Raw genomic sequence first — 288,358 nt, 5'->3', positions numbered from 1 at the left:
GCAGAGGCTTTAAAGACAGCTCAGAGAGTTCATTATGCAAATAGAATTGGCTGGATCTGCTGACGGTAACTGAACTGAACAGACGCTCTGCATAGATATCCTCCTGACATACTCTTCCATGTGCAAGGAGACACCAGGACAGACTTTCTCTCATCTGCGTGTATTTATACTCGATTAATGAAGGGCAAGAAAGTTCATCTTGAAGATGAGCCACAGATAACTTTAAAACTGAACAGATTCAAAAAGCAGGGAATCTTCTTTATCCTAGCTAGTCATTAGTGAATGCAGGAACATTTCTGAGGCTCTGAATATACATTTGTATATATATATTATATTATATATATATTATAATTATATATATATTATAATTATATATTATAAAATATATACAAACATAAACACACAACACTAACACACACGTACACATTGGCACTCATTAAACACTTAATTCATATATATACATATATTTGTACACATATATATGTGTATGTATATGTATTGTGTATATGTGTGATGTGTATGTGCATATACGTATATATGAATATGTATGTATGAGTATATACACATATATATATGCATATTTATGAGAGAGAGAACACATTAGCCAGTACCCAGTAGCTGTGTGCTATGGGCAAGTTACTTATAGATGATGTTTCCTTATCATCTTTCCATTCCTTATCATAAGCTTCAGTTTCCTCATTCTACAATTAACTAAGAAAAATGCCATCCTCAAAGGGTTGGTCCTAACGTTTTAGTAAGGCTCACACTAGATGATTTGTGCATAACATTAAGCTTATGTGTTGGATTTACCTGAAATACTTTTAAACGATTCATTTCTAAGTTCATTTACTTTGGGCACTACTTTGAGATACTTGATATGTGACTTGATTAAGAAACATACGATCACTTTACAAGTTTTCAGAATAGAATTCTTGTGTGAACGGAAGCACGTTCAGTTGAGCTCGGTCACCTTCAAAGTCAGGCAGCGTCACCACTGTATGTCAAGTCCATCGCTGGTCCAGCAGCCTTATGTCATAGTCAATAGTGGTTACTGAACTTCGTCCACGTACCAAGATAGACTCCATGGGACCCTCTGCAAGTCTGTCTGTGATTGTTCCATTCTTCAAGTTACGTAAATCCAAGAGATAAAGATAAGGATATAAAGCAAATGCCAATTAAAATAGGAGAATATTGGGGTTTTGTTTGTTGAAATTGGCAAATATGTATTTATCATAAATATGAATACATATATATTTAATAATAATATTTGATTGACATGGTGAATGAAACTTGTGGCATACATTGTTGCTGTTAATATAAACTGATCAACCTATCTGGAAAGTGGTATCAAGTTATTGAGAGACATAAATCTTCATTCACTTTGCTAGTGCATTGACTCTTCTGGGAATTTATCTTAGAGAAATAACTTATGTACAAGATATTTGTGCATCAATATTCATCATAATTCTTTAAAAAATTTTCAATGTAAATGTCCGTAATTGTAAAGAGTTTAAATAAATCAATCATGGTGTCCACACATATATTAATATATATAACATATATGCGTATGATGTGGGGAAGTTATATGGTATAGTTTAAGTAAGATGAAAGGGTATAGAAATATTAACTCTCATATCCCCCAACACACACACACACACACACACACACACACACACACACAGGAAAAAGAATCTGCTTAAAATATTAGCAGTAAAAAAAAAAAAATAGGAGACGACTTAAAGATGGCGGAAGACTAAGACGCGTAGATCTCCTTCCTCCTCACAGAGACATCAGAAATACATCTACATGTGGAACTTCTTCTATAGAACACCCACTGAACGCTGGCAGAAGACCTCAGACCTCCCAAAAGGCAAGAAACTCCCCACGTACCTGGGTAGGGCAAAAGAAAAAGAATAAACAGAGACAAAGAATAGGGACTGGACCTGCACCAGTGGGAGGGAGCCGTGAAGGAGGAAAGATTCCCACACACTAGAAGCCCCTTCGCGGGCGGAGACTGTCGGGGGCAGCGGAAGGGGAAGCTCCGGAGCCGTGAAGGAGAGCGCAGTGACAGGGTGCGGAGGGCAAAGCGGAGAGATTCCCTCACAGAGGATCGGTGCCGATCGGCACTCACCAGCCGGAGAGGCTTGTCTGCTCGCCCGCCGGGGCGGGCAGGGGCCGGGAGCTGAGGCTCGGGCTTCAGTCGGATCCCAGGGAAAGGTCTGGAGTTGGCAGAGTGACAACAGCCTGAAGGGATTAGTACACCACGGCTGGCCGGGAGGGAGTCCGGGAGAAGTCTGGAGCTGCCGAAGAGGCAAGAGACCTTTTCTTCCCTCTTTGCTTCCTGGGGCGCGAGGAGAGGGGATTAAGCGCGCCGCTTAAAAGAGCCCCAGAAACGGGCGCGGAGCTACCGAAGAGACAAGAGACTTTTTCTCCCCTCTTTGCTTCCTTGGGCGCGAGGAGAGGGGATTAAGAGCACCGGGTAAAGGAGCTCCAGAAACGGGCGCGAGCCGCGGCTGTTGGCACGGACAGTAGAGACGGGCGTGGGACGCTAGGGTTGCTGCTGCCGCCACCAGGCGGCACCTGTGTGCTGCTCGCACACAGGCCACTCTCCACACCGCCCCTTCCGGGAGAACGCGCAGTGTGCCTCGGGCCGGTGCAGCGTCACGCCGGCCTCTGCCGCCGCGGGCTCGCGCCGCATCCGTGCCCCTCCCTCCCCCCGGCCTGTGCCAGAGCCCCCAAATCAGCTGCTCCTTTACCCCGTCCTGTCTGAGTGAAGGGCAGATGCCCTCGGACGACCTACACGCAGAGGCGGGGCCAAGTCCAAAGCTGAACCCTGGGAGCTGTGCGAACAAAAAGGAGAGGGGGAGGTCTCTCCCAGCAGCCTCAGAAGCGGCGGATTAAAGCTCCACAGTCAACTTGAAGTGCCCTGCATCTGTGGAAAACCTGAATAGACAGCGAAATATCCCAAGGTGAGGAGATGGACTTTGGGAGCAAGATATACTATTATTTTCCCCTTTTCTTCTTTTTGTGAGTGTGTATGTGTGTGCTGCTGTGTGAGATTTTGTCTGTATAGCTTTGCTTTCACCATTTGTCCTAGGATTCTGACCGAACCGTTTTTCTGTTTTTTTCTAATAGAAATTTTTCTTCTTAATAATTATTTTTTATTTTAATAACTATACTTTATCCTACTTTATTTTGTCTTCTCCCTTTCTTTCTTCCTTTCTTCCTTCCTTCCCTCCTTCCCTCCTTTTTTCCTTCCTTCCTCCTTTCTTTCCTCCCTTCCTTCCTCCCTTCCTCTCTTCCTTCCTCCCTTTCTTCCTCTCCACCTTCCTTCCTCCTTTCTTGCTTTCTTCCTTCCTTCCTTTCTTCCTTCCTTCCTTTTCTTTCCTTTCTATTTTTTCTCCCTTTTATTTTGAGCCGTGTGGATTAAAGGCTCTTGGTGCCCCAGTCAGGCACCAGGGCTGTGTCTCTGAGGTGGGAGAACCAACCTCAAGACACTAGTCCACAAGAGATCTCCCAGCTCCACGCAATATCAAACGGCGAAAATCTCCCAGAGATCTCCATCTCAACACCAAGACCCAGCTTCACTCAAGGACCAGCAACGAACAGTGCTGGACACACTATACCCAACAAAGAGCAAGACAGGTCTACAGACCCATCCGTTAGCAGAGAGGCTGCCTAAAATCATAATAAGGCTACCAACATCCCCAAACACACCACCAGACGTGGACCTGCCCACCAGAAAGACAAGATCTAGCCTCATCCACCAGAACAGAGGCACTAGTCCTCCCAACCAGGGAACCTACTCAACCCACTGAACCAACCTTAGCCACTAGGGACAGCCACCCAAAACAACGGGAACTACGAACCTGCAGCGTGCAAAAAGGAGACCCCAAACACAGTAAGATAAGCGAAATGAGAAGACAGAAAAACACACAGCAGATGAAGGAGCAAGATAAAAACACACCAGACCTAACAAATGAAGAGGAAATAGGCAGTCTACCTGAAAAAGGATTCAGAATAATGATAGTAAAGATGATTCAAAATCTTGGAAATAGACAAATTGCAAGAAACAGTTAACAAGGACCTAGAAGAAATAAAGAGGAAGCAAGCAACGATGAGCAACACAATAAATGAAATGAAAAATACTCTAGATGGGATCAATAGCAGAATAACTGAGGCAGAAGGACGGATAAGTGACCTGGAAGATAAAATAGTGGAAATAACTACTGCAGAGCAGAAGAAAGATAAAAGAATGAAAAGAACTGAGGACAGTCTCAGAGACCTCTGGGACAACATTAAACGCACCAACATATGAATTATAGGGGTCCCAGAAGAAGAGGAGAAAAACAAAGGGACTGAGAAAATATTTGAAGAGATTATAGTTGAAAACTTCCCTAATATAGGAAAGGAAATAGTCAATCAAGTCCAGGAAGCACAGAGAGTTCCATACAGGATAAACCCAAAGAGAAGGCCATGTATGACAAACCTACAGTTAGCATCATTCTCAATGGTGAAAAACTGAAACCATTTCCACTAAGATCAGGAACAAGACAAGGTTGCCCACTCTCACCACTCTTATTCAACATAGTTTTGGAAGTTCTAGCCACAGCAATCAGAGAAGAAAAAGAAATAAAAGGAATCCAAATAGGAAAAGAAGAAGTAAAGCTGTCACTGTTTGCAGATGACATGATACTATACATAGAGAATCCTAAGGATGCTACCAGAAAACTACTAGAGCTAATCAATGAATCTGGTTAAGTAGCAGGATACAAAATTAATGCACAGAAATCTCTGGCATTCTTATACACTAATGATGAAAAATCTGAGAGTGAAATTAAGAAAACACTCCCATTTACCACTGCAACAAAAAGAATAAAATATCTAGGAATAAACCTACCTAAGGAGACAAACGACGTGTATGCAGAAAACTATAAGACACTGATGAAAGAAATTAAAGATGATACAAATAGGTGGAGAAATATACCATGTTCTTGGATTGGAAGAATCAACATTGTGAAAATGACTCTATTACCCAAAGCAATCTACAGATTCAATGCTATCCCTATCAAATTACCACTGGCAGTTTTTACAGAACTAGAACAAAAAATTTCACAATTTGTATGGAAACACGAAAGACCCCGAATAGCCAAAGCAATCTTGAGAACGAAAAATGGAGCTGGAGGAATCAGGCTCCCTGACTTCAGACTATACTACAAGGCCACAGTAATCAAGACAGTATGGTACTGGCACAAAAACAGAAATATAGATCAATGGAACAGGATAGAAAGCCAAGAGATAAACCCACACACATATGGTTACCTTATCTTTGATAAAGGAGGGAATGATATACCGTGGAGAAAAGACAGCCTCTTCAATAAGTGGTGCTGGGAAAACTGGACAGCTACATATAAAAGTATGAAATTCGAACACTCCCTAACACCACACACAAAAATAAACTCAAAAATGGGTTAAAGACCTAAATGTAAGGCCAGACACTATCAAACTCTTAGAGGAAAACATAGGCAGAACACTCTATGACATAAATCACAGCAAGATCCTTTTTGACCCATCTCCTAGAGAAATGGAAATAAAAACAAAAATAAACAAATGGGACCTAATGAAACTTAAAAGCTTTTGCACAGCAAAGGATACCATAAACAAGACCAAAAGACAACCCTCAGAATGGGAGAAAATATTTGCAAATGAAGCAACTGACAAAGGATTAATTTCCAAAATTTATAAGCAACTCATGCAGCTCAATAACAAAAAAAACAAACAACCCAATCAAAAAATGGGCAGAAGAACTAAGTAGACATTTCTCCAAAGAAGATATACAGATTGCCAACAAACACATGAAAGAATGCTCAACATCATTAATCAATAGAGGAATGCAAATCAAAACTACAATGAGATATCATCTCACACCGGTAGGAATGGCCATCATCAAAAAATCAGGAAACAATAAATGCTGAAGAGGGTGTGGAGAAAAGGGAACCCTCTTGCACTGCTGGTGAGAATGTAAATTGATACAGCCACTATGGAGAACAGTATGGAGGTTCCTTAAAAAACTACAAATAGAACTACCATACGACCCAGCAATCCCACTACTGGGCATATACCCTGAGAAAATCATAATTCAAAAAGAGTCATGTACCAAAATGTTCATTGCAGCTCTGTTTACAATAGATGGAAGCAACCTAAGTGTCCATCAACAGATGAATGGATAAAGAAGATGTGGCACATATATACAATGGAATATTACTCAGCCATAAAAAGAAATGAAACTGAGTTATTTATAATGAGGTGGATGGACCTGGAGCCTGTCATACAGAGTGAAGTAAGTCAGAAGGAGAAAAACAAATACCATATGCTAACACATATATATGGACTCTAAGGAAAAAAAAAATGTCATGAAGAGATTAGTGGTAGGACGGGAATAAAACACAGACTTACTAGAGCATGGACCTGAGGATATGGGGAGGGGGAAGGGTAAGCTGTGATGAAGTGAGAGAGTGGCAGGGACATATATACACTATCGAATGTAAATTAGATAGCTAGTGGGAAGCTGCCGCATAGCACAGGGAGATCACCTCTGTGCTTTGTGACCACCTAGGGGGGTGGGATAGGGAGGGTGGGAGAGAGGGTGATGCAAGAGGGAAGAGATATGGGAACATATGTATATGTATAACTGATTCACTTTGTTGTAAAGGAAAAACTAACACACTATTGTAAAACAGTTATACTCCAATAAAGATGTTTAAAAAATAAATAAATAAATGAACCCCAAAAAATATTAGTAGTAGATTAATGGTTATTTTTATTTCTTTATAATCTCTTTCCTTTTTTCCATGTATTACACAATGAACAGATATCATTTTTGTAATCAGAAAAATAACCATTATCTCATAAATAAGAATTTAAAAACTAGTTTCTCATTGTAGTATTTTGTTTGTTTTCCTGTTTGCACATTTCCAACATGCAAAATGCAGAAGAAAGGGAAATGTTTGCTTTGAGCCAAAAATCTAATATGAAAGTAACTGAAAGCATGTAGTTTTGAATAGCTATTGGCATTATTTTAGCCATTTATTCATCTTATTCTTTTTGCCAGTTTTTTCTTTTTCTTGAGAAGACTCAGAAATTAAAAGACCTTTTCTAATTCACATGCAGATGTAGTCACAGGTAATGATGGTATTATGCAAGTCCAGTGTCTGCTGTAAAACTTCAAACATGCATTCTACCGACTAGCAGTTTTCCCAACCAGCTTTTTATTTTACTGTGCCACCATCCTTTAGAGCCCTAATCATGGAGGTGGCTCTGGAGAAAGAGCTGTGTTCCGTTTGAACCCAGTGGGTAATGAATGTACAGGGACAGAATGTGCTTTTTGCTCTCTGTAGCACAGTGTGCTTTCCCTCGTTTGCTGTCATTTTCTTCAATTCAATGCAAATTCTTGTAATTTCCCCCAGAAATAACTGCTATTAAATGCCCTATTTCTCTCTCCTATGTCAGAAGCTTTACGCTCTACTATCAGCTGTATATTTGTCAAAATTAAAAATCTACATTGCAAGCCAGAGAATGACAGACCCTAAATAGCGAAAGTTGTCAGCTAGGAATAAGAGCAATGTGCAACATGCAACAGACAATTAGTTGCACAAGCAGACATTTCTGTGTGATGGGCATTGTCATCCTTCATCTCTCCTGTCATACCTGACTGTTTAATATTAGGTCTAAATAAATGGCTTGTAAGTCATCACAAAAACAAAATAAAACACAAAAAAAATCTAATGAAAACTAGTACTATGATTACTTCCTAAATTTTAATCCTGGCTGATTTTTGGTGGCTTCATTCAAACTCCAGATATACAAGTAGAAAACACAGCTTGGTTGGTAAAGGACTGTTGGTTGGCTGACCTCTGCTTCAGACTGAGTGAAAATTGCACAATGATTGCTGGAGGCCATTGAAAATGCCTTGGCATATTTTTGAGAGATATTATTAACACTATATTAGTCTATGTGTTAATTATGTTAATATGTAGAGAAAGCCAGAGAAGAGCAGATTGAGAAAATGATTCTAAATTAGAAATAATTATTTTTATAGTTTTTTTTCAAAATTCTCATTAATCTTCAAAAATGAATGTATTGTAGAATGGCATAGCCCACCTGGGATTATCCAAGAATACATATAAAACATACAGGTTCAGGTCTGGAGTCACCGTGGTGGTTGATTTCTCTAGGATAAGAGCAGCCAATGGATAGTAGATTTCAGAGGAATAATCTGGTTAGGAAGTATAATATCCTGGACAATAAAACCTTGTTCTATAATAGTACATTTTCTTACTCTTCATTTCAAAGAACATTAAAATGATTAAATTAAGGAAGACTTTTTTTTTTAGACAAACACTGTTATATGACTACAGTAAGTCCCCCTACATACGAACAAGTTCCGTTCTGAGAGCACATTTGTTAAGTCCAATTTGTTCATTAAGTCCAACAAATTGAGCCTAGGTACCCAACCAACACAATCGGCTCTATAGTACTGTACTGGAATAGGTTTATAATACTTTTCACACAAATAATACATAAAAAACAAACACAAAAATACAGAAAACATTTTTAATCTTACAGTACAGTACCTTGAAAAGTACAGTAGTACAGTACAACAGCTGGCACACAGGGGCTGGCATCGAGTGAACGGGCAAGAAGAGTTACTGACTGGAGGAGGGGGAGGAGGTGGGAGATGGTAGAGCTGAGGGCTCGTCAGCAACAGGAGACGGAGGGCAAGCTGCGATGCCACTCACTCCTGACGTTGATGGAACGCATCTTTGAAAGTTTGCAACTCGAAGGTTCGTATGTAGGGGACTTGCTGTACTCTAAATACTTTACAAATGTTAACTCTCTTAATTCTCATAACTCTAAATTACAGATGAGGAAACCAAGACATAAAGAAGTTAAGTAGCCTAAGTGGCCTCACACAGTTAGAAAATAGCAGGGCTCAGATTCCAAACCAGACAATCTAACTCCTTAGTCTGTCCTCCTAATTGCTACATCACATGCCCTCCATTGTACTCCTGCAGGTTTTTACATAGTTTAGGGAACCCAGCAGTTCCTCTAAGGCTGACACCTGGGATTCTACCATGGAATATCTGCTTTTTTTTTCTCTCTTATATAATGGGGTTCTGTATGAAACTGTATTTTAAAAGGGAGCTGCATACAATGTGTTTTACAAAAGTGACTACCTTTGGAAAGATCTAAAACCTCTTCAGGATCTTGCAGTATCTTGGAATCAACATGGCAAGTGTTCATTTGCCCCACAGATAGCTGTTTAGACATAGGATTAAATAAAGACTTTGATGCTAGGAGGGCAGTGGGGATGGAGAGTAGTGAAGGGATTCAAGATGCCTTTGTATGATGTGTTCTTTGTCCTTACAATTGTTTTTGTGACTTTTTATAGTGGGATGGCTGAGATATTTAAAGTCAGGCGAACTGAGGGAAGTTGGAAGACAGTTTTATTTACTGACTCTGAAGGTAAGTGTCAAGCACAAGGCCTTGGGCCTGGGCTATGTCTCCCACATGAAGCTGACACGAGTTTCTATGAAGATAAAACAAGGCAAGACACTGTGCACCACCTCCTTTTGGGTCTGCTCTTTGATTTACATTTTTACCCCTTGATTTCTTCTAGGTTTTTGGCATACTTCCCAGGATTTACTTTCTGGCTGTATATAGCGCTTTCTTACTCCATAGCTTATGTGAATTTGAAGAAAATGTATTTAATATTTGTGATGTATATTGAAATACTTAGATAAAATCTAGCGCCAGGCAATAGTCAGCCTTCCCAGTTAGATTTTACCTTAATATATGACATTTATTTTTTAATCTAACCACCAGGCCTGAAGGCGGATCATTTACTTTGTAATCGTAAATGCTGAGCTGGGCATACTACAGCTTTGTCCAATTGATTCTACAGAGAATGACTGTTAATTTTGCTCAGAAAAAATAAAAGCTGACTTCAAAGTAGCCCATTTTGTAATTGCATATAAACAGGACTGTAGACTCATATTTTCACAGATGTAATATATTTTCCTGTCATCAGAGTTTCTTAAGTAGATCACTGCTTTAATATACAGTATAAAACCAAATTATTTCTTTCATTCGTTAATGTTTCTCTTGAAGTGCCTAATTTACTATTGGATTGCAAGTTAATTTCTAATCCGATAAAGTTTACAACGCACAAGGATGTTTAGCATTTTGAATCGGTGCCATTTTGTCCAAGTTTGTACTTCTGAAGGGATATTAGTAAAGAGGATCAGGCCAATTCTTGGAAATATTCCACCATGTCAGATGATAAAAATATATTGTCTTATAATTACAGGTAATGACTGCTTGATAAATTAGAAACATGTGAAGAATCAAAGCAATACACAATTAAAATCTCCATTATAGACAAGAATAAAAGGTTACCACAGAAAAGTATGAGTTCAATACCGTGTTTGCAAAATTCGTATTAATAACAAGTTAGGAAATAACACGAGCAAAGATAGTACAGGCAACTGCTCTAAGGGCATGCTTATGAAATGTTGAAAAGGAAAGTAGGTCATCTTCTTTAACTCAAAATATCAATATTTCCTTTCAGGTACGGAGGGAAAGGATACCATGAAGCACCTGCATAAATCTATAAGCTTTAAACAAAGCACAGCTGTAGCAAAAGTTAAAGCACAAAGATGTGTAGTTTCTCCTTTCGTGTTTACTGTCCTTCAGTGAATACAACTTGCCACTGGCAGAGAAAGCTCATGCCAGACACATGCTTGTTAAGCTGCAGAACAGCTTTAAAAAATCTCAAATACAGTGGCTACGATAATCATCTGATTAACACTTTTGTTGACAGTATTCTTAGCCTACATAACTTATTATGGCAAATGCTACAGTTAAAATTGCATCAAAATGAAAGCTAACTATTTGTAGAAACTGTGTAATGATGTTCTAACTACTGGAAGATGATAACAGCCCTACTGGCTCTTGTCCAAGATAGATCACAGTACATGCTGATAACCCAGTACAACATTCTTGGTTTTTTCTGCATTATGCATTCAAATGCTCAGATAGAGCAAGCAGTCAGCTCTCTGGCACCATGGGCAGATGAAGTCTTAATCCCACGAAAATTCTCTAGGTAATAAATGCATAATTATTTAAGCCCTGATATTGTATGTTGTAAAATTATATTCATGTTTATTAAAATCTTTCTACAATTCATTCCATATTTCCAGGACTTTTGTTTGTTATTATACTGTCTCACAATACAGTGAGACCTTTGAAAAGTACTTATTTGGGATAAGATAAACAATTTTAGCCAGATTCTGAGGGCTTCGGTGCATTATAATATAACAATTAAAATAGTTGATAATAATGATAACTGAATCATCAAAAAACATTAAGTTACATGAAACATGGTCTTATCAGGAGTCATAAGATATGTAATGCATATTGGAAAAGCAAATGTGTTTTATTAGTCTTTCAGATTTTTTTTTCTTTCTTCTGTCTTTGTCTACTGGTAGATATTCAGTGATACCTACTCACTGCTAACTGAGTACCAGTACATAATAGGACTGCCCATTATTTCTAATCTTTAGCTTCTACACTTCTATGGAATAGAGAATAAGATAATTGAAGTGATAGAATCATCCCTTGGTCTAAGTCTTTCCTATGGGGTAAATTATACAAACCATAGAACATTGTTTGCTTCCACTCTCGGTGGCTTTTTTGTTACTTTTGGGATTTTAGGGATGTTCCAGGAGGCTGATTTTAGGGATGTTCCAGGAGAGAAAGCCTGTAACCGTTAGAGCCACGATCATTAATTCAGGCCATGGCAATGCTTCCACTTCAGATGGGAGGCTATTTATATCATTGAAGAGACACTGTACAAGGAAATAAAGACATATGCTGGAAAATCCATCTAAAAATATTGATTCTTAGAAGCGTAAATATATAGATAGGCATGCTTATAAGTGAGCTTACGGGTCAGAATGAGAATCAAAACATTCTTAAAATGCTGTCTAAGTAATTGAGTAGCCAGACCAAATATTCCAGGTCCCTTAGATATGAAAGGGCTAAGAATCCTTTTGAGATGGAATAAAAGTCCCTTCTTACAAAACAAACTATATTATGATTCGCAACATGGATAACCTTTACCAAAGTATTGATATAGCACGCAACAAAACTGTCTAAGCTCAGAAATTTGAAGAGCAGCTCTTTGAGATTCATGTTTTCCAAGACAAGACCAGAGATAAATTCTGAATGGCTCCTATATTCCAAAGATAAGACCACTTTCTTTTCCCACCCTCCTGCCCCCATCAAAACTCAGTTTACAAATTCTGATCTTCGGGCTTCCCTGGTGTCGCAGTGGTTGAGAATCCGCCTGCCGATGCAGGGGTCACGGGTTCGTGCCCCGGTCCGGGAAGATCCCACATGCCGCGGAGCGGCTGGGCCCGTGAGCCATGGCCGCTGAGCCTGTGCTCCGCAAAGGGAGAGGCCACGACAGTGAGAGGCCCGCGTACCACAAAAAAAAAAAAAAAAAAAAAAAAAAAAAAAAAATTCTGATCTTCCATACCTACGCCACACTTAACCAATTTCCACTCTACAAAGACCCTATGACTAAACCTCAGTCTCAAATCTTAGGAGCACCCTTTTCTAAATTCTCCTTTTGAGATGCAGTAAGACTTCATCAAGTGGGTGTTCTTCTTGGTCATAAAGTTTCATAAACTCAGGCTTCTATGATCAACAGATTTCTCTGGGAGCCTCTAGGGCTTTCAATTCTTCATTTATTAATATTTATCCATTTCTCCAACTGTGTTGCATGAGATAAAAACTGGGAAATAACTCTTGGATTTGGGCATCTAGAGCTCATAAATGACCTTAACAAGCAGTTTCATTGAAGTGGTGGGAAGGTGGTCTAATTGTAATGGGCTCAAGAGAGAAGAGGAGGTGATGAAGTGGGGCAGTGACTATAAATTACTCCCAGAAATTTGGCTATAAAATGAGGCAGAAAAATAGGGCAGAAGCTGGAGGGGATGGGATTCACCTCATGTTAGTATGACAGCAGAAACAATTTAAAAATGAGAAAACAATAGTGCAAGGGAGAAAGGGAAGAATTTCAGGAGTGAAATACTTGAGTAGTTGAGAGAAAAGGGGGTCAACTCTCCAAATTGAGGCACTGACCTTACACAGGAGTGTGAATTGTGACTGCAACGTATGGCTGCAAATATAAATAGGTTGGTTCCTTTGGTGGAAAGATAAGAAGATTCTCTTCCATTTTTTTTTTTCCCCTGGCTTGTCAGGTAGAAAAATGTGTGAGTGAGAAAAGGAATAATGTAGGGAAAATAGAAACAGAATGATGTAGTGGAAACCTTGGGGTCCAAAGTTAGAAGTTTAGGTTCGTGTTTCTGCTAACATTCAGTAGCTGCATGACCAGTTCATCTTTCTTTTTTATTTCTCTCCCATAAAATGGAAATAATATTCATCTCTACCCTAACTGCTCTGTCACTGAAGTACACTAGACTCTCTGCTTGCACTATTTTGTACATCTTCTATTTTACTTACCACCTGGTTTTCTAGTTGTGTTTGCATCCGTAACTCCCTAAAGGCTCTAAAATTCTTTGAGAGAAGATGTTATATATGGATCACATTTTTTCTCTGAATCCTGAGCTGTAGCTAACAAGCTCATTGTTGATATCTAATAGCTTTGATTAACTCATATTAGCAAAACTTGTTATACAACTGAAACTAATATAATTTTGTAAATTAACTATACTTCAATTAAAACAAACTTATATAATGCTTACTGTATGTCAGGCACTGTTCAAAACACTTTCCATATATTAATGCATTCAAGCCTCAAAACAAATGTATTAAGGAGAAATTATGAGCATTACTTTAGAAATGAGAAAACTAAGATACAGAGTGGCAGAGGTGGAGTTAGAACTGGGGAATCTGGCTCCAAAACCTGAGCTCTTAACATCTATCCCATACTGACTTCTCATAAACTCAATGAATATCTGTGTTATGAATGAAGAAATCCATGCTGTATGACTTTGCACTTTTGTGGCAGACTCCGAGTGGGTCTAGCACAGGCTTCAGGATAAATAACATTTGAAATACTGCTCTGGCAAGTAGCTTAAAGAGTACACAGAAGATGAACTCAAAGTACACTGTAATTACATAGCAGTCATTTCTAATGGGTCAATTGGCAGAGATTTTCCATAGCCTTAATATTTTTAGTGGCTGAGAAGCAAGAATTTATAATAGTTGATACAATTTATTGAGAATATGCTATGTGACAGGCACTAAGCTAAGTGGCTAACATATATTATCTCATTCAATTCTCATAAAGACCCTACTGTATTGATTTTTCCCCATTTTAGAATAAGGATAGCTGGTACCTGTAGAGCATGTATTACAACCTAGGTGTCTTGGCCCAAATTGTAGGTCCTGCATTTCTCTGTTCTAGTGTGTGGTGGCAGGTCATCTGGAGCTGGCGTAGCGGGTGTAGGAAAGTCAAAAAGACAGAGCAAATGTATGGCACTCCAAGGGCATCACACAGGACACTCTTTTTCACCCAGTTTCTTATCATTAAAAATAAAAATAATAGTAGCTCCTACCTCATCAGGTTGTCGTGGGACATAAATGAGTTGAACTGTAGTCATATGAAGTTCAAAATAAAAATGAATTTTACTGTTGTTGACATTGTATGTTAGAAGGTGTACATGTGTTGTTGTTACTGTGATTTTTGTTACTAAAAATATTAGTATTAGAATTCCCAGGAATTGCATTTAGGAAAAAGAGAAAAAGTAGAAAGGAGGTATCTGGATGCATTTCTTCCAAATCAGCAGCACATGAAGTCAAAATCCTAAACCTCATCACTTTCCCAAGGCTATCTGAAACACACAATTATATCAATGATTTAGAAGTGGATTATTCATGTAGAAGACCAAGTCCTTAAATTATTGTTTTATTGCTATAGATATTTTAAATCGATGTTTTAATTTGTAATTATATTTATACTCCTTTATGCCTCTCTGTTTTGCAGAATATGCTAAGGATAAAGAATAAGAAAATTATTAAATCCTATAGTTTGTCTCATGTTACAAGAATATCTGATGTTGGTATATTACAAGCATTTTTATTCTCATAATGTTTTATATGTAAAATATTTTTATATTTATTAGCTATAGAATATTCCCTAGGAACTTCGCCAATACACTGTGGTTTAAGGTTTGTGACAGTGATTATAAGAAAATGTAAGACAAGTTGTGAAACTGGACATAAAATGGATCTAAGTACAGAAAGTCAGAGTTCCTTTCGGCAGTCCAACCAACCATCCAAACTGCTAAATAAGCACTCTAGCTGTTATCCAGAGAGATTGTGGAGTTGAACCTAGTCTTATACGATTAGCATGCCATTTGTTGGCTTTTCTATACTGTTTTAACTGATTTCCCATTCATTTTTAATCATTTTTAATTTTGGAAAAAGTAAGTAGAACTGAAAGCAGGCAATAACTTTGGAAAGTATTTGTTTACAGGGGTTGGAAGGCTCTCATCTCCCTGGTCACTCACAGACAAGAGACCTTGGCTGATGGAGGTTCCAACTTGATCCATACTTCCAAAATGACCATGGCAGGAAACGTGAACAATTGTGCACAGGCCCTCAGAAACGTAGCATGGCATTTCTGTTCACATTTCATTGGTGAAAACAATCATACCTTAAAAGGAAGTGAGAAAGTGCAAGTCTGTCATACTCCTGGCTGGAGAAGAAGCAGAATATTTGTGTCACTCTAATGACTATAATGCCAGGTTTCTAACCCTGGCCCCCAAGCTAAGAAGCTGGCGCTCTGCCCCATTTGGACTCAGGCATGTCTTTCCCTGATGCAGACATGTCTTTTCCTGATAATGCTGCCTCTAGAAAACCAAGGAAAGGTGACAACGTGTAGCTTTACCCCCCAAACATTATTTTCTTCACTGGAAATATCTTCGGATATTATTCATTTATTTATTACAGCTAATATGTTTTAGGCAGTGTTTTTTAAAATGTGGACTCAGCACTGAATAGGAGTGAATCTCTAACAGCAACAACAAAAAAGAGTGAATCTCTGCCTTGCATGCTTGGAACCTGGTAGGGAGAACACAGATTTAACCGAATTTGAAGTCAAATATTACAGGAGATTAGAGCCTTGCCTGTTGGCTATCAGTCTCAGTATCTCTCCCCAAGAGCTCTCCAGTTTCCCTCTTCTAATATCTAATTATTCCTAAGCAGCTGTAAGAGGGAAAACACTGTTCTGAATTTTTTGTATTAAATCTACAGTTCAGTAGACTGAGAATGTAAACCTGAGGGCTTCTCCACGCATAAATTAAAATATTCCTTTTTTTCTTACTTTCCACTCCGTGGCCAATTTTATAATGGGCAGTGTTTTTAATAAAACCCTTCTAGATAAAAGTGTTACTGTTCTAGTTGAAACTATTTCTATTCATTTATGCTTTGTCTATGGAGAACAAAATTCGATGTGAGGCTTATCTAGTTTGTTTGATGTGAATATCCAGTGGAACTCATTTGAGTCCTAGGACAAAAACATGTCTTTTACCTGCATTTTCCAACTTGATTTTCTGCACCAAACAAATAGGATAAACCAGGAAATCTCTTTGGCTTGTGTTAGATGTCTGTGCAGTCAGAACTTCATTTAATTCACCAGCTACTGCAGTCAAAGAATCTATTTCCCAAAAAGAAACAAAGCAAGCACTCTGAAGACATCATTCAGTCACTGCCTGGCTGATTTGCCTTCTCAGTGAATGTGCTATTTATAGTGAGATGAAATTATTCAGTGTTGGTGGTCTGCATTCTTTCTTTTCTGAGTTAGAAATGATTTAGTCTTTTTTGGATTCTGTTTGTTTTCTCCCCATACCATCCACATGTGCTGTGTGCTGTAATGTTCTGAGCCTGCTAATGTGTTGTTTCAAAAGGCAAATTAGGCTTGGCCCAAAAGATAAAAAAGCAAAAGGACCAGAGGCATGGCAGAGGCTTTGGCATTCTGATTAGGCAACAGTTAGCAAGTCCCAGACTTTCCTATGTTTATGATCTCTAGGCTGCCCCTCTTTGCTCCACTGGCTTGTCAGGCTGCACTCAGTGTCTGATCTGCTTCTTCGCAATTTTCTTCACCTTTTTGGACCCTAATCTCTCTCACCAGAGGACAGAAAAATTAAAAAGCCATGAAATAAGTTTCTCTGAAAAACAGATTGTCATGGGCACACAGAGGCATTGGATGAAAATCGACACAATAGCACTCCTACCATTCTCATTTCATAGGGTAAGTTCATCAAACGGACCATGACCACTTTTCAAGCAGTGTCCCTATTAAATGTCTCTGAGTGACCTTGGCCCAATGCCCTGCTCAGGACATTCTAAATGAGTTGTAAATGTTGAATGGAGGTGTTGAATGGAGGTAGGGAATTAGGAAGAGTAGGATGTGGTAGTGAAGAGAGCCCAAGAATGCAACACCCTCGATATTGACCTGCCTGAGCCTAATCCTTGAGTCAGATGTTCAATAATTCAGTTATGCAATTGACGGCAATACTAAGTGCTGGGTGTTCAGTATATATACCTTCATCTTCTCCTTTAGCCTGTCATCAACAAACTTCATCATGCTAACTCTCTTCACACCACCAGGAGTATACTGCTGTTGGCAGTATACTCGCAGATTGCAGGAGTGGAAAGAGAACTTTCTCTGCTAAGATTCCAGAAGAAGAAAATTCACTTACTGGTCTACTTAAAGCTTTCTTAGAAACAGAGACATGGACTGAATAATTATCCTGTATGAATACTTGTGCTGTTATTCGATGATGTTTTTTTAAAAATAAACTATGTGGATTCACATACAGTTGGAAAAGAATAATGCATTGATGATGGATTGACAGCAAGGCGGAGGGTGATGAAAGTGTGAGGAACTCCATTGACTTGTTCCCTGGAAAAGCTGATAAAGGTCATCTTTAAAACAATATTTAAAGGCTCTGGAAATTGTCCTAAGGACAAACAGGAGATGAAGAAACGTCTATTCAAGGCATCCTGTGAAGAGTTGTGTAAGAAAGGCAAGTCTGTGGTATTTGAACCAAGACCCTCCCTCCCCCCTCCCAGCTCAGCAAGAGGGACAGTCCACTGGAAATTGCTGTCCCCAAGAACACAACCATTGCCCCAGCTTGTGTGGTTCTACACCGGAAGAGGCAACCCAGAGAATACCATATGCTTCTCTTGAGCTTTATGATTGAGAATTTTCATGTTTGTTTTCATTCTTGTTGAGTAATATTATTGAGAGCCTAGCCATTATATTTGACAATACCAAGTTTTTAAAGCTGTATTTTAAAAATGAGGTTAAGCCCATATATATAACATTTTCCTCTTTTTCTATGTCTAACAACAATATGTCACAGTCACTCCACTTGGCTATCATAAACCTGAAAAAAAAATTCTCGGTCTTTATTTCTCCTCACTTGTGTGGGAAAAAGTATCATTAAGGCGAGTTCACAATTCATCACATCTCTCCTTTCAGTGGAGTGGAGTGATCTTTCCAACTGATGTCCAAATTTTTGAAAGACCCAAAGAAGGCTGATATGCTTGTTCTCTGAGTCAATTATAGTCTGAACCAGGATGCTTCATTCAAAGTTTCCATTTGGTCAAGAGTCCAGAGCACACTTGCATCACGATATTGCTCCCAAATCCCTTTGCCAATGAGTCCTTCCTCTTTCAGTTCTTCTAGATGTTGGAATTCTGACATGGAATCCGAGATTCCATGAATACGTATTTTTTCCTTAAACACAGGATTTTTGGAAGCTCGGCGCCTCTCTAGACCTCCCATCTGCTTATCATCCATTATCTTGTTGCATTGCTCTCCCAAGCTGTTGAGAACTTTTCTTATTCCCCAAATCTGAAGTCTTAACTGATTCTAGATACATTCAGATTGTAACCATTCCTTGCCTCAGCCCTGCTACTGCCAGAACCAGGTTTCCAATGATCGTAAAATATGAGAGTTAATAGGAATCAGGAATCACATCATGCAACTGCAGTAGCCCATGGGAATTATATCCAATGTTTAGAAGGAAACATTCCCGTTATACAAAATCTTAGTAAACTCTTTGCTAAAGCACAAAATCTTATGCGTCCATAATCAGAGAAATTTCCCTGCTTCTTGGTCCAAAGAGATATTGTAAACATGCCTCAGAAAAAGATGAAGAAGCGTGGATGATCCCACAAAAACCGTCCTCGCTTGTGCGTCCTCACACCTTGCTTCTGACACCTGCTTTATGATGCCAACCACACTGCAGAAGGCAGCTGTCAACTCCAGAAATTTCCTGTAATATGAGGTCCAGCCAAGAGCTGACCTAGCCATCTCCCTCTTTTTTAAGTAGCATGGAATAAACTATTATTGCACAATTTTAAACGGAACTGTAAGTCATAACAGATGCCTAGCCTGAGGGGGACTGCTCCCTGACCTGTCTTTGACTTCGATGTCTCTTACTTCTCTTTTCCACATGCATTGTACTTGAGATGCCCTGCTTTCCTTTCTTTCCCTCAAATGTTCCAATATTTTTCCTGGCTCACAGCATTTATTCTCATTCTTCCTCTTCCTGGAGTGCAATGCCTATTCCCTACTCATTATACAGGCTCAAATTCACTGCCTCGAAGAGGTCTTTTCAGACCACCATCCAAAGTCGTTTTCTACCCACCTCACTAACCCCCAGTTTCACTTCCTATTGTGATTTTCTCCATAGCACTCATAATTTCAAAAATAATTTAAAGCCTATGTTTATCTTCATATTTCTGTCCATCCCAATAAGAAAGTAAGTTCAATGAAGGCAAGGATCTTACCTGACGTGTTCAACATGCGATGCTGGTGCTAGAATAGTGTCTGATATGAAGTTAAATACTCAATAAGGGCTTCCCAGGTGGCACAGTGGTTAAGAGTCCGCCTGCCAATGCAGGAGACACGGGTTAGAGCCCTGGTCCGGGAAGATCCCACATGCTGCAGAGCAAATAAGCCTGTGTGCCACAACTACTGAAGCCTGTGCTCTAGAGCCCGTGAGCCACAACTGCTGAGCCCACGTGCCACATCTACTGAAGCCCGTGCACCTAGAGCCCGTGCTCCACCGCAAGAGAAGCTACTGCAGTGAGAAGCCTGCGCACCGCAACGAAGAGTAGCCCCCCCTCGCCGCTACTAGAGAAAGCCCGCGCGCAGCAACGAATATCCAACGCTGCCAAAAATCAGTGAATCAGTCAATCAATCTATTTAAAAAATACTTAATAAAAATTCGTAGAAGGAATTAATAGCCACCTGCACACACAGGACCGTGAATAGGTATGAGGTCTTCCATATAACTTTTCAGAATGCTATTAATTTTCTTTCTTGTTGAAGTATAAATCAAGCAAATGTTCTTTATAATTTCTTTTATGAAAAAGTACAGATTTCTGTGTGTATTGCCTGTGTATCTTTTTCATTTGGTTAACTTTTCATCACTGTTTCTTCCCAGAAATGAGCAAATTTCTTTTGATGATGCTGTCCATGCTTAATCTGTGATATTTCAAGGGCTCACTGTTTAATTTAGGGTTTTTTCCCCCCTAAAACAATAGACTATTTGTTTGATCCAATATCAACAATGTCAGCTACGACTTCCTTTTTGTTTGAGCTCCTGGATGGACACCAGATGTACGGCAGTAAATTAAATGTTACAGCTAGAGCTGAAAATGTTGATTTAATTGAATTTCGGGGCTATGTGCTGAGAGGCTATGCCTGCGGATGTAATTGTTAGTGTCTCCTGAACTAAGAGGTGGGATTCTAAGGTCCTGTGAACTAGATGTCCTGCAATGAATTGCTAATTGATGATTTGGTCTCAGCTACATTATTAACCTGTTCTTCTGGAGTCTTGGAAAGATCAGAATACAGACACATGAAGATTTCCTAGGCTCAGCAACAAAGACCAGAACTGGTGGCTTGGAATAGACAGGGGATGGGCAAAATGGGTTAAGGGGGCCAAAAGGTACAAATTTCCAGTTATATAATAAATAAGTCATGGTGATGTAATGTACAGCACGGTGACTATAGCTAATAATACTGTATTGAATATTTATAAGTTGATAAGATAGTAGATCTTAAATATTTGCATCACAAGAAAAAAAATTTGTAACCATGTGTGGTGATGGATGTTAACTGGACTTATTGTGGTGATCATTTAATAACACATACAAATATCAAATCATTATGTTGTACCCCTGGAACTAATATAATGTTCTATGCCAATTATATCTAAATTTGTGTGTGTGTGTGTGTGTGTGTGTGTGTGTGTGTGTGTGTGTGTGTGGTACGCAGGCCTCTCACTGTTGCGGCCTCTCCCGTTGCGGAGCACAGGCTCCGGACGTGCAGGCTCAGTGGCCATGGCTCATGGGCCCAGCCGCTCCACGGCACGTGGGATTCTCCTGGACCGGGGCACGAACCCGTGTCCCCTGCATCGGCAGGCGAACTCTCAACCACTGCGCCACCAGGGAAGCCCCTAAATTTTTATAAAGGTATATATTTGGAATTAGGCATCCTTTTCTCCCAGAACTTCTTTGATATTAATTTCTACTCAGATGCCCCAATATTATCCCAATACCCTGTTTTTTCCTACACCAAAGCTTGCTTACAGGATGCTTCCATAGCATGTTTATATAGTACAGGTGATAATCAAGAAGGTAAAGTAGGACCCTAATATTAATGATGATAGTGAATTATTATGTTACCATTTACATAAAAATTTACATTTTGGCAAGGATATTTAATGTCTTGATCCAAAACATTGATTACTGTGGCCATATAAGGCTGGTCATGAGGATGCTTTGGAGAAGAATGACAGTCGTTTCCTACCCTTCACATTACACAATGGTGAGACTACCAGCATCTTACTAAGTTCCTCAGAGAGAACAACTATCATTACTTAATTTAAAATCTTCCAATGCCGACATTGGGTCTAGCACACAATCTCTCTAGTCTTATCTCCCACTATACACGTTATAAGTTGCAGTTTGTAATATGAAAAATATATTTACACCACATTGTTTCAGGGCTTTATGTCTTTGTTCAATGCTTCTTATTTTGCCAGTAAATCCCTCTTACACCCCCTTCCTGAGGCCCTTTCTTTTGGGTGCGCTCATACTCAGAGAATCAGCTTAAAAGTCCTCTCATCCAAGTTTCCTCCTGGTGTCCCATGGCAAACTGCACAGACATTCACCATAACAATGATCAGATTGATTAAAGTGATATGTTTACATTTCTATACACTTAAGAAGACTGGACACTATCACTGTAGACTGGACACTATCACTGGACACTATCACTGTAGTAAGGACACTGTAGTGTCCTTACTTTATCCATCTTCATAGCCTTTATACCGTAAGGAGGATTTGGCATGTACACTTCATAGATATTAATGGAATTACTTTGGGTTTATTCTGTTTGGGATTTGCTCAACTTCTTGAATTTTTAGTTTATTTCTTTGGCCAAATTTGGGAAATTTTTAGCTGTTATATTTTCAAGTGAACTCAAAAGCCTACCCTCTTCCTTTTCTCCTTCTGGGACTCAGACAACACAAATGTTAGATCTTTATGAATCTCACAGTTCCCTGACACTGTTCATTTTTGCTGTATATTTTCTCTGCTGTTCAGATGGGGTAATTTCTATTTTTCTACTGAGAGCAAGTTTACCACTTCTTTCCACTGGCCCTTACGTTCTGCTGGTGAAGTCAACCTTTTAAGTTGCAGCTACTGCATTTTTCAGTTCTAAAATTTCCATTTGTCCCTATTTTATATCTTCTTTTTCTTTGACGAGTCTTTCTATTTTCTCATGCAGGGTGTCAGCATCCGGAGTACTTTTCTGGTCCCACATAAGCAGATGCAAAGTGAGAACTGCCTGTGTGTATTGCTTAGACATAATTTGCCTGAAATCAATCAATCAAATTATTTGCATCCATGTTGGCTTCTTACACGCTTTTCATTTGCACAGTAATAAAAATTTTTAAATACTTTTGGAGAAAATTATCCATCCTTGAGCTAAGCAATGCAAAAGTCAAATTATTTGATTCTGGTATGATTTTTTAAATAATCCCATATACTATTGAAATCTTATTTCTCAAATTTCCTACGTTTTCTCTCAAAGAATCTTGCAAGCAATCTTTTACTCAGAAACAATTATTTAGATGACAAAAACCTGTGATTGTTGGATAGCAATCAATTTACACGCCTTACATTTCATAAGACGCTTTAGACAGAGTAGAAATGCTAAATATGAATTGCTGGAGCTATTCTTTAAGATGACAGTTTCTGATTAAGACATTTTATCAACACGTAATGAAACTAAAATAGTGATGGAAACCATTTGGGGCCAAAATTTAAACTTTAGCATGCATCAGGATCACATAGAAGGCTTGTTAAACTAGAATGCTTAGCTTTCAGAATTTCTGCTCTAGTAGGTCTGGGATGGGCTCCAGAATCTTCATTTCTAGCAAGTTACCAGGTGATGCTACTGCTGTTAATCCTGGGACAACCTTTAGTCCCACTGGCCTAGAATTTCAGAGTAAAGAAATGGCAGAACTGCTCTAGAAATCAAACGTGCTGGCTGTTCAGTGCATTCTAGTTTTAGTAGATTGCGTTATTCTTTTATGTCTGTTATTTCTAAACTTCCTAAACTTTCACACCAGTCTATAAAATCTTCTTCAGGCCTGACATCCTTTTACATCCACTATATTCAAGATATATATTAAATATTACTGAAACTTTATTATCTTATTCAATAGAATTCCTATTCTAATGGCTTCTTCCGTATCTCAGTGGTTCAACTTGCACACCTCTCTGCCACTTACACCACAGTTTGGAACAGAGTTTTATGTTATAATCATAACCTTTTTATTTCATTCACCTTGATCACTACTAAATGGTAATCTACATTGATTTTTGGTTTTATTTTTTTTTTTTTTTAATTTTTGTGGTATGCGGGCCTCTCACTGTTGTGGCCTCTCCCGTTGCGGAGCACAGGCTCCGGACACGCAGGCTCAGCGGCCATGGCTCACGGGCTTAGTTGCTCCGCGGCATGTGGGATCTTCCCGGACCAGGGCACGAACCCGTGTCTCCTGCATCGGCAGGCGGATTCTCAACCACTGCGCCACCAGGGAAGCCCTACATTGATTTTTAAGGCAGAAAAAATGACTAACTGAAGGATCAATTGTATCAGTATAAGAGATGGACTATAATAAGTATTATTAATATTTATTTAAGCTATTCTATGTACCAGAGATGATTACAAGCACTCGTTCATTTATCAATACATTAAATTCTCTCAAGAACGCAATGAGGTAGCTACTGCAGATGCATTTTGCAAATGAATTGCAAACGAGGAAACCTAGTCACACCAAGATTAAGTAAATTGCTAAAACGCACTTATCTGGCAAGCAGAGCAACTCGGATTCAAACACAAGCACATCTCAATGACAGGCCTGTGCTTGACTGCCTCTCGAATTTTCTATGTTAAATTACATCTCTCTAATGTCTTCTCTGTTATTATGTCTCAAATTTGCCAGGTAACCATATGAGCACTTGAGACAAAAATTATTTCTTAATCAGAAAAAGACTCATTGAATACTCACAGCAACCCTATGAGAAAGACCCAGTTATAATCCCCATTTTGCAGATGAGGAAGGATAGGCACAGAGAGGTTCAACAGCTGAGGAGGTAACAGAGCAGGCATCTAAACCCAGGCTATCTAACCCCAGGGTTCATGCTCCCAACTCTTACATTAACCTTATGTGTCACCAAAGTATGTGTTGTTCTTCAGCTGATTAGATGTTATAACAATTTTCTAACAAATAAATATAAGGAATCATTTGAACATGGTAATCTCAAAATAGTTCAACATTCTGACTTTTTGAAATTCCATGATTTATAGCTCTTAGAATTTAATATATTCCTCCACATGTCATAGATTTTGTTTCAATTTTGTACAAAATTGATGAAGGCCTTCAGTTAATTGGAGAAAAATTATGTAACAATTCCATTGCTGTCTTAATTTTATCCAAAATGTTTTTTCTTACATTCAATGCTAATTTCATCTAGAAGGTGAATTTTTAAAGGAATAAATGTATTTTCTAGACCTAATAAAGAGTAACCTCATTGTGTGAAAGTCACCTAATTAGATGGAAAACTCATTCACGTGGCAACACCATGGTCCTCCTCCTTAAAATGGGTGGAGGAGAGATGGCTCTCTCTCCAGGATGCTACCACCTGCCCTGCTCCTCTTTAAGAAGAGCGTGACCAGATTGTAACTCTCACTAAGTGCCCTGAAGATCCCCAAACACCCACTTCCTCCCTGGGTACCAGGGGATTTGCATCGTGAGCCTTATCCCCCTGGGTTGTTTCCTGGTGGGAGTTATTTCATCATTTCTGTGCAAACTCTAGTCAAAAACATGCTCAGCAGTTAGTACATTTCTCTGATTCTGAGCTTGAAATGGCCACTCCTAAAGAGGTTAGTATACTCAATATTGCCCAGTTGATGTCAGGAAAGGTATAGAGACATATTTACAGATTCCTGCTGAAATCCTCTGAAAGGCTTTAAAAAAATAATTTTTCTAAAGCAAGACCCTAAAATTGATCATCAGATAATTTCACTGTTTTTTGACATTCTTCATTTTGCTTCATCTCATGATAAGAAGTGAATTTGCACTAGATTCACTGCACTGAGAATTATTTGCAAGTCCACATTCGTACAAAATTTAGTGAGTGATCTCTCTGTTGTCTACTCATTATAGAAAATTATTACCATCTCCTAAAATATTCATTATAGTATATGCATGTAAAAAAGTACAAGATTGATTGGCAGTGAATTCGGGGCACTTGTTAGCTGCTATGTATATTGAGAATTTTGTTCTATTAAGATAAAACAGATGCTCATGATTTGGTTAAACTTATTTCTTAGGTTGAGAATGGGTGATCCACTCGTAGATTCAAAGACCAAAAAGTATATAAAGAGAAATAAACTCGTCTCTTTCTCCCATCTTTGACCCCATGGTTCAAGTTCCCACATTGCTCACAACTCATATACATATAAAAACTGCTCTTGGCTCTTATGTGTTCTCAGAGAGTTTATCATACAGTCTTTCAGCATTTCTTTATGCATATTTCAAAAAGTACTTATGTAGCTTCTCATTTTTTCCCTCTTTAATATCATTGTTTTCTTCTGAAAGGTTTTGCTGATTCATTTTTAATTTTATCCCTAGATATTTCATCCTTGTTGTTAGTATTCCAAATGGGGTCTTATCTTTCACTGTATGTTCTACACTGATGTTATTTCATATATGAAAGCTATTAATTACTGCATATCAATTGTGTACCTTACTGATTCACTGAATTCTCTCTTTTTAAAAGTTATTTTGTTATCTTCTGGTTGCCCCTTGTACAACATTCATATCCTATTCAAGCTAAAACGTGTTCCCTTCTCATTTTTACTTTTTATACCTTTAATTTTTTCTCACATATAATAATACCTATTATAGAATGGAATAAATTTACATACATATTCTCAACTGGCATATAGGCACTATATGAGACTGCTGTTATTTTTTCCATGTCACTTCTATGTTATCAGCTAGTCATCTTCTGTATCATCCATACCAAGTGTTGCCCTTTTTTTAAATCAGGACTTTATTTGTAGAAAATTCTCAGTATCTCCTTAGAATTATTTATTTAGTCCCTAGTATGTACTAGTTACTATGATAAATTCTTGGGATATATGTGGCGGTGAACAAGAATGGCCTGAATGAAGTGTGCTCTCTGTCAAAGGTTGCAGAGAGGTATGCAGAGAGGTATTAACATCTTCATCAACTATGTATATAGCTTTGGCTATCCATGTTCTTAATTGAATACCGGACAAATCAAAGTATTTCTGGAAATCTAGGGATTTCTGTCTCTTTTAAGTACAAATTTCTTGCTGCCATGGTTTACTACCCAGGTGTATACCCCCCTTATTTCTGTGCAGTGGAAGCGAAGTTACATAAACAGCCCTTTGTTCTGGAGAAGCGTAACTTCCAAGTTATGTTATATATGAAAGTCTTTCTGCCTCTGCAGAAATGGTTACTTTGCTTGCTACCCCTTGAGGTGTAGCAGAATGGTGTTTTATTATTTAACTATATAATGTTCATGAGGTGTCACACGTTATTAGCACATGGAGTATTCAGTGGTACAACTTGGATTTTTGTCTTAATGGACTCCTTTATGTGACTTGATAATGGCACACTAGGATCTCTTAAAAAACTTAAGATTGAATAATCTTATAAAACTCTCTCTCTCTCTGCCCACAGTGGGTGGTTGCATTATTCTGCTTTCCACTTTATTTTTTAACTCCAGTAGGACATGGCTAGATTTCTTTCTTTTCATTAAATTACTCAAAAGAATAAAATAAAAACTGGTTTAAAATAGCATTTAGATCAGTTGGAATATGGTAGCCCTGATTTCTTAAGGGAAAATACATCTGACAGCTTTTTTTTTTTTTTTTTTTTTTCCCAGTACGCGGGCCTCTCACTGTTGTGGCCTCTCCTGTTGCAGAGCACAGGCTCTGGATGCGCAGGCTCAGCGGCCATGGCTCAGGGGCCCAGCCGATCCGCGGCACGTGGGATCCTCCCGGACCGGGGCACGAACCCACGTCCCCTGAATCGGCAGGTGGACTCTCAACCACTGTGCCACCAGGGAAACCCTGACAGCTTTTCACATACCATATAGAAGTAGGGCAAAGAAAGTAGGTTGATCCTCATTTCCGCAGTCCAACTGCAAGTTTCTAAACCTAAACAATGTCTTACTTCTCTTTCAGTGATTCATAGGAAATTAAATTTTGGAATTGAGGCAGAGAAAAGCATGTCCTTGCTGCTGTTGTTAAGGAGATAGCAATTTTTCCAGCAGAGAAACAGAACAGGACAACTACAGTGGAGACATAATTACCATAATCAGTGAAGTCAAGGGTGCCATCACAGGGAATTAACTATAATGACCCCACCCTTGCCCATGCATGCTCTAGGAGCATGTTTCTAGGATGTATCTGTAGGGAAGAAAACATGGCCCAGGGGCGGGGGTGGGGGGCTAAGAAAATGAGGCTGTGAGGTTAAGAAGTCCATGCAAAATAGTGAGGATGAATAGTGAGGATTCTACAAAAGGAAATTGAGCATCGTATAAACTACTGGACAAGAGCATCAAAGACTGTGTTTATCTCTAACTTTTATGATGGATTCATTTGTAGGTTCATTGTTTGATATTAGCAAGGGAAATTTCAGTGAGAGTTTCACTTGGGAATATGAAATTATAGATCAAAGGAGGGACAGTGGCGAGGAAGAGGTGTTGAAGCACAGATTTGGGAAACATCTGTTTGGTGGAGATAAATGAAGCATATTATTCTCCCAAGAGTAAGAGAGCACTAACCATTCAGAAACTGCAGGGACCGTTGAGAAGGCAAAGTAAAGACAAAAGCAGAAATCAGTGAAGGACCAGAACTATACGTGTTTAGATTATTTCTTAGTTTCTACTCTAAACATAGAATGTGCATGGATAGATAGAGTTATGTTTTCAATCAAGAATTAATCAACTTTTATGACTGGAAAGAGATTTGAGTTAAATGTATTTTTCAGAGCTTTTTATAGAGCTATATACTCTGGAAGGCCTCTATGATCTATTATTCTCTGTAGCGTACAGGGAAAGTTCATTGGCTCCTATGTTAATTTAGCAGTATAAATTATAAGCTGGAAGATTAAAAAAGGCTCAAATGAGTGACTACCCCAGGGCTTCTTTTAAGTGTGCATTAGTGCACAATAAATCCTTGCTATTTAAAGCTTCTAATGTTTTTACTCAAAATAAATAGTTTGCTATATATTTCCAGTTACAAAGCTTACTTATGGTGATACAGATAATCTCAAGACAAGCGTATTGGTGACATTACTGCAGTGCATGTTCCTTTTGAATTGCTATTTAGAGACATGGAGATCAGATATGGCCCGCTGCTTTGGATAACAAGGATTAGTTCATTATCCATCAAAAATATGTCACCTTATTTCCTATGGACTTTGCCTAGGATTGTTATTTACACAAAACCATCCCTATATTTTTTTTAGTGTAAGTGTAATTATTTTGCTATATAAAATACACGAAGTATCTTTATGTCCATTTAATTCAGCTAAAAACCCAGATCTATAAAGTAGATGGGAAGATAATTCTGAAAATTCTCAGAATAAATGACATAGTCTACTAAATAGAGTAGTTAAGTAGGGCATTTAGATAGCACCTGTCTAGAAAGCTTTTTCACAATGGAAATATTATTTAAGCTCTTGGTTTTGGAAAATAATGACTATTTTTTCCTCCACCTCATAGAATGTTACCAATTATTTTAAGTGAGAAAATGAGTGATATTCTCTTAAATAGAGAGGCAAAAATGACTTGAACGTATTTGTCTTTCAAATACTATGGGTATCCTCTGTGCGACATGCCATAATAGGCAGAGTTAAATAAAGCAATCCTTGCCATTGGATTGCAATGCCCTGGGTCTCGGTTTGGGTCAGAGAGAAAGTGATATACTGATCCATTAGCCCAGGACAGACCTGGTTTATTTTTGTTGTCCCTGCTTTTTATTAATAGCCTTCTCATTGCACTCTCTAATGTGCCCTGATTTGCATGATAAATCATAGGCCACCCTAAGAACTCTATGGCAATGAGAAATTGCTCTTATGGCTCTTTCCCCTTCATTAACAAATGCTTCTCCTGTTTATCTTCTAGAACAAAGGTTCACACACCTGGGTGCACACTAGCTTCGCCTGTTGAGGTTTTGTGCCCAGGCTTCACCAACAGAGATTCCAATTTAATCAGTTGTAGGTGGGGTCTTCTCAGGAGTCCTTTTTTTTTTAACGCACCTCATGTGATTCTAAGATGTGGGCAGAATTGAGATTCACTCTTCTCTATGGAAGCAGCTCAGAGGAACGGAGCTTTGGGATCAGAAAATCTGCAGTAGGCACTGAGTGGTTCCACTGGGCTGCTCTGTGACCCCAAACTGTCCCCTAGGTTCTCTGAGCCTCTGTTGTCCTGTCTGCAAAGTGGGAATGGAAATATTAATCCTGCAGGGCTAGTCTTAGTTTAAAATATTGGTAGATAATATGTATACAATATGTGCAAAATAGTAAACATTGATAAATCCCATGAGCCTTCTGGATAAGAGCAGGGCCTTATACTGGGAAGGGCTGAAGCTGCTGAGTTGAGAAAGCTTTCCCAGAAGTGTAACTCACATGTTGCTAATCTGAAATAAATATCATTTTTATAAAAATGACTTTTCTTAATATTCTAGAACTGGAATGTGTTTGCATAAATCCGACTACCTAGATTATTCAGCAAGTCACAGGAGAGGGAGGTATTTCTTTCCTCCAGCTATAAAAAGACCATGGAAATTAGCATTGTTTATCAAAAATTTTCAATTATAAGCACATGATTAGATATTAAGAGCCCATATTTTATTACAAACAAGTTATGTGATTTTGAGACACTTAACTCTTCTCTATGTTTGAGTTTCCTCATCAAAATTATTCATATTTTTTTGTTCTCCTTGAGCTCTATTTAAGTTTTTCTATGTATTCAGTGCTTGATACTAAGGGAGAAAAATAGGAAATAATACTCTCTAAGACGAGAAACTTAAAACTAAGAAAATTTAACTAGTTATACTATTAGGTAAATAATCATCATCATCACTGAAATATACTATAGAAGAATTAGCAACATAAAGATTGTATTTAAAGCATATGGAAAACAAATCCATACTCACTTGCTATAGATTTCCAGTTTTAGCTATTGAATATAAGCTACAAACACACATTTCAACATTTTATTGTGACTTTGGGGGCACATTTTTTTGCCTATAGAAATCTTTCCTCAGCCGGTATTTTATTCAACAAGTAACTCACTTTGAAGTATAGAAAATTCATTTGCTATCACCCAAATGCAGACATTCTCTGATACACCAAAATTCTGCCTTTCTAGCTTTTAGAGGTTTCTTGCTTTCCTGTTTAAGTTCTCCTTCTGTAAGGGCTTCACAAACAAGGAGCAGTTGAGAAAGTGATGCGATGTGAAATAATCCCATCAAGAACTCATCTAGAATGTTTCATTTCAGAAATGCAATCTGAGGATCATATTACATGCCTCCTTATTAATCACTTTTTGTTTTACCTTGTACCTACTGATATTGTACCTCAGGACTTACAGAGGGTGCTAAAAAGGAAATGCTGACAAGAGGAAAAACAATGAAATCTGATGGAGGTATAGCCATTAGCAACCTCGTTCCACCCCGCCTTCTTCTATTCCTCTTGCTGTTCCCACACAATCGGACCAAAAAAGCAAAGCCGTCACCTCTTCTCCAAAGTGTTAGCGTAGATGAACAGGAAGGATAGCCAAGCTGCGGCACAGGCAACTCGGAGGAAACAGTGTGGTCACCCAGACTTCCGCTTTATTGCCGTCATTAAACCATTAACGATGAAATAATATGACAGGTGAAATGCCATTCGTATGTGGCACTGGCATCACTTTCTCTAGGTTCATAAAATAGAGTAATATTTGGTTTATTGTTTATATCCAGAAACACATGGCAAACATCCACCCACCTCATTTACTTTGGGTATTGAGCCTCCTAGAAACATTAGTAATAACAGTAACCAAATAAAAGCCCTTTCTAAATAAAATAGAAGAAATTTTTTATATTCTACGTTCAATGTCACCAAGTGGTATGGATCAAAATACAAAGCAAAATGAAAGGAAAAGTCACCCTTTCTTAAGAGCCTTAAAATGGATTTCAAGTGCTCATTTTCTTAAAGGACATAAAGAGCCACAAAGCCTGCAAAAAAGTAATAAAGTTATTGAAAAGAGGACGCCCCTATTTTGTTGATTTAAAAGGCTGGAAAGGATTAAGGGGAAAATAGAAGAGTATAGGATAATTCGAGAGGAAACAGGCTCCATTTCTGTAGGAAACTTGCAGAAATAGTTACTCTGGGCAAGAGGGCTTCCTATTACAAAGCGTATCCATTCCCCAAAGTGCTAGTGACACCATGCCATGAAGCATCTTCATTGAGGTAGCCAGCAGCACCTCACAATCGATCCACTCTTTCTTTGCTCTCTACTGCACCTTCTTTTCCAGCTCCATTTTCTGACTTAAGGATCTGGGTAGACTTTTCAGTTCAGTTTAGAATGATTAGATAGTCCCTTCTTCTTTCAAATCACTTTTGATTTTCCCAGAAAGTCTATGAGACAAAGTTTAGTATCTCCATTTTACTAATAAATGGATGACATTAAGAGAGATAGATTTTCCCACATATCACAGTGAAAAAGTGGTGGAACTGATATTCTAGTGGGTTTTCAAGTCCTTACACTCTTTCTATTGCTACACCTTTGTCCTTTGGTTAATCAGGACTTTATTTTTTAAGTGACAGGACCCCAACTCAAACTGGTTTAACAGAAAACAAAACTCAGATAAATCAATCCATAAAAGGAAAATGCACTGAATCACCTAAAAAGGATGGGGACATATAGAGCTCCTCTCAGGCTAAACTGGATCCAGAAACTCAATCGCTGCCTCTAGATCTCTTTTTCTCTGTATTCATCTTTCTCTCTGTCGTTATACATCTTCCTCTTTCTCTATCTCTTCTTTGTAATGCTGTCCTCACTCTCTTCTACTTAGATTATGGAGACCAGACTGAAGAGTCATTGTTTTCTCCACAAAGCGAGAGGTATGGCCCTCAGCGCCTCTAAACTTAAATGATCTTATCCCGGAAGCTTCAGAAGACAGGAAGGGTTTCACTTTTCATTACATGTAAATTCCAGGAAATAATTTGCCCATCCTGGGTCAAGAGCCCATCCTTTTGTTCAACCATTAAGGCCAGGGGATACATGCATGCCCCTCTCTGTGTCGATAGTGGTGGGTTTCACGTGAGTTTATAAAGCTTGGGAGAGGGAAGAGTATCTTGCACTGTAAAAAGAGATAACAAGTTTGGAAAGCAGAAACGGACAGCTGACTTTAGCCCTTAATTTTAATTCAATCACCAGAGCTGAAGACAGAATTTCTGTTCTTTAAAAATGATTATTAGTTATGGCTTCCTTAAGCCCAACAAACACTCTTCTTGTTTTTCACTGAACCAAATGTATAACAATTATCTAGAAAATACAGTAGAAGAAATGTATTGAATGGTATCCTCCTCTACGAAAAAAACTATTTTGCTGAAACTAAATGAGAAAATCTTTTCAGCACTGGGTCTAGCTTTTCCTTTACATTCTAAAACCTGTGTCCAGAATGTAAAAGTTATTTGCCACAGGTAGAAATTCCACCTTTAAAAAGAGAGCATTTGGTTAATTGCAGTATGTGCAAGAGTAGGAGTGGGTGAATGGGAAAAACCTATGCCTTTCCACTTAAAAGGTTTTCATAATGATTGTACTAGCCATTTCTCTTCGCCATTTATGTCGCCAGTCCCGTTGTACCCTCTGTCCTTTTTCCTCTCTCTGGATACATTGCTTTCTGCTTGCCAAGTGTCAATCTACCCTTTTCTTCCTACTGTGATATCTGAAGTCCTTTAAGATCTCATGGTTTATTCTGGCTAAGAAATAATTAACACATAGTCTGTGCCATTATGGATGATATGACCGACATTTCTCAAAAGGCAAATGCAGGTTCCAAGAGGAATCTTTATAATTATCTGACTTCTTAGAGGGAACAAACCTTTATGTTAAAGAAGCTAGAAAGCACACTGTTTTGCTATGTTTTATCATTTGATACCTTTCATGCTAAAAAGGGCTCATTTAAAAGAAGGAAAAAAACATGGAACAAAGTGTTTTTGGAAAACAATAAAAGTGTACAGATTGTATAAGGAAAGCAAGGCTACTATTTTCTTAAAGTGAATAGAACAGCAGTTCCTGCTTTAGGATAAGCTCATACACTTACTATGAATCACCAGGCTGATACGAAAGTCAGACAGATCATATTTAGCATACATGGGAATCAGCAAATTAATCAGAGAAAATGTAATTTTGCAAATAAGCAAATTCATATCATTGAATTGTTTGCTGCTGGCATGCATTACTCTATAAAGTCAGTATGTCTCTGTTAAAACATTTGTAACAGTGATTTGATGGTGGTGGGAGAAGCAGGGGTGAAAGGGGCAGCTTGCAATTGTCCCAGTAAGCATACTAGACTCCTTTCCGTTTTATTGTTCTTAGTTAAAATAAATTTTGTTGATATGATCAGGGGAATATGACCTGGGCTGTGGAATGGTTCTTTGCATCTCAGCAATATCCACATTTCTCTTTTATTAATTCTATTTTGTGATCTAGTATTTTACACCATAACTAACCAACTGACCCTGTTTTCTGCTACTTTGCTCACATAGGCCTTTCCACTCATAATGTGCCAGCTGCTTTTTTCTCTGTTTTAGAGCATTGGCATCTGGGCTAACTAGTTTTATTATATGATCCTGGGGGACTTATTTCTTCTCATTTCTTCCCCTGTAAAACCTAGAAATGGAGTTAAATATCCTAGGGCTTTTTCTAGTTGATCACTTTAAAAGTCGATAATTTGCATCACATTTTTGGGGTCCATATGGAAAAGTGGTGTCTGGACATAGAGGTGTGAAACATACATTTCCTCCACAGCACCATCTATAGGCATATTGAATCAATTCTCATGTCATTCATCCACTGCTCACTTTCAGTGTTAATTATAAGAAACGTTTTTTGTTTGCCACTAACATTTTTTCATATTCAACTTTGAAAATTAATGATTAATTGATCTCATTAATAATGACCTGAACTGAACTTTTCAAATTATAAAGCTGAGCCCTATTACTCAAGAACTGTCTTGCAAGGGAGCCAGCCAGTACACACAAAATGTGTGTACTCCAAATAGTGTCCCTTTATAAAGCATGTCCAAGAATTTTAAAATAAAATTATGTATTGCTGGAATCAAAATGACTTTAATTCTTAAAACTGAATTCACTTTCTCTTGAAAAGGTTTTTGCCTTTTGGAGTATAACTTGTGCTAAATGATTAAACAGTTCTCTCTCTTTTCCTGGTATTACTTTCAATTTATAAGGCTGTTCTTTACCAGTTTCTACTTGCAAGAACATTTTAACATTTAGTGTGAAAATAAAAAGATTCTTATGTCTGTACTCCACAGTGAACTTAGTAACTTTCCATTAGAAATTATTTTGCTTGACTGATATCATACATATACATATATTTCCAAAGAATTCCTTAAAACTTGCAATTCCAGTGGGAGAAAAGACAATTGAAAGCATTATGTATGACATCTTAACAACTTCTAAATATCAAATGCATTTTGATAGTATTTATTTCTTTATTTTAATTTTATTTGCAAAAAGGCAGCTCAGAGTTGAGAAAAGAAGACGTTTTAGATCACACTGGGAAGAGGCACTGAAAGTCATCAAAACAGAAGAAAGGAATTCTGGAATTTGGTTCAGAGTATGAGTTACATGCCCCATGCACAGTCATTAATAACCCAGAGATCACACAGCACAGCTGGTATGCTTGACCCTAATGTCACATTTACATATGGTTGTGCTAGCTGGAGCTGCTCAGGTAGGTGTGCTGCTTTTAGTCTTCCAGACCACCAATTTAGCCTCATCTTTTCTTACTGCAATCTGTGGCCCAAGGAAGCACATATGATTTCTATGAGAAACAGGAAGTCTCCAGGTAATAGGTGCTTATTATCTTCTCTTTATTTAACAGCTCTGTTGCATTGAGCTCTACATAAACTATTATTATTTTAATCATCCACTCCCTTCCATCACAGAATTCATTAAATTGTTCTTTCTAAATCCTTATAGATAGATCCTTGAATACAAATCATCTGCTTCCTCTTTCTTTCATGAATAAGATTTAAGTAGTAACACTGTAAAAGTAAAAGTTACTCCATCTAAAAAACAATCTTTTTCCTATACATAGAATTTTATTATAAAAGCCTCTGAAACTAGTTCTACTACGCATGGTTAATAATCTTGAAATAACATTTGGAACAGTAAATTTAAAAATTCATGTGCCTAAATAAGTTGTAAAATTATTTCAGTGTAGGGTAGATGGATAATTATGATATCGTTCTACATATTTTGTAAGAATGTTTCACTTACATAATCAAAATTTGGTGAGATTATCATGCAAGATACTATTACTTCCAAGTTGCAGTTGAGAAATCTGAGGTTTGTGAAATTTAGCAAACACGGCCAAGACCACACAGGCTTACCATATGTGGCATAAACCAAACTTTGTCCATGTCAATTGACTTTATAGAAATAAGGTCATATTATCTTTACCAATATATTTTTGTAGTTCTCTAATACGTACTGATATTGTTTAGAAAATCAACAATTTTCCTGAAATTTAAAACATTTCAACAATAAAAATAATCATAACATGCTGACGCACAACTAGTGGAGAGGATTAAGTCCATCTTGAGACAGACCCAGCCTCTCCTTTTAAAGAACAACTCTTTTAGCTATTTAAACACACTCCACCCCCTCCACACACTCCACCCCCTTCCAAACAGAACCAGCAAAACTCTCATAAATGGAAAAGATACTCCAAAAGAAACAAGCAATAAAACATCAACATAACATTTCTTTTTCTAGAGAAGCTGAGGTGCTTTGTTATATTCCACTATATCAAACACTTATATCACGACCACAAGCACTTCGCTGCTGGCTTCAGGCTGTGACATGAGACATGGCAGAGGCCATGCTTACAGCAGCGAATTTGAATTTAACTCAAAGGACGTCTGGCAGAAAAATGACACCACTGATCTGAAACCATCATTGCGTGGGCATAGAATAATAAAATGCATCCATTCCGTGAAAATGGGAGTATATATATTTTTTATTTATTACGTTCTTAAAGAACATCAGAGAGCTTGACACACTAGGGATAAGTGATCTATTTCTAGGATATCTAAAGACCAGGTCTTTTCCTCCCCCTCACTCTCCCTCCCCGCCACCCCTTTGTCTTCTCTCCCTCTCTCCATCTTTATGTATTTTGTCCTTAGCAGCAACTAATAACTACTTTATCTTCTCCCAAATGAAATATAAAGGTGGGTGAAATAAGAATAACCAAGACTACCACCAGAAAACAGCTACCTTAGCATTTAACACAGCTGTCAGCACAACTACGTGTATCATGTAGTCCAATTGAGTCCTTATTTTATTTCCGTTTGTACGCTTCGATTAATAACCCAGAAAAGGGGGCTTCCCTGGTGGCGCAGTGGTTGAGAGTCCGCCTGCCGATGCAGGGGACGTGTGTTCGTGCCCCGGTCCAGGAAGATCCCACATGCCGTGGAGTGGCTGGGCCCCTGAGCCATGGCCGCTGAGCCTGCACGTCCAGAGTCTGTGCTCAGCAACGAGAGAGGCCACAGCAGTGAGAGGCCCGCGTACCGCAAAACAAACAAACAAACAAACAAAAACCCAGAAAAGGAACAATAACCTTCTCAGAGTCCTTAAGTAGCTTTTCACGTTATGCAGTGGTGGGATTGGGAGTCATAATTTCATTCTGATGAATGAAATAAAAAGTAATGTCTAGGAGATGCAAACTAACCTTAAAGAACCTCAGTCAATGCCAGTCATGGATGCTTAGAGCTCACTCGTGAAAGAGTCATCGTCAAAAAAATACAATACACATGTGGTAATTATTTCTAGGACTATGTGCTCATAATTTGTGTTCAATAGTATTGTAAATTAGCCTTATGTTATTAAAAGCATTACATGTTTTTATTTGTCTGTTTTGTGGAGATCAGCAGTATACAAAAAACCTGTATGCAGAAAATTATAAGACACTGATGAAAGAACTTAAAGATGATACAAACAGATGGAGAGATATACTATGTTCTTGGATTGGAAGTATCAACATTGTGAAAATGACTATACTACCCAAAGCAATCTACAGATTCAATGCAATCCCTATCAAACTACCACTGGCATTTTTCACAGAACTAGAACAAAAAATTTCACAATTTGTATGGAAACACAAAAGACCCCAAATAGCCAAAGCAATCTTGAGAAAGAAAAATGGAGCTGGAGGAATCAGCCTCCCAGACTTCAAACTATAATACAAACCTGCAGTAATCAAGACACTATGGTACTGGCACAAAAACAGAAATATAGACCAATGGAACAGGAAAGCCCAGAGATAAACCCACATACATGTGGTCACCTTATCTTTGATAAAGGAGGCAAGAATATACAGTGGAGAAAAGACAACCTCTTCAATAAGTGGTGCTGGGAAAACTGGACAGATACATGTAAAAGAATGAAATTAGAACACTCCCTAACATCATACACAAAAATAAACTCAAAATGGATTAAAGACCTAAATGTAAGGCCAGACACTATCAAACTCTTAGGGGAAAACATAGGCAGAGCACTCCATGACATAAATCACAGCAAGATCCTTTTTGACCCACCTCCTAGAGAAATGGAAATAAAAACAAGAATAAACAAATGGGAACTAATGAAACTTAAAAGCTTTTGCACAGCAAAGGAAACCATAAGCGAGATGAAAAGACAACCCTCAAAATGGGAGAAAATATTTGCAAATGAAACAACTGACAAAGGATTAATCTACAAAATTTATAAGCAGCTCATGCAGCTCAATATCAAAAAAACAAACAACCCAATCCAAAATTGAGGAGAAGACCTAAATAGACATTTCTCCAAAGAAGATATACAGATTGCCAACAAACACATGAAAGGATGTTCAACATCACTAATCATGTAAATCAAAACTACAATGAGGTATCACCTCACACCAGTCAGAATGGCCATCATCAAAATACTACAAACAACAAATGCTGGAGAGCGTGTGGAGAAAAGGGAACCCTCTTGCAATGTTGGTGGGAATGTAAATTGATACAGCCACTATGGAGAACAGTAAGGTGGTTCCTTAAAAAGCTAAAAATAGAACTACCATATGTCCCAGCAATCCCACTACTGGGCATATACCCTGAGAAAACCATAATTCAAAAAGAGTCATGTACCACAATGTTCACTGCAGCTCTATTTACAATAGCCAGGACATGGAAGCAACCTAAGTTTCCGTAGACAGATGAATGGATAAGGAAAATGTGGCATATATATACAATGGTATATTACTCAGCCATAAAAATGAACAAAATTGAATTATTTGTAGTGAGGAGGATAGACCTAGAGTCTGTCACGCAGAGTGAAGTCAGAAGGAGAAAAACAAATACCGTATGCTAACATATATATGCAATCTAAAAAAAAAAAAAATGGTTTTGAAGAACCCAGGGACAGGACAGCAATAAAGACTCAGATGCAGAGATTGGACTAGAGGACATCGGGAGGGGAAAGGGTAAGCTGGGATGAAGTGAGAGAGTGACATGGACATATATACACCTCCAAATGTAAAATAAATAGCTAGTGGGAAGCATAGCACAGGGAGATCAGCTCGGTGCTTTTGTGACCACTTGGAGGGGTGGGATAGGGAGGGTAGGAGGGAGACGCAAGAAGGAGGAGATATGGGGATATATGTATATGTATAGCTGATTCACTTTGTTATAAAGCAGAAACTAAACTAACACCCCACTGTGAAGCAATTATACTCCAATAAAGATGTTAAAAAGTAAAAATAAAATAAAAGACCAGGTAAAATGTTCAGGCTTGAAATAGCATCTGCTAGCAGCTCTTTTACAACTTCTGTTAACTTTCCCAAAATTCATGTCTCAGAAGAGATTTCATAACAATGTTGATCTTATGTAGGACTAACTGTTGCTCTGTCACCAGAGTGTGGAAGGATTTCCACTAAATTAAAAAATCATGGAATAGAACATGAATTGTACAACAAAATTGATGTTGCACCAGTGCTTTGCTTTAGGAATTGTGCAAAGCTATCCTGCTGAAATCAGGAGGAAGGTCCTTTAGCCAGGTCTCATTATCTCCTTCCTTTTTGAAAATTAGTATGCATTATGTGTCTTGGTGTACTTTAGTAACCATTAGGAAAGTGGGATTGTGCAAGTTTACTCCTTCTGTTTCTTGAGGCAGCCAAAATATCTCTCTCAGGTTCCCCAATGGTACATACTTCTGTTCTAGATCTAGGAAAAGACTGCAACCTCCAGAACATAACTAAGCAAGAATTTGTAGAAGAGAGTGTTACCGAGTCCAAGCACTTACTGCTCAAAGCTCAACAGGTCAATAAATCAAGAGATGAGGTGTTGGGGCAAGGAATAACTAGTGACTTTATTCAAAAAGTCAGCAGACTGAGAAGATGGTGCATTGCTGTCCCAAAGAACCATCTTACTCAAGTTAGAATTCAAGCTTCTTTTATACTAAAAGGGAGGGAATGTGGCTGGCTGCTGCAAACTTCCTGGTGCTGGAACCCTTTGCTCCTGCAGCTGTCACAATGTCCCTGTAAACCTCTAACAAGACACAGATTGTTTTCTGTTATGTAATTTTCATCTCTATATGAATGGGAAGGTGTTATAACTTTAAAGATCAAGGGTGGGAGGCAGAGCCTTGAGAATGGGCTATCATGTATATTTCAGGCTATGGGCAACATTCTTTCACAAAGGTGCAGAGCCAGCATGAGTGAGATAGGCAACAGAGCACAAGGGTTAGAGCTAAAGGAATAGATCCAATATGGAGTCAGGTTTGTTCTTCTCTGTTACAAGAGTAGTTAATGAAGGTGAACTGTATGCTGTGAAAATGTTTCCAGGTTAGGGTGGAGAACACAGAAGTTCTGGGATAAGTAGTGCACTTGGGATGGGAGTCTGCTATGTACAATATGTGATGGAGTGCTAGGCTGAGGGTAGGAGGGTGAACAATTATTCCATCTTAGGGGCAGCAGAGCCTCATTCATTGATGGGTACTGATAATTCTCACATCAGTTAACAATTATTGAGCCTGTATATGTGCTCATCTCTGTTACTATCATTTTACAGGTATTAGTTCATGTCATCCAGACAATTATGGCTTTCACTGGCCATACCCATCTAGACATAGGGGACTGACGGAGGAGCTAACCAACACCATCTTTCCAGCTGTGGCATTTAGTAACTGACCAACTCCAAAAAGGATAGGGAATGAGAAAAAAGGAAATTTGGGGCTAATTTATAAAAATGGAGGTGTCAGTAGAAGAGTAGATAGCTCAGAAAGAAGCATGGGCAAACGAATCTGGTTTATAATAAAGGTGACATTATCAATCAGGGTGGAAAGAAAGAAGTCGTTCATGAATTGCCAGTTATAGTAAATGGTTCTGGTTCCCTATTTTGTCAGAGAGAAACATTAGATCTTCACTAAATAATGCATGCTAAAAATAATTCCCATATATGTTAGAATTCAATGTAATGAAATGAATAGACAAAATCTACGTATTGTATACACTGTGTTGATAATTGCCATAAGTGCTTTACATATAAAAATGCTTTGGTCCTCATAACAAGTTCCTATGAGGTAGGAACAATGATTTCACTCTTTCACAGGTAAGGAAACCAGTGTGGAGAGAGGTTAAATAACACTGTCCAAGGTCACACAGCTTATCTGTTCCAATAGCCAACTCAGACTTAACATGTCCACAAGCAAATTCCTAATCTTCTGTCTAAAAAAGTAACATATACCATCCTCTATCATCTCCATCTCAGAACATTATTTACTTAGAGTCATCTAGTTACTCAAGTCAAAAATCTCATAGCCATCCTTAACTCTTCTTACATCCCGCACACAAGCATTTTGGAAAATGCGAGTGGACCTAAGTTGGTCCACACCCTATTTCCTAGTTTATTTCGTCGCCTAAGTGGTCTCCCTGCTCCCACCCTTGTTTTTCTACAGTCTATTCTCACTGAAGCAGCCAGAATAATCCCTTACAACGTAAATCAGATCAGGTTACTTCTCTACTGCTCCCCAGTGAATCCCCATAGCCGGCTATCCAACCTTCAAGTCTTTGCTCAAATGTCTCCATAATAATGAAGGCTATCCTGACAATGTGTCTAAAATTGTGACCCACCATCACCATCTTCCCCCACCAGCACTTCTAATCCCCATATTTCACTCTTTTAATCCCTCTCTAATGTCACATATAATTTATTTAATATACTTACTATTTTTTGTTTGTCTTCCCTAAAGTATAAGTTCTGCATCGGCATGATCTTATCTGTTTCATTCACAGATGTATGCTAAGCACCTAGCACAGTGCTTCACCCTTAATACAGACTTCATAAATATTTGTTGAATGAATGTTGGAGCTAGGATTTCAAACGTAGGCAGCATGAGTCTAGAGTCCATAAAATCAATGACTAAGCAGCTCCATAAAAAATAAAATTATTATTATTTATTTATTTATTTATTTTGTGGTACGCGGGTCTCTCACTGTTGTGGCCTCTCCCGCTGCGGAGCACAGGCTCCGGACGCGCAGGCTCAGCGGCCACGGCTCACGGGCCCGGCCGCTCCGCGGCACGTGGGATCTTCCCAGACCGGGGCACGAACCCGTATCCCCTGCATCGGCAGGCGGACTCTCAACCACTGCGCCACCAGGGAAGCCCAAAAATAAAATTATTTTTAAAAATGTTCAAAAAATCGGTGAACATGGGAAGGGAAAAGGCTTTAGGACGGACTCTCAACCACTGTGCCACCAGGGAAGCCCCAAAATAAAATTATTTTTAAAAATGTTCAAAAAATCGGTGAACATGAGAAGGGAAAAGGCTTTAGGAATATTAAAGTACTAAAAGAAATTATTCAGGAAAAAAATGTGACAGTTAAAAGTATAGGGCTTCCCTGGTGGCGCAGTGGTTGAGAATCCGCCTGCCGATGCAGGGGTCACGGGTTCGTGCCCTGGTCCGGGAAGATCCCACATGCCGCGGAGCAACTAAGCCCGTGAGCCATGGCCGCTGGGCCTGCGCGTCCGGAGCCTGTGCTCCGCAACGGGAGAGGCCACAGCAGTGAGAGGCCCGCATACCACAAAAAAAAAAAAAAAAAAAAAAAAAAAAAAAAAAAAAAAAAAAGTATATAAGAACTAAACCTTTTTAAAAATATAACGTTATCCAAGATGTTAGCAATAAGTAAAAACGAGAAATATCTACTATACATGTGGTAACCTATTACAAATCAAATGGGGAAAAGACCTTAAAACCCCTATAAGTATTAAAAAGATATATAAACTCACAAGAAAAGAAACAAATAGAAAAGCATAATATATAGAAATTCACACTGTCTAATAATACAACTCATTACATTGAGGTGTCATTTTTAAAAAATAGGAAGTCAGCAAAAATACAGAAAGAAAAGAGGAAAAAAAAAAAAGACTACATATACCCCGTGTTGATAAGGGCTCAATAAATCATATATAACATCTATCATGAGCTTTAAGATATTCCTGCATTTTGATACAGTGGCTCTATTTCTAAAAATCTACTCTGAGGACGTAATCAGATGTGTAGAGAAAAGTATGGGTACAAAGGCTTTCATCAAAGTCTCAGAATAAGGAATAATACTATAAAAACAAACCATACTTTACAGACTTGAGAAATACTTAAGTATTTCATGCAAATGTATAGTAATCCATTAAAATGAATGTTTTTGAAGAAAACTTGGAAACATAGAAAATAACTTTTTTTTTAAAGGCTGGTAAACAGTTATGATGATAGCATGGTCTGTGCTGGTTGGAGCAAAGCCTAGTTACAACTGGAGGATGCAAAAACCCGGAGCCGGGGTTACAGTCTACTAGGCAAACTGACCAGAGCCTTCAGTGAAGGGCCTTGGGTGAGCCTAGTGCCAAATCATGGAGACTCCTGGTCACATAGTCAGAAAGGTCACTTGGGCTTCAAAGGCAATGCTAACATTTCCCAGATTTGCCTAAGGTAAGTAAGCAAAGGCGATTATCATGTAATGTTGATGATGATGGCATCATTATATAGAGAGTATTATATGTGTATATATATATATATATATATATATATATATAATCACATATATATGTATATCACATAAAATCCTGATAGTGACACATGTAAAAATATAAATTTTCCAAATACCTTTTCCAATAACTTCTCTTTGTGAGTTCCTTTAAGTCTGAGATACAGCAGCTTTGGAAGAAAGTTCTCCACATGTTACTAATCAACTCCGAAGTGGAAGAATAATTTTTAGAAAGAAGTTGAAAGTTCCTGAAACAATTATAATTCCAGTTCCACGATACATTTTAGCTATGAATAAATAGGCATTGTAGAGAATAGTTTCACTGCTATCATTTCTGGGGTCACTCATTTATCTCTTGCTAACTTCAAAATGAGCACTTTCTTGTTTTTCTGAGTAAGGTTTCTGTGAGTTCAGTGAATTGCATTTTAAGTGGAATGCCAGTTTGTGGAATGATGTCACGTTTGTATTTTAAAATTTAAACATAAGCGATTTGTCCTTCTATTGCTAATGACTGTAGTATATGCAGCTCAGTGTTGTTTAAATAGATTTCAAATAATTTTCTTGTAATTGTGAATCATTTTAGCAGGTGGCATGAGGTCAGCCATCAATAAGCACGTGCAAGTGTGGCAAATGAGGCTCAGGGATCAATAGGACATTCCTCTTCCCATGGAAACACAGCCTACTCAGATGGTTGTCGTCCCTGTTCCTTTCTGTTTTGTATTTATGGTAGATTCACAGTCACATTTTTAATGTAAAAACTGCCAAATTAGGGAAGTTGACAAAATGCGTCTCACCAACATCATGACAGAGATGGCATTTGTTATTAAGAACATATCCTGAGAGAGGCAGGAGCAGGCATATAATTTGGTACAGAGGCTAAGGTTGCAAAGTAAAGTTCTCCGACTTTAATGGGTATGTACCATCACTGGTCCACTTCCTTTTGCATGTATTTTTAAATGTATTACAAAGGCATACACTCATCTTAGTATGTGGAATTCTGTTACGGGTTTATTTTAAAAGACACACACTTAAATATGTAGGCTTTTGTTTATGAGGCTGAGACAAAATATTACCTTAATAAACGTCACCTTCACTTTTATTTCTTAGGCATTAAAACATTTTAATTACTGATAATTAATGGGAATATAAGTTGTTTCATGAAAAAATACAAAAATATTTACTGCTCCATTGCATAAAATAGATTTTCCTATATACTGTCCTCCCCCTCCCTTGTTAGGCAGAAAGTAGATTTGTATTTATTATAAAGTTCATTACCGTGTCTACAGATACATGTGTTCCTGCATATTTCATAAATGTCATTGTTCGACATAAAACATTTTACAAACTGTTTAAAAATGTTAAAGTACTTTTGTGGTAAAGAAGTAAAAAGAGAGATTCGAGGAAAGAAAGGAACCCCTTTGTTGTTTGTGCCTTTAATTATTTTCTGGAGAGATATTACAGGAACCATGTTTGCTTCTGTGTACCTCAGTATTTGTAGGAGATGAAAAATTTCTAGGTGATGAAATTCTAGGGAAATTTACAACAGGGGTCAAGCCTGGGCTTGAGGTAAACCCGTGAGAAGAGCCTTAAACTAGAGAGAAAGAAAAGTTTAGAAATAAGAAAAGTGATTTTTTTTTAAAAAGCAGCATGCACATCACCCCAGGGGGTGATCTCTAGCAATATCCTCTTTACTCATGTAAATACTCAAAAAGAAAAAGAAAACAAACAAGCAAAAACACCCTCAACTCTTGTGAACTTAGGAGGAAAATATAAAAGACAGCCAAGAAGGAAATTCTCTAATGTTGTGCTTTGGAGTCTGCGTAGGGGTCCCGCTGGCCGCCTCTTCTTGACTCCCCGGGGGGAATATTTCTTGGGAAGAAACTAGTCCTCCCAGCAGTCGCCAGAGCAGATTGCCAGGTGTAACTACGCGTGTGGCTGGGACAGGGAGAAAGGGTTGCCACTCATCTGTTGCACAAGCGCGAAGCTGGAGCAGGCATCGGCTGGGACTCAACGGGCGACCAGCAGCTCACCCCAGGGCTTTTGGAAGATAAAAGGAATCAAGTAGAACCCGAGGGTGTCAAGTCGGGTAATCGCTAATCGCTAGCTAAGATTCCGCGTGGACGCCACTCTCTATTTTACAAATGGACTCTCCAGTCCCTGGGTCGTGACCAACCAAGCCTCCGTGAGTGACAAGCTGGGAATCACCGCGTCTCAGAGGCAAGCAAGTAAGTTGTTGCCAACTTTGCCGATATATATGGATATATATGTTTTTCCTCTAAACACTTTGATCTTATTCTCAGGTGTGACCATTAAAGTGACTGCCAAAACATAACTTTTATCCTGAAATCTCAGTACGCTGATGGGAGCATCTCTCTCTCTCTCTCTCTCTCCGGTGCGCGTTTGGGGTTTTAGTTAATATTTGGAAACTTACTGATTTCCTATGCCAGTTGCAAAGACAGAGCTGGATGAGGGTGGGTGAAACGCTGCCTCGTCATTTATTCATTGCGACTGTCTCCATTGTTGACACTAGTAGCAAGCCGCAGACGCCTGCTCTTGCAGGGGAAGTCTGACACCTTGAGGACGGGAGAGCGGGTGCCGGGACCCCGGAAGAGCCTGAGGGGGAGAAGCTTTGAGAGTTAGGGGGTGAGGGTGGCGGTTACTTTTTCAGGTCAGGCGACCTGCCGCCCGGGTGCTTGTTTACTAGGGTGGGAGCAGCGTGCTCAGAAGCCTGGTCCTGACGCGAACTGGAGTCGGGCAGCCTGCAGAGCTCGCCCGGAGCCTGGAGGTGTGTCTGGCTCGCTGACAGGGCTGGATGACCGCAGGTTTGTGGTGAGCTCGCCTCCCCCAAACACTTGGTTCACCCCAAACATTTGGCCCCGGGAGGCGGAGGGTATTCCTGGGCAGCCGAGCCGTGGTCCTGCCCTCGCTCGGGTCCCATCCACTGCCAGCCAGAGCGGTGCGTGGGACGCTTATCTTCACGAGTGGTCCCCTCCGAGCCCGGTCTGTGCGGACCCCGAGTCAGGCAGCCGCCGGAGATGGAGGGAGGGGTGCCTTCCTCTGGGTTCATGGGCCGACAGCCGTGGGAAAGCTAACTTTATCCGGAGGGGTCCGTAAGGGCGGGGGTGGGCGAGGTTCTCCTCCCCCGGAGCTCAGCTCCCCCTCCAGAGCCTCCCCTCCCCCGCCTCCCATGGCATCACTCTCAGAGCATCCTCCCTCCGCCCAGTTCGGTGCCAGCTGCGTGGGCTCCAGCTTCGTGCGTTTTCCTTGGAATGCTCCAAAACTCGGCGGAGACTAAGGAAATCCCGTTGGAATTTGCCGGGCGTTCTCTCACCCGGCAAAGCACCCGCGCCGCCGACCTTGACTCGATCCCTCTTCAGCCAGAAGATTGCAACTTTGCAGGTAAAGAGGGTGTCGCCTCAGAGCTCCATTTGACCCGAGGTGTATCTCGCCTGCTTTCTGGGATCTCGGTTAAGTTTCTCAAGCTGCCTGGGAAGCCGGCTCTCTCTTGGGAGGCGGACATCCCTGAGGGGTTACGAGTTCAAGAGGCTCCGGCTGCACGGTTTCTCTTTAAGGCTTGGGACTGGGTCCGTGAAGCTTCCTGTGGTGGACCCGGGCTGAGCTGGAGTTCTCAGCCTTTCACCGCAGCCGGCTTTAAAGCAGGGGAGAGGGCAAAGAGTGAACCCCTAGTGTGACTTAAATGGTACTCAAAGCAGCAGCAGCCACGACATGGAGCTGGAAGAGAAGGCTGTTTTTAGCCTTTTATGCATTTAGGGAAAATGGAGATCTTGGTGGCCCCTGGGCGTATATAAGTGAGCCCTTAGATTCTGGTACCTAAACTGGGGTAATGAAGAAAGGATAGTGATCAATATCCTGTCGATCAATTATACTCTGCGTCATTTTCATTCTCTATCAAAAAACAGAAACACTTATCCGTGTCGCTGGACCCAGGCTAGGGATTCCTAGTTTGCTTGGCAACTGAAATTCCAACTAAGCCAATGACCCTGTTTGCTACTTGGCTGAATCACTGAGATTTGCTGCACAACTTGTTGTTCTAGCTGAGAACTCAGCTGCCTTTTGTGATGAGGTAGCTAGAGAATACTGGAAGGGGATGGACGGTTAGGAGAGATTGAGACAAGGGAGCTCCGTGTCTTGTCTGTATTCACCATGCTGTATCCACTATGGTGTAATCCTGTTCACATGGTTTCTTAGGGTGGCCCTTCGTGGTTAATATCTACAGGGGACAAAAGCAGCAGGTCGCTGACTCTGAGTAAGCACCAAGCCAAAGGAGCAGGATGAGACAGAAGCAAGGTTTACTTGTTTTATTAAAAGGAAATTTAAAACTGACTTGTACCACTGAAAAAAAAATTATGTTCTCATATACTTTCTGGATTTCCTATTACGGTAATTGCTGCACAAAACATATTACAAATTCTTTAAGAGAAAAGGTTAGCTAGAGTTTGTTGTGTTTTTTTTTTTTTTTTAATTCTGAATTTGGGAGAGTAAGAGTGGGTGGATATGTTAAAACATTGAAATCATCATCACTGTGTTATGGTTGGCTATTTAAACTTAGATTTGTAATACCTACTTCTGTTCACCCGGACAGTCGACCAAGAAACACCTCTCTTTTAAGTATGGGAGGCAAAGAATCAATAAGATAAAGGGATAACTAGCAGTTCGAATATTAGAATCAAAATTTAGTAAGATATTGCTAAAGAAGCACTTTAAAAACTATATTTATAAATTAATGCAGTTAACGCAAATCAGTATGTCAGTAGAAGTTAAATTGGCTTTATCAAAGTATTTTATGCAAATGTCTTGAATTAATGGACGGTTAGTACAGGTAGAAAGAAAGCAAGCACTTTCATTGTTCATGAATGAGACCACAGAGCTGGAGACCCTTTCCGTAGAGCTGATCAGAGCTCAGCTACCCTGCTAAGCTTGCCGTTGTGGAGTGAAGAGCCAAGAGAGTCACACACAAAGAGAAGTACTTACAGGTTAATGAAATTGATACATAAGATGTACTTAATATTCATTGAGTGAATGAATATATAGTTAGGTAGGCAGACAGTTTAAGGCATAGCAAGAAGATCTGTAATTGCAAATTTAGAAAAGTTCTTCCACTTAGTTAAGAGCTTAAAGGAACATGGCCCCTCATCAAAGCATCATCTATCTCAGCTCAACAGGTAAAAGAAACATGTCTCTTTAGTAAATCCTGTCAAATATTAACTCTGAAAATCTTGGTATTTGAAAAGTAAGTTTCCATTTACTTGCTTAATGGTCATTCTCACAGAAATAAGAGGTGGAATAAATTTTCCATTACTTATAAGCTTTAACATTTTGTAATTTTTACATTATTTATTTTTCTGTGGCAGTTATTCCTGTAAAGTCAAGTGCAAAATGCAGAGAAAACCTTGAGAAAATTAAAGTTCTATATGAATTTTATGGCCACTTTGATTATTAAAATGGTAAGAGATCAAATAACTTTCCACATAAGATAAAATTTATTAAAGCATACTTTATATAAGTAGGAAACACCAGACATTGCTTTTATTCTTTCTGATTAGGGGAATTTGAATATCGTGTTCAGTACATATATTTTAAACTTTTAAACTTAAACCCTATTATAAATGTGATAAATTTCTATTGAAGTATAATAATAACCTCTAGGGGTGCACTGATTAACCCCACTGAATTGAAAGTACTTTCACAAATATATTGTAGAAAATATTGTCATAGTTTTATGCCTGTGTGTTTAATTGCCAGGATAATTTATGGCAATTCAGATTATCAACATTATATTTAGCAACTGAAAACTGACAATCTGCCTTTTCTAATTAATTCATATATTGAAACAAAAATAAAGACGTGCACACTTTTGTTCAGTAGTTAATATTGTGAATATCAGTGCTCCAAGAGATAAAGGATTTTGTAAATAAGGATATAGAAGAAATGCTAAACACTAGCCAGGAAAGTAAAACTGTGGACTGAATATTTTCTTATGAAAATGTGCTTGGTTTATTTTTAAAAACAAGCTAGATGAAGGGAAATATAATAAACTATTAACTTTTCTTTTTTTCAAAATCATAATTGCTGAACATTTTATGAGATCAGATTCTAATGTGCATCTTTTCCTCCCACGATGCATTGTCTGGGCCAAACTGAAACTAGTGTTACTCACCTCTTTAATGTCTATGGAAAACCCACCATAAGCATTTTGGTTCTTATTAAAAATGATGAAGAGACAGTTCAAAACAAAAACCTTGTCTTTTCGCCTAATTTATGCTTCATCACGCCGCACAACACATAGTCATACCAAATAAACATTAAAACTTGTTAATTCAACCCAACTTAAATTGGACATTTGCTTCTATCTGTTGTGATGAAAAATGCTTTAGAACTATCTTTCCTCTCCTTACGTTTTCTAGTTCTAATCCTCCAAGATGCATTGAGACCTTAATATTTTAAGAGATTTGAGAATATTTTGATCAGGGATGTAATATCATAGCTGTATCTTTTTAATCAGTACAAATATAGACCTGATATCTGAAAACATTAGTACTACCAAAATATGCTACGATGAAAAAATACATTTAGGAGAAGAAGCTCTTCATTTGTGAAAATGAAAATTAAAGACACATGCATTGAAAATGTATCAATTTAAAACTACATTGTTCCATGAACTATTCAGTAAATGTACTGATATACTTAAATTTTGAAAAAATCTCAGTGATCCCTCTGAAAGTTCAGTTTCACTTAAACAGGTTATAAAAGAGAGACAATAGTTTCAGTACTTGATCTTTTCTTTTAACTGATATCCCATTAATATTAGTGTACGTTTTGTCAATCCTTATAAAAATGTTTCCTTTGAAACACAGCAGTGTCACTGAGTAAGGGCTTCTTGAGAAGCAACAGATGACACATGGGCACAGTTTTATTCATAAAATTAGAAATGTTAAGTAAAACGTTAATTTAAAAACATGCCTTGATGGCTTTATCTAAAACACTGCATTCTTTTTGAGAAATGGCAAGTGAAATGTAATGAATCAGATATGCATTCATTACACTCTCCCTGTAGTTTGCTATGTTTTTGAAATATGTTGAAAAAGTTACCATAAGTCATTCCTTGAACAAAGATTATCAAGAGTAAATTTTACTTAAGACAGGAAAACAGGAGCCATTATGAAAAAAGGAAAGGAAGAAAAATAGAGGGGCCCATTATTTATGGGTACTTAAGGTATGCCAGGAGCTATGCTAGAAACTTAGAAAACAAATTTTTTTCTCACATTTATCTTCACATCTACCCTAACACTAAGGTATTATTACTACCTTTTAAAGAATCTGAAAAGACTAAATTACTAAAAAAAAAAAAAAATAATAACAAAGCTGCTTTACGGTAGAGTCAGGATTTGAACCCATGTCTACTTGATTCTAAAGCCAATACTCTTTTTACTTGATTCTTATGGTCTCCAAAATAAAATTAGTAATCTTTTAACAAGATCCATAAATTCATTGGATTCTTGCAGCCATTTATTGCTTTAATTTTTCAAATGTTATAACACTGGGACATTATGAGGCTAGATGCCATTATGAGGCTAGAATTTGAAACAATACTCTTAACTAAAGCTCCATGGGTTTTGAAGCAGAGCAGGAGATGAGCTACTCATCTCAAGCTAGTTTCTTAAAATTATTTCCTTTCTTACTCTCGAATCTAAATGTAACATATGTGGAAAGAAAAAAAGGCTTATTTTCATGGATAGCATTCAAGATAATACATTTTAAAATAGTCATGAGATTATAATTTCTAAATAAAAAATTGTCATTCCAAACTTTAGAACATCTGCAGGCTGTTGATAAAATGTCTTTGTACAAAACACAGTCATGTTAAGACAGGTTTATATTGCATCTTATTAGTGTTATATGAAATTTCTAGACAAGGGTTTGTTTTGTCTTCATTTTAATTTCCTAATTATTTTGCATGTCCCTTGGTATTTAATGAGGGGAGCGCTCTTTCATGCATCCCAGAAGATATCTGTCAGCTGGTGGCACATTTTAACAAACTTGCCCTGGGTTTTTTTTTAAAACCTACACCTGAATTTAAAACCGATGTGCTTAAATCCAAAAACCTATTGATGTCGAAATTGAGGAAATAACTTTTTTGAATATATGTCATACCATTACAAAAATTAGCACTGAAGTGATAATATCCATTCAGTACATATTGTTTGAATATTAGTAACTGAATAATTGAATAAATAGATGAGTGACACACAAATTAGATCTTCATCTTTGCATTCGCTGGCAAAGCTCCCTCTGTACAGAATAACTTTTCCCTTATTGCTTCCTGTCAAAATGTTCTCCAGGCACCAAAACCTAGCTCAATATCACTGTCTCCTTGAAAGTTTCCTTTATGTCTCCAGGTGTCGCACATATAAACACAAGCAAAACCCTTGTTTTATTCTGCCTTGCAGATGGGTAGAGGTATATCTCCTGAACTAGACAGTAAACTCCTTTAAGAAAGCCAGAGAATGCTCAAAAAATGTATGAGTTTTTAAGTGACTTAGACTGTCAAAAATATTATGCTTTTGCAATTAAGCATACTTAATTTATTTCAGTTTTATAATTCCATTGTGAGCATATAATTGTGAGCATATTTATTTAACTAGTGAAGCCATTATAATGATAATTTTGCACTTATGTGATATAGTGAGTACCATATTACTTCCTATGTTATAAACGTAACCCGCCATTATTCAATGGACATAACTTTCAGTCAACTTTTATGTCCATTATTCAATAGACATAACTTTCAGTCATAACTTTCAGTCAACTATAATGCTCATTTTCACAGGATTTATATAACCAATTATATTATTAATGTGCTTTAGTTTAAGTGGTGCTGTGCTGAAATTCTTAGGGGGGAGTTTTAGTTCTATTATGCCATGAGAAGTGTGATTCGAGTTGAAAGAGGACAAAACAAGTATTTCTCAGGAATACCTACTGAACTAAAGAAAGTCAGAGACTTCTTTGGTGTGATTAGATTTGGTAAATTAAGCTAAAACTTCATGTCAAAACCTTGACAGTATATGATGTCCACCTGTGGGTGGCATGAGCTTTTATTTTTTGGAGGGTGGTTGGTGTATTTTTAGTCTTTTTATTCTACTTCATTAAGAGTAAAATTCTTACAAATGAAAGTTTATGAACAGTGTTCAGGTACTCTGCTACACTTTTAATATATTTCACCTCTAAATGATAGTGGAGAAACGACCCAATTGTGTAAGCTAGTACCCTGTGCGTACCAGTATCATATTTCATAGCTCATTGGATCGTAATTTTCATTTCCACCGAATTAGGATAATTAGTGTTCAACATATGCTTTTCGAATGGGTGGATGGAATGAATGAATGCATGGGTGATTGTTGTCAGCTGCTATGCTCAACCTCTGTATTTGAATATGCTGTTCTTTCAAGGAACTGCTCACACACCAATATGAATCCCCCCAAATATGATGGAAGGATGAAAGGACAAGTGTGATGCATAGTGTACACTGAGTGAAGGACGGAGAATCCATCATGCTTCATACATAATCATCCTTACTGTTTGTGAAGCATGGGTATCATTTTACATAAAGATCTCTTTACATAAAATCTTTAGGCTGTATACCCTGAAGATCACATTGAAGGCTACACTTTAAACGAATTCTCTTCTGTGATAGTTGTAGTTTGACAAGCAATGTGGGGGTTCGTTTAACTGTGTGGAAATATATATATATATATATATATATATTTGCATTTAAACATATACCAGCCCTTAAAACCTGCATTTAAGTTCATTAATTAAGCATAAATTATATATATATCTCCATCTGTATGTACTGTATATGTATATATATGTAAACCTGTACATATAGCTATATATCATGCTATATAAGTAGTACAGAATGATAAAGAGTGGGAGATTGCTCCTGGGGAATGAGTTCTTAAGATGATGCTTACAGAGTAATTATCAGAGACAGGGAGATAAAACTTGTTAGCAAAGAGGGTAAAGTAGCCTATAAAAGACTACAGAAGTTTTTTGCCAATGTATTAGTGTCCCTGTAGAAAGGTTAGATATGTAATCAATGACTTGGAGGTTCATCTAATTCAAAAGTCTTTTTTAAAGCAAATGCTCAAATCTTACCAAACAATTTTTTAAAATACTAAATACTTATATGATACATATACACACATATAGAATGCTTCATGAAGGACTTATTTAATGCATGGTAATCATTCTGCTAGATGCTGAGCGTACAGAAGCACATATTACCTTTTTGTTTAAGATTTCCAAAAAGGATTCTTATAAGCCTCTTAACATGTTCTAGTGTCCCCTGTTATCTTGTAGATGTTTTGCTGTTTTATTGTCACCTGATCTCTTCTCATGGAAATAGAAAACTTATTAAGAAAATAACAAGTCATGCTAAAATAAACATAGTCTATATTTGGAATTAAAAAAAATAGCATCAGGTCATGTTGGAAGAAATCCAAATGCATCTTCCTTGCCTCCGATTATTGTTTTCTATAAGTGTAGGGCTTAGAGTTTCCAACCAGAAATTTATGTTAAATTTAAATAGTATTATTGACACCATTAAAGATGGTGCTTTCCTTTTATATACAGATATTACTGAATTACCTTTCAAAGGTGATGTATTTTAGGACATATATTGTTTTCCGAAGTCTTGATGGATTTATGGTGATACAGCCACATGTTGCCCAATGGCCCTTGGAACCAATGAAGGAAACCTAAGAGAAGAAGCCAATTTTAGAGCTAGGGATATCTTGACTTGGATCCTCACCCCCCTATCCCTTTGTCTTGGTACATAAAAAACTTTGGCTCAAGATATTCTTAGATGGATGAACCCATCCTAGAATCATCTAAGAGTTCTCAGTATCCACCGTTAGTGTTTCTAGGAAGTTCTTCTGTCTATAGCTGAGCATGTATTGAAGGCCTCGAAATAGGCCAGCTACCTTATGGTCTTAAATATTGGGAACAAAAAGGGGACTATACCGTGCTATATTCATGTTTTTAGAATCGTGTTTGGGGGAGTACATCCCTAGGACTATCCAGTCTACCAGAAGTTTTACTGTCCGAGAGTTATCATGTGAAATAATCAGTGCCTGTCTCTAAGCCTCTAATAGCCTCTACAGTTAAAGAGAAAAAAATATTTTTAAAGAACTCTCAGATATTCGGGTTATTATTGCTCTGTAGGATATTAAATAGCTTTGTATCTAAAAAAAAAGAGATATGTCTCTCTGTATGTGCTGTATAAAAAGAAAATGTTGGCAGAAGGAAAAGACTTATTTGCTTATCTGGTTCATTTTAACCTCACAGCTTAACATTCTGATTTGTAACGTGCAAACTACTTAGAGAACTGAACCGTATATTTTCATTTAGCACTCCAGCACATTCGTAGAACATAGTGAACCAACAAGTGATTTTGCCCTTTCATGAATAAAAGAAGCCTTAATGAAAAAACATTTAATTATAATAGTGCTTATGATAAAGAATTTTTCCCAACATATAAAATATAAAAAAATCTAACCTGAAGAACAAAAACTGCTTTGGTCAGTTGTACTTAACAGTGAATCACTAAAACCAGAACTTAAAACCTAACTTTCTAATCTTCTTAAATATTTTCTTACTGGTTATTACATTGATATAATTGAAATATTGGGAACAATTAAATATTAAAATTACCACTTTTTTTTCAACAAATTAAGTATTTGAAATGATCCACTGTTGAATAACTTAGGTATATTTGAACCATATAAACTTGATTCATTTCAGTTTATTTAAAGAGAGTTATTTGAAAACTGAACTACTATCTTATGAGTCAAGATCTTCTCATCTATAAAAATACATAAGGATTATGTGTCAATTATTTAATGTGATTAAAGATAACCTCTGCTCATAGAATGCATAGGTATTCAATAGATTTTAGGAGTGTTTCAGAGTCTGCCAGAATTTATTTTGATTTGAATCATAAGGAAATGGATATACAGGTATAACAAAGACAGTGACTGCTCAAAGGGTTTCATATACCCTTCGGTTCATTTCCAGTGCAGCGTTCAATAATATCTACTGCTTGCACTCTGTCCTCATATCTACAGATGAGCATCTTCAATTGTCTAATTGGTCCTGTGTTTAAGGCTGCTCCCTCACAGACTGGAGGCTGATGACAGAGAAATGGCTGTATAGGAATCAACATTCCCTGCTGCCTCTACCAGATCAGGGTACTTCCATATGTAGATGGCAAGTCTGATGAACATTTATTTCTCTGAACATTTTTAAATTGTGGTAACGTTCTGTGTTCATGGTGAAATTTAATTGCAACCTCTAATGAATCACTTCTGATAAAATACTCTTGTTAGTTTCTTTTCTTTAGGTTAGAGATAAAAGTTTCTTTCTAATATATTTAAGAAAATTTCATATCAAGAAGGGCTTAAGCAAAGGATTTTAAGAAAGGAAATTTCACATTGTTACATTCTTTCTTGGTATACAAAGGGCATGATTAAACTATTGTGTTTAAGAAAAATGGTCAGTTGTATGCTCTGCTCCATTATCAGGGGAAAGTCATTACATAATGGTTCTGGGATTTCTGGCCATTTTTGTGTTTTACACTAAAATAAATGCTGACCATAATCATAAGGATAAATATATGAATTCACTATAAAGATCTATATGAATATTTTAAATGTCTTGCCTGAAATAACAAAATACTTAAGATATACTACTGATTTATTAATCATAACTACTTGTTCATTTTTAAAAGAGTTTAACCCTTTAATTTTAATTCATGCAGCAAATACTTTCAGTTTATTTTCTTAAAATTCACAGCAGTACTTTGAAAGTGTTTGCCAATTATTTGACATATATGTGTAAGACCAACCAATGCAAAACATTTACCTGACTATTGATGAGCTATAGTCGTCTTTCTTTCTTATCACAGAAGAAAGTGGAAATGAACTTGAGGGATGGTATATTGATCTTTTAAAAAATAAAATTTTATACACGCTGATATACATGCATTTGGTGGAGGCATGTGCTGAGCTCGATAGATTTAATTTTTTAATTTTTTTCAAGAACAATTATAAATCTGTTTTATTTTTAAATTTTGGTTTTCTTTTTTACTTTTATAATTGAAGATGCTACACCTGCTGTCTTTAGATGCCCTTTGTTCCTTGTAGCACCGCTGTGCCTCTGTGGGCAACCAAGAGTTCTCTTCAGCACGTTTAGTGTCAGTATGTTGGCAAAAATTTTTCTCAGTTTCTGTTTGATTGAAGATGTTTTTATTTGATTTCAGTTTTAAAGCTATTTCCATTGGTTATAGTATTCTAGAGTAAAAATTATTTTCTTCCAGTACCTTATGCCACTCAGTTGACTTTTGACTTCTATCATTTCTGCTGAAACGTCAGCCATCAGTTTGATTATGGCTCCTTTGAGGGCAATGTGTTCTTTGGTTTTGGTTGCTTTTATGTTTTCTTTTAGTCTTTTGTTTTCAGTAGTTTTACAATCATGTAACGAAGTGATCTCTTTGGATTTCTGCTGCTTGATGTTTGGAACATTTCTTAAATATGGCTTGATATCAGTTTTGGAAAATTCTTGGTCATTATCTCTTCAGAGGTAGTTTTGCACCTATCTTTTTCCCCCTTAACACCTCCAGTTACACATTTTTTTTCCTTTTTAGTCTGTGCCATATTTCTAGTATTCTTTTAATTCTTCTTTTAAGAATTAATGTATTTAATGTATTTCCATACATTTTTGCTCTCTGTGCTGTAATCTGGATATTTTTAATAGCTTTATCTATCCTCTGGAAGGCAGATATAATGAGAGTAAACATCTTAATCCAACCAGAACCTAAGCTAATGAGAGGCTAATTTCAGACTTTACAAGTCCATAAACCCCTGGTTGACCCCCTTGATATGTTAAGACCCCAGGGTCTGAGAACCGTGGCTATTTAATAGATCACTTCTCCTTGAAGGTTCCTGAATATGAATTTTTCCTCTGCATTTTTGCGAGATTGATGAATACTCTAAATTTCAGCAGCTTTCTGATAAGTGTCTTACTTATTTTCCTGCAAAGCTTAAGATTTTAACAAATGCTTTGAGAAAATTGCTGCTGAGTGTGAGACTCACTTCCATCTGTCTCCCTTCTTACCAGGACATGAGAAACTTGTATTTGCCTTGGCAGGTGCATTGAGGGGAAATGTGGTTTGTAGAAGGTCAGGTCCTCTCTCTGTGGTTTCTCCTTAACTGAGATATTGGCTCCTCAAGTCCTAGTCAGCTCTGCATCTCTTGTTTTTTTTAAGTTGATTTTTTAAAAAAATGTATTTTATATTGGAGAGTACAGTTGATTTACAATGCTGTGTTAGTTTCAGGTAAACAGCAAAGTGATTCAGTTATACATATACATATATCCATTCTTTTTTAGATTCTTTTCCAATATAGGTTATTACAGAGTACTGAGTAGAGTTCCTTGTGCTATACAGTAGTTCCTTATTGGTTATCTGTCTTATATGTAGCAGTGTGTATATGTTAATCCCAACCTCCTAATTTGCCCCTCCCTGCCCAACTTTCGCCTTTGGTAACCATAAGTTTGTTTTCTAATTCTGTGAGTCTGTTTCTGTTCTGTAAATAAGTTCATTTGTATCATTTTTTTAGAGTCCACATATAAGTGATGTCATATGATACTTATCTTTCTCTGACTTGCTTTACTTAGTATGATAATTGGAACTCTTCTTTAGACAGAGATTTGTTTATTTGCTTGTTTGTTTATATTTACCCAGCTTTTCTAAACGTTATCAGAAGGAATGTTAGTCCACTACATGCCATTCTATCATAGTCAGAAACACAAGTACTTCTTTTATATTTTGAATTTAATGCCAAAAAAATGAGTCAAAATGTTTAAAAGAAAGAAATTATACTTATAAGCTATAGTATAGATACATAATTATACCCACAGAGAGATGAATATAGCAACTGCAAAGGAGTTTTGGAATGTTTAACCTGCTTTTTTTTATTAGCTCAGAAGTAATATTATTCTTGCAAAATGACCAAGTCTGTGACATTAGAACAACCATTTTAAACAATCACTTTAAAGCTATTTTGTATAAAATAATAAATTCTAAATAAAACCGTATTAATGTGGCTCAAATCAGTTGTAATTAAGTTCCAACTAATAGCTCTTTCTTATTGAATAACAAAGACACTATTAACTGAACAAAAAGTAGAGGCAATATAATACAGTAGCAATTTGACCTCTTTGTCACTGAGGTGAGACTTTTTTTTTTTTCAGGCCTGTGGTTTTCTGAGTAATCTTCATTTTTCCATTCGAAATCCATTATACAAGGATGGGAAAGTGTCATCGCTCACTGCTGCTTGTGTTAGTTCTAACTGTTATTGCTAAAATTGCCCAAGGCCAGAAATATTTCCTTAATGGTGATCTGCAGATGTACCCAACACTATAGTAACCAGTTCATATAACTTAAGACGTCACCCGAACCTACCTATGAGATATTATCTCTGAATTTTTCATCAGTATCATTCAGCATTTGATTAATATATCTGCTAGTTGTGTCCATATGATCCAAATCGGACCTTGTTTACCCTGAGATGTGCACTATTGTCTTTTTTGAAAAAATATACATTGTAGTTTTATTCTGTGCAAAAGGGATTCAGAAGTGGATGAGGAAGATGCCATCTTCCCAATATAGACTGTACAGATCCATCATTAAGTCCAAACACAGCGTGGTCTCAGCTCCAGACTGACAAGTGAGTGTTAGGTTGTCAGTATGAACCTTCCAGAAATGGAGAACCTTAAGTTCTCTTCACAGCTCCTTCCAGGTTAATAAATGGCTTTAAGTATGTTGAGGCCTTAGAGGAGGGTCTGTCTAAAGGACCATTATGTTTGCTCAGAAGAGAGTGAGGAGTTAGATTAAATTCTATTTAACCTGGTTGCTCCTGTCCCGGAAGTGAGATGCATATTTGTTTTTTGATCTGACATTCCTAACCTGAACCTCAACCCACAGTCTGATGCCATGGTTGTGACCATGGTCCTGAACCCACATCTACCACCATGGAAAGGAGTTCATCTCATGGTCAACAACAAGTACACCATCTCTGAGCTTCAGGAGAGCCCACCCTAAAGCTGGACTTTCCTTCCAGTGAAACCTCTTGGCCACCAACCCTAGATTCATCCAAGTATTTGTGTTTATCAATAGCTTGTTCCTTTTCGTTCCTTAGTAGTATTTCATGGTATGGACGAAACGCAGTTTTCATATTGGCTGGGACAACAAATGGACAAGTTGGAGGACTGCTGAGCTCACTTGCCCGCTGGGCTACCTTCCTATCCAGGACCTGAGCCTCCGTGGCCGCACACCCAGTCCTCTGCCCAGGAAGCCCATAGATTTCATCTGAATGTGGGAATCCGGGCCCATGCAGTGGGCTGTGATGGGACTTCAGTCAATCTCTTGATATATCTGGAGGGGGGGAAATCAGCCTTCCCCAAAAGTTGTGGGGTGTCCTCTGGAGAACTTTGGGGTTATAACGTTTATCTAAGACAGTCCTTGAGGAAAGAGCAGATGTTTGAGATCTCTCAAACCCAACCCAGAGGACCACTTCATTTCTACTCCACAGACCTGTAAAAAAGCAGATACTTTCGACCTTAATTCTTCGTGACCTGAGTACTCTCTACATACCATGTAGATTTGCCAGAAAGCCATCATGCCACTTTTCTCTTATTAGTACTAATGACCAAGAGCACCTGCTCACAGACCTGAAGGCTTTCTTGAATAAGGACTTCAAGATCAGTTGTCTACTAACTGGATCTGCATTTACATAGATTTTGGAATGGGAGGTGGGGTGTAAAATTGGCGGGGTCTGCCGTGCTCTACTTCAGGTCTTCTTGGTGAAGACCTCAAGGTCCATCCACCTCTGTATGTTTTGACATGCCCTGTAGTAAGACCAAGTACTCTTACAAACAAGAATGGTGTGGACAAAGACAGAATTCAGGAACCTGAATACCTCTCCCTTTCATATATTCCTATCTCCCCCAGCCTCCTTTTCTGCTATCTCTGTCTGCCATTATGCTCCATGGATGCTGCCATGATTGCAGTTTGTCTATTAAGGAGTTTTCTATTGAAGTTTTTTGACGGCCAAAAAAATTTATACTGTAAATATATATATTTTTTATAAATATCAATTTTGAGACACAATTCTGTAACTGCATAATTACAAACCCTCAGGACTGAAATCCTCTTTGAGCCATGAAGTCGCTCAGACTTTAACCATACGGGTTTAATTTTCTTAAGTGTTTTGTGAAGAGCGACATGCCTAATACAATTTTTCTTGAAATCTTCTAGTCTCTTGCTGTGTGGTATCACATTGGAGCTTAAAGTCACACTGCAGTTCCCCAAATACACAATTATCATGCTAAATAACTAGATGGCTTTTAATGATTCTGGGACCAGCTAAGAGTACGGGAAGTTTAAGGTGCTCTGATAGTGGCTAGAATGAAATTTTCTAACTTTTTTTCTGAAAATAGTAGCAAAGTAACATGAGTTCACATTTAGTGAGTGATTAGGCTATGGCAGGCCCTAGGCTGATTGGTTTGCCTGCCTTATATTATTAGCCTCAGGACAACTATCATTATCCCCATTTTACAGATGAGGAAAATAAAGGCTTAGGTTGATTAAACAGCTTTCCCAGGTCACACAATTGTTATGTAGTATGGCCCTGAATTAAACCCAAACCTGACAAATTCCACAACATAGTTTCTTAGCAATTATGCTATAATATAATGCAAGTTTGAAATCTGAAGCATTTTCTCAGTGTACCCACATGAATTACCGAACAGTCTCTAGTTTTCTGTTTATCAGTCTTGGCATGTATGACATCATGTTTCCAAGCCTTTTCAGGTTTTATAACACTTGCTAAAGTATTAACTTTTCAGGGACTGGATTTAAATCCAGTTGTAAAATGACTGGGAAAACAGGGTCCTTGTTCCTTCCTTTTCAGTTCTAATCCATATTTATCAATCTCAGTTTTAGGAAGACTCACCAAATCTTTATCTTTTTTTCCTTTTCAAGACTATTTTAAACAGGACTGTTCCAGGGTCTGCCTCTTGATTTATATTTTAACTTGTGTGTGTCTGTGGTTTTTTGAGAGGCACCATCTCTGACCACTAGAAACCATTCATTTGTTTTGCATCACTGTATTTTTGTCATTTTGAGAATGTAAGATAACTGAAATCATACAGTGTTTGACCTTTGGAGATTGGCTTCTTTCACTCAGTATTAATGCTCTTGAGATGCATTGTATTGTGTGTATCAATAGTTTTTTCCTTTTTATTGATGAGTAGTAGCCCATAGTGTGGATAAACCACACTCTACTTAACATCTGGATTATTTTCAGATTGTTACCATAACCAACAACACCGCTATAAACATTTGTGTACAGTTTTTTGTGTGAACATAAGTCTTTATTTATCTGGGATACATGCCCAGAGTGTAATTGTTGAGTCATATCCTATTTGAATGTTTATTTTTTTAAGAAACTGCTAAACTATCTTTCTGAGTGACTGTACCGTTCTGCACACTTAGCAGCAATGTATGAATGATCCAGTTTCTCCACATACTTAACCGCAAAAGGATGTGGGAACGTAGGATAAGGTGACATCTGTACTTCAGTGCCCTTACTATTTTTTTATCCTAAAATTCAGCCATTCTTCTAATAGTGATATCTCACTGTGGCATTAATTTGCATTTCTCCAATGGCTAGTATCAGACATAATTATATGTGCTTATTTGCATCTGTATATAATCTTCCATGGAATGTCTCTTCATGTCTTTTGTGCATTATCTAATGTGTTTTTGTTCTTGTTTTGTTTTTCAAGGTTGAGATTTGAGAGTACTTTAAATATCTATGTACTAGTCATTTATCTGATGTGGTTTGCAAGTATTTTCTTCACGTCTGTGGCTTGTCATTTCATCTCTTAAACAAATCATTTGCAGAGTGAAAGTTTTAAGTTTGATGAAATCCAGTATATAATTGTTTTTCTTTTATAGCACTTTTCTTTTTAAAAAGGAAAAAAATAAAGCATAGAGAAAACAAGTGATTTACTCAAATCCCCACAGGAAACAAAACCAGCTTATTGCCTTCTTTTCTTGCTTCTAGTTATAGTGTCGTGTAAATGGGTATCTCAGTCATACTGTCCCCTTCTGTCTGCTCACTCCTAGGCCGTTCTTATTTCTGTTGACATACAGGTATAGCATAATATAAAATTTTTCTTGTATATTTTTGATTAAATGAACATGTGCTTATTACGATCATCTGTAAATCACCTGTCCTTACATACAATTAAGCTCAATTTGAACTATTTTTCATTTTATTTTTCATCATTCCAAAAGTATTTACAATGCATTATCTCGAGCCACTGATATAAAATTTTTGCTTTTATGGTGACGAGTATTAGATGAGTCTGTCTTGAATTCCAGATTCAAGATGAATTAATTACTTGAGTAGCAAAAAACAAACAAACAAAATAGATTCCCAGGCCAATACTCAACTCTGTAATGAATGATATTCATATAGTTATTATAATGCAAATGAATCTTTATGGTTTTCAACCATAGAATCAAACTTTGACAAAAGATGGAGGGCCAACTTTGGTGACAGTACCTACTGGAAATATTACAAAGTTGAAAATGTATAATTAAATTTATAGATCACTGAAGTCAGGAGGTGAAAGTTAAAATGAAAACAGAACATTAAATATAAATTTATACTGTTATTTATGAACAGTATTTAAATTTATGAATATTATTTATAAATATAGATTTATAAATATTATTTCTAAAATATAAAATAGTTTGAACCATATGAAACTGCCTATATGTGATTTTTTTTAAACAAAATGACTACTTCATATGATTCAACCTAATACTAAAATAATTATCAACATTGGGGGAAGATACGGAAGGACAGGAAGGGATGGTATATGTGAAGGAGGTCCTTATCATCCTTAGCAGGACACCAATAGAAAAGTGTCTAAAGAATCACATTAAAATATTTTTCTTATGAAGTTAATCCTTGCAATTATTAACTTTCAGATACCAATCAAATTCATACTTGCAACTGTCTAAATATTTTTTCAGCTTTGTTGAGGTATAACTGACAAATAAAACTGTAAGGGGCTTCCCTGGTGGCGCAGTGGTTGAGAATCTGCCTGCTAATGCAGGGGACACGGGTTCGAGCCCTGGTCTGGGAGGATCCCACATGCCGCGGAGCAACTAGGCCCGTGAGCCACAACTACTGAGCCTGCGCGTCTGGAGCCTGTGCTCTGCAACAAGAGAGGCCGCGATAGTGAGAGGCCCGCGCACCGCGATGAAGAGTGGCCCCCACTTGCCACAACTAGAGAAAGCCCTCGCACAGAAACGAAGACCCAACACAGCCAAAAATAAATAAATTAATTAATAAACTCCTATCCCCAACATCTTCTTAAAAACAAAACAGAACAAAACAAACTGTAAGATATTTAAAATGTACGTTGTTGTGATTTGATACATGTACACGTTGTGGAAGGATCCCCGCATCTAGTTAACAATCCAACACCTCACATATTTTTCTTCTTTTTTTTCTTATTAGTGAGAACATTTAAGTTCTACTCTCTTAGCAAATTTCATCTATACAATATAGCTTTATCAACTTTCGCCACCATGTTATACATTAGATCTTCAGATCTTACTCATCTCATAGCTGAAAGTTTGTACCCTTTAAGCAACTTCTCACTATTTACCCTACCCACACATCCCAGCCCTTATCAACCACTTTTCTTCTTTCTATTTCTATGACTTTGACTTTTTTTAAGATTCCACATATAAGTGAGACCATACAGTATTTGTCTTTCTCTGTCTGGCTAATTTCACTTAGCCTAATCCCCTCAAGGCACATCCATGTTGTCAAAAATGGCAGGATTTCCTTCTTTCTCATGGCTGAATAGTATTCGTGTGTGTGTGTGTGTGTGTGTGTGTGTGTGTGTGTGTGTGTGTGTGTGTGTATCTTCTTTATCCATTCATGCATTGATGGATACTTGGGTTGTTTCCATATCTTTGCTATTGTGAATAATGCTGCAACAAACATGGACATGTGGACATCTCTCTGATATCCTCTTTTCATTTCCTTGGAATATATACCCACAAGTGGGAATGCTGGATCATATGGTAGTTTCACTTTTTTGAGGAAATACAAATATTTTAAAATAAACATTTGTCTTCTTTGAATAATGTTTGCATTAGAGATTTCTCACGTTTAATAATCCTCTTCGTTTGCAACATTGCCTCTTTCTAAGGCCCATTGCCTGAAATGGCTGGAAATATTTTTTCCTGTAGTGCCAGATACCTGACAACAGTAACAATGAAAAGGCAGAATTAAATAATTGATGTGGCTCCTTCTGGAATCAACCTGTCTTTGATTTGATTTGATTTGATTTATCTTCCCGGTACTTTCACTGACATAACCAGTCAACAAAGGTGTAGAGTAAAACAAAAACATCAAAACACAGGAAATGCATATTACTTTCTGTTTGCAAAACTTCTGCTTTAGGTAAAATTTGTGTCTGAAAATTGATTGTTGATGAGCTGACTAACAAAAAGATCCTATTTCAAGCTCAAATCTGATTGTTTTTACAGTAAATTACCCAAGGCAGATGGAATCTTCTAGCTGATGGGACGTTATGGTTAAAAGCATTTGAGAAAAATATTAGAATGATGACACGCTTTCACAGTGTGTGCCATTTGAATTTTGCTAAACCACCCCAGTTGCTTGGGAGGAAGTGATCAAAAGCCTCAGATTTGATGTTATACAGACCCCAGTTTAAGTCCTGACCCTCACATTCACTAGCTGGATAACCTTGTAGCAATTACTTAATATTTTTAATGCTCAGGCTTCTCATCTACAAACTGAGGCTAAAAATACCTAGCTAACAGTGCAGTTGGTAAGATATATAAAATAAATATATCACAGTGCCAGGAGCATAATAATCTTTCACTAAGTGGCAGGATCACAGCTAGTAATTTATTACTGAAAGTTAATTATGAAAATTGCATTGAAGCTCACAGGTTGCTTCTAAGTCGAGTGATAGTAACTTTTTCATTGACATTGTGCTCTCTCTAATAGTTAGAGATGCCCTGGATATGCCTGCATTATAAAACAAATAATGCCATTGACCCTAATGATATTATTTAAGTTTAAAAGAGAGAGATAGAGAGAGAGATGTGATTATAGTTTTAGAGGCCAGGAAATAATGGTTTCTGCTATATTCCTTTCCATCGTTTTGTAGTGGGGCAAGGACTTCTCTGATGGGGAAAGCAGAGGAAAAGAAAGTATGTAATAGCTCCAGGAGGGGGTATGCAGAGCTATAGTGTATCAAGGCAACCAGTTAGTGGAAATCCTTGGGACTTCTTCATGTGGGTCTAGGAGTAATAACAATGATACTAATACTACTAGTGGTTAAAGATATCAAAATCTTTCTGCATATTTCCTTATTTAATTTATGAGATAAGTTCTATTAGGGTCATAACAGACAGTGGCTGCGAGCATGGTATCGCACTTACCAGGTTTCCATTTCAGCTCTGTCACTATCTGTGTCACTTTGGTTATGTTATTTATTGAACTTAAGCCTCTGTTTCTTCTTCTGTAGAGAGTGTTTTTATAATTATAATCATGGATGAGGGCATTCAGACTTTAAGTCTCAGGGCCTTGTAGCAAGTATGTGCAAGTCTAGAATATGAATATTGGTGTGTATATTGTTAACTTCCCCTCAGTGCTTCTGTCTCCATAAGAATAAAGATATACTTAAAATGTCTACACATAGAAAAGTGTATATTGTCTATTGTCTATAAACTGATTTGTGTTGGGGCAAAGAAAATGTCAATTGAATACAACTGAATGTTTGCTACTTTCTCTTTTCAAGTAGATGAAAATTCAAAAATGTTAGTTACAAGAAAAAAAGAAGTAATGAATCATCTGAGTTACGTCATTCAACTGACATATATTTGATTAATGACTGTATGCAAGGCAGTATTTATCTAGACCGTGCCACCCAAGATCACTTAGTTTGGAAAAAGGTATTCTAGGCCCAACTTGAACCCTGCCACCGTGACTTTGCAATTCAGTGTTTTCTTTAAAAATATTGTTCTAGCATCTAGATCAGTGATTGTCAAACTTTAGAGTACAGCACATTGCTGCCTTATGTTCCGGACTTTCTGGTTCAGTGTGTTTAGGGTACAGCATGAAATTTGCATCTCTAACAAGTTCCCAGGTGACATCTATGCTGCTGATCACACACTGAGAACCACTGGTGTGGATCAATGGTTCTCATTCCTATGTGACCAATACCAAGTTTGGTGCAAATAATTCATTATTAAGTATAAAGTAACAGTGTTTGAGAAAGATATGATTAAACATTGGAGGATATTTATATTTACCCTAATAATATCACTCCTGTATACAAATTAATGTCCTGGGAATTACGCATAGGAATACGCTGCACATCTGAATGCCAGCTGTCTCGTGTGTTGATTCGAAAAACAAGTTTGTGAGTAGGCTACAAACATTTAAGTTATCTTCCACTAGTTTTTGGCTTCCTTGTCACTGTCATGTCAAACTGTCCAGTGAATTCTGCTGCAGTCACTGGCTGCATACCATCATCCTTGCTATGTAACCCCTGCCAGTATCTTGGGTGTTATCAATATCTAGTAAGAAGTAGAGGAAAGAGGAGGAACAGAGTTTGCAAGAATGAGAAACCCATCACGTTTGCACACCATCACCAAGACGCAGGGGTAAACACTGTAACAAAATTTTGGACAAGAACATAGGTGAACTATTTTGCATTTAACAGAGAGGAACATCCCAAGTCTCTAATACTAGGGAGAGGGATGGCTATGGATGGAGGACATGGGGCAGTCACAGACCATATTTTACAGTGAAATAGAAGGCACAGCTGCTTCTTGAGAAGGAAAAAGCAATCATTTATAGGAGGCATGAGGGAAAATTGAAAGCTTCCAAGAGTCACCAAAGAGAGTAGAAGTCAGCCTACTGAAAGTGTTAACTAACAACTTTGAGATGGTAATGGTCATTAGAAAATGGATTTTATGGTGGCTGACATTCCCATGTATTTTGGTTTTGCTTTGTTTTTATTCCAGCAGCAATAAATAGATAGGACATATAAGAAAAAACATCAGAGAGTAGGATTTATCCAGGATTCATCCAGATGTGGTAGAGAAGTAAATGTGTATCCCCAGTCACTATGTACTCATCTAAAGATGCTATGATAGGAACTATGTCAAAGAGAGAGCTCAGAGGCAAAAACCTTAAAACAAGAAATATGATGAGAGCACATTCTTAACCATCCTAGAATTTAATTAGGAACTGATGAGAAAAATAATCTATTTCAGTGTGACAGTGTTTAGGGTTACGGTTTATAGGAAAGGATTTCCTTAAAATGGCTTGATAACTTTTGACCCACTATCAGTAACATACTTCATCTTCACAGGCAAACTCAATGGGCAAAGTTTTGATTTTTTTTAAGTAGCAGCTTTCCTTACATAAAAACATATAAAATAGTCAAAACCAATTAAGAGCAAATCTGACTTAAAGTATTCAAAACAACAGATAATTTAGCTTTAAAAACTAAAAAAAACCCCACAGAAACAAAACCAAGGAACCCTCTAGAAGACATTATCTTTTTGAGAGTCTTATTGCTATGAAGTGTGAACCCCACAGCCTGGATGGCTGTGGCAGGCTGAGTTCTCTGTTACATATACTCTGAAATGGAACTTAGGGTCTACTAGATATTTATTACAGAGTGGAAGAGAAGGAAAGGGAGCAGGACTGGGAAAAGCATCAAGTTGAGTTGTAGTGCAAACTCAAGGGTAACCTCGGCTGATCCCATAGGGTGCTCAGAGGCTAACCTGACTCCAGATTTACCCGACCCAGACACAGTGACTAGACTTTCTACTTCTGCATCCATTAATCATTTGCTCTGATGCCACCCCAGCAGGTGTGACCTTGGGTGAGGTGAAGGGGCTGGCAGCTGAAAGCTGTCTCCTGTACACTTTGGCAACAGTTGATTCAATGAAGCCTTAACTGAAGAGAGATCTGGGTGGTACATCAAAGTGCCACCGTAATGTTTTCCCCAAACTCTTAGTTACAGTTATAATGAGTTCTCTCGAGTTATGTAACTGTTAATGTGGGACAACCCTCTTTTTTTAATGTTAGCCATTATACTAGGTACCATCTCCCCCCCAGCCCCAACGACTCAAAAAAGTAATTTTCTGAGACAGGCCTGCCAACATTTTCATTTCCATTCTAGTTTCATTGAAGACATTTTTTTTTTTTTTTTTTTTTTTTTTTTGGTGGTATGTGGGCCTCTTAATGTTGTGGCCCCTCCCGCTGTGGAGCACAGGCTCCGGACCCGCAGGCTCAGCGACCATGGCTCACGGGCCCAGCCGCTCCGTGGCATGTGGGATCTTCCCGGACCGGGGCACGAACCCGTGTCCCCTGCATCGGCAGGCGGACTCTCAACCACTGCGCCGCCAGGGAAGCCCTAGAAATCATTTTTTCTATAAACTGATTTAAGCAGTTTCTTTCATGGACATTACTATGGTTGGAGTTTTGATTAGACAGTTCTTTGGGAATAGAGACTTCCAATTCCAATACTCTTGAAGAATAAGAATAGTGCGTTGGCAAGTCTTAGTGCTCCAGAGTCAGGAGAGGCTCCCAGGGTGCAACGCGAGGGTCCGCGGACCACGGGGCCAGAGACTGCTGGTGTGAAAGGAAGACACAAGGATTTGTGCTTAGATGCAATACTGGTAAGAGGACATATTCTTTCCTCCCCATCTCCCTTGTTAATCAGGTACAACTGGGAAGAGCAAGGTTATAATCATTCTGCTGACCTCTCACTTTGGTTCTAAAGACCACACAGGAGAAGTTTTCATAGGTCACGTGCATTGTCTTGAGAAGTTAATAGAAACAGAGAGAAGAATTGTTCAGCTACACAGATGTCATTGCAGCTGTCCAAGGAATTATTCGTTATTTGTATCCTAAATGCCCAGTATATATGGTTGCAGCTGTGTATCTGAGCTTCTCTGGTATCCACAAAGGTTTGATGAGATACCAGTAGATGCCTGGGGAATAATAACAGTAACAAACCCCCCAGACTTAACTTGTTTTTTCTTTTGTCTTTAATTAAACTCAATAATCACCTTGTTCTGTACAGTAATATCAAGAGGGCATCTTTTGATTTGTATTAAAATTGAAGTTAGCATATGGGGATCACACTGCCCATATTCCTACTGACAACAATGCAATGTATCAAAGGTGAAAGTGGAGGGAAAGGACACTTGACACCTATGAGTTGCAATATTCTTAATTGTTTGACATTCTTATATACTAGCAACATTGTATGGTGGACTTCTCTGGTACCTACTCCAGAATCTTTCCATATTTTCCTATTTAGAAAGTCTTTTGTCCAGATAAATGTCCTCTAGGCTTATAACTGAACTTGTCAAACTCAATCAAGGCCTCATTCTTTCTATCAAACTTCACTTCCATTTTCCCCATGTTATGCTATGAATTTACTCTTTCTCTTGTTTATCATCTTCTTATTCTACCCTTGTTTCTGTGACACTTCTGATTCTTTTCAATTTTACGTAAGGATGCATTTACCTTGATCTCAAGAAAAAATGTTTTTATTTCTCAAAGAGACAGTGTTTAGAGAATGGAATTTCTCTCCATGAAGGACATCAAGAAGAACTCTACTCACAGGGACTTACTGAAAGATTTCATTCTTAGAGCATTTTGGTTGACATGGGGTTGGCTCTTCTGACTTATCACAATGTTTGTTGTAAAACATAAAATGCAAGTCTCATGACAGCAAATTTTAAGTCATAGGTTTCAGAATTTGGGATGTATTTGGTAATACCCAGACTACTTTACTATTATCCAGAATCCCAGCTTTAAAAAAAAGGCATAGGGGCTTCCCTGGTGGCGCAGTGGTTGAGAGTCCGCCTGCCGATGCAGGGGACATGGGTTCGTGCCCCGGTCCGGGAAGATCCCACGTGCCGCAGAGCGGCTGGGCCCGTGAGCCATGGCCCCTGAGCCTGCGCGTCCGGAGCCTGTGCTCTGCAACGGGAGAGGCCACAACAGTGAGAGGCCCGCGTACCAAAAAAAAAAAAAAAAAGGCATAATCTTCCAAAATGGTGCAAAACATACCTTACAAAAGAACAAAACCTAAGGGTCACATACTATTGAGAGAAGAATCTCTCTCCAGCCAGGCCCTAGAACCTTGTGTCTGTTGGAGGCATTCTACATGTAGGCGTCCTTACAGCAGATGGAAATGAACATCATGGATTTATGTTTGAGGGAAGAGAAGTTACTAACTCAAGAATCCTCCAGTGAAGGCTTTACTTCTCAGTAAAGAAAAAGTGTATATACAAAAAGTGTATATACAACATGGTAGCAGCAGTAAAGATATGTTTACTTTATTGTATGAGTGGACATGTAATTTGCCATAGATGGAAATGGGTTGCCTATAGCAATATTTGCATTTCAAGAATTCATAATAATAAGTTATACACAACTGAGAGACAGTGCTTCCTGCTTATAGAACAAGAAGTACTCATCAGTAGTATTCATTACCTCATATAATAAAAACAGTATGAACCATTTTCAGTAGGAACTATAGTAAGAATATGAATTCTTTTACAGACAGAATAATCTAAGGGAGTTGGAGAAGATCAATGTGTTACCTTGCAGATTTGAAATTCTGTGATCTTTTTATGATATATTTATAGTAACCTATGCCATGTAAAAGTAAAATACCAACAGTTTGAGACTGTCAAAACATTTTTCGAAAGAATCATATATCTATAATTTCTCATCTATAGTTTATTAATACAGTTCTTAGTTGTTAAGACATGTCCTTGTGGAAATACTTTCATTATCTTTTATGTGTCTTTTTGTGTGAAATCACTTGGACACATTACTCCCACGCCTGTTTCCTCACCTCTAAAATTCACTTCCTCCTGGGATTGTTAGGAAGATTCATATAGGTGACAACATTTTGAAAGAGTAAAGCATTATGTCTTATACTAGAATTTTATCTGCAATTGTTATTTACTTTGCCTATTATAGTTCTTTTCAAATTATCAAGTGTCATCTTGATAATGTTTTATTTACTTTTTAAAATACACAAATATTTTATTGTTACTATAGATTTGCAAAGTGAAATTTGAAGAGATGTAAAAATCTTTCAACCTATAAAATACAATATAAATCTTTTTAGTTAAAATGATTTCTCAATAAAAGTAATGACCCTTTATAAATCAGTTATAACTTCTTTTTTCTTTTAATAAGAACTGATACCCACTCTTTATAGTTCTTTTCCATTTGTACTGAAATGCCAAGACAGTGCAGGAATAAAGAGTGTGTGATCTGGAGCCAGACTGCTTGGGTTTATACCTCAATTCTGCCACTTACTAGTTGTATGATCATGATGCTGAACGCTCAGCTTCTCTGTACACTGGTGCCAAATTGAATCTCAGAGACAGAGTTTTGAGTGAAGTAGAACAGGATAGCTGTATTACTTTGCCAGGCAAAGGGTGCCACAGTGGGCTCCTGCCTCGAAAACCTTTGTTTCCCAACTTGGAGGGGCTAGTGAGAAGTTTTAGAGGAATCGTTCAAAGAGTGCTTGATCAGCACATTCTTCTGAAGGGTTGCTGGCCAGGTAAGCTGGCCAGGTAAGCAGGAGTCAGCATCATCAGCCTTCGGGTTTCAACTGGTCTGGGGTCTGCATGCTTGTGGGCAGCGTACCATCATTAATCGTTCACTTCCCCACCTGGAGGGGGTTTCAGTATCTGCAAAACAGCTCCAAGATGTTGTGTGCATCGGTTGCTGGGGAAGCAGGACCTTGCCGCAGGGCTGCATTATTGTTTCTCTTGACTGTTTTTTTCCTCCCTGATCTGGCATTCCCTCTGTTCCCTAATTAACAACTGCTTGAATCTGTCCTTTGGAACTCAGGGAAGGTCATGGAGGCTGAATGAAAGCTATTTCCTGTGATCAAAGAAATGGGGGACACAGAAAGGCTTTGTGCCCAGGAGCCCCACAGGGCCCTGCTCAGTAGCGATCATAGGGAAATATCTTAATCTCTCAGAGTTTCAGTTTTATCATGTATAAAGTACATATAATAAAATTACTTCCTCTTGGAGTTGTAAGAATTAAATGGGATAGTGTATATAAAGCACGGGGCAGAGTACCTAGAACATACTAAGCACCCAGTGAGTGTTACCTTTCTTTACTGTGGTCTTTCTCTGGAAGTTTCTAATCCGTTCCCTCATCCACTATAATTCCTACTTCCTAATACAAAAAGGGTTTCTTAAACATCTGGACAATCAAGAATCTTACTATCTAGATTTCACCTTCCAGACAGTTCTGCATTTGCACATGATTTTGTGACCTTTAGATTGTAGTCCTCAGGAGCCATAGTTAATTAGCTAGGAGATCTTAAAGTCCAGTATTACTAAGAGGTATATCTTGATGGCCTTTGTAATGACCTCTGCATTCATTTCACTTCTTTCTCCCAGTGCTCCAGAGTGAACAACCAACTTTCTTCTAGCCTTATAGCCTTGGCCCCCTCTTCCTTCTTCTGCTGATGTTGTCATTTTCTTTAATCTTCCCAAGCTCACTCCTTTTGTCATTCAGATTCCAACAAACTTCCCCTAATGCAGTAATGGAACTAAAGTAGCCACATGGGTCCTAGGAATCACATCACCAATTTTATTTGTCTGCACTTCCTGATGATCTTCATGATAATTTGTTACATTTGTTTCTATCTCCCCGTCATGAAATACAAGTTCCATGAAAACTGTGGCCATATCTGACTTATTCACTTACTGCAGTTTTCTCAGCATATTACACGTGTCACCTACTACCTATACGATACATATTTATTGAGCGCATAAATGCAAGAGAATCATTTACCTCAAATAAAATGGCAGAGCAATTTTCATATATCTAGAGTATCTTTCCCACATTTCTTATTCGTCAAAATGGCACTCATTCCTATTCTATGAAGTTCTTTAAGCTTCACACAGGAAAAAATTAGTCTCTCTCCTATGTGCTCCTATAATATGCAGTTTCCTTAGATGCAAAGGCCTTTGTTAGATATGATTTTGTAAGAGAAACTACTTGCGCATTTGGTCCATACTGGGCTGCAACAATTTTCTAACAGGGCTCACCCTATATAGCTTGAAGGAGATTCCTTTGCTTTTTTAAAAGATTTTTTTAAGGTGAGTTGAGAGTCATTAAGTTCATAACATGGAAAAGAAATGCATGGGTTTATTATATAGCTAACAAGCATATTTCGTACACAAAAACTTATAAAAACGTAGAGTTTGTCCTGGTTTTTAACATTCAGTTAACCTTAACTAAAAACTCCGGGGAAGCCTTTGATAAATGTGACAAAATGTAATGTTTCTGGTAAAGTGTAGATTCTGCTTTTGACAACCTGTTTATCATCATTTGTTTATCCACTTTAGTGTTCCACGCAGTTCTGACTTGGAACAGTCTCTTCTTTGTCTAGAGGTTGCTAACAAAAGTTCTAAGCGTACTTAATCTCCGTCTGCTCTTGTAAATAGCTCAAGCGCACAATCTTAATTCATTCACTTATTTGACAAAACAAACTGATCATATAGGGTAAGTAGTGGCAATACAGGGAGCAGCGAAACAGCCTTTGCTGTTAAGGAGGGACTATAATATTAAGTCCCTTAATGTATATGAGGAACTAGGGTGGGAGAGAAAAATAGAAAACCAGTGAATACAATGGAGATTTTAAATGCTCAGAGAATCTAATTTGCTTAAAGTTTGAGACTCTAGCTGTAGGGAATGGAAATAAAAAACCTACCTGAACCTGCCATTGCTGTCAGGGAGGAGGGTCAGGAAATTCTTTCAAGAGTAGGTGATGCTTGAGTTGAGTCCTGAAATTCAGGTGGAGATAACCAAGTTGAGAGATTGTGTTCTTATAGCCCTGGCTGTAGAACAAAAGAGTACTATGCTGGAGCTGCCCATACATTTTCTACAAGATACTGACTTTCTCTTTTCTCAGATCCTCTTTCTCTTTATGTTATGTGCAAACATTGTGAGCACTCTCTTCCTTTGAGCTTTGTTACAATGTTGAGAATATTTTAATGTTTCTTATCTTTGGCAGGAAGACAACAATTTCCAAATATTTTAATAGAATCCACCCTGAAAACAGAACTCCATTACATGAAAGCAGTTGACACTTGAAAGTCTCAAACACTTAAAAGTCTCTCTAGGCTGTAAGAGTTTACAAATGTATAGATTAATTACCCTGAGACTACTGGATGAGAACTCACAGCCACTTCCTTTTGTGCTTATCCCTAGAACAACACTGACTCACATATATTTCTTTTGAGGAAGGACCATGCCTTACCCACCTGAAACTTTACTAGCCCATTGTCAAATACATATAAAATCTCAGCAATATTCTTTGAGTGAACAAATATTTTATTAATTTACCAAATGCCAATTTCATGATATTTTATGCTAAATATTAATTGGTTTTCATGTACCAGGATACTCATTAATATTTACATGTTATGATTTGGGTTAGGGGGTGTTTTGTCATCATTATTAACACAAGCAAGAGCTCTTCACTTCACTTTAGGGGATCTAGCAAAAGCTTTACATCATTTGTTCCACACAGTAATTTGTTAATGATCAATCTCCCTTGGACTGTAAATATTAAAAAACAGTGGAATGGTGGGGAGGAGAGGAGATGATCTAAATAACATTGGAAATTAACAATTGGTCTAGATATTACAAGGCTCAGACACAAAGAACTGTACATAGACACTGTGCTCTAGTTGGTAAATCTATTTATTTCTCACTGGGATGTGGTCAAGTAATTCGGAAACTATATTATGTGTATACTAAGGTTCAAGAAATAGGTTTATCGAGTGAAAAAAATGTACAACCTAAAAGCTGAGAATTACATTTTATTTGGCGGACAAAATGAGGACTTAAGCCTGGAACATAGCCTCTCAGTTAGCTCTGAGAGATGGCTCCAAAGAGGTCAGGGAGGAGCCAGGATATTATAGGAGTTGTTGCAACAAAGACCAAGTAGTCGGAACTTCAGAAGATTACTGTTAATTAATGAAAATGAGATATCTCAAGTTAATGAATTTAGTGCTTTTCTGTGTATGGGAAGATGGGCTCACTGAAATCATTCCTTTGACATGCATCTCAGCTCTCTGGGGCCAGGATCCTGTGTTTTCCCAACCTGAGTCTCCTCGGGGTGCACCGTTGGGGTTGGCTGTAGTGGCTGGTGGCTTGATGGTGGGCATCCTGTTTCTATCCTGAGTTCCCTCAGGGGCAGCTGTAATGTGAAGGCTTGATGGCTGCAACATCCTATGTTTACTGATATGGCAGGCAACATTTTGTCACTCACAGGTTAATATGTTGTAAATATATGAGAGCCAGCCTTCTTATTGTCAGAATAAAAGTTACAAGTAAACAAAGGAAAGTACTAGAATGAACATCAGTGACACCCCGCTAGCAGTAAGCACAGCTAGCACCTAGATATTAATTTCTAAATAACATGCTCCAAGAAAAGGAACTGGGCTCTTTTGAAAAACTTTTACTTCTAAAGTGGGGCAAGGGAAATATAAAATGAGCTTAGAGCATCTTGTATTGCCAAAAAGTAACAAAGTGTTCAATAAATAAATAAAAAGTATAAGAGAATCACAAAAGAATACCTGTGCCAACCTGAAAGACCTCGCAATGTGCAAAGCTGAAACAATTTGAACAAAAGAAATAATACTATTTTGTAATAACTCAAAAATAAAATAAGTATCTACAAATCCATAATGATATAAATAAATAATTGGATAGATAAATAAATAGGAGTTGAAAGGACATATTTTCCTTAAAGTAGAATTTCAAGTAATAAGTGTAGGAATGGGAGAAATAGAAAAATCACCATTAGAGCACAGTGGTAATAATTGCTTCAGGGAAGATCCTCAAATGGATGCTGAAATAAATCAGTGGGCAGACTTCAAGAAGAGAAAGAATATTTACATTACCTCAAAGTATCTCCCCAAGATATTTGTATATTTTTCTTTAAACATCTTTATTGGAGTATAATTGCTTTACAATGGTGTGTTAGTTTCTGCTTTATAACAAAGTGAATCAGTTATGCATATACATATGTCCCCATATCTCTTCCCTCTTGTGTCTCCCTCCCTCCCACCCTCCCTATCCCACCCCTCCAGGTGGTCACAAAGCACCGAGCTGATCTCCCTGTGCTATGCGGCTGCTTCCCACTAGCTACCTATTTTACGTTTGGTAGTGTATATATGTCCATGCCACTCTCTCACTTTATCCCAGCTTACCCTTCCCCCTCCGCATATCCTCAAGTCCATACTCTAGTAGGTCTGTGTATTTATTCCTGTCTTGCCCCTAGGTTCTTCATGACCTTTTTTTTTTTTTTTTTTAGATTCCATATATATGTGTTAACATACGGTATTTGTTTTTCTCTTTCTAACTTACTTCACTCTGTATGACAGACTGTAGGTCCACCCACCTCACTACAAATGACTCAATTTCATTTCTTTTCATGGCTGAGTAATATTCCATTGTATGTATGTGCCACATCTTCTTTATCCATTCATCTGTTGGTGGACACTTAGGTTGCTTCCATATCCTAGCTATGGTAAATAGACCTGCAATGAATATTTTGGTACATGACTCTTTTTGAATTATGGTTTTCTCAGGGTATATGCCCAGTAGTGGGATTACTGGGTCATATAGTAGTTCTATTTTTAGTTTTTTAAGGAACCTCCATACTGTTCTCCATAGTGGCTGTATCAATTTTCATTCCCACCAACCTTGCAAGAGGGTTCCCTTTTCTCCACACCCTCTCCAGCATTTATTGTTTGTAGATTTTTTTGATGATGACCATTCAGGCCGGTGTGAAATGATATCTCATTGTAGTTTTGATTTGCATTTCTCTAATGATTAATGATGTTGAGCATTCTTTCATGTGTTTGTTGGCAAACTGTATATCTTCTTTGGAGAAATGTCTGTTTAGGTCTTCTGCCCATTTTTGGATTGGGTTGTTTCTTTTTTTGATATTGAGCTGCATGAGCTGCTTGTAAATGTTGGAGGTTAATCCTTTGTCAGTTGCTTTATTTGCAAATATTTTCTCCCATTCTGAGGGTTGTCTTTTTGTCTTGTTTATGGTTGCCTTTGCTGTGCAAAAGCTTTTAAGTTTCATTAGGTCCCATTTGTTTATTTTTATTTGTATTTCCATTTCTCTAGGAGGTGGGTCAAAAAGGATCTTGCTGTGATTCATGTCATAGAGGGTTCTACCTATGTTTTCCTCTAAGAGTTTTATAGAATCTGGCCTTGCAAATAGGTCTTTAATCCATTTTGAGTTTATTTTTGTGTATGGTGTTAGGGAGTGTTCTAATTTCATTCCTTTACATGTACTTGTCCAGTTTTCCCAGCACTACTTATTGAAAAGGGTGTCTTTTCTCCACTGTATATCCTTGCCTCCTTTATCAAAGATAAGGTGACCACATGTGTGTGGGTTTATCTCTGGGCTTTCTATCCTGTTCCATTGATCTATATTTCTGTTTTTGTTTCAGTCCCATACTGTTTTGATTACTGTAGCTTTGTAGTGTATAGACTGAGGTCATGGAGCCTGATTCCTCCAGCTCCGTTTTTCTTTCTCAGGATTGCTTTGGCTATTTGGGGTCTTTTGTGTTTCCATACAAATTGTGAAATTTTTTGTTCTCGTTCTGTGAAAAATGCCAGTGGTAGTTTCATAGGGATTGCATTGAATCTGTCGATTGAATTGGGTAGTAGAGTCATTTTCACAATGTTTTTTCTTCCAATCCAAGAACATGGTATTTCTCTCCATCAGTTTGTATCATTTTTAATATCTTTCATCATTGTCTTATACTTTTCTGCATACAAATCTTTTGTCTCCTTAGGTACGTTTATTCCTAGATATTTTATTCTTTTTGTTGCAATGGTAAACGGGAGTGTTTTCTTAATTTCACTTTCCGATATTTCATCGTTAGTGTATAAGAATGCCAGAGATTTCTGTGCATTAATTTTGTATCCTGCTACTTAACCAGATTCATTGATTAGCTCTAGTAGTTTTCTGGTAGCATCTTTAGGATTCTCTGTGTATAGAATCATGTCATCTGCAAATAGTGACAGCTTTACTTCTTCTTTTCAGATTTCGATTCCTTTTATTTCTTTTTCTTCTCTGATTGCTGGGGCTAAGACTTCCAAAACTATGTTGAATAAGAGTGGTGAGAGTGGGCAACCATGTCTTTTTCCTGATCTTAGAGGAAATGGCTTCAGTTTTTCACCATTGAGGGCAATGTTGGCTATGGGTTTGTCATATATGGCCTTTATTATGTTGAGGAAAGTTCCCTCTATACCTACTTTCTGGAGAGTTTGTGACCCAAGATATGATCTATCCTGGAGAATGTTCCATGAGCACTTGAGAAGAATGTGTATTCTGTTGTTTTTAGATGGAATGTGTAAATATCAATTAAGTCCATCTTGTTTTATGTATCATTTAAACCTTGTGTTTCCTTATTTATCTTCATTTTGTATGATCTGTCCATTGGTGAAAGTGGGGTGTTAAAGTCCCCTACTATGATTGTGTTACTGTTGATTTCCCCTTTTATGGCTGTTAGTATTTTCCTTATATATTGAGGTGCTCCTATATAGGTTGAGTGCATGAATATTTACAATTGCTATATCTTCTTCTTGGATTGATCCCTTGATCATTATGTAGTGTCCTTCTTTGTCTCTTGTAACAATCTCTTTAAAATTTTAAAGTCTATTTTGATAGACTATATGAGAGTTGCTACTCCAGCTTCCTTTTGATTTCCATTTGTTTGGAATATCTTTTCCAATCCCTTCACTTTCAGTCTGTATGTGTCCCTAGGTCTGAGGTGGGTCTCTTGTAGACAGCATATATGGGTCTTGTTTTTGTATCCATTCAGCCAGTCTATGTCTTTTAGTTGGAGCATTTAATCCATTTACATTTAAGGTAAATATCAATATGTATGTTCCTATTACCATTTTCTTAATTGTTTTGGGTGTGTTATTGTAGGCCTTTTCCTTCTCTTGTGTTTCCTGCCTAGAGAAGTTCCTTTAGCATTTGTTGTAAAGCTTGTTTGGTGGTGCTGAATTCTCTTAGCTTTTGCTTGTCTGTAAAGGTTTTAATTTCTCCATCAAATGTGAATGAGATCCTGGCTGGGTAGAGTAATCTTGGTTGTAGGTTTTTCTCCTTCATCACTTTAAATATGTCCTGCCACTCCCTTCTGGCTTGCAGAGTTTTTGCTGAAAAATCAGCTGTTAACCTTATGGGGATTCCCTTGTGTGTTATTTGTTGTCTTTCCCTTGCTGCTTTTAATATTTTTCCTTTTTATTTAATTTTTGATAGTTTGATTAATATGTGTCTTGGTATGTTTCTCCTTGGATTTATCCTGTATGAGACTCTCTGTGCTTCCTGGACTTGATTAACTATTTCCTTTCCCATACTAGGGAAGTTTTCAACTATAATCTCTTCAAATATTTTCTCAGTCCCTTTCTTTCTCTCTTCTTCTCTGGGACCCCTATAATTCGAATGTTGGTGCGTTTGATGTTGTCCCAGAGGTCTCTGAGACTGTCCTCAATTCTTTTCATTCTTTTTTCTTTATTCTACTCTGTAGTCATTTTTTCCACTATTTTAACTTCCAGGTCACTTATCCGTTCTTCTGCCTCAGTTATTCTGCTATTGATCCCTTCTAGAGAATTTTTAATTTCATTTATTGTGTTGTTCATCAGTGTTTGTTTGCTCTTTGGTTCTTCTAGATCCTTGTTAAACGTGTCTTGTATTTTCTCCATTCTATTTCCAAGGTTTTGGATCATCTTTACTATCATTATTCTGAATTCCTTTTCAGGTAGACTGCCTATTTGTTCTTCATTTGTTTGGTCTGGTGGGTTTTTGCCTTGCTCCTTCATCTGCTGTGTGTTTCTCTTTATTCTCATTTTGGTTAGCTTACTTTGGGGTCTCCTTTCGCAGGCTGCAGGTTCGTAGTTCCCATTGTTTTTGGTGTCTGTCCCCAGTGCCTGAGGTTGGTTTGGTGAGTTGTGTAGGCTTCCTGGTGGAGGGGATTAGTGCCTGTGTTCTGGTGGATGAGTTTGGATCTTATCTTTGTGGTGGGCAGGTCCACGTCTGGTGGTGTGTTTTGGGGTATCTGTGGCCTTATTATGATTTTAGGCAGCCTCTCTACTAGTGGATGGGGTTGTGTTCCTGTCTTGCTAGTTGTTTGGTATAGGGTTTCCAGGACTGTAGCTTGCTGGTCCTTGAGTGGAGCCGGGTCTTGGCATTGAGATGGAGATCTCTGGGAGATTTCGCCATTTGATATTATGTGGAGCTGGGAGGTCTTTTGTGGACCAGTGTCCTGAAGTTGCCTCTCCAACCTCAGTGGCACAGTCCCGACACCTGGCTGGAGCACCAGGAGCCTGTGCTCCACACGGCTCAGAATAAAACGGAGAAAAAGAAGGAAGATAAAATAAAGTAAAAAAGTGATTAAAATAAAAAGTAAAAAATAATTATTAACAAATAATTTTAAAGAATTAAAAAAGAAAAAAAGAAGAGAGCAACCAAACCAAAAAAAAAAAAAAAAAAATCCACCAATGATAACAAGTGCTAAAAACTTTACTAAAAAAAAAAAAAAAAACCAAAGAACGGACAGACAGCACCCTAGAACAAATGGTAAAAGCAAAGCTATACAGACAAAATCACACACAGAAGCATACACATACACACTCACAAAAAGAGAAAAAGGGAAAAATATATATATATCATTGCTCCCAAAGTCCACCTCCTCAATTTGGGATGATTCGTTGTCTATTCAGGTATTCCACAGATGCAGGGTACATCAAGGTGACTGTGGAGATGTAAGCCGCTGCTCCTGAGGCTGCTGGGAGAGATTTCCCTTTCTCTTTGTAAGCACAGCTCTCAGGGTTCAGTTTTGGATTTGGACTCGCCTCTGTGTGTAGGTCGCCTGAGGGCGTCTGTTCTTGGTTCAGACAGGACGGAGTTAAAGGAGCAGCTGATTCGGTGGCTCTGGCTCACTCAGGCCAGCGGGGGAGGGAGAGGTACGGATGCGGGGCGAGCCTGCGGTGGCAGAGGCCGGCATGACTTTGCAAGAGCCTGAGGCATGCCGTGCATTCTCCCAGGGAAGTTGTCCCTGGATCACGGGACCCTGGCAGTGGCCGGCCGCACAGGCTCCCGGGAGGTGAGGTGTGGATAGTGACCTGTGTTTGCACACAGGCTTCTTGGTGGCTGCAGCAGCAGCCTTAGCATATCATGCCCATCTCTGGGGTCCGCGCTGATAGCCACGGCTTGTGCCTGTCTCTGGAGCTCCTTTAAGTGGTGCTCTGAATCCCCTCTCCTTGCACACCAGGAAACAAAGAGGCAAGAAAAAGTCTCTTGCCTCTTCGGCAGCTCCAGACTTTTTCCCAGACTCCCTCCCGGCTAGCTGTGGCACACTAACCCATTCAGGCTGTGTTCACGCCACCAACCCCAGTCCTCTCCCTACGATCGGACCAAAGCTCCCAGGCCCCGCCCGCCTGCCCCGGCGGGTCAACAGACAAGCCTCTCGGGCTGGTGAGTGCACGTCAGCACCGATCCTCTGTGCGGTCTCTCCGCTTTGCCCTCCACACCCCTGTTTATGCGCTCTCCTCCGTGGCTCCGAAGCTTCCTCCCTCCCCCATCTCCACCAGTGAAGGGTCCTCCTAGTGTGTGGAAACCTTTCCTCCTTCACAGCTCCCTTCCAAAAGTGCAGGTCCCATCTCTATTCTTTTGTCTCTCTCTTTTTTTTTTCCTTTTGCCCTACCCAGGTACGTGGGGAGTTTCTTGCCTTTGGGAGGTCTGAGGTCTTCTGCCAGTGTTCAATAGGTGTTGTGTAGGAGTTGTTCCACATGTAGATGTATTTCTGATGTATTTGTGGGGAGGAAGGTGATCTCCACCTCTTACTCTTCCACCATTTTGAAGCTCCCCCTGTAGATATTTATTAATTATTGTGGTGGTTTTCACTTATGTCCAAAAACTCTTTAATAATCCTCCCTGCAGGTGAAGCTTAATTCTCCTCACCTTGAACATGATTTGAACATGTTGATTTGTTTCTACCAAATAGAAGAGTGGAGAAGGCTGGCAGGACGACCTCATGGAGTGATCAAAGACATCACCATCAGTAATAAGCCATGTTGATATTGTGAGATGATACAATGAGATGGCCACTGTGGCATTCTTTCCCCAAAGCCATAATTTCAGTCTAATCATATGGAAAAGCAGGCAAGCCTAAATCGAAGAATATTCTACAGAATACCTGCCCAGTGTCCCTCAGAAGTCAAGGTCATGAAAGAAAAGGAAAAATTGAGAAATTGTCACAAATTGGGTTAAGGAGACATGATGACTAAGTGCAACGTGGTTTTTCTGGGATGGATCCTGGAAGAGAATAATAATAAGAATATCTCAAGTAAAAAAAGATGGCGGGGCTTCCCTGGTGGTGCAGTGGTTGAGAATCTGCCTGCCAATGCAGGGGACACAGGTTCGAGGCCTGGTCTGAGAAGACCCCACATGCTGCGGAGCAACTAGGCCCGTGTGCCACAGCTACTGAGCCTGCGTGTCTGGAGCTTGTGCTCCGCAACAAGAGAGGCTGCGACAGTGAGAGGCCCACGACGCACTGCAATGAAGAGTGGCCCCCACTCACCGCAACTAGAGAAAGCCCATGCACAGAAACAAAGAGCCAACACAGCCAAAAATAAATAAATAAAAAAAACAAAAAACTGAAACTCACTGCTTTTAAAAAAAAAAGATGGTGAAATTCTAATCAAGTCTGTAGTTCAGGTAATATTATTTTACCAATTTTAATTTCCTGTTTTTGACAAAAATCACACTTACGTAAGATATTAACATTAAGAGAAGTTAAGGGAATTCTCTGTACTGTCTTTGCAACTCTTCTGTAAATCTAAAATTATTTCAAAATAAAAAGTTAAAGAAAACCGTGGAAGCATTTAAAATCTATTTTCTAGCATAGATTAAGCATTTGACAAAGTTTTAAAATGAATTAATTAATGTATTTTAAAGTAAAAAATGAATATAACTATAGAATTATCTTCTTTGATTTATATATGATTCCAGAAGTTCTATTTAGCCAGATCATTTCCTGTTAATATATGTGATATATCTTAATATAAATGATTCCATCCATTTGCCGTTTCCATCTTCCAAAAATGACTTGTATTTTCCCTATCTGATACATCTTTCATTCTTCAAAATTCAGTTCAAATATTACCATTCTGTGAAGTTTTCCAAGTATCTATAAATCTTTCTAAATATATTTTTGCACTCATGAGATCATACCTGATACATTAGGTAGTTTTCTCACGACCTAAAAATACAGGTTTTCTAAAAAGAAGAGCCATATTGTTTTATCTTCAAATTCTCAATTTAACACCCAAAGACACTAAAGGTTTGATAAAGTTTCCATGGACGAATAAATGAGAGAATAAATGACTGATTGTTCTAAGTATTTGGCTTTATTATATTCAATTATGGGATATTGGAGTAAAATATTCATGTTTATCCTTTCTTTATTTTTTAAAATTTTGTTGTTTTCTTAACTCACCAAAACCCATAACTAAGTTTCACTTTATATGTGTAAGCGATTGCCTTACAAACCTAATTTAAACAGGTCATTTACCACCACACAATTATTATGGTTTCCAGTTGTCTTTCAGTAGAGTGGAGTGAAGGATGATGTAATAGAACATCTACTGTGATCTTTTCATTCATTCTGGCTATTTGGGGAGGAATTTTTATTCTATCTTTCAGGGTAGCTTACATAGATCCTTTGCTAAAGGAGCGAGATGCCCATTTTTAAAATATTTACCATTATGGAACTGTCATCCCTATTCTGGAAAAACAATTTTAGAAACATTTTTATTTTACTGTCCACAGTAATAATAAAAAAACATGTTGCCACACTTAGGGCATCATACCTTATTTATGCCACATATGAGATATGAGATCCATTCTTATACAAATGTTCTTCCAATTATTTCCTGTCAAAAGAGAGGTGATAAAATGCTTGATTAGTTAAAGTATGGTGGAATCACTTATTACTGTATATATGATTTTTTAGTATTTATTACTCTATTCATAAATATAAAATATTGAAAATTTTTATTTCTTTTAAAAATTTGATTAGTTTTTAGCTTAGAAAAATCAAGCCATTAAATGGAAAGGAAGTACTCTTCTTGTGGGATTCTGTACTTAAAATATAGACTTATGAAATTCATATGAATTTACACCACAAAGTCCAAACTATCAATGTTGTATCATAATTTTATGTTGCAGCATCATTTTATGATTTACATTGGTACATATTATAGTGATTGTTCTTATTTAGTGTCCTGCTCATTCTGTTTTATTCATATATGAAATGATTAGTAAAAATGTATTTCTTTACAAATACATGTATTTTATCTCGATAGCTCTTAAACCTATCTGTCTACCCACCTGTGTATGTTGCATCTTGAAGAATACTTCTAATATATTAAGCTATTCATTCATATTTCCATTAATTTTATGAGACACAGTTATACTTCCCAAGTCTTATAAAACTGAAGCTGACAGATAAATATTAAATGTATTGGATGGCAGTAGATTATTGAAAACTGGTCCTCTCATAAACTTGAACTTAGTTTATTGACTAATTATTGACTATAATCAATATCTCTTATACTCTAGAAATTAATTTTATAAAATTAATTTAAATATTTCTTGCATTAAAAAACAAAACTATATAGTGGTTATTACTTATATTTATCATGAAATATGTGTGCTAATTTACATGTGTCTTAAATTTAAAGAAACTTAAGCTCAATTTTACAAATATTGACAAATTATTTTCATGAGTTTACATGTAAATTTCACCAGTTAGACATTCAGTGAATCTAAAGATGATCACCCTCAAATGAATACCTATGTATCAGCCACTTTTGTATATTGAATCACATTTGCATAGCAACAACACTGCATGGGCATCATTATCTACCAGACAACCTGAGTTCTGGAGGACAGGAAATAACTACCCTGAGGCTAAGTGGCAGGAGACTGCAAAAACACAAATGTTTAGGCTCCCAAACTAACACACCTTCTATTGTCAGCCTAGAAGCAGGAGAACCAAAGCTCTAGTGTTCTATCCTTATGAGAAATGTAAAATCACCTGAGGTCCCTCAGACCAAAACTTCTTGGGTTGTGAAATTTAGTTACTGTATTACAATGTGTTTGCAGTAAATTTAGGGTTAATTCAAGTCCTGAACTTCCAAAATTACAGGAAAAAAAGGGTCAAGGCTGAGACTGAATAAGCATTTAATAGGCTTTTAATGCGTTTCTATGCCTATTTGAATTCTGTTTCTCAGAATTCAAGCACCATTCAAGCTTAATATATATTTATCTTGACCCTTTAACAGAGGATTCTGAGAGAGTCAGTATTATCTTGATTTTACACATGAGAAAACATAACTCTGAGTTAAGTAATTATGTGTAGACCACACTGGTTGAAGGCATCTGCACTGGTGTACAAACTAGCTCTTGCTGAGTGCAAATCTTATGTTCTTTAAAAATGCAAAATGTAGACACTCAAGAGGAGTTCTAAAATTTGACAAAAGAAGAGGCAGCAGAAGGTGCAATGTATTAGGGTTCCCCAGAGAAACAGAACCAATAGGAGATATAGAGATGGATGGATGGATAGATAGATAGGTAGATACATAGATAGACAGATAGATAGATAGATAAGATAGATACATAGATAGATGATAGATAGGTAGGTAGATACATAGATACATAGACAGATAGATAAATGATAGATAAGATAGATACATAGATAGATGATAGATTGATCAATCAATTGATAGATGATAAATGATAGATAGATAAGATAGATACATAGATAGATGATAGATCGATCGATAGATAGATAAATGATAGATCAATCAATTGATAGAAGATAGATGCTAGATAGATGGATAGTAGATACAAATGATATTTATCATAAGGAATTGGCTCACACAATTATGGAGGCTGAGAAGTACCACTATCTGTCATCTGTAAGCTCAAGACCCAAGGGATCTGGTGGCATAAATTCCAGTCTGAGTCCGAGGTCTAAGAATCAGGAACACAGTCCCAGTCCAAGATCAGGAGAAGACCCATGTCTCAGTGCTCAACAGTCAGGCAGAGAGCGAATTCAGTCTTCCTCTGCCTGTTTGTTCTATTCAGGCTCTCAGCAGACTGAGTACTGCCCACCCACATTAGGGAGGGCAATCTGCTTCACTCAGTCCATCAATACAAATGCTAATCTCTTCTGAAAACATCCTCATAGAAATACCCAGAAATGTTTAACCAGATATTTGGGCATCCCAGCCAAGTTGACACATAAAATTAACTGATGTATACAGAAAATATAAAAAAATATATCAACTAGAGAAGTCAGATTATTTTTGCAGAAATTTAGCAAAGGGCAAGTTAAGCTTTACACCCTTGCTAAATCCCCAAAATACAGCGTTGGTTAGGTATTGATGCTAAAGTTTACCTCCATTTAAGATGGTCTTTCACTATGTTCATTCATTATATAACATTTAAAGAGGCGATCTAAAATAATTATTGACTAAAATACATTTCTAGTATATCTTCAGTAAAATGTATATAGAAAATGTCATAGAATTTGCATAATAATGATTATTTTACTTCCAAACACTAACAATGTTGGTTTCAGTAGCAGAAGGCTATAATTACAATGTGTCAAACATCTGGTTTAAGAAAAATAAATATTTATACATATTCTAATTTCTGATACTCTATAGACAAAATATTTGATTAATGGATTTTTACTTAGCTTTTCATCTAGATGTTCCATCAGTGCATACAGAGCGCCTGTGAGGTTTTTAATATCATGGCATTTTGGGATTGTTATTTTGAATGGTAAACTGACAATTAACTCCCGGCTTCAATTTCATGGTAATTTTAATAAATCAGCAATGTTTACAAAACTAACAAACTGTTTTACCTGAGGTGGTGTGGAATCATATCTTTAGAATTAAAGTAGATCTTGGTAGTTTAATTCCTCAATTTCCTTAAGGCAACTGGGTCCTCAGGAAACAGAGAAAATTAGCAGAGATCTAAGAGCTGTTTTAATGGAGCCAGAGTCAGAATGGAGAATTCTATGAAATAAACCATAGCTCTTTCTCATTTCTGAAATCAATGCTTTAAATTAGTTTAGGCCAACTCTTAGAATAACAGGAGAACATTGACTTTAAGAAAATTAGCTTCATTTAGTTAAAGTTTAAATGAAGACTTGATGGAAAATAAACTATACCACTTATATAAGTAATCCTACCATATCTGTTAAATTTCCAAAGACATAGAGCTAATTGAATTTGGAAGAAAATGCTAACATGCCTGCTGATAAAAGCTGTTTGAAGCGTGGTCGTAAATCTTTCAATGCCAGTATACTAAGAAAATAAACTTCTAGGATGAGTACTTAAACATCATAGTATAGATTTATATCGTTAAATAATGATCACAATGTCATAAGGCAAATGACAGTACAGAATAACAAAATTCTCTGGAAGGCAAATTTATCATAAATTTGGACAATAACCAAATAACCTGTAAAAAAACCTGCTTTGCCAAATAAATGTAATCTTTTAAGTTGCTATGGTAATTACTATACTTGTTGGAGGTATTTAAGAAATGCTGAATGTCTTGTGCATACTGAACTTTTATGAAGAATATTCTAAGCAGTCGAGTTTAAAAAAACTAATTTGTTTTTGATTTGCATAATTGATGTTTGAGTTCAGCATAGAAATAAACTCAGTTGGTAAATTGAAAGGACATGAAAAGATTGAGTGAAAGATTTAAAAGTTCAAGACAAAAGGAAGAGATTGCCTTTTATGATATTTATGCCTACTACTTCTCTGTTAATTGTATAGTGCTTTTAGGTTGTTATTCAGTCTGAATTACTATCCAGAAACAGCAAAGAAAGTGAGAGTCGCCTTGCAGCACAGTTCTACTGAGCTTTAACATTCTGGGTTTCATTTAATATTGGGAGTGAAACCCACACTTAATTATTTACTAATTACTACATCTCACATGAGCAAAGGACTAAATTATGTTCTCTTTTTCTAGCTGCATTCATAGTGAATTGAACCAGATTATTTGAGATGCTATGACTAGAGAATGGGAAGGGGGAGATGAGGTGACTATGACTTGCCAGGGGTCTTTTTAGCAGGCATCTATGAGCCTGGAAATATTCTCCAAACAGGAGAAGAGCCAACCGGGGAGTGACAAATGGGCCTCCGTTATCTTGAGTATAGGTTAATATGGCTGCCAAGACTCAGTCTGCAGAGAAGCCTAAGATCTGAGGGACCGATGTTTAGGGGAGGTCCAGCGGTGCTGGTAAGGACTCAGAAGGAGTTTCTGAGAGCCAGTGATGAGGAATCTGAGGTTCAGAATTAGGAGACGAACTACATAGGTAAGGCATCACTGGAAAATTAGGGAACATGATAAAAACCTAGTCACTGGGAAACTGAATGGCCATTTCATTAACAGAGACAAAAGCAAAATGTGTAATATGGGATGAAGAAAATTGGACATAGAGTAGGGATCACATTTCTCAAGCCCTTGTGACCTTGTCAAGTTAGGTATCTCACTATCCATCCCAAGGGTCACTGATCAATTGTGCTTAATCCAGGCAGGTTTCCTGAGGATTGAGTTCATACATGTAAAATTTAGGACAGTGCCTGGCATGGATTAACTGTTCTATAAGTGTTGTTGTTTTGGTTGTAACAGTGTTTTTGTTGTTACAAGGGGCTGTGTTTTAAAGTAGACTCAGTCTTTGGAGATCTAAGCAGTAAGGCAAGAACAAAATTCCTAGGGATATGGCGGGACCAGCCTCATTAAGGAACAGCCCTAACCTAATAGAACTCTCACTCCCACCTGCCTAGACCAAAAATTGGTTGGGAATGTGGAATAAAATTTATCCTTAAGGTGTTTACCATGTCTGACTCCGACTACTTACTGAAACCATCAGCATTTTGCTTGCTCGCCATTTTGCAGCACCTTCTGGCTGCATCACTAAGTGGCTGCATGTCCTTGCAGAAGTTTAAATTTTTTTCTGAGCCACAGAAATGTATCTTTTCCTGTGACTTTGTATAGTTCTTTCAAATTCCCAAACTTATACAATCACTAAAAAGTTCAGTATTTGGTAGGGAATAATAAAGGTCACTAAGTAATTTAGAACAAAATTGGGGTAACCAAAATTCTAAAAGGCATAATAGGAGAGTCATTGTGTAAAAGTCTGGATATTTATGAACAATAACAGTTATTCTAGGAAGAGAAACTAACATAGAATGGGGGAGCTCTTTCTCATCCCTATGCCTTTAAAAAACTGCTTCCTCCTCCTGGAATTCCTTGCTTCCAATAGCCACTGGGGAGACACCTACTCATAGTTAAATACTTACTTACATAGAGCTCCATTAACAAGCATTTCTTTCCCCACAGGTACAACTAACTGCTTTCTCTTTGGAATCCCCAAGAAACAGTTTATAAATCTGTACTGGAGAACTTGCCACGTGGTGTTTATTATTGATTATCAACAAAATTCCTCTACTAGATAGTGTCTTCCCCGAGGTCAGGGATTTCTTGCTGTTGTTTTAACATCTATATTGAGATATAATTATGTGCCATAAAATTCACCCAATGGGATTGTGTTTCATTTGACTTTTTATCTTTAGCCCTCAAAATAGTCCTGGTATGATACAGAATTAGCCTCAATAAATCTTTTTTTGAATAATGGAACCCACATATGAAGGAGTAAGGATTTCCAGTGGACACCAAGCAGATGTGAAACTGATGTACCCCAGTTAACTAGTCTGTCTTCAGGATCAAGTTGGTAGATCAGGTCACCCTCTGCCACCCGCACTCACTCCGTATACTTTCCTTTAAAGGTTGTGCCTTCAGGGACTTCCCTGGTGGTCCAGTGGTTAAGACTTTGCCTTCCAGTGTAGGGGGCGGGGTGTGTGTGTGGGGGGGTTCGATCCCTCATTGGGAGCTAAGATCCCACATGCCTCGTGGCCAAAAAACCAAAACATAAAACAGAAGCAATATTGTAACAAATTCAATAAAGACTTTAAAAATGGTCAACATAAAAAAAAAAAAAACTTAAAAAAAAATGCGCCTTCAGATAGAGGAGGGGACATTGCTTCACCAAAAGTGACCCCTTGCCTGAAATTGCAGTGGACTTATAAATAAATCAGCTTCAGGATTTACAGCTTGGGACCTTAATAATAGGCTCACCACACTATCTTCAGTAACTGAAAATGCGGAAACAAAACAAAACAACCTATCTTTTCCTTTTTGTATCAGGACAGGTTTTTTTAGGAATACAGAGAACAATGGATTGGGACACATTAAACATTGGATTAAACTTCTAAGCATAAAAAAATTTTAGGAACTATATATCAGTGGTTGCAGGGGAGTCTAGTTTTGTCCCCCCAAATGCTAAGAACTCTCTTGGTAATGCTAAATAAAGCAAATTATACAATCAATAAGTACAGGAAACACTGTTTTCTACTTTTATATTTCCTCCAAATGCCTCAGATAAAGACTATATGAGAAATGAATGTCATATAATAACTACCATTTAGAAGAAAAAAACTAATGTAGGCTGTTGTATTTACAGGTATAACAAATAAAGATACATGTGTGAATTTTAAAAATTATACCCCTGATAAAAACATTCTGTCTAACCCCAGCATGATGGTAAACCTGTATATCTTCACTATCCAAACATAAAATATATTTTAGTTTTAATAATAAAATAGTACTTTTTATATATAAAGATAACCAAATTAACTTCATAATAAATATTTAGAATGAAGACTACGATGGAAAATTCTAAAAACTGTGTTATCTTCAAAAAGCTAATTTCTCTTTGTAGTTATAAAATAAGTCGATTTGAAATGACTACTTCATACAGTTGTGTTTATCTAAACAACTAATAAGTTTGAAACAGTTTCCTTAGAAAACTCATTTGTATATAATGAGGAGATACCCAGTCTATAACCAAGAGCAAAAACTCATGTATCAAAGCAGAATACAAATAACCTTGTATTTATATTATAAAAATTAAGTCAAAAATTATAGAGCTTTATGAAAACATGAAGATGATTCATTATAAGTTTAATAGAGGAGGAGGAAGAATGACAGTAATGTGTCTAAAGTCACATGGCTTATTGGCAGAGACAATGACAAAAGCAGAGACTCATAGGATCAGAGTCTAATCACTACAGTCATTAAAGGTTATCCACTTTAAGTCATCTGTCTAGTTCTTGAATTCTCTCTCCAGTATATTTCTGCTTTTGAGTTGCCTCTCGCATGCTTGAATACTGTCAGCAACAGGGAGTTTGCTGACCTCTGAGAAACACATTGAATATTTGACCACAAACATTACCACTAATAGATCACTCTTTAGTTGAGAAGAAAGCTTTTTCATTATAATCTCTACCTATTAGTCTTTGTTCTAGCATTTGCAGCCATGAAAAACAAGTCAAATACCTTTTAAACATGAGAGTTCTGCTAATTATCAAGGACAGCTGATTGTTTCTTTTATAAAGTAAACTTTTACTTTGTGATTAAGAGGTTTTTTTGTTTTGTTTTGTTTTTGTTTTTAGTAACATATACTGTGTTCTCCTTTCAAAACTTAAAAAATTTAGGCAAGAACAGAAATCACCAATTACCCATAGGTAACCTTTCTTAAAGTGTAGTTACCTCCTTCTTACAGGTTTTATCATTGTTGTAGACAGTAATTTTACTGTGTTCAAAATTTTATCCATGATTAGCACGTATCATAATATGATTATTCTGCATAATATTAACTTTTAATAGATATTATTTTAATAGTGGCACACTTTTTAATTAAATAGATATTTAGCTCTTAATTGACTAGCTTACAATTATTGGTTTTTAAGTCTCTCCAGTTTTTTCCGACAATATGTTAAGAGTTATTTTTCCCATGTAAGAGTTATTTTTCCTTTTGTGTATATATCATTGCCTGCTTTATGAAATACAGCTCCAGGGTTGATTCCTGGGAGAGATATTTGTGGGGTAAAGGGCTTGAACCTTTCAAAAGGGTGATACACATATTTCTAATTCCTTTTCACTTTAAACTATCACCAACAATTAACAACAGAAGTAGTTTCACTGCATCTTTTCTGGTACCAGGTATTCTTTTGTATGTAATGTGATCACATTTGACATGCAATGTCTTTTATCATACTGGTAGACTTCGCAGTTTTAGAGGTCAGTAAAGTAGAATGCATTTTCAAGTGATATTTTCCAGTTATATTTCCTTTTCTCCCAGGAGGCTGTTCTTTTTATTCTTTGAATCTTAGTGATTTTTCTTTTCTATTTAATAACCTCTTCTCAGTCATATTTATTTTGAATAATTTTCCTAGTTGTTTTGCCTCTTAATTGTGTACATTGTTTTCATACTAAGATTTTTTGCATTCTGTGTATACATAGCATGATTCTTCCTCATGGCCATCTCTCCATTGTGTTTTGTTTGGAAAACTCTTCCCCATCGAAAGGACTGATTAATATTTACTGACATTTTCCTGTCACTTTGCTTCAGTATTTAACTTTTAAATATACTTTGAATCACTCTTATGGTGTTACTAAATAATTATTTCCAAAACTTCTAACCAACTGTCTCAACATTGTTTATTGTTATTCCATTTCCTGCTCTGATTTTTCATGCTTCTTGGTTGATATGCTACGATGAAATATGTGTTCTGTTACTTCTCCCTCTCTCCCTCTCTCTCTCTCTCTCTCTCACACACACACACACACACACACACACACACACACACACCACCACCACCACCACCACCACCACCACCACCACCACCACCATGACCCAAAGAAATAACATCTAACATGGTATCCTTACCTCTGCAATAATCTAATTGGTTTTTCTGGGGGGGGGGTGTCATATATTTATCAAAAATTCTATACGTGCATACAAATTTAAGCATTTTTATATTACTTTTGCTATCACTACAAGATTTATTCCTTTTTATTTTGCTCAAAAGACTCACCATTACCATAGTTACCATTCATACATACACACACGTGCCCACACACAATGTCAGAAACTAAAGGTCAGCTATGCACTGCAGGATCTGGTTGTTCTGGGTGACTTTTGAATACATTTTGCTGTTGAATATTTCATTTTTGAAACTAGGTTGTTTTGTCTTTCTTTTGTCTAATATTGTAAACTGCTTATTTGCAACATGTGTTGCTTTTCCCTCACATTTCTTCTTAATATTGCTTCCTTTATGACAAGTTATGCTTTCACTGTCTACAAGTAGTGACATCTTTGACACAATGAAAGAAGTAAAAGTGTTTCTGATGTAGTAATAGCAATATGTGTACACACATTCTTGTTATAAAATGATATATGTATTCCTTAAAATCTTCACATTCTATGAAGGTATGAAAAAATAGGGATACGGGAAAGGATTAGAATGAGAGTACTAGAAATATATTCAATCAGAGCACTAATAAAATATTAATAAACTCAATAAAATATGAGAAAACATTTAAATCTCCACAAACATACCACCATCAGAGTCTGGGTTTTGCATTCTTAATCCTAAGGTTTAATGTTTCCTCCTTCATGATATAAACTCTCGATGTCGTTCACTTGGTTTATTGGCAGATGGTCTTAGTTTTCACTCTTATGCATTTCCAAATCAATCAGCAGCCTAAGTGACCATTAAAAACAGAAATTGGAGGGACTTTCCTGGTGGTCCAGTGGTTAAGACTGCACACTTTCACTGCAGGGGGCCTGTGTTCCATCCCTGGTCGGGGAACTAAGATCCCACATGCCATGCAGTGCGACCAAAAAAAACCCCCAAACAAAAAACAAACAAAGAAAAACGGAAATTGGATTATGTACATCCCCAGCTCAAAGCCCTTCAAGAATTTTTTATTATGTTTTGAATCCATTCCCAGATCCTCGCACTGCATTTCCTGGCTACAGAACCCATTTCTTCCACTCTCTTGCTCACAATACTCCAGACATGCTGTCCCTGTTTTACATCCTAGAATGCATCCTGCTCCTCCTGCCTCACTGGTTTCTCACTTTCAGATCATTTTAACATAATGGTCTTCTCTGCACTTTTTAATAGCACTTAGCTGGCTTTTTGTCATCTTTCATGTCATAGAAAGGTAACCCCTGAACCCCCTACCTAAGGTAGATCTCCATCTCCTCCCCCTCCTGCCATCTTTCTCCACCCCCCTCATCATTTGTTTCCATTGTAGCCCTTAAAAACGGTAATTTTGCTGTCGGTTCCTTTGCTTTTTAAAAGTTTTTGTGGGTCCCGTCCAATGGATCATAAGCTCCGTGAGAGCAAGGATCCTGGCTTCAGGGTATTGCCATTGTTTAATATACACATTTGACATACAGATGTTCAGTAGATACTTTATTCATTCAGTAAATATTTATTGTGTACTTTTTACATACTAGACCCTTTTCTAAGCCTCGGACATAGATCAGTGAGCAAAACATACAAAAACTCAACTATTTAAACCATAGAAATCTTTCCCTTTATATCTATACTTTCTATATATTGTAGTATCATCCTGTGATCAAATATGGTCTTCATGTGAGCAATCTTCTGAGGCTGTATGCATGAGACTAATTTTATTCCTCCCTGTATTTAAATAATTTTAATAAATATGAAATTCTAGCTTCAAAATTCTGTTTGGGGGGGTTTTATCCTTTTCTACTTTTCAGTCAAAACCTCCAAATTTGCTGTTGAGGTCTGATGTTAATCTGATTCTTTATACTTTTTATGTATCAGACTCCCAAAATATCATCATACAGTTTTCCAGTAAAGCAAGGATAATTTCTTTATAACTCCCAGCAGTAGGGAGAACATCACATTGATATAGCTGTGTAGTGCCACCAAAGCGTCCAATTGGGGAGAATATTTGTAGGGTTTTCTGCCCTGGGTACTGGAGTTTAAGGTGGATATTTCAAGGTAGGAGAATGACTGAGATTGGGCAATATTTGTGACATACTAATTTAGGATTGGTTGATTTGGCCAAGTGAGGGTTCTGGAGAGAGTCTTGATAAGTAAAGTGTTTGATAAGGAAGTTGTTTGCCCAGGTGAGCAGGATGTTATCTCAGATAAACTTACATGCCAGAATTTCTTGATGGGAATAGTGAAATCCTGAGTTATTCATTGGTTTACAGTCTTATCTTCCCTGGGCAAAGTTTTTCTAGAACAAAAACTAATGTTGTCACAGCTATTCCTTATGATGTATGTGGTAGGGGATATTCTCATGGGGATATTTTTTTCTCCTCCTTTATAATTTTTTAAATCTAATGTATTAATCTTTTAATCTATTTATGTGGTACTATGGATTCTTTCCATGGGAGGTCTTATATCTTTTATAATTATGAAAATTCTTGGTCATTAATACTAAAAATATGTCCTGCACTCCATTATTTTATTTTCTCTTCATTCAATTGCTATTTTATAGATTTTGGCTCTTATACATCCATTCTCTTTTTTTCTTCACTTTTACTTTTTCCTAACTGGGAGAATTTCACGGTCTGAACTTTCAGTTTACTGATTCATTCCAGGTCATTCTTCCAGTATCTCCAATTACTTATTCTTGATGATCTCTTATTCCTCAGATTTTCTCATATTCTCTTTATAATTTTGTAGATATTTATACACGTATTTTAGTCTCGTGTTAACAGGTATATTAACTCTGTTTCTCCCATTATAAGATATTCAATTTGCTAGCCTTGGCTGTCTTGTACTTTTTTCCTCTGTGCTCACATTTCCCTGGAAGTATCAGCCAAATGACCAAAATCTTATGCCTTTCTGATGATTTAGGCAGTAGTGATAGGAAGTGTATTCCAGAGCTGAGAGCTCTAGATGTGTTGATTTACACATTACGGTTATAAGGTTATAATTCTTTGTATGGGTGAAAATAGCTTGGGGGTAAGATAGTTAGAGAAGAAAAATAGGTAAAAAATGAAAGCATTTTCCCCCAGGGTATTCAGTAGCTTCGTGACTGTTGACTGGATGTCCGGTTATGCACTGTTGCCTTCAACGGGCCTACAAATGCTAAACCATTTTTTGGCACATGATTGAAGCAATTTTACCCTATTAATTTTATTCCTTTACCCAAAATGACAGAGGAATAACCCTGAAAGTATAGTCATTAATTCATTGACTCATCAACAAATTTGGGGCACTAACTACCTGCTTAGCATTTGGGATGCAATACTGTATGTCCCAGTCTTTTATACAGGAAAAAAAAAAAATGTTCTAAAGCTAAGAGGCCCACAGGGTTTATGAAGGTGCATAAAAAAGGCCATTAACTCTGCCTTAAGAGGAAGAGAAGAAAAATCCTCTGAGGCTACGATACTTCACAGAAGGTTTTAAAACTTGACAAGAGTTGCCGGAGACTCAGGGGAGGAACAGTTTTCCTCTTGTAAAGAACAGTGTGAGAAAATGCTTAAAACTGTAGTGGCCACGTGGTTTGGGATTCTTGTCAGTGTAAAATAAGGTTTTGCAGGGACTGTCTTGGTAGATATGTCAAAGAAGGCATTTAGAAGCCAGGTCATGGAACTCCCGTATTCCATAATAGGTTACTGTTTTTCCTGTGAATGGTTATCAGTCATTTAAGGATTAAAAGTGAGAGAGTGATTGAATCAGCTTTATATTTTAGAAATATTAGGCACGTGGCATTGTGGAGACTAAACAGGGAGGATGCAAGGATAACGTCGGTGAGATTATTAGAAGGATACTGGTGTAGCCACACGAAAGATGATGAGGAAAAAGGCCTGGAGTTAGGAATGATAGCAAAAATGAGAGCATTATGCTTTTATGTGGAGTATGCATTGTATCAAACATTATTGAGATAATATACTATACCAATTTCAAGAAAAAAATCCGAATTGGATTGAGTGTGAATAAGTTATCTGGGAAATTGTTATTTTATATCAGATTTCAGGAAAAAAAATACAAATACAACTTAGATATGTGCCATAGTATCCTAACAAAAAATGAGAGTCTTTCTCACTGTGTCATAAGGTCACACGTGTATGAAATGTATCTTTTGGCAGTTAGGGAATAAAAAGAAAAAACAGCTTTGTTTGGGGAAATTTTATTTTACTTTTAATAATGTATACTCAAGAGTGGAGATTTGTCTATTTTCTTTCCTCTGTGTTCTTCGGAATTCAAGTTCACTGTTCTTTGCACCACACAGCTAAATTTATCCTTTAGGGAATATGCCTTCAGACCCTATAAACATCTGGAACTTTTGTTTTCCTGCATATCTTCATGTTGTTTAGATGATTGTGGTTTTCATATCTAGGGACAATTTTTTTTTAAATTTATCTTGGGATTGATGTCAAGGTGAAGCTCTCCCACAGTTTTGTTTCTTAAGTCCCAAACATATTTAGGGAAAATAAATGTTGGGTTAATTAAGAATTCACATCGCGGGATTTGAGTTTTTCTTCATCACATCCCATAGCTCTTCCAAGTCTTCGAAACATAACTTGATGAAGCAGCCATTTTACTTCTGGCTTATGTGTCATAAAGGGGGCATTGAAATCAAAGGATCTGTTCAACTCTGTAATTTATGGGGGAAAAAATATCTTTTTCCTCCAGAAAGTTTATTCTGAAAGTGCAGGATCAGAAACAGGCTTTTATTTCCACATTTGAGATCAAGATATTTGCTTCAGTGAGACCCCTGGTTGTTTTACAGACTTTCCATCCAGTAGCAATTCCGTTGTTGCTGATAAGAGTGTCAGCTCAGGAGCCGTCAGCCTTATCAGCAGCTTCTCCTTGCAATTACATTCGTATATCACAGTTTTCAATTGTTAAACTTGATTTTTGTCCTTCTGTTAGTATCACTGCATCAAGTAATCCAGAAGGACAAGTGGATGTACTGAAAAATTATATGCTCTTCTTGACTTTCTTAAGTTTTTAGCCATCAGAGTTGGTCCACCTTCTTTCTTTCTCTTCCCCTCTCTTTCTTTCTCTGTTTTACTATTCCACTGTAAATATTTAAAATTTTATTTACTTTATGTATTTACATTTTAAGTATATTTCAAATCCACGTAGCCATCCAAACATGAATTCTTGTGGTTTTTTTTTTAATCAAGTTCAAGATGTTAAAAGAGGACAGCAGATAAAAGGTCTTTCTTGGCACTAACTCTGATTCTCCTCACCCATTCCTTCATCGTTGTTGTTTCTCCTCACTTTACAGATGGAGAGACAGGTTATCTAATGGAAAATCTCATGCCCGATTCACATCTTAAACACAACGTTGAGTAGAATATATCTTTCTCTCAATGTCAAATTACTCTTTTTTTGAAACTTACCTAGTTTACATTTATGGTAGTTATCTGCATTAAATGAAATCGATTTTAGTAAGTCTAACTTCTCATTATCTGTCCCCTCCTCTCGCACAAATTCTCCAGTATCTGCTATGTTGTCATCCAATCCCTTCATTGTCACCAACATCTTGTATTCTGAAAATGAGAAGTCAAGTGCTGTTTACTGTCTAATATTTTATATGATACCATTATTAATAAAACAAAGTAAATGAAATAAAATGAAATACAGTTTTTCCATCCTCTAAGCTGATTCCTAATCCTGACTGAGCCATAATTCACATGAATTTCTGATACTGTGTATGTGTATGTATGTTCATACTTTCATTTTAACCTGTATTTTGGGTAAGCTACAATGAAACAGTAGTCTTAAGCAAAAATATTGTTGGTGGGAAAACTTGGATTCAACTCTAGAAAGTGAAAATTAATGTATTTTTCCAAGAACCATGGGTAAGGACAAAGTGAGGTAATAGAGAAAGTATACGCTGAAATAGAATATAAATGGTGGTTATTATCATTATGAAGATTTACACTATAGTCTGGATAAAATTGCCATGTGAAAACCACAACTTTGATCCCACACACTTTCATGGATGCTGACATGGATAGAAAAGTTGTGCTGGGGAAGTGGGTGACAGTTGCCTTCCTAAGGCAAATATTTGAATGTTACCACTGATGCATATATGGGGCATTTGGGGTCAGAAAATTAAAAAGAGATATGTAACATAATAACAATGTTGATTTTTGAAGTTTTGGTTATACTGGAGGACTATTAAATTGTCTTTGTTGTCTGATAATATAATTTTCTTCCCGTTATTCTAGTCAGTTAATGTATTGTCTAAATACTGAAATTATAATTAAGCTTCAAGTAAGCAATTTGCATGTCTAAAATTAATATATTTGAACACCAGTATTAATTTTTATGTTCCTCTATAAAGGTAATATTGCTATTTAAAGAACTCACAACAACACTTTGTCTGCAATTATAAAAGTAAATTTCTATCATGCTGTATAGTTGGTCATTATATGTTTAAAACACCAAGACTAACAAAATGTGAAATATTTGAGAAAAATATTCTGGATTATAGGATTACCGCTTTTTGCTTAGTCTATGAAGAGGCCTTAATAAAGTGTTGAATCAAATATGCCTAGAAAGGAAGAAATTATGTAATTGCAGTTTTGTGTATTAGATCCTGAACCTAGATATTTGAGAAATCATGATGCATAATCTGGACATTAAAAAACAAAACAACTATTTGATAACTGAAGTTACTGTTAAATTGAGGTAGCATGCAAACAATGCATACTTTGCAAAATTGGGAACATTACATTAAATATAATCACATTTGTTAATGCAATGCATGTTCAAGCTACAGTTAAAGCATTATTCAAATCTGGTTAAGTTACTTATAAAATGATTAGGTCTAAAAAGATCAATTAAGATGACTATGCATGTTCAGGTACTTAGAATACCCCATTCATTTTAATTTGATGTAGTGAATGTACGTAAATAAACATGTGGGTTGAATATAAATGACATAGAATAATAAAATAGTTCAGACCATAGTATGAAATCAGGACCTAACAGCAGTAAAGAAATTATATTCAAAACAGAATGCATTTTTCAGTAAGTTTGTACCTCTAAGATGATTGCCAAATCAGTATAACTTCTAGCGACATCGCACTTTTTTATTAATCTATTTTAAGACGATAATCTCTTATTTATTTGAAATAATTTCCTCATCTTCAACTGTATATTTACTGTAATTTCAAAATAATATTACATTTTACAATAAATTTATTCTTGTCTTGTGGTTTATTGTTTCATGATATGGAGGTAAGAGAATTAAGAAAATAGCATTTTCATAATAAACCATATATTTAATCCTTTTCTAAATGCTTCCATTGGAAATTAACTTGCCTAGACTCATCTTGATAATTGATACCATTGGTACACATTCTTTCTGCCTCAATGCATTTACTTACAAGAGGAAAAAAATAAAATTATGCTCATCGGGCTGAGTATGATATTTTATTGACATTAATATCAGTAACTCACAGTAACTTTAATGTCAGTTCTTTTTTTTTTTTTTTTTTGCGTTACGCAGGCCTCTCACTGCTGTGGCCTCTCCCATTGTGGAGCACAGGCTCCAGACGCGCAGGCCCAGCGGCCATGGCTCACGGGCCCAGCCGCTCTGCGGCATGTGGGATCTTCCCGGACCGGGGCACGAACCCGCGTCCCCCGCATCGGCAGGCGGACTCTCAACCACTGCGCCACCAGGGAAGCCCAGTTCTTACAAACATTAAAACTAGAAATGAAAGTGAAAAACATTTTGCCCAGATATTGATATTCCGTAATCTCAACAGCATCTCCACGATGAGCAAAACTGACAGTGACTGACATTCTTGAAAATCCCTGGTCCAGTTTGGGGACCCCAGAGATACAGCCTTTGACTTTCAAGGTTCTCCGTTAAAAACAATATATATGTATGATAAATTTTGTAAATCATTTTTAAAAATTACAAGTGCAACATCTGACAGATGTCACTTTTAAACGAACTTTTATAAGTAACTTGCCAAATACTGGCCTCTCTTTCTTCTTAAATAAGAACTTTGAAACCTGTGTTTCTAGATAACTGAATAATTATTGCCTATTTCCATTGTTTAAAGGGAACATAACTTCTCACTTAATAATTGCTGTTTCATCGTTGTTATTGGTCTCATTGTGAGTTGTTAAATGCGATGCATAATCATTCAAAAGTGTGCTCATACTAATCCTTGTGTGTGTTGGGTTTTGTTTGCACTTTCAGAGACCAAGAAGTAGCATGGCATGAAACATGGCTCAGTTCTATTACAAAAGGAATGTTAATGCTCCCTACAGAGACCGCATCCCTCTCAGGATAGTCCGAGCAGAATCCGAGCTCTCACCGTCAGAGAAAGCCTACTTGAACGCCGTGGAAAAGGGCGATTATGCAAGTGTCAAGAAATCCCTAGAGGAAGCTGAAATTTATTTTAAAATCAATATTAATTGCGTCGATCCACTTGGCAGAACTGCTCTCCTCATTGCAATCGAAAATGAGAACTTGGAGCTCATCGAACTACTCTTAAGCTGTAACGTCTATGTTGGAGATGCTCTATTACACGCCATCAGAAAAGAAGTTGTCGGAGCTGTAGAGCTGTTACTGAACCACAAGAAGCCCAGTGGAGAAAAACAGGTACGTGCAAAAATACTGGCTTTCGTTTATTTTACTTGCAGAAGGTTTCTATGGATGGCCATATTCTCCCCAAATTTTAAGAAATGTTAGCCTTGAAATCAGAACTATTATGACACAAAACCACTGCTAACTACACATCTTATACTCTCCAAAAGTCACTGCCACCTGCACCTCCTACCCTGGCTAATCAGACTTTGGTGAGAACCAAAGCAAAACAAAGTAGCCTATGGTGGCTTCCCATACATTGGAAACATTTCTATCTAATGGTCAATAATGTTTTCAGGGGGCTATTGTGCACGTGTGGATGTTTCTCCTCTCATGCGTCATTTTCTGATATTCTACAGTGACAGGCTGAATTCTTTTGCTAGTTTCCTTTTTAACTTTCTTGCCTGTTCTGGAATTCTGCATGTTATTGCAGAAGTGAGTTGTACATATAATTCTGATATTGTTCTTTAGCAAACTCCAATAGATTCTTTTAAATTTAGACTTAAATTTTTCAAAAGCAGGAAAAAAAGATAACTAAAAAGTAACTGAACTCTGACTGTAGGCTTAACTATATCAAATTTACTAATGGCAAAATGTAGCTGTATCTTAACATCACGGGTAGAAAATAAACCAGAATGGCACACAATTATAAATACAATGTGGTTTTATTCCTATTTTTTATTCCTATCTCATTTTTTTACCACTAAGGAAGTGGAGAAATCGTTGACAGAAACAAATAAGGAATCTATTTTTTCCTTATTTTCTATTTTTCCCATTTGTCTGTCTAGATCCTTCCCTTTGTTACTGCCCTGTGTCTGAATCGTCTCTCTGATCCTTTATCCTTTCACACTGAACTCTTCACTTCCCTGCATCAAGTCTCGCTGACTAATTGCAGAGACATTGCATGTACTTCAGTGACTCAAGTCTGTCCTTTAAAGTAAAATCGTATAAAAATGTGTGTTATTACAGCTCTAGCAATTTCTGTTCTATTTGATAAGATGCAAACAATTTCTGCAAATGATGGACTCTTAGAGATGTTACATTCCTTTAAAGCAAGCTCTGCTGTAGCTACTATTATCTTTGCTTTACTGGAGGACTTTGATCAGAATCCCCACCATGATTAGGAGAACTTCATGGCTGGGTGTCTCCTGAAAAAGTCTCCCCAGAAGTTTGTGTTCTATGGCCCATTCTTATGTCTCACCACCATGCACCCCTTTCCCTTACCTGAGCCCAAACTTTGATAAAACAACACTCCGCAATGACAATAGTTCTTTGCTTGCTGCTTTACTAGCTTTTTGTTCTCATAGCCAGTTGTTTGGGATACCTTCCCATCATATTGGTAAAACTTTCCTGATAGAAGGATTTGCTTCTTTCATGTATCCTTTCAAACTTGTACTAACCTTGACTGAGGTGGATAGGTAAGGGTAATATCTGAAGGCATGTGTTATGTTATACCTCAGTTTTCTAGCACTACAGGGACACAGGACACGTAGACAGGAATGAGTAAGAATGTGTTTTTTTCTGTGTAAGTTCAGGCTTTACTTTACCAGGCACCTCGTGATTTTGAAACTCCTTCCACAGTCATACCCTTAAAGTATTTGAATTTCCTAATAACAATGATCTTATATCGTACACCCTGTTGTTTCATATCTATAAGGGCAACCATAGACAGATGTTGGGACTGTGGGCCTAGATCATTTGAGGTTACAACAAGTCTATAGAACAAAATTGTGATTGTGTTTTCCCTGTTTATTACTGTATAGCCTTCTTAATTCTATTGTCTAGAGAACAGTGACCAAACATTTCAGTGTCTCTTTAGTCAATGACATTTGTGCTGGCCAAAGTAATTTGGTGGCTGGAGAAGATATCTGCTATTATGAGATTGTTTGTTGGAAGATGTTCAACTTCTGAGCTAAACTCTAGTCTGACATGTGGGTCCTGGCTTCTTAGAGACACTTGATCTGAACCCTGATTATTAATAAAAAAAGGCAGTAAAGGTTTGCAATCTGCCAAGAGTCTGAAATATCCCAGGCCATGTGTTTCTGGAAGATTTTTCTTGTATCAGTTTGTAAGCCAAGAATTTTCCTTTTCTATTTGCACATTCTAGAATTCCTCTTCAGCGAAGGCACTGAGAATCAACAAAACATTGCATCTTTTGGTTTGAACTTTCTAATTTGGAAAAAGCAACTCCAGTCTACCTCAGAGTGCCTGGTATCTTGTACAATAAAAGTGAGGTTGTTACGTCATGAAATGTATACAGTATAGCACATAAAAGAAGTCCTCAGGGCTTGTTGGGGGGAGGAAAGGCAGACAAACCCCATGAGAGCTTGGCTGTTTATCTGTGATCTACTTAGATAATGCATCTCCTAAGTATGGCCAACCTTGTTTAGAATAACAGTTTCCGTAAGCCAGTGTCTGGTAGGTAACAAATAAATTCTTGACAGGAATTTTTTCTCTCATAAATTGTAATTCCTTAGATGATTCTTGTGATCATTGAAAGCCATTTTGTGTTTACTATTTTTGCCTAATTTCCAGTCTCATGGGCTTCCCCCAAAGACCCTGGAACACATTACCATTAATTTTGTTGAGGTCACTGAAGCCGAGTGTTAAAACCTGAGAACACTAATATCCAAGAGGACAAGATACACATAACTTGTCTTAAGATGAGTCAAGGAAGAGGATCTAATATAATCTGATGATTAGAACACTTACTTAGAACTTAAAATGTGACAGACGTGGATCAGAAAATAGTCTTCTTTTACAAATTTGTCACAAATTGATTTCTTTCTCCTAAAAAAAGATGCAATGTGTGATGGCCTCCTGAAATCATGGGGGCTTGAGAATTCAGATTAATCTGTTTACTCTTCCAGTACATTCACCAGGGAACATTTTACAATTTGCATATGCTCATTGTGTCAGACCTTAGCCCGGGCACTGGGGAGAAGACATTATTCCTGTTTTCTAGAGTCTAGTTGTGAAGAGAAACAGGAAAAATATCATGGTAATATGAATAAAGATGATCACAATGGAAAAGATAAAAGAGAAGTAAATCCTTGGGTAATTATGAAATTAAATTGACTGGACTTGGTAAATACAAAATATTATGTTTTAAGGTTTATAACTGGGGAAAGTTAACTCCATTAACTGAGATAGAGATTATGAGTAGGGTTTATGAGACCTGCTTGGATATATTCAGTTTTCGATTTATTGACATTAACATCTAGGAGATAATTAGAAATTTTGGACTTAAGAAAGGGGTCTGGGATTGATATAAAGATGATAGGGAAGACATTGAAACACATAAAATCACCTATCTTCCTATCACCCTGACATTGGTCTATCCTTTCCATCATATCTTGTTTAAATGATTATGATTGCTAGTATGTTAAAAACTTTTCTCAGTGCAGCATCTAATGAAGATATTTAGGTTTTGCCAGATAAATAGATGGGCATAGATCATTAAGTATTTCCTTCCCTATTTAATGTACTTCTTCATAAACCAGGGATTTGAGTTCTTAGTGTTTTATTTTCATTTTTACTATAAAAAATAGAAAGAGTAATACTTTATTTCTTTCATGTAGCACACAGCATGGAGAACCTGTAGTTCTCTACACTAGGCAGGAAGATGGAACATTATGTATTCTTACTGGGGCTGCTCTCTTGCTAGAATCATTACTGTGATACTCTCTGATGATTTATTCAACTTTTCTTTAACATTCTTAGTACCTTATTTCTCTACAGGGAATAACCAACAGTGGCTTCTTAGCCCCTTTTCTCAGTCAGTTGATTGGTTATTTGACTTCTAATTATTTCTAGCAGACCTTTCCCTTTGATATCTTCTAAGGCCAGATTCAATTTCAATTTTATCTGCTTTGGTAAATGTTTAGCAGAAACAGAACTTTCTTTTTCACTCTTCACTCAGACCGTAGTACTAAGTCTTCAGTATCATCAAAATTTCTGGGAGGACTTGTTAAAACATACTTTGCTGGATCCCACCGCAAGAGTCTCTGATACAGCGGGTCTGGAATGGGTCACTGGAACTTGTGTTTCTAACAAGTACCCAGGTGATATTCAATACTAATGCTTCCGGTCTAGAGGCAACACTTTAAGAACCAGTGACTTAGAAGATGTTGACAGTTACAGAATACCTATAGTTGTCTACCTTGTGTTAGGTGTGCTGGACTCCATGCTAAGCTTACTTTAAGGAGATTTCAAATAATTAGCTTAAATATGAATGATTAAGTGATATTTAATGTATGAGAATTTCCCAACTTCACTAATATATTTATTATATTTTCCCTTCTTTGGGAAAAATACTTTACTAAACATTACTTATCAGTTCAACAGTTAAGATCCTAGAGTATTTCAATTGAAGAAATTTTTGGTTTGAAAGCTCTGCTAAAAAGAGTACCAGATTTAAAAATTTTTAGGGATCTTGGAAATCTTGGAGACCATCTAATCCAGTCACTTCATTTTACAAAAGAGGGCAAAGAACCATGGACCCAGTGGCCTTTAGGGTTTAATCTAACCAAAAGAATCTATAAATTAATAGCTAGCAACCAACCTGGAGATAGTCTGAATGATGAACGTTCATCGAGCTTGTCACCATGCCAATAATTGTGATAAGAATTTTGTTTGCATTATCTCATTTAATCTTCACATTATCCTGTGAAGCTTGGTGCTTTTCTTCTCCCCATTTATAGATGGGGAAATGAAGGTACAAAAAGGTGTAAGTGACACGTCCCAGATCACAAAATCAGGAAATACCAGTGCTGGAACTCAAGAGTCAGAAGATAACCATCATACTGTCTGGCTCTAGCTGATTAGCTAATAATGCTAATTTAAGATATGGGTTATATAAATTTAAAAGAGCCTCTAGAGGTACATATTTAGGCTGTGTCTCTGTCTTGAACATTATGATGCCATTTATAATTTAGTGGTTCAATAGATACTAAGTCATTAGAAGTCATTAGAAGCTATGAAATGCCGGGGAAGAGATGCTGACTTCTAGTCCTGTTCAACACTTGCTAACAGGACAAGCCTCTGAAAATCATTCTGAGCCTTGGTTTTCTTGGCTATTAATTGGAATCATAGAATTAATTTACTTCTTAATGTCTGGTGGTAAAATTCTGTAAAAGTGTTTTATAAGATGACATGTAATAACATAATATACTGTTATTAATGTTTTATGCCATATTCTCTGCTTTCCCATTGACAAACAAATATATGAATAATACAATATACACTGAAAAGAAGTTCAGCACTGGCAATTTACCTTTTTAAGTGCATGACTTCATTTTCATTTGAAAAATCCCCTTACTGGAAATAGAAACCCTGTTCAGGGAGAGCAAAGGAGAATTTAACTGTTTACCTTTTCCTTTCCATCTCAGTGCACGTAGGGGATTTAAAAACTAATTTCTGTAGATGTTCTAGTGCAATTTGTGACTTTAGAAACAGTACCTATTATGTGATTAGGAAATCAAAGGGTGAAATAGGAGATTGGCATTAGCAGGTTAATGCAAATATATATCCAAATTAAAATATACCCTGCTGACTAAAAATAAAGGGCAGTTTTTAGTTGATATGGGTGCTAATAAATATATCCCTGGCTAGTGGGCAGAGATAAAGTTTACTTTTATGTCTTACATTCATCTGATTTTCCTCACTGGACTTCAGAACAAGTAATTTACCTTCTACAGTCCCATGAACTTCATACGGTCCCTATTAAATGCCATATATGCTAAGACAGCCTATCTGTTCTAGTCTTTAGAGCTGCCCCTTGCAGAATGAAAACATTTCAGCTTCCTCAGTAGTTAAACACTTGAGGTTACCCCTTTCTATTTGCTTTTGTTACATCCTGGATATTGACAGTAAATGAAACTAAATAAATGTATAATAACCATAATCTTGGTTACTATCAAAATTCAGAGAGTATGAGAGTAAAAGCAAGAGCAAGAGAGAATTATAGTAAAGTATTAAAAATGTTCTCCCCCCAAAATACTTATCCTATTCTGAGACATAGTTAGATAAATCATCAATTATACTTTCTTTATATCTGGATGTAAAATATCAATAGGAAAGATGTTTATAATATTGTCTAGATCCACCATTAATATGAAAAAGCTGAAAATTATCCCCAAATATGACCTTTATAATGTAGAAATCAATATAAAGTAATTTTTATTAAAAAGTACTTTGAAAGTCTAAAAATTAAATTGAGTCTTATTATTCCACAGCAGGGAATTTAAATCCTATTACAACATAGAGCCTGGATTGCCTTTAGTCAGTTGGCAATTGGCAATCATGAGACATCTGAATAATTCTGCCCTAAATGGAAGAATTTTTAAAAGACGGACTATGTTACACTGTTAATATGATGAAGTGGATTAAGATAACAGGTCATTCTGACTCATAAAATAATACACACTGACATTTTCTTCTTCTTGAAGACCAGCAAATTATAGACAAGTAATTCTCCTGAACCATGTTCTCTGTTCTTTCCTCTCAGCATATCACACTTATTATGAAAGTAAAAGTAATCATCATCATCATTAAATATGTTTGGAACCGACAAGAGCAAAAAGCTTTTAGCTCCTTTGAAACTCAAGTGAAAAAAAGTACAAAAAACAATCTCAAGCATTAGAGCTCCATACAGTGAGGCATTTCCATGCCACAATAAGAAAATACAAGACAGGGCCCTTATTCTCTGTTTGTGGACAGGGAAGGAGTGAGATATAGTGAAAAGAGTCGAGAGAGAAAGATGTGGCTATAAATCCTATTTTATAATCTCAGGCAAAATTATTTGAGCCTTTTGAGCTTCAACTTTCTCAGAAATAAGAGGGGGATGAGAGTCCCTGCTTGCCAAGTTGTTGTAAAGATTGGATAGTTAACACACTAATGTGACTGACATCAAAAGAGCTCAGTAAATGCAAATCCCTCCACCTTGATGTCATTTGAGTATTTTACATGTATTCAATACAATTTAATTAAAAATACATATGTGCATTGAAGAAGCTAAAAATTCCTCAGAGCAAATGCATTGTGAAGTGTTACTGCTGGTGTGAAGAGTGAGTTTATGTTAGAATAAGAGAGACGGAAACTAGCCTTTCAAATGTGAGCTTTGGTGAAAAGATTTCTGGGTGTCATTTTTATTAAATACCCCCCAATCCATTATAAATGTTGTGATTAAATCTAAAAATAATAACTTGATGTCTTAGTAAGCAGTATATCAATTGAACTTCATTAATTGTAATAATTTAAAAATTATTCATTGAGGAAAAATGATGTCATTCAACAATTGTAATTCATTGAATAGATACGGTGTTAATATAATTAGGAATTTTTAAAAATACATATTATGATTAGAATGTCTCAAAACTGTTTTTAAAATGTCCTTTCAACCTATTATATCTACTTCTGCTCTGATTAGATATAAAGTGAGTAAAGTTTTTATTGCTTTAATATCTGAAACACAAGAAAGTGAGGATTGAAGTAATGTAGAATTTTAAATGGTCTTTTCAAGAACCAATTTTCAAGCATTTAGAAGGAAAGAATATTGTCATTTTTATTACCACAATTTATTCTTTATGCAATAATTTTCTGGCTCAAGTAATATCTAGATATATCAGTATTCCAAGTCTCTAATGTTTGGATCAGGTATTAGAAACATTTGACAGTAATTCCCAACTGTGAGTTTTGAGCATGTAAGAGCTGATTTATAGAATCTAGCCTTCTCAGAGAATGCTCAAACCCACCCAGAAAGAGTGGGTGGTTTTGGGAGGGTAAGAGAAATTCATAATTACAAATGTACCAAATGGATGCATAACGTCTCTTCCCTTAAATGAGATGATGGTGGATGAGTAGGGTGGGTTTAAGTCTGAACATCCCCATCACATGTGTAACATAATTGCAACATTTCTTTTTCACTTCTGGACTCTCCCAGGGAAAAGTATATAGATACAGGCTTAATTTTTAAGCACCACTGGTACTGTCAGGTAAAAATGTGAATTTTTAGTACATTAATATCTTGATGAATAAAGTATAAATTAGAAATAATTATGCATTTATTCAGACCTTACTATGTGTATTTCCCACTGTCCAAAATATCAGAGAATCCTAAACTAGTAGTATATTGTAATTTCCCTCAAAAACAATACATAATTTGAAAAAGTAAATAGGTTGAGGTGCATTGTAAATTTCTATTAGATGTTACCATCGTGGTGGTAGGTCAAAGGATAGTAATAAAAATTGTTTATAATAATTGAGCATTATAGTGTGCCAGGCATTCTCTTAAGACCATTCTACATTGTTATCTCATTTAAACCTCATAACAATCTTTGTAATAAGTTCTTTATTATAGCCATTTAAAAAATAAAAAGTTAACTTAACCAAAGCCACCATCACTAACTAAGGATTTAAACTGTTTCCTCCCCTCCAGCAACCAATATGGACTCTACAAACAATTGCAGACTGCATACTTGCTGACGTTAAAACCAGCTTTAGAATCTTCAACAATTGTTGAAGCAGTCGTTATTAAATGATAGGGTTTAAATGAGGAGTAATGCATGAGTACATGAGTAGGGAATACAACAAACTTGTTTCTTTTGACTGCCTGGTATGTATTTTCACATTTATTTAATGGATTCCTCCCAGTTACACTGAACTGTTATAGATAAGGAAATTGAAGCTCAGAAAAAGTGAATAACTTGCCCAAGGGAGATTTGAGTGTAGGCCTCTCTGTTTTCACGGACTTTACTCTTCCTTTGTCAAACTGCCTGGTTACTTTGGCCATGAGATGTCTGGCACTCTCAGCCCTTCAGAACATGCCACCTCCTAAGAGCAAAACTTGGTCCTGGAGCAGCATAGAAAGATCTCTCCAGGTCCTTGACTCCTGGGGACCATCCTGAAATTCCTTCAGCCAGAGGCTCCTGACCAAATCTTTTAGTACTTTATATATATATTTTCAGATATGTAAAACTTTATTTTTATTTTTTTTAATTTAACATCTTTATTGGAGTATAATTGCTTTACAGTGGTGTGTTAGTTTCTGCTGTATAACAAAGTGAATCAGCTCTACATATACTTATATCGTCATATCCCCTCCTTCTTGCGTCTCTCTCCCACCCTCCCTATCCCACCCCTCTAGGTGGTCACAAAGCACCGAGCTGATCTCCCTGTGCTATGCGGCTGCTTCCCACTAGCTATCTGTTTTACATTTGGTAGTGTATATATGTCCATGCCACTCTGACTCATTTAACAAAACTGGTTATCTGATTCCCTCAACTTCTCCTAGAAAACAACTGGCAGCGATAAGGACACGCTGGTGGCACACTGAGAAAATACTAGGAAGAGGGAGGTGATTACAGGTCAAGCCACATGCATTTCAATATTGTCCTGTGGTTGAGTCTGACACAGAGGTTGGGGAACTCAGAGAGGACCTGACGGCTGAGACTCTGCAGAGATAGACCCACCCTCCCAGACTGGAGGAGACTATTTTGCAAACAACACGAATCTTTTTCCTATTTATATGTGAGATCAATTATGAAGCCCTGATTGAATTAAACATCTCTCTTTGCTACCATCATATCCTGTACACCTCTTAGAATATTATGTTGAAAGTATGTAAATATGTATCACTTTCCCCTACTTTGTGAACCTCACAATACCAACAAGTGTATGTGTGTGTGTATGTGTGTGTGTGTGTGTGTGTGTGTGTGTGTGTGTATGTACACCCTCCATATCTGTGGGTTCTGCATCATCCTTGGATTCATCCAATGGCAGATAGAAAATATTCCTCCCCACAAATTCCAGAAAGTTCCCAGAAGCAAAACTTAAATTGGCCTTGCACTGGAAACTATTTACATAGAATTTACATTGTATTACAACTATTTACATATCATTTACATTATATTAGGTATTAGAAGTCATCTAGAGATGATTTAAAGTATATAGGAGGATGTGCATAGGTTATATGCAAATACTATACCATTTTATATGACGGACTTGAGCATCCTCGTATTTTGGAATCCAGGGCAGGGGTCCTGGAACCAATCCTCTACAGATACCGAGGGACACATATACACACACAGATACACGCAAATATGTCTACACACACATATGTGCACGCACACAGGCTTGTGCAAGCACACACACCCCTTCATAATAAAAATAATGGAAAATGGGGGCTTCCCTGGTGGCGCAGTGGTTGAGAGTCCGCCTGCTGATGCAGTGGACATGGGTTCGTGCCCCGGTCCGGGAGGATCCCACGTGCCACAGAGTGGCTGGGCCCGTGAGCCATGGCCGCTGAACCTGCACGTCTGGAGCCTGTGCTCCGCAATGGGAGAGACAATAACAGTGAGAGGCCCGCGTACCGCAAAAAAATAAATAAATAAAATAATAATAATTATTATTATAATGGAAAAAGAACTGCTTTTCTTAAAATCATAGGTAGTTTCTTAGGTTTGAAAGAGATTCTAAAGGTCATCTGGGACAAACACACATACAGTGTTTACTATCTGTGCCAAGCACGAGCAATATCGAATCACTATATTATTCTCTTTTTTTTCACTTTCAAATGATTTTAATGCTCACACAGATCAGCCTGATTCAGTATGGAAGGGCATGAATACCAGGAGGTGAAGGTCATTAGATGCCATTGGAGGCCTGTCACAAATACATGGTAAAATATTACCATTAGTGATCTGGATATTGGGATGAAGTGCGTGCTTTTCTTTTTTGTGCTTTTCTGTCCTTTCTAAAATCTCTACAATGAACATATATTATTTTTAAATCAGAGAAGAATATGTGTCTCTATCTATATACATATCTTTATGTATATTTAGGGACAGGCGCATTTATCTTGGAGAAACTGGTTATTTATGTCATCATCCACACTGACAGACCCAGTAAATGTAGAAACACTATATTATTCTTAGTATAGAATCACTGGCTTCCGCTCCTTCAAGCCCACTGGAGCAGAGCAGCAAGGAGAACAACTCAAGATGAAGAGACAGAAGTCTCCTAGAGAGTGGTTTGGGTGAACAAATCATCAGTAAAGGAATCACGTGTTTTCTCATTTCTTCTCTTTATTCTACTATCTTTAACATTTCCTTGGTTGCCTACTGTGACCAAGATATTGTTAAAATATGATCACATAGTAGACCTTGACCTCAAGGAATCTAATCTAGCAATCAATTGCAACTTCAAGATAAATAAAAGTAACAATATATAAAATGTATACTCATCCATTTTGTTTTTTATACAATATTGATTTTCCATTTGTAATTACATAAATATTTTTGTGGGAATAGGGGACTAGTGCTTAATGTCTAAGAATTATCCATATTAGATTATACAAGACACAAACATTGAAGAAACTTAACATCAGTAAAAGAAAAAAGAGACCAGTACCATCATATTTCTGTGAAATGATAGAAGTGTATAAAAAATATTCAGTAGATTTGGGGAAGTGTAATATGTTGACATATTAGAAGAATTTTTGTACAGAATAATATATATAAAGCATACACTTCACCCTAAATGGAATCAGTATGAAATATATTTGCTTGGCACACATGTAACTATTAGCATTATCAATGAAATGCTTAAAATTAAAAAAAATTTATTTGGTAAGTTAAATATATATTATATGTTGCTAAACAAACTTCTCTTGCATACTTTATCCTAGAGTATCAGAGCCCATTAATCTTTTTTATCATCTGAGGAGCCTTTGATTCTTTTGGTCGAGCCTTAAATTACCAGCTTTAGGAAAGACATTTCAAGTATATTCTATTTAGTGCTTTTCAGCCTAAACTTAATGTTTGACTTGCAGATAGTGTTCATTAATCATATGTTCTAGCACCTATTTTGGATGACTTTTACTTTACTATACCATGTTCTCCTTAACCCAAGTCTACACTGCCTGGTTCTCTCAACTTAAAAGCAAAAACTCAAGTTTAACTTTGTGAAATCAGAGAGCAGTTTGATATCATACTGACCCTACATCCCTCTCCCCCTCCCCCCCCCTCCTGCTTCCCTACCACACACACACATACACACATACACACACACAGACTCCTGGAACCATTACCTTAGAGTTATGAAGAAAGTGAAATTTAGAGAAGTTCAGGAAACTTGCCAAAGATTACTGAGATTATTCATTCTTGAGCCAAGATTAAAATTCACTTTTTTGGTCTAGAACCAAATAGAAATATTTACCATAAACATTACTTGAATTCCAGCCTTATACATTTTGTAGAACAAGGAAGGAATACAGATATAAATAAATGTTTCAAGGTTTAGTTTTGGGTAACAGGAAATGTTTCCTGGTGGAAAAAGATCAGGTTTGGAATCAGACAGATAGGAATCCAAGTCTTAGCTCCACCCCTTACTATATGCATGACCCAGTGGTGATTATTTAACTCAAAACGGAAAACGGTAATGGCTATTTCTCACAGTTCTGATGAGAATTAGAAATTTGAAATACTTCATGTAAAGTGAATGCCTAGTGTATTTACATTTGATTTCGTGTTGTTGTTATTATTATCATTATCATCATTCATTCATTTCAGAACCAACTATGCTAATTTGATCAATGTCTAAGGATTGACATTTGCATCACGATTCTAAGTTGTTGTGATTAGATTTCAAATACGCTGATGCAGACCACAGGAGGCAAACTTGCTGAATTCTGAGGCAAGACCTCCCAAATATCTGCATAATGGTCAAGAGGATTGTGAATCCATGAGAGGTTGGATGGAGCCAGGAAGATTGTCTGTGACCTCAGAGATGTGAAGTTAGGAGAGTGGAAATTGACCAGGCTTCTAAGACTACGGTGCAGTCTAAATACATATAATCTAAACATGTTGTTAATCATCTGATACAATGTAGTTTCATTCTGAATACAGAGAAAGAAAAAGAAAAATCATAAAAGAAAATGATCAGAGATGATCTCAAGGAAGAATAAACAGGTTCCCTTAAGGATAATTTAGGGAGTATGAGTTCAGAAGAGACAAGTCATTTAAATGCAACATTATGAGAAAAAAAGCAAAACATCTCCTTCCATAAGACTCATTTCTTCTAATAAAAATGAGGTAAAGCAGATCAATTGTTTTGACCACACTTAAGGAAAAGACTGCCACCTGGTGAATATTTGAGGCCTTTTAAAATACATTAGTATTAGTTTAAACACCTGGCATGAACTCAAAAATAATAGTCATCCACTTTATAGTATTTTCCTTTAATTTCATTAGATTACAGTTTCTCACACCACCATATTAGCAGAGGTTTTGTAAGGCACCATAAACATCACAGGTTTCCATGAAATTTATCCATTTTTTCCTGGTACAAATGCATCTTTTACAGGTCACCTAATTCAGATGAAATATTACCAAGAAAAAGTAAACAAAAATTTATGAACCACCATGATATACTTCTTTGGATTTCTTCTTTACTTAATTCTATAGCAAAATGACAAAAATAATATCTTGGGATCACTATAATGCTGATACATTCCATTCTTCACAAATCTGATCCAAAAAGTCAGGAGCCGGGGAAAGTCATTTTTCATTCTAGAAGTAGTGCTGTAGTCAGAGTCTGTTTTGATTTTCCCTGGGACTTAGCTTTTTCTGTATATTTTATATGAGGCATGAGAGATAAGGAATTAATCCCCAAAGTTTTCTTCTTCTAGTAGCATGTTGCCACTCCACCTATCCTGGTAGATATTTTTTTTTTTTTTTATAAATTTATTTATTTTATTTATTTATTTCTGGCTGTGTTGGGTCTTCATTGCTGTGCGCGGGCTTTTTTTTTTTTCCTCTAGTTGCTGCAAGTAGGGGCCATTCCTTGCTGTGGTGCGCGGGCTTCTCATTGCGGTGGCTTCTCTTGTTGCGGAGCACGGACTTTAGGCATGCGGGCTTCGGTAATTGTGGCACGTGGGCTCAGTAGTTGTGGCAGGCGGGCTCAGTAGTTGTGACTCACGGGCTGTAGAGCGCAGGCTCAGTAGTTGTGGCACACAGGCTTAGTTGCTCCGTGGCATGTGGGATCTTCCCGGACCAGGGCTTGAACCCGTGTCCCCTGCATTGGCAGGCGGATTCTTAACCACTGCGCCACCAGGGAAGCCCTGGTAGATATTTTTGACACAGTAAAGTGGAGGTTAAGAAGTCTCTTAGCTGGTTGCTACAGAACTTGTAAATTGCTGAAGTCTTTCATTGTTGTAGCTCTAGAATCAAGTTCACAGCTAAAGAAACTCAGTGGAGGAAAGAAAAAAAAACCATGATTCTTTCCCTTCACATGAGTATTTCTCAGCCCCCAGTCAAAAATCTAGGTAATATTTTCCTTATCTGTGGATGGAGGAAAGCCATCATTCCATTCAGAGGACTAAATGCCTATCAGTTTACTTTTGCCGAGAAAGTCCAGCTATGGGGCTGACATGACTTAGCACCTGTCTTTTTTCATTAGTTTCACACTGTCATATCCTCGAATTTTTCCAAGCATTAGTTCAGTGATTTTTATGCAATCTCAGAAGAGAAGTTTTGTGAAACAAGTTATTTCCATGGCACTCCTTAGTTTTAGAGCTATGTATTTATCCTGAAAGACTGTTTTTGTGTCCTTGCCTTTCTTTGATACTTACCAACATAACACATTGTGTGCCAGTGATGGATCATACTGTTATCCTCACTTGCGTTAACTTCCTAATTCTTCTTTATCTTCTTTTTTAAAAATTTTTATTTTATATTGGAGTATAGTTGATTAACAGTGTTGTGTTCGTTTCAGGTGTATAGCAAAGTGATTCAGTTATACAAATACATGTATCTATTACTTTTCAAATTCTTTTCCCATTTAGGTTATTACAGAATATTGAGTAGAGGTCCCTGTGCTACACAGTACGTCCTTGTTGGTTATCTATTTTAAATATAGCAGTGTGTACATGTCAATCCCAAACTCCCAATCTATCCCTCCCCCCTCCTCCCCCCGCCGTATTCATTAAGTAAGTTCTCTAAGTCTGTGAGTCTGTTTCTGTTTTGTAAATGAGTTCATCTGTATCATTTTTTAAAGATTCTGCATATAAGCAGTATCATATGATATTTGTCTTTCTCTGTCTGACTTACTTCACTTAGTATGATAATCTCCAAGTCCATCCATGTTGCTGCTAATGGCATGATTTCATTCTTCTTAATGAAGCCTTTTTACCTTTAATTTTTCCCTTATGTGATTACTTATAAATATAAAAACTTTAATTAGCCGTGGTTGTTGTATTTGGGGTCTTTAAACAACAAAATCTTTTTCACCCTGTTATACTGTGATGGTCTTTGTAGTTCATTTTCTTCTCAAACATGAATACCAGCCTATTCCTTAGGCAGATTTTACCCTTCAAACCAAATAAAATGTTAGTTCTCTTTTCTTCTCCTGGCTACATAATACTACACACATTCTCGGTATTAAGTAACAGTTTGCTGAATAGATGGATAAACATGACAGATTAAAAACCCCCATCAACACTCATGAAAATAAAGCAGGCAAAGAACAATCTGACAAGATAAAATCAAACATCAAGGAGCTTATAGGCATTAGTGAAGGTAGCACTTCTGATTTAGATCATATTCAGAATGAAAACAAAATTCTTAATACCTTCATTATAAAATTTTCTGGGCATATATATTTTTTGAAGTTGGGCCTCTATTTCACCACGATGTTGTGTTATGATTGTAAGTGAAGTATTGCGTTCTGAGAGGCCTCACCTCATCTTAGAAAGTTAAAGTTCCACATGGAGCATGCAGACTTCTTGAAGTAACTGCAGTATTTCCATAAAAGCCTGCAACTGGTAAAAAAATATAAAGCACACTTCCAATTTTGTAGATATTGAGAGAGAGAGAAAGATAAAACCTGTGTATCTGGGTGAGAGAAAGACAATGTATATGTCTCTGGGTAGTTGGATTGAGGGGGAATTTTGCTTTTCCATTTGTACTTTTGATATTTTAAAAATCTTTAGGCAATAAGGGTATATTGCGTTGTTTTGTTTTGTTTTTTTGCGGTACGCGGGCCTCCCACTGTTGTGGCCTCTCCCGTTGCAGAGCACAGGCTCCGGACGCGCAGGCCCAGCGGCCACGGCTCACGGGCCCAGCCGCTCCGCGGCACGTGGGATCTTCCCGGGCCGGGGCACGAACCCGCGTCCCCTGCATCGGCAGGCGGACTCTCAACCACTGCACCACCAGGGAAGCCCCTGTATTGCTTTTGTAATAGGAAAAAGTCAATGCTTGTCTTAAAGATCGTAATGCTCCTGCACATCACAACAGAAAAAGGCAGTGAATGAGAAAGAAGGTATTAAATATATGAGCAGGTTAGGCATAAATACAGAGTAGTTACTGTTATAGTAATCAATGAAAGGGATAAGAATTAGCAATCTTATACCCATTCAGCAGGCCCATTCTTTTAGGGTTCATAAAGGAAATCTAAAATTTTATTTAGTATTCTTAAATTTGATTTCCCATTATTAATAGAAAAATAAAAACCACAATTGTAATAATTGTGTTTTCATTTTTAATATCATAAAAGTAAAGGGTACTTTCTCCTCCTTACATTTATGAATCACTCCAACTCTGGCAAAGTTCTTTCATCATATTAAGGTGACTTGATCCTGTGAGTAAACAGGCAATGCTATTATCGTTAAAAGTGAAGCTGGTGAATGATGTGCTGGCGGCCACACTGAGAGTTAGTGGATGAGCCAAGGTCACCTGACAACTCCGCTTTATCTCCTCTGCTCCTTTAGGGTAACCGATCCAACCTCACACCCACTTCATAACAGCCAGACATTCAGAACACTACCCAGCACAGCCTTACTAACCTGTAGCCTCTAATATCTTCTTAGCCTCAACTGCTGGTTCCATATTTTCAATTTGCATCTCCTCATTCATAGCCTTTTGGATCAGCCTGTTTTTCCATTAGGATACACTATCGATGTAATTCTGCTGCATGTCTCACTGCCAGAAAAGCATCCATATGAAGTTCTTTTTACATCTTCTCTGTTTAATAGGTGCTGTGACAGATAAAAGCACTTTGAGTGAGTTTCAAAGAAACTGATGTACTAACAACAACATGCACTGGAATTTTGCTGTACTGGATTGATGAGACCTTATTCCTATGCTGCCACATTCCCCGTATTTTGAGTGTTCTTCAATCAGAGTGGATTAAGACGTGAGGATTCATGTCATTTGTCCCTACGTTCCTGCCAAACATGCTCCACTCAATTTGGCAGACAAAATCTAGTGCTATATTTCCCATCGTCCTAAGAGTCTCAGGGCACTTGAAAATTACAGGCAAGCTTGCTAATATTTGTTTAAATTTAACATAAAATAAGATCTCTTACTCCATGGAGCCTTGATTGGAACCTCAAATCACAGGACTTGACATAATTATATCAACTTTTATTCATTCATGTAAATCTACATGAATCATGTGCAGCACAGTTTAAACAAATCTATGAAGAAAAATATAAAACAGCAAAAATGAAGGTTTACCTTGGTGTGATTTTTTACTTCTGAAAGATTTGTTTTATTTCAAAATTATCTCTATAATAATTTAACAGCGTGTGTTCCTTTGTGTGTTTAAAATAAAATCAAAAATTGAGAAAGGAATTCATAAAACATAAGACAAAAATTAATAAAAATAATTCTATTTAATTCTCACCGATAAATCAACAAAGGACAATAAGGCAATTATGCAATCTTCTGAATTTTATGCCTCATCTATATAGTGAAACTAGCACCCTTTATTTTTGTTGGAACTGAATCCTTTTGGAAAAGCAACTTAGCAACATTTAGCAAAAGCAAAACCAAAGAAAAGGGTATTCATATTTAACCACCCTTTCATGTATTCAAAATGGAGGTGATTAAGTAACTTACAGTGTATTTTTAATTGAAATATTGCACAATCATCACAATAATATTTTAAAGTTTTAAAATCTATCATGGGATAAATAAATATCAAATAACTGAATTCCATATGGATTAAATAAATAACATTATAATTAATTTAAATATGATGCAAATACTAAATCTCTTTAGCAAGAGTTAGGGTTTTCATGGGGACAAGACTGTCTCAGCTTTATTTAGCTTATACAAAACCCTATACACATGGCTTTCATTCTCAAAGATTGGTGACCTATTTTCAGGAATGAATGTCTGGGCTACACAGAGCAATATTAGGGGAAAAAAAGACTGATAAATTTGCTGAGGTGAAAATAACATTAACAATCTTCATAATAAAAATTTGCATAAAACCTAAAACATGGAAAATATTTGAAATAAATATGATTGATTAAAAAAAGGTAAGTAAATACATTTTTTAAATAACAATGAAGAAAAACAGGTGAGATCTACCATTCAAGGAACATATTATTCCAATCTTTCACAAACATTTCTAATTTTATGAAACTGATACAGACTTGGCATCAAAATCAGAAGAGGACAGTGTGAGAAAGGAAAATTATGGTCCATCAAAAATTAAATGCAAAATCTGAAGCAATTATTAGAAAAATCTATTAATGTAATTCACTTCTTTGACAGGTAAAGGAGAAGGAAATGTATGATTATCTCACTAGATGCCAAAACAATAAAGCATTTGATAAAATGTTTATCCTTACATGTTAAGAAAAAAAAAAAAAACAACAACTAAGCAAACCAAGAATGAAATAGACAAAAAACTTCCCTTAACTTGATTGAGTCTACCCAAAACCTACATCTTATATTATTCTGAATAGTGAAATATTAAAAACATTCATGTTACTATCAATAACAAAATAAAGATTCTCAATATTGTTCTTCCATACAACAATCTACTGGAGGTTCTATTTTGAATAACCAAAAAAGTAAAACTAAAAGATATAAAGACTAGAAGAAATAAAAAACATATTCAGCTAATTTGTCTAGATAAAACCAAAATGTAATCTACATATTATTATAATTAATTAGAAAGTTTATGCAAGTCATGGCATGAAACATTAATCTAGAAAACTGTCCTTCCATTAAATTGGCCAAATACTCTAATCATACTCATGCTTCAGGATCTTTGCACTTGCCGTTCTCTCTTCCAGGAATGCTCTGCCCTTAGATGTAAGCTTAGCTTGCTCTCTAAATTTCCTCAGCCTTCTATTCGAATGTCATCATAGCAGTGAGACTTCCCTGTCACCCAACATAGGGCATCAGCCTCTCCTTGCCTCTGACACTCTTTTTTTTTTTTTTTTGTGGTACGCGGGCCTCTCGCTTCTGTGGCCTCTCCCGTTGCGGAGCACAGGCTCTGGACGCGCAGGCTCAGCGGCCATGGCTCACGGGCCCAGCCGCTCCGCGGCACGTGGGATCTTCCTGGACCGGGGCACGAACCCGCGTCCCCTGCATCGGCAGGAGGACTCCCAACCACTGCGCTACCAGGGAAGCCCCTCTGACACTCTTTATCTCCTCTTCCTCCACTGTACTTTTCTCCATGGCCTTTACTGTTTGAGATTTCTTCATTCATTGATTTATGCATCCCCTTGTTCATTCATGTTGTGCTTTCCCTCCCCTCTCTTTCTAGAATGCAATTAGAATAAAGGTGAGGATTTTGTCTGTTCTGTTCACTGCTGTATTCCCCAAACTTGGAAGAGTGACTGGCATAAAATGGGTGCCCCAAAGTATTACTGAATAGCTGGAGGCTGGAAGAATAAAAATGGACACATATAGACTGTAATTAACATGAGAACAGCCCACCTTCAGGGAGTACATATATGCCGAATGAGAAGAACACTGGGCTTAAGTTTGATCCCTAAAGAAACAGTGTTCAAGGGATGAATAGGAGAAGGGTCCCCAGTGAGTGAGACTGAGAAAAAGCAACCAGAGAAAGTGATGCTGATAGTGATGCTGATAATTATAGTAATTACACTAGTTTTTGTTTCATCAAACATTATGTACTGATACAAAACACTTTCATATTAATTATTATTCTGTATTACTTTTTGAATCCTTAAAAAAACCCCATGAGGTAAAGACTATAATAACTCCATTTTATAGATGAGAAAATTGAAGTTTAGGGGGTTAAATAATGTTTCCAAAGCTACAAACCATTAGTAGGACAGCCAGGATTTGAGTCAATACACTACCCAGTTATGGAAGTCAAAGGACTGGTGACTTTCAAAAAAAAGGGACAGGGATAAACACTGTCAAGTGAAACTAAAATTAGAATCTCTGATCAGAATTTGTGTAATTCTTTTAAAATTAAGTATACACTTGGCCCATTGAGCTACATTCTCTACCAATAAAAGATTTCACTTGGATATCATTTAATAGATTCTCCTTCAATGTAACAGATATAAAGAGAGACAGAGTTTTAAAAATAAAAGTGATGTCTGTGAACTAAACGATCTGGGAGTCAATGATAGCAATCCTCTCAGTATTTTAGTGATTAAACCTAGCCAAAGCTGGTGGTGATTTAAAGTTGCTCTTTGTTTGATGTCGCCCTAGGAGTCGAAATAGATTTCTCCAGTTCTTTATCCAAGATGCAAATGATATTTAATAGCTATTATTTATGGTATATCTATAGCAGTATACAACAGAGTCTATGCCATTTTAGGAGATACACAGTTTAGATTTTCAGTCATGAAAAGTACACGTTCCAAGCTCTGACATCTACACTGATGAAACTGGCCCACCAGGAAATAATTGTCCTACTTTTCACATGAATCAAGCACTATAATTGGGATTGTGTTTATGTGAGGAGAAGCAAATCAATCTGGCAAAACTGAACAAGACTGTTTTATGCTTTCTCCTAACCATCTTAGGCTTGTCACATAACACAAGGCCCTTCCTGTTATTTAGTGATTTGTAGATACCACATGTTTCATGTTGCCCTGCAACATGAAATCTTCACTGCAGCCCTATGTGTATTAACTTTGTGAAGCCTTTGATATATATTTCTCCAGTTCTTATTCCACAAGGAGAAATATCTTGAATGAATGTCCAGATTTCAAAATGGGAAACTGGAAATGTGGAGAAGTTAACTGGCTTTGTCATTCTCACGCAACTGAAAATGGTTGAGGCGGGATGTAAAGCTCACTCTTGATGCCTGAGCTATTTCCAGGACCTCACAGCTGCCTTACTTACAAGACATATAGTTTGTTGATGAAGAATTTAGACCCAGGAGTCAAGCTGCATGGATTTCTGTGTGACCATGGGCAAACTATTGCACTTCTCTAAGGCCTATTCTGTTTGTCAAAAGAGGATTACAGTAACACCTAATTCCAAAAATGATTTTGAAGATTAACTAAGATGTGGCATGGAAAGCTCCTAGCACGGGGCATGGCACATGATAAGTGCTTCATACATGTTAGTTGTTACTTGTGTCACTGTAATCAGACTCCAAGCATATTTGTATTAACAGTATCACCGAGTTGAAATGATTTTTGCCAGATCCTTGTTCATTTGGTTCAAGTGTGCTTCATAGTTCAACAATAAATCTGTTATCCACGTTATTGTAGAAGTATATTCACTATGTGCGTCCTACACCTATTCAAATCAATACAAACTATATCTGTTTGCTGGTATTTTTAATTCAAAGTAGACTTGAAATAGGCTTACCATAAAAATATATAATCAATGCAATTTAAAATGAATATTAACTTTAAAAAAGTAGAAATAGTTATTAATGTTACATTATTTAAATTTATATACTGGATGTATCACTGACCAAAGCTTGGGTAAAGTTATTGTAAATAGTTTGCATGAGAGCACTTAAAGGAGATAAGAGAATCGTAAATTGTATAATCTGCAGTCTCATTCTTCACTTTTCCCACAAAGTCCTCTTTTTATTTTATTTTTTTTTACAAACTCCTCTTTTAAAAAAATTGATATTTATCTCTTCTTGCAAAAAGCTAATAACAATACCTCCCTTTTCCCCTGCCTCCATTTAAAGAAAAAAATGCCAGGTTAATGACACTCCAATTTTACTAAAGGGCATCATAGAAATCATAAGGTTTGAGTTGGGTCTTGAAGGTTTGGTAGAATTTGATAAGTGGGAGGGAATAGGCAGACGTCAACAACAAGAAAACTATGAATGGAAAGTTTGACACTGAAATGATTGGGCCATGGGACGCCTGTCAGGGTGGAGTACAATTTAGATTTGAATACACAGGGTGGGACATGATTATAGAGGTCTTTGTTTATCAAATAAAGTAGTTAAGATATAATTAGGTAATACCACGGACAGTCTCTGATATAAAGTTAACTAATGTTTAAAGAACCTAAAATAAGGAGGCTTTATGTAAATAACTATGCTACAACTCTCCAACAGGGCAAAATGAGACCTCAGGGGCAACCCTCCAAATTGATACATACAGCATGCATTTGAGTTCAAATATTCAATAGCATCATAATATTTCATGTAGAGATATTCCACAATTTGTTCAACCTTTCTCTTTTGAAAAACATTCAGGTGATACCCAAGTTTCTATCATGACAAACAATGATGATATAAATGCATAGTCTCAAGGTGCCTGATTTTCTGTAGGAAGCGTTCCCTAAGACTATGGTGCTTAGAATTTATGTAAGTGCCAGAAACTTTCCAGCAAGGCTGTTATAATTTGCATTCCTCTTGCTTTTGATGAATGTGGGTGCATCAGCTCCTTAAATTTGGCAAAATAATTGTAGTTCATTATTATTTTATATTTCCTTTCCCTGTCTATTAATGAGAAAGATCATTCATGTTCCTGACCTTTTTTTCTTCCAGTTTTATTGAGATAAAATTGACATACAGCACCGTATACGTTTATGATAACGTTTAGCATAATTATTTGACTTACGTAATCGTGAAATGATGATCACAATCCATCACCTCATACAGACACAAAATAAAAGAAGAAAATATTCTTCCTTCTGATGACAGTTCTTAGGATTTGCTCTCTTAACAACTTTCATATATAACATGCAACAGTGACAATTATATTTATCATGTTGTACATTACATCGCTAGTACTTATTTATCTTGTAACTGGAAGGTTGTACCTTTTGACTGTCTTAATCTATTTCCCCCTCCTCCTACCCCCTACCTCTGGTAACAAGAAATCTGATCTCTTTTTCCATAGGTTTGTTGTTGGTTTTTGTTTGTTTGTTTTTAAGTATAATTGACTTACAACCTTATGTTAGTTCTTGGTTCACAACACAGTGACGGATGTTTCTAACATTATAAAATGATGACCATTATAAGTCTACTTACCATCTGTCACCATACAAAGCTATTACATTATAATTGACTGTATTCCCCATGCTGTACATTTCATCCCTGTGATTCAGTTATTTTGTAACTTATATTATATTTGTGCCTCTCAATTTCCCTCACCAATTTCCCTCACCCCTGACCCTCTTGCCTCTGGCAATCACTTGTTCATACTTTCGGTATCTGTGACTCTGTTTCTGTTTTGTTATGTTTGTTCATTCGTTTTGTTTTGATTTTCTTCTGTGAAAATCTTGGGTCATTCTACTTGAGAACTGTAAAACCAAATATGTCGTTTTTCCATATTCTGTGTTTCCAATCTTGCTTTAAGAGTTCTCCCCAACCCTTGGGCTACACAACTATTTTTAAAAATTCTTTTTCTAAACTGGTGTTGCTTTCTGTTTTTACATTTAAATATTTACTCCATCTCAAATTTATTGTTATGAAACGAGATACGCACTAATTTTGTTTGTTTGGGGTAGAAAATTGTTTCAATAAATGAACCACTATTTCCAATTGAATAGAAATTATACTTTTTCACATATCAAGTTCCCATATAAAATAAGAAGTAATTCTGGGGACTTCCCTGGTGGCACAGTGGTTAAGCATCCGCCTGCCAATACAGGGGACATGGGTTCGAGTCCTGGTCCGGGAAGATCCCACATGACCCAGAGCAACTAAGCCTGTGCACCACAACTATTGAGCCTGCGCTCTAAAGCCTGTGCTCCACAACAAGAGAAGCCACCGCAATGAGAAGCCTGCGCACCACAACGAAGAGTAGTCCCCGCTCGCCGTAACTAGAGAAAGCCCGCGTGCAGCAACGAAGACCAAACACAGCCAAAAATAAATAAATATATATATTTTTTAAACGAAGAAGTAATTCTGGTCAAAATTCTATTCAACTGATCCCATATTTCTTGCTATATATTCTTGGACCATAGCCTTCATATCATAATTTTTGAAACACTTGGTTATATATTCCTCCATATAAACTAATAAAATAGTTTTATCAAGTTTTAAACAAAACAACATAAGTAAAAAAGATTCTGAATAAAATGCACATATTTATTTTGAGACAATCAACATAATTAAGATATTAGGTCATCTTATTCAGAACATAATATTGTATTTTCCCCATATTTTGGATTTTTGTGCAAGTTCATGTATGAGTATATATGTATGTGTGTGTATGTGCATGTTTATGAAAATATCAAGTTCTAAATAACTGATGTTAAATTAATTTTTAAATATAACTCTAAGTTGAAACTCCCCTATGTTGGTTTGAATTAGAAGGTAGTCTGGGTGATTGAGAGAGGTAAATTTGATAGTCATAATCCTGAGTTTCAAAAGATGTAGGTTTCAATACATTACATAAAAACATTAAAGTTAAAAAGCAAGATGAAACTGAAGATTTTAACAAATTTTTTTTGAAGTACTTGAAAAAAAATTCTCATAAATTTTCACTTACTGTGCTATCAACTGGAGTATAAAAATAGTTTGTGAGTCATAGAAATTTCATGTTACAGGGGATAACCTCTTTCATATAACAGAAATATTAAGGGACTTTCACAAGATAATATAACTAATTGAGTACAGCCAGATTAGAATATGGATCTATTTAATCTTAATAATTTAGGGTACATCAAATAATATTATATAAGTAAATTTCTTTTACTCAGTTTATACAAGCCAGTTTAATAAATGCTGAATGCAAGGGAATGAATTGTTTCAAATTGGTTGAATGTCACTCCAGGATGAGTTTCTCTTCTAGAAATGTATACTTCAGGATTAATAGTTCAAAAATGTATATGTTAGTCATAAAGAGACATTTCTATATTTGGGTAAGATGTCACATATGCCTCAGACTGGTGCCGAGTCATTTCAAGGTAAAGCATTTGGTTGGATTTGAGAAAAGCTATCAGTTTATGGGTTAATAGTTAATCACTTAAACTGATTAATGGGTGTTAATTAGCGTATGTGTAGGTCAGTCATTGTGAATGCTATGTGACATGAAAATGATTCAGTTAATAATGTAACTAATATTATGATAAGGTTGAGAAAAAGACGTTGAACAAATACTCATTCATAAATCTTAGACAGAAGAAAAGCCACAGGAAACTTCCAGCTATGCAACATAAGAAACAGGGACATGAATTTGGTCTCCAGATCCTCTTTTAACTGCCTCTTATACTTAGTTGTAGATTACTGGGTCAACTGTATAATTCAATCAGTTGGAATTTGTTAAACGGTGAAGTGTGTTGCTTGTTTACGAGTAATGTGAGTATAATTTTCATGCCTGTATGTTTGCCTGGGTGTAGTGTTTTTATGTCTGTAGAGTCTACTTCAGCTAAAATAAGTCAAGCATAGTGTGATTTTTATCTACAGGGTTACCCTCATGATCTTCGTATCTATCCTTAAATATGCCAAATGGCAAATTTGAAAAATTTGGAAAAATACAATATTTCTATCAAAACCAATTTTAGGTAATAGCTACCAAGCACTTCTAGTGACCTATTTATTTATTTTAATGTTAGAAAAATATGCTTTTCACTTGTAATGTTGGGACCACAAAAGGAAAGAGGGAGAGTTGCATATTGAAGATATTGAATAAAGAGAAGCACAGGATGGAGACAGAAAATAGACTTGTGACTCAAGCATGAAAAAGAGGGAGCAAGCCCATTTTCTGCATTTTCTAGATGTTTCTGAGATCAAATGCCTTATATCTTAGACTTCTTTAAATTTCTGAGTATTTAGTAGATAGCAAAGTGGCTACTCAATGGATAAATTTCTCAGCTGTGGGAGCTCAGCAAACATCAGTCTATCAGCTTGCTGCCCTCTTCCTGTCTTCAATATCACCATCTTCCAAGGCAAGAGGTAGTGTGGATGGCACTCTCATCTTTCCAATGAAGTCAGTAAGAAGTGGCCTTTTATCAATTGTTATTCATAGCCAGCTAACAGACCGAAAAGAGGGGAAAGTTCATTGGCTCTTATTTGATTTAGGACTTCTCTGAAAGTCCCCTTTCAGGGCAACATTTTGCAAATGTGCCATTAGCCCATGGCCATTCTGTGATGGAACTTTGAATTGTTTAGTTCTGTTGACCAGCTTTCCCTCCCAGAAAAGTAGACGTTAAAGAAAGTGAAATCTGAACTGGAAGGTATCTCAGGGCATCTGGACTAGACCTCTCTTATTTTCTGATATCTTTGCTTCGAACTGTTCTAATCCATGCTTGTTCTCCCTCACACCCCCAGCACCGCTTGATGGGTCACATGCACAGCCTCTCCTTGCCATTGCTACAACCCGCGTTCAGACTGCACTCGTTACCAGGCTCCGTTATCTGCCTCTACCCATCTACTTAATTCAATCATCAAAATATGCTGGCGTGATGTTAATACTTCAGAATTACTCCATCACTCTCCTGGTTCAATTCTATGACTCCACCAATGTCTACAAAACAATATGATTCAAAACCTTCCTTCATCTTGCCCTGAGCTACACTGAGGCATTTTATGATTATTTATCTCTATATGATTTATCCCATACTCTAAAGAAAGTATTTGCTATGAATCCATTTTTCTTATTTTCTTCTTGTTGTCATTTTTCAGGCAACTTTTCTACATTGCTAGTTCCAACCAATCTTAAGTTTAAATTCCTCCTAAAATCCTTTTCTAATTCTAGCAAGTAAAAATAATGTCTTCTCTAAATTCATTTCCCTTTTGCTTTATTCATACTCTCCTTAGGGAATTTACTAATTTTTTACGCTAAAACCATTTGCACAGTATTATACTGTGTGTGTGTTATGCAGGTTTGTGGCTTTGCGGGCACATGAACCATATTTTTAGGACTAAGGAGAATAATTATGATTATCCTCAGAGAAGTATAAAAGGCCTTAGACAAATTCAATACCCAACCCTGATAATAAATAATGAATAATCCAATTAAAAATGATTGTTTAACAAGTTGAATGGTGTAAATAAATAGATGGATAGATAGATTGATAGATAAATAACTGGGAATACCAAGTATCTATCTCCCCTGCAAAAAATCCCAAAACCTGGCAAAAGACTTATGAATCTTGTTTAACATTGCTATAGCGCATTGTTTAAATTCACAGGCTTGAGCAAATGCGTTACTACTTACCTTTGCTTTCTTCTTTCTAGGTGCCTCCCATACTCCTTGATAAGCAGTTCTCTGAATTCACTCCAGACATTACACCCATCATTTTGGCAGCCCATACAAATAATTACGAGATAATAAAACTTTTGGTTCAGAAAGGCGTCTCGGTGCCCAGACCCCACGAGGTCCGTTGTAACTGCGTCGAATGCGTGTCCAGCTCGGATGTGGACAGTCTCCGCCACTCCCGCTCCAGACTCAACATCTACAAGGCCCTGGCCAGCCCCTCTCTCATCGCCCTGTCCAGTGAAGACCCCTTTCTCACAGCCTTTCAGTTAAGTTGGGAGCTCCAGGAACTAAGTAAGGTGGAAAATGAATTCAAGTCAGAGTATGAGGAGCTGTCACGACAGTGCAAACAATTTGCTAAGGACCTACTGGATCAGACAAGAAGTTCTCGCGAGCTGGAAATCATTCTTAATTACCGCGATGACAACAGTCTCCTAGAAGAACAAAGTGGAAATGATCTCGCGAGACTCAAATTGGCCATTAAGTACCGTCAGAAAGAGGTGAGTTTTGCCAGACTTTATCCATCAAAATGCCACAGAATTTAAATGGCAGTGAGGGAAATTGGTACTCCAAAATTAGGTTGGGGGTTCAAAGCATTTTCTGTTTAACTGTAAGTGGATGATATTTATTGTTTGCCAGATTAAAGATGATGAAACGCATTGAAGAGTGGCGGTAAGTAGGTTAATAATTAGTGATGGGGCTTCCCTGGTGGCGCAGTGGTTGAGAATCCGCCTGCTGATGCAGGGGACACGGGTTCGTGCCCCGGTCCGGGAAGATCCCACATGCCGCGGAGCAGCTGGGCCCGTGAGCCATGGCTGCTGAGCCTGCGCGTCCGGAGCCTGTGCTCCGCAATGGGAGACGCCACAACAGTGAGAGGCCCCCGTACCACAAAAAAAAAATAATAATAATAATAATAATAATTAGTGATGGTTTTTGACATCTGTGTTAAAATGTACACATTTAATGGTGTATGATGGTAAAACTAATGAATTTTAGAATCTCTGCACTAAGAGTTCTGGTTCTGCCATTTATAAGTTTTGCTACTTTAGAGGGTCACACATATCTCTTTGAGTTTCGGTTTTCATATCTGCTTAATGGACTTTATATTTGATTATATATATATTTCTTTATACATATAAAATATTTTACTCACAGATTTGTAAGAAGTGTAAAATGAGTGGATGTGTGAGAAGGCTCTTAGTAAATTATAAGGTATGATTCTAATAAAATACATTATTAGAAGTTATTAATAAAGGAAAGCCTTTAGTCCAACAGCAGATGAAAATACTAAAACTTCATGTCTGGCTTAGTTTCTTGATTTATCGGGAATGAGAAGTTAAGAAGTCAGTTGCAATTTGCAGAAGAGTAATAAAGTTTTCATTAGATTTCCATGGATTTGAACATTAAATAAGGAAAATTCAGATCTATTACACTTATCACCTAGTGTAATTGCTTTTTGTTTCCATCACTGATTTTGAGTACGTTCTCAAAAATCTATTTACTTCTACCTCCAGAAAATATTGGTTTTCTTTTCATTGGTGAATTATAGTAATTGTTCTAGAACAAAAGTTGGAAAAAACTATGTATGTAATATAAGATAAAAAAGAAAGAGAAAAAGAAACTTCTGAAAAAAAGTATTCTTTTTTTAACTTGGCCCTAAATATTCTACATTAGCACTGGCTGCTTTATCTATTGCTACTTACTAAATACTTAAGATTGAAGGTGCCTGAATTTGCTTCTTTGAGTTTTTCCTGTAGTTCTTTGGCCAGTTGTCATGGGAGTCTAAAAGTAATTAACAATCTTTTCCCTGAACAACAAAGGAAACAGCTTCTTCCCTGTGCATTCCCACTGATTCTAAAAATCACATGTACTAGTATCAACTCTTTTTTTAGGGTATCATGTTTAGGACTCAGGGCTCTTTTTTGTTTTAAGGGAATAGAATAATTTTAATATGCAACTAGAAGAAACTGATGAAAAATTTCACATGATTAAAGATTGTAAAATACTAAATATGAAACTTACAAATACACCAGATAGATTTAATTGATATTTATAGGACATTCCATCCAAAAAACAGCAGATTACACTTTCTTCTCAAGTGCACATGGAACATTCTCCAGGGTAGATCACATCTTGGGTCACAAATCAAGCCTCAGTAAATTTAAGAAAATTGAAATCATATCAAGCATCTTGTCTGACCACAACGCTATGAGATTAGAAATGAATTACAGGGGAGAAAACACAAACATATGGAGGCTAGACAATATGTTACTAAATAGCCAAAAGATCACTGAAGAAATCAAAGAGGAAGTCAAAAAATACCTAGAAACAAATGACAATGAAAACACTACAATCCAAAGCCTACGGGATGCAGCAAAAGCAGTTCTAAGAAGGAAGTTTATAGCTATATAAGCCTACCTCAAGAAACAAGAAAAATCTCAAATAAACAATCTAACCTTACACCTGAAGGAACTAGAGAAAGAACAAACAAAACCCAAAGTTAGCAGAAGGAAAGAAATCATAAAGATCAGAGAAGAAATAAATGAAATAGAAACAAAGAAAATAATAGCAAAGATCAATAAAACTAAAACCTGGTTCTTTGAGAAGATAAACAAAATTGATAAACCATTAGCCAGACTCATCAAGAAAAAGAGGGATAAGACTCAAATCAATAAAGTTAGAAATGAAAAGGGAGAAGTTACAACAGACACCACAGAAATACAAAGCATCCTAAGAGACTACTACAAGCATCACTATGCCAATAGAATGGACAACCTGGAAGAAATGGACAAATTCTAAGAAATGCACAACCTTCCAAGACTGAGCCAGGAAGAAGTAGAAAATATGAACAGACCAATCACAAGTAATGAAATTGAAACTGTGATAAAAATCTTCCAACAAACAAAAGTCCAGGACCAGATGGCTTCACAGGTGAATTCCATCAAACATTTAGAGAAGAGCTAATACCCATCCTTCTCAAACTCTTCCAAAAAATTGCAGAGGGAGGAACACTCCCAAACTCATTCTATGAGGCCACCATCACCCTGATACCAAAACCAGACAAAGATACTACAAAAAAAGAAAATTACAGACCAATATCACTGATGAATATAGATGCAAAAATCCTCAACAAAATACTAGCCAACAGAATCCAACAACACATTAAAAGGATCATACACACACAAAAAAAAAGAAAGAAACTTACAAGTAATTGCATTCATTAGAACTGATAAAACATTACATATACATTGTTCTCTGTTTTGTTCTTGAGCCACTAAAAATGTTCATTCCTACTGAACATTTTTTTCTTTGCTTAGATTCTTTTGTATATTTTAGGAATATACAAAATGAACTCCACTTCAAAGCCTATTGAACAAAAGCCACAAATTTAGTCCCTAGCTAGATATGTCAGAAGCAAAGGAATAGAAAGCATTTGATAATTTCTAACACTTCTTTCAAGATGCTTATACTTTTTGCTCATATGAAGTTTGGGAATTGGAAGGTGATAGAACCTAACATTGCAGCAGGGTGAAGGAAGGCTAAAAACATATAACATGTAATAAGAAAATAAGAATTTGTAATGTCTTTTAAAAGATACATTTTTAAAAGACCCTGCCTTTGCATTTTCTATTTTAATCTTTTGCGATTATATTGGAGAAAAAAAATTAAAATTCATAGAGTGTTGTTATGGAGTATCTTTCATTCAGTATTAAAGAGCATATTTCCCTGGAGTTGACAGTTTTTCCAGAGCAAAGTAATGTTGGATGGCTAATAGCATTATAAAATCGAGAATAAGATTTTACTTTCATATAAATTCTTTGAAATCATAGGTTGTGTTTTATGAAACATATTCCTAAATTATTCAGAAATGATTGATTTCAAAATATTTAAGATCTTCTAGTAGGATCGTGTGTCTTAAATGAAACTCTGCTTTAACATAAATGTCTTGCCTTGTTACCATTTAACCACAAGTTTTCCTTATTTCAGTCTACAAAAGATGGTCCATCTCTTACATTTTTGGAATACCTTTCCATTAATCTTCACACGGCTGAGTCCTGCTCAGTCTTTAAAGTTCATCTCAGGTCTCTGCTCCTCCAGGGAGATTCCATGAAGCAATTCCCCTCCATACAGTCTCTGGGATAAATGCCTTCATTATGCACATTCTAGATCATATTGTATTGCTGCATTTCACTTGCCTTCTCTAGGCTGTGAATGTCAGGAACACATTTGTCTCATTCACTAGTCCTTCCTCAGTACGTGATAGAGAAAAGAGGCTGCATGTGAACTGATCTCAATATGTTCAATATGAATGCACTTGAATGAAGTTACAGAATTTCTTAGTTCTGGAAGGCTCCCTGCATGTTTCTTTGCCTGATTAATTTGCAGTGTTTAGGTTAATAATGGAAAGCAATGAAATACATTATTTTTTGTGAAAAGACTGTAGTTCACTCCCCATATAGCTCTTCAAATTAAAGTGAAAAAAATAATCTCTACATAATAAACAGTATATGTTCTTTTAAATTTACTTTTCCCTTTTCATGAAGGTATGCCAACAGTTTTGCAACATTAACTTTAAACTTTGGTACTAATCTGGGTTCTCTCTTAGAAATTAAGGAAGTTGTTAAGAAGTCGATAAATCAACATTTGGAGAGCCCTGTACTCATACCTTTTTATCCCATCCTGGAGCAATGAGAGAAATATGAAGAGCTTCTGTCAATCAGATGCCTTCAATAGCATGATGCATTGTATTGATTCCAAATAGTCCATAACACAGCTCTTTAAAGCTCTCAAGATTTGTGGTTTTGGGCTTCCCTGGTGGCGCAGTGGTTGAGAATCCGCCTGCCGATGCAGAGGACATGGGTTCGTGCCCCGGTCCGGGAAGATCCCACATGCCGCGGAGCGGCTGGGCCTGTGAGCCATGCGCGTCCGGAGCCTGTGCTCCGCAACGGGAGAGGCCACAACAGTGAGAGGCCCGCATACAACAACAACAACAACAACAAAAGATTTGTGGTTTTATGTTTCTTGATTTATTCAAAACTCCTTATTGTGGAATCAAGAAACAAACCTCCTGTCAGAAAGGATACATAGGGGGTAGAATTCAGGGTCAGTCTAATACAACCTGGGGGCCCCCTGGATAGAAGAGAAGGGGAGGTAAAGGGCAAGGTACCAGAAGAGTGCTGGGTAATGGGAGAGCAGTGAAATAATGAATGGGGCAGAAGCAAAAGAAATTTGTTTTCTTTAAACTTCATAGGGCTGAACTTTTTGGTATTTCATAAGCTTTGTTTTGTTATGTTATAAACTCTCTATTGATAAGTTTATCATGCCAAATTTTTTTAATTCAAATTTCATTAGAAAAGAGTCAATAAATGGCAGTATAAATTCAAACTTGCTACTGGCTGAATTTCATATTAAAAACAAATTAAAAATACCACTCATGTTCCATATGTACCTGAAATCTACACGGGAAGCTCCTTCTGGAGATCCGTAGTCAGATGCCATTTGGTGCTTCTGGTAGTGGTTGAGGAAAGATAGCATCTATATGTATATATATTTTTTAATTTGCAGCTACCAACCCTCAAGGATATACCATTGCCCATCTCCACCAAAAAGAAAAAAAAAATCACAGAGAAATCAATAATAATGTTGCTTCCTAGCTGTTATGTCAGAACCTTGGGATTGTGTTGGCAAACAATGGCTCTCTCCTCTTAAATCCATTGGATTCTGGTGGCAGCCATGTAAGAGCTTTTGCATCTGCTACAAATGGGGCACGAAGAGCTGACCTTTGTTAACCATTGGTTGTCTTTGAATCGTTTGTTTTCTTCCTTTTCCACTCTTATTCAATTCTAAGATGTCTAAAATATACCTTTCATATTTTCTTGTGTCTGTTATATTCCACATAAAAGTATGAATAATTTGGAGGGGAAAAAATGTCTCATACTATGGAGATATTGTCTCATAGACATCAAATAACTATTATAGAAGAATAGCAAAGAGAGCACTTCTGGGGAGAAAAATGAGAAAAGGTACTGCATACAGTGTTCCCTCCATAACTGAGATTTTTCTGCTGAAATAACTTTGAGAGTCATTCATATAAGTAAATATGGTGATGCCTTTGCCTTAGTTTACTTTACTTAACACATACTGGGTTATTTGAATTTGATTTGATATTATTTACCATGTTCCTCTCTTTTTTCTCTCTTCTCTGTTTCGAACTGTTTTGAAAACATACATGTTTTTCAGATCTCTTCTTAAATACTACTTTCTCTGGGAAGCCTTCCCTTTGAGTTCCTAACTCAAAATTAATCATTAGTTTCTCTTGCTATGACAGTAGCACTGCTTTATTGCAAGTGCTGTTTTGCTTCTTATTTGTTTTCACGTTTTGTTTCTCCAGTTGAACACCCTGCCCTCAGTCTTACCTCCTTCAGTCCATTGCTTACCACACCACTAAAGGGTCTTTGTTTTATTTTGTGTTTTAGGAAAAGCGAATCTAGGGATAAGTTTTCCAGGCATAGCACTGAAAGTCCAGAGTCTTGGAGAACCCCTCGGTTTGGTCATCATAAATCTGAGGAAAAATTTTAAGTTTATCCTCTTACAGTCTATTGTTATAATCAGTATGCTAAACTGTTTATATTAAAAAGACATTCTCATCAAAAATGTATAATGTATAAACTTTATCTCAGACCGTAGGGTTGTCCATGCTCTAATTCTTCCATTATCAGCTTTCAAAAGTAACTTAGATTATATACTACACACTTGATTTTAATTTGTCCTTCTGCCTTGCATTTTTAAAGTATATTTTAGGTGGTTGATTATGTATGCCTTTGAACCTGACTGCTACATGCTACACCTCAGAATCAGGAACTGTTATCATAGCAGGGCTCATCAAAAATGCCAGACATATGGTAGTGTTTTGATACATGAGCCTACACTGAGTGACATAAATAATTAAGAGACTTGTAAAAGGGATAAAAAAACAGCATTCCTTTAGCTTACTTTCCTCTTCCTCTGTTCTCCGGAGCACACTCATTGATCAGCTTCTGGGCCCTGCCTCTCTGTCCTCCAAGCAAGTGCCCACACCGGCTGTTGCTAAGCATAAGGCAAAACACCATCAAGGCTCCCCAAGGCCTCAGCCCAGCCCCCTCCTGAGGACCAAACATTTCAGCACCTGCCACTGGGTAATGGATGAAGCAAATGCCTGTTCAGGACTTGTCAGCCCGGCTGACCGAACTATGACAGGTCATTAGGCATTTAATTTAACACTAGGGTTTTAGAGCTTGCAATTCAATCCCCATGAGTTTCTTTACAGCAAATTAATGACATGAAACCACTTTTCCTAATTCATATCTGAAAGTGATTGTTTCTGTTTCTTCCACAATTAAATATGAAATTGTATATGTCCACAACATTGTATAACTTCAGCCTTTTAAACTGCACTGATCAGAGTGTGATAAATGTATATTTTCCAAAACATAAAATAGCAATTTTTAACTTTAAGTTAGATATAAAACATAGCTTGTATTTGATACTGCTTTAATAAATACAAAAAGGAAACAATTCAGGAATTTATTTTTAAAGAGGTATATACTTCTGTTCACCTTATAAAAATGCGCTGCGTCAGCAGGATAAACAACTCTTTCCAATGTACCCTTCATTTGCCTCAGACATAAATGAAAAACACTAGGTTAGTTTTGGATTGACATGTATACACTACTATAATTAAAATAGATAACCAACAAGGACCTCCTGTATAGCACATGGAACTCTGCTCAATACTCTGTAATAACCTAAATGGGAAAAGAATTTGAAAAGAATAGATACATGCATATGTATAACTGAATCACTTTGCTATACACCTGAAACTAGCACAACACTGTAGATCAACTACAGTCCAATGTAATATAAAATTTTTTAAAAACATTAGATTAATGATAGTATCTGAAAAATTTCACGGTGAATTAGAAACCTTCTCTTGGTCCTCCAGTGAATTACTTTTTTGTATAAAACTGGTGCTTCTGACTCCATGATGATTGACAAACAAGGGTAGCAATAATATCAGCTCTTTTTCATGATTCAGATCTGATCATTTCATTTGTCAGTGATGAAGAACAATTTCTTTTGTTCCTTTTGCAAAAAATTCACATTTTGAGGGGGCCATGCATCTTGCAGGATCTTAGTTCCAAGACCAGGGATCGAACCCGTGCCCTGCGGTGGAAGCGCAGAGTCCTAACCACTGGACCGCCAGGGAATTTCCCCAAATTCACAAATTCCCCAAATTTAAATTTGAGGGTTACTTTCATTTGGGTCATTATTTAATGTTTCATATCTTCTCTGTCACTCATCATGAAACAAGAATCACCACTTTTTGAAATTATGGATTTAACAACTTATCCCAACCCACATATTTCCTGGAAAATACAAAACCCCAACAGGTTGTCTTTTAGAACTTTATGGAACAGAAACATTATTGTTCTCAAGAAAAACTAATGGTTTGAGATACAATATAAAGTCTTGCTCAAGATCCCTTATAGATTATGGGAATAAGAGGGAGCTTTTAAACTTCTCCTTCCCCTCATTGTCCTTTGACCATATGAGGCATATTCACATTTTTTCTCAATAAACGTTAGTTGTTTTTTGTCTCAATTCTTGGAAACAGAAACATACAGTAAAACCCTCTAGGATGTATGATGCCTGTGCTATAATTTGGTGATCCGTGATTCTAAAGCTGAATTCTAAAGCTGCGTGTTTACAGATTGCTTCTAGGTAATATAGAACTGGGAAAGCAAACCCATAGGGTCATATTTTTTATCCTTTGAGTCACACTCTGTTCCCTTTTCCCCTTCAGCTTTAGGGAGCACTCAGTGGCCTGCCCTCTGCTGCCACAGAAAAATACTAAAATACTAAGCCCCGTTTCGTTTATGGTTTTTACCTTCATCTGGCTCGTTGCAAGCTCCCTGCATGTTGTAAGAAGGCCTGCTTTTCCTCATTCAAAACACGACCTCGGTTTCTTTTTGTTTTGTTTTTGCTGTACGCGGGCCTCTCACTGCTGTGGCCTCTCCCGTTGCGGAGCACAGGCTCCAGACGCGCAGGCTCAGCGGCCATGGCTCATGGGCCCAGCCGCTCCCCGGCATGTGGGATCCTCCTGGACCGGGGCACGAACCCGCGTCCCCTGCATCGGCAGGCAGACTCTCAACCACTGCGCCACCAGGGAAGCCCACGACTTCAGTTTTAAATGTGGGGCACTATTGCTGTTTTTCTCCATGACATTCTCTGGGCTCAGTGATTTTCCCCAGGTGGCTCTGAAACATGCAGCCCAGAACCACTTTTCATCCTTTGCCACATCCTCCTCTAATATCAGGGCATGGGGGCAGCTGGAAATCTTGTTGGCAGCTGCTATTAAGTAAACATATGAGGAACCTAGTGGATGGGCTTAGGGAGCTCTGGCCAAGAGCTGCTCTTTCTCTCTCCAAGTGCAAGTCCACGTGTGCTTGCAGGGTGTCTGTCTGTTCTACGCCAGAGACAGAGGAAAGCAAAATGAGAAGACAACAAGCCCTAGGCCAGGTTTGGATTTCTTCCAGAAGTGTCCTAGAGCCTAGAATTTTATTCTTGCTTAGGTAATACAATGAAGTTCGTGTGTGTGTGTGTATGTGTGTGTGTGTGTGTGTGTGTGTGTGTGTGTGTACTGCAGTACTTAATCAAGCAGAAAATGCTGACTATAAGCTAAAAATACCTTTGTAGCTAGATTGCACTAATGTTTTACATGCTACCTTCCTCATTTATGATGTTTTCCTCATTTTCTTTCCTCCTTCCCTCCCTGTCCTCCTTCCTTATTAACCCCTTCACTCACTTATTTAAGACGGCCTTTACTATTTGCTACTTGCTGGTGATGCTGAAATTAAAGACAAATGCCTTACCCTCAAATAACTACCAGGTTATTAGGGATGGAAGAAAAGTCAACACAACTGTCACAGTGCGGGTTACAGAGGCTGTGGCAGAGCTGCCTTCCTGGAGCCCAGGAAAATGCCTCCTAATTTGGTCTGAAGGTTTTAGGGAAGGCTTCCTGAAGAAGAAAGTGGCTTAATTGAGTTTCCATGGAAAACCAGGAGTCATCCAGGCAGAGAAATTACAAAAAGTCATCATGTATAGATGCAGGGAGGCAAAAAAGAGGATGGAGGATGGAGAATCCCTTCATTACTATTTTTTTAAATTAAGGTCCATCTGATTCATTTTTAAAAATTGGAGTGTAGTTGATTTACAATGTTGTGTTAGTTTCAGGGGTATAGCAAAGTGATTCTGTTATACATATATATTCTTTTATATATGTATTCTTTATATATTCTTTTTCAGATTCTTTTCCATTATAGGTTATTACAAGATATTAAATATAGTTTCCTGTGCTACATGGTAGGTTCTTGTTGTTTATTTTATATATAGTAGTGTGAATCTGCTAATCCCAGACTCCTGATTTATACCTTCCCCTTTCCTCTTTAGTAACCATAAATTTGTTTTTTATGTCTGTGGGTCTGTTTCTATTTTGTAAATAAGTTCATTTGTGTCACGTTTTTTGGTTCCACACTAAGTGATATCACGTGATATTTGTCTTTCTTGGTCTGACTTACTTCAGTCAGTATGATCATCGCTAGGTCCATCCATGTTGCTGCAAATGGCACGATTTCATTCTTTTTTATGGCTGAGTAGTATTCCATTGTATATATGTAGCACATCTTCTTATCCATTCCTCTGTCAATGGACATTTAGGTTTCTTCCGTGTCCTGGCTATTGTAAAAACTGCTGCTATGCCCATTGGGGTGCATGTATCTTTTCAAATTATAGTTTTGTCTGATATATGCCCAGGAGTGTGATTGCTGGGATCATATGGTAGCTCTATTTTTAGTTTTTTGAGGAACCTCCGTACTGTTCCCCATAGCGGCTGCACCAATTTGCATTCCCACCAACAGTGCAGGAGGGTTCCCTTCTCTCCACACCCTCTCCAGCATTTAGTGTTTGTGGATTTGCTGATGATGGCCATTCTGACTGGTGTGAGGTGATACCTCGTTGTCGTTTTGATTTGCATTTCTCTAATGATTAGTGATGTTGAGAATCTTTTCATGTGCCTCTTGGTCATCTGTATGTCTTCTTTGGAGAAATGTCTATTTAGGTCTTCTGCCCGTTTTTGATTGGGTTATTTTTGTTTGTTTGTTTTTTTGACATTGGCCTGTTATGAGCTGTTTGTATATTTTGGAAATATGCCCTTGTCGGTCACATCATTTGGAAATATTTTCTCCTATTCTGTAGATTGTCTTTTTGTTTTGTTTATGGTTTCCTTTGCTGTACAAAAGATTTTAAGTTTAATTAGATCCCATTTGTTTATTTTTGCTTTTATTTCCATTTCTCTAGGAGATGGATCCAAAAAAATATTGCTGTGATTTATGGCAAAGAGTGTTCTGCCTATGTTTTCTTCTAGGAGTTTTAAAGAACCCCTTCATTCTTTCTGCCCTCATTCCCACCCTGTGGCCTCTGCTTTAGCTTTTCACTCTGCCTGGCACTCATGGATGGCTTCTGTATCAGGTCTCAGTTCATATTATCATCTTCCCAGGGAACATCCAGAATACCCACCTAATCACTGTCCTCTTCCTTCACCCTTTATTCTCAGGCATTCCCTTTACATCACAATGTTATCATGGCCTTTATCACAGCCCCCAAATTTCTGTTTATTTCTGTGTTTAATTGTTTTTATCTGTCTTTCTTCACCTATATCTGTTATCTTGTCTGACTTCATTATCAGTGAAAGTCTAGTGCTTGGAATAGTGCTTAGGACATAGGAGTGCTAAATAAATTATCATAAATTAGAGAAGTGGCAGGAGCTGAGATTAGAGAAAACGGCAAAGAATAGGTTGTAAAGGGATCAGCAGTCCTAAGGATCATGACTCTCCTAAAATCTGTGAAAGTTAATCATGGTTTAAATATATAAATCCATATAATCTTTATTATTTTCTCAAACTGCTGTTTCCCAGAGATGAACTCATTATCTTCCCCTTTAAGCCTGGCTCTTCTTCTGTCGTCTGTTCAAGTATAAGGCCTTCCCGGTTACTCATGCTAGAAATCTGAGACTCATCCTTGATTATTTTATATGCATCACCTCCCAAAGTTTGATGTGGTAGATTAAGGATGGCTTCAATTGAGAGATGCCATCTAATTACCCTTCTCCTCAATCAGAGCCTACCTTGGCTACCTGCCTGAACCACTAGAATGCAAAAGAAGTGACTTTCTGTAACATCCAAGGCTTGGTTGTAAGAAGCCTTGCAGCTTCCACTTATGCTGTCTGGCAGCCCTGAGGTGCCGTGTGAGAAGTCTGACTGTCCTAAAAAGGCCATCACACCAGAGAGGCCATGGGTACACACTCTAGCTGACTGTTGCACCTGAGCCCATCCTTCCAACCCTTCACTCCAGTGACAAGACTTACAAAAGAAGTGAACTTGGACCTTCTTTACACTCCCACACCAGGCCATCCTCTAGCTGGATACTGCTGAGTAACTTCTGTTGATGCCATGTGAAACAGAAGAATCAACCAGCTGAGTCCTGCCCAAATTCCTGTTCCACTGTTATGGACTGAATGTTGTGTCCCCCTAAAATTCATCTGTTGACACCTAACCCCCAATATGATGATATTTGGAAGTGGGGCCTTTGGCAGGTGATTAGGTCAGGAGGATGGAGCCCTCATGAATAGGATCAGTGCCCTATGCAAGAGACCTCAGAGAGATCTCTAATCCTCTTACTACCATGTGAGGACACAGCAAGAAGACAGGCCCTCACCAGACACCAACTCTGTAGCACCTTGATCTTAGACTTTCTGGCCTCCAGAACTGTGAGAAGTAAATGTTTCTTGTTCAAGCCACCCAGTCTATAGTACTTTGTTAGAACAGCCTGAACTGACTAAGGCATGCACAGAATTGTGAAATATTAAATATACATTGTTGTTTTGAACCAGTACGTTTTGGAGCATAGATCACTGAGGTTCTTGTAAACCACCAGAGCCTGCCCATCTGTATGGCCCGTTATATTCCCTAATATTTCCCAAATTATTTCCTCCCTTCCAGCCTTACTCCTCCTGCCCTCTTTCATGAAGTCTTAGACTAGTGTGTCTCACCTAGTTTCCCTGCATACGTGGCTCCAATCTCATTCCATCCAAAATCACACCACACTTCAGAATTTTTAATATGTAAACATTCCCCACAGTAAATTTAATTTTTTAAGTATATTCATATTGTGGTATAACATCATCATCATCCATCTCCAAAACTTTTTCATCTTCCCAAACTGAAACTCTTTACCCATTAAACAGTAAGTCCACTTTCACCCCTCTCCCCTGCACCTGGCAACAACCATCCTGCTTTCTGTCTCCATGAGTTTGACTAATCTAGATTCCTTATATAAGTGGAATCATATACCCTCTGTCCTTTTGTGTCTCGCTTATTTCACTTGCATAGTATCTTCAAGTTTACCCATGTTGTGCATGTATCAAAATTTCATCCCTGCATGTATTTTATTGTATGAATATACACTGTATACACGTATGCATAATATTTCACTGTATGTATATACCACATTCTGTTTATCTATTAATCTATTGATGGACATTTGCGCAGTTTCCACCTCTTGGCTACTGTGAATAATGCTGCTCTATTATGTTATTTTAAAACTGTAACCTGGTTTCCTATCCCTTACTTTGTAGATCCCATAAAGTAAAACCCAGTCTCCTCAACAGCATAGATGATATCTGGGCGCTGACTTCCTGCCCAGACTCATCTCTCACCCCTTCCTGACTTTTGCTGTATGCTCAGCAATTCCAGATTGCTATTATTATTTCCTCTCCTGTGCTGTGAACTGTGAATGTTACCTCTGTAAACTTTCTTGTTATTTTATTACCTTAAAATACAACCATTACTTCTGGCTGGATCCTACACCCTGTTCAAGATGTTAAGCCTTGGCTTCAGAAAGGTCCCACATTTGCTCTCTCAGGCTGGGTTTGCACTCCCTCTTCTATGTCTGGAGCATGCACATTTGCCACTTTATAATTTCCTTTTTACATTTCTTTCACCTTCATAGGACTGTGAGCTCCTGAAGCCAAGAACTGTGCTTTTTTTTTTTTTTTTTTGCTATAGTCAGCATCTGTGATGGCACCGGCATGTGGTATATGAGCTAAACAAATGTTTTTATCTGCCAGTCGATGCATTTTTATAAAACCTTGTTAGTAGTCCTTCTAAAGGATTGTGTGTGGCTTGTGGATTGTGATAGCTTAATCATTGGTGAGAAGAAAGTAAGGAAGCTTTGTGTGTATTTTCTGTTGATTGCCCCCCTATGTTAATGACATTGGCAAGTTCTACAAGGAGAGATAAAAACAGTAGACAGCTCCCTTGGGAGTGGGGAAGGGGAGATACTACTTAAATAATATTTAGGAAAACATACCAAAAATACAATTGTTTTGTATGAGTTTGCTTTGAATTATTTTAAGTAAAGAATGAATTTTTAATAAAATAAAATGCTTTTAATAATATTGATAAATTTCCATCTTTATTCCTTATACAGATTGACATTTATCTGTCCTAACAAGCATTGTTGTAAATATTACACACACAACATTGATCGTGTGATTAGTTTAGGTGCCAGGAAGCTGTAACAGCTATTAACATATAACTGAGATATTGTGGTATTGAACCTTTTTATTTTTTGTCCTTCCTATGTACCTTCTCATCTTTTTCCATTCTGTTTTTGCTTACTGTTTTATCATTTCTTCTTGGACCACCAGTTGCTAATACAACTCTGGCTGGGTCTTTGGCTCCAGAGGCAGAGTTTTGAGTTTTGCAGCTTTTTTCTGTTAAGGAAAAATAATCAATATCCCAGGACACATAAGCAGCCTTGGCTTTGAGATAAGGCCAGTAATCTAGCTTCTGTGTGGTGACTGTGTGGACTGGGTGTCTGAAAATCTTGGCAACCCATTTCGTAAAGGGCAGTGAGTGAATATGCAAAAACGTCTGTTATCCAAGGATACTGGAGAATGGAGAGATATAAAAATAATGCTAATAACATTCCATATAGTTGAATTTTAAGTGGCAACATTTTTTTGTTTAAAATGTCGTCAGTTCATATGAGAATCATTGGCTGAAAATGTACAATGTTATGCATTATCTCTTTTTAAACAAAATTCACAGAACATAACCTTTTCTTTATAATTCAGAGCTTTGGAATGAACCTCAGTTAGTGTACTCTATGATCTAGTTGTAAGTTTAGGATTTTTTTAAATGCTGATATTAATAGCTATTTAGGCGTATATAAAAGTATAGCAGAAATCTGTCCTTTACATAGTTTTGAAGTCTGTCTCCTCAGGATCAGACTTCCAGCTATCAGTTCTGGAGAGTGCTGATTCAGCTGCCTTTTTATATTTATTTATTTTAATCAACTTCATACTAAGCAACCCAATAACCACTCCAGGTAGAAAGAAGTGTTGGAAAACATAGTCATAATTGTCTCAGGGCTTGAGGACGCCTCCATAAATATGATGCGTAAGATTTAATGCCTTAATACTTTGACATTATTCAACTTCTTTGAGAAGAAGAAAATAACAACCTTATTGCTCAGCTTGTCAAGCCCAAAGCCAAGAACAGAATCAGCTTTCTTTCTACCAGGAATGGCTCGTATCTGGAATCCTCTTTCCTCCTAAGATCCGTGGTAGATATTTGCATTGTGTTTTAGTGGCTGCTTTAAGAATTACAAGATACACCTTTATTAGTTTTCCCTTGCTGCTTGTATAGTAGCTCAAAACACCACAGATGTATTATTTACAGTTCTATATGTCAAATCTGACACAGGTCTCATGGGCTAATACTGAGTATTGGCAAGCCTCATTCATTCTGGAAGCTCCAGTTGAGACTCAGTTTCATTGCCTTTTCCAGCTTTTAGAGGCTTTCCACATTCCTTGGCTCATGGCCGTCGTCTTTTTCTATCTCTAAGGCCAGCAATAGCAAAAGGTTTAGCCCTTCCCATGAGCAGCACTCTGGCCTCCTCTTCTATCTCCATTTTTCATCTTTTAAAGACGCTCTGACTACATTGGCCCCCCCTGGATAATCCCGGATAATTTCCCAATTTTAAGGTTAGCTGATTAGCAATCTTAATAACCATCTGCCACCTAATTCGTCCGTGCCATGGAACATAACATATTTACAAGTTCTGGGACTTAGGATGTGGACGTCTTTGGGGGGGCCATTCTTATGTCTACTACAATGCCTTTAATTTTTCACCATCTATTTAGAGTTCATATTGTATAATTTCATGTAAAATGTGGAAGTTTTGCCCCAGAACAGGCTCATTTATCCCATACAACTGACCTTTATGCTCTAGTTACATAAACATTCCATACATTACAAACCTCACAAGACAGTGTTTTAATTTTCGCCCTAAATATTGGCATGTACATTTTTTAAATCATAAGAAAAAAAAATTTTTTTTATCTATTTGCCTTTTATGGTTTTCATTCCTTCCTGATGATCTGAGTTTTCCTGTGGAATCATTTCTTTTCAACCAGAAGAATTCTCTTTAGCATATTTACCAACTGATATTCTTAGTTTTCTTTTATCTGAAAATGTCTTTGTTTCTTCTTCATCCTTAAAGAAGGTTTTTGCCGATTATAGACTTCTGCATTGGCAGTTTTTGCCTATCTCTTTCAGGCTTTTGATTTGCCTCTATAATTTCTGATGAAAAGGCGGCAATAATTTTAATTGATGTTTCCCTCTATGTAATGTGCCTTTTTTTTCAGGCAATTTTTTTTTTTTTTTTTTTGCGGTACGCGGGCCTCTCACTGCTGTGGCCTCTCCCGTTGCGGAGCACAGGCTCCGGACACGCAGGCTCAGCGGCCATGGCTCACGGGCCCAGCCGCTCCGCGGCATGTGGGATCTTCCCGGACCGGGGCACGAACCCGTGTCCCTTGCATCGGCAGGCGGACTCTCAACCACTGCGCCACCAGGGAAGCCCCCAGGCAACTTTTAAGATTGCCTTATTATTCTTTACTTTTTAGAAATTTAGATATTATGTGCCCTAGCATGGTTTTCTTCATTTTTATCCTGTTTGAGGTTTTCTGAGCTTCTTAAATCTGTAAACTGATTTCCTTCACCAATTTGGGGAAAATGTAGGCTGTTATCGTCAAATATCCTTTTGCTGACTCATTCCCTTTTTCTTCTGAGGCTTCAATGATACCTTTTGATATTGTTAAACAGATTCTTGAGGTTGTATTCATTTATTTCCTTTTTTTTCTTTTTTTCTTCAGATGGGATAATTTCTATTGATCTTTCATCACATTGACTTACTCTTTCCTCTGTCATCTCCATTTTACTGTAATGTCCATTCAGTAATATTTTTAAATTTTAGATATTTTATTTTTCAGCTCTAGGCTTTCCACTTGGCTTTTATATAGTTTCTCTTTCTCTGCTGAGATTTATGTTTTTATTTATTTTGACCATATATTTCTTTGCCTTCTGGAGCAGAGTAATGATAGGTGCTCTAAAGTCCTTGTCTGCTAGTTTGCCATGTGAACCATCCAGGGGCCAGCCTTCACTGATTGTCTTTTCTCTTAAGAATGGGTCACATTTCCTTGGTTCTTTTTATACAGAGAAATTCTGCACTGTATCCTGGATATTGTGAAAGTTGTATTGTGGAGACTCTAGATTCTGTTATGATCATCTAACTGTTTTTGGTTGTTTTTTTAAAATTTAGAAACCAATTTCCTTAAATCTTACGTCAGTTATTCGTCCAGCCACTTTAGTGAGGCAGTCTGCAGTCTGCCTTACACATGCATAGTTCAGGGTTCTACACAGAATTTAGGAATCCTAATCCCTGGCTCTCTCCTTTCTGGAATTTGCTTTTCAATTTCCATCAGCTCTGGTTGCCCTAGACACTCATCTATTTCTTCAGGCTAGAATAATTCAGATTTGTTCAAAGTCTTTGCCACTCCATATTATACCACAGTGGTGATAAATATATGATAGATAGATAGATAGATAGATAGATAGATAGATAGATAGATAGATAGATAGACCCACTTCACTTTCCTGGTCTTTTCTTCCAAGTTTTGACTCTTCCAGAATCTGTCTGTATTTTTTTTTTTCATTTTTCAGAACTGTAGGCTAGTTTTTCATGGCATTTTATTAAAGTTATAGTTCATTTTCAAGAGTGTTGGTCTATGTATTAGTCTGCTAGGGCTGCCATAACAATGTACTACAGATGGTAAAAACAACTTAATTTTCTCACAAACTCTGGAGGCTAGAAGTCTGAGATCAAACTGTCAACAAAACTGGGGTTTTTTTGAGACCTCTCTCCCTGGCTTGTAGATGACTGCCTTCTCCCTCTGTCTTCACATGGTCTCCCCTCTTACCTCATTTAACTTTATTACTTCTTTAAAAACACTGTCTCCGGGCTTCCCTGGTGGCGCAGTGGTTGAGAGTCCGCCTGCCGGTGCAGGGGACGCGGGTTCGTGCCCCGGTCCGGGAAGATCCCACATGCCGCGGAGCTGCTGGGCCCGTGAGCCATGGCCGCTGAGCCTGTGCTCCGCAACCGGAGAGGCCACAACAGTAAGAGGCCTGCGTACCAAACAAAAAAACACTATCTCCAAACTGTCATATTTTGAGTTATTGCAGTTTAGGAATTTAACATATGAATCTTAAGCATCTTGAACACAGATTAGCTCACAACAGTATATAAGGAAATTTTTCAGCCATACCTGAACTTAAACTCACCCATGGCTATTAGGGATATTGGACAAGATACATGTTTCCCCTGAATTCTAATTCAGTCTCAGACTCCTGTTCACTATATGTTCCAGGCCCCCATTACTAATAAACTTGTGTTGGCATGCAAGATAAAATACATTTTCCATCCCTGTTCCAACATACTCACAACATCTACAATGTCAACTATAATGTTAATTTCTAAAATTAAGCCTTTATTGTTACCTAAATGCAATCTGCACTAACTCATAAATATCAATATAACAAACATGAGTGTTTTCTCTCCATTATGCCTCACGTCCCATAACCAACTTTTGTTGAATTTTTCTTCATAATATCTCTCGGATCTGTCCCTGCCTCTGAACTGAAGCATCAGACATGGAATTTCATTGCTCACTGTTCTCTATCTAAAACTTTCCAGTGGCTCTCAAATTTCACTCTGAATATAGCCAAAATCTTTACAGTGCTCTCTGAGTTTGAAAACCAAGTTCTTACTATTTTATTAACTATATCATGTACTTATGTATTATGTGTCATTTTGTTTGTTTGTTTTGTTGCCTATTTCCTCCAACAGGAAGAAAACTACACCAGGACAGTTTTTCATTTGTGTTCATTGCAAAACCTGAGAGTTTAGAATACAACCTAGATTCTGATAGATGGCTAAACATATTTGCTGAATTAATCTGAATGAATGTATTATTTGCTTTCCCATTATTCTTTCTCTTATTGAAATGATGTTATTGGAAAACAATAACTCAGAAAAAAAGAATACCAACAAAATACAAGATGTTAACCATGTATGTTTAGAAACCCTTTCTTTAAGCCTTTGTGAGTCTTTATATTAGTGACACTGCTTTATATTTAATTATGATGAGAAACATCTTAAATCTGAACTATTTTACCATCTTTTACCATAATAGTAATGAACCAATAGTATTTAAAATATATATTTAAATACTTTGTAAAACAGAAGTAGTACTCTGTTCTAAAACTATTTTCTGATACTTTCATCTATTAGCTGTTCATTTTTTGTGAAAGACTCCAGTATAAACTATATTAAATCTCTAAATTGTGGTAATTCACTGATGAGGAGGAAATTCTATTAACAATTTTGAAAATTGTTCTTGAACCTATGTCGCTCTCTTATAGCTCCCTGAAAAACATGGTGAATATGAAATATTGTCACAGAAATAAGCTTTTATCTACTGAGCAGCCTAGTTCTGATTTTCTCCCACCTATATGTATTATTTTACCATTACCATACATCACCATGTCAGAGTCAAAGTGTACATCTGTGTATAAACATATATTCTGTCTATTCAGTCTATATTTTACCATTCTCTCTTTCTGTAGTCTTCTATATGAACCTAAAAATAATAATTAAAAAAACCCCACAAAACTTAGATGTACCCAAGAGAAACAGCTATGAGGAAAATAAACTCACAGAGGACAATTTAAAAATACATTTTTTTCCAGCTTCCTAGTTTAAAAATAGCATGCTTGTTGAGATGTGTAACAATTAAAAATAGCTCTTAAGTAGAGAGACTGTGTTTTTTTAAGATCTGTTTATCTGACTTTTCAGGTCAAAAATATTTAAGAATCAAAATTTATGTTTCACCAGTAATGTCTTTAAAGTCCTCAGGGTAACCCCCCCCCCCCACGCCCCACCACGTACACACAGTACTAACTACTTCCTGGGTATGCTAAATAGATTCAAAGCTCATATCAATCACTTTTTAAATACGCTATATAGGTTCAGAGTTCAACTTTATTTTGAGAAAGATTAAACCAGTTTTGAAGTTTTCTTATATAAAACTTGGCTAGAAGCTCAAAACCAGTAAACTATAAACATAGTTCACGAACCATCCCTTGTTGGCAAGTGTATGGTAAAGAAATCCTTGCTTGAAGAATGCTGGTATGAAATAGAAGTGTACATTTAAATGAATAGCTTGAAGAGAATGGATTTGTAATTTTAGTATTCAAAGTTTAACTGAAAATTTAGTTTAAATTGAGTAACTTAGAGGCTTTACTAGTAATTTTTAGTAGTAAGATAGAAATGTATCTCTACACTCCTTAGGAAAACTACTAATATAATCAAATACATTCACCAATTTAACTTTTTTCCAGTTCTTTTTCTCCTATATCAGGAAGTACCCACTCTTTAATGAACTTGTTCATCTTCCTACTTGTAATTCTTTTTTTTTTTTTAATATGTAAAATCTCTGTAGACCTTTAGGGTAAAGTGATAGCCCAAGCAATTACCTCATCTAGGAGACTATACAAGAAGTCACAGCAAGCACAGAAGGTACTTTCTCTTGGAAAAAAAAAGTAAAATTTGTTTTTAATGGTATTTGTTCTCTGCTTTTGATTTGCAGCTAAAAGAGAAAAAAATGTTTTCATGTTCTTCTTAATCTTAAAAATACACACAAACACATAAAAACAACATGTTTAATTCCAGCAAAGGTTCATCAAGTCTAGAAGCTCTTAAGAACATGCCATAAGCCGATATGTAAAAAATTAACAGGAAGCCTAGGGTTGACCTTGGCTCCTGAGAAGGATCGGGATGTCGAGGCACATTCCCACAGTTCCTCTGAGTCATTTGCTGTGTCGTTCATAGGTTGGCAGGGATAGTTCCTAGCCAGCAATTCAATTCCGGCAACAGTCAAACCTCCATGTACAGTTACAGGAGAAGAAAGGTAGACAGTTTCTCCTATTTGCCAATTCTGAATACCAAGATCACATTTCAATCAGCAGATTCCTCAGGAGTCTTGTGTGTCGAAACTGCCTATTATGTTATGATCCAGGGAATAATAATTTATTATAAGGTCAAATGCAATGCCTGGAGTAAGTAACACATGATCCAATTTAGTAAACCCACTTCTCTCTTTGCAGAGTTGAAAGTGAATACAGAAATACTTGCAAATTGCTTTGAGCTGTGTAATGCCTCAATGTAGACGTGTGCATAGGCAAGGGAAGGCAAGAGAAAGGAAAGAAGTAATAATATTTTTGTACCTGGTACTATGATAAGCACTTCTTAGACTCTGTTTCATTTTATTCTTCAAAAAACATTGCCACTATTTTTATAATCTTCATTTTAAAGACAGGTCTTTCTGGTTCTGGAGCCTACACACTTAATATAATACCACATTATTATTATCTATGAAACGAAAGATTTCTGTATTCATTTGCTCCTTATTCAGCCCTAGCTAAAAGGATTTACCTTGTTGGTTTCCTTATAGGTCTATATATTGGCACAGGTGATATGCATGTCTAGCCTGCAAATGGCATGTCTCTCTCAGCTTTGACATCAGGTGCCTCATACTATACCATGCAGCCATATTCAGGTGTAGGTCCCAGGAAAATGGTGGACAAATATGAAAGTTAAGCATAGACAAGAGCTTCCACGTTCAGGCCGTGAGACTCCTGTAAATTCATTAGGACACTGTGAACTATTTTAGGGGAGGAGAGATAAGAATCACGTTGCTTTCATTCATGTATTTATGCATGTACACATGCAGTTATTTATCATCCACTAAACAAACATTATTGGTGCACCTACACAGGCCAGGCATGGTTGGGCATCGGAAATGCAGAGGTTAGTATGACAAGTATAGTTCTGGCCCTTATATACCCAATAGTCTAGTGGAAGAGAATAATATAAAAAAGAATTACCCAAATAAGTGTATGAGGGCCGTCTTTGAAAAGTATAATGAAAGAGCATATTGGCGGGTATGTAGCCAGCAGGCACTCTGAACTAGTCTAGATGTTCCAGACAGACTGAATGAGAAATGGGAGATAAAGAGGTACAGGCGTGGGGTGGGCAGGGGTTGGGGGTATGGATAGCATTGCAGAGCAAGCAAGCATCATCTGGGATAATTCTGTGGGGATGGAGACACCAGAGGGACCGGAGCACAGAGAACCATAGGGCGAGTGGTTTGCAAAACCCTGTGGAGTGATGGGGCAGGAGCCAGAACAGCCATATCCTCATTAAGAATGTGTTTTCATCTTAAAAGCAGCAAGAAGTTTTTAAAAGGCTTTAAGCAGGGAAGTGGCATGATTAAATGTGTGATTTGAAAAGATCTCTTTAGGTGCCGTGTTTAGAATAGAGTGGGGAAAATAACTGAAGTGTTTCAGATAAGACATGATGGTAGCTTGGGCTAAGTGGTAAGAGGAGAGAGTGAGAAATAGAAATGTAGGGGAAAAAAATCGTACTTCTCAGTGATTGCCTGAATCCTTGGAGCTCGGGAAAAGGATGCATAGCGATGAACCCGGACACTTCCTATATAAGTGTTGAAACTGAAGTGAGGGACGCACAGATTCTTATTAAATGTGGTCACTGCTTGGTTACTGCATTCATCTTCTCATCTTCCTGAGCACATCTCTCATTTAGCAGAGAAAATTACCCCTTTTACCCTTAGGATCAATAAGTGATTCCTCTCCTTGACCTTCTAGAATTTCTGCCCTGTCTGGAAAGTTTGAGAAAAGCTAAACTACAAAACAAGCACCCAAGGATTTTTTTTTTCTTCTGTCTGGCTTCTCTTCTTTTATTCCCCCTGATTATATACATCCAAACTGCTACATCTCATCCCACATAAAATGACTCTTCTCCCTCAATCCTTTAACTTTGAGAAATTCTTTTAGTTCCATTTAGAAAACATCAAGTAAGATTTAAGAGGCTAGGCAGTGGAAATGCTCATTTCTCTTTGGAGGGATTATTTTTTTTCTTTCAAGGTTATTAGTTATCTAGAGCATGAGAAACGGCATCTGCAACAATCCCAGGGACTCAGAAGATCAAGAAAAAGAAGCGAAAAGCCCTCTTGACCGCAAAGCCGGTACTTTGGAACTGAATGCTTAGTTTTATTTCATTCAATTTTTAGAACTTGCTTAAACCAGTATTATTGACTTGATATCTTTCATTGTCTACATAAAACAATGCAAAATGGCAGAAGGTGATGATAGATTGCTACCATCTCACTGCCACTATCCAAAGTCTATAACTACTGAGCTGGGATTGTAGATCTGCAACTTTGACTTCATTCGGGGGTTGACTTGAATCTTGAGCTCCTGCCCCTCACCCTGCATTCTAGTCAGCACCACACCTGATAGGGAACTACCTTTGCCTCTGCTGTTAACTAGTTTTGTGGCTCTGGAAAATTCATCTGACCTCCCTGGACCTCAGTTTCCTGGTTGTAAAGCCAAGAGGTGGGGCTTGATGATTTTTGAAGTACCTTCCACTCTAAACTTTCTAAGAAAGACAAATCTTGCTGGTGTATTTCCTTTTATCCAACTTTTTCAATCTTGTGCCTCATAAATGTTACAAAACAAACCTCACATATTTCTTTCTCCCTTGAGAAATAAAAGCAGATAAATAATAAGCTAGGCATTTACAGTTTTAAGATGCTGGACATTTGAGATGTTTGTTAATTTGCCCCCATCTTATCCATTTTGGCCTGTCACCCATCTCTAGACTTACCTCCTCCAGGGCCCTTAGGGTCTCCAAATGTCCCTTTGGCAGGACCTCTCACAGGCCGACCCAGTGAGGAAGTGCTCCCAAATCAAAACTGAGCAGCCCACCCGTGCTCGTAAAGATATCTTAGCAAGGAGGAAAGTAATCTGATTTCCTGATGAAAAATGTTACATTTCAAAGATGGCACTGACTGATAGGCCGGACTACCCCAGCGTTATTTACATGTTCAAATAGGAACGACTAACCCCATTGGATTGCTTATTGATCGGGTGCCCATGAGAAATGAGTGGGAGCCGTCAGGCCATCTCATTGCCTAGGCGGGGTTGTCTGCCTCCAAAGTATATCCTCAGAACAGAGGTCTGTGACTGGATGCTCCACTCTGAGATCGTACTGAGCCGCCTTATTCAATCTCTTTTTAGCACTGCGAGGAACAGACACTATACAGAGGAGACAGGAGTGCAAATCCTCTGCACCACACAGCACTGGGGGATGGGGGAGAAGATGTGCAGAAATCATTAAATACAGCCGACTACCTGCTTGTCACCCTTTGGAGAGAAGGTCTGGCAGGGAAATAGGTACAGTCACTATCTTCTAGAATAGACTTTTTATTAAGAGCTGCTGAAACAACAAAATTACTGCTCTGTGCATTCAGTACTCAGTGATCCTCTTAGAGTTTTTTTTTTTTTTTTTTTTTTTCAAAAACTATCTGTTAGTCTATAATTTGAAAAAACTTGACCTCTGTTGTCAGTACGTAGCCACTAGCTACATGAGGCAGTTAAGAACTTGAAATGTAGTTTGTCCAAACTGAAGTAGGATCCAAGTGTCAAAGACATCCCAGATTTCAAGCCCTGTAAAGAAGGCTACTCATCAGCTGAAGATTTTTCTAACAGGAGAAGGGACAAATAACATGATTGATAAGCAGAATGTATACATTGAATAGTATATTTTGCTAGGGAATAATCATCTGGTATTTGTATTTCTAAGCGTATCCTTCTCTTTGATGCGAAAAGAAATAATTTTCACACCAAAGCTATCAAATTAATTCTACTATAGTTGAAAAATAAGAAGGAGAAAATTCTATAAACTACTTTTTTCTTGGTGGTAGGGGTAGTACATAAAAGCTCCTTCTAAAACTCAAACCAGTAGCCAAAAAAAAAAGTTTTGTGCATTTTTTGATTAACTTTATTCTTCAAGCATTGCCTATTAAAATACAGTCACAATCAACACGTAAGCACAAGTCTTATGCATGAGCCGGGGATCGGTGTCTTACCTCAATGTTTACATAAACCAGGAGAGTAGAAATCTCATAATCCAGCAAGAGTCAGAAATCAGTAATTAGTTTGTAACAGAATTAAAGTAAGTAGTTCTTTTTCCATATATCATCATCACGTTTATTTACTGAGAAAATAATTTTCTTCCTAATTCTTAGGACAGAGTAGAAAAGCCAGTTACATACTACATACTGTGCTATAGACCTTTGACTTCCTTTAGGAGGAAGGTTGTATTGTTTGCCCTTTTTTCTTTACCCTTCAGCCATATGTTTAGACTCAACCTCTCCTTCCATGCTACATAGCAGCATGAAAGCCATAAAATAACCTAGACACAATTTTGAAAGCAGTGGATAAAGTCAGCCTTTCTACTGTTGCCATTCATATATTTACTCATTCATTCTAAAACTATGTCTCAAGAATCATCTTGGTACCAGAAAGTCTGCAAAGCATTATAGATACAGAGATAAATAGTATCAGGTTGGTATGAAGGTATACAGAGATAAATATACCGATTTCTATTGGATGTAAAGAGTTAGCTATAATATTATGTATTATAGTTGATGCTGATATAAAAATATATATAGAAAGCCCACCACTATGAAGGGTGATCCTGGACCGCTTTCTCAGAATGAATCCTGGCCAGAGAAGAAGACGACAGGGGGGTGATTGCAGTGGTTGAAGGAGGATGTTGCGTTTGGGACAGAGGATTTCCGGAGCTTGAGTATCTTTGTGAAAGGAGGAAAAGTGAATGATGAAAGAGGATGTAATTTTTTTCTCTTTAGTTGCTTCACATACAAAGTTTTGCCTTCGTCACTTATATAGTAATTCTACAGTGATTATTATCAATAATATTATTGTTAAATAATAATTCCACACTCTTCACAAGGATAAGACTGTCTGGTTTTGGGGGGGGTATTTATTTATTTACTTTTTGTATTTGACATCTCTCTAATGTAATTGGCAGATCCTTGTGATGTTCTGAATTCCTTTCAAATCTGGGTATTGGGCAGTGTCTCGACACTGACATTTAGTACCAGAAGCTGTTATCACCTCTTAGATAATGAGTGAATGTTCCAGATCTCCAACTCAAAAATATTCTCGATCTTTAAACATCTAGCCACCTTTTGAGGCCAAGACTGCAGTGACACTGTGGAAAACAGTCTCAGAAGAGACTCCCCATGATTCCCTGTCCTGTGTTTTCTGCTTCCACAGTGTCCTGGGGTAGAAAATTTTGCCTTGGACTTCGCTCCCGTTGGAGGAGGACATTTCATTCTCTGGGCAGACTCGCAAATTGTACAGACACAACAGAAGATTATCATGCTGAAGATGAAAGAGCGAGACTATGTCAATCCCAAGAAATTAGGTCATAAAAGTTTTTCTAGAGCTTTGCTAAATAAGAAACCTATCTTCAGTGTACCGAGAAGGCCAAGATTACTTGGATGCCATTTATTTATATGGAGAGAGAAAAATGAAGTTTCTTTGTCACTTTTGGGGACTTTAACTTTCAACTAACTAAATAAATGATGTACTGAAAATTAGGTCTTCTTATTTAAATATTATGTTTTGTAGACACTTACTCACGGTTCTTAAATTCTGGGAATAGGTATGAAAATATTCCCTTCTTGAATTCCTATTGTGATTTTGAATTCTTTGGGGATTAGGGAATGAGATGCCTACAGAAATGTCCAGAATATGTATCGTGGTCTTGCTGACTTTAGTAGAAGGAAAAAGAATTCAAACCGTCTTCAGCTTTTAACAATGTTTTAGGTAAAGGAAAATTATCCTGACAGAAATGTAAGTAAACATTTTGACTGCCTTCCTCATATGCATGGCACACCAGAAATTGCATTATAAATGTTTGGAGGTGGTTAAATAGTTACTCAGAGTTGGTAATAATATGTCTAGATGACATGAAGCAGATAGGTTCTGCTTGCCATCAAATGGACTTTCCACCTCTAGGGAAGAATTTAGCAAGAAATTCTTGAGCATTTGTAAACCTCCTCATAGCTTTTATTTTTGCTGAGATTGTAACTCTACTTGCTAAGAAGTATGGAAGCTTCTCTTTTGTTTGAGCCAAGAAATCTAATCCCTCCTGTAGGACAGAGAGGGCGCCAGCATTGAAGGTTGAAGACATGCTGACTGCTTGCCCTTCCTCCCCAGGGTCAGTTAGATCAGAAGACTCAGACCAGAGACACTTGGTGGGAAGAACCGAGGGCAGAAAGGCAAGGTTCCTTCAGTTCTGGGACCTAAATTTCTGTCATTCACTATCTTTTATTATTTCTTAAATGCAAATGAAAGATTAAGGTGAATGCAATTCGCTGTCGTTTTGTATGAATCCTTTTCATCTCATAATCAGACCCTTTGTAGTTAAGTATAGCTATGAATATATAAATAAACATAGAACTAGAGGGACAGTCTTGGTTCTGCTGCTAGGAAAGGAGGTATGCAATTTGGGGCATCCCAGGTTAGCAGGAGGACTGAGTTATTGGATGACCATCCGTAGGACCCCCTGAATCTCATTGTGGTAGCATGGGTGGTGGGATGGGGCAGTGGAGGAAGATTGGAATGGATACTGGTGCTGGCGTAGGAAATGTTCACATCTTGTCATATTTAAAGATAACTACTGAAAATCTTTTAGAGGCAATCCCTAATTTACAAACAGATTGTATTACAGAAGCTTAACAACTTGATGAAATGAAGTTTGGGGATATAATTACCTTTCAGAACAGAATGATAGTGGGTATGGAGAATTCCAAGTCAAAATACACAATTTGCTTTAACCTATCCATAGATGTTGTCTGATATATGTTCATGACATAGGAGAATAAAACTTTAAATCTACTTTTAAAGTGTTTCAATTCTCTGTGAGTGGTGAACAGTAAATATCCTCCATATAGAGACTAAAAATGATTTTTAAAAATTTGTAGTTTGTACGTATGCATTTTTAACATCAGTGGTTTTTTTTTGCATAAAAGTTCAGCATTGCTACTTCTTCCCAATGTTTGGACATCACCAATGGTTTTGTAGTCAAGGAAATGCGTTCCTTGAGGTTGGTTTATCTTTTTTTTTCTCACATTTTTCATGAGACGCATCAGACGTGCATGCCTCTGATTGCACAAAAGAGCAAGGTAGAGAAAAGAATCTCATTATTATCTTTTTTTTTTCCGGTACGTGGGCCTCACTGTTGTGGCCTCTCCCGTTGAGGAGCACAGGCTCTGGACACACAGGCTCAGCGGCCATGGCTCACGCGCCCAGCCGCTCAGCGGCATGTGGGATCCTCCCGGACCGGGGCACGAACCCGTGTCCCCTGCATCGGCAGGCGGACTCTCAACCACTGCGCCACCAGGGAAGCCCTCATTATTATCTTTTTTAAAACACTGTTAAGAGGATCACAGAGTCCTGAAGACCATGTTCGCCACTTCAAGTTCTCGTCCCTCTTTCACTGATTCTCGTGGAATTGAACTACATTTCTCTGAAATATATTTCCTTGGAAACTTCCTGAAATACTCTGCCTCTGGACTCCTTGTAAAGATGTGTTTTCCAAGAACAACTTGATTTCCAATAGCTTCTAAGAACTGACCTCTAACCTAGACTGAGGCAGGCTTCTCATCCTATACTCAAGCAACACCATGGATCTCCTAGGAAGCTGCCTGGACTAATTAACATTATATTCAGAAGAAAGAGAGGCAGCTAATTTTGTATTTTCTGGAAATAAGCACAAGAATATAAAGTGCCCTTCTTATTGTTGAGGCTAATAATTTCAACCAGGCTTTTCCATGGAACTTACAGGAGCGGTTAGTGCTAATTGAATGGATTCATAAGCCCTGAGCTATGTTCAGCAGTTAATTCAATTGAGTAAACATCCATTGACATCTCAGGGCCAGGCACTGATGCGAAGGATCAAGTGATGAAAAATGACAGACCCTTCTCAAATAGCTCACTCCAACGCATGATTAAAATGCAGGAGATAAGAGGAAGAAGTGCAATTGTAGGTGTATGTTCAAGGAACAATATCAGTACCGAGAAAAAGAACAGTTGATTATAAGAGTGATCAGATGAATAGAAGCTGAGTTGGAAGACTGAGGAATTTACTCTGAGAAAATAGCAGATGGTTGATTCCAGGCAAACGTATCAGCACCTGCAACCCTACAACAGTAGGAAAGGTCCAGACACGGTCAGAAGCCAACTTATATACCAGGGAAGTCGAACCATTTACATTTGGATGGCCGATGTATGAGTTCCATTTTCTCCAAATTCTTATCCACACATATCATGGTTAGTCTATTTTAAAAAGTTTCTCAGAAATAGTTGGTCTTGAAATTATGTGAAAAGGGATAGAAAAGGGGAAAGAAGAGTGACTGTATCCTTCCATCTCAAAAGAGCAACTAGGGTTTTCTCTGGTGGCGCAGTGGTTGGGAGTCCGCCTGCCGATGCATGGGACACGGGTTCGTGCCCCCGTCCGGGAGGATCCCACATGCCGCGGGGCGGCTGGGCCCATGAGCCATGGCCGCTGAGCCTGCGCGTCCGGAGCCTGTGCTCCGCAACGGGAGAGGCCGCAGCGGTGAGAGGCCCGCGTACCGTAAAAAAAAAGAGCAACTAGTATTCATTCCTGTAGTGCCTCTTTTTTGTCTCTTGGATACTTGTCCTCATGGCAGATAATAGCAGAGTTTAGTCCTCAGTAGGCTTCCCTCCAGGAGACTACGAGGGGACCACACTTTCTGAACTGCTGCTCTTCTTGCAGAAACTGTCATCAGAGACTGGAAAACCAGCCCATTGAGGGCTGGCCAGGACCAGGAACAAGCTGTCCTCTGTTTTCCATCTACCATTCTCACCTATTACTCACCTACGTGATTCAACAGTCAAATGGTGGTTCCTTCAAAAGAGAATGGACTTGAGGACACGACGAGGGGGAAGGGTAAGCTGGGACAAAGTGAGAGAGTGGCATGGACATATATACACTACCAAAAGTAAAGTACATAGCTAGTGGGAAGCAGCCGCATGGCACAGGGAGATCAGCTCGGTGCTTTGTGACCACCTAGAGGGGTGGGATAGGGAGGGTGGGAGGGAGACGCAAGAGGGAGGGCATATGAGGATATATGTATATGTATAGCTGATTCACTTTGTTATACAGCAGAAACTAACACAACAATGTAAAGCAATTATACTCCAATAAAGATGTTAAAAAAAAACTGTATAATTGTCTGCCTCCGCATCTCTCTTCATTTTTAAGAAAGCATCTAGGTAGCCACTTAGAAATGACTGGCAGTTTTTCATCTCTTTTCCATGATAGTTTAAAGCAATTCTTCATGCGCACCCTGAAGAGGGTTATTGGTGAAGAGACGTGGAATTTCTACCAACTGCTGCCCTTTGTGATTTTCAAAGAACTAACGATATCTATTGACTCTGCCTTCCCACTACCAAAATCTCATTTTGTTTGTTTGCCAAGTTCAATAGTTTAATGTATTCAATGTTGGGTTTTTCACCTCCCACCATATTTCCTTTGTCTCTGCATTTTCTGCTTTCCGTTATTGCCCACTCATCATCCCGGCTCAGCTGCCAAACCAATTTTGAATTTGGGCCCAGAAATGATTTAAGAAGTTTAATCCTGCCCCCGCCTCACCAGCACTGTCAAATGGAGTTCAGTTGTCATCTTCCCTTCCGGATATGTAGACATCAGAAGTGGTGCCCTAGTAATATGCTTTGAGTTATTCCTTGAATTCCAATCTGCAAATCTAAATTTCACATGCCTGTCCAAGGAAAATAATCATGGGATCTGATGACTGGATAAGAGATTCTTTGACTTAACAGAGCCAGGGGAGTTGTAGGCCAATATCCAGTGGAGGAAAGAACCTAAAGTTTATCAATCAGTCTTCTTGACTAATCTCAGGCTTCTTAGGCAATGTCATCTCAGATATGATTAAATTTTCATTAATTTTTTTACCTTTTAATGACACTGATTAAAACTCAATTAGTCAACTAGTTATTTTATTGGATTCCCTATGCCTGAATTATTACTATCTTCTCAGTGTAAGTTTCTTATAGAAATATTTTTAAACTAATCTCCATCTTGTGACATTATATTCATTAAAATTAGGTTATAAAATATGTAAATATATTAAAGTTGGCATAAGTGCAATACTCTATAATTCAATGAAAGTGAATATATATTCTATATTTGTGTATAAGACTATAAGTGATTGTAAAGTTGTCTCTCGGTATTGCCAGCCTTGGCCTCCATTGAGCAGCAAGGACTTAGACTTGAGAAATTGCCTCAATAAACATTTTTATCTGTATCCTGGGCCGCAGTATCCCTTTATACTACATCGCTAGCATATTCACCATTGAATGTAACATTCTAGAACAAGGGATTGCTCATCTGAACTTGCTTATCTCCATCCTCGAGTTTTTAACATGATATTCTCTAAATCTGAATTAAAACACATCTACCTACCAAACTGTGCCTGTCAAAATTCTACTTGTTATCTCAGGCTTAACTAGAAAATTCTGCTTCCTTTCTTCAATCTTCCCTGATTATTTCATATTGGGCATAATTCCTCCTACGCATTCTACCTCTTTTCTAACAAATCACGTAATGCTCTGTATTTAAGTTACCCAGTCACATTATCAGTCCGCAACAGATTTTGAGATCCTAGAAGACAGATATATCTGGTTCTTACAGATCTCGGTCCTCTCCCCATTTATCTAGCCAATGCCCCACTCATAGATGATGCACAGTATTGTTGGCTTAATCACACTAGGGAGCAGCAGGTGAAAATGGTGCTTTGAATAATGAAGTAGGTGAGTGATTAGTTATGCAGTATGACCATGCTCAAAGAGACTGGAGAATTGTTTTAATTAGGAACACAACTAGAGCTATCTCTAGGAAACAGAGAAAGGCCCAGACAGTTAAAGGCCATTGGCAGCTATGAAGGGAGTTAAGGGCAGAAGTAGAAGGAAAAAGGGTTTTCAGTTATGGACAAAGTAATTCCCTGAAGCTCTTCTGCCTACAAATCATTCTTAAGCCTTGTTATCCACATTACAAAATGAGTTGTGAAAAAACATTCTTGGGCAGAGGAAATAAAACCCCAAAGGAAACACATTATTTTTGAAATTCTGAGGAGTAAATAGTAAGATCCAGGGGAAACTGGCAGGTATATGAATCTGCAGTCCTTTTTAAGCCCTTACCTAAATCACTTTAATTCATTCAACCCAAAAGTTTCCACTCTCTTTATAATCGTCCAACAGCCAATAGAAACTCCCATGTAACTACCTGACTTAGTCAAGATGCACTAAGGTGCCAGGTTGGTTGTTTCCAGAATCTAGATTTTGCTTGTTTAGAGAATATGACCACAGTCTGAACCTTGGATACAAATTTTTAAACTAGAAAAATATATTGAAAAACTAAAAAACTGAAGAAAAAACAAATAGGAAATCTAATCCATAGTTATTTTAATTATCAGAGATCCATTAATTTTTGAATTCTCTTCATCTTATTTTGTCCATATCCAATTAATATTTTAATTCCTCACCACATAGCAATGAGGTTTCTCGGTTGTTTGGGTTTGTTTTTTGTTTGTTTGTTTGTTTTCACTTTTCAGCTTTATCTCCTTTCTCTTCATCATTTTTTATTTGTTTTCTTTAGGTTTTAGTACTTTGAGTAGTTGTTTTTAAATCAGTGGTACTGGAATTCACTTAATTTGTAAAAATGAGATTAGATTCAGTAATCTTCACAGTTTCTTCAATAATTAAAATTCCATGACTAACAGTTTTATAAATAATCATGAGATTAAGTTTTTAAAAAAATTTTAAAGGCTATTGAAAGAGAGGAAATCTTTCTTTTTTAGGAGTGTCCTTTCTAGTTTCATGGCACAAATGTGAATTTGAATGTTTATAATGTTTTAATATGAATTTTAATGTGATGTCAGGAATTGTTTAGGAATCGGCCAACGACTGCAGAGAGAGAAGGGGCTGTAACATGGTGTGTTTCAAAGAAACCCCACCTCCTGCAGTCCTGGGTTGGTATAGAAGATGGTGGGTCCCGTGACTCACTGTGCAGTAGAAAGATGGGGCAGAGGAGGCGCGACCTCTAGGCTCCCAGCAGGCAATGTGAGGGCCCACCTGAAGAGGGCTTTGCTGGAATGGACCAATGGCAAGTGTCACAGAGATAGGGTGGCCCCCTCTGAGGGGGTCCTTCAAAGGGGGTTGGCGTACAGCTGAGTAGTCTCTAAATAATCCAAGGAAACCAAGAGATGAGGAGGCAGGGAGAAAGAAAGAAAGAGAGGAAGGGGGGGACAAAGAAAAAACAAAGAAGAAAGCATCTAGGAAGGAAGCAAAGAACAGAAGGAAAGAAGGAAGGAAGGGACACATGAGAGAAATGAAGTGTTTTAATCTACTTTTAACAGTTAAACACCGTGAAAAGTTTTGTAATATAAAATTTTAATTTTTAAAATCTTTACCTTGGTAACTTTTTTTCATGGAAATATTTATTAATGAATGGGCTACAATTTGGAGAATGCTGGTGTAGACATGCAGCAAACAGGTGTAGAAGAAGAAGGATGTAAAACCATTGTGAGAATATTTAGATCTATAGCGGTTCTTAGGAATACTTTTGCTGTTGTTTCAATCCTAAGATTAGAACAAATTTGTAGCCAAATAATATCTACATTTTGGGAAACTTGTATTAAACACATCCACTCCTGCTCTTCTTATAGTATCCTGCCTCTATTCTTTACCTCTACGTAAACCTCACTGTGTCTCTGTTTGGCAAAAAAATTGTGTACACTGTTCGTTTACTAAGCACAGATATATACTTTCCAATAATTAAAGAAAAAGATCTTTTAAGAAAAAGCGTTAGTAAAAATTAAGGCTAACCGAGTGCTTGCCAATGGCAGGTGTTCTATGAGGATTAAATGATTTGCTTCTTCTAGGTAATTTAACACGGTCTATATTTGCGTATTAGGCAACGGAAATATTTTTCCAAGCAAATCTTAAGTGCCCCCAATAAAGTTATTTGTTCAGTTGCCCTGGGGTGTTTCATGCTCTAATGAGATCGGAGCTAAGAAGGGCAGAGAATGTTAGACCTAGAATTCACCCAGACCGTGTTGAACAAAGTACACATCTTTCTTTCACTTTTTTCTGCATGTGTCAGATGTGTTGTTCACGCTTAGTCCCTTATAGTGTTTCTTCAATCTGTGAGAATTACTGAGATTATAGTAACTGTCCTTTATATCTTGCATTTCTCATAGGTTTCATTAATTCCCTTCTATTATGGTGTTTGTGCTAAATTCTAATGAAGAAAACTGTAGAACATATTTTATATGAGAAAATAGCAAAAAGATGGTAGACTATGCTTTGTGTATAAAATGCTGACATGAAGGATTATGTGTGTGTGTTGGGCGGGGTTGAGGGAAACTAGAGAACAGAACTTGTTAATGACCTGTATCAATCTTTCCCAGTACTCTACAGATATTATCAGCAAAAGCTCTATTGTGACTTTCAAACACTTGACTCTGACCAAAATAATAGGCAAGGAATGTGTTAAGAAAAGCTCTTCTTCGGATTATAAAATTTCTTTTTTTTTTTTTTTTTTTTTTTTTTACGGTACGCGGGCCTCTCACTGCTGCGGCCTCTCCTGTTGCGGAGCACAGGCTCCGGACTCGCAGGCTCAGTAGTTGTGGCTCACGGGCCCAGCCGCTCCGCGGCATGTGGGATCCTCCCGGACCAGAACACGAACGCGTGTCCCCTGTATCGGCAGGTGGACTCTCAACCACTGCGCCACCAGGGAAGCCCTGGATTATAAAATTTAACTTTACTAACTATGGAGATTGAAGCTTACTTTCATAAATTATTTACAAAATAGTGAGGAGAGCCCCATCATCCCAGTCTTGAAGAAATGCAGTTTTATCTTGTTTTAGCTGTACTTGCTGAACCTATTATTATACGTTTAATTCCATTTATACATGTGGCTTTGCCCACTATATCTTTTGATGAACACAATATCTAAGACAAAATGAAGAGAAACAGTTGCATGAGAACTCATTTGACATCCAGCCCATATGAATGCACATCTCAACCATTTAACTGCTCTTTTAATCAATCACCCATCTCTCCTTTCACTTTCAAACAGCTTTTTGTTTATGATCATCAAGCCACTTTCTGTGTACCCATCAGAAAAGAGTAAGAGTCAAGTAAGGGTCTCCTAAAGGAGATCCATAAAGTCTTAAGACTGAAGAAGAAAAATAGGAAATATTGGGGCAGGGAGAGTCCCATGAAAGGGGCAGGTGCTCAGTTTGCTTCTAGGGTGAGTCTATTTTTGACGCCAACAGAACTTTCTTGAGTCCCTTAACAAGGGAGTAAAGCTTCTACTACAGTCCAAAGTGTCCATAGGGCATCCCTTAAACACACTTTACATTTTCTCACCTGCATGCCTTGCCTTTCCCTCTCTTCTCTGCTTATACAAATCTCCCCTTTCAGAGAGCAGACCCACTGGGAAGCATTTTTGGACCATTCCATCTGGAAGAGAAATCTCCTGAATTTATATAATGCTTAGCTGTCAGTGTCAATGAGAAAGATCATGTACAGAAAAAAAAGAATCTTGGACCAGATAGCCATACATTTCATCATTTACTAGATATGTAATCTTCTTGAATAACTTTATAGCCCTCATATAAGCCCCCCATCTTCATCCTTAAAATAGAGTGAGATCTATGCTACATCTCAAACAGGTTGGCAGGATACAAATGATGTCATGTTTGTGAAATGTTTTGTATGTGGTAATTGATTATACTTAGGTAAGGTATTTGCTTTATTTCCACCAAATTCAGCTATGATGATTTACATCCTAGTAAAGCAATATGCTTTCAGTTATGATTTTCTTATTGCCTCAACCCCATTAAAAATAAATTTACTTTTTCTGATGTGTTTATTATAGAAAATATTAAAAATACCCAAGTATAAAAATGGGAAAAAAGTATAATGTCTTAACCAGAAAATAACCACTGAACCAAGAAATAACCACTAGTACCATTTTCTACTTCATGTCATATACCTGTGATATATACATATCACAATTCTTATATATGCACATATATATGTGTATATCTTTGTACACAGCTCTGTTCAGTTATCAATACATCCTATGGATATTCTTAGTCCTCAGCTCTATCTTTGCTTCCTAAGGTGCAGCCATAGTATTTTGACCCCTGTTGTGTCTGGCTAAGCACTCAGCACTTTGCCGTGGGTATAAAATGTTCAATAAATGAGCTTTGTTCACAGAATGGCTTAAAGCACTTTATGATGGTGTAAACATAAGATTATTTTATGTTTGAACAGAACTCGTGACTTGAACAATAACACTGTGTTCCCGTTCATGAGCTGGAGCCCCTGCGTGTAATCCTGACTCTCACTTTTCCTTTCCTTTCCCTGTAGTTTGTTGCTCAGCCCAACTGTCAACAATTGCTGGCATCTCGCTGGTACGATGAGTTTCCCGGCTGGAGGAGAAGACACTGGGCCGTGAAGATGGCGACGTGTTTCATAATAGGGCTTCTTTTTCCCGTCTTCTCTGTGTGCTACCTTATGGCTCCCAAAAGCCCCCTTGGACTGTTCATCCGAAAGCCATTTATCAAGTTCATCTGCCACACGGCGTCCTATCTGACCTTTCTGTTCCTGCTGCTGCTCGCCTCTCAGCACATCGACAGGTCAGACCTGAACAGGCAAGGTCCGCCGCCAACCATCGTCGAGTGGATGATATTACCGTGGGTCCTGGGTAAATGTGATACTATAGAAAATATAATCCAAACGTGTTGCTGCCATGGAATTTTGTTGCTCAGAAAAGAATATTCATGAAATTTGGGGACATAGGAATGTTTGAAACAGGTTCTGACCATTGTAGCTCCAAGTCCTAATCCTCAAAGCTAAATAAATACTTCACAAACTGCAGTGGACCTGCCCCCCAAGTGCAGCCTGCAAAACATAACTTTAGGTTTTAGAATTCCAGATTTTCATGACTTCAGGTCTCGTGGATGATTCTCTGGGTTTCGGGGGGGCGGTTAGTATGTTTGTCTTCTGAAGCCTTTCAACATGTCTCATTAGCTATATGTAAATAATCTTTTTAAGTTTCTTCACAGATACACCTTCTAAAAGTACAAATTACTCTGCAGAATTAGTGATTCTGTACATAAAATAACTAACCGTTTTCAAAAATCAATTCACTTAAGTTTATCTTTGAAACTATACAGTAAAGCAAAATAATAGGAAATGAAACAGTAGGACATCCCCCATCTCTCTCTGTTCTTTTCACAGAAAGAAATTGTGTTTTAGATCTTCAGCAAATCATGGTAAGGTAGAAAACCTCCAAGTAGCTGGCAAAAACCTTGTTTTTCTTTCCTCTTGTTATCGAAGTCATAGTTAAAATGTAAATTTTAAGTATTCTTCCTTCTATCGTACTGTGGTTTGCTGAGAAATCACATTTTCTCAATTTAGCTCATCATTTTAAACCTCTCTGATATTATATCCATCTCAGCAGTTAGTAATTAGAAAATATGTGACAAATTTAATGATTCACAGTCTCAGAAGATCAGTTTGGGTTAACTGTCAAAACGGCTGGAGAGACTGTAAAACGAGGAAAAGGCAGGGAAAAAAAAAGACAGTGTCTGAATCTGAGATAGATACACTTTTTAAAGATTGCAAATACTGTAAGTACTGACAGTAAGAAAAGTTCTTAGGAACAAGATTTGATGTTTTACAAATATTTCTAATAACAAAACCCTTCTCAAGTGAACGTTAAAATAAAATACATTTTCAATCTGAAGTAAAGTGTGATCTTGGGACGGTTTATATAGTCTGTAAATGTCTTTTTGAATAAAACAATTATGACATAGCAATTGATATTAAATATAAAATTATCCTACCTCTATCCATTTAAATTAAATGTCTCACAGTAGCAATATGCTCTTTATTGAGTTTTCTTCGTAGAAAATTTCTTGGGAACAATTCATAAGGAAGCTTTTGGAAGTCAAATTTCCCATTGTGTGTAACTTATATTGAATGTCTAAAAATCCTGGTGTCCCAAGTGAAACACAGAACATTTCACTTTGCAAAATGGTATAGATATAATGCAGCATAAGTAGATATAATATTTCTAGTCTTTTCTTTATACAGTCAATGAAAATATGTAGGGCACTTTCTATGGATTAAGGGCAGTGCAGGGCAATAGTGAAACAAAAATTAAAAAAAGAAGAAAGAAAGAAAAAAAGAGAGAATGAGAAAGAAAGAAAGAAAGAAAGAAAGAAAGAAAGAAAGAAAGAAAGAAAGAAAGAAAGAAAGAAAGAGAAAGAAAAAGAAAGGAAGGAAGGAAGGAAAGAAAGAAAAAGAAAGAAAAGAAAAGATCTCCTTATGAAGGTTAAGTTTTACTGGAAGAAATGGATAATAAACAATGAGATATGTGATATAATATCAGAAATGGTAAATAATATGAAAATTAGAAGCTCCAAACTTTGAATAATTCATACAAGTAAAACAGTCATTGGCTGCCTCCTACATGCAAAACTTGTAACATAATTTTCCATGAAAATTGGCTAGAAGAAACCATATCCAAATTTCAGCTGAATGGTTAAATAAGGTATAAATTTAATTATGAGAGCTACAGTTCCAGCCAAAAGAAGTAGCTGCTAAAGGCAACCTTTTCTGAAGATATCCTGCTGCAGTGAGTTCATTTATATGGGAATTTTTAGGATGAAAAGATATGTTCTAGAATTTAAAAAATACCCATGAATGATCATATTGCTTAAATAACAGAGCATGAGAAAAAGAATGTTTCCATATCAAATAGATCTGTCAAAACATATTATTCATCAAGCCTGGTGAATTCTGAGTGCCTCGTATCTAAGACTGAGTTCTAAGTGCTTTGCTAGAGTCATGATTATAGGGGTATTCTCCATGTTATTTGGCTGTTGAAGAAAAATGGATTTGAATAGATGTCCAAGTTCTACCACTGAGAGAGTATTAAATTATGGGTGGACACAATCTCTCACGGTTTTCTGTGTTTTCATCAATAAGATGAAAGATTCAGAGTGATAACTTCTTCAGTCCCACTGTGTCCTGTTATCTTGTCCTGGGGACCTATCATTATCGGTGCTGAGAAAATTGATCTTTGCGTTGGTGGGGAGAGGGGGTGGGTGGAGAGAAGAGGGCTAAAGACAACAGGGTAGGAATCCTTTAATCTTTTACCAGAAGTGTGATAGATGCAAAAAATGCATGGTCTCATTTGATGACTATATCAATGAACCTTCTATATTGCCTCACTATGTCCTGCTGTTTGGTAAAGTGAGTGACTGTACATTTCATGGTCCCTGCATTGTAAGGCTCTAGGTTTATAATAACAAGACTTCACGACTTATGGAGAAGTTGTGTGGCTTGTGTTTCCCTCATCACGTTAATTTTCCCAGGGACTGAGTGAAGTTCTGCGCATGGGTTTTTCTCAAGTCTTCTTGAACCGACTTAAGTTTTCAACTCATGTCACCTCTGCGAGCTGCTTGTTTTGTAAAGAAATATTTTTTTCATTTTACTAAACTTCCTTTCCTTCCATTTTCAGATGTTTCCCAGACCTATGATACTGTACTTTAAGGGAAATGATTACTTTGATACCTCTCATTTTGCTTATCCTGGCAAAAAGACTTTTGCTTGACTTGTTTTATATATCATAAATTTTCAACTTTTTTTTTTTTTTTTTGTGGTATGCGGGCCTCTCACTGTTGTGGCCTCTCCCGTTGCGGAGCACAGGCTCCGGACGCGCAGGCCTAGCGGCCATGGCTCACGGGCTTAGTTGCTCCGCGGCATGTGGGATCTTCCCGGACCAGGGCATGAACCCGTGACCCCTGCATCGGCAGGCGGATTCTCAACCACTGCGCCACCAGGGAAGCCCTCAACTTTTTTGAATAGAAAATTTTTCTAACTTTAAAGCTTATCCTCTCAACATGGGAATTTCCATGTTATATACTTTGCTGTGTTTCAGCAATAAGAACTTATACAACATTACAGATCCAGATACCTTGTGATTTAGTACAGTGGAGAATAATGTTTCTGTGTTATTTTCACTGTCTTTCCTGTTGAATTTCAACATCTTTTTGACTATATAAATTGAAATCTATTGAGCTTGATATCTTTAGAAGAGAATCTACAGTGGTCCTTATATCCGTTCACTGTGGTGTCATTGATAAATTGTAGCTCATCTCCTGCAAAGCTTTACGAATTATTTTTCCTTCAGATTGAAGGTTATCAACCCTTCTTTTCTCCCATCAAATAACCTCTAGAGATCTTCTTACCTATGTTTGCTGTCAGGATGAACTTTAGCATATAAGCAAAGAAATTTAAAAGCCTGATAGAGGGATAAAACTTATGATTCTGGTCATCTAGAGAGATACAGTTTTAAGCAACAGAGAAAACACATCACAGATAATTCTGGTAGAACTCTGTCAGTAGAAAGGTAGATTCTAGACAGACACCAGTATATTTCTCAGATTGTCAAATTACCCATTTGAACTAGAGTAAAAAGTAAAACAACAGTTTCATCCTGCATGCATATGGCCTGTTAACAGAGCTATGCTTTTCAATTGTTTAGAGAGAAAGTATCACCGGGAAGACTGTGATGGATTAAAAGAAGGCTGGGGTCAGATTAGAGACGTGGCTACTTCTGTTTTCTGTTGTGTCATGACCCCAAGGCTCTTAATTTATTAAGGGTTTGATTTTAACAATATAATACTAAGGATATGAAATGAATATAATATTCATATGAGAAACTCATTTTTATATAGAATTTAAATGCAAACTAAATATAGCATGTTATATGTAGAATGCGTATTATGAGAATTCATCTAAATTATAGCAGAAGTTTTAACTCCAGTAGATGTCATTTGTTTCTGGAGATAATGTGGAGTAAAATGTGAAAAAAAAAACTTTTGAATGCTAATTTTTAAAGTCTTCCCAAAACTAGATTGGGTATTTCCACAGAATCCATTATAACTCAACCGTAACAATCAAATTTGTGTCATAGCTTATTCTCCTGCAAAAAAAGAAGTGTGCATATACATGAAACATCCAGATGTAGACTTACGTTATCACTTAGCAAAAAGAATATGAAATTGATAACATTTTCCACAAAGGAAGTAGAATATTAATGAAAGCTATCATATTAATAAAGCAGGAAATACCTTGTTCCCAATGAGAATACTGCCGAATGGCTGCGGAAGTGACTTGATATTATGTGTGTGCTTAAGAATATGCCATAATTATATAGCACATAAATCTGTGCTTGCTGAGCATGATGAGAATGGTGAACTGAGGAAAAGATGTATCAGAGGAAGAGATATGAGCTCTGTTAAAAATAGCTTCTAGTGAATTTCTCGGCATAAATTAAGAATTGCTCATAAGATCCATATTCTATGTCTTGCCTATAATACATACATATTTAACAATTTTTCTGCAACAAATTTGGCCTCTCATTTTCATAATTTATTTTATATTTTTATCTTTTAAAGGGTTGATATTAACAAATCTGAAAATTTCAACAAGGCCTGCCAAATTGAAAATGGAAAATGAAAAATGGTGATCACGTTCACATCTAGATAAAAACTCAGGGACAAACAATCTTATATATATTCTTTCTTTCCTGTGACCATTTCTTCATCTTTTGTCTAAAAGGCATTAAGATCACATGGCTTCAGGTACTCGTACTTTCAGTCTCACCCTTCAATTATCTGTCTTCCCCCAAATTAAGAATTATAAGAAACAAGTTTATAGATTTCCCCACTCTCTCCCTTGGCAAAGTGTTCTAACCACCTCAGCAAACTAGCTGCAGACACATATAGACAACTCAAACACAGCTGCAGAACATCCGTTTATTAATTTAAAGGGATATTTTAATTAAATTTAAATTAATTAAATTTAATTAAATTAAATTTAATTAAACCAGATAATCATTGCAGCATGACATAGAATTCTCATTTTCCTGTTTATCTGTGAGGAAGAAATTTTAAAGTCATCTTTACCAAGATTTATCAAGATTTATCTAGACTAACACAGTAAAATCTCAAACAACAATATATTCATATAGTTGTAAATTGTTCAGTGTGCACATACTATTGCTGACCAAAGGACTTCTTTTTCTATTTTTTAATACTTTTTATTGGAGTACAGTTGATTTACAATGTTGTGTTAGTTTCAGGTGTACAACAAAGTGAATCTGTTATACGTATACATATACCCACTCTTTTTTAGATTATTTTCCCATATAAGCCATTACAGAGTATTGACTTCTTTACTGGAGAGAAAATTAAGTCTTTTAGGTCATACATGCAATACAAATTTGGTGCATCAACAAGTGAAATCTACAGGCCTTGGGAGAATGTTTGATGACCATGGTTCTGATGGTTCAAGGGAAGAGGAGAAAAGATAGTAAAAAGAGGAGTACATAGGAAATGAGGGAGGGTCAGAGTAAAAGATTGGAGGTAAGCTGGAAGTGGTTTCTGTTAGTTCAGAATAACAATAATGGTAATAGTAGTGATGGTGGTAATAACAATAGAAACTAAGAAATTTGGCACTGTGCTAAGTGATTCAAATGTGTGTTCTTATTTGAAGTCCATAGTCAACTCCACTTTACTCATAATAAATGATGTTAGTATCTCATTTAATAGAGAAGAAATAGGCTTAGAAAAGCGAGATCACTTTCCCAGGTTCAAGGAGCTACCAAATGGTAGATACTAGATTCAAACTCCAGTTAGTCTAACTTCAGAGCTAGAGCCTTTATCCTCCATAAACACTGCCCTTGGAGTGTGAGAAATGGAATTTAAAGGGTCAAAAACAGCCCAAGAACTCAAGTTTCCATCCATAGACTTCTTTCCTATTTTCTCTGCCTCTGTTTACCAACTTAAGTCTTTACACCGGTCAAATTTGAGTGGACCACGTTTCTGATTTATTCAAGATGCAACGCTTTTTGAAATACACACTTGATATAATTTCCTATTGAAGGTGATGCTTGTTAATATAGCGAACTTATCGTTGCCATCTGCATCACATCAGCAGGACCCTCCATCTTCATCTCCACGACCCGTGTGCGTTCTAAAACATGTGCATTATAAGTGGTTCTCTACTACTGACAGAAGCAATTTCTATTCTAAGAAAGAATAAAGTCCTTTGCCATGACCTTGAGATGCTTCCTTTTCAGTTTCCGTGTTCACTTGCTAAGACCTAAAGCCAAAATGCCTTGCTTCCAGGAATATCATTAATTTTTTAATCTTTCATTGGTGTGTATATGTATGTGTGTGTGTGTGTATGTGTGTAGGGGGTCTTCAGGAAATGTAAACAGATAATTATATTTCTTTTGCACATAATTGTTTTAAAAATAGAAGTTTATAGTAGGTGGAAAGTGGTAATCTTCATAGTGAAAAATTAATAATCACTCATTCAAAAATATTTATTAAGCAACTACTGCCACTCGTTGAAAAGGTGACTTGAGAAAAGACTTAAGGAATATTTTTTCATTGTTTTTCCACCTACTTAAATATATAATGCCTTAGTTCTCATGGAAAATTTTAAATTAAACAGAAATCCTATGAAAAGTCTAATACTGCACTGACAGAAACATTTTACTTGATTTTTAAGTGACTACATTTATGTCATAAGGAATCAGATGAGCTAGAATTCTAAAGTTCTACATTTTTTACATCTTAATCGAAAACTAGCATCGTATCGTTCCTTGGCACAGTTTCAAAACATGTACTTCCTCAATTGTATATTCCTAATTTTTTTTCCTCTAAATGTTAAACTGATGTTATCAAAACTATAGTAATTTAAGGGTTTTTAGATGTCTTCAAACTAAGCATATTTGACTAGTCACTGTCCCTTTACGTCAGTGTTTCTTGAGGCGTGGTATGCTGACTATAATCATAATCACTGAATTTTTTATGAAGAATTTAGATTTTGAATTCTCCCCTTGGTTGACTGAGTCAGAAATTTCAGAGGTCTTTAAACACTAAAGATTAAGAAACAATTCTAGAAACCAAATTTTATGCAGGTTTCGTATTTAGTTCCGATTTCAGCTTTACTGAGGAATTGAGACTCATTAGAATCTAAACATGAAATGGTTTAACCTTTTCCAATCACTCTTCCCAACCACCCTGCACCAAATATCCTTTCTCTTCACTATCTGTCTAGTAGATATCATCAATTTCCTGACATTTTGAGTTATTAAAAAGTAGTCCCAGTTCTGTTTAAAACACGAACCTTACCATCAGTTTAAAGCTCCCCCCTTCCCCACAAAGGCCTGACACATGTATCAAAGGACCTGGAAATATTCATTTTTTGCTCTTCCTTCAACCCCAACACTGGAATGGAAGGAGAGACACAGACTTTTTCTGTTCTCCCCCTTGCTTGGTTTCTGCAGGCAAGAAGGATGTCAGGAAAAGTTAAAAGTCTTCTTTACCTCCTTGGTACCCTGGTCACAGCTCTTCCCTTGTTGGTTGTCTGCATCTCTGGCTGATACTGAGTGGCCTATGTGACAGGTCTTGACCCTCTGACTCTCCTGATGGGTCCATGACTGCTATTTAGAGGGTTCTGTGTACCTGCACACTACATAGTTCTCTGAATCCGAGTTTCAGCTCTGCCTGACATCTTCCAGTCTGGGAACTCTCCTAACCAGCAGTTGGCCCCTTTATGGGTCCTGTGACCCTAGCAAGGGCAGGAGAACAAGATGTCTAAAGCCCGGCTTCTTCCTGGGATAAGCACTCGCTCCCCCAAGAGATCACAAAACCTTGCTGCCTCAGATGGCAAGGGGCCAGGCTGCTGCCAGCTGCCCAGCTGCCAAGACCCACTGTTTGTCTGTTTTCCCTGAAATGCAAGCCAAGTGAGAGATGAGCAGGCCAAGTGCTTTGGAAGATGCCCCAGTAGGCGTGAAGAGCCAGCCTCTCCTTGCAGAAACCCCCCATCTTTATGAGGCGTTTTCGTGGAGTCTCCTATACTTGACCTAGGGAGGTGGCGGTGCTGGTGAGGTCGCTGGCACCCGAACTGCAGTGCCCTGAGCTCACAGCTCTCTGGCCCCCTCATCCCAGCGTTCTCTCTGTATAACCCAGGGGTTAGAGTGTGGCAGGAGGCTGGTAGCAGATATGGGCCTCATCCCTCTTAGGAAGCCCCAGCGGGAAGGGCTAGAGTTTTCTGTACGCTGTCTTCAGAAACTGGATACTTGAGGCTCTTTATCTTTGTTTGGGTTTTAAGAATAACCCTGAGACCATAGCAGCTGCCCCTTCACTTAGTGCCTTTTATGGGTCTGGCATAATGTGAGTCTCTACTGAGTAAAATAACTGCATCTAGATTTCTTTTTGAACAAAAGCAGAATTTTGACAAGAACTACCTTTTTGTTTCCTGACTTGGGGAGGGAATAAAAACCTCCAGCGAAGAAGAATTCTTTTTTGTTGCCTTTAACTTCATTGATTTGGTTCCACAGCATGGATTTCAGTGTTCTGTCAAGGACGTCCAAGGCCAGATCCCTCGACTAGCTCTGGGGCTGTTGTAAAAAGCCGTCAGAGGTGTCATAGGTGAAAAGCTGACTGGCTCTTTGCTTGGGGTTATTTACTCTTCGTGTAAATACTGACAGCAAGAAAGGAGAGGCAAGAGGTCTGTGTGCAGAATTACACATTTCTCACATGAAACCGAGGCTGCTAAATGCAGCATCGGAGGTCTGCCTGCTTGTCTCCTCCCCTCAGCCAGCTTCGCATGATGGGATATAACAGAATACTCAAATAGCCCTGGTGAAAACTGTTACGGGAAAGGTAGAAAAATATAGTCAAAACTTCCAGGCATCCACAAATATTTTTAAAAGGAAGTTCTCTGACTCACTGCGATCTTTCCGTGGTTGGTCCCTGCAGTCTTACATCAATGCTTGTAAATTAGACTTCCACCACCACGCTGAGAAATCGTGTCATCTGTTTATAAACAGCAGAGAATAACTTTGAAATGTTACCATTGTGGGAACAGCACAAACATTTTCTGACAGAAGCTCCCTCCAGCTTTGTTTGCTTTAGTCGTTTTTTAGTTACCATGAATAGTTTACTATCTGGATGCATTTTTCAGCCAGTTAATAGCACCTTCTAGTTTTTCTAAAGGCTTGTTTCTTCTAAAATTTCGGTGAATATTGCCAGAATAGAGGAAACTTGGTATTTCACTAACGTGCTCGTAACAAATAGAAATCAATGTCATCAAACAAGTATGTGGTGATACAGGAAGTGATCCAAACAGCTATAGGAAGTGATCCTACAATCTGGTGCTTTGAAAACAAAAGATCCCAAACCCCATTAGCCAACCAGCACTGACTGACAGCCTCATTTACAGTTCAGGTTAAAAAAGCAGTGGGCTAAGTCCTCAATTTCATCAGGATCTCTGTTTCTTCCATACAGTTGTGCCTTTCCGAAGTCAGAAGTAATATAATTTTTGTATAACTCAGAAAGTTAGATTTTATGTCTATTCTTTGAACTCCAAAGGAACTGTAATATATCCGAATTGTGAGTTTTTGTTTTGACTCTTCTTCAGAAACCTTAGAGGTCATCTACTGAAGTGTCATGTCCTTGAACCTGTCTAATAGGAACAGAGTCTGCTCAGATATTAAGGAGCTCCAGGTTAAAATGGTGCTTTCTACTGAGCTCCTAACTGCTTCTTCATAACTCCTTCCCCTCTAAAGCAGTTAGTTTTGATGTCTTTACTCTTTTAAACAATTACCCACAAAATATTTGAAGTTCCGTATTTTGGTGACTGTTAATAATCCCATTTGGCCTTCCAGTTGGGTAGAAGCAAAAAAAAGAGATACAATTTATCTATAAAGGGAAGTAAAATATAAACCCTCTTGTTGGTTAGTAGGTATTTTAAAATATATTTCATTTTAAAATACATACAAAATTTGAAAACACCAGAATCACAAATTCATAAAGTTGGAACAACCTTTAGAGGTCCAATGGAACAAGTCTCCACTCATTGCTAGAATTTCTCTGGAGTATGACTGATCAAAGACATTCCAGGCTCTGCATTGGAATCTTAACCCCAAACGGTGATCCATTCCAGTTTTGGGACAACTCTGCCAGAGAATCCCCCTTACGTTGGGCAAGAAGGTTCCTTTCTATAACTTTCATGTCATAGGTCCAATTTCTGCTTTCTGGGGCAGACCAAAGCTGGTGTGTGCCCTCTGGTACAGAACAGTTATTAATCTCTCATGTCAGCTATTGTGATGACTGATTTTCATAGATTATTGATAATTCAAACAGGAAGAATCAGTGTCTGGCTTATTTATACCATTAAGGTAGAATTACACTTCTTGTATGATTCTATCTATAGAATTCTGTGATAATCCAAACCTTTCTTTTTTTGAAGTGAGAAAACTGAAACCTAGAAGGACGGGACTACTGGCTAAGATTACAAAGCTCATTACTAGTTGAGCTGAGCCTGGCACTTCACTCACTTGACATTATCACTATGCCTTCTGATGAAAGTGAACTTGAATGCATTTGTTCAATCAATGATTGCAATGATCACATCGCCTCATCTCTGGGAATTGGCAAAGTTTCAAGCAAAACAAAACAAATAAGCTCCATTGTGAAATCTCAGGAGTAAGAAAATATTGTCTAAGAGCACTGCCTAAGGAGACTGGTATCCTGTTCTGGTTTCTCCAGTAACTGGCTTTAGTCACACGGCCTTTTGGGCCTTAGATTTCTTATGTAGGTGTGGTTGCGTGCTGGATTCTGAGACTGTACCCAGGCTCAGTAGGAAAAAGCACCACGAATGTGGGAGAGGAGAGTATTTCCATGAGTACCAAGCATTTTTCCTCATTGGATAATATAAATTGTAAGTTTCCCACAAGCTATAAAATTAGTGCATGTATCACATCTTATTCAGATCTTATATATTCCTTTCTTCAATAAGGAGTCAGTGATCATTATCACCTCCCCAAATATGCCCAATTTTATCTGAGTTCTCAAGAGAGATTTATTTATGAAAGAAACTTCAGAGGGGAAGCTGGATATAAACAAATCTAGAATAAAGCTGTGGTCTACAGCAGACTTTAAAATGCACTCTATATTTAATTCAACTGAAATCAGTCATCATCTGGGTTCTTAATTTAAATGTGACAAAATTAAAAACTAAAACTTTATTAATAATATTAAATAACTATTGCTAGTTTTCACTAGATAATTATGGACTAATATACTTTTATTTCTTCCAAAGTTTTATTGTGCAAATTTTCAAACACATCTATCAGCAATATATCACAATTGATACTTTATTATATTTCTTTATTTTTAATCCAACCCTATTTCTATTGTCCAACATCAATCTCTCATAATTTTTGCTGCCTTAACATTAAGTTGTACGACTACTTTTTAATTTTTTTTTCTAGGGCACAGGTATGTAAAATGTTGACAAGCACATACAATCATATAGTACCACCGCAATCAAGATATAGGACAAACTGTGGCCCAGCAGGCCAAATCTGGCCCTTTGACAGTTTTTATAAATAGTTTCATTATAACAAAGTCACACTCATTCATTAATTTCAAAGCCTAAATTATTTATTTTCTGGCGCTTTACAAAATAAGTATGATGGTAGTTTAGATTTTTATAGATGTCCTTTATCAAATCAAGACATTTTCTTTCTAGTCATACTTTGCTGAAAGTTTTTGTCATGAATGGATGTTGAATTTGGTCAAATGAATTTATTGTATCTATTGAAAAGATTTATTGCACTTAATGAAAAGATTTTTTTTCCCAAAATATCTGTTGATGTGACAAATTACATTGACTGATTGTTAAATTTTCAAACAGTCTTGCATTTCTGGGAAAAATAGCATTTGGTCATGATTTATTATTAAGTTTATATATTACTGTATTTAATTTACTAATATTTGTTGAGGATTTTATGCATATTCAAAGGGTTATTAGCGTGTAGTTTTCTTTGTATTATTTTTGTATCACTTTTTATCAGAATAATACATACTCTTAAAACATTTTTTCTTGTAATTTTGTAAGTATTTGATGAGCACTGGCATTATTTTTTCCTTAAATGTTTGGTAGAATCACCATGAAGGAGCTGGACCTGAATTTTTCTTTGCTGGAAGGTTTTTAACTATGAATTCATTTTCTTTAAAGAATATAGGACAATTCAGATTATTCTATGTCCTCTTACGTGAGTTAGGAAGGTTATGTCTTTCAGGGAAAATGTCCAATTCATTTAAGTTGTGAAATGTATGAATATCAAGTTCATTTATCCTTATTAAGTCTGTAAGATCTGTATTTATGTCCCTTCTTTCATTTCTGATATGGATCACTTATATCTTCTCTCTTTTTTTCTTGACCATTCTAGCTAGACTTTTATCAATTTTAGTGACCATTTCAGATAACTAGATTCTGTTTTCATTGACTTTTCTCAAGTTTTATATTTTAAAATTTATTGATTTCTGCTTTAAAATTTTCTTTTTTCTGTTTGTTTTGGGTTTAATTTGCTCTTCTTTTCAGTGTCACAGTTGAAGCTGAGATCACTGATTTGAGACCTTTATTGTTTTCTAATTAAACATTCTACCCTACGTACTGTGTTAACTGCATCACAGAATTTTTAGTTGTATTTTCATTTGTAATCAGTTCAAAATATTATCTAATTATTCTGTTAATTTCTCTTTGACCAAAAGTTATCAGGAGCATATTATTTAATTGCAAAATATTTGGGGATTTTGAGATACATTTTATAATTCATTTTTTGTTTATTATGTTGTCATGGTAAACATTTAAACATTTCAACATGTATAAATATGTTGAAGTTACATAGTCTATCTTAGTGAATGTTCCATGTGCACTTGAAAAAAATGTCTTCTGCTATTTACTTTTTCTTTTTTTAACATCTTTATTGGAGTATAATTGCTTTACAATGGTGTGTTAGTTTCTGCTTTATAACGAAGTGAATCAGTTATACATATACATATGTTCCCATATCTCTTCCCTCTTGCGTCTGCCTCCCTCCCACCCTCCCTCTCCCACCCCTCTAGGTGGTCACAAAGCACCAAGCTGATCTTCCTGTGCTATGCGGCTGCTTCCCAGTAGCTATCTATTTTACATTTGGTAGTGCATATATGTCCATGCCACTCTCTCACTTTGTCACAGCTTACCCTTCCCCCTTCCCATATCCTCAAGTCCATTCTCTAGTAGGTCTGTGTCTTTATTCCCATCTTACCCCTAGGTTCTACATGACCTTTCTTTTTTTCTTAGATTCCATATCTATGTGTTATCTTCTGCTATTTTCAGACTGTTGATAGTGTTGTTCAGAACTTCTATGTTCTTACTAAACTTCTGCCTACTGATTCATTTACTTATAGAGAGGAATAGTAAAGACTCTAACTATAATTGTACCTTTCCCTATTTATATTTAAATTCTATGGCATCTTGCATTATCAGGTTATTTTGTTAGCCGCATTCATATTTAGGACTGTTCTGTCTTCAGAGTGATTTGACCTTTTTATCCTTATGTTATATCCCTGTGCATACCCAGTAACACTTCTTCTGAAATATATCTAGTCTTACATTAATATAACCATCTACATTTTTTTCAATTAGTATTTCATGGTAACATTGTTATTCATTTATGTTTAATCTATCGATGAATTGTCATATAGTTGTTTTGCATCTTTATTCTATGTGAACATCTCTGTCTTTTAATTAGTGTGTTTAGACCTTACCTTTCATTCAACATAATTTTTGATATTGACAGATTTAAAATCTACCCTATTGTTTTTCCTATTTGCCCCATCTATTGCTGTATTTTTCCCTTTTTTTTCTGCCTGTTCTTGGATCATTTATTATAACTCCATGTTTATTTACATTTGTGGCTATTTATGCATTTAAAAATATTTTGAGAGAAAGCCCTAGGATTTACAACATAAAATTTAATTTATCACAGTCTAACTTCAAATAATATTTTGCTTTACATATAGTATAAGAACCTTATGATAGTAGGTTTCTAATTCCTCTTTCTCATCTTCTGTGCTAATGTTGTCATATGTTTTACCTTTACATATGTTATACATGTTATAAACCACAATACATTTTTGTTATATGCTATTTGTGCTTTATGCAGTCAATGATCTGTTAGAGCAATTCAAAATAAGAAAAAAGTATTTTATATATTTATTTTCTTTTTAACAGTTCCTGAATAGAGATTTTTATTTCTTTTTATAAACCTGAATTTCTGTTTAATATCATATACGTTCTGCCTAAAAAATATCCCTTTAGCATTTCTTGTAGCATGGGTCTCTGTCTGAATTTTTGATTGTCTGAAAAAAGTTTTTCATTACCCTTCATTTATTAGAGATATTTGTGCTGTGTATAGAATTCTGGATTTACTTTTTTTTCTTTTCAGCACTTTAATGATGTCAGTCTGTCCTGCAAGGTTTCAGATAATCAGTCTGATATCAGTCCTATATTTCTTCTTTTGTATGCAACGTGCCTTTTATTTCCACCCACCCCCTTCCTGTGATGCTTTTTTTGAACAGTTTGCGTATGATGTAACATGGTGTTCATGTGCTCATATGTGTGTATTTTGTGAGGGTATTTATTCTGCCTATGCAGAAGGCTAGACAGAAGTGTATAGCATTTATGCTTGAAAATGAACATACCTCTTCTGCTAGAACATTAGTGCAGGAATTTGACACAATATAATCAGGAACTGAGCTGGGTTTGGGTTTCATTGTTGCCACAAACAGTTTCAGCCTACCATACACTTCTGCTGAGAGTGGTGTTATGGGCTGCAAGTCTTTGTCCCCCCCAAAAGTCACACACTGAAATCCTAACTCACAATGTGATGGTTTTTGGAGGTGGAGCCTTTGGGAGGCAATTGGGTCATGAGTGTGGAGCCCTCACGAATGGGATTAGTGCTCTTATAAGAACAGACCAGAGAGCTAGCTTGCTTTCTTTTCGCCAAGTGAGGATCCAAAGAGAGGTCAGCAGTCTGCAACATGAAAGAGGGCCCTCACCAGAGTCTGAACCTGATACCCTGATCTTAGACTTGTAGCCTCCAGATCTATGAAAAGTAAATTTCTGTTGTTTATAAAACAACTCATCTATGATGCTTTGTTATAGCAGCCTGAACAGACTAAGACAAGTGGGGAAGAGGATTATTATCAGAATTCCTGCTCCCCCCACAGCTTTTGGCCTTCCTTGAGCACCTCTGCCTCTGAGAGACTTTCTATCCATATGTTTGCCACTCCTCCAGTGGTTGTCAGTGTCTGCTTCTTACTCGGTGTTTGTCAGCCTGGTGATATGAGGCAGGAAGTTTGTCTGTTGTCCAGGTCTAGGGTCAGACTTAGGTAAAACTACACCTGGGCATCAGGGGTAGAGCTTCTCAGTGATCCAAATCTTCCTTCTCAAGGCAGTAAAACTGTGCAGGTTTTGTGCAGAAGAGAGTTTTCTGACCTTCCTCCTGTGGTAGGAAGCCTCTAAGGATATTAGTATAAACTCTAGGCCCTGGACTGTTTTCTGCTTCTCCCATAGGGCTAACGTGTTCTGCTTCATGGGGGAGAGAAGCTTGGGTAGGGCTTTGTGCCTTCCCCCAGAACCAGCCTCTTGAGCAGTGGTGAGGTCTATGGAGATGAGCTTACTCGTGAGTGGACGCCCCCCTGTGTCTGTGTCCCAGGGGTTCTGTCTTCTCACACTAGCTCACACTCAGCCTTTAGAAGTTTGTTTAAGAAGGTTTTCTGAAATTGTCCTTCTCTCTTGTATGTTGCCAGTGTTTCTTACCCTGCACTCTGCCACAGGGGAGCTAATGCTCACCTCCTCGCTCTCTTTACAGGAACCTGTTTTTCTTTGAAATGTAGGCTCCTTGGTTTCTCACCTCTCTGATGGATTCATGAAAAGTCATAATTCTGTAGTTATATGACTTTTTCTTGCTTTTAGTGTAGGACAGATATGAAACTCTGGGCTACCCACATTCAATGTTTAAAACTATCATTACCTTAAAAGTCTTGTTGTTTTCTTGCTTTAATATAGCTTTAAAATCATATTTATCCTTTTATATTTCCTGATTCTAGATATTTTGATATCTTTCTTTCTCATTATTAGGCTGTAAAAATAGATTTATAAAAATTTAATAAGATTATGGAAATAGAATAATGATATACAGTGATATTTTGTAAGTGCTTTCTAATATTTGAAAATAAAATATTTTCTATTAAAAACATGACCATAATAAACGAAAGTGATTTTTATTTCCTCTGGATATAGCTTTAAAGCTACTGCTAGATATAAGGTCTTTTACTGAAGTATGAATGTTATAATCGTCTTCTGTCCAGAACTGAAATCAGATCTCTGAAGGGGTTAATTGCTTACAAAAACACCACAAAGTACCCATCTTAAAGGCATTAAGCCAGTTATGTTCACTAGATACACTGTTTTTTCATAAATCTTTGAGTCATTTTGATTTGGGATGAAAAATATCTTCAAGTATCTGTTTACAAATAAACGTTATGATATTTTCCAGAGAAAGATATATAGGTAGAGAGGAATTATAGTTTGATTCAAAATTGCACAACCTTATGAATTTATCAAATGGATAAAAGAGAGTGAAGCTGCCCCAAGAGAATTCTCTACAAATTAACTAAATGTCCTGCAAGTTTTAAAATCTGACTGGAACTCAATTATTACTACCTATAAAAATAGGTGTTGCATTTCGAGGAACTATGTAGTCTCTTGAAGCTCAAAGATTCTCTAATTCCTAATTATAGATCTCTGTTTCTAGTGATTTGATTGAAAAATCACACTTATGTGAATCTTTCTATAATTGCAGGTTTTATATGGGGAGAAATTAAACAAATGTGGGATGGTGGACTTCAAGATTACATCCACGATTGGTGGAATCTAATGGATTTTGTGATGAACTCCTTATATCTAGCAACAATCTCCTTGAAAATCGTTGCATTTGTAAAGGTAACTATTGTTTATGTTATTGGTAAAGCATAAGTTCTGATAAGTATCGATATACCTTTCCCTGCTATTACTTTTATTAATAATGTTACCTAGAGCATTATCTGTATGTGAAATTCATCATCTCATGACTTTATTGCGAGATAGGAATAAAAGACATAGATACTACACAGTTTATAGTCATAAAACAAATTTTGATAGATTTCTAAATAGAAGTTGTCACTCAATTTTCTTGCATCTAAATTGAATAATGCCTCAAAATGATTCACAATAGCTGCTCTCGTTTCTAATCCTTTCCATTTCTAATGAAATTCTACCTCAAACACTGTTCAAATTTTGGCAACCAAAATCTATTTTTATCAGTTACAACTAACCGATAAAATTACATAGACGGATCAAAATATTACTCTTTCAAAGCATTGAAATTATTATTTCAGTTTAAACTAATACAGTTTGATATAATTAGAGCAGAATATAATTTTTTTCTTCTCACCCCATTCAATATGACAGTGCTGAAATCTCACACACCCATACTCCCCCGCATTTCTTACAACTTCAATCTTATCCCAAACCACATGATTTACATAAAATGGTTTTGTTCTGCAATGACAATTGGGATTATTTTGTACTTTGGGGGATGTTTTTCAAACCAAAGTATTACATTATTGCCTCCTCTTCCTGCCTTTCTTTTTCCCTCTTTCCTTTTCTCTTCCTTTTAAAAAAAAGTTGTGTCAAAATGATGAGTGAATTAGTAAAAAATAAACAGTGTTTAATTGAAGTGTACATGAATAATTCATGCCATCTAATGAGCTGAGCTAGGAAATGCTAACATGTAAGTGAACTCTTATTCATTTAGTCTTGTCCTAAGTCGACTCCTGCAATTTTCAGCTATAACAGGGTCAAAATTGCCCAAAGTTGTTTCCTGAATTGTTCAATTAAAATGTTTCCAGCGCTCATATAAACATTAAGAAAAAGCATTTTCTACCACTTTCATGGAAAGCAAGCTGTGTTTTAAGAATGGAAACATGGTTTGATAATTTTTCCTATCTGCATTAAGGGGAATGGCCTTGAGACCTGAAGATGACAGAAGGTTTTGTGTTAACCAAGGAGGTTTTGCATCTGTGTAGGAGATGGACATCTGTTTTGAAATGTATATCCTTCCAATTCTTCTTTCTTCTGTAATGATCTTTAAGTATATCTATAAAGTTTGTTTGGACATCTCTCTACTAAAAAGTAATCCTTTTGTGATCCTGTGCACTTTTAAAATCCTGATATTACATGACTATAGCAGTTCTTCTCAAACTTTCAAGTGCTAAGAATCACTTGGAAAGCTTGCTAAAACAGATTCCTTTTCTCCATTCCCAGGAATCAGGAGTATTAAGGAGGGGACTAAATTTGCATTTCTTGCAAATTCCTCAGGTGATATTGATGTAACTGGTCTAAGGAAGACACTTTGAATAGCCCTGGACTGTAAAATTCTATTCAGCAGCTCAGAGAAGCATGGGATTCATGCCAAAAGGATCCTCTCTCATACAATATTTATACTAAGAAACATAATATTTTTACAGGTCTTATTTATATGGTGTTTACTCATAAAACATATATTTTATATATATATATATATATATATATATATATATATATATATATATATAAAACACCTCTGGTATAAACTGGGTACAGTTACATGAATTAATGGATACTTGTGGATTTTCGGCCTAATGGTTTTAGGTACTGGATTTGAATTTTCTTAAAATGTTGTAAATTTTTCACCTGTATTGTTCTTTATACTACACGAAGGGAAAATTTATGTTAAAAATTCAACTCATCCACCCCAAGTAATGAAGAAGAAAGGAAAGAGGGGGGAAAAAGGGAGATGGAAAAGTAGACAGAAATTACCTCTGATGACAATGATGTAAATACCATGGACTCTTCGGGAAATACATAGTTTATTTATGTGCTTTGGCCATAGGACTTCAGTTAGGATTGTAAATATAGATGATGAAATGTTCTTTCTGAATGATTAGTTTGTGTGACCAAAACTTGAGTTGCGTGGGTAGTGTTTGAATGGCTGTACTTTATACTTTATTTCTTTTTAATAAAGGTATTTATTTATGTATTTATTTATTATTTTTGGCTGTGTTGGGTCTTCCTTGAGGTGTGTGGGCTTTCTCTAGTTGTGGTGGCCTCTCTTGTTGCAGAGCACGGGCTCTAGGCACGTAGGCTTCAGTAGCTGTGGCTCGCAGGCTCTAGAGCACAGGCTCAGTAGTTGTGGCGCACGGGCTTAGTTGCTCTGGGGCATGTGGGATCTTCCCGGACCAGGGCTCGACCCCGTGTCCCCTGCATTGGCAGGCAGATTCTTAACCACTGCGCCACCAGGGAAGTCCTGAATGGCTGCACTTTAGACTTGGGTTTCCTGGGCTCAGTTTTCTTTTATCACTTACTAGTTATGTGAACTTGGGTCTGTTTCTTCAACTCTCTGTGCCTCACCTATAAAGTAAGGAGAATAACAATTTCTGCCTTATGTGGTTAGTATGAGAAGTAAATGAGTGCATACATTTAAAGTGCTGGTTACAGAGTAAGCATGAATGATTAGTTTTTCTCCTTTCTCTTCTACTGCTCTTTCCTCCTTCTTCATATATTATTGGTCCACTGGACTTGCCTTTTGTAATGTCTTTACTGTGTCTTTTCGTTTGCTTTTTTTTTTTAGTCGAAAAGGAGTCTGAGCTCTGAGCTCTGGATTAGGACTGCCTTACCTCTTGCAACCTGTCTGATTTGGGGCAAGTTATTTAATGTGGGCCTCAACTGTATCATCTGTTAAATGATGATACTAGTCAAAAGAGCACTTACTTTGGGAGTCTGTGATATAATGATTTGCCCATTCACCCTTCTTCATCTTCTTTTGTTCTATCATTCAATTTTTCTGCTAATTTTTAACAACTTACAACTTGCTATTTTAGGAAAAGGTGCTTTATCTGTGTACAAAAATAGACTGCTATAAACAAGGCAAACAGTCATTATGTGAAAAAAGGAATAAGAATTTATGGGGTCATACTAAGAAATCAGCTTTCCATCTGTTTGCTGAGAATGCAGAGATGCCTGAGATATAGCCCCTGCCTCCAAGCAGTTTGCACATGAAGACCTTACAGTGTGATAAAGTCTACAACAGGGGCCAGGCTGGCATCAAGGAAGGAACTAAATTTTGCTGGCAGCGTCCTGAAACTATTTAGAGGACAGAGTGAGTAGGCATCTATCGTGTCCATGAGCATGCATGAGCATTCTAGGGAGAAGAGACAAAACGTGCAAAAGTCTGAGAGGGTAAAGGAGGTCAGATCTCAGAGGGATGATCCAGGGAAATGGGGTCGAGAGGAGCATGGGAAGGACTTTCCAAATCATGCTATAGAATTTGGACCCTATCAATAAAGAGGAACCATTAATGAGGTTTAAAAAACAGAGGATGAGTCAAATGACGGTGAATGCCTCAAGTAGAGCAGTGGACGTAGGAGAAGCTTTAGATTTTAATTAGGAGGTAAGATCCACAAGGTAGTTGATTTGTTAGTATGAAAGATGAGGTGGATGGAATCATCTTGATGCTTCTCCCTGGCAAATAGCTCACTTCTCATGGATCAGGCAAGATGACCAAGGAGTTATAACTGGGATCTCGACTGAAATTGCCCAGGTTCTATCTTCTGCCTGCAGGTGCATTAATGGTAGCAAAAATCTAACCCTCGGTGATTTTGGCCAAGCCATGGATCCAGACCAAAAGAACTGTCAGCCCACAAAGAGGGAAACCCTTCCATAATTGGTCTTCAAGGGGAAAACCTCTTAGAATAGGTCCTGCAGAAGGACAATTCTTCCTTATTGGGTTCATCCTTTTGTAATTCATCCACCTGGAGGAGACTTTTTTTTTTTAACATACAAAAAGGTCGTTCTAGCCAAAACCCTGGTCTGGGCTATGATCCATACTTGCTTGATATGACTACTGCCTTGTACCACTTCCTACCAGTGTGATGTGGGGTAAGTTACTTAATCGATGCCTCTACTTTCTTACCTCTAAAATGACAGGAATAATCAAATCTCAGAGAATGTTTGTGAAGATTACATTAATAAACACATAGAATAGAGCTTAATAGAAGCACTCCGTTTTTAATTTTTATTAAAATGCAACAGCATTATATTGTACAAAGACAGCACAGAAGTTCATGAGATTTCAGTACTGTCCTCCTTCTGGGCAAGGCTTTGTGGCGCTGCCTTAAATGCCTCAATTCATTAGCATTTCACAGCTCAGAGACTGTAGCTTTTTTTTTTTTTTTTTAATTTGTTCTGAATTTTTTGAAGGAGAAGGTTTGTCAATCATTTCCTCTTCTCACCACGTATAAAATGTTAGTTAATTCAGAGTTTTTTGATGCCTGGGCACACTTAGAAAACGTTACTTTATCTTCATTAGGACTGGTTTTCTCCTAAATTTACCGAGTCCCTGTCCCTATGTACAACTTGTCTCATATTTATCTTCAGCCATTTGGCAGAAATGATTAAATTCCTATGCCTCGACCACTGTGTAAAATAAATAATATTTTCAAAAATCACAATGATCAGGAATAAGATCATTTATTTTAACAGCCTTGCTGGAGTTTTTCATAGTGCCATTCGTCTAAAGAGTGCTAAGTATTTATCTCACTGCTTCCTGTTCTTATATCCGTTAGAAAGACGGCAAATGTTTCCATTTCACAGATGCTATAACTGGAGTGAACTCTCCAAATTATGAACTTTTCTTTTTTTTTTTTTAACTTTTCTAAACATTCTTTAGTTTTATGACAGACAGCTGTAGATATTTAAATCCAAGTTATTTAATCTAGTATCATCCACCACAGGAGAAAATCATATGCCTTCCTATTGTCTTTCACTACTTAATTATCTAACCAACTTACAGAAAAGGAAAGGTTTCCACCTTATAAATCAGACATTAAAACCAGCATACACTTTCTATTTAATTTTGCATGACAAATGTTTTCACTTTGCGTTAAATTAATTATTACCCATGTTGATTGATTACTTGACTTTTATAAGTGTGCATTGGACTATAGAGAATATAAAGATGAACTTTTCCTATATTCAGGGAGCTTACGACCCAATATTATGCTGCAATCCATCTTCCTCTCTAACACTTCTGCTAAGGGGTTCATGACCTGGTTTCATCTTTCTTTTAGAGTTATCACTATTCCCAAACCCTCTGTATTCCAACTGTATTAAGATACGCACATTTCCGCAAATCAGCCATCTTTTCTAATAACCATGCTTTTGAATGTGGCTATGATTCTTCATCCTAGAATGCTTTTTGAGCTTCTATCATATATAAAACACTATACTGGATGTCCAGTACAAAAATGCATTAGACAAAGCTCCCTGCATGGAAATCTGACAAGTGATTCAATGGTAAATATTCTATTTCACAGGTCTGCACAGGACCAAGTCTCTTAAAAAGAATCTAAATGAAGGCTTAAGACAAAGTCAAACTATGGTAGGTTTATACTAGAAAGCAGATTTTTGAGAGAAAGAAGAGGGCAGGAACTGCTGGTCCTCGAAGGGCTATAGGTGTGTACTTAGCTCTTGATCTCTGTCTAACATGGGGCTACCAGCTTTGGTCAGCAGGATACTAGCGTCTACACATCTGTGGTCTGAGAGTACTTCTCAAGGGAAAGAGTGGCATTACTTATTTAATGTCTGTCTTCTTCACTATATCGTAAGCCAGCATGGCATGAATTTTGTCTTGTTTGATTACCACTGTGAACCCTGAAGTTAGCTCCTGACACAGAGTAGGCACTCAACACATATTTGATAACTGAATAATAGCCAAAGAATCAAAATAATTAGAATTTAAGTCCATTCTAAACAAAGGGTTCAGTATTCATAGAAAGGCATTTTGATGTGAATGTGAGGGTAATTTGGGGAATTGCCAGCACTAAAGGTTGGAGCCAGAGTAGTAAGTACCTAATTGGGTATAAGTGGCAGGTCAATCGCAGAAGAAAGTCAAGACTTAGATTCCCGAGGCTTCATGTGACAGGTTGGGAAATCAGAATTTCAACCCAAGGACATAGCAGTCATTGAAGAACATTAAGCAAGATGTGAGATCATCTGATTGACCCTTTTAAAAGATGATTCTAGAGCAAAGTAGGGACAAGGTTCAAGGCAGGGAGAAGAGTTGGGAGGCTATTATAATAATTTCTGTGGGATAGAGGAACTTTTTTAACAATGAGAATAGCAATGTAGCGGAGTGAGCAACACATCTAAGATTTCAGTTTTAGAGGCTGCAAGTTTGGAAGGGCAGACGGTCAGATCAACATCAAATGCTGCCTTGGGTGATTTGCCATTCACTGAGATGAGAAAGCATAAACCGCTAAGGAGCTGGAGGATGAAAACATGATGCGTTTCAATTCTGGCCTGTGAGTTTGAGACACCTGTGAGATTTCTAAGAGGAGAAGTCAAGAGGCAGGAGAAGATAAACTATGATTGCAAGGTGCGATTTCTGGGCTGGAGATGTGGAATCAGGAGTCACCAGCATATAAATGACAGTTGAAATCACAGGCAACATCCAGGGATAAAAGACAGAATGAGAAGAGAAGGGGTTTGAAAAGCAAAGTCAACATTTAAGGGGAAAGTGAGGAAGAAGAGCCTGCAAAGGATACTGACAAGAATCTTCACTATGGCTTGAGGCAAACGTGCAGAGATGAAACATGAATATAGATTTTGCGAAACAGTTTTAGAAAATAGAGCCAAAGAAAGCTTTACAATTAGGATTAATCTTTTCATTTCTAGCGATAGGTGTGGGAAATACATTTAATCACTGAAGAACTACCATTTTTCTCTACAAATTCACAGAACAGTATGGTTTGTAAGAATTTTTAGAATTGCTTTTGTAAAATAATGCCTATATTTAAAAACCTAAGCTACATATACATAGATGTGAATGGTAGAAGAAAAATTAAAAAGTAAAGTCAAAAGAATGTAATCAAGAGATAATTTCTAAAGGTTCATATCTCCACTTATTAACAGGAAACAAGGTTTCTGGGTCAGAGAACAGACAAATTATTTACTTACGTAAGAATCTTGGCATTGGTCTGCTGTGCTCCACGCCTGCACAGGGCGACCGATGAGAGCCAGATGTGCCCTCCACATCCAGGAGTTTGTACCACAGGAGAGAGGAGCTGGGAAATGATGTATCTCAGAGGTTCCCTGCTGCCCATCTTCCCCCTGGAGAAGAAAAGAGAAAGACCTTAACTTTCTAAAGAAAACAAATTCTCTCTGGAGAGGCACAGGTCCCTTAGAATTATTATTCTTAGCCTGTAAGCAGATGGCACAAGGGGAGATATTTCTAAATCTCTCAGGAGATCTCTATCTTTAATTTCCAAGACTCATTTGCCATTCAAACATCCTTTAACCCCAATACAATATATTTCTCAGCAAGCCCCGGCCATGCGTTAGATGTGAACATATTCACATAGCATTGTTTCCCAACAATTACTAGAAGTGCTGGACTCTGAAACGGTCTTGGGTAATTATACTGGGGCAGAAACTGGCATCTCTGATTTGTAAAATGGGAAATGTTCCTCTTATGATTTTGCAAGTCTCAGCTGAGAGCAGTCACTAAGAAGGGTTCTAAAGTTTAGTAAGTCAAAAGTAGAGCTGGGGTCAGTGACCACGTGACGATGGATTCTGCATCCAGCTGCCGCAAGCTGGCTGTGAGAAGTAGAACAAAAAACAACATCTCCGCCAGATTCAATAACATCGAGGAACCCTTAGGGCTTGAACAACGTAATCTCTATTCATTGCCGGCCCCAGCAGCCCCAGACAGACTGTAGCACTTTCTCTTCTCTATTCCCACAGGAGTTTGTGTTAATCTCCTAGAGCATTTTTTTTTTTTTTTTTTTTTTTTTTTTGCGGTACGCGGGCCTCTCACTGCTGTGGCCTCTCCCGTTGCGGAGCACAGGCTCCGGACGCGTAGGCTCAGCGGCCATGGCTCACGGGCCCAGCCACTCCGCGGCACGTGGGATCTTCCCGGACCGGGGCACGAACCCGTGTCCCCTGCATCGGCAGGCGGACTCCCAACCACTGCGCCACCAGGGAAGCCCTCTTAGAGCATTTTTATTATAATTAGCTGTCCCTGTCATCCTCGCTGGACTATGCATGAATACTTGAGGGATAAAATGTCTCTTGAGCACCTGTTACACGCAGGACATTGTGCTAAATGTGGTGAGAAATTCCAAGAAAACGATTACATCCTTAAGAATGCTTACTGTTTAGTGTTTTGTACATTTTGAGATATGGTCCTAAGCCATATTAAGTAAGAAAGAGAGAGAGAGACAGAGAGAGAGAGGAGAAATATGTAATTAGCCATCAACAGAAGGGTAAATACTCTACTAAAATATGTGTGTCTTTCAAGAGAAGTGAAAGAAGGAAGGTGAATGTTATCTTAGTCTTTGAAGGAAAAGGTGGCATAATATACCGGGGGAGGGGAATGGAGAGATTTAGGTGGTGTTTGATACCACAACCTGTCACTCCGATACTCATTATAATGAATAAAAATCTTAAATTAAACACTTTCTCTGTATCTTCAATAATTAGCTATTTTATGCTGAAGCTATGCATGGGAATGTTCAAGAACGGTTATGAGGATGCAAAAATAGAAAATAATTTCCTTCCAGTTCAAACTTGATTGTTTTAAATTGTCACTCAAGCAGGAGTCTGAGTGTTGAACAAAATCAAGAGCTTGTGATGTATTTTCTCCGCAAGGAGATTTTAAAAATACCATCTATTAGCTTCAAGAGAATTAATTAACATTTGTAAAGGTCTTTGGTATACAATGCAATATAAAAAGAATGGAAATATTCTGAGGGACTCATACAGAAGTAAATTTCTTTTCCTTACATGATCATTAGGAAAAAGGTGCAATTGTCTAGACGTATTTTTAGTGATGTATATGAAGAAGGGAATTTAACTTCTTCAGTTCTTATACAGGTGTGATAATAGATGTTTACAGTGTAATATTTCAAAGAGTGTATTTGACCTTTTTTCTTGTAGGGGTACAGATTTACCTCAAGACTATAAGGGATAAATTTAACTGTGCTCTTTATATAGCCCAGTATCAAGATAGTTCAAAGCTGACATTTTAATTAAATCATACCTTTAAAATAATTGCTGGTCAAAGTTTAACGTAGCAAATATTTTTCTCAAATCACATATTTTATCTAATTAGGAAATGTTCAGACAAATATCACACTTTCTACACATGAAATATTAAAAATTAGCAATTCATTGACTGCTAGGATGATTTCCAGTATAGGCTTTATGTACATTTAGGATATAAGAGATACAAAATATTAATCGTCATACCCACGTTAGTCCTTACTACATCCAAGACAACAGACCACTACTCCCATTCATTTGTATGTAATTTGTATCCAGCATGCCTTCCTCTAGAATAGGCAAGTGTGTTGAACATAGTAAGCAAAGCCATTGATTTTGTTCAAAACGTAGCAGTTTTCCTTTAAAATGTAGTTTTCTTTGTTATAATTATGATATCGCCATTTTTCCCAATATAAAACAGATTATCTTTTCCTATGTAACATTTTCCTTTTCTTTTTTAAAAGTCCCATTGGAAAGACCAAGGACAGATGTAATTCACAGATTAGCAAATACTACAAATGACAACGAGAGACCCGGGAGGCCACTTTGATTGAAGCTCAACAATTATAAATTCCTTTAGGAAATTCTTATTTTTCTGTAGATTAGAATTGCTGCCACCATCCTGGAAAACATCAGCTTCCTGCCAGTAGGCTGACATGGTGCTGAAGCTGTCTGAAAAATCATCCTGTCCTGAGATTGACATATTTATACGTATGTGTTTTTTTCATATTTTATTTTCCCTTTGTCTCTCTCTCTCTTTTCTCCAGTACAGTGCTCTTAATCCACGAGAATCTTGGGACATGTGGCATCCTACGCTCGTGGCTGAAGCTTTATTTGCTGTTGCGAATATATTCAGTTCCCTGCGACTTATCTCACTGTTCACTGCAAATTCTCACCTGGGGCCTCTGCAAATATCTCTGGGAAGAATGCTCCTGGACATTTTGAAGTTTCTATTCATCTACTGCCTTGTGTTGCTAGCATTTGCCAATGGCCTAAATCAATTGTACTTCTATTACGAAGAAACAAAAGGGTTAAGCTGCAAAGGCATACGATGTGAAAAGCAGAATAATGCATTTTCAACGTAAGTCTCGCAGACTTTTTTTTTTCTATTGGGAACGTTGGGCAGAATATAGAGTGTATTACATTTTGAATTTGAACCATGACAAGTGGTTGCAAAGAAAAATTGTGCTTAGTGTGGAAAACAGAAATATCCAGTACATTTATTTTAAGTTTTAGTAAAATGGTCTTTTCTTTTAAATGACCTCCTATAAAAGACAGTTATGTATACTGTTTTAAAATGTGGAATAGAAAGAAACTTGTGCCTAGTGATAGCTTACAAGCAGAGTAAGAGATAGAATATATGGAAAACCAATCATAGAAGAAAATCCAAATGCTTTTCCATCTTTGCTTAGGTGTTTTCCAGATACTAAAGTTCCTTCACGTGTCTCTTGTATTCTCGGGTTCCCTACCCAAAAATCTAAGCATGGAGAAATAGTCCAAAATAGAGACCTCAGGCTAACCTAAGCCATGATTATGATGCACATATAACCCTCTGTGCCCTTACAGCTGAGGGGCATCAGGTCTTGATCGGTGTCAAGCTCTGGTAATTCTCACAGTTAGGCTTGCTGACAGCCCAGGTTCATGGCCACGCTGTTTCATGCTCACACAGTTCTGATAGAAAACCCCTCTACTTGCCTGTGTCCATTTCCTCCCCACTATGATAAACAGTGAATTGGCAGATGAATTAAGAAGTGAGGTGATTTTCCTCTCCACAGTAACCACATGTGAACACATGGTGATTTTGTAGAAGACTTTGAAAGTCAGCTGGCCATTCATCGGCCCTTCTAGAACTTTATGAAATCTGAAAGAGTACAGTGGTTCCTCCAGTGGGAGGAAATCGATAACGTCCTGTAAACTAAATCACTTTTGGTTAAAATTAATCTTTTCGGCTCAATTCTGTATCTGTTTTACCTTTGATCCCAGTATTTAAAACCCCATTTAAATTCATTAACATATGATTATTTGCACGTAAGCTTTCATCGCAGCCTTAGCTGCCTCAAATCCATTCAGAAATTGATTTGATACAAACCGTGAATCATAAAGAAAACAAAAAGTCATCCCAGCTTCTCCTTGTCACTTTATCCCTTGCTCCAACCTCTTTATTCTCCTGGACTTAAGCGGTTCTCCAGCCCGACCAGTTTATCCAGCCTTGTCATCTCCCTCATGCCCTTTTCTCACCTAGTTCAGGAGGGATTCCGTGAAATCCCTTGCAGCAATGGCCTGGTGAGGAATAGCCTTGGATTGTGTCTCAGTTTTGATATCAGAACTTGTCTTTCCCCACTCGCTTGTGATCCTTGACTTGGCAATTTGCTCCTGGCAACAGGGACTAGGGATTCACAGTAGTAGATCTCACCAACCCCCCGCTTCTTAGACTCAAATTCTGCCTCTAACAAAGTTCCTGGATACTGCCTGTCTGCTGACTGGCCTCCTGGATTTCTGATGGACAGCCAGTTTTGCATGCTCCATCTTTCACAACTCCCTCGTTACTCTGTACTATGTGCCCTGGTGCAGCTACTCGCCAAGACCGCCCTGCTGACATTTGTGGTCACATCCTTCTGATCGGGCTTTGTCTTCCAGAGAACTTCCACACAGCCCCTAGAACTGAGTTCCCTCCTCGGGTCTTCTTTAATTCAGGGAACAGCTCAGGTTCCAAGGCCCAGCCCCTTCTCAGACATATGATTCATCTGTAGTTAACAAGGTTCTATCTAACCCTGCCCTAATTTATGATCCGTGAGATTCTCAGGAATCCCCTTTTGCCCTGTTACTGGTTTTGTGGTAAATGCTGACATATTGTGAGCTGATTTTAATATCTGTCTCAGAAGAATATGGCTAGAGAATCTGATGCAAAATATTTAATATAAATTTTATTCTAAAAGCCAACACGTTGAATTGCTTGGATCATGTATTCTTTTAGTGTATCCTTACCAATGGTTTTCTCTATTACCATGAAAAGCAACAGATAACTGCGTATCACTCCAATATTATAAGTCCAAATCATTCAGTGCAAATAAACCAGGTGTTCTACTTGAATTCTTATCCAGATAATGGAATGTAAAACTGCAAACAACAAATTATTTTTGTTCAAAGTTACTCACAAAGAGTAACTGCTAGTATGACTTGTTGCTTGCAGTTATAACTCTATCTTCTTCTTTTTATAACTCTGTAACTTCCACAAATTTCAACCTTTTCTTTTTATTACCCCATCTCATGTCTTCCCTATGAAAATTTTTTTTAAAATTAATGTAAAGTACCTAATACAGTGCTTGTCATATAATGTGATAAAAATGTTATAAAAAATGTTATCCACTCCACTTTTTTTTTTTTTTTTTTTGCCGTATGCGGGCCTTTCACTGCTGTGGCCTCTCCTGTTGCGGAGCACAGGCTCCGGACGCGCAGGCTCAGTGGCCATGGCTCACGGACCCAGCCGCTCCGCGGCATGTGGGATCTTCCCGGACCGGGGCACGAACCTGTGTCCCCTGCATCGGCAGGCGGACTCTCAACCACTGCACCACCAGAGAAACCCTCTCCACCTCTTTTTATTAGTAGTAGTAGCTAGTGTTTCCTTACCTGTATTCACATGGTTCCTCTCTATAACCCCTTCCAGTCAGGGCACAAATGTATGCTGAAACTCTGAACTCTGTTTCTCATTGGCTGCTACTCCTGTCTCTCTCCTTCCTCTCATCCAAGCAACCCTGAAAAGAAGCCTAAACAAGATACCTTGTTCTTGCTCTAGAAAATAGCTGGAGGCTCCATATCACTACTATCAGTGGACATTTCTCTCTTTGTATCCTATTTAAACTGTATCATTTGACTCTGTTTAACAGCTTCATTTAAAAAATCTTGCCCTCCTTTACTTTTAATATTACTATGTTTTAATACTTTATCTCTTTACTATTACTTTTCTAATCTTTCTCATGGTTGTCTAATAACTATATTTCAGTGATTTCTTTTAAATAGTGATCTGCCTTAGTAACTATCCTCTGACCCTGTTCCAATATCTCTGTGAAAACTCATCTGATGGATTTGGCCCTATCCAAGATGTCTAAGAGATGACTCCTATATTCAATTTATATCACTAGCATCGGCCTCTCTCCCCAAGATCTGTAAGTCCAACTGTCTTTTGAATGCCTCTCCATGCAAATCTCCTAAGCATTTAAACCCAATCAGAGAAAACTCATCAGAGTCTCTCTCACAACTTTTAAATTTCTCCTCCTCAAATCTCTTTCTTAGTCAATGCTACCACAACCCATTCAGACACTTAAATCAAAAACTTGTTTTATACTAGATCCCTCTTTTCCCCCACCCGCTCCACATGCAGTTGGTCAATAAACGTCTACTCCTGCTCTTTATTGTCTCGGGGCCATCTTCCCTTGTTTGTTGACCCTGCCTAAATCTAAGTCTCTCTGCCCCTGGTCCCTGCCTTCCTTGATATGTCTTCCATCCTGTTGCCTGAATGATCTTTCTAAGCCAAAATCTTGACACTCCTCTATTTAAAATACCTAAATGGTTTCTCATTCCTTATTGGATACAGTCAAATTTCTTAGCTTGACATACCAGGTCCTTCAATGATCTGCCCCTTGCTTGCTTTTTTAGCTTCATCTTTCTCCACTCCCTAATAACACTTTATTCTTCAACATTTTCTAATGGGTTCTCAATCCCTAAATATGTCCTATTCTTCTCTCATCCCAGAATGCTCTTGTTCTGCCCTGTCACTTGGCAAAGTTCTGTTTTGTGTTCCAAAACTTATCTCAGATGTACCTTTTCCAAGATGCCTTCCTGATCCCTTCCTGACTGTGAGCTCCCTTCTTCCTGCCCCTTTAATGCTGCCAGGTTGTTTTCTCTTTGACATGGGAAGAACTACATGTTACTAAAAGAAACCAAATATTTAATCACTGAAATTATTCTGCATAGAATTTTAAACCAGTAGTCTCTGGGTAAGGGTCTCTCTTATGAATACAGAGGCATGGACCTTGTGATAGATATTTTCGCATTAAGAAAATGCCTTTTATGTTGATTGGAGCTGTATTTCTGATAACTGAAACTGGCCAGCTGAAGTCGTACTTTGTTTTAATATTCTTAATTCCTTATAAACTCAGAACAAAACAGTCAGATGTCTTGTATTAACTTATGTTTCCTCATCGATTTCATCTCAAAGGATAGAGGAAAACACAACTGTGAAATACATGACCTTTTTACCTATTCTCTTTCTCTAGTTGTATTTAACTGGGGAATAAGCTCATTTTTAAAAGTAGAAATTGAAAAATAGCCTCAAGAAACAAGAGACATCTTTAGGATGGCAATGCTATAGAAGTTGCCAGGTCTTAGTCTTTAACCAAGATTCTATGCAAAGTGTGATTTAATTAAGGGTGCCATTATCCTGGAAAGCTTTCTGTCCTTATCTTCCCATAGAATTAGGAAAATAGTTGCCACATAAAGGAAATCTAAAATGTGATGCAGCTAATGCTAACGGCCCTTCAATCTATGGGCAATATTGTTATCAAGAATTATGAAAACAGTTTTAGAAACAATGGCTTTGAAATATTAACTTAGAATGATTTTTTAATCCATGTAATAAAAGAATAATTAGCTAAGAAACACCAGTGTCTTGATAACAGGGTCTTGATTCATCTAAAAGTAAATATATTTTGGTTAAGTGGAACTATTCTGCAAATCTTACTTCTGATTCATTCAACTGCAAAAATGAAAAAAAAAATAAAAATAAGAATGAAATTCAGAGTTAGTCATAAAATGTCATCTTGTTTTGAATTTTCTTATTTTCAAATTTTAATTAAATATGCAAATAAATGTTTTGCCAAAGGGTCTGCTAATATCCTAATGATGAATAGTCCTTATTTAGGTAGAAGAAAACCAGAATTATTCAACCATAACAATTCATTTACTCTACATCACTTTTTTATTTGAACATTTGGAAAAGTAACTGTTATGGGATTTATGTGGCAATATTTTATATAATTTATTATATGACTCATGTAACTTCCACTCTCTCTCTGAACTGCTACTGAGGTCAGGGAAAAACCAGTTGAATTATATTTGTATATTCACAGTGAGAATATATACACTATTTAGAAAGAAAGAACAAAATCATTTCACATTGAATCCAATGACACTGTCATTAATCTTAGAAATTCTCCCTAAAGCTACTGAAAATAAAGAACTCATGGCCTTGGGTCAAATTTACTGTTTTTCTGAGAAAGTTTTCAAAGAATACCTTCTAGTGACCTTTGTCCAAGGCCAATGAATTATATTAAACTTTCCATGATATTGTTAGAATCTAACATCTGGTTGTCTTTTAAGAATATATGGTGACTTCAGACTATACTACAAAGCTACAGTAATCAAGACAGTATGGTACTGACACAAAAACAGAAATATAGATCAATGGAACAGGATAGAAAGCCCAGAGATAAACCCACACACATATGGTCACCTTATCTTTGATAAAGGAGGCAAGAATATATAGTGGAGAAAAGACAGCCTGTTCAATAAGTGGTGCTGGGAAAACTGGACAGCTACATGTAAAAGTATGAAATTAGAACACTCCCTAACACCATACAAAAAAAAAAAACCTCAAAATGGGTTAAAGACCTAAATGTAAGGCCAGACACTATCAAACTCTTAGAGGAAAACATAGGCAGAACACTCTGTGCAGCTCAATAACAAAAAAACAAACAATCCAATCCAAAAATGGGCAGAAGACCTAAATAGACATTTCTTCAAATTAGATATACAGATTGCCAACAAACACATGAAATAATGCTCAATATCATTAATCATTAGAGAAATGCAAATCAAAACTACAATGAGATATCATCTCACACCGGTCAGAATAGTCATCATCAAAAAATCTAGAAACAATAAATGCTGGAGAGGATGTGGAGAAAAGGGAACACTCTTGCACTGCTGGTGGAATGTAAATTGATACAACCACTATGGAGAACAGTATGGAGGTTCCTTAAAAAACTACAAATAGAACTACCATATGACCCAGCAATCCCACTACTGGGCATATACCCTGAAAAAACCATAATTCAAAAAGATTCATGTACCACAATGTTCATTTCAGCTCTATTTACAATAGCCAGGACATGGAAGCAACCTAAGTGTCCATCAACAGATGAATGGATAAAGAAGATGTGGCACATATATACAATGGAATATTACTCAGCCATAAAAAGAAATGAAACTGAGTTATTTGTAGTGAGGTGGATGGACCTGGAGTCTGTCATACAGAGTGAAGTAAGTCAGAAGGAGAAAAACAAATACCGTATGCTAACACATATATATGGAATCTAAGAAAAAAAATGTCATGAAGAGCCTAGGCGTAGGATGGGAATAAAACACAAACCTACTAGAGCATGGACTTGAGGATATGGGGAGGGGAAAGGGTAAGCTGGGACGAAGTGAGAGAGTGGCATGGACACATATACACTACCAAACGTAGGGTGTATAGCTAGTGGGAAGCAGCCACATGGCATAAGGAGATCAGCTTGGTGCTTTGTGACCACCTAGAGGGGTGGGATAGGGAGGGTGGGAGGGAGGGAGATGCAAGAGGGAAGACATATGGGAACATATGTATATGCATAACTGATTCACTTTGTTGTAAAGCAGAAACTAACACACCATTGTAAAGCAATTATACTCCAATAAAGATGTTAAAAAAAATAATAAAAGAATATATGGTGAACTCTTCACAAAGTACATCCCTGCCGGCAAGTCAAGGTCTGATTGAGGTTGATCACATTGAAACCTTTATGATAATTTGCCCCATTGAGAGTTGAACAGCCCTAGCAAAATAATTCAGTAAAGAAGCCATTACATTTCATATCCTATAATTAAAATGTTATTATACAATTAAAAATATGAAATGGCTTACTTAAAAAAAGAACAATTAATTTAAGAAAAGAAATCCTGAACACCAAGGCATCCTTAGTTAGATTCTCCTTGTCATAGTGATCAGAAATTCATGGATTGTTTCAAGTAACATGAGTCTGGTACAAGAATCCAGCCCTCTGATTCTCTGAGCAAGGGTTGATCTTAGCAAGGGCAGAGCCTAGAGCAAGACCTGGCTTCAAGAAGAGCAGGAGTTGATGTAGAGCTGGACCATGGGATATTTTTCTTCTGAGAACCGATATTAACATGACTTAGCTACTCCACGTATATTCTCTTCAGGGTTTACTTATTATCTGGCTTATTCTCAATTCTACGTTTCTTAGTTTGTGCTGTCTCAAACCTTTGGCTTTTCATAATTCCAGTGATCCTAACTCTACATCATAACTCCTGTCATTTCAGTACTTTTTAACAACTACCTCATTTTCTTGATATTTCTAAGATAAACTTTCACAGAGAGGAAATCTGATAGTTTAAGCTCACCTTTTGACATCAGGCCATACCACTGTCCACTGGCCTCGTATGAATTTGCTCTCCTTGGGGCACTTGACCACTGAAATCTCACCTCCTTAGTCATCATGCCATGTATAAGATACTTTTTGCTTTTGTTTGCACAACATAATTTAAATACAGTATTTTTTAACCATTTCTCAAAGAATATAAGAGTTCCATTGTCTTTTTATTACATTAAGGTGTTATAATGGTCCTACTGAAAGAATTCTTCATTTGGGTTCAGACACTCTTCATCTTATTCCATTTTTGGAATAGGTTAAGTAATGAAGAAAATGTTCCCTGAAATATAAAAAATAGCAAATCTTCTTATCTGAGCATTCTGAGACATTTTGTCATAATACAGGATTCACTCTGTGCGATTTTAATTGTAAATGTGGAAATCCATAATGATAACATTATTTTTAATCCTTCTATAATCAAAAAGGAAAATCAGGTAAAAGAACTTACATTTTTTAAAGACTAAGCCTGCAGATTTATTATTTATTAACTGTCACTCGGTGCCCTGGGACACAGGTTTGCAAACTTGTTATGAAAAGGACAGGTAGTAAATATTTTAGGCTTTGTGGGCCGTATGTTCTGTGTTGCAACTACTCACTGCTGCCATTGTAACACAAAAGAAACCATAGACAGTGTATAAATGAATTGGCATGGCTGTGTTTCAATAAAACTTTATGTGCATTGAAATATGAATTTATATAATTTTCACATGTCACAAAATATCACTCTTCTTTTGATTTTTTTTTTCCAACACTCTGAAAAAGTAAAAACCCTTCTTAACTCAATGACTATACAAAAACATGCTGCGGGTCCGATTTGTCATCGCTGGCCAGGAAACTAAATAGTTTTCAAAGCTCTTGAGAAAATTAAGTACACATTTGTGCTAGTATAATGAAACAATTTTCTTTAATTCTTTTTATTAAGTTTAAATTAATCAACTATAACCTCATAGTAATCATGTTCTATCATTCTATCTTATTGTATAATGGTTCTATTAATGTAGCTATTAATGTAATTTTATCTTTATTCTAGGTTATTTGAGACACTCCAGTCCCTGTTTTGGTCAATCTTTGGGCTAATCAACTTATATGTGACCAATGTCAAAGCGCAGCATGAATTCACCGAGTTTGTTGGCGCCACCATGTTTGGGACATACAACATCATCTCTCTGGTTGTCCTACTTAACATGCTAATAGCTATGATGAATAATTCTTACCAACTTATTGCTGTAAGTTGAATAACTTCCCCCCTAGAATGTGTCGTTCCTGGCTATACTCCATCCTATTATCATAGGAAATACAATCTATAATTGCTATTGATGAGATGAATCAGAATTATAATATAAATGGTTAATTTGATATTTCTAAGCACTATTACCCTACTTGGCTACATACTATTTTAGTTTCTTCATATTACAGATGATTATACTAAATCTATCCTACCAGGCAGTCACTGGCTATGGCAAACAGTAGGTGAGTTATGGATTATGAATAGGCAACTCATCTCTATGCAGTGCCCTGTGGGTTTTGCATTGTCTCTGACCATCTAATCTACAATCTTGATATAAGCAGACTCATGCTAGCTTGGCAAGATACAAGAGCTAGCCCAGAGAGGAGTCGGAGTGAAAAAGCACAGGATTTTCAGTTTCTTAAAGCCCAGAAAAACGTCAGAGAGGAGTAACCCTGAATGCTGTAGCAGAATATACAATACCATATGTGTTTATCTGAAACTCTAGAATCCAAACAACTTAGCTTATTTATTCATTCATTCAATAAATTCTGATTAAGTGCTAACTCTGTTGCCAGGTACTGTCCTAAGAACTAGAAATATGGCAATGAACAAGAATGGTGAAGTTCTTTATCCCCTTCAACTTGCATACTAGTGATCTGTGTCTGTGGCCATTAGCAATAGTGACAAAGCAAACCCATACTGGAATGAAATATATTTCTTAAGTCTTTCATATGTATACTTTAGACAAGTAGCTTTTATGAGAATAATTACAGGCTGCCCATTTACTCCACAAATAACTGCAATTATACTGCATCTTCGAATCTATTGCTAATCCTCTGGGGTGTTATTATTGTTATTTTGAGAAGCAGCACTCCTAATTTTAATTATACTGTCTTTATGGAAGCAAGACACCTGTCACAGATGAAAAACTGCATAAAACATAGAAAGAAATGATTTTTATTTACTGATTCCAAGACTAGAGTATTCCCACTGAATATACTTAGGTCCTAGGAGTTGCGGGTGAATATCTGAATTTATGGAACTTCACTTAAGCATCTCACAAATCTTAAACTTTTTAGAGGGTCCATAAATATATATGTATATTTGTTTCAGAAGCCCTGTGTTCCTCTACTCAACACATTTGCCAAATGTGGATTCTATTTTCCAGACCACCCTTCCAAAAATATTAGAAAGCCTCTAATTATCAAGCTATATACAGAGAAATTGTATATATGATTTGGATCCTATAAAACATTAAATGTATCAGTTTCATCAAGAAGAGAACATTATTCAGGAACCGTGTAATATTGTCTTTTTGCTCCTGTGTGGGGTGTCTTTCTAGGTGACTTGTAGAGATGAGAACGATCTTCAAATTTCTATTCTTGTTTAGCCCAAACTCTAAAGCTACTTGAGAGGAGAGCAGGCACTGAGAACCTGAGACAGGTGTACCCCCAACATCCTGCATGTGATGCCTTCTTGGAGCATGAATATGCCAAGTATTTGATTTTCACCAGTGCCACAATAGCAGAATTTACCCTGAGGTCTTTCTCTTTTTGTCCTGCTACCCTTAATTCAGAGCTCTAGGATAAAGCATGAAAGAAGAAGAAAATGTAACAGTTGAAAGGCAAAAGTGATCATGCAGACCATGTTCAAAGTCTTCTTCTCACTCACGCTTTTGTTCATAGATCAGATATTTATTGTGCACCTAGTATATGCCAGACATATGCTTGATTTTAGGGATACCCAGAATACGAAGTCCCTGTCCTTTTTTCTCGAGAAAAAAAGGAACATAGGATGGACAAAAAAATTCAATAAATAATTTCAATATTGAGAAAAGGAATTGGAGAATGTGATAAAAGCACAGCAAAGAGGACTGTCACGTGGGGTGGGGAGAGGAGACAGCTGAGATAGATGAGAGTGGGGGCTGGCTCCTAGGAGAGGAAATACCTAAGCTAAGATTTAAACATTAACTAAGAGTTAGAAGATGGGTAGCAGAGGTGACTATAGTCATCACCAGCCTGGAACTTTTCACCTTCAGTTTTTCGAACCACTGTAGATGTTGTTATAGACCCTTTCAGAATCCCAAAGGAAGAGTCTGCTTTGTGACAGCAGTAAGAGAACATAGTGGGGTCAGGATAATCCTCAACTTGTGACTCCCTGAGAAAGAGAAACAGCAGAAGCTACTCACAGGCCAACACCTCACCTGTGGGGCTGCCTTTTTATTACCTGAAGCTAATGTCACTCAGTCCCATTCTCCATGGCGGACGCGAACAACATCTGCTTTCCTTCAGTAATGAAGAATCTATAAGCTTGTTTAGGAAGGAAGATAGGGAAGGAAGTAGAAATGGGAGAGGAGAGACGAGGGGAAGCTGTAGCTTCTGTATGTCCATTTATCAATCGTTTGCTAAGCAAAAATGAAGACAATGCATTTTCTAGATACAGTGACTTCTGTTGAAAGCACGGGCTGTCCAGTGTCTAGACTAAAATCCGTATTATTCAGAGTAGAATGTATAAACAGCATATGCATTCATCAGCACACAGCAATTTAGGAAGATTAGAATGAAGTATACTCTGATTTTTCCTACTCTAAAACTCGAGGGTTTTTTTTTTATAATATTAATGGGTTAAAATGAACTATTTTGAATTTGTATGTATGCCTAGTTTCTACCACCTCCTACTTCCCAGATTTTCTGCTTAAATAAGATTTGTGGCTAATTTAAGAAGAGACTGGCTGCCCCATATCTAATTGCCACAAATGTTCCTAAGTTTTTCCAGGAGATTAACAAAGCAGAGTCATTAATAAATAATTAGGGCGATGCCTCAGGCTTGTGGGCAACCCCTAGCCATACTCTCGCCTGGTACAATTTGGCCAAGGTTACGTCAGGGTTCAATGCTGTGTCAGAGACCCTACTGTACATTTGTTAGAGGAACTTCTCTCTGAGTTTATGCCTGTTGCCTAAAGGTGGACAAGGTTTATTCAAATGGAAATGTATCAAGTAAGACTTTTACTGGAAACACCAGAAGTATGAGCCATGGACACCTACCTAGGCAGGGTTTCAAGGCCTTGGGTAAGACCTAAAGCCCTGCTTGTGGCCAGAATCTAATGAAACTGAGTTAATGTAAGCCTACATTGCAGTAAATGAAGATTCATCTTCAAGTCATAACTAATCTCTGCAGTCTCTTTAACATGGATTTATTGTAAATGTCTGTTTCCTGCAAGTGGGAAGGATGAAAAGTGACAAGAGAGCTGTGACTCCTTTCTAGGCTAAGCCACTGTCTGAATTTAGATGACCATCTCTGGGAGTCAGCGTTGTTTTTACAGGCAATTTAATTAATGTTCCAAGAGCCACTCAAAGTCAGGTTACAGGCTCTCTGTGAGGTTTATCTCACCTTGTTAATTAAGAAACCTGTCAGCACTTGTCATGTTTTCCTGTTCAGGACCATGCAGATATAGAATGGAAATTTGCTCGGACAAAGCTTTGGATGAGTTATTTTGAAGAAGGAGGTACCCTGCCTACTCCCTTCAATGTCATCCCAAGCCCCAAGTCTCTCTGGTACCTGATCAAATGGATATGGACACACCTGTGCAAGAAAAAGATGAGAAGAAAGCCAGAAAGTTTTGGAACAATAGGGGTAAGGACACAGCATGGTGGTATTACTGTTTGTTTTTTTTTCAAATGTGTGCTTGAGTATGTTTGTATTCCTTATTGAATACATTTGCATTTTATTCTTTTTGTTCTCACTGGGTGCATTCGGTGCACATTTATTGCACAGCTACTGTGTCTAAGAAACTGCCTGCTTAACTCTGGTTAACTATGGTTTCACAAACCCATTTCCTCCACTGAGGGTGGTCACTGTTATTTTAATAGGAACCACACTGTACATAGGCCTCTCCAAACCCACCAGTCAAGGCCTGGAGAACTAGTACATCCCCTCTTAGAACCTTAATTTCTAGCTATATTCAGAATTATAACCTCGGGTTACCTGTGGTATGACTGACTCATTGTCTGTTTCTGTCTCTGGATTGTAAGGGAAAGGATCTGTTTCAGATACCTCACATTCTTAATGCCTAACCTAGGCCCCCGCACAGAGCAGAGAATGCTTGATAAAAATTTCTCAATTCAGTGATTGAACAAATATTATAACTTGAAAATGCTGTGCCATATTCAAGTGCAGTGATTTCAGAATATGTGCAATTGTTCAACATTTTGCTTCTAACTCCCAATTATATTAAATACCAAGAAGTTGTGTTTGTAAAAACTATTAGGACTGTTCAGAGCCATGTCCCTGTTATACTGGAAGATTATGCTTCCCTGGGACATTTCTTTCATGTTGGAAAGCAAGAGTTCAAGCAACTCCAACAGAAAAGGCGTGGATTTAAGGCTTTGTTCCAGCCAAACCGCTGACATGTCATTCTTCATTTCTTTATCACTCAATTTCCTAATTTTCAAAGTTCTCATGTTTTAGAAATTAATACCCTAACATTTATTAGTCACTTGGACCTTCTCAGAGAAATTGCTTTGGAAGTATTCTAATATGCCTTTGTATTAGAATCAAGTAATAGCAGTTATTTAATTAAAAATTAATTCATTTTTAATTTTATTTAACTTAGTTTATGACCTCTAGTTATGCCCTTAGTGATTCTTCTTTTTCGTTAATTTCATTGTCCACCAGGCATTGTTATCAGCATCAGATGGGGCTTTCTCTCCTGAAAGTGGCATTGATTGTCCTGTCATCTCTGCAAAAATTCTAATTCTAAAGAGAAATTGACTGACAAGGGAGTATAGAAAACAGAGGGTGGTTAGGAGTGGCAGTTATATTCTTTCCTAGAAACCGTCACTCCGTGAACTTGGAAATTGGGTGTCTATCTGATCTTAAAAATGGAAGTCAGATTATGGTGAAGCCTTACCTTGCAATCCTCATACTAATTTATAGACAATCCTCATACTAATTTATAGAGTTTATCACTGACCTTACAGCAAAATTATTCTACTCCAAGAGTCTTATTTTCCTCTTAAAAAATAAGTTCAATTCATTTAAAAAATATGTTCATAAAATAAATATAATGGGGCTTCCCTGGTGGCGCAGTGGTTGAGAGTCCACCTGCAGATGCAGGGGACGCGGGTTCGTGCCCTGGTCCGGGAAGATCCCACATGCCGTGGAGCGGCTGGGCCTGTGAGCCATGGCCGCTGAGCCTGCGCGTCCGGAGCCTGTGCTCCGCAACGGGAGAGACCACAACAGTGAGAGGCCCGTGTACCGCAAAAAAAATAATAGATAAATAAATAAATAAAAAATATAATGATTTGGGTTTAATAAGCAATTACCGTACATTTTCCACATGCCAGGAGGTGAGCTAGGAATTAGAGGTGGGAGGAGATATACGAAGGCATGGTTTCCATCCTTGAGGGTATTGTTTTTAACATGGGGGACACAGATATGAGAACATCTTACTGTAATACATGTTACATGACATATTTAACATTACCGTATAGTTATATGCAAGAGGCCATGAGAACAGTGTGAGAATTAATTCATGTTTTCCTTGAGATAAACAGAAAAAGATTTCAGAACTCTGAAATCTGCTGAACTCTGGCTTACTCCCTTCTATATCACAATATACTTGTCCTTTTTCTCATCTTATTCTTAAATTCATAAGAAATTTATTTTCAGTCCTTGAAGAGATATTAACTATTAGTACTATCTTATTATGCTTTCTCTTGTAGGAATATTTCAATTGAAAAAGAGTTTCTGGGCCCCCAAATAAAAGCCACATGCAAAAGAAATTTGTCTATGATATTTTAATTTTAGGCAATAGCAGAAGGGATCTTGGGTTTTAAGATGCCATGGAACTTGTAAAAAAAATATAGGGCCCTGCTCTAATATTTTAAGAGCGCCATCTGTGCTGCCACCAAAATAATGGAGGACCACTCTAAGAATTTGACTTCCAACTCTCTCTCCCGTCCCCCAGAATCCTCCCACTGTTGACATATTTTTAGGAGTATATTACCATCATTTCTTAGATGCAAAGAGGAGCTTAACATTGACTTGGGCTTTCCTATGAAAACAGTGATTCAAAGGGTAAATGGTATAAGTTAAAGAGCTTTCTTTTCTATACATTCCTGGTCAGAAAAACAAGTTTCTTTTTAATGTCTCTGTCTCTAAATTTGAATATTTTGATCCAAGCTGGTGCACAGAAAGATAATTCACAATTAACTGTGACCTCAAATCACTCCTTCTTCCCTAGCCATATAAATTTTACTAACCTTTGGTAATGGATATTTTTATGCTTTGGGAATTTATGAGAAACTAAATCGATATTGTGAGTCACCTCTCTCTTCTCCATTCTCTTCCTACTCTCAATCCTGCCTCTTCTCTGCCAAGTGGAGGCTTGGGTAAAGCACCAACCTAATCAAACTCAGTGCTCTACATTTACCTTTTACCTAGACTGCATTTCCAGAATGAGAAGGACATATTGTGGTACGCATACTCTTAGTTGAGCTTTATACATTTAGGTTTTAGATGGAAATAAATAATATGTATTATTTGCAAAGTAAAATGGAAGATAAATAAAAAGTAAATTAAGAAGTTAGTAATAGTCATGGAGGAGTTAAATGAGAAAATAATTCCAAAAGTGAGTGCTGTGAATTCATTTCAATTTGGTTAATCTACCTGATAGTTCATCGTGTAGACAGATGAAGACAAAGAGATAGACACACATCCATTACCTGAAAGGTGACTTTGAAGTACCACTGGCAGTCACTTTGTATAATGAAGGCCCGGCTTAGAAGACCCCATGACACTTCAAAGGGACCTTAGAAATCCTTTAGCTCAACTATTTCCTTTAAAAAAGAGCTTGTTTACCTTGTGCAGTGTTTTAGGTGACAGAGCTGGGGAAAAACTGGGGTCTTTTGTTTCCCCATCCCATGTGCGTTTCATCACCCTCTCTGGTTTCCCTGAAAACTCTGATGACCTTGCAACAACACCCTCCACATGTGTGTCCACCTGTTGATTTTTCTCAGCAGCTTTTGCAGAACCCACCACTGTTTTCCGCTGCCTCTTAGATTCCTGTATCCCAAAGCCCTTGTTTAACAGGCTGGCCTACCTTCTGCTCTCATTCCAACTTGCTCCACATTTGTGAAGAAGAAAATTAAAGCTGACCTGGAGGTAGAGTTTATACATTCTTGGAGGCATTTTCTCTAAACCTTCCCACTTGTGCTTCACATACTCTTGTCACCAGCGGCTGCCTGAGTGTTACCCTGTTGATCCCTCCCTGCAAGCCTGAAGCCAGTGCTCTCAGGGTTACTGATTGGCCACAGTCTGGGAGCCCAACATTGGTGATCTTATCTTGCGATTTATGGGTAATAACTGATACAAATAGCTCTGAAAACTCATTAACTTTTTTTTTTTTAAACTTTGGACTTCCCTTTATGGGTGACTGGGAATTCCAGGTAAATTAAGTTTTCCTTTGGAATGCTTTATGGGAGAAAGCAGAAATGAAGCAGAAATGCTTTACTGACCAACACTTTTATATTGTGGGAGCAAGCCCATGATGGAGAGATGTTTTGTTTCTGCGAAATCATGAAAATCCCACCCAAGAGGCAGCATATTGAAAGTACAATCATAAAATAAGCAACATTTTATAGCCTTCTGGTTTTTTATACTACTTATAGAATTTAAACACCTTTTATCAGCAAATACCCTTCTCAGTATTAAAACAGTGGTTGTCAAACTTCAGTGTGTCTTAGAATCGTCAGGAATTTCCATTTTAACAAGCACTTCCAGCCTGTAACTTTAATTAGAAATTCCTGTTTAAAAAAGCTTTGGTATCTAGCTCAGCTTTTTAAACTAAAAGCCAATGTTTGTACTTGTTGTCCAAGAGGTCTAGATAATTTGAAGTAAAAAGATGTTACTGCAATAAGATCCTGCCAGTGTTTAATTAATATGAATCCTGTTTAATGCCATAGACCAGGTTTCCAAATAGAATGCTAAAGTTAATGGGCAATATACGGAACCAAAAAACTACCAGGTCTTTTAACAAAATCATAAAAAAATGGTTTTAACCTCTAGTTTTATGTTTTCCACTTTCTCGTTTTCTCTGGAGCACATAGTGAGGGGAACACGAAACACCATCTCTGTTAGGGCCCCTTAGCACCACTCAACTCTGGGGTCACAGATGGGATACTCATGCCTGACCAGTTGCAACAGAAAGACATTCAGTTAAGTCACTGCAAGAGACTTAGGAGCAGCGAATGGATTAACATCACCTATCATTACTAAAGAAAAAATGCTAATAGTACTTGCCTTTCAGACTTCATGTTTTATAATTATCAAAATGTGTCACCCCTTAATCTTCATGACTTGTCATAGGCCTACGGACAAATCTTACAGATATGACTGTTTTCATGCCTGGGTACCTCTCAATCCCTAATTTATTGCTGTAAGATTTGCTGATGGGACCTTTCAATTAAATTTTCTTTCCTAAGTGGGAATCTAGAGGAACAAATTTCTTCTTGGTATTTCAAGAGTGAGATCCTGAATACTTGCTTTGACAAGGCAACCTTCAGCTTTTTATATCATTTACTTTTATATGCTTGGAAAGTATGTTTATAGAGTACAATATGGATAGATTCATCTATAAATGAGCCAAACTACAATCTTTACAGAGGGATCACATCCTGAAATGGCCCCTTGCCTTTTCACTTGTTTTTTTTTAAAAGAAGAGCACAGCAAGCTGCCCCCTTTCAGGGATTCAGTGAGCAAAGCAGAGAAAAAAAAGCCATAATTCATGGGCTTAAAATCAGTGATAGACCAAAACCAGAGTGGAAATGAGAGAAAACGGCACTGACAATTGACTGCAGGGAACCAGCTACGTGGAGTGAGCCTGACATTCCACATATTGGACCCGGGAAAATGAGAGATAAAGAGTGACAAAATGTCACCATGGATTCCCCAGAGCCCTTTCTTTCAAAGCTGCAAAACCCTTCCTGCTCTAAAGCAACCTGACACTTCTACTGAAATGAGAAGTTACCTCTGGGCAGCAATGCTTCTCACTAGCTGGTTGTTTCCTTTATCTTTAGTTCGGTGATCCAAATACTGCCATTGTCTTGTCCTAACAAATCAGGAGGAACCTGCAAAGAGAGAGGTCTGCTAATGTGGTGGGCAGGTGTGCCCTGGGCACCTGTTCAAAGCCACCCCGCCAAAGAACCGTGCCAGACTTCCGATATTATTCGTGGAGAAAACTGCCATCTTAAAGTGCACGTCTTCCTCCAAAATATTTTTCCTAGACATCAAGTTAGGCAAGGAAGGTCCCTGATCAGTCATGTGGCCCATTTTTCTTAAACATAACAGAAAATCAACCCAAGTTATTTTAGAAAAAGCTGCCAAATGCAACTCCACAAATTTCTCAGTAATGCTGTAAACATGAACTCATCCACAGAAAATTCTTTATTCCTGACCCAGGTCTACCATGCTATAATTCTACCTCGTTCATTATTTTTTAGTAAAAATAGAGAATCCCTAGTCATTGCAGATCACTTATCAATCAAAGTTTAACCTGTGAATGGCTTGAAAAAATTAAATACCTCTTACCCACTTAGGTATTTTTTAATGAACTGTCCTTCACTGTATTACTTTTATAAACACACACTGGTCCATTCTGTTCTTAGTCACTTCCAGTGAGAGTTATAAGATGTAATGATTTCCCTTATGAGAGTAAATCCTTTTGAAGTGCAGCTGATCTTTACCCAACAAAGAGGTTGCAAACGTACGAGGTATTGTTGGTGGAAGCTCTATTATAAATATTTAACGATGTCACCAATTGCCAGAAATGATCATTATGTTTATGGCAAAGAGTGTATATATTATGGATTGAATTGTGTCTCCCCCATAAAGATACTTTGAACTCAAAATCCGCAGCACCCCAGAATATGAGCTTATTTGGAAACAGGGTCTTTGCAGATGTGATTTGTAAAGATGAGCTCCTACGGGAGGAGAGACCTCATAAGAACATGAACATTTGAAGACCTGGAAACACAGGAAGCACGTCATGTGGAGATGGAGTAGATATTGGAATTGTGCAGGCATAAGCCAAGGAGCGCCAGAGATTAAGAGATACCACTAGAAGCTAGGAAGAGGAAAGGCAGGAATATACTGTGAGTCTCGGAGGGAACATGGAACTGCCAACATCTTGATTCGAGACTTCTGCCTCCAGAAGTGTGAGATAATAAATTTCTGTTGTTTTAAGCCACCCACTTTGTGGTACTTTGCATGGTAGCCCTAGGAAACCAGTACAACGTATGCCATGCATTTTGTGGTTAATTTTTATTCAAATAAATGAGGATCCAGTCTGGAAAGGATGCTGACCCACAAACTAAGATGTGTTGGGAGAAAGAGGCCAAGTCAGAGGACGCGGAGCAGATGTTCTTATATGTCTCTTAGTGTCTACTTGGTCGAAAAAGCAAGGAGTAAGGAGTAAATTCTAGCCTGGGATTCTAGAACTGGCACTGCCTTTAGAAAATTGTAGTATTTTCCTTATTCACTCAACTGTGTGGACCTTGGTTTCCTTGCTTATAAATGAGGCAGTGAGACTGGACCAGCTCTTCGGTTCTAATAAGTAACATGCCTGTTCTTAATGCCTACTTGTCAGTCGTCACGTATTGAAATTTGAAACCTGATCTTGTGTTCCTTGACCTTTGGTAGATCCTGAGAATTTAGATAATTAAATTAATTTTAGTATTAGCCTAAGAAAGCTAATTTAATAAGAAAGGAATATTTTATGCATTCCTAATAGATATATTCACAATTTATCGAAGATTTTATTGTTCATGATAGTTTCCCGTTAGCAATGCCAAGAAATGTGGATTTGTGATTGTATCCACTCTTGTACCTATGCATATAATCCTCAAATCTTTTTCTTTAGTCCTAACCTTCCCCCAAAATATAAAATAGACAGTGGCACCTCCACCTTAATGTCCTTTGTCAGCATATCCCAAATTGAATTCTTTCTCATTTTTCTAATAGCACCAACATCTCAGCAGCCAGGCTAGAAATCTCAGTCATCATGCTTCCACCCCAGCACCAGGCCTCCAGCTCTGTTTCCCCTCAACATTCCCTGCTCCCCTGGGACTCTTACTGTCCCCTCCTTTCCATTCAGAACCCATAGAATGTACAACACAAAGAGTGAACATAATGTAACTATGGACTTTGAGTGATAGTGAGGTGCCATCGTAGGTTCATCAACTGTAACAAATGCACCACTCTGGTTGGGGATGTCGATAGTGGGGGAAGCAAAGCGTGTGTGGCGACAGGGGTTTAAGGGAAATCTCTGTACCATCCCCTACAATTTGCTGTGAATCTTGCATTGCTCTAAAAAATAATAAATTCTTAATAAAACAAAAATAACTGCCTACAGAAGTTGTGTTACATCTATGCATATTTACCAGGACCATCCCTTCACCCTATCACTTAAATATGAATTTCTTATTTCCAAATCTCTATTACCTAGGCTAAAGCATCCAACTCTCTAGCTAAAGAAAATGTTCTTCTCAAGCATGAAATGCCATGCAAATTACACAAAGAAAGATAATTACCCCTAAGTACATTCTTTTACTTTTCCAGAGGCAATCCCAATATGTGTTAAACTATCCACAGGTTTTGTGATTCAACAATATTTTTTAAAAACATATGTTTTAGCTATGTTAAATCATAATATTATCACAAAGGGAAAATAATGGAGAAAGGACAGGAACTAACATTCGTTAGTAATAGAAGCCTTAAATCTTTTATCTCATTTAATCTTCAAAATCATTCAGTGAGTTTAACTTTACCTTGCAAAATAAAAAATGTGGAAGGGAGAGGGTGTCAGAGATAAATTCCTCATTCAGGCTTAGTCACCTTCAGTCCCAGGTGCTGTTAACATCACACCACATTACCTCCCTTAAAGTAAGAAAATAGACACAGGTAGCCCTGACAGTAATGGTCAATAAGCATTGGTGAATTCATTGCATTCATTTTTGCTTTCAGTACTCAGAAGATGGTTAACTGCATCCATTCTTATTTTCTTCCTAGGATAGCAAAGTTCGGTTGGCTGATATAATCTCACAAGACTAAAAACTGTTTTGTAGTATGACCATCTAGTTGTGGAAACAAATTGGTTGTCAAAAACAATTAACTATATTAACTTAGCCTTAAACCTGGGCCATGGATATTGAATAAATTTTTACTGTTATCATAGTAAACTTTTTCCATGTTCTTTCCTTCTGCCAGACTATTTTGCTTAAAAAAATTTTTTTCCTAGAAAAATAAACCTGGAATTAGTTTTTAAAGTGTGATCTTTGATCTTTTTATATTTGCATTCCAATTTTAAAATTCATGTATGAGTAAGGTTCTACTGAAGGGAAGACAGTTTGTGCTCATTTTAATACTAAAATGCATCATGATAATTTTCACTTATTACTCATAATTTTCTGATTTTGTCATCCCTAGTTTTAGTTTTGCATTAAGGAAATTTAAAGTTAACTCATGATTTCAAACTGCTCTCTGCTGACTAGGTTTTAATTGGCTTTTTACAGACTAAACTAGCGAAATGCTATAGAACCCCAAGATAATAAAAATTGAGTCGACTAAGTTCTATATTAAATTCAGAGTTTCTATTTACTTAAACCATGGAATACGATCTCCTTCTTACACTGAGAGTGCTAAAGAAGTTAGCGTACAGATTGCTTTTGCGTTTGTGTTCACTTAAAAAAAAGTGAAGGAGACCTGGAAGGCTTGTTTCCTTCCAGAAGTGCTTTTGTCTCGGGTTTCAGCTGATCTGTGTCTCAACAGGAGTCACATACCTCCATCTTGTGGCCCAGTCATAAAATTCCCATGCTTTATTTCTTTCAAGATGTTCTAGTTTTGTATGAAGTTTCAAATTTCCCAGTCTTTTAATTAATACCATAATCATTTTAAAATTTGGTTCTTAAGATTCATGTAATATTGAATGGTATTCCAATCATTAGTGGCCTTTAGATAGTTAAGCACGGTCTCATCTATTTCTAAAAGTCACTAATAGTCATGAAACACAAATCCATTCTCATGGCCAGTGAAAATGCCAATTTCCCCTATTGCCCTAAAGAGAAAAAAAGAGTTTCTTTTGAATTGTTTGATTTTTTTGTCTAATATCATTTCACAGTGATGTATGCACAGCCCTTTTCAAAATTCCATTTTAACAGCCTATGATTACTTAGTAAGGAACAAGATCAAAAGACTTAATTAAACCCAAGATATGTTATCCCTTTTGCTTTCTCACAGTTTTCCAAATTCATTCCCTTGTAACAGAAGTATTTTTATTTTACATTACTTTGGCTAGTTTTCTTCCTTAAGAATCAATACTGATATTTATTCGACATGCATAAAATTGGGATTGTGATAGCTTTTTTTCTAGTATCTTTAGAATACTAGTGAAATCTGCAAATATATAATTTGTCATTTATTATTTAACTCAATTTATAATGGACACTTTTTAGTCCTTAAACATCTTTCTCCATTTTACACTCCATAATCATTGCTCTGTGCTAACACTAGCTCTGCTCCCAAACCATTATGATCTCTTCAAAATGATAGCTCAGAGTCACATTTATTTATTTTTCAATCTAATGAACCCTATCTTTGAACAGAACCTTTTATTTTATTTTGTTAAATTCAACCATCTAATTAAAACAGCAATCTCCTCTTAATGTACATCTGCTTGAAATTAAGTGTTGGGGAGTTCACTGTTTAACAGTGTTTCTGATTACATGCTTTATATCATGGTTAAATTCTTAATGTTGCTATGTTGCTATTGATGAAGATCTTCATATTGTTATAATGCTAGATTTTTATCCATCAAATCTTTATTTTTATTTGACATTCATTTTGTATTTGATATGTCCCATCTGTGTCTCTTAGGATCATTTAAAATGATTTGGGATACATACTAAGTATGATTACTTAATTCTTCATCAATTATATTAAAAGAACAATCTTGCCATCATCATTAACTTATTCTATATATTAAATGCCATAGGAATTATAACCTTGCCCTGTGTTGTTTTGGTTCATTCATTCTTTTGATTCATATGAAGCACTCTCTCTAGCTATTTATTGTCTGTTGTCCAGTAAAATTCCCACTTTGCAGAAATGAGAGAAATAATATTCTTGATTAAAAGAACCAGGCATTATTTTACAGAATGGTACAATCTCACTATAACCAAAAAGTAAATGTCTCTTCCCTTTTCAGAGGCGAGCTGCTGATAATTTAAGAAGACATCACCAATATCAAGTAAGTTATTCTTATATCTTGACACTTACATTAAAATAAAGCACAATCTCCTCTTCGGAACTGACTCAAGAGAGAAATCACATTAATGCACTGAATATCAATTCTCTTGTGTTCAAATGCCTCAGGAAGTTATGAGGAACCTGGTAAAGCGATACGTGGCTGCAATGATTAGAGACGCCAAAACTGAAGAAGGTCTCACTGAGGAGAACTTTAAGGTAACCACTTTCATCTTTGTCGCCAAAAGGCAGATTCCACAGAGCATGGAACCAGGTGCAGCACGTTTAACACCAGAGCTGGAAACTGGGCCATGTGTTCTGAACAAGCCTGTCTGTCTTCTGATTTTAAAATTCAAGCCCTATTGATTTATATATTTAAAAAAAGGGGGGGGGTAAAATTTCTTTTCAAAGTACGTTGCTTTCAAACAGACTTAATCTGAAAGATTGAGGGGACTTACTTGGAGGCAGAGAAAATCCTAGTGCCTGTGGCATTCTGATTGCTGATCTCAGGCACACTCAGTATACTGAGTGAGCTTTACTTTTGGAAACGTCGGTCTGATTTCTAAGCCTGAAACACTTAGTAACCAACGTTCTGAAAACGACAACAAAAACCTTCTTTGTGTTTGGCATGGCTTTGGTAAAAGAAAATTTAAGGTTTGAGCTTAACTGTAGCTTATAAATGTAGCTTTTCCTCCCTGAGTTGTTGTGTTTTTTGTTTCAATTCTATCACAGAAGAAAGGTAGAATACATGAAGTATATATTTGCTCATATCATGTGTATAAAATGCCTTTGTTAGCCTGCATGAGTTGCTAGAGATTTTGGAAGACTGACTAAAGCCAATAAGATCTCATAGGCAGAAACAAACAAATAAAAAACCCTACAAGAGACCTTTGACAAAGAAAAACAGCAGGCTTAACAGAGAATAAATATAAGCAGCCAGTTAGGTAAGAAGAGAGATAAATTGCAAAACTTAAAGCACAGATTGAAAGTTGGCTAGGATCCAAAACGTTCTTTGCTGCCACACCTCTGAATTTTGGAGTTAAATGATTCCTGATGCTTTGGGAGATGGACTGGAGGCAGGAGGCCACCACAAGGCCACCAGCATATTAGGACTGAGAATTCAGCTGCCCCAAAAGATAAATGGATGAATCTAGGAAGTGCTATGTGTTCTGAATCAATTCCAAGGATTTAGTGGCTGATTTTTTATCCCCAGAGGTTGGGATAAAATCAACTCCAAGGTAATAAACAATTGAAACTAACTGCCAACTCTTGGAAGGGTAGACTCCACTTTAATTATTTTGTTTTAGATATCCCCTTGGACAGCAAAATGTCCCTGAGAGAATATAAGATGACTTGAAAGCAGATGAATATTTTGGAGAGAAAGAATTTCAAACTTTAGTTCCAAAGCAAACCAACATACTCCACTACAGAGTGGTGGGAAAGACAACTCTTCCTGTTTCTTTTTACATCAACGGTAGGAAGTCTCCTATTACTACAGAACTCCGATAGGGAAATTAGGAGATAACAAATAGATACAAGTGCCCCTGAGAGAACTGACAATTCGAAACAGAACCACAGCAGAGTGGACGCCTCGCTCTCAAAAATGAGTGAAGACATGTCAGATCCATATATGAAACTAGCAGATGATGATTCCTAACGTTTATTTGTTTAGGTCACAGACTAATTTCATTGTTTTCCATTTCACTTAGGAACTGAAGCAAGACATTTCTAGCTTCCGCTTTGAAGTCCTGGGGTTACTAAGAGGAAGCAAACTCTCTACGGTCCAATCTGCTCAGGGCACGAAGGATTCTTCTAACTCCGCAGACTCGGATGAAAAGAGTGATAACGAATGTAGTAGCAAGGATAAGAAAAAGAACTTTAGCCTCTTCGACTTAACCACCCTGATTCACCCACGATCAGCAGCGATCGCCTCCGAAAGACACACCATCAGCAACGGCTCCGCCCTGGTGGTGCAGGAGCCACCGAGGGAGAAGCAGAGAAAAGTGAATTTTGTGACCGATATCAAAAACTTCGGGTTATTTCATAGACGATCAAAACAACACGCTGCCGAGCAAAATGCAAACCAAATCTTCTCCGTTTCGGAAGAGATGGCTCGTCAACAAGCTGAAGCACCACTAGAGACAAACATCCAACTGGAATCTCGAGGGTTAGCTTCCCGGGGTGACTTGAACATCCCAGGTCTCAGCGAACAGTGTATATTAGTAGATCATCGAGAAAGAAATACGGATTCCCTGGGTTTACAGGTGGGCAAGAGAGTGTGTTCGTTCAAGTCAGAGAAGGTGGTGGTAGAGGACACGGTTCCAATCATACCAAAGGAGAAACATGCAAAGGAAGAGGACTGCAGTGTAGACTACGATGCAAACCTCACAGACATGGTCACCCACGAAGATTACGTGACCACAAGATTGTGATACTTGACGGAGGAAGCATTTCTCATCCATAACACACATTTTCCATAGTGCACTGGGTGGGGGATGTTTAAAGGTGAATGAGCCAATGCTAACGTACACTTTATAGCATTTATCAACTGGGGCGTATTGACATGTCATGTTTAAATAAGGCAAAGGCTATCAAACACCCTTGTTTTGTAGCCCGCTTTTGCTTTCACAATTTGTTTTACAATTTGTCGTTGTTGCTGTTAATAAATAAATGCACCTTGTATTCTTGTACTGTTGCAATAACTTACAGGAAATTTTTAGCTCTCTTTTTCAATTAAAACAAATGTGACTCAATATATCTGCTAGTTAACTCCTATAATAGATATTTTTATATGCAAAAAACAATGTAGCTGAAATATTAGAGCTTTTCACAATTTTTTACGGTCTCTAGAGATGGTTACTCAGCAAGGACTTTTCACTCAGCCCCACAATTTGGCTTTAAAACACAAATATTATCCAATTTTTTTTTAAGAACATGTAAAACATTATCATACACAGTTTAAGCAAACAAGCCTCCTTCTCATAGAGTCAAGCTCAGACTTTAAAAATGAAAGTCAGGTATAATTTCTAGAGTTTTAGGTTGCCCAGTTTTTCCTTTCAGTAAGTAAAGGAAATGTTCGTCTTAATAAATGTTGACGACTGATTATTTTTTTAAAATTAATCTATTTATTTATTTATTTTTGGCTGTGTTGGGTCTTTGTTGCTGTGTGAGGGCTTTCTCTAGCTGCGGCAAGCGGGGGCCACTCTTCATCGCGGTGCGCGGGCCTCTCACTATCACGGCCTCTCTTGTTGCGGAGCACAGGCTCCAGACGCGCAGGCTCAGTAGTTGTGGCGCGCGGGCTTAGTTGCTCCGCAGCATGTGGGATCTTCTTGGACCAGGGCTCGAACCCGTGTCCCCTGCATTGGCAGGCAGATTCTTAACCACTGCGCCACCAGGGAAGCCCACAGATGATTTTTAATGGCTTTTTGTCAGAAAATAATTTTTATTTTAATGTTGTTTTTTTTAATGACCTTTTTCAGATTCACCTGCCAATCAGTATAAATATGAGGCTTTGTGAATAAGGGAATTTCAAAAATGTGGCAAAAGTTCTAGAAAAGAATAACAATAAATTGGAACAATTTAAGCACCTTAAACAAAGCGAGATGACTGCATGTTCATAACATCCAGATGAAAATGAATTCATTCTAATAATCTAAATCTAAGCAAAGTTAAATCCTATTTTCAATCAGTGCAACATTTTTTAATTCAAAAGAAGTACAAAAACCTAGTAGTTTCTTCTTCTTTACCCCAGTGACTGATATTTCTTTAGAATTAAAATCACCCCAAAATCATTATTAATTTTAACAGTAGGTATAGTTATACAGTTTTCCCCATGGGGACAAATCTTCATTGCTTGTTTCTTCTATTGTTTATAAGGTAATTTACCTTATATTTATACTCATTCACGGGAAAGGAAGTGTTTTCACCTAATATCAAAAAAGGTGCTGGCAACTTCTTAAAATTTAAATTCTATAACTTGTATCTATTTAAGCCACCATGGAAATAGGTTTCCTCACCACATGCAATAGCATTTATTTCAAATCAACAGAAACATGCTGAGTTTGTTTTGTCAAAAATTACCTCCATGGACTATACAAATCATATACGACTTAGAATTGACCAAAAATTGCTTAGTATTACAAAACCCAGTTTCTGATTACCGTACATCAAAAATAAGGACTAACAGCAATAGCAATGCCAGCCACTGTCTTATGTGCTATGCGTGTACTAACACACTTGTACTGCTCACGACAACCCTCTGAAGTAGCTACTATTCTTATCCCCACTTCTTTGGATGAGAAAATCGAGGCAAGCACTATCTAAGCTGAGGTGCACAGCTAGTGATGAAGCTATGATGAGTCCTTCAAGGCCATGCCCTTGACTGCTTTATTGTACTGCCTGTCAGAATGCAGACCAGGCAAAACAATGTGTACACATAGATGTTACTGCTGCCACTTCTGAAATGCTACAGTTTGAGAGAATGAGTTTGGTAAACTCCATAAATTTGTGGCCCTTCTTGTAAAGCAAAGGAAATATGCAAAATTAAAGAGGTCATGTATTAGACTCTTTAGACAATTACATTATAGAAGTTAGTAGATTTTTTTTTAATGGATTTGATATGGGATATCAGAATTCAACTTGAAATATTAGATTTTAGTTTTCCGGAAAGCCAGAGGCACTGACCTGCTGCTCATTCCTAAATCTGGATTTTGTCCTAGGGATTTAGGAATGGGCTAGGGAGGTTTAGAGAAACACAATAAGCCTAGTGAATGCTCTGACTGCTTCAGGAACACCTTTATCTCAAATATGTTAGGACTCAGAATAAGCCCTGCGAGACAGTGAAATACTTGAGTTGTTCTAAGTCAGACATACAGTAGTAGGGGAATTGTAGTCATACTCTCAATACGTGCGGTTTTTTCCAATGATTCCTTTTTTGCTGCTTCTGTTGTGTGTGTATGTTTTTCCTCCAACGGTAAACATCATATATATCACCATGGTACATACTTTACAAGAAATTTAATTCCAAATTTCCTCTGTTCCTTCCAATAACACCACCAACAATAAAAGCAACCAAAAATATTTTCCCAGTAGCTTATTTGTATCAGGTTAGGGTGCTGATGTTTTACAGGTAAACATGGTGATAGTAGAAGGATTTCTTCGGAGCAGGTTAACACCCTGCTTTTCAGTGTTCCAGAAATGATGGTTTCTAACAATCCTCAGATGTCACTGACAGAGGTATTTATGAGTTTAAACAAAATATTGGATATTGCTTGTACTGGATATCCTAGAATTGGATATTATTCTAAATATATAGTGATATTAGGTAGTGTTAATGAAGAGGAACAGCAGGGAAAGAATAAGAAAACGTAAAACAACAGCAGAATTGCAAAGTAAAGGGATGATGTGTTTTTAAGTTTTTTAAGTGAGTAATATTAGGCTGCTTCTTATTTCTATTCATATTTCTATCAACAGAAATTCCTAAACACCAGAGAGAGACTTGACATCATGTTTCAATTTGTGTAAACAATGTATCTTGTGTTCATGCCCTCTTGATCTTCTTGTTGCTCACCTTTATTTATTTACTTATTTATTGCCAGGGTTGGGTGGAAAAGGATCTAGAAAATTCAGTCTAACTTTAGTAGAATTAGGTTCAGTTCATAGCACTTCACTTAACCATAGATATGTTTTGGAAAACCCATTTACAAGAAAGAATGCTATAAAGATGCACTCCACTGTTTGTGATGAATGTATTCCTGAAAATATCTGTGTAAATAAATCTATATTAACTTCAGTAGGGAACTAGGTCTGTAAAAAAAGAAATAATGGTGGTGAATTATTTTGTAAAATGATGAATTATTTTTCAAAGTGATAATCCTCCTCAAAATGTAACTGTTTCATAAGTTGGATATTTGTATATCAAAATTTCCTAAATTAGATATTTTATTTATGGGCTGGCAATTAAAATACTGCAAAAGCATATTCACTTTCTTGCCTTGACCTGGATAGCAACTTGACATACTTCAGTCATCAAGCACACAAACCCAAACAGTGACATTTCTTGGGTAACTGTTGGAGTATAAAGAAAAATTTGATGAAGAGTTAAGGGTAGTAAACTTATCATATTATTCTCAGAGAAGCAGTCAATTTTTCAGCCAATATGGAAGGAATATAGATAACCAGTGGCATAAAAATGCACTCTTCTACTGTTCAGTAACCCTTCATAATTCTGTGATTTGACTGAGTGAGTGATTGTCCAGTCCCATGACTATCTGTTGAAGACCAGACATCAAGCGCGGAAATCCGTTCATTCTCACTTATTTCACGCATTGTGTTTGCAGCAGAATTTCTACACTTTAGACATCTGTCAGCTTCAACAGTTTAGGCAGTAACCCAAAAAATCAGCCTCGCAAAAACCATCCATGTGTCTCTGTAAGTATGACACATGGATGGTTTTACCATAACTCAAATTTTTTAAAAGCCAAGTTTATGACTATATTTCCCCATTTTGAAAATTATTTCTTCAGTTTAGCCTTATTGTATATTTTTCTTGTCCTATAGTCCCCAAAATTCAGACTGTCCAGTAACTGTAGAATTTAGAAATTTAAAATAGGTGGTAGTCTCCATAAATTCAACTTCAAAAATTTTATTCTAATTGTTTCACAATATATTACAAGGCATTTTGTTTATATAGTGTTATCACGTGACTTTTTTAAAATTTGAAAATGGTATTAAATATTAGTTCTCCATAGATAACTGGAGAAACTAAGGCTCAGGGCATTTATGGCAATTTTCAAATTTACCCAGCTACTCAGTGGTTCATTGGGAGCTTAAAGAAAAAACTCTTCATCTAGATATTCTGATAAGATACCAGGTCATAAAAGTCTTGGCTAATGAATTTTTATTTTTGTGGAATTATTTCTTCTTTGCCCTCTCCTTCAGTAGCAAATATTTATAGTCTTTCAAATTTTCAATGGCTAAAATTTTGAGTTAATATCATATCACCATTTTTCCCCTACAAAATTGTGTTCACAGATTTTTTTTTAAAGCTGGTTTCTTACTGTTTTCCAAAAATACACTGTTCAATACTTTCACTTCAACCTGTAGATTTTGTGACAATTCTATGTGCACACTGGTAATAATAAAATGTATTGACTAATATTAAACCTCTTAAATGAAACAGGACAGAGCTGGAAAATATGAAGCAGAACCAAGATTGAGACCATGCGACCAGGGCTAGATATGGCCATGCCGTCACTGAGCTGACAAACAGTGTGGCTGTCACTTCATTGCCAGAGAAATTCACCAGTAGCAAAACCATCAGTTTCCATTAGAGCTGCCCTGTCCAACATCATAGCTACTATCTGCATATGGTTACTAAGCACTTGAAATGTGGTTGTAAGTGTAAAGCACACACCATATTTCAAAGACTTAGTATGAAAACAATGTAAAATATTAACATTTATATTGGTTACATGTTGAAATGAGAATATTTTGGATGCATTGTGTTAAAATATACTAATGAAATTAGTTCCACATTTCTTTTAACTTTTTAATGGAGCTACCACAAGATTCAAAAATACCTTTGTGGCTTGCATTTGCAATTTGCAGTACATTTCTCTTGGACAGTGGTGCTATTTGTTTCACTCAATTCATGTATTTCCTTCATTTGAATTTCATGCGTAAATCTTTTACATTCAACTGCTCAGAAAACGTTGATGTGGCTGGACTAAAATTTGTCGTCTCTCATTGATTCCCAATTTCCTTATGGAATCACTGCTAATACTTTTCTGTTTTTCATATGTTTTTCCTTGCCTTTGCAAATATATTAATATATGAATACATACAGGTTATGGTTTTTTGTTGTTTTTATCAAGAATGGGATTATACTATACATATAACTTAGCGACTCGTTTGTTTTTCATTAAGCAGGGTATCATGGAAGCCTTTTGTAGAGCCATTTAATATAGCAGAGACATTTTAATTCATTCAAAGAAAGTCCTTCACTAGCTATTTTACCTTTCGAAACACATTCATAGGCTATTCTAAAAGCTCTTTGGAAGAGCTACTTATTGGGTCAAACGTGAGATTTTGAGAAGTACTTGAGAAACGACAACAGTGAGGTATTTTGAAAGGCAAATATGCTCACTTTTCTCTCTGTTCAGTCTTGCAGAGCTCTCTATTTCCCTTGTGTTTAAGTGCAGATTCTACAGCAGGACCTGCATAAAGTGGCCCACCAACCTTATTCAGATTTCTGCAGTTTTACTTGTACTTATGTAGCTGGGCTTGCGTGTGTATTTAGTTCTGTACAATTTTATCACATGTATAGGTTTGTATATCCACAGCCATAGTCAAGATACAGAACATTTCCATGGCTACAAGGATACCTGGTATTGCTTTTTGTTTAACCACATCCATTTCCTAACCAGCCCCCCCTCAATTCCAAATCCCTGACAATCTAACTTGTTCTCCATTTTTATAATTGTGTCATTTCAAGATTGTTATACGTGTGGAATCATATGGTATGCAACCTTTGGAGATTAGCGGTTTTCACTCAACATAATTCTCTGAATATTCATCCAAGGTGTTACACTATTAGTAGTTTGTTCATTTTTTACTGCTAAGTCTTATTCCATGGTGTGGATGTACCACGATTTGTTTAGCATTTCACCCATTGAAGGACATCTGGGCTGTTTCCAGTTTTTGTCTATTACAAATAAAGCCGCAATGAACATTCATGAACAGGTTTTGGCATGACCAGAACGGTAATTGCTGGGTAGTATGGTAGTTGCATACTTAGTTTTATAAGAAACAGCCATAGTATCCTAGCATGGCTGTACCATTTTACGTACTCACCAGCAATGTATGAGTGAGTCATTTCTCTGCATTTTTGCTAGCATTTGGTGCTGTCACCAATTTTTATTTTATGTATTCTGATAGTTGCGCAACGATATCTCATTGTGTTTTTAATTTGCATTCCCCTGATGGCTAATGTGTTGAACAACTTTTCTTGTGCTTATTTGTCATCTGTATGTCATCATGGTGAAATATATGTATATGTCTTTTGTACATTTTCTAATTACATTTTTTATGTGCTTTTTTTTAATGCTGAGTTTTTTGAGAGTTCTTTTTATATTTTAGATGCCATTCTTTTGTCAGATATGTGTTTTGCAAATATTTTCTCCCAATCTGTAACTCATCTTTTAATCTTTCTAATGGGGTTTATTGCAAAGCAAAATTTAAAAATTTTGATTAAGTCCAAATGTTCAGCCTTATGTTTTATGGCAATTCTAAGAAGGCTTTGTCCAGGCCTAGATCATGAAGATCTTCTCCAGTTCTTTTTTTCTAAAATCTTTATAATGTTACATTTTATATTATGTTTTATATCTAACAATATTATTTTTTCTATTTTTTCCAAGTACTTTATGCAGATTTATGGAAAAAAAGTCATCTTGAGGAGTGAGATCACATATATAGAGAGGTAATGAAGAAAAGGATTGTGGACAGGTAAACATGCAGGTAGTAGTGAAACTGGGGTGACAAAAAGAAAGTTAAGTAAATCATTTTTATGACGTAACAACTGACTTAGTTACTCAGAAACTATAGCCAGACTTTTCTGAAGTTTGAAAAAAAATTCAAACTATTTCAATTCCATTGCATTTCTCCCAACTTCCTGAATCAGCTGGAAAAGCAATATAGAATGAGAAAAACTGCTGTGATGAGACTGAAAACCAAAACACAAAAAATTTTCAAATGCACCCATTTATGAAATCCAATTGCTGTTTGAAAAAGCCTGGGATTGCTGAAATATGATCTAACCCTCTATTTTCTGAAGAACAATCACTAAATCTGAAGCTAGTATGTATGCACCATTAAAATTACCAATCATTTGTTTAAAATGCTTCCTTTTGGCTTTAACAGTGAACACCACCAACAACAAATGAATAATTTGGATATAAAAAAAGCAATGTAATTCATTAATGTAAACTTAGTAAAACTAGAATAATGAAATTAAAACTACATGAGAATATACATGACACATTAAACAAAGAAATTTAGTGCACACAAAAAAATAATGATTAGCTGATAAACAGTGTGGCATAAAATTCCCATGTTAATTAAAATCATTTCTCAGGCTTGCATTAGAAAGAAAAATTATCACTAATAACTAAAGTAAAAAATAGGGACTAGAATTTTGGCTGAATCATTATGATTTATATAATACCCCAATATTTTGATTCTCTAACGGAAATATGGCAAGCAACTGAATTGCTTAAGCAATGGAAACAGTTGGAATTCTTTTCCAATAAACTTCTAAGTTGCCCCTTTACAAAGCACAAATTTGGAAATTGTAACTCAATTCATAAGGTGATGTAGATCTTTAATTTTGCTTTTACTTTCTATCATTTCCTATTGCCTTCCACCCAGTTAGAGATTCAGCCCTGTGGCAGGCAACCGGGATAAAAAGATGAAGTATACCTTCTAGAGGAGCTCACAAAGTCAAGTCTGGAAAATCTCACTTATGTTTCACAGTGTAAGACATTAGAAAGAGTATTGTTCTCCAGACAGCTGGTGCTTAGCAGTCAGTGTTTATAGACTGGATTTCTTTCTCTTCATCATCCAGCAAGCCATGTGAAAAGACATTATTTTGTTAAATGAGGTATGTATTTTAGTGTTCATTGTGGTAGAAATGTAATAAGAAAAGCAGAAAAGATGCAGTTTTTAATTTCACGCCTAGAAAACATTATTTAATTGGTGATAAGTTGATCTAATAGCATCTTCGTATTTTTACCCAGTCACCGAGTAAATTGCCTTTTGCAAAAATTATTCCTTCACTCACAAACATTGATTAAGCACACGTTTTGTGACAGGCATTGCAATACATGCTGAGAGTAAAAAAGTAAACCAAAGAGTCACTGAAGTAGAAAAAGTTAATCTTCTGGAAATAACAATTCAGTCTGATGAGCATGATGCTGTCCCTGGGGAGCATGTGGGGGCGCACCCAACCCAGTGTGGGTAAAGAGAACAAGACGTGGCTACGTCAGTCCCTAAACATGAGTAATAGTTGGGACGAAGTTGGTTTTTATCCTGGGTACAATTGAAAGTCATTAAAGAATTTCATGTAGGAGTTTGTCATGACAAAATTCTCTTGAAGTAGAGGTGGAAAGAGATGTGGAAATCATCACATTTGCACTACAGAATTAAAGAGAAGTGAGTCCTTTCAATTCTGAAAAAGAGGATTTTTCTTTTTTTTTAGAATTTCGCTTAATGGTTTTAAATAGTCTAACCTCCAATCTGCAGGAGATAAACGGGTCATTTTTCCTGAAGTTTTCTAAAGCCAAACAAATCAATGAAATTCTAATTAGTTTTACATTTTATCTTTCAAAAAGCTTTATATTCAATCATAATAAATTTTCAGGTTAAGATGGCGGAAGAGTAAGACGCGGAGATCTCCTTCCTCCTCACAGAGACATCAGAAATACATCTACACGTGGAACTTCTCCTATAGAACACCCACCGAACGCTGGCAGAAGACCTCAGACCTCCAAAAAGGCAAGAAACTCCCCACATATCTGGGTAGGGCAAAAGAAAAAAGAATAAACAGGGACTAAAGAATAGGGACGGGACCTACGCCAGTGGGAGGGAGCCGTGAAGGAGGAAAGACTCCCACACACTAGAGGCCCCTTCGCGGGTGGAGACTGCGGGCGCCGGAGGGGGAAGCTCCGGAGCCGCTGAGGAGAGCGCAGCCACAGGGGTGCGGAGGGCAAAGCAGAGAGATTCCCGCAGAGGATCGGTGTCGACCGGCACTCACCAGTCCGAGAGGCTTGTCTGCTCGCCTGCCGGGGCGGGCGGGGCCGGGAGCTGAGGCTCGGGCTTCAGTCGGATCCCAGGGAAAGGTCTGGAATTGGCAGAGTGAAGACAGCTTGAAGGGGGCTAGTGTGCCACGGCTGGCCGGGAGGGAGTTCGGGAGAAGTCTGGAGCTGCCGAAGAGGCAAGAGACCTTTTCCTCCCTCTTTGCTGCCTGGGCGCGAGGAGAGGGGATTAAGTGCGCCGCTTGAAGGAGCCCCAGGGGTGGGCGCGGAGCTGCCGAAGAGACAAGAGATTTTTTCTTGCCTCTTTGCTTCCTCGGGTGTGAGGTGAGGGGATTAAGAGCACCGTGTAGAGGAACTCCAGAAACGGGCGCGAGCCGCGTCTGTCGGCACGGACAGTAGAGACGGGTGTCGGACGCTAAGGTTGCTGCTGCCACCACCAAGAGGCCTGTGTGTGAGCACAGGTCACTCTCCACACCGGCCCTCCCGGGAGCCCGTGCGGCCCGCCACTGCCGGGGTCCCGGGATCCAGGGACAGCTTCCCTGAGAGAACGCACGGCGCGCCTTGGGCCTGTGCAGCGTCACGCCGGCCTCTGCCGCCGCGGACTCGCCCCGCCCCCGTGCCACTCCCTCCCCCCAGCCTGAGTGAGCTGGAGCTCCCGAATCAACTGCTCCTTTAACATCGTCCTGTCTGAGCGAAGGGCAGTCGCACTCGGACAACCTACACGCAGAGGCGGGACCAAGTCCAAAGCTGAACCCCAGGAGCTGTGCGAACAGAGAGGAGAGGGGGCGGTCTCTCCCAGCAGCCTCAGAAGCGGCGGATTAAAGCTCCACAATCAACTTTAAGTGCCCTGCAGCTGTTGAAAACCTGAATAGACAACGAATCATCCCAAGTTGAGGAGGTGGACTTTGGGAGCAAGATATACTATTATTTTCCCTTTTTTTTTCTTTTTGTGAGTGTGTATGTGTGTGCTGCTGTGTGAGATTTTGTCTGTATAGCTTTGCTTTCACCATTTGTCCTAGGGTTAGACTGACCCATTTTTCTGGTTTTTTTTTTTTTTTTTGGTTTTTTTGTTTGTTTGTTTGTTTGTTTTTAAAGGAAATTTTTCTTCTTAATAATTATTTTTTATTTTAATAACTATACTTTATACTACTCTGTCTTCTCCCTTTCTTTCTTCCTTTCTTCCTTCCTTTCTTCCCTCCTTCCCTCCTTTCTCCCTTCCTTCCCCCTTCTTTCCTCCCTTCCTCTCTTCCTTCCTCCCTTTCTTCCTCTGCACCTTCCTTCCTTCCTTTCTTGCTTCCTTCCTTCATTTCTTCCTTCCTTTCTTCCTTCCTTCCCTCCCTCCCTCCTTCCTTCCTTTTCTTTCCTTTCTATTTATTCTACCTTTTATTTTGAGCCGCGTGGATTAAAGGTTCTTGGCGCCCCAGCCAGGCACCAGGGCGGTGTCCCTGAGGTGGGAGAACCAACCTCAAGACACTAGTCCACAAGAGACCTCCCAGCTCCACGTAATATCAGACGGCGAAAATCTCCCAGAGATCTCCATCTTAACACCAAGACCCAGCTTCAATCAAGGACCAGCAAAGAACAGTGCTGGACACCCTATCCCCAACAAAGAGCAAGACAGGTCTACAGCCCCATCCATTAGCAGAGAGGCTGCCTAAAATCATAACAAGGTAACCAACATCCCCAAATACACCACCAGACGAGGACCTGCCCATCAGAAAGACAAGATCCAGCCTCATCCACCAGAACAGAGGCACTAGTCCCCCCAACCAGGGAATCTACTCAACCCACTGAACCAACCTTAGCCACTGGGGACAGCCACCAAAAACAACAGGAACTACGAACCTGCAGCATGCAAAAAGGAGACCCCAAACACAGTAAGATAAGCGAAATGAGAAGACAGAAAAACACACAGCAGATGAAGGAGCAAGATAAAAACATACCAGACCTAACAGATGAAGAGGTAATAGCCAATCTACCTGAAAGAGAATTTAGAATAATGATGGTGAAGATGATGCAAAATCTTGGAAATAGGGCTTCCCTGGTGGCGCAGTGGTTGAGAGTCCGCCTGCCGATGCAGGAGACACGGGTTCGTGCCCTGGTCCGGGAAGATCCCACATGCCGTGGAGCAACTAAGCCCGTGAGCCATGGCCGCTGGGCCTGTGTGCCCGGAGCCTGTGTTCCGCAACGGGAGAGGCCACAACAGTGAGAGGCCCGCATACCGCAAAAAAAAAAAAAAAAAATCTTGGAAATAGAATAGACAATTTGCAAGAAACAGTTAACAGGGACCTAGAAGAAATAAAGAGGAAGCAAGAAACGATGAGCAACACAATAAATGAAATTAAAAATACTCTAGATGGGATCAATAGCAGAATAACTGAGGCAGAAGGACGGATAAGTGACCTGGAAGATAAAATAGTGGAAATAACTACTGCAGAGCAGAAGAAAGAAAAAAGAATGAAAAGAACTGAGGACAGTCTCAGAGACCTCTGGGACAACATTAAACGCACCAACATTCGAATTATAGGGGTCCCAGAAGAAGAAGAGCAAAAGAAAGGGACTGAGAAAATATTTGAAGAGATTACAGTTGAAAACTTCCCTAATATAGGAAAGGAAATAATCAATCAAGTCCAGGAAGCACAGAGAGTTCCATACAGGATAAACCCAAAGAGAAACACGCCAAGACACATAATAATCAAACTGTCAAAAATTAAATACAAAGAAAACATATTAAAAGCAGCAAGTGTAAAACAACAAATAACACACAAGGGAATCCCCATAAGATTAACATCTGATCTTTCAGCAGAAACTCTACAAGCCAGAAGGGAGTGGCAGGACATATTTAAAGTGATGAAGGAAAAAAACCTACAACCAAGATTACTCTACCCAGCAAGGATCTCATTCAGATTTGATGGAGAAATTAAAACCTTTACAGACAAGCAAAAGCTGAGAGAGTTCAGCACCACCAAACCAGCTCTACAACAAATCCTAAAGGAACTTCTCTAGGCAAGAAACACAAGAGAAGGAAAAGACCTACAAGAACAACCCGAAACAATTAAGTAAATGGTAATAGGAACATACATATCGATAATTACCTTAAATGTAAATGGATTAAATGCTCCCACCAAAAGACACAGACTGGCTGAATGGATACAAAAACAAGACCCATATATATGCTGTCTACAAGAGACCCACTTCAGACCTAGGGACACATACAGACTGAAAGTAAGGGGATGGAAAAAGATATTCCATGCAAATGGAAATCAGAAGAAAGCTGGAGTAGCAATTCTCATATCAGACAAAATAGACTTTAAAATAAAGACTATTACAAGAGACAAAGAAGGACACTACATAATGATCAAGGGATCGATCCATGAAGAAGATATAACAATTGTAAATATTTATGCACCCAACATAGGAGCACCTCAATACATAAGGCAAATACTAACAGCCTTAAAAGGGGAAATCGACAGTAACACAATTATAATGGGGGACTTTAACACCCCACTTTCACCAATGGACAGATCATCCAAAATGAAAATAAATAAGGAAACACAAGCTTTAAATGATACATTACACAAGATGGACTTAATTGATATTTATAGGACATTCCATCCAAAAACAACAAAATACACATTTTTCTCAAGTGCTCATGGAACATTCTCCAGGATTGATCATATATTGGGTCACAAATCTAGCCTTGGCAAATTTAAGAAAATTGAAATCGTATCAAGTATCTTTTCAGGCCACAACGCTATGAGACTAGATATCAATTATAGGAAAAGATCTGTAAAAAATACAAACACATGGAGGCTAAACAATACACTACTTAATAACGAAGTGATCACTGAAGAAATCAAAGAGGAAATCAAAAAATACTTAGAAACAAATGACAATGGAGACACAACGACCCAAAACCTATGGGATACAGCAAAAGCAGTTCTAAGAGGCAAGTTTATAGCAATACAATCATACCTTAAGAAACAGGAAACATCTCGAATAAACAACCTAACTTTGCACTTAAAGCAATTAGAGAAAGAAGAACAAAAAAACCCCAAATTTAGCAGAAGGAAAGAAATCATAAAGATCAGATCAGAAATAAATGAAAAAGAAGTGAAGGAAACAATAGCAAAGATCAATAAAACTAAAAGCTGGTTCTTTGAGAAGATAAATAAAATTGATAAACCATTAGCCAGACTCATCAAGAATAAAAGGGAGAAGACTCAAATCAATAGAATTAGAAATGAAAAAGGAGATGTAACAACGGACACTGCAGAAATACAAAAGATTATTAGAGATTACTACAAGCAACTGTATGCCAATAAAATGGACAACCTGGAAGAAATGGACAAATTCTTAGAAATGCACAACCTGCCGAGACTGAACCAGGAAGAAATAGAAAATTTGAACAGACCAATCACAAGCACTGAAATTGAAACTGTGATTAAAAATCTTCCAGCAAACAAAAGCCCAGGACCAGATGGCTTCACAGGCGAATTCTATCAAACATTTAGAGAAGAGCTAACACCTATCCTTCTCAAACTCTTCCAACAGATAGCAGAGGGAGGAACACTCCCAAACTCATTCTATGAGGCCAACATCACCCTGATACCAAAACCAGACAAAGATGTCACAAAGAAAGAAAACTACAGGCCAATATCACTGATGAATATAGATGCAAAAATCCTCAACAAAATATTAGCAAACAGAATCCAACAGCACATTAAAAGGATCATACACCATGATCAAGTGGGGTTTATTCCAGGAATGCAAGGATTCTTCAATATACGTAAATCAATCAACGTGATACACCATATCAACAAACTGAAGGAGAAAAACCATATGATCATCTCCATAGATGCAGAGAAAGCTTTTGACAAAATTCAACACTCATTTATGATAAAAACCTTGCAGAAAGTAGGCATACAGGGAACTTTCCTCAACATAATAAAGGCCATATATGACAAACCCACAGCTAGCATCGTTCTCAATGGTGAAAAACTGAAACCATTTCCACTAAGATCAGGAACAAGACAAGGTTGCCCACTCTCACCACTCTTATTCAACATAGTTTTGGAAGTTCTAGCCACAGCAATCAGAGAAGAAAAAGAAATAAAAGGAATCCAAATCGGAAAAGAAGAAGTAAAGCTGTCACTGTTTGCAGATGACATGATACTATACATAGAGAATCCTAAGGATGCTACCAGAAAACTACTAGAGCTAATCAATGAATTTGGTAAAGCTGCAGGATACAAAATTAATGCACAGAAATCTCTGGCATTCTTATACACTAATGATGAAAAATCTGAGAGTGAAATTAAGAAAACACTCCCATTTACCATTGCAACAAAAAGAATAAAATATCTAGGAATAAACCTACCTAAGGAGACAAAAGACTTGTATGCAGAAAACTATAAGACACTTATGAAAGAAATTAAAGATGATACAAATAGGTGGAGAAATATACCATGTTCTTGGATTGGAAGAATCAACATTGTGAAAATGACTATACTACCCAAAGCAATCTACCGATTCAATGCAATCCCTATCAAATTACCACTGGCATTTTTTACAGAACTAGAACAAAAAATTTCACAATTTGTATGGAAACACAAAAGACCCCGAATAGCCAAAGCAATCTTGAGAACGAGAAATGGAGCTGGAGGAATTAGGCTCCCGGACTTCAGACTCTACTACAAGGCTACAGTAATCAAGACAATATGGTACTGGCACAAAAACAGAAATATAGATCAATGGATCAGGATAGAGAGCCCAGAGATAAACCCACACACATATGGTCACCTTATCTTTGATAAAGGAGGGAAGGATATACAGTGGAGAAAAGACAGCCTCTTCAATAAGTGGTGCTGGGAAAACTGGACAGCTACATGTAAAAGTATGAAATTAGAACACTCCCTAACACCACACACAAAAATAAACTCAAAATGGGTTAAAGACCTAAATGTAAGGCCAGACACTATCAAACTCTTAGAGGAAAACATAGGCAGAACACTATACGACATAAATCACAGCAAGATCCTTTTTGACCCATCTCCTAGAGAAATGGAAATAAAAACACAAATAAACAAATGGGACCTAATGAAACTTAAAAGCTTTTGCACAGCAAAGGATACCATAAACAAGACCAAAAGACAACCCTCAGAATGGGAGAAAATATTTGCAAATGAAGCAACTGACAAAGGATTAATTTCCAAAATTTATAAGCAACTCATGCAGCTCAATAACAAAAAAAACAAACAACCCAATCCAAAAATGGGCAGAAGAACTAAATAGACATTTCTCCAAAGAAGATATACAGATTGCTAACAAACACATGAAAGAATGCTCAACCTCATTAATCATTAGAGAAATGCAAATCAAAACTACAATGAGATATCATCTCACACCGGTCAGGTTGGCCATCATCAAAAACTCTAGAAACAATAAATGCTGGAGAGGGTGTGGAGAAAAGGGAACCCTCTTGCACTGCTGGTGGGAATGCAAATTGATACAGCCGCTATGGAGAACAGTATGGAGGTTCCTTAAAAAACTACAAATAGAACTACCATACGACCCAGCAATCCCACTACTGGGCATATACCCTGAGAAAACCATAATTCAGAAAGACTCATGTACCAAAATATTCATTGCAGCTCTATTTACAATAGCCAGGACATGGAAGCAACCTAAGTGTTCATCAACAGATGAATGGATAAAGAAGATGTGGCACATATATACAATGGAATATTACTCAGCCATAAAAAGAAATGAAACTGAGTTATTTATAATGAGGTGGATGGACCTGGAGTCTGTCATACAGAGTGAAGTAAGTCAGAAGGAGAAAAACAAATACCGTATGCTAACACATATATATGGACTCTAAGGGAAAAAAATGTCATGAAGAGATTAGTGGTAGGATGGGAATAAAACACAGACTTACTCGAGCATGGACTTGAGGATATGGGGAGGGGGAAGGGTGGGCTGAGACGAAGTGAGAGAGTGGCAGGGACATATATACACTATCAAATGTAAATTAGATAGCTAGTGGGAAGCTGCTGCATAGCACAGGGAGATCACCTCTGTGCTTTGTGACCACCTAGAGGGGTGGGATAGGGAGGGTGGGAGAGAGGGTGATGCAAGAGGGAAGAGATATGGGAACATATGTATATGTATAACTGATTCAGTTTGTTGTAAAGGAAAAACTAACACTATTGTAAAACAATTATACTCCAATAAAGATGTTAAAAAAAAAAATTAATAAAGACATAAAATCCAAAAAAAAAAAAAAAAAAATTTTCAGGTTACTCAATCATCTGAAGAGTAATTATCTCTTTTAATAGTTTTATTGAGATATAATCCACATACCATATAATTCATTCAAAGTGTAAAATTCAATGGTTTTTAACATATTCATAGATATGTGCAATCGTCACCACAGTCAATTTTAGAAAAGTTTCGTCACCTCAGAAAGAAACTCTGTACCCTTTATCTATCACCGACCTATCTTCCCACCCCACTTCTCTCCAACCCTAAGCAACCACTAATTTCCTTTCTGTCACTATAGATTTCCTAGTCTGGAATTTCATATGAATTTGATCACATATTCGATGTTTTGTGACTGACTTCTTTCAGTTGGTATAATGTTTCCAAGGCTCATCCATGTTGTAAAATGCATCAGTACTTAATTTCTTTTTATGGCTAAGTAACATTCCATTCTATATATATACATTTTGTTTTTATCCATTTCTTTGCTGGTGAGCATTGAGCTGTTTCCACGTTTTGGCTATTATAAATAATGCTGCTATAAACTTTTGTATTTAAGGTTTGTGTAGACATATGTTTTCATTTCTTTTAAGTAGGTATCTAGGAGTGGGATTCCTAGGTCATACGATAACTTTACATGTAACTGTTTGACGAACTGTCAAGATGGTTTTCAACAGTGGCTGCACCATTTATATTCCCACCAACAGTGTATGAGAATTCTGGTTTCTTCACTTCCTCATCAACATTCTTCCTCTAAAGTTTTTTATTCTAGCCATCCTGGTGGGTGTGAAATGGTATCTTATGTGGTTTTGATTTGCATTTCCCTGATAACTTATGGCATTGAGCATCTCTTCATGTGCTTCTTGGCCATTTATAGAACTTCCTTGGAGAAATATCAGCTCACATTACTTGCCCATTCTTCATTGGGTTATTTGTCTTTTATTATTGAATCTTAAGAGTCCTTAATATATTGTACATACAAATCCCTTATCATATACATGACTTGTGAATATTTTCAACCTCTCTATGGGCTATATTTTCACTTAACTGATGCTATCTTGTGAAGCACACAAAAAATTAATTTTGATGAAGTCCAGTTTATCTATTTTTCTTTTGTGACTTATGCTTTTGGTATCATATCTAAGAATCTAGTGAAAATGTCATGAATACTTAGCCAAATGTTTTCTTGTAAAATTTTTATAGTTTTAGCTCTCATGTTTAGGTCATTGATCCATCTGGGCTTAATTTTTAAATATGCAGTGGGATAAGGGTCCAACTTTATTCTGGTTAGTAAGATGTTAACCAGTTACCTCTGTACCTCTGCATAGTTTGTTGAAAATACTATTCTTTCCTCATCAAAATGTCATGGTACTATTGTCAAAAATCAGTTGACCACACATGTATGTGTGGACTTATTTCTTGACTCTCAACTCTATTACATTGAGATATATGTTTATCCTTATACTCTTACCACACCATTTTGATTATTATTACTTTATAGTAGTTTTGAAATACCTTACTTGATTCTTTTTTTAAATTGATTTGTTAATTTACTTATTCATGTAAGAACACTTAACATGATATCTACCCTCTTTTTTTAAACATTTTTATTGGAGTATAATTGCTTTACAATGTGTGTGTGTTAGTTTCTGCTTTATAACAGAGTGAATCAGTTATACATATACATATGTCTCCATATCTCTTCCCTGTTGCATCTCCTTCCCTCCCACCCTCTCTATCCCACCCCTCTAGGTGGTCACAAAGCACAGAGCTGATCTCCCTGTGCTATGTGCCTGCTTCCCACTAGCTATCTATTTTACATTTGGTAGTGTATATATGTCCATGTCACTCTCTCACTTCATCCCAGCTTACCTTTCCCGTCCCGTATCCTCAAGTCCATTCTCTAATAAGTCTGCATCTTGATTCTGGTCTTGCCCCTAGGTTCTTCATGACCTTTTTTTTTTTTTCTTTTTTAGAGTCCATACATATGTGTTAGCATACAGTATTTGTTTTTCTCTTTCTGATTTACTTCACTCTGTATGACAGACTCTAGGCCCATGCACCTCACACAAATAACTCAATTCGTTTCTTTTTATGGCTGAGTAATATTCCATTGTCTGTATGTGCCACATCTTCTTTATCCATTCATCTGTCAGTGGACACTTAGGTTGCTTCCATGACAATGTTATGAGACTAGATATCAGTTACAGGAAAAAAACTGTAAAAAATACAAACACGTGGAGGCTAAACAATATGCTACCAAATAACCAAGAGACCACTGAAGAAATAAAAAAAATACCTAGAAACAAATGACAATGAAAATACGACCACCCAAAACCTATGGGATGCAGCAAAAGAAGTTTGAAGAGGGAAGTTTATAGCAATACAATCCTACCTCAAGAAACAAGGAAAATCTCAAATAAACAACCTAACCTTACACCTAAAGCAATTAGAGAAAGAAGAACAAAAAAGCCAAAAGTTAACAGAAGAAATCATAAAGACCAGATCAGAACTAAATGAAAAAGAAATGAAGGAAACAATAGCAAAGATCAATAAAACTAAAAGCTGATTCTTTGACAAGGTAAACAAAATTGATAAACCATTAGCCAGACTCATTAAGAAAAGAAGGGAGAAGACTCAAATCAACAGAATAAGAAATGAAAAAGAAGAAGTAACAACTGGCACTGCAGAAATACAAAGGATCATGAGAGATTACTACAAGCAACTATATGGCAATAAAATGGACAACCTGGAAGAAATGGACAAATTCTAGAAAAACACAACCTTCCGAGACTGAAGCAGGAAGAAATAGAAAATATAAACAGACCAATCACAAGCACTGAAATTGAAATGGTGATTAAAAATCTTCCAACAAACAAAAGACTAGGGCCAGATGGCTTCACAGGTGAATTCTATCAAACATTTAGAGAAGCGCTAACACCTATCCTTCTCAAACTCTTCCAAAATATAGCAGAGGGAGGAACACTCCCAAATTCATTCTACAAAGCCATCATCACCCTGTTACTAAAACCAGACAAAGGTGTCAAAAAAAAAAAAAAAAAAAAAAGAGAAAACTACAGGCCAATATCACTGATGAACATAGATGCAAAAATCCTCAACAAAATACTAGCAAACAGAATCCAGCAGCACATTAAAAGATCATACACCATGATCAAGTGGGGTTTATCCCAGGAATGCAAGGATTCTTCAATATACTCAAATCAATCAATGTGATACACCATATTAAGAAATTGTAGGAGAAAAACCATATGATCATCTCAATAGATGCCAAAAAAGCTTTTGACAAAATTCAACACCCATTTATGATAAAAACTCTCCAGGAAGTAGGCGTAGAGGGAACTTACCTCAACATAATAAAGGCCATATATGAAAAACCCACAGCCAACATCGTTCTAAATGGTGAATAACTGAAACCATTTCCACTAAGATCAGAATAAGACAAGGCTGTCCACTCTCACCACTATTATTCAGTATAGTTCTGGAAGTTTTAGCCACAGCAATCAGAGATGAAAAAGAAATAAAAGGAATCCAAATCGGAAAAGAAGAAGTAAAACTGTGACTGTTTGCAAATGACATGATACTATGCATTGAGAATCCTAAAGATGCTACCAGAAAACTACTAGAGCTAATCAATGAACTTGGTAAAGTAGCAGGATACAAAATTAATGCACAGAAATCTCTGGCATTCCTATACACTAATGATGAAAAATCTGAAAGAGGAATTAAGGAAACACCATATTTACTACTGAAACAAAAAGAATAAAATACCTAGGAATAAACCTACCTAAGGAGACAAAAGACCTGTATGCAGAAAACTATAAGACACTGATGAAAGTAATTAAAGATGACACAAAGAGATGGAAAGATATACCATGTTCTTGGATTGGAAGAATCAACATTGTGAAAATGACTATACCACCCAAAGCAATCTACAGTTTCAATGCAATCCCTATCAAACTACCACTGGCATTTTTCACTGAACTAGAACAAAAAAATTCACAATTTGTATGGAAACACAAAAGACCCCAAATAGCCAAAGCAATCTTGAGAAAGAGAAATGGAGCTGGAGGAATCAGGCTCCTGGATTTCAGACTATACTACAAAGCTACAGTAATCAAGATAGTATGGTACTGGCACAAAAACAGAAATATAGATTAATGGAACAGGATAGAAAACCCAGAGATAAACCCACACACATATGGTCACCTTATCTTTGATAAAGGAGGCAAGAGTATGCAATAGAGAAAAGACAGCCTCTTCAATAAGTGGTGCTGGGAAAACTGCACAGCCACATGTAAAACAATGAAATTAGGACACTTCCAAACACCATACACAAAAACAAACTCAAAATGGATTAAAGACCTAAGTGTAAGGCCAGACACCATCAAACTCTTAGAGGAAAACATAGGCAGAACACTCTATGACATAAACCACAGCAAGATCCTTTTTGACCCACCTCCTAGAGTAATGGAAATAAAAACAAAAATAAACAAATGGTACCTAATGAAACTGAAAAGCTTTTGCACAGCCAAGGAAACCATAAGCAAGATGAAAAGACAACCCTCAGAATGGGAGAAAATATTTGCAAATGAAGCAACTGACAAAGGATTAATCTTGAAAACTACAAGCAGCTCATGCAGCTCAATATCAGAAAAACAAACAACCCAATCCAAAACTGGGCAGAAGACCTAAATAGACATTTCTCCAAAGAAGATATACAGATCACCAATGAACACATGAAAGGATCCTCAACATCACTAATCATTAGACAAATGCAAATCAAAACTACAATGAGGTATCACCTCACATCAGTCAGAATGTCCATCATCAAAAAATCTACAAACAGTAAATGCTGGAGAGAGTGTAGAGAAAAGGGAACCCTCTTACACTGTTGGTGGGAATATAAATTGATACAGCCACTATGGAGAGCAGTATGGAGGTTCCTTAAAAAACTAAAAATAGAACTACCATACGACCCAGCAATCCCACTACTGGGCATATACCCTGAAAAACTGTAATTCAAAAAGAGTCATGTACCACAATGTTCATTGCAGCTCTATTTACAATAGCCAGGACATGGAAGCAACCTAAGTGTCCATCAACAGATGAATGGATAAAGAAGATGTGGCACATATATACAATGGAATATTACTCAGCCATAAAAGGAATGAAACTGAGTTATTTGTAGTGAGGTGGATGGACCTAGTGACTGTCATATAGATTGAAGTAAGTCAGAAAGAGAGGAACAAATACCATATGCTAACACATATATATGGAATCTAAAAAAAAAAAAAAATGGTCAGAAGAACCTAGGGGCAAGATGGGAATAAAGATGCAAACCTACTAGAGAATGGACTTGAGGATACAGGGAATGGGAAGGGTAAGCTGGGACCAAGTGAGAGAGTTGCATGGACATATATATACTACCAAAAGTAAAATAGCTAGTGGGAAGCAGCCACATAGCACAGGGAGATCAGCTCAGTGCTTTGTGACCACCTAGAGGGGTGGGATGGGGAGGGTGGGAGGGAGGGAGATGCAAGAGGGAAGAGATGTGGGGATATATGTATATGTATAACTGATTCACTTTGTTATAAAGCAGAAACTAACACACCATTGTAAAGCAATTATACTCTAATAAAGATGTTAAAAGAAGTAAAATAAAATAAAGATGGCTTCACTCAAAAAAAAGACCATTATTAATCTTCAGTTGTCTGGAATTTTGAAATGCATGTAGATTATTTAAATTTTTTCTTATCAATTTTATATTAATTATTATTTTAATCAAAACATAATAGACTGTATCTGTGCTTCTTGAAACGTATACTGTACTTTCTCCACTAGATGTCTCCAGAGAAATACAAGTAAATACTTCTAATAAAAAATGCTGCTAATACACACCCAGCTCAACTAAGGACAAATAGGTACATTGGTTACTTCGTATGAAAGTGAAATCTGTCACTTGATAGGCTTTTAAAGAAAATGAGAGTCTAAATGTATAAAGGAAAGATGGCACGCTACCCACGTTTATCACAGAAAGCCTTCTCACTTCTAAATGAATTAACATTAAAGAGACATCATCTAATGTTTACTTTGGTGTCCAGTTAGTCATCTCTTTCTTTGACTATGATTTCATTATCTTATCTATGTTTGGCCAGAGCATCCCTGAAGATAGGCTTTACAATGTGTCAGCCGCAAATATCTGAGCCTATATATTGCCTTTCTGACCTCTTTTAAGTTGGGCATTGATGTTTAATTTTATTTTGGCTGTTATGATTGTTTCAATGAGGGAAAAAAATCACAAAATTTAATTTTTGGCTTAATTTGAATTCCTTTTACTGTTGGCTGAGTTCAGCATAATCTAATCATTTTAACAAAAGGTTTTCTCTCCCTCAAAGGAAGGGAAGATCTCTGGGTCTTTGCCAGGACTTCACTTTACAAGGCTGCAAAACCAGGTACCAAGGAAGGCTACGCACTTCACTGGCCAAGGTGCTTGGACACTGAGAAGTGTGCCCCCAAGAAAGTGTGGCAGTAACTTCAAAGCCTTATCGTCTTTAAGAAGTAAATTCTATTACCTGTAGTTTCCAAATGGGCCAATAAGAAAGAAAAGTAGTACTTAAGAAATGCCAAGATCCCACAGACCATACATTTAAAAAAACAGGGGATTTTAAATTATCTGGGGGAAATAACCACTCTGGATCATTCAAAACCAAGGAAATTATGTTTTAAAAATCCAATAGTTTGGTATGTAATCATTCCATAATGTATTCGTGTATCCAATCATTACGTTGTACACCTTAAAGATATACATTTTCGATTTGTCAAGTATGTCTCAATAAAGCTGGGGAAAAAAAGTATGGTTCCTAGAAAAAAAAAATCCACTCTTGGCTTGAGTATGCAGGTTTGTTGAATCCATAGGCCATGTCTAATCCCAGAGATTGTTAGATAAGTTTAATGTTGGCTACATGCTGGTGATAGCATGATACTTTAATCACATCACAGTCTCCAGAGTCTCCAGAGGCTATGAGGCTGCTACAAAGATCCACTGGATAATTTGCAAACTGCCAGTAAATTAGCATCCTGATAGCTAGAAACAAATGTCACTGTCTTTCAAACACATTATTTTTCCTTCGTTGTGTAATAAACCATTTCTTTTTCATTAATGACTTACAGTTCTGGGTCAGACTTTGCTATCCTGAAAGTCAGATTCAATTGCCAACGTTTCAAACTTCCTCCAAACTGTTAAGAAAATTACGTAGCCAACCCAGGGTCAGGATCCTTTCATGAAGCAGAAGAATAAGGGTCCTGTGTGGAGTAAGAGAGAGAGATTAACCCTTGATGAGTGCTCAGAAAGGAGAGAATTGTGTCCTTCTCAAGATGTTTAAACATTTCTCTACAGCTTAGACAGTATTCCCAATCTCTGGAACTATTTCCTTCCCTCACCCTGCCCTAAGTTGTTGGCTGTGGACCAGGGTTTCATATTAGCTTCCCTGAAGTCAGGATCCTGGCTAAAGTAGTTGCTTGGACTTTCCCCCACTATGTAATATATTATACTATCACCCTTCTGGGCTGGGCTCAGCATTTTAAGTTGTAGTGCCTTTTTTTTTTTTTTTAATATATTTACTCTAAAATTTTCCTTCTCTTGGAATGTTCTCCAACCTCTAAATTTACATGAAATTTATATGCACAATCTGGCCTTCATTTTCAAGGTCCTCTCTGACGGCATTACTCACCCTGAATATAAATATTTGTTGAGGGCTAGCATTTGTTGACTTCCAAATATGATGCTCGACATGGACACATTTAAGACTCAATTATTTGAAACTCTGAAAAGAATGATTTAAGAATACTCTTTTTATAGTATAAGCATATACAATGCTTTTTACAAAAAGTAAACCTCTACCTACTGTCAGGAAGGAGAAGTCATCTTTTGAAATATGAATGCATTTCCATTTTCACGACTTTCCTCATGCAATTATTTGTCCATTTGTACCAAAGAAGGAGTCAGGGTGAATGGAAGCCATTCATTCCAGTGGATAAATCTGTGGTCACAGGAACACAGGTCACAGGTCAAAATCGTTCTTTAAAATAATCGATATATTTTCAATTTATAGGCGCTGTTAAGAAAGTAGGTAACATGACATGATATTAATTCTGCCTTCACCCCTATCTTCAAAGTCAAGTCCATCTGTTATCATTCTGGACCATATTTAAATAACTTTTTCACTCTTGATACATATTTTCCAAGTCTATATCTCTCTATAAACCTCATTCCTTCCTCTCCAATCAAACCCCATTGGATCTGAGCAGATTTCAGCTTCATTACAGAAACGCTTACTAACAGTTACAGCTGTCTAAAATGAAAAGGGTTGCATTAATCTCAGAAAGCACCTCAGTAAACAATGGATGACTATTTACAGTGATGACGTTGGAGGGATTTCTGTATTTTGAGTTTGATTTGTTTCCTGTAATTCCAAAATTCTATTGTTTTATCTTAGAAGATAAGCAATCTATGTTATAATGTCTCACCAGCCTAGAACCGAAGACTTTTATATAACTTATCAATAATGTTCTAATAGCTACTATACTGATATCAGATAGAACTTATTTTCAAAAAACCTTTCCATTCTATTCAATAAGCAATTACTGACCACCTACTATTTGCGCAACATAAGAGTAATAGAAACCTATTGTATAAAGCAAAACAGTGACATATGAGCAAAGTTAGAGTAATTCATTCAGAGAAATATAAGTGATAGATTAATTCTCTTCTTCCTGCAAGGGACCAGGGAAAGAATATAATTTACCTCTTACCATCTTTTCTCCAGCTCTCCTTTTGAATTGCTCTTTCATTTTCTATACCTTAATGTCAAGATTTTCAAATTGAAAAGAAGTCTCTAAGCGTATTTTGGAATTTAATATTTCATTGTATGCTTTCTTACTAAACTAGCAGCAAGTTGCAGAATTATTTTAGTGCCCCAAGACAAAATCCTATAGCAAGCTTAATATAACTCTCTTGATACTTGGAATCCTCTCTGGCCTAATCCAGCCTTCCCTAAAAGAACTTCCAATTGGGCGACATGGAGTTTCAGTCTAAAATTTCTCTATATTGCCAGTGGGGAAACAACTCTGATGGGCCACTACAGCGGGAGCACTTTGCAACAAGACATATTTGAATTACACTTTCATTGAGGATAGTGTGTAAGTTATTTATCCAGGGAAACTCATTGTAGTTATTTAGCTAATTGTTGACGTATCACGTGTGGAGTGGTGAGAGTGGATATTCCCTTGGCTAGGAATTGCACTGTGTAACATTAAGAGACTTTGGTTACTCTTTATAAAACAGAAGAAGAATTTTGGCAATGCCCCTGTTTCTTAATATGTATTGCATTATTCTATTGCAGTTAGACTGGTAATACTTGTTTCCAACAGGGGATGCTTTTGTCCTGTGGTTAGCAAGAGATGCGCTGTCCAGAAATGGTCAACATCATGCCCTGTATGTAATGAAAAACCAAAATGACACATGTTTTTCTTTCCTGCTTTGCTTCAAAAGTTAGGGAAACTTAACCAGAACCAGATTTATGTTAACTCTATCTATTCCTTGATATCTGAAAAGAGAAGTGAAATGGAAGGGATCCCCCAGTTTACACATTGCAAGAAAATGTGACCCCTCCTACATGTTTCATCAGCAAGTTAAAATTCTTGTCCCATACTCTGTGAAAGCTTATGTCCATCCAACATTTGTTTTTAATCAACAGCCATTACTGCCTTGTGATTATCCAATCTACATCTACCTTTGTTATGTGGTGAAAAATAATCTTTCAGTTCTGATGTGAACTGAATATGACAAGATGTGATAAGATCAAATCATACTCTCATTGAGTACAGGGACACACACTCTGAAAGGGATGTATTACAGAATGAGCCTTAAAATCTAAATAAAATCATTTCCCATAAAACCCCTCGAAATTACAGAAGAATAAAACAGAAATATGAACATGAAATGAGTCAGGTACTAAAAATATAGAGCAAGATCAATAATATAAAAATAAAATAAATATCCTTTTGATAATGAGAAGAAAAAGAGGCTCAGTGTGCTCAGTAAACATAGCTGAAAAAGCAGATTCTAGCCGGCAACTTGAAGTTGCTGATGCCTTCTGGAGAGAGTTCAGATTCCCAGGTTGATACAGAGCTCCCTCCCAGAACTCTGTCATGTATATAAACTCTGAGCTCTCCAAAGCCCACTGCCAGTTCTCTTCGTGGACTAACTGCAACGGAGAGACTAGAGATGATTCCTCTCTTACCCATATTTTCTCTGTTCTTGCTCGTTGTGGTTAACCCTGCAAATGCCAATGGTCATTATGACAAGATCTTGGCTCACAGCCGTATCAGGGGCCGGGATCAGGGGTAAGTCAGTGGTTTGATTTTATAAAGCTTCTTTTCCCTTAGCTTGCTGTATATACAATTCTACATATAGTTCCTTATTTATACCTCAGGGTTTGTTTGTTTCCTACTTATTACAATGTAACAAGAAAAAGGAAAAAAATGAGTATCCTGTGGTTGATGTATGTGTCTTAAGCTTTAAGGATTACTGTCCAAAAAACTTGTGTATAATTACTTTTTATGAAACATTGTAAGATTTTAATGTAATTAACAACATTTAACAGGGCATTTCTTTATGATTCAGTTTGTGTTTTTATTTGATGCCAAATTTCTGGAATGAGGTTTTCAAGATGAAAGAATCTATTGTTGGAGACTCTCATTATGTAAACAGCTTTGAAATATCTCACATTATGTTAGGGAAAATTTCATTTATTATGAAAATTAAACAATAGGTAATGTATCCAGTTTCCTGAATTTTTTGAAGCATTTAAGAATGCTTTAAAATTTTGCATTCTGTACAACTTGCAAAAACTTTATTTCTTAGAATAAACTCAGCTACAACTTAGCATTTTTAAAGTTCTCAGACATAATTTAGCAACATAACCAACCATTTATTATTAATTTTTGAAATGGATCTTGGCACTACTTCCAATGTCTCAGAGAGATTTCATAATGCTCCCAAGTTCCCTTGCCTTACAGAGCAAATAAGACTTCCTTCTTTTCAAGGGAGAAAAACACTTAAAATTCTGGCAGAGCATGTCTTAATCTAATTACTTCCAGGCAAAGCAATAAATTTTCCTTTGTGCAGCCATATTTATTTAAGTTAATCTTAGCATTCATTTACTTCTGTGATTGCTTACCTGGAAAATTACAGAGTACAGGGTCCTTGGACTTAGTAAAACTTGTCTATTTTGCTGTCTGATCTGTCATTGTTCCAGAGCCCTAAGCCACCCCCAAACCCTAAATGAGCGCATGTTTGGTTTAAAAGGGTCAGTGAATTACCTACTATTAAAAGTAATAAGACACATTGTTTAATTCTATTAGGTTAACTTTTGAAACAATGGCATTTTACTCTGAGATGTATAATTTCCTCTCTCTCTCTGTCTCTCTTAGACTTTAGTTTTTCCAATGATTCAGTAGGATTGGATCAGAAGGAGACTTGTGCTGACTAGAATCACATCTTTTTTAAAAATTGCATCTTTGATCATCGAATCCACATATTAACTTTTTTCTTTTTTCTTTTTTCACTATCTGACATGTAGATATGAAAAACTAGTTGTCATTAGGACATTAACTTTCTTTCCTTCCATCTTCCAGCCCAAATGTTTGTGCCCTTCAACAGATTTTGGGCACCAAAAAGAAATACTTCAGCACTTGTAGGAACTGGTATCAAGGTGCCATCTGTGGAAAGAAAACGTAAGTGCCATTTTTTCCTTAATGTGCCAGTTCCAAAGACAACACCACAATGCCCATGCCTTTCCTTGGATATACACACGATCTTCTCAAAAATACTCTCCAAAATTGTAAGTTTAAAAAAAATGTATCACATATGAATAAAGAAATTTTCCCTGAGTTTCTCCCTCTACTAGTGGAACTCATGTTATTCCTGAATCTATGGCAATGGCCATGTGATCTGGTACAGAATCACTGACAGTTTGACTATGTCATTTCTACTCCTGGTTTGGCCTCTTTTATCTTAGGCAAGTCAATTAACCTCTTTGCCTCAGTTTCCTCATTTTATTTAAAAAAATGCCAGAAGAAAAAATTGATCTGAAATACCAGGGTTTTCAGGTAAAAACTAATGTTTGCCTACAGTCACTTAGAAATTATATAAAATACACTAGTTTACCCCGGGGTTTTCATCAAAGCTTAAAGTTGGAAAGGACTTAAGTTTCATATCCTCATTTACTCCAGTCATTCTATCCCAATCTGCCAGATCCCCAGGGGTCTCCAAAGGTGATAATGGAAATCCACCACTATATTACTATTTCAATAGCCAAAAAGATGATTATTTTTCAACTTAGTTATATATTTCACTGATTAACCTAGAGTTGGAAAACATTTTTATTACTTGATAGCTTATTGGTTTAATCAATTAATAAATATTGGTAGAATAAATATAATCCTAGACATATGAAGGTTGATAAGTACTCATGTGGTGCAAATTCTTCATTTTAAGATGAAGGAGCTGAATTATAGATTAAAAAAATTAAAGATGTCATCCTCAGTCAATGAAACAGTAGAAATGGCTCCTGCCTGCTTCTTATTACTTTGGACAGCAACCTCAGTGAAGGATGACTTGAGAACCAGAATATCTGAAGCACATCACCATTAAACTTCAGTTACTCTAAATAGGTGGAAGGATTGGGGGATTGTTAAAAATATACTCTTAATTTAATAATATTGGTTACAAATATTAACTGTGGAATCACATAACATTTTGGAGTCTTGTTTCTTTGCCTGTGAAATGCAGATTTAATACTTGGAGGGTTTCTGAAGGTAAAATGAATGAACTAATGTGATATTACTAACTCACTCTAACTCATAACATTAATCGTACTTAAATTTAAACTATTTTAAGCAAATTGGGTATATGCTGGTGTGAAAGGGAGGTGTGTTTAGATGACTATTTAAATGCCTAGGGTTCTCTTTATTTTACTAAGAATCATGTATTCAAGGCACATAACCATATCTAGACTGTGCCTCCCCACGGTAAGCAAGACTAGGACCCCACAGGACATTGCTGCCCGTTCCCACATGTTGGCTTAACAGAGTTTTAACTGATGTTACTTTTTGACCTGGACATTTTTCTTATTAGTTTGCATAAATCTGCTAGACTTGTGGATCATTCACACAACTACAGTGTAAGTCAGTAGTTACAAGGATCCTGGCCATGATTTAGGTCAGGCCCCAGTTGGGAACTCCAAAGCTCTGGATTTTTCTCGCTTTGTTCTTTGTATTCTTGGTTACCATAACTGCATAAGAAAGGACCTGCTCTCTGAAATACTTAGGGAAAATCTTTATTACACACTTCCTGGGAGTTAAGGAAATCCCATACAATCTTACTTTAACCATCTAAATATGTTAGAGATGCCAACGCTTGTACAAAGCTTATGCCAAGATTCTTTATTGCTTTCCATTAAAAAAGAAAAAAAAATTCCTGCTTTGAAGCCTGGCTTTTTACCAGAAATATAACAGTGTCTCCTTTGTTTAATTATATTAGCTTATTTCCCTTAACTTCATTTTCACAAACACATTAACATCTGTGCTCTGGAATAAATGTAAATGCTAGTTGCTAGTTTCAAACAACCAAAGGAATCAGTAACATTGACAGGAAGAATGCCTGATTTACCATCTGCTTGCAGCTGCTAAAATTTCCAGTCATCTTTAGGACTTTATGTATCAGTTGACAGAAATGTTTATCTTCTGTTTGAATAGCTGCTTTGGGAATTTGGGGGAAGTAACTGGGTCTAATGAAAAACAGGAAGTTTCCTAGGTTTAAGATATTCCCCACAATATATATTGGCTCAATAATATAGTATTTTGTAGACCTCCTTCAAAAACATGTCAGTGACATTTTCAGTTGGCATTTCCATGAGATTTTAGATACTATTCAGAAAATGAAGATAAATTTCCCACTTTCAGAGATATGCACAGTCATGGGTTTTTTTTAACTCTTATTTGTCCTACTAACAATATGGGAACTTTGAGTTTTGTGTAGCATAAATTTCCTGGAAAAACTACTTTTTTGTTGTCGTTGCTTTCAAAGCATTAACTCAGACAACTGTATTGTTCAAGTATCATCTGAAATTGCAATTGCCTGTTTTGGAATTCTATACCATATAGTGCATTAATATTAGCATGTGTTATAGAAATTTTTGCTATTTTAGCAATTTCTTCTTCTATTTAGTATTTTACATAAAGTATTATTAGTCCCAAACTAAAAATTATGTATCTCATTTTATTGTTTATGATATATGCTAAAGCTAAAGTATAAGCAATTCTTAATCAATCCCTTGGCATCCAAATATTCATATTTGTTTTTATGGGTATCCATGTAAATAAAATTATTTCAGGGACCATATTTGCATAAGGCTCTCTTACAGTCTGTATATGTTTCCAATACCAACTATTCTTGAAATTATATTAAAATTAGAGAACAGTTTGAAAATTTAGTTTCCCACTTATCTCTATATTCTTATCTTTTAACTGTCCTTAAGCCAATATTCCATGCCAGAAATTTTATTCTCATCTAGAGTTCCATATTTTACTACCTTTAAGTGAGTTAATAAATTTTTCTGATGTTCTTAGTTCCTAATAACCTTATACTAATAAATATTTATAGCTATTTATAGTTTGCAAAATTATTTCCAAAGCATTGTTTTATTTGAGATTCACAACTACCCATGAATAAGTATTTTAGCTACTACATTCATGTTAAATAGTTGGGGAAACTGAGACTCAAATTTATTAAATGATTTGCTCAAGGTCACACATCAACTAAGTAGTGGAACTGGGAACCAAACTCCATTCTTCTGGCTGAAGATCCTGGAATTTTTCCACCATGCCATGAGGCTATAGAGAGAAATCAAGATAATATAAATATCTTGATGTCATAAACAAACAAACAAAAAAACTGGATTTCTAAATTCTCAATAAATCAAGGCAATAAGTAATATGTTTTGCTAAGTTTATGTCAAAATGTATCCTTTGGAGTTCTCCCTTTTTTTTTTTTTTTTTTTTTTTTGTGGTATGCGGGCCTCTCTCTGCTGTGGCCTCTCCTGTTGCAGAGCACAGGCTCCGGACGCGCAGGCTCAGTAGCCATGGCTCACGGGACCAGCCGCTCCGCGGCATGTGGGATCTTCCCAGACCCGTGTCCCCTGCATCGGCAGGCGGACTCTCAACTACTGCACCATCAGGGAAGCCCGTAGTTCTCCTATTTTAATATTAATTTTCTTCCAATGTATAGGACTGTGTTATATGAATGCTGCCCTGGTTATATGAGGATGGAAGGAATGAAAGGCTGCCCAGCAGGTAAAGTTTCAATTACTGAATTAAATGAGGAATTTGTCTTGTTTGAGGAAAAAGAGTTGAAGTAGCTTATAGTGAAGTCAGTTGTGTGTGTGTGTGTGTGTATTTAGCACCATGATAAATCCAAGACATATCCCCTATATCTTGGTGTTAATCATGACTTTATCATGTTGATAAAGTATTAAAATATACATCATATACACTAAATGCTGGACAACAGAAGCTTATTCTAAATTTAAATTAGTTCAACTTTCCTTCAAGAACAAAAATCCCCACTACAAAATCCCTTTCTTTGAACTTGTCTAGGAACATGGGCTGACTACTTGGCAAGGCATCATCTTCTCTGATTCAACAGCTCTGATTTTATAACGTTTCTCAGATTGAAAGTTAGTTTCCTGTAACTTGCCAACTAGAGAAAAATTAGTTCATCTATTTCCTCTTTGAAATGACAGCCATTCAGATAGTTAACACAAATCATCACACCCTTCCTCCAGCTACCCTCTCTTCCCCAACAGAATCTTCTCTTCTCTGGGCTCATGGCCGCCAGTTTGAATGTGATATAGACTTTGGAGTCCTTACTGTAATTGACAGCAACCCATGAAAAGCCTCAATCCAGTCACTTTTTTTCTTCTGATTGTGATCCAAGACTGGTGTCTACTATCTATGTGTGTCCAGGCAGCTGAGAAAATATTAAGACAGATACTTCAGTTTGGGGCGGGTGGGCTCCTGAACTTTGGTTAATGTTATTGGTAACCATGTCATATCATTAACTCATGCTGAATTTTTAATTAATTAAAATTGATTACAGATCTTTATAAAATGAATACTGTCAAATCAAGTCTTCCTTTGGGATTTTTTTTTTTTTTAACTTAGGCATGGGACTTAAATGGAACCCTGTGACATTTAGGTTTGACTCATTTTTCCCCTCCTGTTGGGGTGCTTTTAAATCCTGATTTTGTGATTTAATTTACTAATTGTGTACCTAGTCTTGCTATATTCACAAAGGTAATAACCATTTCTCCTATGATATGATCCAAATCATACTAAATTTTAAATAAGACAGAGTCATAAAAAATAAGTTGGCTGCAACCAAACTTCAGGCTGACATTCATATATTAATCTTTCTTCTGAAGTTCAGAAGATATATTCTAGAAGTATTAGGTATTTTTATATATTTCCTTCCTGAAATTATGATGAAAAGAAGCAGGTCTACATATTTGTTTTAGGGACCCAAATCTATATAATTATACCCCTATACCTAACAGTATTATACTATATAGGTGCTTTAAGCCAACATGAAAAAACAATTACCTTTGCCATTCTCAGTGAGAAGTGAGGAACTTTTGTTGTTTTCAGTGAAATAATCAAAGATACTTACTAATAATTATAATTGAACCATATTGACATAGCAGGTTTGACATGTAAATAGACTAAATATCAAACAAGGATAACAACTGAAAATTCATTTTCCCTCAACACCAAGGATATATGGAATGCTATTTTTCAATAGTACTTATTATTTGACATTCAAAAGGCAACTTTCACATAAAATTGATGATTTATAGAACTGTATTGCTAAAATTATCATTTAATATATCAGGGTGTTTTGTGTAAAGGTTAAATTATTGTAAAATAACATTCTTGAAATTTTTTCCTAAGTCCTTATTCATCTCTTGATTATTTCAGTTATGCCTATTGACCATGTGTATGGTACCCTGGGCATTGTGGGAGCCACCACCACGCAGCGTTATTCTGATGTCTCAAAACTGAGGGAAGAGATCGAAGGAAAGGGGTCATTCACTTACTTCTCACCAAGTAACGAGGCTTGGGACAACCTGGATTCTGTAATTCATTATTTTTATGAATATAAATGTTTTTACTGCTATTGGTATACTTTAATTGATTTATGGACTTGGAAATGAATAGAAATTGTATATCTTTCTGTCGTACATATATGAGGATACATAAAAGGATGAGTTAATTGAGGGTAAGGAGAAAATCATTTTAATACATCCATAAATGGAATAACACCCCGTTAGGCTCATGGACTAATAAAAGCAAACTAATAGTGGATTAAACAAGCACTTTATCATTATTCTGTTTTACTCCTTTCCTCTTTCCCTTTTGGTTGTGAAGAAATATAGGTAATTTTAAATGACATCTCATAGAAAGGCAAGTTAAGCCTAGTGGAACTTAAAATTTTTAATAATCTATATTATACATATACTTATTATTTTAATTATATGTAAATATATATGGCTGTTCAGAGATTGACAGATTTATAAATGTATGTGGATATTTAAATTGAAGGGTTGTAAACAATACATTTAATTTTCAGGCTTTTTTTGTGCATAATCTGATTTACAACACAGTAAATTATGACAATATACAAATCTGTAAAACTGGTATAGAAATATATTCCTACTTTCTACTTGATATGAAGATGAACTGATAATTACTATTAGAGTCATACAATATTTAGTAAAACTTAGGCAGATTCTTCTAGATTTTATCTTGCTGCATTAACTGTGAGGTTAATTGCTTGCATTATAGAACTTTCTCTCTTCTGGTTGTCTTTGACCACATCTCTAACCATATTTCTGGTCTTTTTGACTCCTCTTCTTCCTTGCCTTAAGAATGGGTCTTATTAAGGTCTCTTCCAGGAACTATACTCTGCAGTTTAGATGAACTTCTGATGGCTTCAGCTTTCACTTTAATGCATAGAACCATGGAATCTGTTTTTCTTGAATCCCAGGAAAATATTTCTAACATCTCTCTTAATATTTCTCCTTGGGTACACCGTCTGTATCTTTAAACAAAACGTTATCTAAAACAGATGCCACTTTCTTTCTCCCCATCAACAACTGCTTTTCTGCTGTCTTTTTTCCATATGGCAGTACCAGTCTCAGAGTTCAAACTTGAAAATTATGAGTCATCCTGACTTTGCCTCTCTCCAGTTCTTAGAAACTACTGTTAGTCACCCATATCTAATTTTTCGTCCTCATAATAGACTCTTTTCTGCTATGCATTACCACCAGATTAACCTTCCTAAAGCCCAGGCTAATCATTATAGTCCAAGCCCACAAAAGCCTCAATGGCTCCCCATTGCCAGTTTAACTTACTCTTTACTTGGGCATTAAAGTCTTCTATGTTATGGTCCCATATACTTTTCTAAAATTTCTTTCTTAGTATTATCTGAGAAACGTAAAGGCATACAATAACCACCCTGGACAACTTCTACTTTCCCAACGTTCACCCTGTGCCAGCAGCTGGACTTAGAATGATCATCACACCATCCCTACCCTGTCTACCTACCCTGCAAGACCTGTCTCCAAACCTGAATTGCCAGCCATCTTCATTTGACCTGGAAAGCATTTTCTTTCTCCTTCCATCCTTTATCTTACTATGTTTATTTTTGCCTGCTGCTATAGAATAAGTACCTCAAAGGTCGAGACTTCACCTTACTTATCATTGTATTTCTCATAACACCAAGTACAGTACGATATAGTGTGGTATTGGATAAATAAAAAGGTACAGGATGGCTGAATTCTTGAATTTGTCATAGAATAAACATAAAATGGTTATTAAAACTCTGATGTTGTATACAAATATAATGCTACTTTTATTTTGTTTTCCACTCAAACTACTTGAAATATCTGATAATTTGATATTCCCTAAGCCTTTACAGCAAGATCATCTCTTCATCAATACATTTATTAAAAATTTTTTTTTGTCTCTAAAAATATCCAAGTGCTCTATAAAATCTGGAACCCTTTACTGAGTACCTCTACTTACAAAATTTCTTAATCAATTGAAATAGTATAATTTTAAGTTATTTATGTCAATTTGGTTTGACCCTCTGGGTAATTCAATGAGAAAATAACAAGAGAGTAGAAACAGTGTGATTATAAGATTTTTAATAATTAACTATAATAAAATAAACTTCTGTCATTTCAATTTTTCCTAGGATATCCGTAGAGGTTTAGAGAGCAATGTAAATGTTGAATTATTGAATGCTTTACATAGCCACATGGTTAATAAGAGAATGTTGACCAAGGACTTGAAAAACGGCATGATTGTTCCTTCGATGTATAATAATTTGGGGCTCTTCATTAACCATTATCCTAATGGGGTAAGTTTCATTAATAAAAAGTACCTTTCTCAAAAACATTGCCCTTAATTTTTTTCTATACCTTTTATATAAGGCTCAGAGAAATAATAAAAAGTTAGTGAATATAATGTAAGTGCCATATCAAGACTTTTCCCTACATCTAGAGCATGTAAATTTCTAATTCAGTGCGTGATTTCTACTAAAGAGTGATTGCGAGGAAGAAATTAAATCGTTAGTTCATTGATAGTAGACTTAGATGTTCTACAAAAGGAAATTTTAGTATTTGATGTGTTTGAAAAACTAATAATCAGAAAAAAATAATAAACAAGTATTTGTCAGAGAATTTATCAGAGAAAAATCAGAGAATGAGTATTCTTTTATTCACCCTCTGGCTACTATACTGATTTAGGTTCTTGTGTGTTTTAATAAAGTCTTTGTGGGAAACTTCCAACCAGGGTCATAGAGCTCTTTCAACAGTCAGAGTTCCAGGAAATAAAGGGTCAGTGAGGAGTCAATATTGAAGAAATCATTGAAATAGAACTGATTATATTTATGCAATAATTGTTTGTTTCTGTCTCAGAACTTTTTTTAGGGCTAATTAGACTTCTTTATGTAACTCATTGACCTACATTAGAAATAGTGTATGACTATCTCTATGAAAGAAAGAGAGGAATAAAAGCAATAATTTAAACAAAAAAAATGTTTTTGCCTTGAATTTCTACGTATGTTAAGTGTAACTGGACTTGGGTTCTCAACTGGTTGCATTTTTTCCCAGGTTTTTTTTTTTTTTTTTTTGACATAGTAATATGTAAGTCTTCACCCTCAGAATTTACATTCAGAATGTCAGTTCTTTCATGTTACATTTAACAGTAATCATGAAAAATAGGAAATGGGGGCTAGCAGTCTCAGTGGTCAACAGATAGCTGTGATTTCTAAAATTTGATTTTCTCAAATAATTAGGTTGTCACTGTTAACTGTGCTCGAATCATCCATGGGAACCAGATTGCAACAAATGGTGTTGTGCATGTCATTGACCGTGTCCTTACACAAATTGGTACCTCAATTCAGGACTTTATTGAAGCAGAAGATGACCTCTCATCTTTTAGAGTAAGTACAAGAAGTAATAGCAGATTGTCTTGGACCATTGAAATTCCTCCTCTTTCCCTGTCAGAATCTAAAATAATTATAAAAAGCTATTAAATCTGGCAGACATGTAACCAATATATTTCTTGAAATGAAAAGGTTTTCATTTTACACCGAAGAAATCATCTCCTTATATGAAATAATAATATTTATGTGGACATGATAGATAAAGAATGATTAGTTTCATGACTGTAGTGTACTTAGTGCATTTAGAATGAATTCATCAATTATTACATTTACTGCTGTATATTGTTCAGTCACACAAGCATTGGCAGAATTCCCCATCTTACATACAGTTTGAGGAAAGTTTGAAAAGACATGGTTGTTTGTGCCAAAAGATAATATTTTAAAGATCTAACAAGAGTTATATTGAACTTCTAGAGTTCTCTATATAACCAACTCCCTCATGTCCACCCAGACTTCTGGATTTGCAATGTGCCAGCCTCTAAAAAGCACATTTGTGTTTCAGGCAGCTGCCATCACATCTGATATATTGGAGGCCCTTGGAAGAGATGGTCACTTCACACTCTTTGCTCCCACCAATGAAGCTTTTGAGAAACTTCCACGAGGGGTTCTAGAAAGGATCATGGGAGACAAAGTGGCTTCGGAAGGTACTTAACTGTCTCACTCTAGGAGAAGCCTCCCAGAATTCCAAGAAAGGAAATGAAAAAGAGATTAAGTCCTGCCAGCATTATCACCTTTGATAAGCAAAGGCAAAGAAAAACTTTTATTCTGAGGTTGACTATAAAAATCTTAAAAAACAAAATCCTTGAAAGAGTAGGCAAAGAAATTCAATAATTAATTTAATAATTAAAGTAATTACATAATCAGGGTGTCCTAAAGATCACATTCTTCTGCACTGCTTTCAAGTAACTAAGTAGCAGACGTTAAAAAGAATTAGAAAGTGTTGAAAAGAAATATTAGATCATCAAACTTTAATACTGTATATATATTTTTCAATGCTTTTAATTCTAAATTTACACTAAAGTTGAGTTGAGAAAATTGCATGGTTCTCTTTGGTCGTTACCTATTGATACACAGAACTTGGCTTCTTTCCAGTCTCCTTTTTAGTTTCAACTAGATTTTACATTGTGACTAGCACATTTCTCTTACTCAGCCTACCCCAAATTGGCTTAACCAATTTATGATGAGCTATTTTGGTGCAAATATAGACAGTTTAGGCACAGATCCCTTCAGAAATCCTTCAAGAAATCATCTTGATTTTGACTATTTTCTAGATGTTGCCTTTAGGGTTGCCACAAACATTCAATTTGTAAAAAAACAAAAACCAAAAAACATAGTATCCGCAAAGCGCAAAATAGTGAAGCTCAATGAAATGAAGTATGCCTGTACAGCTGTTCTGTCATGAGTAGCTGATGTAAGATACTGCTTGGGTGTTTGGAACAGGTATCACTAGCAAATAACTTTATAGGCCTTCTGAAAGGAGAAATTATTCTTGTGTTCCCATCAGAAATTCCTTTCTTATGATAGAGGGAACTTGATCTAACACATTTTCTAGAACTACACAAATAATTCCATGCAGCAGATCTTCTTATCTTTTCTTCTTATTTCCTACTGAGCTGAGCTAATTTTGTTGTAGAGTTGATGGAAAAAACATTTTGAGAACATAAACAGAATTTTAAAACCTTAGGTCAATACTTAGGTCTTATACTATATTATATTTCTTAGGAATACTTAGTTCCACAGTGAAACACGTCTTTTAAGGATCAAATGCTATTCTACTTGATCTGAAAGCTTACTCTTTGTACTTTGTCCTCCAGCTCTCTTGAAGTACCACATTTTAAACACCCTCCAGTGTTCCGAGGCTATCATGGGAGGAGCAGTATTTGAGACTCTGGAAGGAAACACAATTGAGATAGGATGTGATGGAGACAGCATAACAGTAAATGGAATCAAAATGGTGAACAAAAAAGATATTGTGACAAATAATGGTGTTATCCATTTGATTGATCAGGTCCTGATTCCTGATTCTGGTGAGCAACAGTTTCATATTGTTCTACCTACTATTGTTTACCAATTAAATGCCTTAAGAGTAGGCAGATGGAAAATAAATGTGCAGTACAAGGAATGCCATGTGAAGCACAAACACAGAATTAACAATGAGCTGAGTACTAAATAGGCAGCTTGTGTAGTCATGGGCATTCCATGCATTGACCTCTGGCTTTCCAGAGTTTCTTTTTTTTTAATGAATTTTTATTGGGGTATAGTTGATTTAAAATGTTGTGTTAGTTTCTGCTGTACAGCAAAGTGAACCAGTTATACATATACATATATCCACTCTTTTTTAGATTCTAATCCCATATAGGTCATTACAGAGTATTGAATAGAGTTCCCTGTGCTATACAGTAGGTTCTTATTAGTTATCTATTTTATATATAGTAGTATGTATATGTCAATCCCAAACTCCCAATTTATCCCTTCCCCCATTCCCCCTTGGCAACTGTAAGTTTGGTTTCTACATCTATGACTCTATTTGTTTTGTAAATAGGTTCATTTGTACCATTTTTTTAGATTCCACATGTAAGCAATATCATATGATATTTGTCTTTCTCTGCCTGACTTACTTCTAAGAGCTAATATTGATAAAGATTATCACAGTGCCAGAGTTTTTCTTTTTTAATTTTTTTTTTTTTTTTTTTGAGTTACGCGGACCTCTCACTGTTGTGGTCTCTCCCGTTGCGGAGCACAGGCTCCGGACGCGCAGGCCCAGCAGCCATGGCTCACGGGCCCAGCCGCTCCGCGGCATGTGGGATCTTCCCGAACCGGGGCACAAACCCATGTCCCCTGCATCGGCAGGCGGACTCTCAACCACTGCGCCACCAGGGAAGCCCCAGAGTTTTTCTTGAAAACAGAAGGGAAGATATAACCAAATGGTTACTTTGGGATAAATGAAAGACCTATGGCACTCACAAGAGCAGAGAGATAAGAGGCAAGTAATAAAGAATTCAAGAAAACTGCAAAGCAAGAAGTCAGAAAGATACTGTCCTCCTGAAATTCTTTGGTCATCAACCCCCAAAAAAGGAAGCTGGAACTCTCTTACTAGGGAAAGGCAGGATGTCACATTGCCAGTACAGCAAATAGCTTCTGAAAAATAGCCCAGAACTGATTTACTAATTTCATGATGATGGTAATAACAACGATGGCATTGTTTGAATGGGAATGGTTTATCTTACAGCCAAACAAGTTATTGAGCTAGCTGGAAATCAGCAAACCACTTTCACAGACCTTGTGGCCCAATTAGGCTTGGCATCTGCTCTGAGGCCAGATGGAGAATACACTTTGCTGGCACCCGTGAATAATGCATTTTCTGGTATGTACTGGACACTGTCATTCCTGCTCTTTCCTCCTCTACACACATTGTTTCTTCACCATGATTGTTTGCATTAAGAAATAATAGATAGTTTGTGAGGTGTTGATTAGTTTCTTTACCAGCTCCACATACAATGCATTAGCACTGTGTAGTCTCTATTAAAATGTCCTTCATTTCAAAACATTTCATTATAATAGATAATAGCCTACAGGAAGTGAAAGTTCCTGTAGATAAGGAGTCTTCAGTTGTTCTGTGAACCTGACCATATTTCCAGCACACATAATGGATGTAATTAACAGATCTTAAGAAAAATAAATCTGATTTGTTTATTTAAACACCAACATAATAATATTTAGGAATACATAGGTGCATTTTGCAACTCAGAATTTGAAAGTAAGGTATCAAATTATAAATAAATACAAACAAGAGAATATGATACACTTCCATATTATGATGTGGACTATTATTACAAGTATATGACCTAGTAGCTGCTATTCAAGGACTGTGTTTAGATTCATACAACCTGACACTTTTTCCAGAAAAAAATGACTTCACAAAGACATATTTAAATTATTAGGCAAAATTTAGCAATTAAAAACTAAATAAGCATCACCTTTTTAATGTTTTTCCAAAAACTAGGTTGTGACATAGAAAATTATTAACAAGAAAATTCAAATTCCTAGAAATGCTGTTTTTCCTCTTCGTAATAATAATATCCATGCATGTTGACATCAACCCATCTTCAAGAGGTTACATGCTTCAACTCTCTCTCCATAAATAAAAATAAATTTAGAAATGATTCATCAGTAGTTTTTCACGTGACTAATGGACATCAGATTCTCAGAAAAAATCTTGGCCATGCTTAGATTTTAACTTTTGTCAGTGGCCACATAAAACCATGTGGCCCTCACAGAGATGAAGCCCATTGTTTGGGATCATGTTGTAGTCATTTGATGAAATAGCTCATGGAATTTCTAATTTGTGCACAGAATTCTTAGCTTTTGGCACAGAGTTAACTCATATACTATATAAGTGTAGGATCCGTAAGATCTATAGTGGTAGGGATTACCCATTTTCATGATTTTCTCTTACAGGAGAAACTATTGCTTTCTAAACAAAATAACACCCTTTTGTAATGAACTTACTTATAGATGATACTCTGAGCATGGATCAGCGTCTTCTTAAATTAATTCTGCAGAATCACATATTGAAAGTAAAAGTTGGCCTTAATGAGCTTTACAATGGACAAAAACTCGAGACCATTGGCGGCAAACAGCTCAGAGTCTTCGTGTATCGCACAGTAAGTGAATCCGAATGAGATAAAATATCCACACTGGCCTAAATGTCAAATGACATGCCCTTGTCAAAGACTGTTCTTTTTTCTTTTTTTTTTAAACATCTTTATTAGAGTATAATTGCATTACAGTGTTGTGTTAGTTTCTGCTGTATAACAAAGTGAATCATCTCTATGTATACATATATCGCCATATCCCCTCCCTCTTGCGTCTCCCTACCTCCCACCCTCCCTATCCCACCCCTCTTGGTGGTCAAAAAGCACCGAGCTGATCTCCCTGTGCTATACAGCTGCTTCCCAGTAGCTATCTATTTTACAATTGGTAGTGTATATATGTCAATGCTACCCTCTCACTTCGTCCGAGCTTACCCTTCCCCCTCCCCATGTCCTCAAGTCCATTCTCTACATCTGCAAAAGACTGTTCTGTAACAAATGTTCCTTAGAATTTTATTAATGTGGTCTTAAGAGTAAATATTCATAGGAAGATCAGGGAACTGAATAGCTTGTTTGAAAAGACTTTGAGGAAAATATACAAAAAGTGCTGTGTATTAATAATTCTGAAAATTTGCACTTGTTTCATTATAAACTTTTTCTAAAGCATTATTTCAATTCCGTAAATCACTAAAACTCCTTTAAAATAAGCTTTTGCTTTATAGAGTACTGTACTTTACTGTTTACAAGGTAATTTTTATATTGAGTCCAATGTTTAGGATGATCTTTTAATGTACGGCCATCATCCAACCACGGAATCTCTTTTGAATAGCTTTCAGGATAAACTTTTATAGGCACATAAAGATTTCTAGTAAGTGGTTCTAATGTGCTTTATCTGAGGGAACATTTCTAGAAAATATTGCTTATCAGAATTACAGTGCTACTAGTGGTGCTGTTCAGTTTCTGTCCAGGCAACCTTGCAGCTACGGAAGAATTCATAGGAAGTCAAGCATTACCTTGAACTAAACATGACACACAGTGCTGTGCACCATAGTTCCACAAGGCCAAGACACACATTTTAAATGATGCAGAAAACGCACCGCATTCTAAATGATACCTATATAAATATTATTTGTTCAGAAATGCTACCACTTAATCAGTAATTTGACCTAAAATTGATAGGGTCTTACAGTCAAGATAATATACCAAATATTTGTGAAGATCACAAGAGGCAGTAAAGTCATGAAACTTTATGGTTAAAGAGGGTCTTAAAAAGTGAAAGGGTGAAAGTTTACTAAAGAGGGTCTGTAAGAATGATTACAACCTAAAGAGGAATGACAGGAAATGTAGAAGTGGAATTATACGGAATTTTTAAATTTACTGACAAAACTACCTGCCCCACACATAGGGTAGCTTGCCTAGTAGTGGAAGACCTAGTTGAATAGGAGAAGTGAGGTCCAATTGTACAAGACCTTAAAAACAGAGGAGAGAAACTGTTTTTTCTCACATTAGAAGTCAGGTGACCTCTTAGAAGAGCCCATCCAGAAATTCAATGATGTAGCTTCTTCTACATAGGGAATTTCAAGTAAGGAAATGGACAATTGTATCTTTATTTCTTTGCTAGGCCGTCTGCATTGAAAATTCATGCATGGTGAGAGGAAGCAAGCAAGGAAGAAACGGTGCCATTCACATATTCCGAGAGATCATCAAACCAGCAGAGAAATCCCTCCATGAAAAACTGAAGCAAGATAAGCGTTTCAGGTAAGCTTACTAGTTTCACCTCCATAAGAGAATAAGAGCTTTTTGCATAGTTTTGTTTCACAGTAAGTATTCCAAAATCCGTTCGGTATTCAGTATTGCTGAGAACAGAATTTAGAATAGAAAGTCTATACAAATGTTTTTAAAATTAAGATATGTTCTTAACACTATTTTTCTTCCTGGTGCAGCATAATATGATTTGGTGAGTAACAAACAAACAAACAAAAATCAACCTAATAGACTGAACTACCTCTTGCAAATTTTTTATAATTAAGTTTTTAAAAAATGATAGTATATTCTAGCAAAGACTATTTTGCAGAATATTAAATAAAGTGTGACCTTGCCAAGATTTATAGGGGGAAAACAGAGTTTAGGAAATTTAAGAATCATATGTATATTTAAATAATTTCCCCATGATAAACCTTTAACAGTAAATTGCATTTGAAACATATGAAAACATATGAACCATTTTCTCATGTTTCCACGTATAGGGATTCTACTCTATTTCATACATGGTGGGTAGGCATACCTAGATTAAATCTAATAAAATAAACATACGTCCATATGTCCTCCCTGCTTAGCATCTTCCTCAGCCTACTTGAAGCTGCAGACTTGAAAGAGCTCCTGACACAGCCTGGAGATTGGACCTTGTTTGTGCCAACAAACGATGCCTTTAAGGGAATGACTAATGAAGAAAAGGAAATTCTTATTCGTGAGTAGAAGTGAACACCAGATATATTTGCCCCTTGATTTCAGGATCTCGTTTCTTCCTCAAGCGCTCCTGCCCAGATATCAGCCCCCAAAGTGTCCCCTCTTTCCTATTCATGGCTAGCCTTTGTTTCCTTTAATTCCATTTGGAATAATTTAGAGGGTCACTTATAAATGTTCTCAACTGCTTACCGTAATGTTGTTGGACCAGATGTTCACTTATGTTGTCTCTATTAAAGGCCACACAACTAGGTGACAAAGAAACAAATAGTCACAATTTCAAAAATAATTTGACTCTTTTCTCCCAGTAAGTTGGATAATATTTTGATTGAATTTATTGAAGGGACTGCATGTTTTGACATAGCATTGATATAACATTGAGAGAACAATGACATTATGAGAAATTACAGTGTGGAAAAAATAAAGACAAAGAAATATTTTTCTTCTTCGTCCTCATATCAAAATGTCAAAATATATAACATGTTATTAAATAAATATATATTCTTCCCCCTAGGGGACAAAAATGCTCTTCAAAACATCATCCTTTATCACCTGACACCAGGAGTTTTCATTGGAAAGGGATTTGAACCTGGTGTTACTAACATTTTAAAGACCACACAAGGAAGCAAAATCTTTCTGAAAGGAGTAAGTTCTCTAGTACGAATCTATGAGAGTGTTAATCTATTATTCAATTATCCTAATGTTCATATTTCATTAAATTTTCCATTGACATTATCCCCTGTTTTAATAGGTGAATGATACACTTCTGGTAAATGAATTGAAATCAAAAGAATCTGACATCATGACAACAAATGGTGTCATTCATGTTGTAGATAAACTCCTCTATCCAGCAGGTTGGTAATTATTGAACTGATTAATGAAAACATAATTCTTTCTCAATAGAAACCTAGATTTTAATTTCATCCATTTTTACAATATTCATTTAATATTCCTCTTCACAGACACACCTGTTGGAAATGATCAGCTGCTGGAAATACTTAACAAACTGATCAAATACATCCAAATTAAGGTACAGATATTATTGCATGTGTTTCTAATGTGTTGAACAGACATTTCAAGTTTAACATAAGAAACCAGAAATGTATACATTAATAAGTAGATGTACACTGGGATTGCATTGCTCTTTGTTGATTATAATGGTACACTGGCATCATTTCTTCATGGTTTTATTTAAGGAGGATTTAATAAAAGCTACTTGGGGCCAAGCAGAATGTTAAGTATTATTAGAAATATTAAGTTGAATCAGATATGGCCCTTTATTCAAAAAGTTTACAGTCCAGCAGGGAAGATAAGACATGTAGATTAAAAACTATAATTTTTCTATTATCAAGTATTTTTGCTACAGAATATAAGGGAAAGATAAAATATTTGCTTATAAGAAATTGTCACCAATCACAATAGTTAAAGGTAAAGGAATATTCTAGGATAAATATTGGGTTGAATATTGGTAGGGTTAAAGCACCAGACAACATAGGAAGTATTATTCAATGAACTTTTAATTTGGGATTCGCTATTCTATAATTTTTAAAACTCTGAGTAACAAATCCAACCATTTTATGCCATGTTGCCAAACAGCAGGAAATTGGAAGATGACTTATATGAAGTCTTCATTTTTACTAAAGAGAATGATAGCTTCACTGTCTTTACTTCAGGGAAAATTAAAAATCATGGTGCCAAGATTTTGTTAATACAACTACTATATTTCATGTTACTAAATATAATGTTTATTTTCAGTTTGTTCGTGGTAGCACCTTCAAAGAAGTCCCCATAACTGTCTACAGTAAGTACATAATGAATATTTGTCACATATAAGTGGCAAGATGTAAAGAAAACCCAATAATTTTCTTTGTGTTTACTGAGATCATTGATAATCTGGTATTTAGAATTCCAAACAATGGCAAATCTCATCTCACTTGAAACAGGGCTTGAGGTCTGGATGAGACCTCTCAGCCTTAACTATGCCCTTCAACTCCAATGAACCACTTCCTCACTCATCTGCTAGCTTGATATAGATATAATTCCTAGCATGGCAAAGATGCAGGGGAAAAAAGACACACAAACATACAAAGAGGAGAGCTAGCTAAAAGGCATTTGAGAGCTATCTGAGAATTCAAATATGTGGACACAGAAATAACATTGCTGAAAGATTTGTAGCTCATTCCACTCTCAAGACCTCAGCCATCTAAGGGCAGGCTGTCAGAGAAGTCTAATATTTATGGGCTGGTGGTTCAAAAACTCTTCCCCATTCAAAATTGGATGAAGGAACAAAAAAATTGTCAGGTGATAAACCTAGAGTTTCTAGATTCCAGGGTTCTTGTATTCCTGATTCTACCAGATTATCAAAATTAAACCTCTACTTCTTAACAATGGCAAAGGTATTTCATTTTCATAAATGTAACTCATAGTATTTCTTATTCAATGTGGCTTTTTCCTCCTTTGTCTTTTTCCCTCTCTTCCATTGCAGCTTTCAAAGCAGAAATTCTTTCCATTTTGTTTTGACTCTACAATTCAACACTCAAAATGCATCAGTAGCTAAAGCATTGCTTCAATTCCCATATTTATCTTGGCAAGAATTATTCTATTTTATACCATGAGCATCCTGTTATTTAATTAAGAAAAATTACCTTAATATTTACACTAGATATGGAAAAGGAGTAAAGATGAGGTAAAGAGCAGAACAAAAGGTCTGCTGTTCTTACTGATTTTAATTATATAATAATAACATAAACAATCCTAGTATCAGGCCAGCTCAGCACTGTTTCAATGACTTAGTTGGAATACTTATAATTCAACATGGTTTAAATTCCAGTATGGAAGTGTACAATCTTATTAAAGATATATTTTATAAAAAATGAAAGAATGTTTATGGGCTCTATTCATCAGAAATGCTATGTCATCTTCCTCCACTAAAAGTGTATATCTACACTGCATTTCTTTATCTTTTCTAGTTTATCCATGAGAGGTCCACTACCTTTTATATGTCAATGCAATATTTTGCTTACATTGAGCCAAAAATATTATAATTCCTTTATTTTCCTCTACTTAAATTGTTCTCACAGAGAACAAGCTACAGTTTATGAAATTATGCAAGTCTAATGAATCTTACCTACCTACTCACAGCTCTTGAAAGAGCTCTGAGATTTACATGCTGATGTGGAATATCTCTTTAACTCTTCTCCGTGTATGCTGTTATTTGGAAGCATAGTTCAAACAGAGGTTGAGACTAATTAAACCAAAGATTCCATTTTCATGTTCCTTTATTGACTTGTCTCTAAAATTTTAATTTTCTTACTATGTATTATTCTTGTCCCCCAAATACCACATATTTTAAATTGTAAGGGGGGAAAATGCTCTTTAGTATGTGTTGTCAAATATATGACATTTGAGGTGGAGAGGAAGAGAATCAGTATTTAATCCTCAGCCCGTGATCTGTCAAAACTATTTAAGTCTTCAGAAAAGCAAGACTGAAACAAAACTAGGACCCCAATAAACATTCTAAACTTCACGTTCCTTAACATGAAGTGAAAATTTAAGCTAAAAGTAATTAACCCATTCTGATAGTAGCAGCAGAGACCTCTGTGAATTTGACCTTCATGGAAAGGTTCCTTTGTGGCCAGGCCACCTGTGGAATCAGTAACTGGACACAAAGATTTGACATATTTTAGTTTCATAATTTGAGATATCAGTATGTAAAATCTGAAATAACCAAGACACAGTCACAATTAAGCTCTAGAATCCATATTAATTCAAAGAGTTGACACAGATAAACATCTCAGAAACCTGAAGTGAGAATGTGACAGAAATCCAGACTGTGCTAATATCTCACCTCTAATGTTTCAACACAGTCTGTTATGATTGCACAGATAGCTTTAGTGCTTTATCTAAAGAATCCATCTTGGGGCTTCCCTGGTGGCGCAGTGGTTGGGAATCCGCCTGACGATGCAGGGGATACGGGTTCGTGTCCCGGTCCGGGAGGATCCCACGTGCCGCGGAGCGGCTGGGCCCGTGAGCCATGGCCGCTGGGCCTGCGCGTCCGGAGCCTGTGCCCCGCAAAGGGAGAGGCCACAACAGTGAGAGGCCCGCATACCACAAAAACCACAAAAAAAAAAAAAAAAAAAAAAAAGAATCCATCTTTTAAGGCTCTAATTAGAAATGATAAAGACCCCGTAGTAGCTCTGGTATCTGGCTCCAGAGGCACACTTCCAGTTAATCTATACAAGCCAACCAAATAGTTGGCTGCTATCTGAAATATATTTTGCACATTATTATTATTTCAGTTGGGTGGATAACATACATTAAAAATACATAGCTTTCAGTATAAAAATGATGATGATGATAAAGCTGAAAATTAAAGCGATTTTAGCCTGTAACTTAAATATTTAAATACATGATCATATATTTGTTGCATAGAGCTCATGTCTGGCTGGCTGGAATCCATTTTTACGTTTAAGTATTCTGAACTATTTTTGTATTTTCCTTTCTGTATCCCTGTTATCAAATGCATGAAAAATATTTTGAGTCTTTTTCTTTCAATGTCTTCTTCTGATTGAGAAAGAATCCAACAAGCAATTTAAGATACTATGATTTGCATGACATTAATCATGTTTATTTGTCTTTGTTGCTATGCAGCCAATATTTTCAAGAAGTACAAAAGAAGGTAAAGAGCTTTAGTGGTTCAGTTCAAAATGATAGATTTCTAGATAGGATTCCTCACTTAGCAAGTATATATTTCACTGGAACAAATCCAAGTCACTGGACTTCAGAGTTCATCATCTGGACATGAGAAGAAACTATATAATTACCATGAATATTTCCTGTATCTGACTGCCTGAACATATTACCACATCTGATACCTCAGTACCCAACAAAGACCAAAAAAAATAAGAGACAATTTTGTTCAGGTTGTTTTTATGTAAACATCATTTATGTTCCACTTTCTATACTTTCAGCAACTAAAATTATAACCAAAGTTGTGGAACCAAAAATTAAAGTGATTGAAGGCAGTCTTCAGCCTATTATCAAAACGGAAGGTAAAAATCAATGTTATACATGGTTCCTTAAAAATCCATATAATAGACTGATTTCTATGAATGTATCTACATTCTTTTTGAAACTAACATGCTAAATATTTCTATATCAACGGCATGCTCATTTAACAGCAGAATGCGGAATGCAAGTTATTTAGCAGAGTAGTTGGTGCATTCCTAATACTTTCAGTACATTTGCTTGTATTTGATTTTATTTGAGCTTAATTTACCATTGCATTAGCACTAGTACCCAGATACTCACCATACAAATAAATCCTAAGCTATTTTTCCTGCACCTAGACTCTTTCAGAGAGTATACCCTTTATAGTTTTGTTTCCAGTCTCCCCGCATAAATCTCTTGTATACTGTTGCAAGGTGTTCCAAAAAGTGCAGGCATTTTTGGTTCAACAACCTAAGAGAGCACAGAAGCTGTATATTGAAGAAAGCTTTTAAAATGTACATCCACACGATATATTTTTTAATTAAACCACCAGAAACAGAGGAAATAAGTAGTTGATGCAGTTGAGTCAAACCTTAGAATCCTTAATTCCAGCCCTGAATGTGTGTCTATATATAATATACATAACATATTCTTATATGTGTACATATATAACACATTAAATAGACATATCCCCCTACTGTGTATGTTAGCCAACTCCAACATCTCTGATGCCCCCTTCATTTCACATATTTTAATTACTCCCAAAGGATCAGAACTTAAGAATTATTTCCATGTCTAAGAATCTTAATGTGGTGACTGGCCCCAGAAGAAAGACCAGGTTTTCTTCATTATTCTGTAAGAATAGAAAGAGTCTTCTGAAAAAGGAATAGATGATATCCTCAATTGAATCTCAAGAAAACTATTAGTTATCTAATACCCAAATCAAAGATGACTATTAATTATCTTTGATTTGGGTATTCTCATTTTACGAATTGAGATGGCAACTTCTTGAATACTTTTGATTCCTCTAAAAGTGAGTCATTACTTAAAACTTAGACATTGGAAGTATGTATGTAAAAGTGTATTTCCTAGCTAGTTAGTTATCTATGTTTTTATACATTCTTGAGACTTAAAATTGAGGTATTTGGAATCTGTGCTTTTAAAAAAAATACTATACATATTGTCATTTGAGTATTTGATTGCTCTTATATAGTGATAAAGAGAATTTGATGATTTAAGAAGTTAAATCTCAGAAATTTTTGTTGAGAATATGTTTCTTGATCATTTTAATGAAAAATGATAAAATGATCCTTGATTTTTAGATTCTTGTACTCTTTTTTAAAAATGAGATTCCCTAAAATTTTGTATAATCACTTGTACACAGCTTCTATAGTAAAAATCATTCACATGTACTATTTTTATTTTGAAAGATTCTTCTCTTTTCTTTCAAGCTTCTTCATTCAACCCATTTATCTTCCCAATCTTTGTGAGCAGAATTCTATTGTATTACTTTTGTTCAATTAGGAACACAATGAAGCATCAGCTCTACTTGAGTTTTTCCTATGAAGGGAACTAAGATGAAAAATGGGGTCAAGTCACCTATGCATTAACAACTCCCCAGTTAAAAAAGTTGGAAGTTTTACTTTGTGCAACATAATGAGGGAGACAAATACTTACCTTGGCAGCCATTTACAATTGTCCAGTTCTAGAATTGCTATTGGCATTTCCTTCTCACTGTTTGAACTTTTGCTGATTCATCAATAACTCTTGAATTCTTACTAAATAAATTAGACCCCAAGACACAATTTTACGATGTTTCTTATAAACAGTACCTAACCAAATTTTAGAATTAAGAATAAATCAACTGAATACATATTGAGCACATATTGTGCTGTGTACTCTTGTAGGTGCCCGCCAGGAATAAATATGAAAAAAAATTTTTTTGGTCGTAAATCCCTGCCTTCATAGAATTTAAGGATAGATGATGTTTCTGAAATTCCAGTTGAGGCTCTTCTAAAGAAATGTCTATTGGGCTATTTTATTAACTCATTTCCTGTTCTTAAACTCCTTAGCTGTTCTTTCCTTTTGAAGTTTCCACACCTTAAAAACTTGGCCTTACGTTTTGATACTCAGTGTCCCTTGACCACATAGATCAAATATTATGGTGCAGAATACTTACTGTTTGAATGAACTGTACTCTTGTTTTCATTATTTTAGATTATCCTAGACTATATAATTCTGGGTAATGGTGTACACTGACAATTTCTGAACAAACAAATAAACCCTCTCAAAGATAAGCAAATATAGTTATATTCAACTGTTGAAGGGTGTCACAGTATGAGTTAAATGTACTGAACTTCTCCTCTAAGAAACAGTCTTGATTAACTAATTAGTAATCTGCTTTCTAACATTCAAAATGATTTTCTCTGGGAGCAAAATCATTTTGCAAGTCAAATGCAACACTTAACTTTTGCATTTGAAGGACTGTTTAACTATTAATTAGTAAATATATGCATCATTCACATATAGAAGGTAAGTACTCAAATCTATTTTCTCATAAAACCTGAATTTCGTATTTTAAAGGTAGGCATAAAGTTGGGCTTTTTTGATGTTCAGTCTTATGCCCATTAGATTAAAAAATGTAAGACATTGACTGCTTAAAAATTAAATTAAAAATTTAACAAGAAAAGAATAATAGACAATATCAGTATGGTAAAGTAAGATCTACACTAGTTATCATTAGAGCAACTCAAATTTGTACATACTGTATGATTCACAATGTATAGTCACATATAATATTTTGCATGATCATACTTTACAACTATGACTAAATGGATCAATTAAACATCAATTTAAATGCTAAAGCAGATGAAAGTTATTTTAGTAGCACGCCAATAGACTGAGTCATTTGTTCTCATAAATTATGCTTAATTTGAGGACAATGGGAACTGTTTAAAACCGATTTCATAAAGCCTGAAACCACTTTGAAATTTGAGCAACATCAAATGTTGAAACAAATTTCCTGTTCTGGTAAATTTAAAGGACTACATTAACATGATAATTTGTCTCCTAAAATAATGCCGTAGGACCCACAATAACAAAGGTCAAAATTGAAGGTGAACCTGAATTCAGACTGATTAAAGAAGGTGAAACAGTAACTGAAGTGATCCATGGAGGTGCGTTCTGTGTGTTTCCTGTAGCCTACTGTGAACATTTTCAAACAGTGTTGGTTTAAATATATTGAATATCTGAGGTTTTTCTCTTGGACTTTTGTTTCATATAAATTGTGGGAAAACTTTTCTCAGTTACGGATTCTTATTAACCAATCAATTAAAACATAGATTACCTTTTAATGGATATAGTTGGAATTGATTTAACCATTAACTCACCAGTTCCAACAAAACTGTCATTACTCTGCATATGCAAGGATGATTATGAAATATAATGAAAACAATCATGTCAATACAAAAGAACATATTATACTTAGAAGAAAGAGTGGCCATTCTATAAGACTGACTAATACGTCACTGCTAGGACTTATAAGATTTGCATTCTAATGATGTATAATTCCCTGGATTCTCCCTGAACACTCATTCCGCAGTCAAGAGACAAATATGACATGGAGTGTTAGCTTGCTAGTTGGGTCTCTCCCTTACCCAAGACTCAGGACATAACCACTACCTTTTAGACCTCTGTTACATGAATTTATTTGAGATACATCCCCAAAATTATTATGATTGAATTCTAAATGCCATTGCTGTGAGAAATACATTTAATCATTAAAATGTCTAGCTTATGGCCATTTAGATGCCATAAGGGGATAAATCAAATGCATTTTCTTCCCCTATTCCAGAGCCAATTATTAAAAAATACACCAAAATCATTGATGGAGTGCCTGTGGAAATAACTGAAAAAGAGACAAGAGAAGAACGAATCATTACAGGTAATTTTTAACTCTGTATATGAACTATGCCTGGATTATAAAGAGCAAACCATTTAATCCTAAAATATCTCTATAAGAATCATTAAAGAAACTAAGTCATTTTCTTAGTGGTTACTGAAGTTACTTTATTTCTTTTTTGGTAGAAATAATACTAATCCTAAATATGTTATCTATGTTTTCCTCTGAATTGGAAAATTTGGGACAAATCTATAAGCATGTGTTTTTATTATGAATATGCATGTGTATCATATAATACACTATCTTCACTTTGCTATTTATTAATGAGTTACTAAATCTTACGGAAAAAAACCATTCCCTCCTTCGATTTTCCTTTAATCTTAAGGTCTACACATACACATCTACACACCAAAATAATATGCAAGTTTGTACAGAACAACTGATCAATAATTTCAGTAAACCTCTGTATCAGTCTCCCATCAGTGAATTAGCCTAAAATTCTGAATTCAGCTATTTTTCAAGTCTTTGGGAATTCTCTGGCAGTCCATGTTTAAACAAGCAGTCAGCTAATATGGCCCATGCCACCTACTTATGTAAATAAAGTTTTATGGGAACACAGTGTGACCATTCATTTATACAGTGTCTATGGCTATTTGCACTCTAAAGGACAAAGTTAAATAGCTGCAACACAGACCACAAGGCCCATAAAATCTAAATTACTTACTATGTGACCCTTACAGAGGAAGTTTGCCCAGCCTTGTTTCACATCCTTTGTTTTTTGGTTTTTTTTTGTCTTTCCTTTAGGTCCTGAAATAAAATACACTAGAATTTCAACTAGTGGTGGAGAAACAGATGAAACTCTGAAGAAATTGTTGCAAGAAGGTCAGTATGTCTAGAAGAATAAGAATGTGGATTTCTTTAAGCTATCTCTATCAAAGTCTAAAATAATCTTTGAAGCCTCTTACACTTTCTACTCTATCTCATTCCTTTGTTCTAGTTCCATACCAACACAAGAAAAAAGTCCAAAGATAGGGAATGAAACTCAAATGACAGTCATATTGATTGTTTTGTTCTATATTTGCTATAGTGTTCAACAACTTTGTAAGAAAATTGGTTTATCAAAAAGTAACACTAAAAACCAAGAAAGAACCAAGTGTTGGTCTGGAATTCATTGTTGGGCAGATGCCATTATATATCACATCACGTCTCCTGCCTTTTATTACATAAACCAATTTCTGCTATAAACATGTATCCTCTCAGAGGTCACCAAGGTCACCAAATTCATTGAAGGTGGTGAAGGTCATTTATTTGAAGATGAAGAAATTAAAAGACTGCTTCAGGGAGGTTAGTAAAAGGGAAACAACTAACCCACTTAACAGGTTCTGATAACTGAGATTTTCAACTTTTTAAAGACTGAGCATTCAGGTTTGGTTTTGTTTTGTTTCTTTAATTAGGTTAAAAAAGACAACATCATGTCTGTCTTAACAGACTGATTGGGTCAATGGTGGTTATAGTAAATGTTATAAAGAAAGAATTACTAGTTTAAACAGTCTTTAAAAAGTTCAATGGGGAGCAGTGAATATTTTTTTGCTTTGATACAGACAACTGTAGAGATATTTTTAGTATGTGAAAGAGGGATACTTTAAAAATTGGTAGTTATTTACAGAAGCCCAAATTGAAATGCTTTTTATATTTTAAAAAATGTATTCACTGTGCCCACAACAATAAGAGGCATGTTTATGAATTTTTTAAGTGCATAGATCTAGCAAAAAAAATTGCATTTAGTATTTTTATTTTCCAAAACTACATACTTGGGAGTGGGTTATCTGTTTCTTCTAACAGTTTGAGTGATAATCTATACCTGGAGCTGTAAATTATTTTGCATATGAAATTAATTTTAATATTTAAAATATGGAATGTTCTCTGTGTATGGCATTAAAAGGACCTACTTTTAAAAGGAAAGAAGAAAAACAAGAATTCAAAATCTTACACAAACTCTCAATGGTAATTACTCAAAGAAATAGTAAATGTTAATAAAGTATAATTTGGGTAATTGGTATTTGAATAAATTAATTTCTAGTTCATTTTCTTAACAATAAAAGAATTTAAGGTAAGAAATTGTTTTAGAGAAACAAGTATTTAAATTATTTAGAAAAATCAAATATGCTCTTTGAAATATACTGTGAATTGAGAAACACTAAATTGAAGTTTAATGTTTATCCAAAGTATGGTCCCAATGGGTTTTATGCTTAAAATTTTAAAAATTGTAGTACTATGTCCAAGAAGTTATAAATTCTCTTGGGACTGTGTATATTTTTGGCAATTATTGTTTCCTTATTCTTTACTTTTATATAGGTAGAATCTCTTACATAGTATTGATACTGTTCAGTGATAGTAAAAATAAATGATTTTTATTGAACGAATGATTGAATTTCCCCTCAATAGAAAAATTTGTGTCTGAAAAATACAAGATTTCCTTTCAGACTGCAGGGAATATGTGACACTCCCAAAGCCACAAAAGAACCAGTTTCCTGTGAGATCTAATACAGAACTTACTCATCTACCCCTAAATGCTTAACACTGTACTAGAAAAAGGTAGGCATTTGAGGGAAGAGGTGAAGACATGAAAATTAAGTTGAATTCTTTTTTTTTTTCAGTCCTTGCCATAGTAAGCGGCTTTGTAGAATGGCAGTGCTTTGTAGAGAATGAACCAATTAGTAACTGCACTTGTATATATTGCTTTAATTTATTTAGGCTTAAACTTCGGTAAGTATGTTTTCCTCCCCTTCAATAAGCCCCCATTAACAAGTCCATTATAAACAACAAACTAAGTGCTGAAGACTAACTTCAGCCAAGAGAAGATTATACCTGTTACAAGAATAAGATACTGTAATTTGTGTTAATGGAATCCTTCTTTAACTCTGGTTTATGTTCATCCCAAAGGTTGATTCCTTTAGTTCCCAGTATTTGGTTTCTCCACATATTCATAATGCATTGGTTTTGTCAATGTCACAACATAAGTTTTTTTTGTTTTTTACAACATAAGTTTTTATCAAAACATTTCTAAGGTGTTTTTTTTTTTCTCATAAGAAAGACAATATAAGAAGTATAGTTACTAATATCTGGACACTAAGTGGACATGCTAGTTTTCTTTCTTCCAGCCCTGTAAAACCGTTGGGTCAACGCTGAGTAACAAGTGTCTCTTGTCCAGATCCCAAGAGACACCGATTTACAAAGAAGCTGGTATAAATAAAGATTATGTCATGCAAGATTGGCTTTTTTTTTTTTCTTTCAGAGTATTGATAATTGATCTATAGGTAAATGTGGTCTTCATCTCAAAGCTTGGAGTTTTCTATCTGAACTGCTCATATTGTGGTACATATAGTACATTTTGATAAACTGAGTATATTCCTCAATCATTTAGGTCATGCTTATTAACATGGCTAAGTGGTCAGTTTGGTACTAATATTATGATCTGTCATTGAAACACTTCAGACCCCTTAACTAAAAATTCTTCTCATAAAATGTGTAGAGTTTTTCACTCTTGTCTTAGATAGAACTACATTTACTGAAACTACTAAAGTAATTAAGGGAGAACAGCAAAGTCGTAGGCTATGGAGAAAGGAACAACAACAAAAAGTTATCTGGGAAGGTTCTGACAAATCTGCCTGTATAACATGTAAAGATTTATGGCTTCTGTAGAGAACAGAGGATCAGGTTGTAGGTCTGGCCTCCAAATCTGGGTTCCAACTTGAACTAACTTGTATTATAAATTGATGCTTTTCTGCCTTGCTTTCTTAATCTGAAAAGTGGGAATAGTAATGTTACCTGCATATAAATGAATCAATATATGAAAAGCACTTGGAATAATGTTCAGCACATATAAACTCTCAGTGATGTTAGCTACTATCAGGATTATGGTCAATTAACGTTAACATAGTCAACAAAGTAATATTTTACACTCCAAATTTCCAAAGGCAAAGCGATGTAAAAATGCAAAAATCTTGCAAATAAGTGAGCTGAAGCATTTTGTATGTTTCAGGAAACATGTGGTGGAGAGGAGCATTTTTGTGGGATTGTTCAATGATTGATTTATATTGCCACATTTAGCTTCTCTAAATACGACCTAGGGCTTCCCTGGTGGCTCAGTGGTTTAGAATCCGCCTGCCGATGCAGGGGACGGGTTCGTGCCCCAGTCCGGGAAGATCCCACATGCCGCGGAGCTGCTGGGCCCGTGAGCCATGGCCGCTGAGCCTGCGCGTCCGGAGCCTGTGCTCCGCAACGGGAGAGGCCACAACAGTGAGAGGCCCGCCTAGCACACACACACAATAATAATAATAATACGACCTAATACAAGTATCATTCAGTTTGAGATGGCAGAGAGCCACTGAGAGCAAATCTGGTTTTCTGCATTTTAATCAAGCTTTTCTTCCAGAGATGTTTGTTTGCCACAATGAACACTTCTTATTTTGATTTTATCATAGCCAAATAGTAATAAATTAACAAGTTAGTTAATTGGATATAATTAATTGGATGCTGCCAAATTTATAAAAGAAAATCTGAGTGTAAGTGCTTGTTTTGAAAAGTAATGTTGAAATCTTGTTTTAAATTGCATAGTAAGTGCTCTTTGGAATTTAATAAGTCCATTATAAACAGTGCTTTTATTCACTGCTAAAAGACTGGATCCATCTTTTCATGACAACATTTTATAAGCCACTTTTTGTGATCAAGTAAACCTGAAGTTAAGAAAAATATATCAACTGGAGCATATTCTATAATTCAGACTTTTCTATCTCACATAAACTTTCCCTCACTATCCAATCTAATGAGGTTTTCTATAGTTATGTATTTTATTATAGTATTAATATAGTGTGATAAATGGTTATGTATCTTATATTCTGGGGGGGAAAGACATGTTGGAAATGTGCTATGTAGACAGAAACAGAATTCTTCAAAAAATGCTTAATGTTTCTTTCCCTTTTCTTTAAACTTGATATTATACAGCCCAAAATACTGTTGGTGATAGTCTCATGTCTTATTTTTTATGGAATCTCAGAGAATTGAATATATATATAAAACAAAAATTTTGACTTCATTGTTGAGTATAGATGATATATAAAAATCAAGAAGTCAAAACTTGGAGAAAAAATAAAGAAGGTAAGCAGAGAAACAAAGTCGCTATAGGGACCACACTTATTCATTGATCTCAAATGTCCAACAACAGAGTGAAAATGTGAATTTAGGTTGACCAAGTGGTCTTGTCAATGAGTTAAAAGAAAAATGAGGAATTGGGAAGTATTTTGCAGCTATAAAAACAAAAAACTGCATTGTTATGAGACACTTAAAATTCTAAAATAAGAAAGATTTTATTAGTTTTAGCTACTTAACTTTTAAATGGTCTTGTAGGATTGGAATTAAATTTGGGAGTATGCTGGCACACTTCCTGAATTGCTTACTGGTATATTTCTAGAGTTATGATATTTTGTTGTCCTCATGTATTATAAGTTGATCATAGGTTAATTTACAATGAGAATTTTACAGAGGCAGAAGTCTGATACATCACAAATAGGAATGACCGGAAAAAATGAGTGGATATATCTGGGAAGATACTTCTGCTAAACTTTATAGAATGTTAGACATCCTTTCATCATAAAGTGATGCTTTTCATAAAAAGGGTGAAAAACTCATGTAAGTCACTCCATGCAAAAATGGAACATCATCTGGGGTGCTACATGCCATAATAAAACAATATGTTTTGCAAATAGTAAACATTCATTATGATATATGGAAAACAAATGTCTGTTTGTTGCCAGCGCAAAAATCTCACTACTCCAAAAGAAATCTACATGTTTACATGATGGTTATTTAAAACTTTATACTCTTCTGCTCAACTATGGTTTCCTGTCTCATATTAGCCATAATTTCAAAGTATTTTTAACTAAAGCTATTTAATTTCAGACACACCTGTGAGGAAGATACAAGCCAAAAGAAGAATTCAAGGTAAGTATATTGACTATGGTAATTTGCATATATGATAAACCTTTTGTTATATTAAGACAAACCAAAGAAAAGGAGAGTCTTCTAATATATTTTATTTTGAGCATAGTATTTTGATGATATGAATCAGAAAATAAATCTTTCACTATTAATAAAATATAAGAAAAAAATGTTAAAAGAAAGGCAATTATACTCACGTAAAGTGCTAGACATACTGAACCACTGAGGTAGACTCAAGTAGAATTAATTTGAAAAGAAACCCTTGAATACCAGAGTCGAGCAAAAATAGGTAGCAGGTAGACCTGAACTCTATGAAACTATTATTTAAAATGAGGTTACAGTTTGAGACAAAAGTAAATTCAAAACTGCATCTACTGCACACATATAGAAAATGATTAATATAGGTATGTACAAAATTTTGATATAATGAGTAGGTTATATACATGTATGTATCATCCATGCACTATAATTTTCTTTATAACTTTATTTATGTGCATTTTCTAATCTTCCACATAGGTTACCTTATATTCTGATGCATTCAAAACTCAAAGATTTCCCTTGTGGAACTTAAAATAATTACATGTTTGGAATTTCTAAGATAATTATATACTAATAGTCAAAAGAAGTTGAAGGCTTATAAATGCATTATAGGTATATCTGATTTTTAACCCAGTACAATCTAGACATTTGGAACTAAAGACTCAATTGTACACATAATTTTTTTTTTATTGGAGTGAAATTGCTTTACAATGTTGCATTAGTTTCTGCTGTACAATGAAGTGAATCAGCTAAATGTATACCTATATCCCCTCCCTCTTGGACCTCCCTCCCAGCCACCCCCCATCCACCCAACTAGGTCATCACAGAGCACCGAGCTGAGCTCCCTGTGCTATAAAGCATGTTCCCACTAGCTATTTTACAAATGGTAGTGTATTTATGTCAAACTTAATCTCCCAATTAGCCCCTCATTCCCCTTCCCCCACCATGTCCACATATCTGTTCTCTATGTCTACATTTCTATTCCTGCCCTACAAATAGGTTCATCTGTAAGATTTTTCTAGATTCCACATATATGCATTAATATACGATATTTGTTTTTCTCTTCCGGGCTTAGTTCACTCTGTATGACAGACTCTAGGTCCATCCACATTTCTACAAATGACCCAATTTTGTTCTTTTTAATGGCTGAGTAATATTCCATTGTATATATGTACCACATCTTCTTTTTCCATTCATCTAACGCAGGACATTTAGGTTGTACACATAATTTTTAACTGAAGGCTTTATCACAGATTTCTTCTAAACATGCAAATTCATCCAAATTTTCTAAGGAACTAAAATCATCACTTTAAATTATTATTTTCATATACCTTTGATCAAAAGAGGACTTGGTTTCATCATCATAACCAGAATATATTACTAAGAAAACATAATTTAACATTTATTATAATAAGAAATGATGGTCTTTTATAGATATAGTTATGCATAAAATATCATATTCTTAAACACTATAGTTTCATCACATTTACAATCTATATGCTCTCCCTTCTTCCTAATCAGGACCTAGAAGACGATCAAGGGAAGGTCGTCCTCAGTGAAAATCCAGACACCAGACAACAAAGTTTACAAAGCCCTAAATCAACAACCTGATCTTAAAGGAAAAATATGAGAGCCACGTTGACGTGAAGAAATGAACCACCAACACAAAAAAGCAATCACTGAACAATTCTGAATGCAAATATAGTATTTTTTTTTTTTTTCTGAATGAGAAACAGAAGGGAAGTTGTGGGTTTAGCCTCCTGTGGGATAGAATCTGAGGGAAACCTTAACACCTTACAGGCTTTTACATCTTGACATTAAAATTTCTGGCTAACTCTGGAATCCATGAGAGAAAAATCCTTGCCACTGGATTAATTACAGTTCAAATCTCAGAGTGGTGAGCTGTTATCCCCTTGAGAAGATTGAGCCTTGAATAATGGATAGATAAAATGCATGCAAGGAGTTACCTCTCAATGGGAAATGGATAAATAAAAATGAGTGCTCAGTATTAAAAAAATAATAACAAAACCAAAACTTTTATATCAAAAAGCTTTGCACATTTGTAATACAATGTGGGTTTACCGGAAAATTATGTTATTTCTACAACTAATTTTGTACTCTTGAAATGTTTGTCTTATGCTTCTCGTAATACATATTTTTATCTCAAACATTTCAATAAATCCATTTTTCAGGTATAAAAAGAATTACTTCAAAGTGGGTAATTCAAAAAACTCAAGGTTTAAGTTAATAAGAGGTTTGGACTTGGAAACAGGACTTTATACCTCTTTTTTTTTTTTTAATAACAAATACTCATTAAAGGAAATTGAATGAATTTAGTGTTTTTCAAATTTTTAAAACTATTATGATATATAAATAATCATTACACAATGAAGCAATAATTAAACATCAACTGAGTACATAATATAACCCTGGAACTGTGCTAAGTTATGAGGATTCAAAAGATGAATTAGACAGCTACTGTCCTCAAAGGGTAAAAAGACAAATCAATAATCCACAATGTACCATGGGGTATAATAGAAGAATAAACAGCAATACAGGAGCACAAATACCTCAATTAATTATTCCTAGGCTTAGGCTAACATAGAAGGAGCCAAAGAAATGCCCTTAACAGAGAGTTGGAGTAACATAAGAGTCTACTGCATGAAAAAGGAGGGGAAGAAAAATATTTGTTGCTGAGAATGATAAAGAGATCAGTTTGATCTACTCAGATCTCAACAAATGTCATCCTTATCTTGGACTAGAGATAAGAGCAGACAGGGAATAGAACCCATACTGCTGAGAAACTGACCTGTGATAGTGTGATAAATTATATCATGCATTGAAAGTTGGTCATTGAGAGACTATAAAACTGAGGAAGACCGAACTAAAGATACTTCTTGGATCAGAGGCTCAGCATTAGAGTAATACTAAAGGATCCGAAAAGATTTGAGGCAGCTGAAAAGCATTGGTTCTTTGAGGAGCAATTGAGGTAAGGAAGTGAGATATAAAGTTCTAATGGTGCCACTAACTGTGGAAGTCTGGGTAGCCTGGGTTTTCCAGAATGTTTCCTAGTCTGGACAGTGGTGAGATTTATGTCTAGCATTTAGAGCCCTTGCCAAGAAACAAAATGTCCTACCAACTCAGTACTCATGTAGAGAATCTTTGGACTACAATCTAAACTGGACAGAGTGTGGCTGTGATTTAACCAAAATGATTCAAAGGAGGTGGTTATGTAAGGTGGTGCTGGTAGAATATATTACATCATCAATAACACAGATGGCTATTCCAGACAGACAGCATGTTGTTAATAATCCTCTGGAAGATCACAGGTTGATTGCATAGAACAAAGAGTATATGGATTCATTCAGTTAGCTCCCTTCAGGGTTTGCATTTGATAATGAACCAGGTGTTGCAAAGTTCGACTTTGAACATGGTCATCAGAGACAGTAGGGATGAAACTGAGGGGTTTTTTAAAAGACTGTTACCCTTAATTTTAAGGCCCTGATGGGTTTTTTTGTACCATAGGAGAAAAAAAATCAGTATTTGAGAGTATACATACAAAATTCTAGCATATATCTCTGGGAAAAGACAGCCAAGTGACATATGCAAATATAAAGATAAAATTTAAAGAGAAATTATTTATAAAATAGAAATAAACAAATAAAAAGAAAGAAGGTTAAAACATGAAAATAAACAATAATTTAAAATGGCAAAATAAGAATTTAAAATAGGTAGGTAGATAGATCAATAGATAGATAGGTAGATAGATATCAATCTTCCTGGGACACTTTCCACAAATCGAAGCTGCAGAGTAGTATGTGTTTTACACACAATATTTATTTCTTTAAAAATTCTCAAGAGTCTTATTATCTCCAGTTTCATAAGAAAAACATGAGGCTCAATTAATTTACATAACTTTTCTTACTTCTTTTGCACTGTACTCTTAAATCAGGCCATCAAACAGCTTACCACATGCCCATTACCCAACAAGTATAAACTTGAATAGAGCAAACACATCTGTTTTTGAAATTGTGCTTACTCTGCACTACTTTATTTCAGCTCCTTTTCTAACCATCCTCTGTATAAATGGCATTAAATTTAAGGCTGAATTTTAAAATAAGCCCTTCTAGTCAATCCTGATGCACAAGGCCCACCACTCTAACTTTGAGAAATATTGCTTTATAGAGATTTTTGTTGAGGCCATAGTATCCAAGCAACCAGTGATCTACTTTCTGTCACTACAGACAACAGCATATTCTAGACCTTTTATAAACTGAATCACATAGTATGCATGGCTTCTTCTTTGTCTGGCTTTCCTTTCTCTTGGATTAATATGTAGGAGTGGAATGGCAGGATCAGATGAAAGGTATAGGATTAAAGTTTTAGGAAACTGCCAAATCATACTCCAAAGACGTTCTATTGTTTTGCATTCCCACCAGAAGTACATGAGAGTTCCTGTTTCTCTTGCCAACACTTGACATAGTCAGTCTTTTTAATGTTAGGTTTTCTAATAGGTGTGTAGTGGTATCTCATTGTGGTTTTAATTTGCATTTCCCTAATGTATGTTTTTCATCTGCTAATTTAACATTTGTATATCTTCTTCGGTGAAGTGTCTGGTCAAACCATTTGCCAATTTTGAGTTGTTTTTTAAAAAATTATTATTATTGAGTTGAGAGTTCCTTATATATCATGGATACAAGTCCTTTATCAGCTATATAAGGTGAAAATATTTTCTTATAGCATGGGACTTAACTTTTCATTCTCTTAGCATTGTTTTTGAAGATGCCAAAGCCTATTTTCTTTTTTTTTCCTTTTATGGATTGTACTTTTGGTGTCATATCTAAGAAATCTTTTATTAACCAAAGATCACAAAAATTTTCTATGTTTTCTTTTAGAAGTTTTTAATAGATTGAGGTTTTACATTGATGTATATGATCCATTTTGCTTTACTTTTTGTTTATAGGACAAGGTATGAACCGAGGTTCTTCTTTTTTTCTATAGATAGCCAGTTATTCCAGCACTGTTTTCTGAAAAGACTATCCTTTGTCTACTGATTTCCTTTTATACCTTTGTCAAAAATCCATATATTTGTGTATATATTTCTGTTTCTTTCTATTCTCTTCCATTAATCTATTTGTTTATCTTAATTGAAATGTCATAATGACTGGTTTGAAATAAATCAATAAATCTGTTAGAATTAGTACTCCAACTTTGCTCATATTTTTTAAAGTTGTTTTGGCTATTTTAAGTTTTTACATTTCCAGATGAATTTTTTAATCAGTTTGGCAATTTCTACCAAAAAAAAAGAGATATCTGCTGGACTTTGAAATTGTGTTGAATCTATGGATCAATTTGGGGATAATCAAAATCTTCACAATATTGAGTCTCCAAACCATGAACAAAATACATGTCTCTGTTTGTATAGGTATTCCTTAATTACCTTACCAATGTTTCATTATTTTAAGTGTACAAGTCTTGCACATCTTTTGTAGATTTTCCTTAAGTACTTGGTTTTTGTTTTTTTTTTGCCGTACACGGGCCTCTCACTGTTGTGGCCTCTCCCGTTGCGGAGCACAGGCTCCGGACGCGCAGGCTCAGCGGCCATGGCTCACAGGCCCAGCCGCTCCGCGGCATGTGGGATCTTCCCGGACCGGGGCACGAACTCATGTCCCCTGCATCGGCAGGCGTACTCTCAACCACTGCGCAACCAGGGAAGCCCTGATATTTTTGATGGTATTATAAATGCATTGTTTTTATTTCAATTGCTGTTTATTTTCTGTGTATTGATCTTGTATTTTGCAAACTTGTTAAACTCATTTATTAGTTTTAGTGACTTTTTGTAGATTCCATCATGTTTTCTACATTGACAAACATGTTGTCTTCAAATAAAGACAATTTTACTTTTTCCTCTGCCATCTTAATACCTTTAATATTTTCTTGCCTTATTTCATTGGTTGAAATTGAATAGTAGTATAATTTAGAATAGAAATGGCAGGAGTGGGCATTTTTTGGCTTCATGATCTTAGAGAGAAAACATTCATTCATTCTTTTAGTCTTAAGTATGATGTTTAGTTTCATGTTAGCATCACTACTTTTTCATAGTTCTCCATTATCAGGTTGAAGAAAGTGACTTCTATTTCAAGTTTGCTGAGGATTTTTATCAGGAATGAATGTTGAATTTTACCAAATGATTTTTCTGCATCTATACGGATGATCATGTGGGTTTTTGTTTTTGTTTTTTTTTCAGTTTGACAATATGGTGAATTGAATGGAATTAATTTTGAATATTTTGGATGTAAATCCTTCATTCCATTCATCTCTTTCATTCTGGGATGAATTCCACTTGGTCATGATATATTCAATTTATGAAAGCTTTAACAGTTTTCACATGTATGTTCATGAGAGATATTGGTCTATAATTTTCTTTTATTGTAATCTCTTTGTCTGAGTTTGGTATCTTGGTAATGTAGACCTCACAAGATAAGTTGTGAAGAATTTTGTTCAGTTTTCAGAAAGTGTTTTGTATAAAATTGATAGGATTTTCCTCCTTAAATGTTTGATAGAATTCACCAGTGAAATCATCAAGGCTTGCAGTTTTCTTTAAAGAAACAACTAAATATCCAATTTCTTTAATAAGTATAAGGCTACTCAGATTATCTATTTTTTCTTGAATGAGATTTAGCAGTTTGTGTCTTTCAAGGAACTTGTCCATTTTACACCATTTTGAAATGTATTGGCACAATGTTGGTCAAAATATTCCATTATTATCCTTTAAATATCTTTAGTGATGTAACCTCATTCATGCCCAGTTCTGGAAATTTGTGTGTTCTCTCTTTTTCTCCTAACCAGTCTAGCTAGCCATCAATCAATTTTATTGATTTACTCAAATAAGCTTTTGATTTCGTATGTTTGTCTATATTGTTTTCCTATCATCTATTTCACTATTTTCCACTCTTATCTTTATTATTGTCTTTCTTCTGCTTTATCTGGTTTTAATTTGATCTTGATTTTCTAATTTCTTAAGGTAGAAGCTGAAGTCATTGACTTAAAAACTTTCATTTTTCTAATACCATACTTTGGTGGTATAAATTCCCCCAGTAAGCATTGCTTAGTGGTCTCTCACAACATTTCACATGTTTTAAAAATTAAATTAAATTCAAAGTACTTTCTAATTTTCTTTCTAAATATGTTTAAAAGTTCCATTATCTTTATAAGAAATTGAAATAATAAGAAAAATATCTATTTACACGTGTAGTGATGATTTCTCACGTTCTTTGTTCCTTTGTGTAGATCCATATTTCCATCTGGTATCATTTTCCCCTTCCTAACATTTCTTTTAGTGCAGATCTGCTGGCAATAAATTGAATTTTTCTGTCTACAAAACTCATTATTTTGTCTCTGTTTTTGAAAAATATTTTTGCAGATATGCAATTCCAGATTGCCTTTTTAAATTTATAATGCTTTAAAGATGTTATTTCACTGTTTTCTTGGTTGTCTCATTCTTATTTGCTCTGTACTTAATATGTGTTTTTTACCCTCTTTGCCATTGGTTTTGTAAAATTTGATTATGATGTGGATTGGGGTGGTTTATCTTATGTTTTTGTTCCTAGGATGTATTGAGTTTCTTAGATCTGTGATTTTAGGATTTTTATCAAATTTTATTTTCTTCAGTTATCAATGATTTGTTCTGTCCTCTCCTTTCTGAGATTCTAACTACATATATTAGACTACTTTTAAGTTGTTGTATAGCTCACTGTTGCCCTTTAAAAAATTTTTTTTTCTCTGTGCGTTTTTATTTTAGAGAGTTTCTAATTTTATGTCTTCATGTTCACTAGTCCTTTCTTCTGCAATGTGTAACTTGACCCTGAGTCCATTCCCTGAATTTTTCATTTCAGACATTATAGTTTTCATCTCTAGAAGTTCAATTTGGCTTTTTTTAATATCTTGCATGTCTCTCCATAACTTTTTGAACATATGGAATATAATTATGGCAACTATTTCAAACTTCTCTGCTATTCTAACAATGTGCCAATTTTGAGTCAGTTAACTGATTGAATTTTGTCCTCATTATTTCCCATATATAACTTTGCATGCTAGTAAACTTTGATTGGTTCCCAGACACTGTAAATTTTTCTTGTTGGATGATAGATATTTTGCATTCCAACAAATATTCTTGAATATTGTTCTAGGATGTAGTTAAGTTTCTTGGAAACAGTTTAGTCCATTCGGGTCTTGCTCCTAAGATTTGTTAGGCAGTGCCCGATCTGTGTATAGTCTGAGGCTAATTATTCCCTGCTATTTAGGCATGGTCCTTCTGAGTACTTTTCCCAATGCCCAATGAATTATGAGGTTTTCCAATCTGACTGGTGGGAACAGGTGTTATTCTAGGCCTTGTGTGAATGTGAGGTACTGCTTCCTCTAATCTTTTCAGATGTATTTTTCCTCTGTTCTCTATTAGTTTTCTAATATTAATGTGATTAATAATTAATAGTTAATAAATTATTTCTAATAATTTTCTAATAGTTCTAATCATGTGCTGATGATTACCCTGCTGAATACTCATGGAAGCCCTCTGCATATCTTTAAAGTTCTCTCTCTGTGCAGCTCTCTTTACTCTGGTCCTCTGTCCTGTGAACTCTAGTCTTCTTAGTCTCTCTTTA

At 36.7% G+C, this 288,358-nt stretch overlaps 2 protein-coding genes and 1 long non-coding RNA gene across 11 annotated transcripts; 2 read left to right on the top strand and 1 right to left on the bottom strand.

Moving 5' to 3' along the window:
- The first annotated feature begins 45,956 nt into the window (after positions 1-45,956).
- TRPC4 (transient receptor potential cation channel subfamily C member 4) lies at positions 45,957-220,671 on the top strand. Of its 4 annotated transcripts, none has more exons than XM_067016902.1 (12): positions 46,518-46,840; positions 47,242-47,417; positions 102,510-102,914; positions 130,287-130,805; positions 167,241-167,577; positions 184,669-184,808; positions 194,753-195,066; positions 203,496-203,691; positions 207,132-207,326; positions 217,954-217,995; positions 218,121-218,210; positions 219,701-220,671. In XM_067016902.1, exons 3-12 carry the CDS (start codon positions 102,537-102,539, stop codon positions 220,421-220,423), a joined length of 2,934 nt encoding a protein of 977 aa, XP_066873003.1. In that variant the 5' UTR covers positions 46,518-46,840; positions 47,242-47,417; positions 102,510-102,536; the 3' UTR covers positions 220,424-220,671. The 4 variants fall into 4 exon arrangements, with proteins under 4 accessions (XP_058898109.1, XP_066873003.1, XP_066873004.1 ...); XM_067016903.1 differs by lacking the exon at positions 46,518-46,840 and adding an exon at positions 83,280-84,056 and having other exon boundaries at positions 46,849-47,417; XM_059042126.2 differs by lacking the exons at positions 46,518-46,840; positions 47,242-47,417 and adding an exon at positions 45,957-46,243.
- A 23,596-nt stretch (positions 220,672-244,267) lies between these two features.
- LOC136792840 (uncharacterized) lies at positions 244,268-259,601 on the bottom strand. The gene is made up of 3 exons (XR_010837314.1): positions 259,511-259,601; positions 244,990-245,124; positions 244,268-244,387 (listed from the first exon to the last, which is right to left on the bottom strand). It is a non-coding gene; the product is annotated as an uncharacterized lncRNA (long non-coding RNA).
- Positions 247,240-284,905, top strand: POSTN (periostin). Of its 6 annotated transcripts, XM_059042149.2 has the most exons (23): positions 247,241-247,489; positions 248,783-248,881; positions 252,435-252,499; positions 254,183-254,340; positions 256,464-256,628; positions 257,568-257,714; positions 258,220-258,361; positions 259,532-259,744; positions 260,947-261,081; positions 262,233-262,381; positions 263,931-264,067; positions 264,646-264,776; positions 265,287-265,417; positions 265,524-265,626; positions 265,735-265,802; positions 266,528-266,573; positions 269,743-269,823; positions 272,848-272,937; positions 273,615-273,704; positions 274,467-274,544; positions 274,923-275,006; positions 279,621-279,662; positions 281,220-283,364. In XM_059042149.2, exons 1-23 carry the CDS (start codon positions 247,371-247,373, stop codon positions 281,255-281,257), a joined length of 2,511 nt encoding a protein of 836 aa, XP_058898132.1. In that variant the 5' UTR covers positions 247,241-247,370; the 3' UTR covers positions 281,258-283,364. The 6 variants fall into 6 exon arrangements, with proteins under 6 accessions (XP_066873006.1, XP_058898132.1, XP_058898130.1 ...); XM_059042147.2 differs by lacking the exon at positions 269,743-269,823; XM_059042150.2 differs by lacking the exon at positions 274,923-275,006.
- Positions 284,906-288,358: the final 3,453 nt, after the last annotated feature.

Source organism: Kogia breviceps, chromosome 16, assembly GCF_026419965.1.
Source record: "Kogia breviceps isolate mKogBre1 chromosome 16, mKogBre1 haplotype 1, whole genome shotgun sequence".
In the NCBI taxonomy this organism is placed as follows: Eukaryota; Metazoa; Chordata; class Mammalia; order Artiodactyla; family Physeteridae; genus Kogia; species Kogia breviceps.
This window is presented reverse-complemented; position numbering and strand designations above follow the sequence as displayed.

Excerpts from the sequence above, each read along its gene's own strand:
- POSTN (XM_059042149.2), top strand. The coding sequence starts at position 247,371 with ATGATTCCTCTCTTACCCATATTTTCTCTGTTCTTGCTCGTTGTGGTT. Across the intron at positions 264,068-264,645 it reads AAGCAAGATAAGCGTTTCAG|CATCTTCCTCAGCCTACTTG; the intron begins GTAAGCTTACTA and ends CTCCCTGCTTAG. Across the intron at positions 279,663-281,219 it reads AGCCAAAAGAAGAATTCAAG|GACCTAGAAGACGATCAAGG; the intron begins GTAAGTATATTG and ends CTTCCTAATCAG.
- TRPC4 (XM_059042126.2), top strand. The coding sequence starts at position 102,537 with ATGGCTCAGTTCTATTACAAAAGGAATGTTAATGCTCCCTACAGAGAC. Across the intron at positions 167,578-184,668 it reads GATATTACCGTGGGTCCTGG|GTTTTATATGGGGAGAAATT; the intron begins GTAAATGTGATA and ends CTATAATTGCAG. Across the intron at positions 184,809-194,752 it reads AAATCGTTGCATTTGTAAAG|TACAGTGCTCTTAATCCACG; the intron begins GTAACTATTGTT and ends TCTTTTCTCCAG.